Source organism: Trichomycterus rosablanca, chromosome 22 (assembly GCF_030014385.1).
Source record: "Trichomycterus rosablanca isolate fTriRos1 chromosome 22, fTriRos1.hap1, whole genome shotgun sequence".
Taxonomy (NCBI): domain Eukaryota; kingdom Metazoa; phylum Chordata; class Actinopteri; order Siluriformes; family Trichomycteridae; genus Trichomycterus; species Trichomycterus rosablanca.
The window spans coordinates 19358274-19640000 of NC_086009.1; the positions used below are offsets into that span (position 1 = coordinate 19358274).

A 281727-nucleotide genomic window follows, 5' to 3' on the forward strand; every position below is an offset into this window, starting at 1 on the left:
GTGTGTTACTCCACTGTGCCAAGTGATTCTGGGTTCGCAATCTAAGTTTAATTCATCCCAGAAATGCTGGGTTGGGTTGAGACCAGGGATCTGTGTAGAGCAACTAGAGCTCCTTTATAAAGCATAATCATGCTGAAAGAGAAAGGGGAAATCCCCAAACTGTTGCCACAATGATAAAGCATCATACATACAGTAATTTACCTTATATTATTGTTATACTCCTCAAGGTGCCCACATACTTTTGTCTATACACTGTAGTGGTAGCATAGCAGTGGATACTGGTCTAGTAATTGGTAGGTTGCTGGCTGAAGCCCCACCTCTGCCAGGTTGCCATTGTTGGGCTCTTAAAGAACGCCCTTAACCCCTTATTTTTAACCCTTTAATTTTATTCATTCACAATTTTAAGTGTCTGCTACGCCGTAATTGAATGAATAATGTTTACCTCTATATGCAAGTGTAAAGTCAAAAGACGAAGTGAATTTTGAAGTGGGTGTACGTATTTATAGGATATATTTTATATAAGTCTAATGGAAATTTCCCCTGACTGTAAATAATGTATTTATAATGAGCACTTTTTAATTTAGAATTACATTCGACGCCCTCTCTGGATGTGTGGGCGCCCTGTTTGCCACTGGCTCTTATTCAATTCATTCCATATCTAACATTATTTTAATTAAGTGATTTTAAAGCTGTGCGAGATGCACTAATATGCCTATGTGGTTAATCGTTATTGAGTACAGTCTCACAAGTGCACAATAAAAACAAGGATTCCTATTGCTCATCTCAATGCCTGTAGCTCCACACTGTTTCTGCCGTGAACTTATTCATGTTGTAATTAAACTTTATTAAGTGATTTAAATGTCTGAAATGTCTATTGTGCTTCCATATGAATCCTCATGTGTTCTCAATAAATATGACCCTAACGTAATCCGACACTGGCTGATTATCGGCTTAATTACATACGAGAAATCCTACTTCACTGGAACATTATTCAGTCAGACTCAACGTTCTAGTCCAAATATAAGTGACGGTGCCGGGCCGCCCTGTAACTGAGCGTTTTTATTGGAGTAACAATGTGAGTGCAAGTCTAATTTACTCAATAATATTGTAGACAGCTCGGGGAATTGAAAGTCTTTAAAATTCAGCACTGTGCTCTGCCAGATATGCCAAGGGACCAATATATTGGGGGGGGCGGGGGGGTCATTTTGCATTTAGGGTGCCCACTGCAGTTCGTTCTGTAATGGCAGCCTGTTCCACGGCTCACCAAGCCAAGATCCAGTCAGAATAAGAATGAATACTGCAAGCAAGTAAAAGTGTATTGCCTTCAGATACTGCAACTAATTTTAAATGTTCATTCAAGGTATGAACATCTGATTTACCTGATAATGAAGTAAATGTAGAGCTTTGCACTGCTTCAATCTCAGAATCCATCAGAGCTATTAAACCAGATGAGTATTTCAGAACCAGCCCAGTTCTGTGCAAAATTAATAGAAATTTTAATAAAGCAGTCATGCTACAGTGGGTCACCATGTTCTAACACCTAATCTATGGTTTCTTTTGGTCACCGGACGTGTGGCATACACCAAAAGCAAGGTAGAATGATTGTCCCTTTAGATCAGCGCTCTCGAACGGTTGCATATAAGATGTAATTTCACAGACTGGCAGGGGCGGGAGGATTTAAATTACAATTACACTACGAGCGTAATAAAAAATGGAAAGTGCATAATAATACTACTCACCAATGATGGAAAATCAGTGGAACCCGGAGCTTTTCTCACTGCAACGAAGCACTCCCACCTAGGGGTGATAGGACACAATAACACCCGAAGTGTGTTCCTTATGTCCAGTCTACTCAGTAACAGTTTGGGTTGCTGACTAAAATTTGGTTGCTGATTCGGTACCGGTCCGATTGAAATGAACTCTCATCAGTTGGTAAATGAACTCTAATTACCATTTGGACATGGAGATAATGGGGGGGGGGGGGGGGGGGGGGGGGGGGGGGGCATGTTAGATGTAATAACACACGTGTTTAAAGTTTTAGGTTGGGATGTCCAACAAGCTTTTTCACACAGCAATAATGAGTTTACTCTTTTACCCACCAGCTTCCTTCAGGGCTTCTGATTTACATCAAGTCAATTCATTTTCACTCCCATTACCAGCTTCACATGGCTCTCATTTTACAGTCGTCTGCGTGTGGTTTTCTGTGCCTCCATAGAGGAATAATAGTAGATGGGACGAACTGAGTCTTCATCTTACAGCAGGCAATTAATGCCTTGCTCAGGGGACCAATAGTGGTAACTTGACAGTGGTGGGGCTTGAACGTGACCGTCCGATTTCTAGCCCGGTGCCTTAATTGCTGAGTGCAACTGCTCATGTTGGCATGTTTCCTGTTTTGTAGGTTGTGGGCGACACATTGGATAGACCAGAGGTCCCCAACAACTGGGTCATTAAATACCGGGCCGCACAGAAAGATTAAAAAATTATGTTTTTTTAAATGTTTTATTGGCAATCAAATCCATAATCCAGCTAAAATGAACAAAAAACTAAAAGCTCAGGGTTCCCACTGATTTTCCATCATTGGTGAGTAGTATTATTATGCACTTTGTGTTTTTTTATTACGCTCGTCGTATAATTTTATTTTAAATCCTCTCCTGCCGGTCCGTGAAATTATATCTTATATGAAACCGGTCTATGGTGCAAAAAGGTTGTGAAGGTAAGACGTAGACATTCCACTGACATATAGCATCCATCGAGCTGTTACAGGTGGGTACACCTTCTGCACCTCATTACAGAAGAAAGTAAAATCATACAGCACACATTTATTAAACTCTTCCTTATAAACCTAGCGACCTTGCAGACCTGAAAGGATTGATAGATTTGTCAGTATTTGAGTACCCAACCGGGACTTCCTGTTGAAACATGACAAGATGAGAAACATTAAAGCTGCTCCGGTGGCTCGAGGAGACCAAAACCTTATTAAGACACTTTTCCATTCAATTTGTCACCTGTCTGTGTTTGACAATAAATAATAAAAAACTGCGAGACTTTAGAAGCGTCGGCTGCACGTTTGTTTAATACATTTTTATTGAATTTGATCCAACTGTCCAATACAAACAAACATACACTGATCAGCCATAACATTAAAACCACCTCCTTGTTTCTATACTCACTGTCCATTTTATCAGCTCCACTTGCCATATACTTTGTAGTTCTACAATTACTGACTGTAGTCCATCTATTTCTCTACATACTTTTTAAACCTGCTTTCACCCTCTGTTCTTCAATGGTCAGGACTCCCACAGGACCACCACAGAGCAGGTATTATTCAGGTGGTGGATCATTCTCAGCACTGCAGTGACACTGACATGGTGGTGGTGTGTTAGTGTGTGTCGTGCTGGTATGAGTGGATCAGACACAGCAGCGCTGCTGGAGTTTTTAAATACTGTGTCCACTCACTGTCCACTCTATTAGACACTCCTACCTAGTTGGTCCACCTTGTAGATGTAAAGTCAGAGACGATCGCTCATCTATTGCTGCTGTTTGAGTTGGTCATCTTCTAGACCTTCATTAGTGGTCACAGGACAGAGGATTATAAAATAAGGACAGCTATTGGACGTGCTCCGAGAGCCCTCATCTTGTGGAAGATTACATCCTGGCTCTCTCTTTTATTTGGTACAGCCAGAATTAGCATTGTGTGTAGCTTCACGCCACCTCGGCCCTGCTATCAATTAATTGTGAGCGTGTGCTAATTACTCGCTATGAAACCACACGAGTGCATGTGGACACTGGGAGGCCGTTACTGTGTGTCACATTAGCTCGCTCTGTTAATTTGGGGTTGTAAGATTCTTGCGTAGGCTATTAGATCAGACACTTAGCACTTTGTTTAAACAAATGAAGCCTGGTTTTCAGCCTTAAACGGCGGCGAGGGACGTTTTAGAAACATTATATAACACACCGTGTAATTTTCATACTTGTAATAGCGGTAAAAATCATGTCGCGGTTGCGATTGACTCCGGCAATTACGCTTTACACCCACGTCGAACCTCTTGGCTTTTTATAAGCGCACGTTTATTGTTATTACTGTCTGGCCGTACACGCCCCACGATTAGCAGAAAGTAGCATGTTTATGTTGTAGTTATTTATTTAGTGAATATAGCATCTTCATCTTCAATGCATGTGGGAGGAAAACGGAGCTCCCGGAGGAAACCCCCGCAGACACGGGGAGAACATGCCAACTCCACATAGAAAGGACCTGTACCGCTCCACCTAAGAATCGAACCCAGGACCATCCTGCTGTGAGGCTGTGGGTGGCTCAGTGGGTAGCACTGCCACTTCACAGCAAGACGGTCCTGTGTTCGATTCCTAGGTGGAGCGGTCTGGGTGATGGACTGCTGACCTTCCACCTTATTCTCCCAAATTCTGCATTTTTATTTATCCATACCAGTTCTGGAAACCTTGTGCCTTAATCCAGGACCAGCAAAAGCTCACAAACACCTTCTTTGTTTGCAGAGAGCCCTAAAACATACAGCAGAACACACTTTACACCCTGTATTCTTCCACCACTTGTGCAGACACCCAAAGCGGATAATCCCTATTAGCGAAGCCCTATCATAGTAGTTCAATTTTGCTTTAACTTCCTGTGAAATGCCCATTTGTGCCTCAGACTGGTGCCACCACTAGGGCTCAAACCCGGGTCTCTGCAGCAGTGTATAGAAAGCAAGAAGCCGTGCTAATGTTTCCAAGCTTCTGCAAAAAGTTACACTTTCCCTCAAATCGCTAAAGCAGCTGTTTCATGCCCCAGAAACGAGAGAGCATTTATTTTCTCCTTCTACACATTTTCCCCCTGATACAGCTGCAATATGAAGGTTTTTACCTACTGAAAAGTGCAGGTCTGCATATTGATGTAATTATATAAATATAAAAGAAGTTTGAGAGGAAAGTCTAGGGGACCTAAAGGACGGAAAATCTCTCTGTTGGGACGGTTCCCAGTTTCAGGGCCTTTGCTGAGTCAGTTGCAGAACAATTTATGTTATTCATTAGAAATGCTTGAAGAATAAGCAGCAGTTCTAGGCTACATCACAAAGTGATTTTAACTAGCTGCATCGAGTCATAATTGAAATCCAGTGGAATATGTACAGGCCAGCTTGCTTTTTGGGAGGGTGGTGTGAAGCTGGGTTGAAGCAGCTTTTATTTTTTGGTCATCTGAATGGAGAACATATCTGGTTTGACCAACATGACATGCATAACCAGCCTGACCATGACTGACCATCATGAACAACCTGACAAACCAGCTTGACAAACCAGCATTACCAGGTTGACTAAGCTGGACTACCACAAAGCAGGTATAGTCTAGCAGTTAGGGTCCCGAGTTAGTAAGTAGAGGCAGTTGTAGCCTAGGGGTTATAGCATTGGACTGGTAATCGAAAGGTCACTGGTTCGAAGCCCCATCACTGCCAGGTTGCCACTGTTGGGTCCTTGAGCAAGACCCTTAACTTTCAATATACTGTCACAGTAATGTAAGTCGCTTTGGATAAAAGTGTCTGCCAAATGCTGAAAAAAAGTAGATGTAATCGAAAGGTTACTGGTTTAAGCCCCACTACTGCCAGGTTGCAACTGTTGGGCCCCTGAGCAAGTCCCTTAACCTTCAATTGCTTGGACAGCAGATACTGTCACAGTACTGTAAGTCACTTTGGGTAAAAGTGTCTGCTAAATGCTATTGGTACGTCTTGTAGGCTTAGCCCTGGATGTATTATTTCAATATTATTTATCTATTTAACAAGATTTTATAACTGTTTTATTTTAACTGCAAATGGTTATAGAAGTTGTCCAACTGCTAATCTATAAATCAAAGGCACAGTCAAACCCTGAGATTCAATTAAAAACTGAAGCTGTGTGGCACCCACACCTGTGGCTACCTGTGCGTCCATCATTAGTGAATCACTAAACATCAAATTCACTGAACTACCCACCTGTGTAGCCAAAGTCACACCACAATTTATACCAGGCATCACATTTGGCCTTTGCATCCACCTCTGTGTATCTCAGTGAATCATTAATTAAACAGGTAAATCAGAGTAATAAGGTCCGGCTGGCCGTGGTTTCACAGAGACAAGCAGAACGCAGCTCTTTAATTCGGGCACAAAGCCTGCAGAAATCTCCTCGGCCCCTCTCTCAAAGACCTGCTTCAGTCTGCCGACGCGCTTCGTTACATTAATAATGCAATATTACTGATCAGAATTTTATTTCGTGTCTCATTGAATTAAATCCAGATGGAATTAAAAATAGCAGCAGGGTGAGGGTTCGTATCATGGCTCGGTAGTTTCAGCTTTCCTTGGGCTATCTAGGATTGGATGCAAAACAGACAACGACAGCAAGATGCTTACAAACTGTCCAAGCTAACATTGGGTTTAAGAATTTAAACTTGATTATGAATGGATTTTTTAAGTGGATATTTTGTTTGATTACATAAATAACAGAGGCTTTTAAAAACAAGCTGCTTCAATCTATTCATGAATCATTATGTAGATTGTTTGTGTATATTTGGACATGGTCATCTGATGATGAAATACTTACAACTTGTGTTACGATAAGTATGTGGACACGTAGACACATTCAGATGTTTATTAACCATCAAAGTCTAAATGAAAGCCTAAATAATGTATGTGATAGGGATGGATGCACCTCTGTACTAAGGTAGAATTATAGAAAACACAGTGGCTAAAAGTTACTAACAAAAAAGGGGTAATCACAAATAAAATTAATAAAAACAAAGTGACAATTGAACGACACAAAACATGTGCAGCCTGCAACAGAAAAAGTGGACAAAACAGGGATAGCGCAGAACTTAGAACTAATTGTCACAATATGACAGGTCACTCTAGCCGTCTGCGAAACCTCGGTTCTCTAAAAAGGAAGGGCAATGCATAAGGGGAACCACAACCCCACTAACTGCTGCTCCCTAATGTGGATTTACCGCTCTAAAAATCGGACGTCTTGCTACTCTCTCCCAGGGAGGTTCTGTTGTAAGACCCAAAATGTCACAACAAGGGGTGAGTTCCCAGAAAGCTAAAGAATGCTGGCATTACACAGCAAAAAAGACCGGACCGGACCGAGCGGCCCAGCATGACGGTTTTAGACAAAAGGAGCTGGCAAGTGTGGAAGCGAGAAACTGTGATATATAGAAGAACTTACACCTGAAGCAAATGACCACTTACAAAGCAGACCCAGTTATCTGTGCCTCTGTGCCCCTTCTGTCGACCTAACATGACTGACCGCGATATTCATTCAGCAGATGAGCCATGTTACACTTTAACAGTCTAAGAAGTATACTTAAATTCAGCTACAACAGAATCAGTAAGGGGAGACAATAATATTAAGCAATTAGTCCTGGCTCACAGTCACCATTCTCACTCATCCCAAGGATGTTTGATTAGCTTGAGCTCATTCCTTTACTGACAGACCTGGCTCTTATTCCTTTTGGCATCTCAGACCCAGCTTCATCAGTCAGATGGTGAAATGATGATGTCTGCTCCAGAGTCTCACAGCAAAGTGCTTTACACCACTCTAAGCAAATCATATAATGAATGATATTATACTGGTGTGCAGCTTTTTGTCCATGGAGGTTAAAAACCTAAAGCTTCTGATTTATTCCCTAGTAACATTGTTCATAGTCAACCAGGGAAACTACAGCAGGTCAAAAATGATGAACAACTTTCTGAAACGTGGTATTTACATCACAGCTCTACACTTCTTTGTTTGCACCCATTAACAATAAATGTTCACTGAAACTGTCAAACCTGAGGCTGAGAACTATTCAGCTGTGGATTGCAGATCTCTCTGCAATTCTTCTGACTGAGTTCATCTTGTACACAAGGTATCTCACACCAGTCAGCATCCTTCTCCTGCTTCTGCTCCGCTTGGATGTGTGCAATTCACCATACAAATCACAAACATGTTTACTTCAGAGGTGGCTGGGGTGTCAGTTCCCGTCTTGTGCGCAGATTCTGATGGGTTTGAGATTGATGTCCGGGGTTTGAAGGACATACGCGGCTAATCCATCAGCATTAGGACCATGTCTGGAACGGGTGGACTATGAGTCCTGAAGGCCGTGACACCACGCACGCCGAAAGCTACAGTCAGTCAACAGCATCTCTGAGTCCCTGAACACGTTATTCTTACATTCTCTTAAACCTGGTGGTCAAACCTGAATCAGGATTGTGTAAGGAATACATATGAATTATACTGGCGTTGTAGATATATTCCAAAAACATTTGTGCACCTGATCCAGGATGTTTATTCATCTCATTTCTCATTTGTAAAGCATTGCAGAACTGTTTTTACGTTCTGACTGTTTTTATGCACAATATATTATTAGTGATATTTGCTCATTGCAGAAATATTATTTTAATAACATTTATTTACTCTTTGCAGGTAGTGGTAGATTAGTATTAAAGGTACTAGACTAGTGATCACAAGGTCTCTGGTTCAAACTCCACCTCTGCCAAATAGTGACATTTGTAGATCGATTTGTATGTATTTGTTTTATTTTACTTTTTTTCTGCTTTTATTTTTGTTAAGTTTAATATTCCTGAAAGAACACCAGCACATTCTCAAGAAAGGTTTATTAGAGTAAATGGTTCTGAATTTTATATCGTAATTGTGCAGTTCACTTTGCTGGACACTAGATGAGGCTGATCTGATTGTTTTGGAAGATGAAAAAAGCTCTTAAAAATACTACATCACACGCGTCCACCTATACCTACTACAATTTAATTGATGATATAATTATATGGTAACAAAACATACACGATGAGACATAACATTATGACCACCTTCCTAATATTGTGTTGGTCCCCCTTTTGCTGCCAAAACAGCCCTGCAACTGTGATGCTCTGTGTATTCTGACACCTTTCTATCAGAACCAGCGTTAACTTATTCAGCAATCTGAGCCACAGTAGCTCGTCTGTTGGATCGGACCACACGGACCAGCCTTTACTCCCCATGTGCATCAATGAGCCTTGGCCGCCCATGACCCTGTCGCCGGTTCACCACTGTTCCTTCCTTGCACCACTTTTGATAGATACTGACCACTGCAGACCGGGAACACCCCACAAGAGCTGCATTTTTGGAGATGCTCTGACCCAGTCGTCTAGCCATCACAATTTGGCCCTCGTCAAACTCGCCCATTTTTCCTGCTTCTAACATCAACTTTGAGGATAAAATGTTCACTTGGTGCCTAATATATCCCCCCCCCACTAACAGGTGCTGTGATGAAGAGATAATCAGTGTTATTCACTTCACCTGTCAGTGGTCGTAAGGTTATGCCTGGTCGAAGTTATTGCATAGGTTTCTTTGAGGCTGAAATATCAAAGAGGCAAAAATTAACACACAGAAAATGAATAATGATGTAGAATGTTCTGTAATTTCATTTAACTTAGTTGAATGGCATCTAAATTCCTTCATAGTGATTAAGACTGAATAGAGTGGTCAGGGTCAGTTTGACTGCACCCAATAAAAAGTCGTGTGTTCACGTATTTTGAGCTTAAAATAATCTGTACATTTTCGGCCAGTGACTTACTGTACTATGACAGTTTACAGTGTGAGCAATTGAAGGTTGAGGGCCCAAAGGCAGCAACCTGGCAGTGGTTGGGCTTGAACCAGCGACCTTCTGATTACTAGTCCAGTACATTAACCACATGTTATGTAGTGTTGATTCAGATTCACAAGAATAAATCACTAAGATGAAAGTTTGCACGTCACTCACCTGTAGAAGGAAAGAACAGAACTGGCGGGCTCATGCTTCCTCTACATGATACGAGTGTTTTGTACACAGGATGAACTGTAAAACAGAGTAAACATTAATGTCTGAGCTGCAGAGCTTCTGGTGTAAGTCACGTCACTGCAAACAGCACTCACCACTTCGGACACATTGATTTTTGCTTCACCCGGTTTACCTTTGGGTCTGATGTTTATTCTCACTTGCTGAGCCTGTTGTGTTCGACAGAAATCACATGAGCGCAGCAGACTTGAGTCACTCGAGTGCTAGTTCAACAAAATAATGCAGCTTTAGTGAATCTTCTCCTGCCTGCTCCTTAATCAGGTCATGCTATATCAAGCGTCTTATTGCGGTGGCTATTTTTACCGAACTACAAAAACAGATCTTGGGATTTTAGGTCACTCTGACCTGAATGCACTGGCCAAAAATTAGGAGTGCAGCACCAGCGGTTAAAATTTGTCTTACTGACAGTGATTGTATACACACCCAGCACTTTATTATCTACACCAGTTTGATACATATATTATATTAACTCAATTCTATTGAAGCATTTTTACCCTTTTTTCCCAATCTTGTCATATCACATATTACTTTACATCTACAAGGTGGACCAACTAGGTAGGAGTGTCTAATAGAGTGGACAGTGAGTGGACATGGCATTTTAAAACTCCAGCAGCGCTGCTGTGTCTGATCCACTCATACCAGCACAACACACACTAACACACCACCACCATGTCCGTGTCACTGCAGTGCTGAGAATGATCCACCACCTAAATAATACCTGCTCTGTGGTTGTCCTGTGGGGGCCCTGACCATTGAAGAACAGGGTGAAAGCAGGTTAAAAAGGTATGTAGAGAAATAGATGGACTACAGTCAGTAATTGTAGAACTTCAAAGTGCTTCTAAATGGTAAGTGGAGCTGATAAAATGGACAATGTGTGTAGAAACAAGAAGGTGGTTCTAATGTTATGGCTGATCGGTGTAGATCTCAGTGAGGGTATACTGTAGTAGATGGCAGTTGTAGCCTAGCGGTTAAGGTACTGGACTAGTAATCAGAAGATCACTGGTTCGAGCCCCACCACTGCCAGGCGCTTAACCCTCAGTTGCTCAGACTGTATACTGTCACAGTACTGTAAGTCACTTTGGATAAAGGCGTCTGCTAAATGCAGAAAATGTAAATGTGGTAGATCAACAGGACCTGACGCTTGATGCGTTTTCAGGTCAACGACTTTGCATCTTAACAGACATTGTTTACTTTAGGAAAAAAACAAACATCTGAACTAAATGACAGGTAGAGTCACCTTGAATTAAAAACAAAAGTGGACACAGGCTCTTCCTGTCCGGGGCCATCTGTTTGTATCAGAGGCGTCCTGTCACTACGATAGGACAGCAGAACCTGACGCGCTTATTCTCGAATCAGCAGGACTGTCTCTGTGCTAAGCAGCTGAAGGTTTGCATGCATAAAGCTTTCCTGAGACTTTTATTAAAGGATATAGCATAAACTTTTGGCTAAACAGGTAAACATTGAATAAGCCACAGAATTGTTTGTTAGTTTTCTAAACTCAGTTACCTGAGTCGTGTTTTTATCTGCTTTACACTTCCCCATCTTGGACATTTTGTCCAACCAATTGCTATTCTAAAATAACCGAGCGTCTTTAGAGTTTGTTGAGTTTATAAAGTAAGAAATAAACTGTACATAGACAAACTATCGAAAGCTTAATACTTTACTGGCTTGTTCTTTTGAGTCGCAGCACAGAGATGATCACGTGTGTAGAGAAACACACGTTTACATTGATTATGGAATCCACAAAGGGCAAAATGCACTCAGTACGTAAACACATACATCAAACATTATCAGCACACGACACCACAGAAAAGTCTGTTATGCTAACTTAATTGCTGTATAATTGCTAGGACCGCCTCATATTGCATATTGTGCCTCATATTTCATACGTTGTGCGAAGTTAAATCACTAAACACAAACCTTATATTTTGAATTTCACAGCAAATTGCTTATTACAGGAAAAATGGCTCATTTCGTGAATTAGTTAGGGCCTTAATGATAAGGAATGCTATTTTGCATTTTGTAACGTCAATAGAAACTGCCGGATCATAGTTACGCCTGCACAGTTGCACTACAACATGAAAGTCAGTATTAAAAGAAATGTACGTATAGAATAAATTATTTCACTGGCTCAGCTGAGATTAGGCAGGCCACTTTATATAAAAACAACCCCCCTTTGATCAGCCTGGCCTTGGCTTTAGCTGTAAATACCTGCTAGCATGTAACTGTGCCCAAACCCCTGTCATAATCTGTTTTAACTGCATTCTCTATGTGTAGGGAAACTGTTTTTGGAAGACTTATTTACTTAGTAGCTTCCAGTGGGAAAAATACCCCTGGTGTAATTCATAAATAAGACGCTCAGAGCTATATTGAACAGATAGCCAGCAGTTTACATTAATTATATACTTATTTACCTTAGTGTGGGTTACTGTAAATCATCAAAACCATACACATACGGCTATTACAACCAGTTTAACTCTCTCACACATGAATTTCTTCTTAGTTGTACACATAATGAGTTCTTACTAGGGCAGCATGGTGGCGCAGTTGACAGTGCCTTGGAATGATTCTTTCTGTGTCTATGTGGGTTTGCTCCGGGTGCTCCGGTTTCCTCCTTCAAGTCCAAAGACATGCAGACAGGTTAATCTGAGCTTCTAGAAATTGGTGTGTGTATGTGTGTGTGTTTGCTCTGTGCTGGATTGGTGACCTGTCCGAGGTGTTTCCTACCTATCTCTCAATAACTCTGACCCACTGCAACCCTCTTTCGAACTTAGCTTTAATATAAATACATTATTAAGACTACCATTCTATGAGCATTTTACTGTAGATGAAATAACTCTACTCTGGTAGGCTAAATTTAAGAGACATTACATGCATCGTACCTGTAACGTCCACCTGTACAGAAAAATATCTAAGATATACGGTTTAATATTCCCCCTCAAACAGCGGAGGCCGATAAATACAGGCAGATTGCAGCACTGCATTCATTAACATGCCTTTTCCAAATGATCAGTGTGGAAGAAAGCAAGATTATAGCATAGCAGTGGCGCCGAGGCAAGACATTCATCTCTATACCACTCAGCTGGGAGGCCAGAAAAGTGTAAACAAACTGTCTCATGAAGAGCCTTTTCCATAAAAGAGTGCATTTCATTAGCTCAATCTGAATCAACTCCAGCAGCGATAAAAACCGTCGCATAGATTATGAGATACTGAGAGTCGAATGTGGTGTAGAAAGGGAATATTTTACTGTAAATATTTAGTTTACTGTTAATACAGCCGTCTGTGATAGATGCTGGTGTGAAGAACAAATGGAGATGATGTGATATGGTGGATCACCCATGTTCGTTTATACTAAATTTCCCCCTCTTTCCTTTCTAGCTGTAATATCCAGTCTTTTGGGAAGCCTTTCATCAAGACTTTGGAGTGTGTCTGTGGGTATTTGTGCTCATCCAGTCAACAGACTCAGTAAAGTCAGGCTCTGATGTTCAGGCCCCAATTCATCCCAAAAATGTTAAGTTGGGTTGAAACCAGGGGTCTGTGTAGAATGGTCAAACAATTTCACAGGGGTGTAATCATGCTGGAAATGAAAGGGGAAATCCCCAAACTGCCTTAATGTTTAAAGCATCACAGATTATATCATTTACCTTATATCATTTATATACACCTGATAGCAGTGGATGTTTCAGAAACAACAAAATTCAACCATTAGGTGGGGCGTCCATATACTTTTGATCATATAGTGTATATTTGGGTTCATTACCCTTGGTGCTGATCCAGTTGTAGCTTCACAGCAGAAGTAGGTGGATCTCTCTACATTATGAATCCTCTACTACACTTAAGAGAGCCATCTAAGTAAATAAAAGCACTCTGTGATGCACCTTTAAGCATTTTTTTACTCAGGGGAGATTATAAAATGGTGAAATTTATTATTAATAACTATGATTAATGAATATCCATATCAGTCCTCGAGACCCTACGCTCTCTACACACAGATAATAAATCAAACCAGGTGTACCATGACAGGAGATTACAAGAGGAAAAGGACTTCAGATGAGAATCCCTGCGTACTAAAAATATAGTACTGTAGTATTTTAAATGAGATTTTACGTTGAAATATTCTGAAGAATTAATACTCTGACAGTAAATACTCTGCTCTGATAAGCTTTTAACATCAAATTACATAAATTATGGTGAAAAAAAAGTACAAGAACTACTTATTTACTCATTTATATATACTTGTTTTTTACTTATTAATATTTGATACATACCTAGTTATCCCCATTCTAATTTACAGATGCTTATATGTATATAGACCTAACTACATACACAGACTAGGCATAACATTATGACCACTGACAGGTGAAGTGAATAACACTGATTATCTCTTCATCACGGCACCTGTTAGTGGGGGGGATATATTACACAGCAAGTGAACATTTTATCCTCAAAGTTGATGTTAGAAGCAGGAAAAATGTGATGGCTAGACGACTGGGTCAGAGCATCTCCAAAACTGCAGCTCTTGTGGGGTGTTCTCGGTCTGCAGTGGACAGTATCTGTCAAAAGTGGTCAGAGGAAAGAACGGTGGTAAACCGGTGACAGGGTCATGGGCGGCCAAGGCTCACTGATGCACGTGGGGAGCAAAGGCTGGTCCGTGTGGTCTGATCCAACAGATGAGCTACTGTAGCTCAAACTGCTGAAGAAGTGAATGCTGGTTCTGATAGAAAGGTGTCAGAGTACACAGAGCATCACAGTTTGTTGCGTATGGGGGAGGAAAAGGGGGGCCAACACAATATTAGGAAGGTGGTCATAATGTTATGCCTAATCGTTGTATGTATATAGTTATAATCTGTCTGTCCGTCCGACCATCTATATCTATATCTGTCTGTCTCTGTCTATAATTCAACAGCTGTTGAGATGTACAGTACCCGTCCTTTACATCTTCACATAAACACAAAAAAAATGTACACAAACACCCCCTTGTGGAGGCTTTACTGTACATCTCGCAAACCACAGTGGGACCAGATTGCCACCATTTATTAATGAGGTATATTTCGTTTTGATGCATCGTTTGTGTCGCCTGGATCGCTTGAAAAAAGGTTGAAAAACACTGCTGTACTAGACCAGGACTGCATTTCTGTGAATCCTTTGACCATGTGTGTTATGTGGGTAATTTATGTATTTTATGGAATAAATGTCGTCTACATGTGTGTTGAGTTCTGATATAAACAGGGTGTTTGTCAGTGGCTTACAGGAATTAATAGGATGTGCAGAATTAACTACTCACTAAGGATGAGTTATTATTTTATCGACAATATTTAGCAATATTTTATTTTTAATGATTAAAGTTACAGAGTACAGCTTTTATTCTTGCCTATATATGTCTGTATATTTCCTCAGAGTGACAAACAAAAGTGATGTGACTGCAGATGCCCTCTACACCGCTCATCTCGACGCCCTGGGCACATTTGCAATTTTCTCAGATTAAGCTGGGCATTAAGTGTATCTGCAAGAACACGCTGACTGTAAAAAATGTCCCGACTTTTTCCTCATACTAAACGTATTCCTGAAGATAGTGTTTCAGTGAAGCCTGACTGAAAAATTACAGAAGAAAAACGACCTTCCCCTCCCGAGGGGAAGAAATGCAGAATGAATATATGTAATGTGCATTACTAAACGCTTCATCCTCCCTCCATTCCTACAGGTCATGTTTCCGGAATGAGTTCGATATCTGAACCCTGGGAGGCGTCCAAGGCTATAGCACTGTTTTGCTGGTTAAGCACAAAGCAGCGCACTGCGATAAGATTTATATTCGGGACACGTTCATTCACTTTCTTCCCTGGCAGTTTGTTCGTGTTCGTTTCTCTCCTCCTTGGCTCAAAGGTTGGCACCATGTCATAGCATGCGACATTTCACCTCGGCGAAATCTGACAACCTATCAGGAGAACGATCAGTTCACACAAAATGTAATATCTGAGAAAACCAGCCTGCTGGATCCAGGGTCCTGCACCAAAGCATGACATCAAATACAATCAATCAACCAATCGTATCAAAGCCATCTATTATAAACGGGGGTGGACAAAATACCAGAAACACATAGCAATATATTTCAATTAAGTGGCATTTTGGCCCATTACGCCAATTGATATTTTATTTATGCATTTTCTCCCCTTTTTCTCCCTTTTTAACACGTCCAATTGCCCGATTGCGTCATGCTTCCTCTCCACCAATGCCGATCCCCACTCTGATTGAGGAGAACGAAGCTAACCCATGCCCCCTCCGACACGTGGGCAGCAGCTGTATGCATTTTGTCACCTACACTTTAACGAGTGCAATGCGAATCAGCCCTGTGTAAGGAGAGACACACCCTGACAGCAAGCGCCAATGGGTTTACTGGGTTTGGGTTTAACCAAGTTTCAGGTCAGCTCTGTTTATCCCAAAAACATAAATTTTCCATTACATTTAGCAAAAAAGACCAAAGTTATGTCTAGTTTGTAGCTGTACACGTACAACAAGTGCTAACAGGGTATGTGTTCCTAATAAAAATGCCAGTAAGTTTGGGATGAACAAAATTAATTGCTCTGTGAGTTCAAATCTCATTTATTTTGTACCATACCATCAAGGTCCAGCAGTTCACATAAAGTTACTTCAGAAAGATCATGCCACAGTCTGGAAGAAAGTTGGAAATAGGAAAATATGAAATTAAATGAAGGCGGCTTGACACCTAACACAAATATCTAAGGGTTCTAATAATGAAACACCCACTACACCAGCAGTTTACATTAGTGAGTCATGTACTGTATACCGAAACAAGATATTGCTATATGTTCTATTCCAACAATAGAAAGTTTATATTATGCAAAAATCAGAGGTGTTCATCAGAGAAAACAGCAAGATTAAAAAGTAAAAAAGTGTTTTTGATTGTCACACAGCATTAACTTTTTATTATTTATTAAAATAAAACCTCAATTAGGTGCGGCTACATTTCAGTAACATCTCATTAACATATATTTACCCCAAGCAAATAAAAATGAACTGTTTATTCCATTGGGAATTATTATTGAGTGTATTAATAATACTTTGTTTGATTAAATACATGTATATTAATAAAATTGTATTGAAGAAGTATTCAGCCCACAGTCCAGTGTTCACGTGAACTGAGAATGTAATTGTTTTTAATTAAAACTCTCTCTTTGTAAAATAATTATAAATAAATAAACTGACAGTCTTTCTTGTTTACTGTCCACATTTGGCAGCTATTAAAGCCAGAAGGCAGAAATTGGGATGCAAACCTGATTTTCATATCGTTTATTAAGATTTGAATTTAATTTAAGGGATGTAACGATACACTCTACCCACGATGCGATACGATTCATGATACAAAATGAAACAAAATTTCCTTTCCTTTTATTATTTCTCTGTAAAAAAATACTGTATATGTGCTTATCTTTTATTTATCTACATAATGAATGCCCTTTTTTATGCATTTTTTCCCTTTTTCTCCTGATTTCTCCTGCATCCAATTTTTACCAATTGCATTATACTGTACTTCCTCTCTACTGGTGCTGACCCCCGCCCCGATTGAGGAGAGCAAACTGACACACAACACCGCTGCGCCACCTGAGCGGCTTAATGAATGCCCTTTTATTTCTGAGGTAGGTACAAACTATGCCAAATAATGCTTATTGTGTAAAAAAACTGAAATTTTAAAACAAATCCAACATTGTATAAATAAATGATAATGAAACTATCCTCACATAAATACATTTGGCTGGAAACTCCCCTACCTGGCAACTTTGTGAATTGCCGTCAACCAGGCGAGGTGAATAGCCCCTTTGCTTATTCTTAAATGAATAACCTACTCGAATCGTGGCACATGTGCACCGATTTTTAACTGTCTTGTGGTGCATCATTATATCCCTAGTAAATTTTGTCTGTAAGAGCTTTTCTCACCTTACAGAAGGCTGAGGAGCAAAGACTCTTATTTAAAGGCTCTTATTTTAAGGCATTATTTACAGATGGCGGCAGGTCTAGCAAAACAGAAATTGATGAATGACTTGTTTAAAGGTGCAAATCTGTAATCATGCTACATTAAAAATCTCCCTGGTCTTTATTCGGACTAATTCCAACATCGATATGAGTCTATAAAGACTTTACAGCTGCTCCAGTGCAGTTTTATTTCTGTCTGAAAGGGCGATGTTAGTGATTTCTGAAAGACGTTCATCCTCTCTCTGTATGAGTCTATAGCTCAAAGCAGATTGATGGTAGACATGTTCATTTTATTATTACACTTATTATAAAACCAGACTAGGAATCGTACCACGTGTCGGCTGTAATATTAAAAAGCGTTTTAGCTACAAAACCATTTATAATTAATCCATAAACAAATCTCCATGTACGTTATTAAATCTCTGCTTTTTCTCACTGTTCTCTGTTCCAGCCTGTAGCTATACTGAGCGTATTTGAGCTCGGCCTTTCAGTTAAACCCACAGCGTTGGTTTAAACAATGTTATATTGAGTTACAGAACTTGAAACGGTTTGCCTAAAAGTTGCTGAGTGTAACGAGGGTGGTGAGAAAAGGCTGGACGTACAGCGCTATTGCCTGAAGCGGGATTCGAAATGAAACCACAGAGCAGGTATTATTTAGGTGGTGAATCATTCTCAGCACTGCAGTGACACTGACATGGTGGTGGTGTGTTAGTGTGTGTTGTGCTGATATGAGTGGATCAGACACAGCAGCGCTGCTGGAGTTTTTAAACACCTCACTGTCTCTGCTGGAATGAGAATAGTCCACCAACCAAAAACATCCAGCCAACAGCGCCCCGTGGGCAGCGTCCTGTGACCACTGATGCAGCAATAGCAACAGCAATAGCAGCAATAGATGAGTGATTGTCTCTGACTTTACATCTACAAGGTGGACCAACTAGGTAGGAGTGTCTAATAGAGTGGACAGTGAGTGGACACTGTATTTAAAAACTCCACTCATACCAGCACAACACACACTAACACACCACCACCATGTCAGTGTCACTGCAGTGCTGATAATGATCCACCACCTAAATAATACCTGCTCTGTGGGGGTCCTGTGGGGGTCCTTACCATTGAAGAACAGGGTGAAAGCAGGTTAAAACAGTATGTGGAGAAACAGATGGACTACAGTCAGTAATTGTAGAACTACAAAGTGCTTCTATATGGTAAGTGGAGCTGATAAAATGAACAGTGAGTGTAGAAACAAGGAGGTGGTTTTAATGGTATGGCTGATGGGTGTATGTTTGACCGTATGCACCCTGCAGCAATAAATTAATAGGGGTGTCAGAATGTTGCTTTGTGTTCGTAATGTATTTTATTGAATATTAATTAAAATAAGAGTTTCTGTGACTCGACCACTTTGGAACTATTGTGAATCCAACACAGCAGAGCATTTCTCTCAGAGCTAATTTCTTAAAGTAGGGCTCTGGCCCGAGATCAGAATTTGTCCTTTACCTCGTAATGCCTTTCGTTCGGTGGCTCAGGCCAAGACTTAATCCAAGATGATCATTATTCTTACTGCATTAATATGGATCACAGTGTGTTCGTGTTGAAAAATGCTATACTGAGAGGGCTATATGTGTATGGTAGAATACTTTTTTTTTACTATTTAAGCAGCCAGAGCAGCGTACACATTAAAATACATTACAAAGTTTAGAGAGAGCTTTATTATGTCGATGGAGGGGTGAGAGGTCTTATTAAAACCAGTACACTTGAATGCTTTATGGAGTAAACTGTTTTTGTTTAAGCAAAATGTAATCTGCTATGCTGTTTACTGATCTGGGTTACTCTGTCACGAAAGTAACTCAATAAAGCTTTTATTAGTTCCTTTTGGTTTAGCAATTGCATTTTGAATGATAAAGGGACCATTAAAACCATTAGATTCTGATGGATAAATGTTTAATGGAAACCATTAGGTTCATTCTCATTGGGAACTGGTGCTGTGTGTTCACATATCACTATTTTACAATAATTAAGCTAATAATAAAGTATAAAGTAATAATGTAAGGAATAAACCATCATGGACCATTTTGTCGCCTCACAGCAAGAAGGTCCTGGGTTTGATCCCCAGACGGGGCAGTCTGGGTTCTGTCTGTGTGAAGTTTGCATGTTGCATGTGTGCGATTGACTGGCGCCTTATCCAGGGAGTTACTGTGTGCCTTGCGCCCATTAAAAAGCTGGGATAGGCTCCAGCACCCCCCCCCCCCCCCCCCTGGGCTTAAACAAACAACCCTTTGATTTCTAGTCCAGTTAATTACTTTTACATTTATGTCATTTGGCAGACGCTTTTATCTAAATATCTAAAGCAATTTACAGTTTTGACAGTAAGCAATTGAGGGTTAAGGGCCTTGCTTACAGGAGCGGGTAGCAGTGGTTGGGCTTGAACCAGCAACCATCTGACGACTAGTCCAGTTAATTAGTCCACTGCCCTGGCATTTCATGTATACCCTGAAAACTTCTCAACCATCCCATGGTACCATTTAAAACCCTTTTAAGTTGCAATTCATCGTGTGGAGACGTTTTAAATCCATGAATAATGTCACTGTCTTGCTCGGGATTTATCTTACAGCAGGTTTTAGTCTCTTCCCTTTGAGATCAGCAGTGAACGGTATTCTTGTGATCCATCATGATCTACAGCGCCTAAAAGACCACACGCTGGTGAGAAATATGAGAGTCTGTGTGCCACTAAAAGCCTAGTGGAAGTCCTTGAACGCTGCTCGTCTTATCAAAACACTTCCACCGCAAGTGACTCCGGATCTCAATTTACAGCATAAGGGCCAAAAAAAGATTGGGAACCCTCCAAATTTTATTTAAATAAGATGCTGTAGTGAATCTTGTGACCATAAAGCAGAATTAATGAAATTTTAATAGCAATAATAAATGCCAATGCATGTATCTGCCTACATGTAAAGCCATCTATGGCATAAAATGTATCTGCAAAGTGAATTTCTATATGACCAACTCAAACAGCAGCAATAGATGAGCGATCGTCTCTGACTTTACATCTACAAGGTGGACCAACTAGGTAGGAGTGTCTAATAGAGTGGACAGTGAGTGGACACGGTATTTTAAAACTCCAGCAGCGCTGCTGTGTCTGATCCACTCATACCAGCACAACACACACTAACACACCACCACCATGTCAGTGTCACTGCAGTGCTGAGAATGATCCACCACCTAAATAATACCTGCTCTGTGGTGGTCCTGACCATTAAAGAACAGCATGAAAGGGGGCTAACAAAGCATGCAGAGAAACAGATGAACAAAATCAGATACAAATCAAAATGGTTTCTGTGACTCAAGGTTCAGAAACCTTTCATTATTTTTCAGCTCACTTTCCGCCCCTCCGAGCAATCCATCCTTCCTCCAACATTTTTCTGACCTGACATTTCCCTAATGTTTCACTAATGCTGAACTCGTTCTCAGGTGATACCCGCACTTTATTCTGCATGCTGCGTAGAAATGCAACACGGAGGTAGATTACACCGGAACGCTGTGTGCATTGCCCGAGATGGTGAAGCTGTCTGACATTTAAAGATCAGCCAGGCATGGAGACGGTGCAGACAGCAAGGCCTTTCAGGCATTTGTGAGAGACAAGCTAATTATTTTTACATCACACAGTGATAGGCCAGTCTTAAAGCGCCCCGTTTAGAAGTGAATTAGCAGACGGCGTGCAAGACCGCAATTTCAAATCTGGCCACATTTTAATGACACAATCATTGCCAGCCAGGTAACAGATGCTTTGTTTGAGCGAGAAAGAAAACGTCTTGAGTTGTGAATACATTTATGGCCTCGAGTTCATCTTTCTAAAGGGAAAAATTCAGCTGAAGTTCTTTTCTCTTTTCTTTATGAGTGCTGTAAAGTTACAGACTGCACTTTGTTCTGCTTCCAACTGACAGTACAGCAACTGAGAACTACATTTATTAATTAATATTCCTTTTCTCTACTTGGCTGAGTCACAGTTTCTCTTTAGGGATAAGTTTAATGGGGCAATTTTGGCCCATGACTCTTAAAGTGTGTGCCAGGTTGGCTTGGAATTGTTTTTATCCAGTACTTTTATCTTCTGTGCACCATTCTGACAATCTCTGTTTCTGAAATGCATCCACACAACATGCTACCACCTAAAAATGCTGTCGAGAAGGTGTTAACTGCTTAATATGGCTTAGATTTACTCTATCTGTGACTTGTGATGCTTGGTGACACAGTCAACATCCTATTAAGTGTTAAGTTTGTTAAATAAGATTAGAGGGATGTACTGATCTGTGCAGTGTGGATGTAATTTCCTGCTCGATATGATGAAACTAAGCTCTGAGTCTCTCTGTTCCATCCCTGACTCATTTTCAGTGCTTATTTAACTCTAGTTCGTTGTGCTCTGGAGATATACTCTATCATAATGAAGGACCTCACAAAGAGACAGGCTATTTATCCCTTTAAAGTAAACAAAACCAGCTAATCCACACATTTCTCACACTGGTAACGACTATCCACAAATCAACTAAGCTGTCAGTGTAATGCAGCATTAGTTAAAAGTTCAGCATTGTACTTAACCGCATTGTTAACAAAATGGTGATATTGTGCTCAGTTAAAAAGTACCTCATGTAAATAAATTAGGCACCTACATCCCTTTACAGAGCACCGAGTCTCAGCATTTCTGTGTTTATTGACAAGCCGAATCTCTTATCTGAGGTTACACACACCGGGTGCCGTCAGTTAAACACATTCACCATATCAGAGAATCAGGAGCTTCAATTATAACGAGTCAAATGTGAATCTTTAAGCGCTTTTATCAACCGCATGATTTACCGTAATCAGGAACAGGCAGGTTTAGAGCAGATAAGATTACAGATAATCGCAGGCGAGTCTGTCTGGTCTCCCAAACTACATTTTGTCACGAAAACACACGCGAGAAGTGATGAGGGGTTTAATGATACCACGTCCAAAAATGCACATCAATAAGTAGCGAGCGATCAAAGTTGTTTGTGCGCTGATGTGTAGGGTAAAAACAAGTAGAAAAAATGCTGAATGATGATGAGTGGATTGGTTCTGTTCTGTAGTCAGTTAGAGGTTAATAAATTGTTTTTGGCAATGCATTGTTGGTATGATGGTTTGGCGTGGACAATAAGATCACAAAATACTGTAAAGCTTGTGTGTGTGCCAATGTATTCTGATATAAACTATATTATGCCCATGTCCCACCTCCACCGGGTTTTCCCTCACCCCGTATCCAGCATTCTCATTGGCTGTAGTTCGACAAAGCACTCGCTGCCGCTTGCAATCTGCTCGCAACGCCTTTCACACGACACGATTTTCATTCGCCGACAGGTCCAGATATTTAACATGATCGGTGAGCTGCTCGGATCGAGGCTGCCACATCTAGCGGAGACCAGTCGACAAGCGAAAATTAGGACAAAAATCATGTAGTGTGAACTAGGCATTAATAAATCTAAACGTTATGGAACTTGCTAAAGAGCTAAAGAGTCATTTAACCATCCTAAACAACTATATGTTCCTGGAAAAGATGTAAAACGTTATCCCATTGACCAATAAAGTCATTATAAAGCCATTAATTTAATTTGCTACAACTAAAAGCTGCAGAAATGATTATTATTATTAAAACATCAGCACTACACAAAAGGAATTGGTTTTGTGCTTTCCACAATATTGAGTATATTAGACAACTGCAGTCTGCTACTACAAGTCACCTGACAGTATGGCCAGTACGGCCTGTAAGCTTGTATTCCGACCTTCCGCTTTATTCCCCTCAGTGTGATCGGAAAACAACTTTTCCCAGAAGATGTGATGCAACAGGAGGCAACATGGACGATGTCATAAGTCAGTTCTAGCTTTTTGACATCGGCTTGATGTGTCACAACCTTTACACTGACTCTCACAGAGCGGCTCTTTTTAAACAATCACACGACAGCGGCTTTTCAGATAATAAAGCTCAACCCGGACATCCGGACGACTCTGATGGCAAGCTGAGCTCACTTTTTACTTTTTACTTTTTTACTGCATCAAAGATCTGCATCCTGTGCTGACAAAGCCTTATAGTGGCTGGTGCTGCATCCCCTCTGCCCTCCAAGACTTGCCCTACCATCTTTTTTCCTCCGCATCTCATAATGCATTCGGTTGCTAATCCTGAATCCCCAAAGGACAGCCTTTAGTTTTCCTTCTGTCAAGCAGCCACCTCCATTCTGGTCTGCTTTTAACTGCCTAAATCACAGCTGACTGGAAAAGAGGGGAAAAAAGTACAAGACATGACAGAGTTACCTTGTGAAGGGCACACGTGTCCTTATTAGATTCTGGGGGAATAAAAAAAGCTCCTATCTTTAAATATCTTTGCCAGGGGTGTCCAACCTGCTATCATTTGTGACTCGTTACCATTTGCGACCATAACGTGTGGTGTTCTGGTACGAGTGTAGCAGGTGTAGCAGTGTTGTTGGGATTTTTAAATACCTCAGTGTCAATCTTTGAGGGACAAAAGTGATTGATAAACAGGGTACAAGAGGGTGACAAAGTGTGCATGATTCTAAAATAATAAAATAATTCATAATTGTGGGTGGGCGGCACAGTGGCTCGGTGGGTCCTTGGTTTGATCCCCAGATGGGGCGGTCTGGGTCCTTTCTGTGTGGAGTTTGCATGTTCTCCCCGTGTCTGTGTGGGTTTCCTCCGGGGGCTCCAGTTTCCTCCCACAGTCCAAAAACATGCAGTCGGGTTGACTGGAGATACTGAATTGCCCTATTGGTGAATGGGTGTGTGTGTGTGTGTCTGCCCTGCGATGGACTGGCGCCCCGTCCGGGGTGTTACTGTGTGCCTTGCGCCCATTGAAAAGCTGGGACAGGCTCCTGCCCCCCCTTGCAACCCTGACTGGATAAGCAGTTAAGAAGGTGAGTGAGTAATTGTGGGTACCAGATAGGTGCACCTTATACAGTGCGTGGTGAGTGTATACTGTAAAAGTGTAACTGATTATGCTGATTATGATTATACTGTAAAAACAGGCAACAATTTCTCTGAGCTTAATTCAGTATTCCTGTAGTCACACACACACACACACACACACACACACCACATACTGCTTCCTCCAGCTCATTATGCTTAATTTATAGAGAACGAGGTACGTCTCTGTACTGTCAAAGAACTCGTCTAATTTCACCAGCACATGTCACATGTTCCCCGCACACACTCCGCTTCATGAGTTAGAAGGTGTATAATTGAAATTGAGCTTCGGCAGGGATTTACACCCCCGCGGGTTTGATGTAGCTTCCTGCTGAGGATGTGGATACAGCAGGCGTAGCCCTGCTCCTGCTGACTGGTTCTTTATCTCTGTTCCTTTGTAGCTCTCAGTCGGTCCGTCTGTCTTCCTCCTCTGCTGCCTCTTCCTACTAACTTCCGTGCTTCATCCGTTTCTATGCCACTAACTCTGGGTAACATATTGGCTGAAGCAAAACGTCATATTTCACATCAATTATCCTGCATCTTCGCAGCCCAGGTGAACTTACATCGGCTGTTGTTCTGATGTAAAAAGGCTACAGAATGAGGAGCAAAATCCCTGATACAGTTTTGAGGATCCCTGACGTCATTTACATGCATCTGTATTAACTTGATCATGGCACCAAATAGAAACGCTCTACACAAACAATCCACAGTCCAAGGTTGACTACTAAAACAGCCACCATTCTTCTGGAAATGCTTACCATAAGTATTGTAGCGTTAGCGAGACATAGATAGATAGATAGATAGATAGATAGATAGATAGATAGATAGATAGATAGATAGATAGATAGATAGATAGATAGATAGATAGATAGATAGATAGATAGATAGATAGATAGATGGATGAATTGATGGATGGATAGATAGATTGATTGACAAGCAGACAATCAATAACAGTTGGCTTTTCAATTCAAACCATGTCTGTATTTGAACCAGCAATCTTCCGAGTTATAGCTCTACCCACTAGGCTACCACTGTCCCCACGTATTGTAGGTATTTTAATACAGAGAAGTGTGTGTTGTATGCACAGAGTAGTAGTTGATCCAAAACAAGCATCTGTAACAAAAGAACAAATGCTCGTGGGCAATCTGTGTACATGCTACTACTGTTTACTTCCATTGTGCATTGTGCAGCACCTCTGTTAATAATGCATTCCTGGTTCCAATAAAAACTGGTGCAAATATTGTCAGAAGAAGCTTGAACAGAACCAGGTTAAGATTATTAACTTAAGGTTATTTTGGTCAAAAATTTGTCCCAGAGAGTCTCCTGATCATACCTTCTTCCTGATGTGAGATCTGCTCCACTTTACCAACCAGCATGGACAGGGAACACTATTGCTGTCCGTAGAAAAACCCAGAGATGAAGAACTATCGAGCCATTTTCATGGGCTGGATTATAAGATTAGCTGGATCCAATACTGTTAGATTTGACTCTGGCTGTCTGGTTCAGGAAAGCTCGGGGATCAGGCTGAGCCTTGGATCAGAGTGTCAGGAGGTCAGTGATTAGTTGTGATATTACAGGATTGGGTGCTTAATGCTGAGAGATCGGGTTTAATCAGGTGTGAACGTGTTAACACTGTATAGACTCCTGACTCCAGAGACTTTCAGCTCTTTTCTTTTGACCCAGTGGTGGTGTTGCAGCTGGAAATGGACCTTCGTACGGCACGATATAAAGATAATGACAAGCACGTACACATTTACACCATAAAGTGAAAAATATGTGTACACCCGATCCAACCATGAGCTTTAATGGCCATTAATGTGGAATTGGTGCCCCATTTACAACAATATCAACCTCCAAACTTCCGGGGAGGCTTTTCACTAAATTTTGGAGTCCAAGGTGGAAGTTTGGCACTTGTGTTGGACAGAAAGATAGAGTTGGGGTCAGGAAACTGGACTTCACATTATACTCCTCAAACCTTGCCTTTATGGTCTCTGATTTGTGCATGCTGGAACAAAAAGAGCCTTTCCCAACCTGTTGGAAAAAAGCATGAAGCATGTGAAGAATGTAATTTATTTTATATAATTCATATTATACACCTGTAGTATATAAACAACATGACAAAGATGCAGCTCTAGAGAGTCTGCAATGTCTAGCGGTGGCTTTGTAATGTTTGATACGCCTGATGGAGGCTGTGGAAGGTCTACAATGGCAGACCTAACTTCTGGAAGGTTTCAGTAGTTCAACATGACAGGCAGAGGCTGTAAAGAGTCGGTGACAATAGCCCGAGGCTCCAGTGGTCAGTAACAATAGCTGAAGGCTCTGGAGAGCTTGCTACCGGAACAATGCTGTGAAATATCCCTTACTACTGATATACTAGACCCGATCTTATATGTTCCATGTTCTGGATGGGCAAATGTTTTATGCATTCATGTGTGTTAGTGTGTTTACTTACTCCTTGTTTCCATTTGGACCAGAAACAAGAGACTGACACCAAAAAGCCCTCGTAAACAGAGGCTACAAAACCCAAGCAGCCATGCAGTGATGTATCCTGTGCATATACTTTTTATTGTTCTGTTTATTAATGCATTTTCTCCCTTTTTCTTTCGATGTTAGTGTAGTAAGTTTTTCTTCCGCTGCTGTGGATCCCTAATTGCTTTTGAGGAGGGTATATTTGCTGCTCATGTGCCATCCAACGCGTGCACAGTCCTAGCAGACCCCTTCTTTACGTCCATTCTTCTGCACAGGCGCCTCAGTCTGCTAACCAGGGTCCTTTCACAGCGTTTGAAGACCCCACCCACTTCGTCCGGTCATTTCCCCACCCAGCAGACATGGTGGCAATTTGTGTCTGCTGCAGGCACTGCCAATTGTGCCCGCTAGATGGCTCCCAGCCGACTGGTAGCGGCCAAGGTTCATTGATGCACGTGGGGAGCGAAGGTGTCAGAAAACACAGTGCATCACAGTTGCAGGGCTGTATTGGCAGCAAAAGGAGGACCAACACAATATTAGGAAGGTGGTCATAATGTTATGCCAGAAGTGGCAGGAAGTTGGTATTTTGAATGATCGCTTATTGAAATTATACTAGTTCTAAAACAAAGTCACAGTGTTCCAATACAGTAGTTTTGCATCCTCATCTGCCAGTCTTCCATTGGTGGATTGTAGATCAGCCAAGGATTGAATACAAAATATCGGACACTTCCAGGACTCTTTTGTCTGGTGAGACCTCCAATCCTCGCTCACAATCAAATAAAATCTTACAATGCATGATTTGGCTGCAATATCAAAATGTATACCTTTGTACATCAGGGTATGAATATCACTCCATGACTCGAGTGACCTTTTAACAGGAGACGAAGTGTTATTTTTATACATGTTGTCTATCAAATCATTGGTCACGTTCAAGCGACTAAAATACTATTAAATGAAAAGGTTTTTTGAAGGTTACAAATCCTTCAAAATGGTGCAAATACTTTATTTTTACCATTTATTTGCTTACTGAGGACAAAAGCCTTTGGCGCTACGTTCTGGCAGCTCCAAATTTCATTACCAGACATAAAGCACTGAGCAAACTCTATTCAACCACAGCTCAGGGCGAGCCATGACTTTTGGGACAGGTTGTGGTTTAAATGAATATGTATGTGACTGACCTTCCAATTGCACCCAGCCTGGCAGCATTTACCCGTCTACATCTATTCAGCCAGGGCCTGCCCTTTTAGACGTTACCAGGGATAAAAGATGCTTTTAAATACATCTTTTTTTACTTGTCTTCGTAACAGACGTGAACAGTGAAAACAGATGAAACGTCTTCATCACAGAGATGATCTGTTTTCTTTCACATCCGGTGTCGTCCTACAACACAGATTTTACACTCTTCTGCACTGGTTGATGTTTTTATACTTAAGAAAAAAAAAACTCGCCTCTTTCACACTTTCTAAACCCGACATCGTGCCTGGGTTTGTCAGGAATTTTTATGCTCGGCGGCGCTGATGACGACACAGCTGTAGCCCTCGCCGCGTGAGCCCAAATTAGAGCCCGTCAAGGTGTCATGAGCAATGTGACACCCCTCGATGATGATTCACCTCCATACGAGAACCAGAAACCCAGTACAACCATCAGCATCCCTTTTGGTGACAAATGAGCTGGGTCACTGACCTACCTGATCACGTTAATGATTTGAATCATGACAGGCTACCATTTCAGACATGCTACGCTGTGCTATTGATGATGGGATCGAGCACAAGGTCACCTCAGCCGGAATTCATTTAAATATTTAGCTTTTTATCCTGAAAATATGATCACATGGTTCACTGGTTCGTGAATGTAAAATATTCCTTACCACAGGACAAGGGTGTAATCACAGTATACACTGGGGAGGGGGGGGGGGCAATATTCAGATATGTGCAAAAATATCCCCCCAATATACTGATGTTAAATATGAATAAACTTATTTCTCTCACTAGCTGTGTGTAATGTTAGGATTCGTCAGTGAAATGTTTAGGAATGACAGAAACCCCCCATCCAGTAGATTTGGTCCCCATTAATGTTCAGTCTATGGTTACAGGCTTGCCGCAGGATCATGCAGTATAGATATTTTTTATATTTTCTTTATGCATTTTCTCCCCTTTTTCTCCTATTTTAGCGCGTCCAATTGCCTCATTGCATCATGCTTCCTCTCCGCCAATGCCGATCTCTGCTCTGATTGAGGAGAACGAAGCTAACCCACGCCCCCTCTGACATGTGGGCAGCAGCCGTATGCATCTTATCACCCACACTTTTGACGAGTGCAGTGCAGCTCAGCGTTGTGTACGGAGAGACACACCCTGAGAGCACTCTTTTCTCATCTCTGTGGAGGCGCCATCAATCAGCCAGCAGAGGTTGCAATCAAACCAGTCATAAGAGAGAGACCCCATCCGGCTTAGTCCCGCCCATATCTGAACAACAGACCAATCGTTGTTCATGTGGCCGCTCAGCCTTAGCCGACAAGCAGAGCTAAGACTCGATACGATGTATTCGAGATCCCAGCTCTGGTTCCAGCGTGTGTTTTAACCGCTGCGCCACCTGAGCGGCCATAAATTTGCTTAATTTAAAAGAATTATAAGCAATTGTGATTCTTGTCATTTGCACAATCCCTGATCTGATCAAAAAGAGTGGGATTACCACACACCCCCTTCGAAAATGGTCCAAACTGAGGCCGTATCCCGTATGGAGAGCCACGCTAGGCTTTATGTGACATCACATTACACCAGCGCTTCTTTAAATTTAATTTAGACAAATAAAAAAAGAAACAAATGTGATTTTATAGATCAACTTGCCTACTTGTGCCCACTTGCATGTGCTTAAAATATCAAGTATTGTTTACATGTGCAGATGTTTTACAACCCCAAATCAGAAAAGGCTGAGAAAGTCTGGAACATAAATATTTAAAGACATTTCATGTTCCAAATCATGATTACAATCAAAAATCAATATATATATATTTTGTAGATGATAATGAGCAGAATTTATTAATGTGCTAAATAGAGTTTTACAGGCTGATTCTTCTTATGTAAAGCTGGTCAGTTTTTTATTGATTAATTAGTACTTATTGGTTGTAAGCTTCAGCTACACTACGTAATGCTGTGTAAAAGAGACGAGCAGCTAAACACTTGTGTCTCGATGCCAAGCCCAAGGCCATTACCCCGAATGAAATTGCAGACAAAGCCTCTGATTGAATTTGGCTGAGCTGTTTTCCCTGATCTTGAATGAAATGCCATTTAGGAAGCAACTGTTATAAAGCACCTTCTGCTTTTCTTTAAAAAAAAAAAAACAAGACAGAACCCGAGCTCTGAGAAACGCAGGCTGATGAAATACTCATCGAGGGACAGATGGAAAAACAATTCATTTAAATCACCTGAAAAATGATAAGCTTTTGTTTCGATAATTGTAGAAACCACAAGCTCTACATTAACCTGTCGACCGAACAGCTGAATCTGTTTTCTTTTCTGACATGTTGCTGAAAAACAGATTCTAAAAATACAAGATATTTACAGAGTCCAAACAACAGCAGGTCTGATACTGATACTAAGTTTTAACTAGAATGAAACAGGTTTTTGTGCGTATTTGTGGGATTTGGAGCACGTCTGTGAAAAATTACTGAACAAAACACTTTTATAACCGTCTATTATATCACATATTACATATCTTTATTATATTTATTACCTACAAGTACTGTACAGTAATACTTATTTATAATCTATCTGTCTAACTATCTATCTGTCTGTCTGTCTGTCTGTCTGTCTGTCTGTCTGTCTGTCTATTATAAGAGGTCAAGTATCTCCACGATTAAGAAGCCTAAGGAAGCATGTGTATAAGTGTCAAAAACAACCCTTTATTTTACATAAGTCTAAAATATCTATATGTATATGTAGTTCCACAAAACCATGGAACACATTAACAGGTTTCCCAAACATCCTTATGGGAAAAAATACCTCGAAACTCAACGTCTTTTAAACTTGACTCCACTCCCAGAACCAACTGACGTCGAGTTCAACAAGGCACCAGTGTATATATATATAGAGATAAATAACCCATCTGACCCTTAAGTGACACCAAACTGCACAAACTGTCATAAAAAGGTTAGTTTAGGTTGTGAGTCACACATCCCCCCTGTAGCTGTAGACTTTTTTGTATAGATGTTAATGCGACCTGTCTTTCGTCACCTGTCCTCACCCACGCTGTCCCTAAAAGAAGTGTCTTTACCTCAGACTTTACCCTCTCCAATATCCAGAACTGCACACACACACACACACACACACACACGCAGTAACTGTGGTGTATCTGTGCTGCACTTTTGTTTACAGCCATGTTTAGCTGTTTTCTATGTAAAGCGTTTATAATAGGATAAAGCTCGACCTAAAACTCCTAAATTCTAATTATTATTATTATATAATATGTTTAATGATAGATTTGCTTGGTTGGTTGGAAGTAAACTAAAGACATTAATAATGTTGTGTTGTGCTGGTAGGAGTGCTGTTCTTCAGTGGTCAGGACCCCCACAGGACCACCACAGAGCAAGTATTATTTGGGTGGTGGATCATTCTCAGCACTGCAGTGACACTGACATGGTGGTGGTGTGTTAGTGTGTGTTGCTGGAGTTTTTAAACACCTCACTGTCACTGCTGGACTGAGAATAGTCCACCAACCAAAAATATCCAGCCAGCAGTGCCCCGTGGGCAGCGTCCTGTGACCACTGATGAAGGTCTAGAAGATGACCAACTCAAACAGCAGCAAATGATGAGCGATCGTCTCTGACTTTACATCTACAAGGTGGACCAACTAGGTAGGCGTGTCTAATAGAGTGGACAGTGAGTGGACACGGTATTTAAAAACTCCAGCAGCGCTGCTGTGTCTGATCCACTCATACCAGCACAACACACACTAACACACACCACCACCATGTCAGTGTCACTGCAGTGCTGAAAATGATCCACCACCTAAATAATACCTGCTCTGTGGTGGTCATGTGGGGGTTCTGACCATTGAAGAACAGCATGAAAGGTGGCTGACAAAGCATGCAGAGAAACAGATGGACTACAGTCAGTAATTGTAGAACTAAAAGGTGCTTCTATATGGTAAGTGGAGCTGATAAAATGGACAGTGAGTGTAGAAACAAGGAGGTGGTTTTAATGTTATGGCTGATCGGTGTATATAATCCCTAATATTGATCCTTTAAAGCATTTTGTTGAGGTTTGGGACTTCCTATAGTGCGTTCCGTATCTTCAGCACACACAGCCTGCACATTTCTGGTTGAACTGCAGCTTCCTGTGCAAAACTGTAGATCACGCTTAATGTACAGAAGAATGATAATCCTTCAGTAGATTCAAGTCAACAAATACCGCATGTAAAATGCATGAACAGCAGCCGTCGCAGTGCTCCTCGCTCCCCTCCTCATCAGCGTGTCGTTCCCAGAGCTGCTGGCCTAGAACTCCTAATATATTCCTTCTAGTCAGCACACATGATCTCATTGTGTCAGTGTCTGGGATTTGAGTAATCGCTCTAAAACAAGGCGGCACCGGGGCTAAATTCAGCACTTTGCTATTTTTAAACCCACAGCTTCAGACTCGCTACCTTCTAGTCTTTCTCTCCTCCATTATTTTTATATCTCTCTCGTCCCTGCTTACACTCTCACTCCATTCCTCCCTCCTTCCATCACGACGTCTTTCTCTCCTACACTCAGATCCAGGACGAGCCATGTTCTGGCTTTGAAATGATAATTAACCATCATGCATCTCATCAGACGTTTACAGTAGGAGTGAAACATGATGATCTATATAGCAAGTAAGACATTCACCATATAATAAAACATTTAACGGTAAACCATATGCCATTATTACATCCTTCTCTGTACATACAGTATGTACATACGTATAGATGGTATATATTATGTGAAGTATAGTATAATATATGCTTAATATCAATCGCTATTGCACATCGTTCACTTTAAAAATATTCAGAGCTGCTACACGGTTGGTGGCATTGCTTAATGCCATTGCTATATTTCCTTGGTACTACTGCACGGGACACCTTATATGAAAACCGGGAGCTTTCTACTACCGGGTTCCTCTATAACTACTGGGTGGCGCAGCAGTAAATTACGCTAACCACTCTTATTTTATAGGTACTCTTTTCACTAATCTGCTAACATTGGGTCTGATCTCTCTACATAGACGCATTTTACGTCATTACTTAGATTCCTTAAAATGCTCCTACTGAGGTGCCTTAATTGAGTGATAATCTGACTGAATAACGAGGGAGCGTCCAATACTTCCTCAGCGTTGAAGGCAATCCCAGCATTCAGTGCGGCACAACTTTCCTCTCACAAAAATGACAAATATGGCAGACAAATGCAGAGCAACCAACAGAGTTCTTTTCAAATGTAAATAAACTCTCATTGGTTTTAATTTGGCAGACGTTAACTGGTGTGCGGGCAGCACGGTGGCTCGGTGGGTATCACTGTCGCCTCACAGCAAGAAGGGAGACGTTAGCCGGCGTGCCAGCGGGTTGTGCTGACCTTAGTAAGCTCTGTAATCTCTGTCATAATAATAGTAGTGCGTCCAAATAATCTGCACTATGAGTTTGATGTCTTATTAGAATCCTCTCTACTGAGGCAGCTGATCAGGTAAGCAGCAGGCAGCAAGGCAGCTCAGTATTTTATATTCAGTAAATGCAGTAACCAGCTGAACCTTGTGCGTCCACTTCATTAACCGAGCTTAATTCTATCATCATCGAGGCTCTTAACTTGCTCGATTACTTGGCTGGACTGCAGAGTAACGCTGCAGCATCCATCAAATCAGCCTGCGCCAGCAACAAATGCCAAGCAAGGAGCTGGCACATTAACCACGTCTCCTACTGCCCTTTCTGCCTCGTGCCAGCAGAGCAACACTTTCACAGAGAACAGGTTATACGTGATAATCCCACATCACCTGGTCTCAGGATCGGGATCATTTCTACTTATATATTTTTATAACTTTATTTTTACCCTCTATTTGCAGCCAGTCTAGTCGTCTTTAATTCCCTCGATTGGATTTTTGCTGCTAGTGTCGCTTCCCTTACCCGCACAGGTTGAGAAGGCTGAGACGCGCAAGTCGCCAGCTGCATCTCGTCACCTGCCTGAGGTGGAATCTCACAGAGCTGCATCGTGTTCGGAGGAACCTGCTCAGCACTCCAGATCATCCATCACCAGTGCAGGTGCCTTAAACAGGCAGCAGAGGGCACAATGTACAAAATACAGCGGATATGAATACGTCCTGTTCTCTCCATCAGGAAAAGCCAATCATGCCTGTATGGGCACTCTGCCAGGTTGGTAGCACTGCCTAGTAAGCTGCCTTGTTGCCTACTGCCTACCTGATCAGCAGCCTCAGTAGAGAGGATTCTAATAAGAAATCGAACTCATAAGGCAGATTATTTAGACGCACCACTATTATTTAGACAGAGGTTACGGCGATTACTAAGCTAACATGGATGGCGTCAGTCAAGTCAAGTCAACTTTATTTATATAGCACTTTTTACAATAGACATTGTCTCAAAGCAGCTTTACAGAATCCAGGACCAACAGACACACAGGCCGAGGGCGACCACTGCAGGGCAGACACACATACACACACACATACACACACACACATTCACCTATAGGGCAATTCAGTGTCTCCAATTAACCTGGCTGCATGTTTTTGGACTGTGGGAGGAAACCGGAGCTCCCGGAGGAAACCCACACAGACAAATCAATAGATTCATTTTTAGGATTTTTTTAACAATATATGAAAGGGAAAATAAAAAAACACGTACCCTTGTGCGCTGAAGTCGCCATCGTATTGCTTTAAATATGCAGTGTGTTTAAACCTAGCAAATTATTATTATTATTTTTTTTTAATCATCTTTAATCATTAGTTTTTCCTTCTTGCTCTATTTATAATGCATGAATAATGCATTCATGTCCCCTGACAGGTCTTATGATTTAATCTCATGTGGCAGCAATTGATTTGTACGCTCCATGATCTGCTTTGGTGCATTATGGGTAACGTGCTGTAGGGGGCATCACTAGACACCGATTGTCAGCCATAGCCGAGCTGGCTGAGTAAAGATCACAGCACTGCAGTGTACTACTGCAGCAGGTTCAACAGTTCCTCTCTCTACAATGCAGAACCGTGCTGGAGAGAGCATCAGACCCTCCACACACACACACACACACACACACACACACACACACACACACACACACATACATTTACTGATTATTGAGCTACATCTATCGTACAGATGAATTACTGCACTGTATCTGTCACTCTGTACCGCATTTATAAATCAAAAGGGACCCCAATTGCACCCCCACTGACCCGCCGTGCAATGACACTGCAATGTACCAGATAGGTGTACCTAATAAAGTGCTCAGTGAGTATACACCGATCAGCCATAACATTAAAACCACCTCCTTGTTTCTACACTCACTGTCCATTTTATCAGCTCCACTTACCATATAGAAGCACTTTGTTGTTCTACAATTACTGACTGTAGTCCATCTGTTTCTCTGCATGCTTTGTCAGCCCCCTTTCATGCTGTTCTTCAATGGTCAGGACCCCCACAGGACCACCACAGAGCAGGTATTATTTGGGTGGTGGATCATTCTCAGCACTGCAGTGACACTGACATGGTGGTGGTGTGTTAGTGTGTGTTGTGCTGGTATGAGTGGATCAGACACAGAAACGCTGCTGGAGTTTTTAAACACCTCACTGTCACTGCTGGACTGAGAATAGTCCACCAACCAAAAATATCCAGCCAACAGCGCCCCGTGGGCAGCGTCCTGTGACCACTGATGAAAGTCTAGAAGATGACCGACTCAAACAGCAGCAATAGATGAGCGATCGTCTCTGACTTTACATCTACAAGGTAGACCAACTAGGTAGGAGTGTCTAATAGAGTGGACAGTGAGTGGACACGGTGTTTAAAAACTCCAGCAGCGTTTCTGTGTCTGATCCACTCATACCAGCACAACACACACTAACACACCACCACCATGTCAGTGTCATGCAGTGCTGAGAATGATCTCCCTATGTACAGGGTAACGCTGCATTAGATGACTGGATTAATCATGTCTACACCCTGGACGGGGGAGCAGTTCATTACAGGGCAACACACACGTCCACATTCATTTACACACCTGTTCTGGAGAGAATGTTAAATTAGCCAATCCATATTCTGCAGGCGGGGAAAAAAAACACGTATAAGCACAAATACCCAGCATGCATCTGCCCACATCCATTGTCGTGGAAGAGTATTCATTTATTTCTGTCAAATACACTATACAGCAACACAATTGCCAAAGCACAATTTGTCAATCAACATTGCTTCCAATTACTTTAACTGATCTTTGTGATGTCTAGTAGTATGGTACAGCAGACTGTTCACCAAACACAAATAAACACATACATAAATCAAATATTGAACACTACATCAAACAGTATCCACAATGTTATAAACGGTGATCTAATTATATAAAAGCACAGATCAATCTTAATATAGACACAACTTTAAACCCCCCCCCCCCCCGATTATTATCACATGTATAAATCAATTACATTAAATAAAATGTAATAAAATGCTTTCATGTTTCCATGAACAAGCTCATGCGCAGGTGTCCACATACTTTAAGCCACATAGTAAAAACGTTTGTCACAACCTCAGACATGTTAAATTAACTAGAAACTTAATAAGCTGTGATTTGAGTGGACACATGAGTCTAGTGAGAAGTGAATGATGGATGTCGCTCTATTTTAATACCATTTGAATGTCCAGAAAGCGCATGGTCCAAATACTTTTGGCCATATACGTATACATTTAATATGTATTAAAATGAAGAGTGTATTACATGTTACATTTTCGGCATTTAGCAGACGCTTCTATCCAAAGCAACTTACATTACTCTGACACTATACTGTCTAAGCAATTAAGGGTCAAGGGCCTTGCTGAAGGGCCCAACAGTGGCAACCTGGCAGTGGTGGGGCTTGAACCAGCAACCTTTCCATTACTAGTCCAGTATCTTATCCACGAGGCTACAACTGCCCATTTTTATTTATTTATGAACGTATTTATTTTTGCGCTTTGGACAGTCTGTGCCATACTGCTAGACATCACAAAGATCAATTGAAGTAATTAAAAACAGCCACTGAAAAATTTACAAACCGATGTACAAATGTTGATTGACAGATTGTGTTTAGGCAAATTGTGCTGCATGATATTTAAATAAATAAATTGAAAGACTCTTTCTGCTTGTTTCTGCTTTACACCGACGATTTAAAACCTGCAGTCTGAGACAATAGGGAAGAAATTAGGGGTAGATTATATTCATTCATTCACTTTCAGCTAAATGTGTTTCCAGACCTGTGTGTGTGTGTGTGTGTGTGTGTGCGCGCGTGTGTGCGTGTGTGTGAAGTTCTTTGTTCATGCACTGTAGTTTTCTGTAAAACAAAAGGTAACAACAAATAATCAGTCCTCATTCCGCGTGACGTCTCGGCTAATTAAAGGCTGAGGTGCGACCGGGGAGAACGAATTGTGGCAAAACAAAAGAGAGGAAAATGAAAAGGCGGCGCCGCCACCTCACGTCCGACTCTAACGATGGTTCTGTGTTTCAGTCCCGCCGTGTTCAGTAAATCTTCATCAGCGAGTCGAACACGGTTCAGCTCCGTCCAGTCGTTAACACTTCAGTCCTCTCGACACTGCCCAGCACTCAACACCAGCTTACAGGGTCCTGGATAAAATATCTCATTACCCCATTTATTTCCACCAAGCACCCCATCCTGATCAGAGTCAAGGTGGGTCTGGTGCTGCCCCTCACTCATTCAGTCCCTCACTCAGTCAGTCACTCACTCATTCATATAGTTAGTCATTCAGTCAGTCAGTCACTCACTCAGGCACTCATTCAATCAGTTAGTCAGTCAGTCATTCAGTCAGTCACTCACTCGGTCAGTCAGTCAGTCACTCACTCAGGCACTCATTCAATCAGTTAGTCAGTCAGTCATTCAGTCAGTCACTCACTCGGTCAGTCAGTCAGTCACTCACTCACCCAGTCAGTCACTTATTCAGTCAGTCAGTCTCTCATTCAGTCAGTCTCTCAGTCATTCATTTAGTCAGTCAGTGTCTCATTCAGTCAGTCACGCATTCAGTCATTGAGTAAGTTAGACAGTCACTCATTTATTCACTCATTTACATTTACATTTTTAGCATTTAGCAGACGCTTTTATCCAAAGCGACTTATGCCAAGTTCACACTACACGACTTTCCAAGTCGTCAGGTCGCTGTACAGTTCACACTACACGACTGAATCTCTTGCACCCGGGAGTCTTTCAGTCGGTGTATATTTCACACTACACGACTGATCGGCGATAGGGGGTTTCACACTACACGATCCATCACCAACTGGAATCACAGGCGAGCTTCTCTGGTCTCCTTTTTTTCTTCTTTTAAACAAAAACACACGTGAGAAGTGACGAGGGTTTTAATGACACCACGTCCAAAAATGCACGTCAACAAGTAGCGAATGATCAAAGTGTTTGTGGTCTGATGTGCAGCGTAAAATCAAAGAGGAAAAATAAATGAAACTGGGTGGATTTGGCAACACAAACAGTATATGGCTTGTTCTTCAGTAAAGTGGATGTTAATTGATAATTTTGTAATGCAGCGTGGGTGTTATGTTTTGTAGAGGACGATCAAATCAGAAATACTACGTGTGTGTGCCGGTGTATCCTGATATAAACTATATCCTCTTCTGCATTTCCCCTCACACCGTATCCTGTGTTCTCATTGGCTGTTCGACATGTCACTCATTCCCAGTTGCCCATCTGAGATCAGATATCTGACGTGCTAGAAAACTCGATCCGGTCGCCGAGCGGTCGGCGAGCCGGTCGGGTCGAGTTGTTGGATAGTTCACACATAGCGACTGAGAGCCGAGTTTTGATCGCCGAGTGAACGCTGAGTTGCTCCCGACACGGAAAATCAATCGCCGACCAGTCGCCGAGCGAAAATCAGGGCAAAAATTGTGTAGTGTGAACTAGGCATTACACAATGAGCTGAACACAGTGAGCAATTGAGGGTTAAGGGCCTTGCTCAGGGACCCAACAGTGGCAACTTGGTGGTGGTGGGGCTTGAACCCGCAACCTTCTGTTTACTAGTCTAGTACCTTAACCACTGAGCTATCACTGGCCATTTAGTCATTTATTCACTCACTCAGTCATTCATTCAGTCACTCAGTCAGTCATTCAGTCAGTCAGTCACTCATTCAGTCAGTCAGTCATTCACCAATTCAGTCAGTCACTCAGTCAGTCATTCATTCAGTCATTTAGTAAGTTAGTCAGTCACTCAGTCACTTATTCACTCACTCAGTCACTCATTCAGACAGTCACTCACTTAGTAACTCACCTACTCACTCACAGGGCACTAAATAGGGGCAAAGTTAGCTTAGCAGTTAAGGTACAGGACTAGTAATGGGAAGGTCGCTGGTGCAAACCTCACATCTGCCAGCTTGTCACTGTTGGGCCCTTGAGCAAGGCCCTTAACCCTTAATTGTTTTCATTGCCTTGGATTAAGGTGTAAATAAAATAATACTTTTAAATTGCTGACATTATTTTGAATTAGTATTTTTTTCTTTATTTCTTTTATTTTTATATTACTTAAATACCAAATAACATAAAAATTAAATCCAGCTCTGGAGTCACCCCATTTTTTGTGTGTTGAGTTGTAGATGCAGACACGTTACTCTGCCTGTCTCTTCTGGCCGCGTACACAGTTTAATGAGGCGCCTCGGGGGGCGACGTCTGCACCAAAATCACAAAGACAAACACCCAGCGAAGGCTGCGGCCCCCTCACACTGCCATAACCTTTATAAACAATACATTCAGGCTCAGTGAAATATGCACGTCAGAACCCGACTCCGTGTGGCATTAATGCCCGACTCTCTGTAACGATGCAGAATGACTGAAATATGTGCATCATTCTTCATTACCTCAAAACTCAAAAGCCATCTGGGACACGACTAAAATATTTGTCTTTTAAGCTAACAAAAAAGCAATAAATTGCCTGTCATGTCGGATTTGAGTGAACGTCGGCTACAGAGGCTCAGATCTCTGTTATCAGAGACGCTTTAGCTAGAGGGCTGGTCTTTAGCTCTAGATTTTACCAGTCCTGGTTTTAGACCATCGATTATAAAATGAATGATACTCATTATATAGAGATTTAGATTCAAATCTGCTTCTTACTGTCAAATAAAACATTAAAGGATCAAAAACATTTCTTATCTTTTTGTTTCATGTTGGTTTTGAATGAAAGTCGGCTTTAATCTTCTGTTATCAGAGGCTCTTGTGTTTGAATCTCACACCTCAAATTTAAATTCATTAATGCTTTTAGCTTCGGAAATGTCATACATGCACACCCACACAGACGCACATGCCTCTATATTAATTATGCTTTGTCCACATACTGGAACATACATACTTCCTTTGGATATATGTAGATGTGAGCTTATAACATATATGAAATACCCATAATAAAATCTGTCTATGCTCATATATAAAATGTATCTATATGATTCATTTTTATATGGTATTATACAGTATGTTAGCCTATTTTTGCAGTGGTGTAAAGCACACTGCCACAGGACACTAGAGCAGTTGAAACGTGTTCTCTGGAGTGACGAATCATGCTTCTCCATCTGGCATAGAACAGCTTTGTGATGAATTAGAGCGGAGACTGCAAGCCAGGCCTTCTCGTCCAACATCAGTGTCTGACCTCACAAATGCGCTTCTGGAAGAATGGTCAAAAATTCCCATAAACACACTCCTAAACCTTGTGGAAAGCCTTCGCAGAATAGTTGAAGCTGTTATAGCTGCAAAGGGTGGACCGACATCATATTAAACCCTATGGATTAAGAATGGGACGTCACTCAAGTTCATATGCGTGTGAAGGCAGACGAGCGAATATAGTGTATGTACATTTGCGTATGTGCAGTGTGTGTAGTGTTAATAGGACGCTGTTCCTTCTGTTCAACCTACTGAAAAAATACCAAATAGTGTACATTCTTTATCACTGACTGTCATGTTAAATGCAACACTGTCAGCATTTTTATTTATAGTTGTATAACGTTAGTCTAAAAGCCCTACACAAGCCCTAATAGCCCTGTTTGTTACAGTATGCATGATTTAATTAGAATGATCAGGATTCAAATCAAATCCATTAATTTTTATAAAATAAAAAGTATCGGATCAAATCTTTCATTCATTTAATTAAAAAACAACTAATCTGTATCTCAGACAGCCATCCAAGCTAAAAAAGCTAATTTTATGCGCTGACCACATCGTGTTACCACAACATCTGAGATCTCAAAAATAAAGAGAATCCGTAATTAGTTGCAAGGTTTAGCAAAACATCCCTGTTTATTTTTTTGTATTTTTTTTGCAAAACTCGGTACATTTTTAATATCCTGATGCCGAGAGCGAACTAAGATGCTGCAGAGCCTCGAAAAACTTTAAAAACACACATCTGCACAGCGCCGGAGAAGCATGTGCTGCTTCAGTATGTATGTCAGCACTAAAAATGAATTTATTTATTTATTGGTTTGTGTTTATTTATGTGCCTTGGATGCTTAGCAGCTGCTCCTCTCGCCTAAAGCTTTGCTGCAGATGGTGGTGGTCGCATTAGAGCTGAATAATTGCATTTTTATATATGAAGTGTTTTCGGGCAGACGTTGTTTTATATAGTTTGTGCAACGGAATTGAAATCAGTCGACAGTTTAATAAAATGTATTCTCTTTTACTAAATGGTTCCAGTTAAGGAACAGACATGAGGTGAGCACACTTGATATAAATCAGATTTCAACCTTGCAATTATTGCCATTTATATATAGGGCAGTTGTAGCCTAGTGGTTAAGGTACTGGACTAGTAATCAGAAGGTCGCTGGTTTAAGCCCCACCACTGCCTGGTTGCCACTGATGGGCCCTTGAGCAAGGCCCTTAAACTTATACTGTCACAGTACTGTAAGTTGCTTTGGATAAAAGCATCTGCTAAATGCCGAAAATGTAAATGTAAATCTATAGGTCACATCTGGCAGCTTCCGGTAGGCTGTGTTTATCTTTATAATGAGCTTTTGCTCATTATACTTATTTTTTATTGTATTTTTTCTATTTATTTATACATTTTCTCCTTTTTTCTACTAATTTAGCATTGCCAATTGCGCTCAAGAAGGCTTTATCCGCCTGCTCCACGCCCCTTTGACGAGTGTGCAGTCCCTCGACCCCTTCTTTTTCACACATGAGGTTCATCTACTTCCGTACAGGCGCCTTGGTCTGTTAACCAGGGTTTTTAGCACAGCGAATGAAAACCCTGTCCACTTAGTCCGGCCTTTTCCCACCCAGCACCCAGCAGGTGGCCAATTTCTGTCTGCTGCAGGGACTGCCGATTGTGCCCACTAGATGTCGCCCAGCCGACTGGTTGCAGAGCCGAGATTCGAACTGGGGTGTTCAGACCCCAAAAACCAGCATGAGCATGTTCAAAACATAACACACACCACCCATACTGCTAAGCGACCTAGAGAAAGAGGCACAAGTGTGTTCAAAACACAACAAATGCTCATCAGTGACTAACAAAAAACAGCGTAAACATTAAGACAACAGTAAAACCATCACGACTATCCTAAAGCCACAAAATATGTGAATTTGACGATCAGCTAAAGCTTCTTCAGTCTTCTTAGGATTAAAAAAATAAAATAAAATTGTAATATTATATATAACGATATATAACGATTATATTTAAATTGTTAGAGGACTACATGATGCCTGGATGGATCAGTCATTTGTTTTTTTACCTTTACTGAACTCGGCCACCCTGAACATCAAACCTTCTCTCTGTGACTGTCGTACATTAAAGCGGACACGTCGGACACGTCTCCCTCCATCAGCCCCGGCTCTCCCTCTTTTTTTTTGTCCATTACCTTTACCCCGGTGGCATCGTGCTCCAATCTCGGCCCGGTGTGGAATCCTAACAAGTTGGTTTGATTTTCTGCCAGCGCTGTAGTGAGCTGTGACTCCTCTTATCGTCGGATGATGAATCAGACGTCGGTGGTGGACCCTTCTCATTTCCTCCCGATGCTCCAGTAAGCCGCGGGTCCCTCGTTTAACCCTGCATATGCCCCGTTCAATCGATTTGAAATGAATATATTCTACTTGAGGAGGAATTAAATTAGAGAGGGACGCTGCACATCAGTCATTTCAGGTCCTGTTGGAGTCCAAGCATGGAGCGCTGTTGCTTGTGGCACGGCAGGTCTATGTTGTGGCGCAAAGATAACAAATCACTTACACCAGACTTATAACAATACAATATTACAATAACACAAATATTCTAATAAAAGAGACCAACTTTATTACAGGTGTGATCACAACCCGGGCATAATCCACAATGAATGCAAAGTACAGGTCAGGATATCTGTCTGTCTGTCTGTCTGTCTGTCTGTCTGTCTGTCTGTCTGTCTGTCTATCTATCTATCTATCTATCTATCTATCTATCTATCTATCTATCTATCTATCTATCTATTTGTCTGTCTGTCTATCTATCTTTATATCTATCTATCTGTCTGTCTATCTGTCATCTATCGGTCGGTCTGTCTGTCTGTCTGTCATCTATTGGTCTGTCTGTCTATCTATCATCTGTTGGTCTATCTATCTATCTATCTATCTATCTATCTATCTATCTATCTATCTATCTATCTATCTATCTATCTATCTATCTATCTATCTATCTATCTATCTGTCTGTCTGTCTATCTATCTTTATATCTATCTATCTATCTGTCTGTCTATCTGTCATCTATCGGTCGGTCTGTCTGTCTGTCTGTCATCTATTGGTCTGTCTGTCTATCTATCATCTGTTGGTCTATCTATCTATCTATCTATCTATCTATCTATCTATCTATCTATCTATCTATCTATCTATCTATCTATCTATCTATCTATCTATCTATCTATCTATCTATATACAGTACATATATACAGTATATATTTGTTTTATAACTGTATATATTTTATACATTTTCTAACAGGGCTGATGAAATCGCCGGTCTTTCTTTTACGTAACCATTTTTAATTAAGACACCATTAAATCCAGATGATGATTTTCATTCTCTATGATTTCCGCCCTTTTTAATAATAAACGTGGACACGATTAGATACAGAATATTGCTTCCTGCACTTAGACTGCTCTTCTCCATCCTTTAGACACAATTATCTCCAAACAGCAGACGTCTCATTTTTTAATGAAAGTTTTATTTCCTCGCCTGGTCCTCCTGTCCTGACAGGAGAAACCCTCAACATGGTCTTAACGCTTTGCATTTCTCCCCCAATTTTTCTCTCCACTCTCATTACGCTTCCTCTCCACTGATGCCGATCTAACCCCGATTGAGGAGAGCGAGACTGACACACGCCCCTTCCGACACGTGTGCAGTAGCACCTTTTCACCCACACGAGGTGAGTTCATATGCAGATCAGCCTTGTGTACGAAGAGACACACCCTGATCAACGTATTATTCCTCGACTCCTCAATCAGCCAGCAGAGGTCGTAATTTGCTCAGTTATGAGGTCCCTATCCAGCTCATCCTACCCTGTATGAACAACAGCCAATCGCTGTTCATGTAGCCGTCCAGCCCAGCCGGATGGCAGAGCTGAGTTTAAAACCAATGAGTTTGAAATGTCAGCTCTGGTGTGCAAGCGTGTTTTACGTTTTATTTCCTCATCCTGTCCAGGCAGGAGAAACTCTCAACCTGGCCTTGACGCTTCAGTTCTCTCTGTATCAGCTCAGAAATGCTTGGGAGGTTTTAGGCTCATTATTTTCTCAGAATCAGATCAGGGCCTCTTTGTTCAACAAAAGGCTTTTTATCGTCTCTGCAGCTGCAAGTTTTATTAAATTTTTCTTCCCTAATCATCACAAACCAAGCAACTTTATTAAGACTTCTTCTCTAATTATTCTATAAACTTTTCTTTTACAGTTAACTACAGCATCTACAAAGACGGGAAGCTCTTATTTTTATGCTGGATCTATTTTTTTTTATTACTCTTTGTGTAAGGAGAAGTCCAGCAGTGAGCCACGTTGAATCATATTCTTCAGCAGTGCCATTTTTGGCTGGCACGGTAGGCACAGAAGTGCAGATGATTACAGTCACCTGCGTCTTGTTCTCTTTTACAGATATAAAAGCTAATTTGTTTGGCAAACCTGCTTACTCTGGAACCACAGTACCAGGTTTGGTCCAGTCCGGTTTACCACTGGCGTGCGATTCCAGAACAATTATCTCTTTCTGGGAACTCAGCCTGTGTCACTGCGCTTTCGGGCCTCATGACAGAACTACAGCGGTACCTTGTAACTCAACACCCCCTAAACTCAAAATCTTTGAAACATGACACCCTTTCTTGAGAAATTTGTGCCCTTAAACTCATCAAATTCACTTTCAAAGCGTCCACATGTATCTGTGTTTAGCTGGATTTTCTCCTGTTTCACTTTTAAACTTGTGTTACAGCTCGAGGTTAACGTAAGGCTTAACGTGACTTAATGTATTAAAAGAATGACATAGAAACACTAAACCTTAAAATATATGCAGTTCCACGGGACCATGGAAGGCATTAACAGGTTTCCCAAACATCCTTATGGGAAAAAGTACCTTGAAACTCAACGCCTTTAAAACTCAATGCCACTCCCAGAACTAAATGACGTCGAGTTTCAAGGTACCAGTGTACAGAATTGCCCCGGGGTGGCATTATGTCCCTTTTTGATTTCCCTGCATTGCTATTCTTGATTGTTTTGAGGATTCTCTATCTTTCCTTTTTTAGAGAACTGAGTTGTTGCAGACGGCTGGAGTAGACTCATATTGTGACAACAAGTTCTAAGTTCTGCGCTATCCCGGTCCAATCCACCTTCTCTCTTGCAGGCTGCAGATGTTTTTTGTGCCTTATATTTGTCACTTTGTTTCTGATATTTTAGCGACAACTGTTAATTTTGCAGTAGTCACACTGTATATGAATGTGAAAACATTCATTCATTCATTCATTTTCTTATCCGCTTATTCAATTAGGGTCACGGGTGGTGGTGGTGGTGGTGGTGCGAGAGCCTATCCCAGCTTTTTAATGGGCACAAGGCACACAGTAACACCCTGGATGGGACGCCAGTCCATCGCAGGGCAGACACACATACACACATACATTCACCTATAGGGCAATTCAGTGTCTCCAATTAACCTGACTGCATTTTTTTGGACTGTGGGAGGAAACTGGAGCTCCCGGACGAAACCCACACAGACACGGGAGAACATGCAAACTATACACAGAAAGGACTCAGACCGCCCAGCCTGGGATCAAACCCAGGACCTTCTTGCTGTGAGGCGACAGTGCTACCCACCGAGCCACCGTGCCGCCCAGTGTGAAAACAGAGCTTTGTTTTATCTTTTGGCCGATTTCTAGAGATTCTAAATGATTTACTTTGGCAAATTTAAATTTGAAGTACCTCGTCTGACCCAAAACGCTCTGAGGAGTAAACATCCCCCTGTCTCATTTCTTAAATGCATTTTACATGTCCTAAAAGGATGAAGTGCGGCCAACTTACAAATATTGCTTTGTTTGTTTCAGCATCGTAAAGGTTGTGAATTGTTGCCTCCATTTTCATTTAGCTTATTCATGAGGCTGTCAGCGCGAGAGTCCCGCTTACTCCAGATCGGGTCTTCGTAAATAATTCGGCCGTACGACTTTTAACCAGACATACAATCTGATTTTGCATGAATTACCTTTACGAAGCCAAACACGGTTCCTGCATTATACAAATATCACTCAATGCTGCATCAGAGACATCTATTATTTAATCCATCAGAGGTGCACTTAGAGCTGCTCGGCTCCCACCGGCCCTAGCAATCTGGCTTTTTATCCAAAAAAGAGTACAGCGAGGTAAATTACATCTGATCAAGTTGATTTTACAAGTCTGAGCTAACGTTAGCGTGTTTATGGAGTTGTAAATTATTTCTAAGGCTTTTTAGTTTCCAGACCCCTAAAAAGCTCTGCTAATAAAGCAACACAACAGTAACACAATTATTGGTTCCTTTTTACTTGTAAAAAACATAAATAACAGCATTTAAATAGCATTTAGTGTAAGCTGTTAGCCAAAGTGACTTCCAACTGTGACTGAATACGATCCAATCAATTAAATGTTAAGAGCCATGTTCAAGCGCCAGACAGTGGTAACCTTAAGTGCTGGTATTTTGTATTTACAAATATTTATTTTACATTTAATAGAAAACCTTTTATTCATGACAACACATTCTTTAATAGAACAGACGTGCTGATATTTCCAGCTTGGTTTAATGCAAAGCAGAATAAAGTCAGAGGACATTTTAGAGACAAATAAGTAGAGCACACTGTCTGAAAACTAATGGGTCATCCAGTAAGATGATAAGAATGGATAAAAATAAAAAATTTTAAAGTAGCTTTTAAACTATGAGTCCTGATCTGAGTTATATTAAAACATTCATAATAAAAATGAGAAAACTAGAGTGAGTAAAAGTGCGAGGGGTGCTGGAGCCTATCCTGGACAGGGCACCAGTTCATCGCAGGGCAGACACACATACACACACACACCCATTCACCTATACATCAATTCAGTGTCTCCAATTAACCTGACTGCATGTTTTTGGACTGTGGGAGGAAACCGGAGCACCCAGAGGAACCCCACGCAGACACGGGGAGAACATGCAAACTCCACACAGAAAGGACCCGGACCGTCCCGCCTGGGGATCGAACCCAGGACCTTCCTGCTGTGAGGCGACAGTGCTACCCACTTAGCCATTGAGGGTTAAGGGCCTTGCTCAAGGGCCCAACAGTGCCAACCTGGCAGTGCATCTGCAACCTTCTGATTACTAATCCAGTACCTTAACCACTAGGCTATCAAAGCTACAGAAAGCTCTTCATTGTCATTTTTGCCTCCGAAGGGATTTGTATTTAATTTATTGTAATAATAATAATAATAATAATAATAATAATAATAATAATAGAATTTATTATTTATATTCTTTTTAGTTACTATTATTATTTTATATTATTTTTATAGCACCGTTCATACAACAGCAATTTAAAGTGCTTTACATGACTGAAAATGGCACAAATATAATTAAAAAAAATTTATATAAAAATAAATAAAATAACATTTACAAATTTTAAAAATGTTATTTTTTACACATAATATGTGGTCATACGTCTTTAGCAAATTTCTTTTAGAACACACAGCCTTTTCGAAAGTCCAAAGCTGTACCCACTAGGCTTCCACTGTCCCAGTTGTGTTGATACTGCTGCTATACAGACTTCCTGACAAGATCTATCATTTAGCATTCATCACTTTGTTTCTGTGTGTTTAACCCTCCTAGTAAATAAAGGTTTTGTTTATATTTATGATCAGATCAGAGCAGGTGATTGTAAATGAATTATTAATGGAACGCACACGCTCACGTCCTCCTGCTGACATGTTCATTTGGCATTTTTCCCCAAAGTGTAGATTAGCTTGTGCTGACTGACATAAAGACACGCTAGTGACTGTGCTGCATCAGCAACTGACTGGTTACAATCTGAACCGCAGCCAAATCCCACGGCTGTATATTTTATTGAACAGAATATAATGACCCCCAGCAACAGCAGCAGCATTCTCTTAATCAATGCTCGCTCTCGTCTCTCTCCCGAAGGCCTTGTTAGGGAGAAAATGTGCTCCTCTGTTCCGGGAAGGGTCTGGCAAGCAGGCTGTGATGTCGGTGTGGCATTGTGTGCGTGCTGTCCAGTCTGGGGCTCCAACAGATAAATGAGTGCTTGTATGAGCTGCAGGGGGTCTAGTTTTTAAATCGAGTAGGTTTTTAAAATGCATGTGCAGGCTTTTATAAAGACACATACATCAGAACTTCATTTAGTTCAGTATATAGTGTATATATACAGTATATATATATATACAGTATATATATATATAGTGTATAAATGCCTGGATCAGACCACGGCTTAATAATAAGGCCACTAAAAAACAGGTTCAACTATCATTCATATCAGATGTAATGCAACTGAAGTTGGTGTTCATGTATTTTTGGTATATATATATATATATATATATGGATTAGCGCCCTGTCCAGAGTGTTCTTGCCTTGCACCCATCCTGACCAGTGTGAAATCTAAAAAAAAAAAGTTGATATAACGTATCATGATTTTATTAATGAATAAAAAAAAGGAAATAAAAGTACAAAATAATTATAAATAAAGTAAAATTAATGGAAAATAAAGAAAAATTATGCAGATATGATGGACATATTGATTTATGAGTGTTACGTGTTACTTGTTAGTTGATTAACTAGATTCACCTTTTAAAAAGAAATAAAATTTAATGATCTGTAATGAGGAAAAAATTGAAATTAATAATAAAAATAATTTTTTTCAATTTTTTTTATTTTACATTTGTCCTTTTTTAATTATAGTTTTATTGTTTGAAAATCTTCCTAAACTTGGAAAGTTTGCATTTTGCCCCCAGTTGTCCTGTCAGGCCTTTTAATATTATTTATTTATGTATGTATGTATGTACTGTATGTATGTACAGTATGTATGTATGTATGTATGTATTTATTCATTTATTTATTTATTTACTTACTTATTTATTTATTTATTTATTTATTTATTTATTTATTTATTTATTTATTTATTTATTTATTTATTTATTATTTTTATTTATTTTTTATTATTTATTTATTTATTTAAAGACAGAGTGGAAGAAAGTATTCCTTGTCATTAAAGTTAAATCATATTGTTATAGATTGCATTTCTTAATCTCAGTCTTCAACCTCAACAATAAAAAATAAATAATAAAAATGAAGGGATTTATTTAAGTACAAGTTAAATTCAATTTAGTTGGAAAAAATATATTATTTGGGTTTGTTTTACATAAAGCAGAAACATATAAAAGCATCAGACAATAAGTCGATCATTTTAATTGAATTTAATTCTTTGATACATATTATTTGCTATATTACGCTTATAAACGGAGTGAGATGGAGATCCAGCTTGATGCGGTGATACTGAACGGAATGCTCCGGCAGTGATGTGATTGATTTAGTGTTAAAGAAAGTGCATTGCTACTCTTCATCCTGGGACTTAAATACCAGCTGGGCAGTGTTCCCACGCCCGCCAGATTTATTACTCCATAAAACTGCTGTGATGCTTTGCAATCTTTAAAATTACCTGACCATCAAAAGTGGCCTGTGGTTCAGTGGTTAGTGCTCGAAATAGCTCGAGATGCTCGAGATGCTCATCTCTGAACGTAAAGAGGGGGCCGATTTTCATTTCAGAAACATCTGCAGGACTGAGAAGCTGAAGTTTAGTAAAAAAATGCTTTAAATTGGAGTACGAAGGGCTACATTGACATTTTTGGCATTTAGCAGACGGTTTTATCTTAAGGGGCTTACAGTAAACAGTTTTTAAGCAATTGAGGGTTAAGGGCCTTGCTCAAGGGTCAGCAGTCCTCACTAAAGCTGTTAAGGGCACAAAAAAATAAATATATAAATAAGTACATAAATAAATAAATACATTAATAAATGAATGAATATACACCAATCAGCCATAACATTAAAACCACCTCCTTCTTTCCACGCTCACTGTCCATTCTATCAGCTCCACTTACCATATAGAAGCACTTTGTAGTTCTACAATTACTGACTGTAGTCCATCTTTTTCCCTACATGCTTTGTTAGCCCCCTTTCATGCTATTCTTCAAGGGTCAGGACCCCCACAGGACCCCCACAGGACCACCACAGAGCAGGTATTATTTAGGTGGTGGATCATTCTCAGCACTGCAGTAACACTGACATGGTGGTGGTGTGTTAGTGTGTGTTGTGCTGGTATGAGTGGATCAGACACAGCAGCGCTGCTGAAGTTTTTAAACACCTCACTGTCACTGCTGGACTGAGAATAGTCCACCAACCAAAAACAGCACCTTGTGGGCAGCGTCCTGTGACCACTAATGAAGGTCTAGAAGATGACCGACTCAAACAGCAGCAATAGATGAGCGATCGTCTCGGACTTTACATCTACAAGGTGGACCGACTAGGTAGGAGTGTCTAACAGTGAGTGGACACGGTATTTAAAAACTCCACTCATACCAGCACAACACACACTAACACACCACCACCATGTCAGTGTCACTGCAGTGCTGAGAATAATCCACCACCTAAATAATACCTGCTCTGTGGTGGTCCTGTGGGGGTCCTGACCATTGAAGAAGAGGGTGAAAGGGGGCTAACAAAGCATGCAGAGAAACAGATGGACTACAGTCAGTAATTGTAGAACTACAAAGTGCTTCTATATGGTAAGTGGAGCTGATAGAATGGACAGTGAGTGTAGAAACAAGGCGTGTTCCAACAGCTCTTATTAAGAATATTTCAGCTAATTTCAGAGTTGAGTGACACTTTATATAAATATAATTTTGTTATGACACTTTCTGGGCTGATATTCATTAGAGTATCATAAAATGTTCTGGCTTAATGTACTTTCACTAGGCTAGGTTTAATATGCAATTAAAGGTAGTTTATAAAATAATTTCCTTCATATTTGACCCTAATTTGTTCTCTTTATGACAGTGTGTGTAGCAGAAATCTTATAGTACCCCTCTCCCTCTTTTTAAAATAATTATTTATACATTTTTATGCACAGTTGTGTTTTTTGTTATGTAGGGTGTATGTGGGTTTCCTATAGCCCTGTAAACACCCCATTAACGAAAGTGCCACTGTATAGCTTTAAAGGTGGGTTTTTATTCATGGCGTCAGGACCCGTCAGTGTTAATAACTCTCACCTGGCACATTAATCAGTCAGTCTGTGAAGGATCACATCCAATTAACATCTGCGATTTAAAAGCGAAGTCGGTGCCGCTCGGTTCTTTTGTCCGGCTGACAATGTGCTGACCCACGTACTGCGGGCGTATCCCGTTAATTAAGCCGTACCCGTCTCACTCCGATCCGCGGCTTTGATGCACTAATTAATGGCTTCCTGAACTCACCGAGTGCACTCGACAGAAATGCAAAGTCAAAAGCTTTACAGAGATTACAAGGTTGGTATCCATCACCAGCGAGCGCTGATTAAAAGTCCTAGCTGAGGAATAGCACAGGCCTAGCACTGAGTCTTGGTGAAATAAACATCTAATGCTGAGCATTTTAGCTTTAGTTCATCTAATAACAACATCTCGATTGTATTTGGTTAGTAAAATAGCATTTTGTTATATCAAGATCTCATATAAGGTATCGTATGATCGTCGGTGGGTCGCCTGACAGCCAGAAGGTCCTGGGTTCGATCCCCAGGTGGGGTGGTCCGAGTCCTTTCTGTGCGGAGTTTACATGTTCTTCCCGTGTCTGCGTGGGTTTCCTCCGGGAACTTCGGTTTCTTCCCACAGTCCAAAAACATGCAGTCAGGTTAATTGGAGACACTGAATTGCCCTATAGGTGAATGGGTGTGTGTGTGTCTGCACTGCGATGGACTGGCTGAGTGTTACTGTGTGCCTTGCTCCCATTGAAAAGCTGGGATAGGCTCCAGCACCCCCCTGCAACCCTAATTGGATAAGCGGTTAAGAAAGTGAGTGAGTTTATATCCAACTGTCTGCCTCAGCAACTAATTGGTTCAAGGTAGCTAACTACAATATAGCGTTACCTAACAAACAAACTAACAATAGCTAAGTAAGATGACACTTTACAAGCTACACAAATGATGTTTCCAACTTAAAGTTTGTGAGAACAATGTCTTTTATTTTCTAACATCATTAATAAAAATGCAAATGAATTCCTTCCTGCCGTCTGCTTCACCGTCTGCACCTCCTTCCTGTTTACTGTTTATTTTTAGGCCTAGCAGGAGTTTCGACCGTCACATTATTTCAAGTCTCCATTTGTCCTTTCTCGGGTCTCCTTGGTCTTGTCAAACACACTTAGTTTCAAGTGTTCCAGCCTTTAATTTATTCTCGGCCCAAAGAGAGCACCATCGAACAGCAAAGCGAGGTAACTTGCATGCAAATAACGGCGGACGTGGCTTTAATGCATACTGATTACAGCGGAGAAGAAAGAGAATGAAGTCTGACCTTCAGCGCCGAGACCAAAGGAACTCTGAGGAAAGTGCTGCGTTACTTTCTCCTCATAAACACGCCGCTGACAAATTCATTATCGCAAATACGTCTGTGCGGCTTTCATGTTCGCAGTGTTGACTTTGCCCTTTAGCGTCGCTACTTTGAATGGCTGTTACTGAGCTGCTGAGGATTTCTTCAAGCATTAATTAATCCCTACGTACGAGATTTACGGCTGGCCTTTAAATACTGACTCAAACCTGCAGAAATAAGACGGTGCAGAAATCCACTAGCACAAACATATAGATATGCCCTCTACGTACCTGTCTATCTATCTGCCTGCCTGCCTGCCTGCCTGCCTGCCTGCCTGCCTATCTATCTATCTATCTATCTATCTATCTATCTATCTATCTATCTATCTATCTATCTATCTATCTATCTATCTATCTATCTATCTATCTATCTATCTATCTATCTATCTATCTATCTATCTATCTATCTATCTATCTTGTGACTTTGACTATTTTAGCCATACTCATTACTAATAGATGCATAAAAGCATCTAAAGATCTTAGTGACAAGGAACATCAAGCAACGACAGTAAAATTGTGAAGCAGCGGCTCATTTTTTTTACGTTTATCATAAAAATGGTTTGTATCTGATTGCAACACTCACTGCTAAGCAGATTGTGTTTTAATGAATCTTCCCAGAAGTTTTCAGCAGCCCATCAAAGACTCCAGGAGTTCACAAAAAAATACCAGAGCATCTAAGAATATGTTAATAAGTTCACGATCAGAAAGAGATGGCAAAAAATAGTATCCATAGAAGTGTCAAAACGCTGCAAACTGATAGGAACTTAAAGGCTGGTCCCTTCCTAAGACCAAAGATTTTAGGCGTATTGTTCAAGTGTGATGCTGTGTAGATGATTTTGCTTACCATAACTGATAAACACCATAAACTCTGCTCTCTACCAGAATTTCCTGTAGTAGAATGTGTGCTTATTAGTCTGTGGTCCAAAGAAGGGTTTTTCAAGTGACCCACATTATGTCCATGATTTTTCAAGCAACCCAGACAACACAAACAATGCACCTTACTCTCTCAGCTCTGCTTCTGTGCAATCTGGTCCCACTGTGGTTTACAAGATGTGACATAAAGCTTCCACAAGGGGGCACTCGTGTACAATTAGTGTTTATTTAATTATTATTACTCTTCTGCTACCATTTTTCTGTTTGAAAAGCCCTGGTCTAAAGCACACAAGCAAGTTCATCATTAAATGGTTAAACTATAGGTTTGAAGCGGCCTAGTTAAAATCTTGAGTTGAACCTCACTGATGTGTCGTAGCAGAACCCAGCAGTGTTGAAGATCCAAGCCCTCCAACCTCCAATTTGGCTGAATTGAATCATTTCTGTGAAGAATATATACTGTACTGTTATCAAGAACATAAAGTTTAGGAAAACATAAGTACCCGAGTCTCTCTGTGCTCAATTTTTTTTGGTAAATCTCTTCCAAAGGGGCAATGCTCAACCCTGACGCCAATCCGAATCCCATCAAGCCGTTCTTCAGAGAGCGGTCAGGTAGCTATTGGATTGAAATGTCTGAAGCTTTAACCTCTTGCCCTCATTTTGTGCCGCCTCTGTGCCCCATCAATACCATATCTGCCAAAAATTACACACATGAGAGATTTCCACCTGAGCTTCCCACTACAAATGCAAAATACTCCTTACCTTCAGAAAGAGAATGTACTCTCTCTCTCTCCCTCTCTCTCTCTTATTTTCTCCTTCATCTCTTCATTGTTGTTTTGCCACAGATCTTTATGGCACGTGGAGTCGAACAGACGTGAAATAAATAAGTGTAAAAACAACATTTCATGGCTGCCAAGCACTTGACAGTGGAAGTACTGCAGAACGTGATGGGGACTTGTTGCATTTCTTATCCCAGTGTATTTTATCACAGCAGACTCGTCCACTGTTAAAACGAATTTAAAGATTTGTATACTTTAAAACTGTGGGGAAAATTTTTTTTTTTTAATGCAATCATCAACTACAAAACGCTTACCAATTATAACCACAGATAAATGACTGTATGCCAACATGAGTAACAGATGCAGCCCAATGACATGCCAGCATGTGAGAGGAAAGTAAATCTAACAAAATCTACACATTTAGTGCCACACTTCCTGGCAGTCATTAAATTACACTCATAAACTGAATGATAGAATAAATAAAAGCTAGGATACCTCATGATTAATGGGGTACAACTGCCCTTAAAACCTTCAATTGCACATTACAAAGGAAGCGGCTCCTTTCACGGTTCGTGATGCAATTTTTACAGCCGTGAATTGAGTAGGACCTTTAATATAAGTCTTTTTTTTATTGGTCACAAACACATCTTTTAACTCGGACTTTTAATCGTGTCACACGACAATGGGCGAGAGAGACTGTACAGCTTCTGCTCGACTGGTTTGATCGCACCCTGTGCCAGCTGCAGCTCCTCTGATGCTCATAAGCATCTCTTATCTCCCAATTATGAAATTAGGAGCTTCAGACACAGATTTGTTTGATGAGCCACGTTTCTCCGAGGGATCCAGATGATCATATCAAAGGCTGAGAATTATTAAGAGTTATCAAGCGACACAAAGGTCTCCCGGACCCCCCCATGTGAGTCTTAGTCATCTTCACTCACTGCTTTGTTTGATATGTCAGTCACTTGCAGAAGTCTTAAACCATGCACTTATTATTTTTTCTTTAGTGGTGTTCCTGCGTCCTCTAGCTTGCATAAAGAGGACTTAATTAAATTCCCTCAATTGCTGTGGAAACAGTGCAGCAAATCATTTAGGCCTGCGCAGTGGCACAGTGCCATGCTAAACAAGAGAGTGCTTGTACACTGCGCAGTGATGCATCAACCATACATGTAGTAAGTGCACTTGTTTGCAAAAAGCCTAAAAACACACAGTGCATTAAAAATGCATTTTTTCTCTGAAGCAGCACATTAATAAATGTAGAAATACAAACTCTATGGACACTTGACTGTAATTATGGTAGACATCCCATTCCAAATACATGGGCATTGCTATTAAGATGGCACAACCTTATTTCAGACTCCATCCTTTACAGTTAGAACAGACTCCACTCGTTCTTGTGGACTGGAATTTCAAAACAGCATCTGTGATATCAGGCAAACAGTGTATATTCTAATATATGTGGTGTTGGTGGTGGTATTATATTCTGAGGTTGTTTTGCTGGTGCATTGCAGAGACTGGACAGATTACTGAAGAAGGTAGATAACCTCAGAGATGTTGGATGCAAGCGGGTGTTTCAGACTGTGACCCAAAAAGTAGATGGATGGATAGATGCATGGATGAGACAGACAGACGGACGGACGGGTGGATGGATGGGAGATGAATAGATAGACAAATAAATAGACAGATAGATAGATAGACAAACAGATAGATAGACAGACAGGCAGATAGATAGACAGACAGACAGATACACATATACATAGATAGACAGACATACAGATAGGTAGGTAGATAGACGGACGGACAGACAGACAGACGGACGGACAGTCAGATAGATATACAGACAGACATACAGATAGATATTTAGATAGACGGATAGACAGACAGAGAGACAGACAGACAGGCAGATAGATAGATGGATAGACAAACAGACAGACAGACAGATATATAGACCGACAGATAAATAGATAGATAGATAGACAGACAGACAGACAGACAGACAGGCAGGCAGACAGACAGACAGACAGACATAAAGACAGAAAGACAGACAGACAGACAGACAGATAGATAGATAGATAGATAGACAGACAGACAGACAGACAGACAGGCAGATAGACAGATAATAATTGTAGAAATAAAAACTCTGTAGAAGCCTGACCATAGATATACCTTTAAGATGACACAACCCCACTTTAGAAATTTTTACATCCAGAACAGCCTCCTTTCCTCTCCACGAGATTGTGTAGTGTTGAATTTGTAATGTCAGGTACCAAAATTGGTTAAAAAAAAGCCTGAGCCTGAATATTCAGATCATACTGAAAAGTCAAATCTGCTGGTAAAGCATCAAATGTGGCTGAATTCTGCCGGGTGGAGTGAAAGAATTATTAACAGTCATGCAAGGTGATTGTTAATGCAGTCAAAGGGGGAAAACCAGATATTGGATCTGCTGTGTACATATTTTTGATACCTGGTATCAGTCAAACCATTTAATCCTGTTTATAAAGCATTACTGTATAAAGGGTTGTATTACAACATTGTATTATAAATCATGAATTGCGTACATTTATGGTTTTACTGCAACCCAACCTACCACACTAGTCCACTGAGCAGAATTACAGCCTACAAACCCTGATCTAAAAGCATTAACCACCTCCGCCCAGCGCTGAGCCAGGCCGTACACTCTTCCTGAAAATTGGAGGAAGATTGACTGCAAACTCTGCAATTTGGACGTGTCGCCTACTGTAAATGGTGGGTGGTGGAAACTCATCAGCACCCTAAAACTCATCATTTGAGGGGGAAATTGCTCATCTCTACTCCATCAGTATGACACTACATTAGAGGCACATTATTCCCAGTTTCCTTCCACTCCCAGCTCAGAGGCGTTCGGTGCTCTGCCGTGGTCGACGTAATAAATTGGCCAATCGGACGATCAAGAGGGTTTGTAATTTGCGGAGTGTGTTATGAGCATCAGGCTCATCAGATTTGGGATATTTTTGGTCATTTATTTTATGTGCTCAAGTCCTGGACTGAAAAACAATAAGGAATTAAAAAAGGTTCAGAAAAAGCAGAGAAATGTCACGGTGATCCATTAAATGAGTCTGGAGCTTTAATAGTTATTCATTATTTTATTTCCTAGAACTGTTTTTAAGAAAGAGCGTCACGGTGGCTCGGTGGGCAGCACTCCACCTTCATGGCATGACTGTGGCCAAGTGCACGAAGCGAGATCTGAAAATCAGTGCCTGATTCACAATTTCTCTTTTGACTGAATGGACACAAATTCCAACAGACATTTTAATCTACTGGAGAGCCTGTTATGGCCGCAAAAGGCAAACAAAGATGCGAGGTAACGTTCATGGTTTTGGGATAGGAAATCCAATAAGGTTATGGTCAGCTGCCTACATTCTCCTGGCCGTATATTCTGTGTAGCTGACAAAGACCGGAAAATAAAAATAATAATAAAGAAGGAGTCTAAGTAGCTTCCTCACACCCCTAAAGCTGATGTTAAAATATCGTTAAGTAGCAAATGTTGTTTTCTCTGATTTATTTATGGCGCAGTGGAAAAGTTTAAGCACAAACTGCTGGAGTCATTTCTCCTGCCTTATCACAGGGTGAGGAGACAGAAGCTTCTTTTGAAATGCTAATAAGATGGGGTCTACAAAAGCTCATTTGTCAGATCAAACACGAGCCATTACTCTTTTCAAATGAGAGAGAGAGAGAGAGAGCGCTCCTCCAACCTGAGCTCATCCAAGTACCGGCGATTGACTACAAATAAGAACATACGTCACAGCCGAAGGTATTTATAACCTTCTTTATAAACTTTTCCAGTTGTTATTGGTGTTGTTAGTGTTCCTGTCCTGTAATTCAGCATCTGACCTGCTAATAAGACTCCCGAAGTGCTTGTTTATTCTTTTTACTAGTTCTAACTTTTAGCTTAAATTAATTTTGTGTATGTATGTCTAATTAATTCAAATTATTGTCAAAGTCAACCAAGAAGGATGGAGGTTCCTGCTGAATCTGATTCCTCTCAAGGTTTCTTTCTGCAGCTGTTGCCCTTGACAAGCTCAGCTGGGTTTTGGTCTGTCGGTCCTGGATTCTGTAAAGCTGCTTTGAGACGATGTCTATAGTAAAAAGTGCTATACACATTAATTTGACTTGGAAAAAAAAAGTTTATAGTGAACAAAGGGGGTAGCACTGTCGCCTCACAGCAAGAAGGTCCTGGGTTCGAACCCCAGGTGGGAGGTCCGGGTACTTTCTGTGCAGAGTTTGCATGTTCTCCCCGTGGCTGCGTGGGTTTCCACCGAAAGCTCCGGTTTCCTCCCACAGTCCAAAAACATGCAGTCAGGTTAATTGGAGACACTGAATTACCCTATAGGTGAATTAGTGTGTCTGCCCTGTGATGGCCCTTACTGTGTGCCTTGCGCCCATTGAGCTGGGATAGGCTCCAGCAACCCCCCCCCCCCTGCTATAATATAAAATGTGTCCGAGATCCAAAGCCACAGCCATGAATTGAAGCTCTTAAGTGAAATATGTGGAATGTTCCTTCAATATACTGATGTAGAAATGAAAAATAAACATTTTTCATTTCTACATCAGTATATTGAAGGAACATTTTATACATCTGAACATCCTTGTCGTAGACTAAACAGCACGTGTCTGCGATCGTGTGTTTTAATTAAGAATAAAAGAAATGATAAGTGAACATCTACAGCTTTATGTTCAGCAGGGACTGAGAGCGAGACATCATCATCCTCTTAATCTAAATTCCTGTCGTGCTGTTGCATTAATAACCAATTAAACCAATAAAAGATCTCAGTGTAGTGAACAAAACTGCACTGACAACTGGGTACAAATTAAAGGTTAATTATTTCAATTCTAAATTAAATCTAGACGCTATAAAGTGGCTCAGCTGGAACCACTTTTGTTTCCCAGTAAAACATTTAATGAAAATGGAATTTTTTTATAAACAAAGCAAACAAACTCAGACATCTTACACAGTATAATCTGGGGAGACGTGGTAGAGCAGCAGGTACAGTGGGTGATCTATCTATCTATCTATCTATCTATCTATCTATCTATCTATCTATCTATCTATCTATCTATCTATCTATCTATCTATCTATCTATCTATCTATCTATCTATCTATCTATCTATCTATCTATCATCTGTCTGCCTGTCTGTCTGTCTGTCTGTCTGCCTGTCTGTCTGCCTGTCACATATCTGTCTGTTTGTCTGTCCGTCCGTCCGTCCATCTAATTACATCTACATACTTTTTTGTATTAAGCTTTAATCTTTAGATTAGAAATCAACAAAACCACAAACATTCATTCTTACTTCACCATATTTATATAAAAAATGTAAACTTTAATGTTACAAATGTTTACTTCCAATAATGTAGAAATAAGATCATTTTTAAAGACCCCGTTGCTACTAGTCTAAGATGTTAGAAACAGGTTTTCCGTTCCTGCGGCTGCTCCGCTCTGATAAGAGACGGGCAGAAAAGCTAATTCGTCTTTTCGGTCGGGCAAACACAACCTCAGCTCTTCTTAGCCAGCACAATAGTTACATTCTGATTTATTCATCGACAAGCAGGAGCAGCAATAGAGGAGTGGAGGATTTGGGGATTAAACCAACCAACCTGAGCGTACTGTTCTTAGACGAGCTTCGCGACCTCAACAGGAGCTTTTGGGTACAGAGCAGCGACTGTGCTAGTCATAATGTAATTAGATTAAAGACGTGCCAGCGTTAGCAGAGACGGCCGGGTTCTCTCTGATCTTCCTCATTCCTGATTGATGCTTTGACTCGGTGCTTGGCCCGAAACGGCTCACGTCTGATGTGCTGTGCTCTTAGAGATTGCATGGATTTTTAATCTTGTGCTGCAGTTTACAGGGTGAGAGCGGCACAGCTGCTGTTGTATACAGCGATCACAGAGCTGTGTTCAGAACATTCTCTGCTCATAGAAGGAATTTAATACTGAGATTTTGCATCAGTACTTACACTGTAGACAAATTTATGAGCTTAAGTGCAGCTTATACCAATGCCAATGCCAATTGATTCAACCTACCTAACATTTACAAAAACACAAGCAACCAACAACCCTAAACTGCCAGCGTTAAGCTTGAGCTGAGGAAAAAGGTCAGTAAGTTTGAGCTGAAGAAAAAGGTCAGTAAATGTTGTTTTATTTCTGACGTTGTGTGTGTGGAACTCACCAGGGTCGCTCTTCAGGTTAACACACTTGGCAGTCTGTGCAAGAGTGAAAAACCTTGGAATCCGTCCATCTCCAGCAGTCCCGTTATATCTCAGATCGATCGGGGTTTTGGCAGAATAATTACCTGTGATTACTCTGCTGTGAAATGGGTATGATGTGAGCATGCATATCACTGAATGTGGACAGCACCCTGATGACCTCTACTGCTGCATTACAGGAGCCGTGATGAATCTGTTTGCCGAGAGGACGAGCTGTACCGCCGTGAATGAGTGATTATGGATCTGGGAAAATATCCTATTAATCCCCTTCATGCCGTGATATTCGATGATTTCTAGATTTTTCACTGTCCAATTTAATTGTATTTTGTATTTAAAATTTAATGCCTGCAACACACTGCAGAAGTTCGGACAGAGACGTGTTACCCCTGTGTTACATCAACTTTTTAATTAATTACAATTTTTAATAGATTCAGAACTGAGGATAGTAATTCTTGCAGTTCAGCAAGTGCACTTTTAACCTATTCTTGCTTAATACATATACATAAACACTTCAGCTGCTTAAGAGTCCATAGTCACCAAGGTCTGATTCTCCTCGTCATGGTGCACCATACATTTTAAACAGAGGAAAGATCTGGACTGCTGGCAAGCCAATCAAGCACTCGCATTCTGTGTCGACGAAGCCACACTGTTGTAGTGTGAATGAACACACACGATTTCAGCTGATTTCATATAATCAAAAATCACACTACGATACACTATGAAAGAATAAATAAAAGCTACAAGCAGGGAATTGTGGTCCAATAGAACACACTGAATGTGTGTGTGTATATATATACAGTATATATACTGTATATATACTGTATATATATATATATATATTCCCTGCTGTTCACATGCACAGCTGCAAAGCTTTGTTTATATACTGTATATATACAGTATATATATACTGTATATATATATATATATATATATATATATATATATATATATATATATATAAAACATGAGCTCTTATTACTATTATTACTACTTTTATTACTTTTTAACTCCTTTGTTACACCAACAGTGGCTGCAAAGCAGAGCCAGGATTCAAGCCCATAACTAGGCTACCAGTGTCCACTAACAACGCCCTATCCACTGTGCCACCAACACCCACTACATTATCAGAGTACATATCAACACACATATCAGGCTGCACCTATTTATGGTCCTACACACTTTCCTCTCCACTCAGTCATTATAATAATCACGTCCGTTCAGCCGCCTTTTACCTGAGAACCACAGATGGTGCTTTATATATTTATATGAACCATCACACACACAGGACGTGTGAAGCTGTTAGTGTGTTTATGCACGGTGTGTGTAAACCTCCAGGGATTGAACATGCTGTTCTGATCCCAGAGGAGTTTGGGAAAGTCACGGCAGATTGTAGGTTAGTGGAGAGTAAACAGATTGGACTGTGAACAGGTTGTGAATGGAAAATAAGGGCATATAATTACTAAAATACCTCCAAAGTCATTCAAATAGTCAATGTTATATGTTTAGGACGTGTCCACGTTCATGGACTTTATAGCACTGAAAATGCTTAGACAGTCAGTGTCACTGCAGCCATGCAAACCAATTTCCTTTCTTATTCACTAACTTTAAGACAACCTGACCTAGGTATTGTGGCTGTAGTTTTATTTATTTATTTATTTTTTACTTCTGTATGTTTAGGGCCTTAAATATGGTCCCTCTTGAGATGTGTATAGTTTAGCTATGCTCTGGCTCAGTGGGTATAGAACTGTCACCTCACAGCTAGAAGGTCCCAGGTTCGATTCCCAGATGGAGCGGTCTGGGTCCTTTCTGTGTGGACTTTGCATGTTCTCCCTGTGTCTGTGTGGGTTTCCTCCCACAGTCCAAAAACATGCATGTGAGGTTTAATTAGAGATGCAAAATTATCCATGATGTTTGATATGAAACTTGAACTGATGAATCTTGTGTAGCCAGTAACCACCTGCTCTGTCATGAATGTAACCAAAGTGTAAAACTTGACAGAAAAATCCTAATAAATAAATAAATAAATAAATACTTCTGTATGTCAAGGGCCTTTAAGATGATCTTAAATCCTTCTTGAGATATCCATAGCTTTTGTTTATATCTAGAAAATGATCACCGATCACTGGGCGAACACAGCTAGCTATCGGCATCAAGAAACTGCTGGAACTGGCACTTATTAAGCACAAAATGAGCTCCATTCTCTAAGCAGACGTCACACACATTAAGTACTATTGAATTAACTGATACATTTATTTCAGTTCTATGTAATTATATAGAAAGCATTAGTACCCATATAGTAGCATTATACCCATACACATTATATTCTACAGAATGAATGCATCATTTTAATCATGATTAACTCCCCTAGAAAGAATTGTAGAGGTTTGATCCATCGATGCGTAACCCATCATTACACAGATATATATCTATATACAGTATATATATCTATCGGCTCATTGCACTGAGATGATCATTTAAGGATTTAAGAATGATCTTGGTGCTCTTATAGTAATGTCATCGTTTTTCATTCACTGAACTAGACAGAAATGATAATGGGGTTGGGATGAGAGGAATGACTTGCTTTTGGATGAAAGGAAAATGCATTTCAATAAAAGCAATAATTAACTTAATTAATACCAGAGATGATGATGATGATGATGATGAAACTACCGGCACAGAAGTCATTAAGAATACATTTAAAAATTGATTTAATGAAACATATTTAATGAAACCTCAAAAATTCAACCCAAAACTATAAAACAGACTTACAGCTATACACAGATCAACCATAACATTAAAACCACCTCCATGTCTCCACACTTACTATCCATTGTATCAGCTCCACTTACCATATAGAAGCATTTTGTAGTTCTACAATTACTGACTGTAGTCCATCTGTTTCGCTGCACGTGTCTGCATGGGTTTCCTCCCACAGTCCAAAAACATGCAGTCAGGTTAATTGGAGACACACATGGGTGTGTGTATGTATGTGTATGCCCTGCAATGGACTGGCGCCCCGTCCAGGGTGTAACTGTGTACCTTGCGCCCATTGAAAAGCTGGGATAGGCGACCGTAATTGGATAAGCGGTTAATACAGTGATTAATTAGTGTCCTGTCCAGAGGAGAGGACTTCAATCCACTAACCCTGATCAGAACGAGCAGTTACTATACATAAATCAATGAATAAATTTTATTGCGATAGGTTGTCTCACTCTCAAGGGTATTTCTGGATAATACCTATTGTCTCCTGGTGGAACCGGACTTGCTGCAGCCCTGACCAGGATAAAGCTGTTGATAAAAAAGCAAAGGAAATAAAACTTTTCTTACTTAGGATCCGTTTGTTTCTTAAACTTCTCCTTGTTTAGTTCTGTAAATAGTGGAGAGCAATTAGTTTTGTGTCCGAAGTGTCTTGCAGTTACTAGCATTCAGATTAGCATTTAGAAAGCTTACGCAGTGCCAGAGTGAGATTGGAGAGGAATAAGGGACTGAATTGATCGGCGACCCTCCCTCCATCTCTCGCCGCTGACTTTACTGCAAGGCTGGCACTTTGTGGACTAATTAAAGTCGCCGTGTAAAGAGCAGAGAAGCTAGCGGAGGAGAGAGGGATTGTGAAGGCTGGTCAGTGTTTACTCTTTAATTTCATGCATGGCGGCTTTCGTCGGCGCGTGTGCTAGCTGTGCAGATTACAACAATCCACTCAAAGAACTAATCGTCACAACACGACTTGACAACAGGCTTAGAAGTAGCGGATTCCACGCGTGTTAAAGGTGCAGGCGGCGTTTATAATCCTAACACTGTTCGTAATGGCATGTCAGAGGTCGTTTGGAGACTCTGGTCATTTCCAGAATGACGAGGACCTTATTTACTGGACTTGATGGACCAGTGAATGGTTTGATGGGTTTTATGTGAATTCTATATTGGGTGGCTCGGTGCATAGCACTGTCTTCTCATCTTGTTTTTCTGAGCTGGCGTTTACACCGACTAGGCATAACATTATGACCACTGACAGGTGAAGTGAATAACACTGATTATCTCTTCATCATGGCACCTGTTAGTGGGGGGGGGATATTAGGCAGCAAGTGAACATTTTATCCTCAAAGTTGATGTTAGAAGCAGGAAAAATGGGTGGGCGTGAGGATTTGATGGCTAGACGACTGGGTCAGAGCATCTCCAAAACTGCAGCTCTTGTGGGGTGTTCCCGGTCTGCAGTGGTCAGTATCAAAAGTGGTTCAAGGAAGGAACAGTGGTAAACCTGAAACAGGGTCATGGGCGGCCAAGGCTCATTGATGCACGTGTGGTCCGATCCAACAAACGAGCTACTGTAGCTTAAACTGCTGAAAAAGTTCATGCTGGTTCTGATAGAAAGGTGTCAGAATACACAGAGCATCACAGTTGCAGGGCTGCTTTGGCAGCAAAAGGGGGACCAACACAATATTAGAAAGGTGGTCATATTGTTATGCCTGGTCGGTGTAGTAACCCACAGGTGAACTAATCACTAATACGATTTCAGGCATATAAAGCACAGAAAATTACGTTTCCAAATCGATTATGAGCGTTTCTGTGCTCTAACCTGAGTGGAAGTCCTGGGAGATTCACGCCCCGAGGTAAATGAGGTCGAATTTTAACTAAGGAACCGTTGAAATGTGAAGGACAGGCCGATTTAAGGAGAAAAATCTTATTGCATGGGTGTTACTGAAATGCCAAGCTGTCAAATAAATGTCGCCGTTATTGCTTTTTTTCCCGGTAATGCTGCCGTATTTCGGCAGAACTCTGGTCCACAGTGCTGAAGTGTGTCATAATGTAACTTTATACTGGAGGTAAAGTCTTTATGCTTTATATATTACCCACAGTGAGCAGAAACGGTCGCTTTTAGATTTTCTTTGTACTTTTCTTGCCCCATTTAAAAGTGTAATGTTTATAAAATATATATTCAGTACAGTCTATAACAAAAGGCTTGTTTTTTAGGGTTATCTTATTAATAATATGGTTAAAACCACCTTTTTATCCCTGGCAGGTTCACGGTGGGTCTGGTTTTCCCAAATCAATTAGCAAAAGCAGTAGCACCATGGCCAAGGTGCCGCACGATGGTGGATGTTTTGTGGAGAGCATAGTGTGACTCTACTCATGTGATATGACTTTTTATGAGTCTCTGCCCCCCATAGGTGAAAAAAGGGGTGCTTGATGGTCTTCAGCTTTCCTTAGTAAACTAGATTAAAAGAAATCTGAGGGGAAAGAAAGACCTTAAGACAAACTTGGGGTATACTCATTCACTTTCTTAACCGCTTATCCAATCAGGGTTGCAGGGGGGTGTTGGAGCCTATCCCAGCTTTTTAATGGGCACAAGGGACACAGTAACACCCTGGACGGGGCGCCAGCCTATTGCACAGCAGACACAAACACACACACACACACACACACACAGATACACCTATAGGGCAATTCAGTGTCTCCAATTAACCTGACTGCATGTTTTTGGACTGTGGGAGGAAACCGGAGCTCCCGGATGAAACCCATGCAGACACGGGGAGAACATGCACCCGGACCGCCCTGCCTGGGGATCGAACCCAGGACCTTCTTGTTGTGAGGCGAGAGACCACCGTGCCGCCCACCTGGGGTAAACATTTCTTTAAATATGCTGTGGATAGTACATGGAACAGTGGTCTTTTTTCAAGATGGGGAAGAAAACTGAAAGTGGTGCACTACAGGACGTTAATGTAATAATAATAATAATAATAATGGATTATCCTGTTATACTTTTACAATCTACAAATCTTGAACAATCCTATTGGGAACATGTGAACTGTACTGACCAAAACCATCTTATTCTAGCTGTGAAGCATGGTGGAGGTTGAACAATTTGGTTGATCTGCCAGATCAGTGTCAGCAACTTGAATCAATAAAATAATAAAAGTCCATTTTTTTATTATTAGTTTTACAGAAAACTTGAAAGACATGATAGAAAGCAACCCTAACATGATCTTAAATCAATACTTATTATTTATTAAATCTAATTATTACATACAGGTAACATTATTTCAGCTATAGGTGGTTCTAGCCGTTACTAAATACAAGTGTTTACATCATTTTTCCATCTCGTCCCAACAGCTCAGGTTCTGACTGATAGCAGCGTAAGAATGGATTATTTCTTAATAAAATTAATGTACTTTAGCTTCAGATAAACACTTTTATCCTCTCCGTTGAGGAATGACACACGCCTGTAGTCATGCTCACCACCGGAACAATCCAGAAAAAGCTCTGACACACACTGGACCGGCCAGCACAGGGATGCAGCGATGCTATCAGCACAGAGCCGACGGTTTCAACACGTGCCCTAGATACCCAGAAAACTGTTTCAGCTGCAGTGAATCATTTTCACCACAGTCAGCTGGGATGATCCATAAACCTGCCCCAGATAATACCCCCCACCCACCGCATCCCCACACCCCTCGGTGGCAGGAGCGCAGCATGTGAGTGGGTAGCAGCAGCACTTTTTCAGCTGACAGAGTCTCAGATAAACTAATGATCTGCAGATCTGCTCGCTGAATATGTGCAAACGCTGACATTACACTCCGAGCGGCCATCACTAAAACATGCAGTTTGGAGATTCTACCCAGGAGGCAGAAACAAGTCGGAGCCAATTTCTATTTTTGGCTCTTGTAGTTGTGATCAGAACAAAGGAGGACGAGTTCAGGCTAAACTGTATCTGAGCTCGGTGGATCGTTTTTACTCTCATCAGCAGAGAAAGTACGAGACAGTGTTTAGCTTTATCCGCCCCTGGGTTTCATGTGGACCTGTATTTATTTTAATATTTATTTATAAGGATTTTAACGCCATGTTTTACGAACTTCGGTTACATTCATGACAGCACAGGTAGTTACAGGTTTAATGGTTAGATTCATAAGTTCAAATCTTCAGCGTCAAACACAGGCATGGAATATTTTGTATCTCCAGTTCACCTCACTTGCACATTTTTGGACTGTGGGAGGAAACCCACACAGACACGGGGAGAACATGCAAACACCACACAGAAACCTTGCTGTGAGGGGACAGTGCTACCCACCGAGCAACCGTGCCACCCCCATTTATTTTAATAAGATATTCAACCACAATAAGCAGTTTGGTGTTGACCTTTAAAATGCCATGTGCCAACCTGAATTCAAATTATTAAATAAGAATATAGCAATACTGAAAGGCTAAATTAGATGGATTAGAAGCTGTACACGCTTTTCAGACAGGAGAGGCAAAATCCCAACACACTCCCACCTTTTAAAAAATCCTTAATAACAAGTAAATTGCAAATTAAACCATCATGTTTAGTTTTTGGTTATTAATTCCAGTTTCTACTGACACAGACTGAGATAACGTATCTACAGGACGAGCTATAGATTTTTACATGCTTTTATCACATTTTACCACATTGACAATGCTGGACATCAGTCCATCAGTACAATATAAATGAAATGTAAAATAATAATATGTGTGTGTGTGTGTGTGTGTGTGTGTGTATGTTCATTATTCCTTGTACCATGCACATTATTAAAATAAATATCACCTAATAATGAGGTAGAGCGACTCGTTTCCCTAAAGCACTTTAGAAATCATTACCAGATGTTTTGCCAGAAGCGAATACTAAGAGAATTTTGATTGGATAATTACGGCAGTGATTAATACGTTTCAGCTGGCAACGGGTCTTTAACCCTAACTGTTGAAGTGAGTGGCTTCTCATTTCCAAACGTTAGTGAGACTAATCAGAATAAAAAAGGCTTGAATTTTGCTAAGCAGCATAAAAATTGGACTCTGGAGCAACAAAAAATGGCCATGCAGTCTAATGAGTCCAGAATTATACTATTCATGGATAAGAAGGAAACCAGCATTAAGCAGTGCACCCATCATGCGTTGTGCACACCAGACGATCTGTGGTTGCTTCCTTCGGTCAACTCTATGCTCAGCAACAATGGGTCTGTCTGTAAACCTAGTGGCCCTTGAGCAAGGCCCTTAACCTTCAATTGCTTAGACAATATACTGTCACAGTACTGTAAGTCGCTTTGGATAAAAGCTTCTGCTAAATGGCATTATAATAAGACATCAGACTCATCAGACTCATAAGGCAGGTTATTTAGACGCCTTACTTAGACAGGAATTATGTCACTGCAGTTTTAGCTTACTAAGCTAACACAGTCAGCCTCTTTTAGGAGCGATCTTCAAAAAGTTTCCGCACTTGTATATTGTGGTTATAAACGGTGAGGGTGGGAGGAGGAGTAGTATTCGGTCGTGTCTGAGAGACTGATAGACTCTTATAGTCCGGATTCAGCTCCATCTGATTTGCACCTTGCTGGACGCTCAAAAAAGCTTTAAGGGGAAGAAGATTTTCATGTGATGATGATGTGAAAGCAGCGCTGCATCAGTTTGCTGATGGCATCAAAAAGTTGGTAAAACGCTGAGAAAAATGCATGATTATATAGAAAAGTGAAGTCATGTGTTATAGAGTGTGGTAACCTTTTGAAGAACCCTTGTGAGATCACACCAGACTGGCCTCGTCTTGCTCTGCGGTACGATCCTGGCTTTCACGGCTGATAACAATAATGGCTGATGTGCATTGGGATGCTGGGGGGGTGACGTTCCCAAAATTATACCGGGACTTTACAGTATCAGGAACCCAACATGCCAGCTGCCAGCTGTACTGTATTCACAACGTGTAGCCTATAGCCTTGTTTTGTCACTTGTTCAGAGGGCTCGTGGGTGCCAGATCAGCCGTGAGTACAGCATGTACCACTCATCACCTAATATCACCAGAGCTGTCAGTCATTATTTCCCCCATAAGCCCCCCGCGGCTGGGCTCTGAACCGCCTCTGTGCGGCTTCATTGCACAACTGGTTTCGAAATGATCTGCTCACACATTCGATGTTCGTATAAAGTGGCAGAAAGCGCCTTTATTTAAAAAATGAAACTTATGTACATATTATTTTTTTTTACATCTTGTAGAATCTGACACATTTCTGCCATCAGCCATAATCATATTTACACGTAACAAGAGAGTTTTCTTAGCATGTTCTACATATACAAAATAAGTGATCCAACAAAATAAAGCAGTACAGCTTTCTACACTACAGTTATAGAACAAACAATAGGAAACAAATGAGATTTAGAGGAAACAGAGAGAAGTTTCCACCGTCCCGCTGTATTAGTACTTTCTCATGCAGTTTTGCCAAGAGCAGAAATTAGTTTATCGGTGCAGTACAATAGTCTCAAGTGTCTGAGGTCGTAGTGCCAACATACATGACATTCTTACATACACAAGTGATAGTAATTTATCACCAAAATAAGTAAATAAATAAATAAATCAGGTCACGTCTTAAACGTTGTAAGAAATTTTAAAATCAGTTTCACACTGTAACCATAAACACAAGTAATGAAGTGACTTCAACTCATTTTCATTTATTTACTTTTTTACAATACCAAACAGCTCTTGTGAAAAAAATAGCATACAAGATACAGGTTTCATCTCTGCGTGTGGTATATTCTTTAGTCGTTTTAACATTTAGTTTTTCAGTAACGATTGGTCATCACATCATGTAAGACTTGTTAATGACAGGAACGGTAGTTACTTGTCTTGGACAATTTTAGTGTCTTCAATTCACCTCACTTGCACGTCTTTGGACTGTGGGAGGAAACCGGAGCACCCGGAGGACACCCACATGAACACGGGGAGAACATGCAAACTCCACACAGAAAGGACCCAGACTGCCCCACCTGGGGATCGAATCCAGGACCTTCTTGCTGTGAGGCGACAGTGCTACCCACTTAGCCACCTTCCCAGATCCAGTCCCAGTGTAGAAGGTTTGAGAGATTTTGTTGTCACAGCATTTTAATGTAACAAAATATGACTGTGCATTTATGCTAAATCTAAATCTATTGTTGTAAAGTGTCAGAGAAGCGTGTGTTATTTTATTATGGATCTTTAAAATCAACCATTTATATACCCTTTTTTTCTTTCTTCTTTACAGTAAACTGTTCAGTAAACCTGTTTAACAAGAAGATATGAGTGATATCAAACAGGCAAAATACATAAAAATTGTGTTGAAGTAAATTCTGTTGCTTTAATATTCTATAGTCTAGTAACTTCTGTACGTGAAGATATTTTAAATAAAGAATTAAGTCAAGTCAAGTCAGATTTATTTATATAGCGCTGTTTACAATGAACATTGTCTCAAAGCAACTTTACAGAGAATTAAATTCCTTTCAGCCAAATGTGCACCATAAAGTAAGAAAGTCGAGGTGTGACTGTATACACACGTACATTTAGCCTTGTACGCATATAAAATGTACCGTAGTCTTATAAAATGCATTATTCATTTTGGTTTGCTTGACAGTGGTAGCCTAGTGGGTAGGGATTTGGGCTATCAATTAAAAGTTTGAGGGTTTGAATCTTGCCACACAGCTCTGCCACGCAGCCACTGTTGGGCCCTTGAGCTTCAGGGGCGCCGTACTATGGCTGACCCTGCGCTCTGACCCCAGCTTCCAAACAAGCTGGGATATGCAAAGAAAGAATTTCATTGTACTGTACATGTGTATATGTATATATGACAAATAAAGGCATTCTATTCTATTTAGAGAAAAGCGAGAAAAGCAAAGTGCTTAAAATATTAAAATCCCCAAATAAAAAAAAGCAATTATAATTATAATTAAATATGTTAAGTCATGTGATGCTATTTTAAAATTCAAAAAATTAGTACATTAAATGCATTATTGCAAGTATAAAATCCAGCAGATCCATTTTATTAAGAATTTATTTATTCATGATTCATTTAAATACAACAATAATGTTTATTTGTTTTTATAATTTTTCCCACTTTTTTCCCCCAATTTTCTCCCCTAATCTAGTCATGTCAGATTACTCTGATCGCGTCCTCTATACTGATTCGACCCTTCACCGCTGACTGAGGACGCCTCTCAACTGACACACGCCCCCTCCGGCATGTAGAGTCAGTACAGACTGCATTTTTCACCTGCACGAGTCGAGTTCATACACCGACGGGCACTGTGTACGGAGGGCCACACTCCCATCAGCATTATTCCTCAGCCCTGCGCAGGCGCCATCAGTCAGCACCAGTTATGAGGACCTGTGATTCGACTTTTTACCCCTAACCCTGAACAACAGCCAATCGTTGATCATGCTGCCACCCAACCCAGTCGGAAGGCAGAGCTGAGATTCGATACGATGTATTCGAGACCCCAACTCTGTTAATGTTAATCATACTGTGATTATGTAAGTTTGGTGACACATAACGTATCACAGTTTGGCCAAAACAGCATTTATAAATTTCCTTTAATGTAAGACTGGAATCTATTTGACATCTAAATCTTTAGTAATTAAACATTAGTAACATTAGTAAGTAAAAAATGCTAAAGAAATACGTGTCAGGTGAGGTCTATGGTTTTTAATCAGAACATCAATTCAACTCCACTGTTTAAGAAAGTGAGCGGCAGTATTTGTAAGTTTTACATTCAGTGTATTTTACTGACTGTACCTTTAATTATACTTTCTTTTTCACAAGAGCAAAAATCCCATTATTAAATGCATCAGTTTGCACAAGCTCATGCAACACCAACAAAACAGCTTTTGCAGAGACGTCGTTAATTCCACATTCACTCAGAATCCCAGAGCACGACCCTAATAAGCACAAACCAAATCACCACAACCTTTAACCACCTAGCATATGATACAACACATGACACGACAGATGTTTAAATGCACAAAGGGGAACTCTGCGAGCAAGATCAAGAACCATTCCCCTCCGCTGATCGTTAGGTATCTCATCTACATTTAAATTTCCTCAATCTAGACCGGATTAATATAATGTAAGGCTTAATTAAGGATAAGAGACCGCACCCATGCGTGAAGGCTTTGGTCCTGACGCCGAACATTTCGGCTCCTACCTCATGCTGTTTTAACAAATGCAGTTCAGTTTAAGGTAAATGATTCTTGAAATGAACTTCTCAAGAACGAAGCTGAGCAGTAATCGTCTGCTCCGTCAGCCGCTTTGGATCTGGGAAGACGTTTCATTTCAATTTTCTCTGCAGAAGTCTGAACCAAACCAGCCAGATAGCAGAGAATTCATCATTTACCTTTTATTACTGAACAAAACTGCATTTAAAGAAATAAGGGAATACAAATTGAAAGGTAGGTTGTTTGAATTTTCTCAACAATTATTTGCTGAGTTTATCTCAGTATTTATGTCTAACAACAAGCAAAATATCCTTCCAGTGTGTTTATAATTCCACTTCACTTTAAATGTATTATTTATTTATCTAGCAGAGTACCTTTGCTCTAGCCTGCGAGTCGTAACCTGTTTTTGGGAAGTTCAGAAGTTCAGACGTCGTTAATTAGAATTACGACAGCAATTAAAAGTCGTGTAAATAAAGTACGTACAATAAATCCAACAGCTACAAAACACTAACATATATACAAAGCTGTCATAAAGCAATGGATCGTGGGAATTACGTATTGTAATTAGCTTTCTGCTTTCCCTATTTGATCTAATGGCTATTCAATCACGTCCAGTTTTAAGTAAATTCATGCACAATTAATGTCCAAAACCAAGATTTAACAAAGTCTACAGTTACAATTTCCATAGTTGCATTTCTGTTTATAATTAAAATCAAATTTAATATGTAATTTGTGTAATTAAACTTGTTTTAGAAAATATATCATCCAGCAACTTCAACAGTTTAACAGTCTGGTAGCTCATGGTCAGTCAGTCAGGATTAAACATCAACACAAAAATCTCAATAATGGCCGAGTTTATTTATAACTATAAATCTTATGTGAATACATACGTGAACAGGCCTGGTAAAACTAGTAAACTGGACGTAAAAACCGGATTTATAGAGCTTTGTTGACATTTATAGACACTGATCCAAAGAGCCTGAACTGCAAGTGATTTTACGATTAACTGAAGACCTGAACTAAAGTGTTTGGGCTATACTGTATAAAAGATCTGTTACATGCAGATCTACTGGAACCTCAAGCCCTTAAACCTTACAACTAATAAACTAAAAACAGCTCCACTTACCATATAGAAGCACTTTGTAGTTCTACAATTACTGACTGTAGTCCATCTATTTCTCTACATGCTTCGTTAGCCCCCTTTCATGCTGTTCTTTAATGGTCAGGACCCCCACAGGACCACCACAGAGCAGGTATTATTTAGGTGGTGGATCATTCTCAGCACTGCAGTGACACTGACATGGTGGTGGTGTGTTGGTGAGTGTTGTGCTGGTATGCTGAAATGCTGATGTTGCTGCTGGACTGAGAATAGTCCACCAACCAAAAATATCCAGCCAACAGTGCCCCGTGGGCAGCGTCCTGTGACCACTGATGAAGGTCTAGAAGATGACTGACTCAAACAGCAGCAATAGATGAGCGATCGTCTCTGACTTTACATCTACAACAGGGACCAACTAGGTAGGAGTGTCTAATAAATTGGACAGTGAGTGGACACGGTATTTAAAAACTCCAGCAGCGCTGCTGTGTCTGATCCACTCATACCAGCACGACACACACTAACACACCACCACCATGTCAGTGTCTGCAGTGCTGAGAATGATCCACCACCTAAATAATACCGGCTCTGTGGTGGTCCTGACCACTGAAGAACAGGGTGAAAGCAGGCTAAAAAGGTATGTAGAGAAACAGATAGACTACAGTCAGTAATTGTAGAACTACAAAGTGCTTCTATATGGTAAGTGGAGCTGATAAAATGGAAAGTGAGTGTAGAAACAAGGAGGTATTTCCCTCCAAACCACGTCTGTTTCCATCCCGTTTGTTGTTTAGTCAGTTTTACCCGAGTGCTTTACAGAAGATGAAAACTTGCCTTAATGGATCCATTTGGGTGGAATAATCTGAATGAGGACGTGTTGTTTTATCTGTTTATAAGATCGAAAAGGCTTTTATGGATTTGTTTGGTGGAAGAAGTGGCTCCATTTGTGGCTAATGATGCTGAAAGAAGTGACTCTCTGATCTGGCTGGTTCTTGGCTTTTTATAGCACCGTTTACACAAAGCTGATTTTCTCTTGGATAATAATGAAAGGGAAACATTCAGGGACGGACGAGTAATAATAAACGTTCATTCGTTCAATGTTTGATTTGATTTTGAGCTATAATTGAGAAAGTCCTAAATGTTTTGATTATGTTGTCTAACCAGCCCACTGTTTCTACCTAAATTTAATGTAATCGTTTACCTGAAATGGATTTTTAATATGAAAAATAAAAGAAAACAAATTGTAATTGTGCTCTTAAAAATCTATTAATGACTTAAATCGATTCGAACTTTTGCTTGCGGTTACACATGATCTCTGAGCTGCACAGTCCCACACCTACACAACCCATACCAGCGGTTCCCAAACTTTTTTGCAGCCAGAACCGGTTTCATGTAAGGTATAATTTCACGGACCGGCGGGGGCGGGAGGATTTAAGATAGAATCCTGAGCTTTTTCTATGCAACGAGATGCTGCTCCCACCTAGTGGTGATTGGAGACAGTAACACCTAAAGAGTTGTAGCAATCTCCGATTATTTATTCTTTCTGTGCGGCCCGGTAATAAATGACCCACGGACCGGTACCGGTTCGCAGCCCGGTGGTTGGGGACCACTGACCTATACGACCAACACAACCAACTTACAGTTATCATCCATAAACACAAACATAGTGATTACAAATACATTTTAGTTTTACAGTCTGGAAGAGAGTCAGGAATCTGAGAGCTCAGCAAAATAATAATAATAATAATAATAATAATAAGTTCACAAAAACATAGAATCCCTGACAACCAGCGGTGTATTTCAAATATCTGAAGGTGCCGTCATAATGCAAACACTCGGCCATATTCAGAGTCAAACTGCAGATGCATAATAATGATTTCTTTTCAAATGTAAATAAACTCTCATTGATTTTAATTTGGGAGACGTTAACTGGCGTACGGGCAGCATGGTGGCTCAGTGGGTACCACTGTCGCCCCACAGCAAGAAGGTCCTGGGTTCGATCCCTAGGCGGGGCGGTCTGGGTCCTTTCTGTGCAGAGTTTGCATGTTTTCCCTTTGTCTGCGTGGGTTTCCTCCAGGAGCTCCGGTTTCCTCCCACAGTCCAAAAACATGCAGTCAGGTTAATTGGAGACACTGAATTGCCCTATAGGTGAATGGGTGTGTGTGTGTGTGTATGTGTGTCTGCCCTGCGATGGACTAGCACCCCGTCCAGGGAGTTACTGTGTTGAACTGTGAGCAATCTCAGGGATCAATTAAGTAAAGTGTTTGAGATGGGCTATACTGCTTCAGGAAATGCAGTTCAGGGCTTTTGGGAGGATTTACTAATAAATCTGGATCTCAGATGTTGTCTGAGATCTGAGATCAAAATGTTTATGCTTTTTGGTGCTGTTGGGTGGAATTAAACTACATGCTTACAATATACATACAGTATACATATATAAGGGCCCAACAGTGGCAACCTGACAGTTGTAGTCAATCAATTGGACCAGTAATATAAGTCCTACTGCTGTCAGGTTGCCACTTTTGGCCCCTTGAGCAAGGCCCTTAACCCTCAATTGCTTAAATAATATACTGGCACAGTCACTTTGGATAAAAGCGTCAGCTAAATGCCAAAGATGTAATGTACAATATATTATTATCTATTATTTATTGTCATTATTTATTATTACTTATTGTTTCTTGTCTTTAGAGGTGGCTTGAACTTGTTTCTTAAAAAAAAAAAAAACAACTGACAACCTCCAAGGTGTAAATTTTAAGGTCAATACTATGAATAGCCTCAAATAAATATAAATAAATACATTAAACAAAACATGCCTCTGAATATGGCCCGTTGTGAATAGTCTGTGTATGTGTAAAATTCGGCTACTATACAGTTTAAGAAATGACACAAAAATAAGTATCATCCTGTTCATAATGTATTAGAATGTACAGGTACATTTACATGTTTTATTATTTAAAATAGGTCCGTAAGCCTTTGAGGGAATTAAAAAAGCTCTATTTATACAGCAAAAAAGAGGTCATATCTTTGGAGGGATAGTAGTCTTTTTTGTTTTTGTTTTTTTACAATTGCTACAGGTTACTGGTGCGGGACTGGAAGAGTAGCTGGTGATGTTAAGAAAAAGCAAGGCTATTCACCGAAAATACAGAAATACATCAGTTAACAAAACAAATCTCATCCTCCGAAACAGCAGCAGCATCGTGAGAATCATCGTTTTTTCACCCTGATACGAACATGTTGACCGTCATAACGAAAGCAAAGAAAGAGGAGCATTACATGTGGGTTGCATGCTGGTAGTATTTCTCATGTAATCAAAATACATCACTCCTCAAAGAGCAGGGTTATTATAAGAGTGTTTAAATAAAATCAGTTTGAATAATAAAAAATAACTATAAATTTTATACATGGTTACAAGACCTTGATATTTAAGATGTGCATATTACTTACACATTAGCTTTTACCAAGCAGCACTTAATCTGATAAATATGTTGATGATGCTCAGATATAAGATACTAAACGTGTTCTAGATGGCCCGTAATAAAAGATCTCTGAACGCCGGGTACGCTAATAGAAACACAAGGAGAGTGAATGAAGGAAATGATATGAAAACATCAGCATCAAATGTCTCTCAGAATACCGTCAGCTCTCTCAGAACTTCTACATTTGCAGCATCTTCGATTTAAAAATGTCTGGATGAGCTAAAATATATATTTATATTTTATTATATTAAAGTGACGGCAATGAAAGAACTTGGACTCGAAGTAAAAATCTGCAGTACAGAGGGCAAAACGGAAGAACTGCTAACATGCTAAACCCCCCAGATGGACCAGGCGTGGTCAATTTTAGTCGTTTAGACCAGTCCAATCCAGTCTAGTACTGGTAATGATTTTCCTGCACTATTAACTGCACCATTTTACTTAGCAACTCACCCCACCAGACCTTCAACATTAAACCTGATTTATATCTCTCTATATCACATTTATTTAAAGGATTTTAGATGGTCAGATTTAAGTCTTAGGGTGGTGGTAGCTCAGTGATTAAGGTACTAGACTAGACTAGTAATCAAAAGGTTGCCGGTTTAAGCCCCACTGTTGGGTCTCTGAGTACAGCCCTCAACCCTCAACTGCTTGAACTGTATTCAGTCTTAATTGTAAGTTGTTTGGGATGGAAGCTAAATGCTGTTACTTCTCAAAATAAAAGTCCAAACCCATCAGCCATTTCTGGTAGCATTAAGGAATCTGAAACCATCATGTATGTGGCTACATACGCTGACGCTGTCTTTAAAATACTGAAATTCTTTGATTGTATGATTCAGACTCTCAGACACGACAGATTACGACTCCTCCCAACCTCACCGCTTATTTTTGAAGATCCCTCGTGGATTATATTTTGGTTGATGCCTTGGTAAAGTCCGTATTTAAACTGGCAACCATATTATTTTTAGTCTATAGTCCTAATCACCAAGCCACCAATGTTAGTAACTAAAAAAAGCAACTCAATGTCAATAACCGCTAGCTTTTTCAAGATAAAAGAATAATTACCATGCTGATTTTTTTAACTGGTGGAAAATGCGTCAAGAATCTAATCTGCTAATCAACCGACCAGCAAAGTAAACAGAGTCTTTCAGGAAGTAACGCTGATTTAGTTTCACAGTGCACAAGTACTAAACGTGATGCATCCGACATCTTCACTCAAGTTCAGGTGTAAAACCGAAAACTCAGTACCCTGTTTCAGATGATGAATCAGCTCCACGTTTGTCAGACACCTGTTGGTCAGTCGGACTCACTTTCATTGCCGCAACTCGACCAGCTTTGTTCTGCTCGATGTATGATGTAAGACGTGTTTTTTTTTTCTTCTAATAACACAAATAAATACGTAATTACGTGCAAACAATACCTTCCTGTCAGTAATTGAGAAATATGCTTTAAAAAGCTTCAATGGTATGGAACTAATGACTCTTGTGCTACCACATAAGCTATAATTCTAAAATTCTAAATAGGGATTTGAATGCAAAATCCCGAATCTATATTAATAGAGAATAAAAGCAACGATGTTTCGCTCGAAATACCTTCGCTTGCCTTGGGTTCGTTTAGTAAACAATTCCAGTTCAGCTCAATTCAGCCAGGCTACACTCCGTTCCACTACAAAACGGAAGGAACTTTAGAGTCGTTCATCTGTCTTGGGCATTTTCCATCTCAATACCACACACACCGCTGTGAGGTGACTGTAGGGTTAGCCAGCGCTGGACCCAATCTGTGGACCTTAGATGATTTCCACACCCAGCGCTTAATCAACTGGACTCGCCCAGGAAATATCTGCGCTCCTACATGGTGACCAAATGCTGAAAACCTTTGGCAAGCGCTATTAAGGATGACTAGCTGATATATGAAAAAGTGATATCTGCAAAAAAGAGTACTCGAGTACTTCTTCACTTTACGGTGTGGCCGATTATGGCATCCTATGTCAACACTATACAATAAGAGAGCATTAAACGTCTGACTCGAGACTAGGAATTTTCTTATATACTCGTCTATTGCTAAACTGAGAAGAAGTGAGGACCCGAGGAGCTGAGTATGCACTTGTTTTGTTGGCTATGTAAGGAATAACATGCTCTGAAATATACATGTCATTGGGTATTCGACCATCCCTGGAAGAGTATGAGGTGGTGGACTTGACGGAGGACCTTAAATTGTTTTCATTCCTCACGCTGACGGGAGCCAATTGTTTGTAAATGTCAGAGGAGCTCCGTCCGTGGACCAGACGGGCGTCGTCCCGTATCGCCTGCATGAACGGGTTGTCCGTGGTGTTGTCGGGGTAAAGCGACTTGCTGCGCTTGCTTTCCTCCAGGTTGTGGTTGAAGAGCATGGACCTGCTGCCGAACAGTTTGTCGGACTTGAACATGTTCGCGTACGAGCCGTCCTCCAGGAAGCGGTCCTTCTCCTTGAGGCTGACGCTGCGCGCCGGCCTGTTCAGGTCGACCTCCTTGGGTTTCTCCAGCATGATGTTATCCACGGAGTGCTGGCGACTGAGCCGCAGCTTGTTCCTCTTCTGGACGTGCGGGCCGTCCATCTGGGGCCAGTAGCGACCGAATATGTCGTCTTGCTGTGTGCCGGAGCCGAGCATCGCGTCCTGAAGCATCTGATCTTCGCTGATGTCGTACAGGTTGCACATGTGCACGCAGGCCTCACAGCGGTTGTAGGGCGAACGCATGGGGCCGTAGGGCCCTGCTGAGAAGTTCGGTACCTTGGACAGGCAACTCCGGCAGTGGGTTTGTTTGTTATGGTCGTTGCTTTCTTGGGGGCTAACGTTCTTATCCTTCGAGGTAAAATGCTTGTTGTAGATGTTGTCCGGCAGCAGATCCACGTTGGTGTGATGGAGTGGGCTGCTGTTCAGATGGATGATGGGCTGCTCGCACTTCCTATAGTTGTCGTTGTGGTCTGAAAAGATTTCAGGATAGTCCAGATCGTCCGCCGACAGGCCTCTGGTTTCTCTGTAATGCAGGGGTTCTGAGTGCAGACTCAGCTCCCGGTCAGAGTCTATGGTGTAGATTTTTTCTCGTCCTGTTCCGCCCTGCTTATTTTTTAAGTAGGACAGCTCTACTTCGCTGCAATCCCTAGGGTATTTCGACGTCATGGGTCTTTTTTTTAAGCTGTCCTTGGGCTTCAGGTGCTGCTTGTTCTCGGATTCCTTGTAAGAGGCCGCCCTGCTGGAGCAATCCGAGACGTCCGAGTGGGCCTCCTCCGGCAGGTACCTTTGGCTCTTCATGGACAGACGAGGGTCAGTGACTAGCATGTCGGGCGGCTGGCTTTGTCGCAGAGTATCCACGGACTTCTTCCAAAGGGACCGGGGTTTAGCGGCCGACTGAGCTGCGTCCGCGCTCATGGCAACCTCGACGGTATTGGGGTTCGACTCGTTTAGCGTGAGTGGGTGCTGCCCCTGAAAGATGTAGTTGTTCAGGTGGTCCTTGTGGCGATTGGCTAGGTAGGACTGGATGTCGCTGGAATCTGTGTAGATGTCCTTCTGGGCGTAGCTTCGGTTGTCGGTGTAGACGAAGTTCCCCTTCTCCGACATGAGGTCCATGATCATCGGGCTGGCCGAGTGCATGAATTCGCCACTGCGTTTGGGCGAGTTCCCCCTGGAGCCGCTCAGGTTGGTCATGTTGGTCATCTGCTTGGCCGATTTGATAAGCTTCAGCATGTTGGCCTGAGGGCTGAAATCCAAGTCAGGGGATTTTTTCTTCATATCTATGTGGATGCCATGAATGCAACTCCAAATACCCTACAAGAGAGAAGAAGGGGGATCAGTGTCAGGGAACATTTGATTTTCCTGGTGTTTAATTTTTAGGTGCAGCCTAAATTTAACTACACAGACGTATAGCTTAGGGAAGGAAGAGCTCTGTGGATCCCGTACAGGGAAAACACTCAGACCAGAGACAAAGATTGAGATGCCTTCATTTATTCTGAGTACTTCAAGAGCTTATATAGGCACAGACCTGATTCTGACACACAATTATGCTTACTCATATACACACTCATACACACACACACACACACACACACACACAAATATACAGGGGTTGGACAAAATAACTGAAACACCTGGTTTTAGACCACAATAATTTATTAGTATGGTGTAGGGCCTCCTTTTGCGGCCAATACAGCATCAATTCGTCTTGGAAATGACATATACAAGTCCTGCACAGTGGTCAGAGGGATTTTAAGCCATTCTTCTTGCAGGATAGTGACCAGGTCACTACGTGATGCTGGTGGAGGAAAACGTTTCCTGACTCGCTTCTCCAAAACACCCCAAAGTGGCTCAATAATATTTAGATCTGGTGACTGTGCAGGCCATGGGAGATGTTCAACTTCACTTTCATGTTCATCAAACCAATCTTTCACCAGTCTTGCTGTGTGTATTGGTGCATTGTCATCCTGATACACGGCACCGCCATTGGATGCACATGGTCCTCCAGAATGGTTCGGTTGTCCTTGGCAGTGACGCGCCCATCTAGCACAAGTATTGGGCCAAGGGAATGCCATGATATGGCAGCCCAAACCATCACTGATCCACCCCCATGCTTCACTCTGGGCATGCAACAGTCTGGGTGGTACGCTTCTTTGGGGCTTCTCCATACCGTAACTCTCCCGGATGTGGGGAAAACAGTAAAGGTGGACTCATCAGAGAACAATACATGTTTCACATTGTCCACAGCCCAAGATTTGCGCTCCTTGCACCATTGAAACCGACGTTTGGCATTGGCACGAGTGACCAAAGGTTTGGCTATAGCAGCCCGGCCGTGTATATTGACCCTGTGGAGCTCCCGACGGACAGTTCTGGTGGAAACAGGAGAGTTGAGGTGCACATTTAATTCTGCCGTGATTTGGGCAGCCGTGGTTTTATGTTTTTTGGATACAATCCGGGTTAGCACCCGAACATCCCTTTCAGACAGCTTCCTCTTGCGTCCACAGTTAATCCTGTTGGATGTGGTTTGTCCTTCTTGGTGGTATGCTGACATTACCCTGGATACCGTGGCTCTTGATACATCACAAAGACTTGCTGTCTTGGTCACAGATGCGCCAGCAAGACGTGCACCAACAATTTGTCCTCTTTTGAACTCTGGTATGTCACCCATAATGTTGTGTGCATTGCAATATTTTGAGCAAAACTGTGCTCTTACCCTGCTAATTGAACCTTCACACTCTGCTCTTACTGGTGCAATGTGCAATTAATGAAGATTGGCCACCAGACTGGTCCAATTTAGCCATGAAACCTACCACACTAAAATGACAGGTGTTTCAGTTATTTTGTCCAACCCCTTGTATATACATGCTCACACACATAAACTAACACTCACACACACACATATACACTCACATGCTCAAATGTACACATACACACACATATATACACATGCTCACACACGCGTATGCACACACACAAACTAACACTCAAACACACACATATACACTCACATGCTCAAATGCACACATACATACACGCGAGTATATGCACATGCTCACACACACACACGTACGCACACACACATGTACGCTCACATACTCAAATGGACACATACACACACACACACACACACGTATGTACACACATAAACCAACACTCAAGCACACACATATACACTCACATACTCAAATGCACACATACATACACACAAACACATTCTCACACACATGTACGCACACACACATATACACTCACATACTCAAATGAACACATACACACACACACAGACGTATGTACACACATAAACCAACACACAAACACACACATAAACACATTCTCACGCACACGTACGCACACACACATGTACACTCACATACTCAAATGGACACATACACACACACACACACACACACACACGTATGTACACACATAAACCAACACACAAACACACACATAAACACATTCTCACACACACGTACGCACACACACATGTACACTCACATACTCAAATGGACACATACACACACACAACATACTCAAATGCACACATACATACACACAAACACACACATAAACGTACGCACACACACATAAACTAACACTCAAACTCACACATACTCAAATGCGCACATACATACACACACACACATAAACACATGCTCACACACACGTACGCACTCACACATAAACTAACACACGTACACATACACACACAGGCGAGTATATACACATGTTCACACACATAAACTAACAGTCAAACTCACACATATACACTCACAAACACATACACACATTGTGACACATAATTACTCCCATATATATACAGTATACACACTCATACGAACGTACACACGCTCAAACTTACATGCACATACACTCACACTTGCACTTGCACATGCACACACATACACACACTCGCACACACACACACACACACAACCGACACAGTCTTTTTCTCTGAATTCTGACAACTTCAGTACATACAACTACTTAGTGACTAAATTACTTGGATCTTAGTGCAATATCGCCTTTTTGCACCTTTACTCACTTATCATTTACAACACTACGCCTGTCTCTAGTCTTGTCTCTCTCAATAACTTATGTATTTATTGTAGGTCCTCATATTTATTGTACTGTTTTGTTTTTATCTGCGCTGTGTATATTGTGTTGTTTTGCACTTGTGTTCTGTGTTGCATCCTGGTCCTGGAGGAACGTTGGTTTGTTTCAATATGTACTTGTATAGAGCTGAGATTACAATAAAGCCTCACTTGATCTCTTGAGATATCTCTAGAACAGCCTTAAGAGATAGAAAACGACGTTAAAAACAGGATCATAACAGCTCTGTGGTTAGCGCCATCTACAGGAACAGATTGTAAAATGGTACGCTCAGCTTAACGATCACAAAGTCCAGCACCATAAGTATACGGACACTTGAAATATCTAACACCTGGACAGCTTTTGCTTCAGGAGCTACCCAACCCTAATTTAACAACAATTCTCAATCTCCTTAGCTGCCTTTGTGTGAAAAATATGATCTTGTTGTGTAAATTTCTTCTTAACATCTGAAAAGTGCCACCAATTCATCTGACCTTCACCTGCTTCAAATACACGACAGAAAATTCAAATCATGAGAAATGAAAGCGAATCCCAGGGTGTTTGAAAGGCAGGACTTGAAACAGCCTGTGATCTCGCATTCAATCTCCTCAAGATATGAATGACATGAATACATAATCATAAATGATCAAGTGCGGAACTCTTTTATTCTGCTTTTTCATTCCTTGGAGAGAGTCTCAGGGTAAAAAGAAGCATCGACATTAAATTACTAGATAACCTATCTGTCTGTCTATCTATCTATCTGCAGACAGACAGATCTGTCTGTCTATCTATCTATCTCTCTATATAACTTTCATCTATCTATCTATCTATCTATCTATCTATCTATCTATCTATCTATCTATCTATCTATCTATCTATCTGTCTGTCTGTCTGTCTATTTATATATCTGTCTGTCTGCCTATCTATCTGTCTGTCTGTCTGTCTGTCTGTCTGTCTGTCTGTCTGTCTGTCTGTCTATCTATCTGTCTGTGTCTGACCAAGGTTGTTTATCATCTGACATATAAGCCCAATACACTGATGTTGTGATGTCCCATATTATTACAGATTTATAGATATTATACGAGGGATCTTCAACAAGTTTCCTCACTTTTATATATTGTTATAAGCAGTGAGGGTAGGAGGAGGAGTAATCGGCCGTGATTTAGCTCCATCTGATTTCCCCCTTTTTGATGCTCAAAGAAGCTTTAAGGGGAAGAAGATTTTCATGTGATGATGATGTGAAAGCAGCGGCGCATCAGTGGCTACGTGCTCAATTTGCTGATGCCATTAAAAAGTTGGTACGACGCTGGAATAATGCATCAGAAGATGATGGTGTAGAAAAGTGTGGAAACTTTTTGAAGAACCCTCGTATATGGCAATTCCACAGTGGAGAGATTTAACATTCAGAATTACCCTGCTGATGGAAAAGAGCAGGCCAGGTGTGCCCGAACACACTCCGGTAAAGCAGTAGCGCAGCCGCCAGTAAAACAGATGCTCCCACACGAAGGTGATGAGGCTGAGCCCCATGGCCGTGGCCAGCATGTAAAATACTCCGGCCATGTTGTCCACATCCAGTTGACTGCTCATGACCTCGTTCTTCTCGTTGTGGCAGATTCCAGTCAACCACTGAGCCTCCAGCTCCTCCATTTCACCTGCACACACACACACACACATACACACACACACACACACAGGCCAGGCCATCAATTATCCTGCCACTCGTATCTCCTACACAGTTCAGTAAGCGCTGCTATCGCTACGCTGGAAGAATATTGTCCTGTCGCTAAACTTGGCACACAGCATAGAGAATAAAAAGCATTTCAGTATCAGCTGTATAACAGCAGCGCTACCTAGCCAAGGTATTCTAAAGCTTTTTAATTCAGGAGCAATTAATCAAGAAGACAAATGTACCGTGGTTGCCAGATAATGAATTGTGTTTGTTTAGTACCAGAAGTATTTGGAAATGCAAATGCAGATTCTTGTGCAAATGGTCCCAACATGTGTAAATCTCATATAAAACCTTTTACTAGTCAAGTAATACTATTTTTATTATTATTTATTTTATTTCATTGAAGACTCAAAATCCTAAAAAAAAACCAGTTTTGTTACTAATTTATAAATTCAAGCCTTTTATAAAATACACAGTGACTTATTCAGGAGAAATGTGGCCAATTTAGCACCAACATTATTGTCCTTTACACACGGTAGTTTCCTCCAATCTTATATTTTGGGGTACATTTAAAAAATCAAAGTACAGAGGAACCTCAATTTAACGGACCTCCATTTAACGTATTTTTGATTTAACTGACAAAATCTGGAAAACCGAATGTCCGGTCCAGTTGTGTAAAATTCCTGTGAGAAGCGGATTAAGACCGGTAGTTCAGTAATCGTCCTCTAGCCGGCGCACGTCTCTCTGTTTACATTAGTGAGAGGTTTTATTTTGTCAGGACTCACAGACTCGCTTTGTTCTCGCCTTTTCTCTGTGTTTTATGCTTCATTTTTGCAGGTTCTAGAGCTTAGTTCTGCACCAGCGCTGCTCCAGTAGCCACCAGCAGAGCCACCAGTAGCCACCACACAAGGTAAATAAAATTTCTCCCCAGTAGTGCCATACACCAATTTTAATATTTATTTATAGGTGTTACATGACATATTTACAGATCTATTTACGTTGTACACTGTTTATAGCACCTTTGTGGACCTTAGTGCTGTGTTTTTGCATATTTGTATATAGGGACCAGTGCTGAGCTGTTTATTAATACTTTTGGACAGAACATTTTATTTAATGTAGACCTAATAAATCCCAGGTTTAAAAACTAGCTTCAAAAGAATGGCCGTACCATCACCAATGATCGCCAGGATGGCCAGATCCACTTGTCGTTTCCAAAAAGAGCCTTTCTGCAGCGCGATGCCATAACCGGTAGTGGCAAAAATGTAGCCGCTCCCGATCGTCACCAGCTTGCATCCCTCGTCTCGTCCGGCCATGTAGTTCAGCACGGCTGCATCATAGATAAACGCGTCCAGTTTGCTATGAGGAGAAATTTTATACCAAACTAGTTAGTCAAACCTCAAGATGTTACTGCTTTGTTATTACCTTACTATAAGATGTTAATCAGCCATAATTAAAATAGGTGTAATGTTAAAAATGAACAGACTTCGAATCCCAGCTCTGCTACCGTTTTTTGCGCTGCTGTGTCATTGTTTCCTATAGAAGGTGGCAGTGTTGCTTAGGCTGCTGCTGCACTTCCCTAACTCCCTTCCACTGTCACGTGGGAAGAAAGGGACACAAATGCAGAAGTAAAATTATAAAAAGATATTTTATTGATTAATAAGGACAACAGAAAAGGTAAACAGCTAACATAAAATAAAACAAAACCCAATCGGAAACTCCGACGGAAGCTGACAAACACCGATCTGAAAAGGAGAAAAACAAAAGAGAAAGGTTACACAACGGTAAGGCGTGGATTCGAACCGGGGATGCTGGCGTGACTGCCGATTACTTTCCGGAGTTGCCACCCAGCGGTTACAGAATCCAATGTTCCGTTTAACTAAAGGCACTGATGCCGAAGTTACCACCAACGCTAAAACAGCGCGGAGTGAAAGCCGCTAATGCTAATGTTAGCGTTTTAAAGAGACAGCGATAAAGAGTCTGCCCAGCAACTGCACGAGAGCTGGGCAGCTGTAGAGAGTGTGGATTCGAACCGGGGATGTTGGCGTGACTACCGAGTACGTTCCGGAGTCGCCACCCAGCGGTTGGAGAATCCAATGTTCTGTTTGACTGAAGGCACTGATGCCTAGGATATAACCAGCGCTACTAGAGCACTGAGTGAGACCGCTAAGCTAAAGCTAGCGCTGAAACAAACAGCAGTTCGAGGACTGCGCGGCGTCGCACCACACTATTTCTAAGAGGACGAAAGAAAACCCTCATACCTCAAACCTTGCGGTTTTACTTACCCTAATGGCCTAGCGCCACCAGGGCTACCACCTATAACTAAACAACAGTGTGGACGAGCTGCCACAAGAGACCACAAAACAAACAAAGGTGCGACACCCACTGCTGTGTAGAGCTGGCTTAAATAGCCAGCCCCACAGCTGTGGGTGATCAGCACTAATTGGAAGGTCTGGTATAAGAGACCTTTGTTTGCTGAGCTCTGTAACGTCTGTTTCGCTGGGAACCCGGGGCACGTTCACCAGCTACCACAGACCTCGTTATAGAACCCCCTCCTCTAGGGACAGCTCCTGAGGTCCCAAGACCCGCAGCACGGTTCCGTCGGAACTCGCGGATCAGTTCAGGGTCCAGGATCTGACGAGCCGGTACCCATGAACGTTCCTCAGGGCCGTAACCTTCCCAATCCACCAAGTATTGGGTACTACCCTGAACCTTCCTGCTGTCAAGTAACCGGCGAACCGTGAAGGCAGGGGCACCCTGGATGATACGAGGGGCGGGAGGTTGGGGAGGGGGTAAAACTCCCCCGCACATAAATGGTCGGAGATGGGAGACATGGAAGGTTGGATGCACTTTCATGCGGGGAGGAAGCTCCAACCTATACGTCACCGGGTTAATCCGCCTTACCACCTTGAACGGGCCAATGTACTTGGGTGCCAACTTATGTGGAACACCTCGAACGGGGAGATCCCTCGTTGATACAAGTACTCGTTGGCCTGGCCGGAAGGTAAGAGCCGGCTGCCGCCTGCGGTCAGCTTTGCGCTTCACAGAGCGCTGGGTGGCCACAAGTGCCTGCCTAGCTTTGCGCCAGGCGGCGCGGCAGCGGCGGACCTGAAGCTGTACAGACGGGACCGCTACCTGCTGCTCTTGCTCAGGAAAGAGCGGAGGAGGGTACCCGAACTGAGCCTCAAACGGTGACATGCCGATCGCCGAATGATGCAGGGTGTTGTGAGCAAACTCTGCCCACATCAGCTTATCCGACCACGTGGTCGGATTCCCTGCCGTCAGGCACCTGAGCATCTTGCTCAGATCCTGGATAAGCCTCTCCGACTGCCCATTCGACTCCGGGTGGTAACCGGAGGATAAGCTGGCCTTCGCGCCAATAATTTGGCAAAAGGCCCGCCAGCACTGGCTCACAAACTGTGGGCCCCGATCTGACACAATGTCTGAGGGGACCCCATGTGCTCTCACCACATGATTCAGAATGATCTGCGCAGTGCCCATGGCGGATGGTAGCTTGGGCAGTGGGATAAAGAGGCAAGATTTGGTAAACCGGTCGACAATTACCAATACCGCCGTGAACCCTCTGGACTTAGGCAAGCCTGTCACAAAGTCCAGGGCAATGTGGGACCACGGTCTAGCCGGTATTGGCAACGGATGAAGAAGGCCCCTGGGGCGCTCTCTGGGACTCTTGTTAAGAGCACACACAGAGCAGGCGCGGACAAAGTCACGTACCTCATTCTCCATCCCCGGCCACCAAAATCTTCGGCGCAGCAAGACCAGGGACTTGGTCACGCCTGGGTGCGCCGCAAATGGGGAAGCATGAGCCCACTCGAAGACCTGACGCCGTACGGATGAAGGTACGTACAGTCTGTCAGGAGGTCCCCCACCGGGGTCGGGTTCCGCCCGTTGGGCATCCCGAATGACCTTTGATATGCCCCAAGTGATTGGGGCCGCTATCTGGGTCGAGGGGATCACGGGATCAGGTCCGGTCTCCGGCCTGGTCGGTTCCCACTGTCTAGACAGAGCGTCCGGTTTGACGTTTTCGGACCCCGGTCTATAAGACAGTGTAAAGTTGAACCTTCCAAAAAATAAGGACCACCGGGCCTGACGGGAGTTCATCCTCTTGACTTGCTGGATGAATGACAGATTTTTGTGATCCGTCCAGACAAGAAAAGGATGTTTGGCCCCCTCGAGCCAGTGTCGCCACTCCTCTAACGCCAACTTAATGGCCAAGAGTTCCCTGTCTCCAACCGGGTAGTTCCGCTCGGCTGGAGTCAGGCGGTGCGAGAAGAAGGCACATGGATGTAGCTTCTTCCCCGGCCCCACTCTTTGGGACAAAACTGCCCCAGCCCCGACCTCGGAAGCATCCACTTCGACAACGAAGGGTTCCTCTGGGTCGGGCAACTGCAAGACGGGAGCAGTTGTCAAGAGTGTTTTTAGCTTGTCGAAAGCTTGCTGGGCCTGCACCGTCCATTGGAACGGACCTTTGCCTGTAAGGTCCGTTAACGGGGCGGCGACTGAGCTAAAGTTCTTAATGAAACGCCGAAAAAAGTTTGCAAAGCCCAAAAACCTTTGCAGTTGGCGTAAAGAACTGGGAGTTGGCCACTTCTCCACCGCAGATACTTTAGCCGAGTCCATGCGCAGGGTGCCCTCGGACACTACAAACCCCAGAAACGAGACCGTGGGGGAGTGAAAGACTGACTTCTCCAGCTTGACAAACAGATGGTTGTCGAGCAAGAGCTGGAGAACTCGTCGGACATGCCCTATATGCTCGTCGATGGACTGACTAAAGATAAGAATATCGTCTAAATAAACATAGACGAATTTACCAAGAGTCTCCCGCAAGACCTCATTGATAAATCTCTGGAAGACTGCGGGGGCATTCATTAACCCAAATGGCATCACCGAGTACTCATAGTGGCCAGTGGGCGTAATGAACGCAGTCTTCCACTCATCCCCCTGCCTGATCCGGATCAAATTGTACGCGCTGCGAAGATCGAGCTTTGAAAAAACCGATGCTCGCTGAAGGGCTTCGAAAGCCGTGGCCATCAGCGGCAGCGGGTACCGATCCTTGATCGTAATGGCATTCAGACCGCGATAATCGATACAGGGGCGCAGGGTGCCGTCCTTCTTGTTCACAAAAAAGAACCCTGCCCCAGCTGGGGAGGAAGAAGGACGGATGAACCCCTGTTTAAGCGCCTCACGCACATACTCCTCCATAGCAACCTTTTCTAGGCCGGAGAGCGAAAAAAGGCGCCCCCTAGGAGGAGTAGTGCCGGGCAAAAGGTTGATGGCGCAATCGAACGGTCTGTGGGGGGGCAAGTCCTGCGCCCGGGACTTGCTAAAAACCTCCCGTAAATCATGGTACACAGGAGGAACAGCTGCCAAATCCGGAATCGCCATCTTGGGTTCGGACGGCTCGGGGCTCGCGCCGCCTTGCAGTAGGCACGAGTCCCGACACTGCGTTCCCCAGATAAAGATCGATCCGGTGGCCCAGTCGATCTGGGGGTTGTGTCTTTGCAGCCACGAATACCCCAAAACCACCTGGAGGTGAGGAACGTGAGTCACAAGAAAGGTGATCCGTTCCTCGTGGTTTTCCAGGCGCAACGTGAGAGGTCGCGTCTGGTGGGTTATCGGGCTGCCCGCTACAGGTCGGCCATCCACAGCATGGACCGACACTGGAGTTGTTAGCGGTTGGACCTCAATCCCCAGCCTGTGTACCAGGTTGATGTCTATGAAACTCTCCACCGCGCCTGAATCCACACAGACCCGAAGGTCTGTGTTTCCCAGGCCCCAAAGCAACCGGGCCTGCAGAAATAGTCCTTGGGCAGGGATGGTAGTTCGGCTCACTCCCGAGTCCCTAGCTCGAGAGCGGCCTGCTAGTTTAACGGCTGCCGGGGTCGGGCAGACGGACCCGAAGCCGTTGGGGCACCAGCGCGAGCTGACCCCAACTGCATGGGCTCAGGATCCAGGACAGGCGGAGGCGAATTGGGAGAGACCTGCGAGCGGGTGAACGGGGAACAAGTGCCCCGTTCCCGGGCTCGCTGGCGAAGGCGGGTGTCTATGGCGTTGGCCAGGACATAGAAGTCCTTAAGAGTGGTAGGAGGGTCCCTGGTGGCTAGCTCGTCCTTCACCTTACCAGACAAACCACGATGGAATATGGCAGTAAGGGCCCCCTCGTCCCAACCACACTCAGCCGCGAGCGTTCGAAACTCGATTACATAATCGGCTACTGACCGAGCACCTTGGGTAAGCTCGAGTAGACGAGGGCCTACCTCACGGCCACCCGAAGGGTGAAAAAAGGTCTCCTTTATAGCTTCCTTAAAGGAGCTTTCCGAAAAGCATTCTGGAGCATTTTGCTCCCAGAGGGCAGTAGCCCATTCTAAAGCTCGGCCAGTCAGCAGGGAAATTATGTATGCAACCTTCGATCGCTCCGTAGGGTAGCGAGAGGGTTGCAGCTCAAACGCAAGGGCACACTGGAGGAGGAAGCCACGGCACCTCTTAGCCTCTCCCGAATACCTTTCGGGAGGCGAAATAGGGGTGTCGCGGTTTCCGCACCCTCCGGAGTGGGTAGGAGAGTGGGCAGGGGGTTCAGGACCGGACCTAAGAATTGGCGACTGCAGGGTGAGCGCAGCTACCCGCTGCGCCAACTCGTTTAGGGCCACCTCGTGCCTGCCTAACGCTACCCCTTGATGACGTAGAACGTCCGTAAGGGGTGGAACTTCTGCTGCGTCCATGGTATGGTCGCACCTTTCTGTCACGTGGGAAGAAAGGGACACAAATGCAGAAGTAAAATTATAAAAAGATATTTTATTGATTAATAAGGACAACAGAAAAGGTAAACAGCTAACATAAAATAAAACAAAACCCAATCGGAAACTCCGACGGAAGCTGACAAACACCGATCTGAAAAGGAGAAAAACAAAAGAGAAAGGTTACACAACGGTAAGGCGTGGATTCGAACCGGGGATGCTGGCGTGACTGCCGATTACTTTCCGGAGTTGCCACCCAGCGGTTACAGAATCCAATGTTCCGTTTAACTAAAGGCACTGATGCCGAAGTTACCACCAACGCTAAAACAGCGCGGAGTGAAAGCCGCTAATGCTAATGTTAGCGTTTTAAAGAGACAGCGATAAAGAGTCTGCCCAGCAACTGCACGAGAGCTGGGCAGCTGTAGAGAGTGTGGATTCGAACCGGGGATGTTGGCGTGACTACCGAGTACGTTCCGGAGTCGCCACCCAGCGGTTGGAGAATCCAATGTTCTGTTTGACTGAAGGCACTGATGCCTAGGATATAACCAGCGCTACTAGAGCACTGAGTGAGACCGCTAAGCTAAAGCTAGCGCTGAAACAAACAGCAGTTCGAGGACTGCGCGGCGTCGCACCACACTATTTCTAAGAGGACGAAAGAAAACCCTCATACCTCAAACCTTGCGGTTTTACTTACCCTAATGGCCTAGCGCCACCAGGGCTACCACCTATAACTAAACAACAGTGTGGACGAGCTGCCACAAGAGACCACAAAACAAACAAAGGTGCGACACCCACTGCTGTGTAGAGCTGGCTTAAATAGCCAGCCCCACAGCTGTGGGTGATCAGCACTAATTGGAAGGTCTGGTATAAGAGACCTTTGTTTGCTGAGCTCTGTAACGTCTGTTTCGCTGGGAACCCGGGGCACGTTCACCAGCTACCACAGACCTCGTTATATCCACTACGTTTTATTGTATTTTATATTGATTTTTAACTGTTTTTAATTGTATTCCAGTGTTTTATATACATACAACCCCATTATTTTACATGAGCCTAAAATATATGCAGGTCCACGGGACCATGGAACACATTAACAGGTTTTCCTATGGGGAAAAAACACCTTGAAACTCAATGTCTTTAAAACTCGACGCCACACAAGTTTCAAGGTACCAGTGTATTTCAGCTATAGTTCACCAAAAAAAGCTTTTGCTTCAGGTTACATTGTTTAGTACTTTCACAAGTGCATGGCAGCAACCAACCAGGGAGGGTGTGGGCTAACACATGCTTTCTCTAAGTCACATCATGCCAGCCACTGACTATACAGCTGTGTAGCTGTCCTATATTTTCTAGTTGATCTTTACAGAAGACAGAAATACCATCCTTTCCTTAAATAGATCAGGGACAACCATGCTCTCTTGTACTCCTGGCCATGGCATGGTCACAGATCCAACCAACAGTCTTATGATGATGGTACATCACAGCATTGCACTACTCAGAAGCCCTGATCGTGCTCTTTCTGCTGTGGAAGAGCGAGGGATGGTAGAATTGGCTCCAGAACTGGCACGATCACCCTTATCAGAGACGTGATGCATGCGAGGTCTATTTTACACCAGTAAAACGTCCAGCAGTCAAGAGACGAGACACGGCTTGACCTCTTGATTAGGTAGAAGAGTGCTTGAAAAGGCTCACGGCTCTGACCGTTCTGACACGACGAGTCCAGAGGAAGCAGACTAATCCTCCCGTCATGATCCGACGATCCACACACTTCCACCTTAACACAAAACAGAGCCGCTAACAGGCCCACGCACGCCGAGGGGGGGAGCGTAACACCTCTCAGAGTCTCCCTAACGAGTGACATTTGGAGCTGTGAGCTAGTTGCTCTTCTCTGCTTTTGTGGAGGATCGGCTGAAGTCTTAAGCCCTTCGTTCCATCGACACGCTGACATTTCTAGAATGTCAGACGAAACTGCGAAAACGTCCAATATTTACCCCCATGAGTCTATCGTAATGAAGCTGATAGAAAGTTGGTGGGTCATCTGAATCAATTCTGCAGGCGAATAGATTGAACCTGTACTGTATTAAAACATCCATTTAATTCACTCACACCCCGAGTGTGGATTAGGTGTGTACATTACTACATGTGTAGTGTAAACGGCTCACCCGGTCTTCAAGCTAACCAGAGCATCGTTCACCCCCGTCTGATGGTACTTCACCATGTACTGGTGCATGTCCGGATAATTCTTACGGATGTTCCTCTCTGTGCTGCCGTTGGGGACCGTCCCAAATCGAAAGGGTGGAGAGTAGGAGTAGGGGCTCTGGAACTGTTGGACGAAAGCAAGACAGCGATGAGCTTCTTAGAATTAAGCAGCAGACAAAATAAACAGAGAAAATAAAAAGCAAACCACTTATCTTTACCGGGTAATGTGTCAGCTTTTGTGCACACTTAAGCTAACCATGTATAAGTACATTAAACTCTGTCACTTACACCAATGAGGCATAACATTATGACCACCCTCCTTATATTGTGTTGGTCCCCCTTTTGCTGCCAAAACAGACCTAACGCATTGAGGCATGGACTCCACTAGACCCCTAAAGGTGTGCTGGGGTATCTGGCACCAAGATGTCAGCAGCAGATCCTTTAACTCCTGTAAGTTGTGAGGTGCGGCCTCCATAGATCGGACTTGTTTGTCCAGCACATCCTACAGATTGAGATCTGGGGAATTTGGAGGCCAAGTCAACACCTTAAACTGGTTGTTGTGCTCCTCAAACCATTCATGAAGCATTTTTGCTTTGTGGCAGGGCGCATCATCCTGCTGAAAGAGGCCACAGCCATCAGGGTATACCGTTTTCCTGCAACAATGGTTAGGTAGGTGGTACGTGTCAAAGTAACATCCACATGGATGGCAGGACCCAAGGTTTCCCAGCACAACATTGCCCAAAGCATCACACTGCCTCCGCCGACTTGCCTTACTCCCATAGTGCATCCCGGTGCCATGTATTCCCCAGTATTCGCTGGTTTACCACTGTTCTTTCCTTGGACCACTTTTGATACTAACCACTGCAGACCGGGAACACCCCACAAGAGCTGCAGTTTTGGAGATGCTCTGACCCAGTTGTCTAGCCATCACAATTTGGTCCTTGTCAAAATCGCTCAGATCCTCACGCTCGCACATGTTTCCTGCTTCTAACATCAACTTTGAAGATAAAATGTTCACTTGGTGCCTAATATATCCCCCCCACTAACAGGTGCCGTGATGAAGAGATAATCAGTCTTATTAGTGTCTTTTTAAACAGCTTTGTGGACAATATATATGTTTTAAAAAATGTGTTGCAGGGCAAAAATCTGGCTTTTTAAAAACTAATATAAAAATACAGGACTATTTTAATGCACCCTGGAAGGGGCGCCAGTCCATCGCAGGGCACACACACACACATACACACACCCTATAGGGCAATTCAGTGTCTCCAATTAACCTGACTGCATGTTTTTGGACTGTGGGAGAAAACCCACGCAGACACGGGGAGAACATGCAAACTCCACACAGAAAGGACCCGGACCGCCCCACCTGGGGATCAAACCCAGGACCTCCTTGCTGTGAAGCGACAGTGCTACCCACCGAGCCACCGCGCCACCCTTTTTAAGAAGTATTAGTAACAAAATCAAGCTTATGTGGTGAAATGTGGTGAGAACTAAACTATGCATTTTAGAACACAGTAAAAATAAAACCAGACATTAAGAAATCGTGGTAAGGTTGCTCGGGTGGCGCAGGGGTAAAATATGCTAGCCGGCAGCGATGCTATCGGCCGGCCAGGCGTCTACACAGACACACGATTGGCTGTGTATCTGTAAAAGGTTGGACAATTGCCAAACAGACTACAATGACGGCTACAATAGAGACTGGTGCGTGACTCTGGTGTGCATTACGGATCCCTATATGAACCTGCCTCGTGCAGGTAAAAAGAGGTGGTTGGTACTGCGTATATGTCAGAGGGGGCGTGTAACAGTGCTGTGTTTTGTAGCAGTAGAGACGGATTACGATCGGGTAGCTGGATATGACTAGATTGTGGGGAAAATTAGGGGGAAACCTGCAATAAAAAATCCCCTCATGAACAAATAAATGATCACCTTGTTGTCACTCAGTCCGGTCACCTGGTCCACAAACTCCTCCTGGATCATGAAGGCTGCCAGGTTGGCAGTGTAGCTGGCCAGAAAGATGACGGCGAAGAAGGCCCACACGGACACGATGAACTTGCTGGTGGAGCCTTTGGGGTTTTGTACGGGCACAGAGTTGTTGAAGACCAGACCCCAGAGCAGCCACACCGCCTTGCCCATGGTGAACGAAGGTCCGTGGGGGTCTGAAGAGTACATAAATGGACATAAATAATAAAGAATGGACTTGCGTTTGAGCACAAAATCCACTGAAACGTGGCTGAACGAGGGGTCTGAGACTCTCAGCCCGTCATCTGTAGTGTAGGTGGAGGAGAAACTTAAATTTATTATCAGTAAGAGAATTGTGTTCGATCAATATCCGGGCAGAAAATACATCAAACCGACAGGCCAAATTATATTATATTCACTGTGTGAGGAGCTAGAGGACCAAGGTTTGTCCACATCACTTCGGTGTCGACCAGAGGAGTCGTGGAAATGCTTTTAAAATTATAGAAATGATAGATAACGTGATGAAGGTTTTAGTGGGAATAGTAATTAGCATGTAATTATGAAGCAACTTTACAGAATCCAGGACTGACAGACCAAAAACACCCAGTTGAGCAGCCGAGGGCGACAGTGGCAAGAAAACACCCTCAAAATTACAGAAAGAAACCTTAAGAGGAACCAGACCACTGCAGCATAAAAGCTTTGCCGTACCTTTGCCCTGAGCCAAGTTCCTATTGAATCCCAGAGGACTGATGTACTCGAACATGAAGACGGCCATGGCAGTGACCAGCAGCAGCATCACGAACATCATCACCCACACTGACGCGCTGAACGGCTCTGCAGAGGAGATAAAAACAACATGGACGTGATGACGATGGTCAGCAACTTCTACTCATCTACTCAATCGTTCTACAGTTATATGTGATTACAGACAGGACAAGGAGATTGAAGAGCTTCATTATGCAGCAAACTGGCAAACGTATTTCAGATTAGCATCCGGACGCTTGCCATGAATCGAAAACAATGCCAATATTTACCACACGGCATCAACAGGATCTCGCATAATGATATTAAATGCATGATTAATGAATAATGGATCAATAATGCAACATCAAGTAAAACGATAAGCTACCTTTAATCAATACAATGACTAAAAATAGCTTAGGAGCATCTTTATACATTTATTATTATTATGACTATTAAAAATAAAATACACAATATATACACCGATCAGCCATAACATTAAAACCACCTCCTTGTTTCTACACTCACTGTCCATTTTATCAGCTCCACTTACCATATAGAAGCACTTTGTAGTTCTACAATTACTGACTGTAGTCCATCTGTTTCTCTGCATACTTTGTTAGCTTCCTTTCATGCTGTTCTTTAATGGTCAGGACCCCCACAGGACCACCACAGAGCAGGTATTATTTAGGTGGTGGATCATTCTCAGCACTGCAGTGACACTGACATGGTGGTGGTGTGTTAGTGTGTGTTGTGCTGGTATGAGTGGATCAGACACAGCAGCGCTGCTGGAGTTTTTAAATACAGTGTCCACTCACTGTCCACTCTATTAGACACTCCTACCTAGTTGGTCCACCTTGTAGATGTAAAGTCAGAGACGATCGCTCATCTATTGCTGCTGTTTGAGTCGGTCATCTTCTAGACCTTCATCGGTGGACACAGGACGCTGCCCACGGGTCGCTGTTGGCTGGATATATTTGGTTGGTGAACTAATCTCAGTCCAGCAGTGACAGTGAGGTGTTTAAAAACTCCAGCAGCGCTGCTGTGTCTGATCCACTCACACCAGCACAACGCACACTAACACACCACCACCATGTCAGTGTCACTGCAGTGCTGAGGATGATCCACCACCTAAATAATACCTGCTCTGTGGTGGTCCTGTGGGGGTCCTGACCATTGAAGTACAGGGTGAAAGCAGGTTAAAAAGGTGTGTAGAGAAACAGATGGACTACAGTCAGTAATTGTAGAACTACAAAGTGCTTCTATATGGTAAGTGGAGCTGATAAAATGGACACTGAGTGCAGTAACAAGGAGGTGGTTTTAATGTTATGGCTGATCAGTATATACTGTATATATAATAGGCCACATTGATAAAAATTACCCAGAAACGCTGACGGAGAGACCGTTCCGTTACTGCGGGACACCATCACGCTAATCCCGGTCTCCACAAAGGGTACGGAGAAATCGATGGCCTCCGAGCGCTCCTCATTGATGGTCAGCGAGCCCACGGCCATGACGGCTTTCTTATACACCACCTGCAGCAAGAAACGGAAACAAACACACACCGGATTTAACTCTAAACACACACACACACACACACACACACTCACACACTTTCACAGAAACACACTCATTTTTCTCACAATTTATTTTCTTAGCAACTGGAGCTTGGATGTGACCGCTTCACTTCCGAATGAAATAAACGGCAAATCCTTTAGTGGCTTTAGAAGTGCTCGCTAACGGGCACCGTCTGTCTGGAAATTACCTTCAGCAGGCAAAGATGAATGGCTTCTCGTTTCAAAAGTGCTACTCTCACCATTTTTACCACGACTTACTTCATCAAGTCTTTTATATATACGGGAACAATTCCTAATTCATACGACTATTCACATGCACACAGCTAGCAGGGCTGGGGGTAAATTACTGTGTGCCAATAATACTGGAACACGAGAATAATGATAAACGATGAAATTAATTTTACAAATTATTTTTATTACTAGGAGGCATGCAGCTTTTCTTTAAAGCTACATTATTTTATTAGGATCGAAAAAAGAAGAAGAAAATAAATGTAATGATCTAAGGAGAGGTGTCAGAGACGAAGAGCAACATATGCTGCCTTCAAGGCATTTTTCAACAAGACGATGCAAAACCACCTGCTGCACACATTACAAAGGCACGGCTGCGGAAGAAGAGGGTACGTGTACTGGACTGGCCTGCCTGCAGTCCTGACCTGTCCCCAATAGAGAATGTGTAGAGAATTTTGAAATGGAAAATGCAGCAATGACGACCCCGTACTGCTGCACATCTTATTATGTGTTTGCAGGAAGAATGGGACACAATAAAACCGTTTTGTGTTTCGTTTTGTTGCGTTGTTTGTGTTGCCTGGGTCGCGGTAAAAATCCTGAACAAAATGAAAGTCGCTTGAAAAACCCTGGTATAGAAAACCACTATTAAAGGTGCCGCTCTGTATTTGGTGGCTATTCAGTTGAAATTTACTTGACATTTATTATTTTCTAGGTAAACGCTTCATTGTAGTAAGTGATTTGGATGGCTGAAACATCCTCACCTCTCCCACCATGCCGTTCCACATGTTGTTGATCTTTTTGCCGTGCTTCCCGTTGGTGACCAGGTAGAGGTCGTAGGTGAACTTGACGTTCCTGGCGATCTTCTTCAGAATGTCAATGCAGAAGCCCTTGCAGCACTTTTTAATGTACGTTCCTCCTCCCTCGGTGGTGTTGCTGTTGGAGAGACGAGATAAATTGGAACAGCCATCACGCTAAAAACTATAGCAGTCATTTTGGTTACGATTGTTCAAGCTACTGATATGAATTTGGCTTGAATACTAGAGTACATTTCCCAACCTATCATCTCTTTCTATACCTATTCCCAGTGCTAACAGTTAATATCAGGCATACAACATCTCCATAAACAAACCACTGGCAGTAGTCTAACCTTTTGGAGTGGCGACAGTTCAGCTGCGAAGCAGTATGTACAATGATTTTTCATTTGCACCAAGAACTAAGATTCAAACCTCTTGTAAATACAATGTTAGCATAGTAATTGTTTTATGGATTTGGTTTAATTAGCTGAGCAGCTGTACACAAGCCTAAGATCACCATGTGCAGTATAAAGCAAGTAATACAGCGGTACTGTGAAGCTCAACATCAGTTGGTTCTGGGAGTGGCGTCAAACGTTTAAACACATTGAGTTTCAAGGTATTTTTTGCAATAAGGATGTTCAGGAAACCTGTTAATGCGTTCCATGGTCCTGTGGAACTGCATATATTTTAGACTTACCACTTTTTGTGGTAAAGTGGCCTACGCAAGCCAAACGGGTTCTCGCATGCACGTCCAGTTTAAGGGAACAAGTTTCTCGAGGAGGGGCGTCGGGGCATCAAGTTACAAAGATTTCAGATTTAGGGGTGTTGAGTTACAAGGTAGTACTATATGTCTATTACATAACGAAGTGGTGAAAACCAATTTTCTGGAGTGATAATTACAGATTTATTACCTGGTAGACTTTCAAATAAATCTGAATTTGGGAGACGTCCACGGAAACTATATCTAGTTACTAAAATAGCATTATGGTAGCCAGTAATTAATGCTTTAGGTTGTTTCTGTTTGCCTTTTGAGCTGGACCTACAACATGGTACAATATACAGGAGAATGAACTGCTTCCAGTAGAGTTGTGTGCCGCAAGGTCTTGTCAAGCGATGACCACACCCATCCAACATCTTTGGGATAACGTAGAACACAAACTGTGATCCAGGACTTGCTAAATCTTAGAGATTCTGTTATAGTGCAAATGTTGGTTTCTGACAGTGTGAATTCTGCAGCTCCTTTCTGACTATTGAGTTTATGTCCTTAAGTTCTGGAATAAAGAAGCAGGGTGCATGCACTCTACATAACCCAACCCTGCTGTGTAGCGTACATGCTGGTGCAGTTCCTGTTACTGATCTACAGTACAAAGCTTCTGACAGACACAGATTCTCCCTGAATTACAGCATGATGACTGAAGCACATTTCCTGGACCGCAGTCGCGTCAGTCAGCAGCCGCGAGCTGGGATTAGCCTACACTAGGTACAATGCATTATGATGCTACGAGGTGCTGCCGGCACCAAGAAAATCTCTTAATTATCATGACTAGAAAGGCTTTCTGTGGAGAGTCTCCCAGGGGGCCATCACAGAGAGGGTGAACGAGGGAGTAAATGAACCCGGAGGCGTCTGGAGATTTCTGTCGCTTTTTTAAGGGGAACTTCTTAAGAGTTCAATCAACGTCTTTATTTAGTAACACACAGACAACATAGAAGAAGATCAGAGAATGGAAAGGAGGGATAGACAGAAAGTGGAGAAATATATAGAGAGGTGGACCACATCTGGCCTCCATACCCCCTTTCCCCATCTGGCCCCATTGCTGACCGTTAGTGGCATGAAAGGTGGGCATGATACTGTACACCACGCTCCTTTTGATGAGGCACAGAGACTGCCGGTTAAATAAACTGCCACTGTCAGTAGTCTGGCCTCCATGCTCCCTCCCAATCTGGCTTTATGGCCGGCTGTTAGTGGCATGAAAGGTGGGCATGATACTGTACACCACGCTCCTTTTGATGAGACTGCCAGTTAAAGAAACTGCTGTTGTCAATCACGCCCCCCCATCCCCCCATTTGGCCCCACTGCCAGTCATTAGTGGCATAGAAGGTGGGCATGATACTGTATACCACGCCCCTTTGTTTGGTTTGTACAGTAAAACATTATAGTCAACAGTAGAATCCGTGAAATTGCAGATTATGATAAAAAAATCAATACGCTCATGTTCAGGTGTCCACATACTTTGTCCACATAACAAACTGTCCATGATATTTTTATCAAGCAAACTTCAAAGCAAACAGATTACTGGTGCAGTGATGTCCTAATTCTAGATATCAATCCGCAATCTGTACATGATAGACATGAAGATAAAAAAGGACACACACACACACACACACAGTGCACCTAAATATGTTAAATCTCCTAATAGACTTCTTTACATTTTTAATGAAGCCTAATTATTATACGGATCTTTGAATCCTTTTATAGATCACAGAGCTTTACTGATTATTTTCACGATCTTCTTCTACAACAACGCCAGTAATTTACACACTGATGTTAAAATAAAATAAAAAAAACTTCTAAAAGCAGACCCTTATATAACCAGGCACATTTAATAATTCATTCATTTTACTAACCACTTTATTTTGGGGTTATGGTTTGGTTCAGTGACATCCTGAGAAACTCGGCGCAGGGCAGGAACACAGCCTGAACATCAGCAGCTCACGCATTCACTCCATCACCTACATCTACGGGTCATTTGGAGGAGCCAGTCAGGCTTTAGTGCAGAGTACACAAGTAAACAACACAAGTAAAGGAAGAAAATGCAAACTCTACCTCTACCAGTTGTGCCACATGTATCAAAATGTACATAAATATTTTAAGGATCATGACATCAACCACTCTATCGGAGTTGCAGGGGGGTCATGTTCAACTGAGAAACATTGGTGCAAGGCTGGGATACCCTGGACAGGGAGCCACCCCCTCCAAAAACAGCCAATCATGTTCATCTAGATGCCTGACTGGCCGATAGTACCACTGAGATTCAAACCTGGATCTCAGAGGTGGTGGGCTAGCCTTATAGACCCCTTTTGAGCTGAAAAAATACTGATTCTGAATCACTTCTGACTCTAAATCAATCCTGATTCAGCCCAATGAATCAACTTATTAGTTTTGGAGTTTTATATCCATATAATACTGCCAATTTGAACTGAATCGATTTTGATTCTGAATCAATTCTGATTCTGAATCAATTCTGATTCTGAATCAATTCTGATTCTGAATCAATTCTGATTCTGAATCAATTCTGATTCTGAATCACTTCTAATTCTGAATCAATTCTGATTTAGCTCAGTGTATCAGCTCATTAGCTTTGAAATTTTATATCCATATAATACTGCCAGTTTGAGCTGAATCAATTCTGATTCTGAATCAATTCTAAATCTGAATCAATTTCGATTCAGCTCAATGAATCAACTCATTCGCTTTGGAGTCGACTCTCAATGAACTCTTTTGGAATGACTCCTGCCACTTCAATTCAGTACATATGCAAACTAACCAGCTCAGGTATTTAAGGCCCTGCTATTATAGATGATCAGAAACCAACGGGTCTCAATTATAGGCAAAATTCAAATCGTTCATGCTCGGCATGTTGTTCAGCTCGCTCACTCAACCAGTACAGACAGAATGGAACCACAAGCTGGTTCTTTTACCTGCACATCTTTTCACAACTGACATCAAACCTCATATCTATTCCACAGAAGAAGTGCATACGCATTCAGAAATCTGTATTACAGGAGTCTCGTTCTGTGTTTACGCTCTGACGCACACTCACAATTCCCCCGACTCTTTACATCTCACGAACTCCTACAGGGAAGCTTCTTCTATTACGACTCGGCTACGGTAGAGCATGAAAGAGAGAGAAAGCAATAAGTAGCTTGTACTTTCTCTTACACTGTTTGTAGTCCCTTCAGTGCCGAGCCAATTAAAACTTCTTCTTTTAGAAGAAAACGCTTCTCTGGCTAGATGACCTTACTTTTCTGAAGCGTTCTGTACACGCAGCATTTGTAGGAGCAGAACACAAAAGGTGTACATCCAAACGACAAACACAAAGCCTACAGTTTTTATGTTAATGCTGCGGGACTACAAATAGTGCTAAGAGCCCATTTGCTCCTGTGCACCGTCAGCACTCTTTCAAACAGACCAAAATAGGTACAAGTTTCATTACCGTGATAAAATTGTTCATTACCCCCTCTGACATGTGCACAGATGATCGCTTTTTTCACCTGCCAGGGCCGGGGTCTCACAGAGCGCAGTATCACACACAAAAATGGTCAGCAGAGGCCGCACTTATAGCAGCGATGAGGAACCCTGTTTCAACTATTGACCCTCCCACTACAGACACACACAAGAGCCCAGCTGGCTGATAGTAGAGCTGAGATTTAAACTCAAGAGGCTAGCATGTTTTACCTCTGCGCCACCCGACCGCCCTATGGACGATTTATTTATTTCATAATTCATATAGATGGTTACTGTATGTAATGTTACCCCTTCTTCAGCAAAGTCCTGAAGCATGAAGGTTAAACTTTGTAGACAGTCTCTTACTGTCTTCCCTTTGATATCAAGCTGATTGGGTCCATTTGTAAATATATAAAGTAAAGCCAGCAAAATATGTTTTAATAAATAGCATCTGAAGTATTTAAACATCTTAAATGTCCCGGACTTTATTAAAACATGCTTGATTTCTTTTATATTTCTAGTTAGCCAAAATTCTATCTATCCTCTATCCTGTTATTTGTTATAATCTTCTTCTTCTTCCTCGACCTTTGTCCCGTTTGGTTGCGGGGTCGGCTCTAGGCGGATCGTGATCCGCATTGATTTGGCACAATTTTTACGCCGGATGCCCTTCCTGACACAACCCTCCCTATTTATCCGGGCTTGGGACCGGCACTACAATGCACTGGTTTATGCATCTAGTGGCTAGGTATCTATAGGACAATTCAGTGTTTCCAATTAGCCTGGTGGCATGTTTTTGGACTGTGGGAGGAAACCTGAGCACCCAGAGGAAACCCACGCGGACACGGGGAGAACATGCAAACTTCGCACAGAAAGGACCCGGATCGCCCCACCTGGGGATCGAACCCAGGACCTTCTTGCTGTGAGGCGACAGTGCTACCCACTAAGCCACTGCGTCGCCCCTGTTATTTGTTATAATACAGTATATATTTTATTTATATATTCTATATTTTATTCTAGATTCTATCTTCTATCTTTCATTTGTTTGTTTGTTAGTCTGTGTGTAGTTTTAATTCACATTTCTTTTTATCAGTCTCAGATGTAATAAAGCTGAATATTTTACAGCTTTTATTAACAAACACCCTAAGCTACAGCTACATCCAACTTCTATAAGTAAAGCTACACGCTCTTGTTACATCTGTACTGTTATACTGAGAGTATACTGTATACTGTACGTCTGATCACTGTTCACTGTTCACTGAAGAGCCAGCACGAGACTGTAAATGCCTACTACATATATATGGGTACGTCCTACTGCTGCCATTTTGAGCTGGAAAGGTCCAGACCCTGAATCCTCAGTGGACTCTGTGTTGATCAGGGTTGAGTTCGAGGCAGCAGATGATCACTAACACAAACACACACTTTCCATCTGGAGTGGCTTCGCTCAACCTAAACATATTATTAACACTTCATAGAGCTATACATAACATTATATATAGCAAAAGCTTAGGGGTAATATGAACAGCATGTGGGGAGGATAGGATGCAGAAATTCCTACTAGTATTAAGTAGACTCAAGCCTGCTTAGTGATAATAAGCATGATAGATGCGAGCTGATAGATGCGCTAACGATAAGTGTTTTATTATTATAATGATGTTTAATGCTCATTTCATGTTTGTATTTGCAGTTCTTTTTTAATTTTGTGTGACTTTGCTGATTCTATTTTCTTTTCCATCAAGATTGGGTTTTTAAATGTAGTCATTTATACTCTGAATGAATACAATCCTAAATAAATAGTGCTGTTTTGAATAGGACTGCAGATAATGTTGTTGCCGAACAGATCCAGGAGCCTGAGTTCAATCCAAAGCTGTTCAAGTTGGTTCTCTTCAGGAACTTCAGTTCCCTAAAACCTAAAAAGTTTTCATTCATTAGTAGCCAGTTTGTGCCATTTTTGCATTTTGCCTTTTGTCACCTACACCAAGAAACCAAAAACGGTTCAATTCGTTCATACGTGGAAGAAGCTGACGGAGAATGTTCAGATCTCATGTTACATACAGAAATTTTAAGCCTACAATCTGACATTCATATGAAGTCAAGCGCCTCTGCTGGACAATTTTGGAACTTGCTGGCTGAGGAAAAACATCAAAACATAAGAAAATGTGCAACATATTTAACAGCATTTTTGAATCAACCTGCTTGTGTGAATCAGCTTTTAACCACATAAAAATAGTGTAAAAAATAGTGTAAATATCAGTTCACTGATACTGTCCAGACTACGTAAACCTGACCGACACCATTCAGGGCAAATCATCAGAATAAGGTCAGTGTGGTTCTTCAGTAGTTTGCTCTGTAATGCAAAATATCACTATAGGAAAAAGTAGATCGCGATGACCTGTCAACTGCAATAGTAAATCTCAAGCCACAAAGGGCACTCCGATCTAGCAGATTTAATGTTTGCGTGTCGACAAACTTTTGGCCACGTAGTACACAGGAACATTAAAAACACCTTTATTGTGAACACAGCTCAGCAGTATTTAAAGAGTGGTTGAGTGTTTGGAGCCCCACGTCAATAATCGTGGCTCACCGTCGAGGCCAGTTTAAAAGCTGTTATTTGTGAGGATAACTGGTCATTTTCTCAAAGCTGAAATTCCTGAAGCAGCATGAAAGTTGCTGAACACAGCAGTGCTGCGGCCGCGAGACGCCGAGGCAGCCGTGACACGCCTCGGAAGCTTTTAACACGTTCTCCTGCAGGGACAGTTTCATTTCTCGTCAAATCTACACTCCTGTGGGGGAAAATAATACTAATAAAATCTAATACACTCCCAATATCTCACTTACTGTGTCATCATTTACTACCTAACCTCGGCTACAGTACATTAAGGCAGTATTGACCAGAGTCCTTTCCTCATCAGGGTCTGGGGGGTGCTGGAGCCTATCCCAGCTCTCCATAGGTGCAAGGCACACAGAAACACCCTGGACAGGGCACCAGTACATCGCAGGACCACACACACACACACACACAATTAATTTGACTGCAAGTCTGTGGGAGGAAACCGGAGCTACCGGAGGAAACCCACACGGACACAGGGAGAACATGCAAACTTCACACGGAATGGGACCCAGGACCTTAGTGCTGTGAGGCGACAGTGCTACCCACCGAGTCACCGTGCTGCCCGACCTCAGTGTTGTGTGGGTTCAAAATGAACCAAATATAAACAAAAAATAAACAGATTGTGTGTAAAAAGGTCAGTTCAGTTCAGCTGGACCCTCAACATCAAACAGAAACTAAAAACATATAAAAATCTCTTGCTGTTCATCATGTTCTTTAATGGGAGTCCCTAAGACCCCAAACAGAAGTGTATAAATTAAATAAATATTGTTTGTTTGCAGTTTCCACAACATTTGGAACAAAATTTGGCTCAGGATATTTTGTGAGCTGTTAAAAAGGCCCCGGGGCCTCAGGGACCCCCAACAGAGCATGAGGGTTAAATGATGTTGCCAGAAAGAAAGGATCTGAAGGACCCGAAGCAATCCAGAACTCCACATGTGTCTTGTTTTGTTTTTCCTGTTCTCCCCATACGCTCTGTCACCGCCCCTCATTTGAGATGTGTTCCTTTGTTAATTGTTAACACCTGTTTTCATCTGTTCCTCGTCCCCTCCTAATTAAACATCCCGTCCACCCAAATTTAATAAAAATGAAGCCGTGGTCAGTCGTAATTATATAAGCATGTATTTATGTGTGTGTGTGTATGTTTATGTACAGTGTATCACAAAAGTGAGTACACCCCTCACATTTCTGCAGATATTTAAGTATATCTTTTCATGGGACAACACTGACAAAATGACACTTTGACACAATGAAAAGTAGTCTGTGTGCAGCTTATATAACAGTGTAAATTTATTCTTCCCTCAAAATAACTCAATATACAGCCATTAATGTCTAAACCACCGGCAACAAAAGTGAGTACACCCCTTAGTGAAAGTTCCTGAAGTGTCAATATTTTGTGTGGCCATCATTATTTCCCAGAACTGCCTTAACTCTCCTGGGCATGGAGTTTACCAGAGCTTCACAGGTTGCCACTGGAATGCTTTTCCACTCCTCCATGACGACATCACGGAGCTGGCGGATATTCGAGACTTTGCGCTCCTCCACCTTCCGCTTGAGGATGCCCCAAAGATGTTCTATTGGGTTTAGGTCTGGAGACATGCTTGGCCAGTCCATCACCTTTACCCTCAGCCTCTTCAATAAAGCAGTGGTCGTCTTAGAGGTGTGTTTGGGGTCATTATCATGCTGGAACACTGCCCTGCGACCCAGTTTCTGGAGGGAGGGGATCATGCTCTGCTTCAGTATTTCACAGTACATATTGGAGTTCATGTGTCCCTCAATGAAATGTAACTCCCCAACACCTGCTGCACTCATGCAGCCCCAGACCATGGCATTCCCACCACCATGCTTGACTGTAGGCATGACACACTTATCTTTGTACTCCTCACCTGATTGCCGCCACACATGCTTGAGACCATCTGAACCAAACAAATTAATCTTGGTCTCATCAGACCATAGGACATGGTTCCAGTAATCCATGTCCTTTGTTGACATGTCTTCAGCAAACTGTTTGCGGGCTTTCTTGTGTAGAGATTTCAGAAGAGGCTTCCTTCTGGGGTGACAGCCATGCAGACCAATTTGATGTAGTGTGCGGCGTATGGTCTGAGCACTGACAGGCTGACCCCCCACCTTTTCAATCTCTGCAGCAATGCTGACAGCACTCCTGCGCCTATCTTTTAAAGACAGCAGTTGGATGTGACGCTGAGCACGTGCACTCAGCTTCTTTGGACGACCAACGCGAGGTCTGTTCTGAGTGGACCCTGCTCTTTAAAAACGCTGGATGATCTTGGCCACTGTGCTGCAGCTCAGTTTCAGGGTGTTGGCAATCTTCTTGTAGCCTTGGCCATCTTCATGTAGCGCAACAGTTCGTCTTTTAGGATCCTCAGAGAGTTCTTTGCCATGAGGTGCCATGTTGGAACTTTCAGTGACCAGTATGAGAGAGTGTGAGAGCTGTACTACTAAATTGAACACACCTGCTCCCTATGCACACCTGAGACCTAGTAACACTAACAAGTCACATGACATTTTGGAGGGAAAATGACAAGCAGTGCTCAATTTGGACATTTAGGGGTGTAGTCTCTTAGGGGTGTACTCACTTTTGTTGCCGGTGGTTTAGACATTAATGGCTGTATATTGAGTTATTTTAAGGGAAGAATAAATTTACACTGTTATATAAGCTGCACACAGACTACTTTTCATTGTGTCAAAGTGTCATTTTGTCAGTGTTGTCCCATGAAAAGATATACTTAAATATCTGCAGAAATGTGAGGGGTGTACTCACTTTTGTGATACACTGTATATATAAATATACTTGTCATCTATCCATCTATCCATGTCTGTCTATCTGTCAGTCTTTCTTTCATATATGTCTGTCTGTCTGTGTGTCTGGCTATCTATCATGTCTGTCTGTCTGTAAATCTGTCTGTCTATCATGTCTGTCTGTCAGTTTGTCTGTCTATCCATCTATCTATTTGCATGATGCCAGTTTGGAACATTACAGTGAGATGGGCACTCACTCCTTGATGTGCTTGCGACAGGGTACAGAGTTGCGCATGCAGGTTCCTGTTAGACGCTCCACGTTCTCCACAATAACGAACGGCTTCTCCTCCAGAGTCACGATGCTCAGATGATTATCGTCCGTCTCCGCGTCACCGAAGGCATTGTAGCGTGGCCACACCGGGTACTTCAGGGTCAGGCTGCGGTTCTCCCATTTACCGATCTGTGTGACAGAAGTAAAAAAAAACAGATAATTATTTCCACAGCAGCACCTTTCTCACAAGCAAGTCATCTGAAAAGGTGACCCTGTTTTTTCTGAAAATGAATAATTAATGTCATAGAGTTGCATGAAAATGTCATTAGAAAAAAGAACCACGTCTTTACCTTCACACTTCACACGTCTACATTTTCTAAATATGTAAATTGGAAAAACCACCAACTGTATCCATATTCATGACTTCTCCAACCACTGACAGTAGCTATTTAAACACGTGGCCTGACCTTAGGACTGTGGCTATAGTTTCACAGCTGTTCTACTTCTTAATAATTGACTAATCTGATCTCTAAGTTCTGTGTCCTGACGTAACTCTCATGTTTTTATCCGGGCTTGGGATCGGCACTGAGAGCGCACTAATATAGTATAATATATGCGCCTCCCAGTGGCTGTTTCATAAAAGGCAAGTCAGTGGACTGAGTGTGATGCTGTGGACGATGTTCTGCTGGGAAACCTTGGGTCCTAGTATTCATGTGGATGTTATTTTGACACGCAGCACCTTGCTACACTGACTCACAATGCAAAACGTGACTGTAGTCCATCTGTTTCTCTGCATGCTTTTTAGCCTGCTTTCACCCTGTTCTTCAATGGTCAGGACCCCCTACAGAGCAGGTATTATTTAGGTGGTGGATCATTCTCAGCACAGCAGTGACACTGACATGGTGGTGGTGTGTTAGTGTGTGTTGTACTGGTATGAGTGTATCAGACACAGCAGCGCTGCTGGACTTTTTAAATTCTATTAGACACTCCTACCTAGTTGGTCCACCTTGTAGATGTAAAGTCAGAGACGATCGCTCATCTATCGCTGCTGTTTTAGTCGGTCATCTTCTAGACCTTCATCAGTGGTCACAGGACGCTGCCCACGGGGCGCTGTTGGCTGGATATTTTTGGTTGGTGGACTATTCTCAGTCCAGCAGTGACAGTGAGGTGTTTAAAAACTCCATCAGCGCAGAGGTTTTTCCTCATAATCCTACGGCAATTCAGTTAGCAATCGCTTAGTCAAAACGTCCAAGATGTTGAAGTTTAAAGCAGCTAAAAACACGAGAAAATAAGTTAAATCTGTGATTTAAAAAAAAAACAAGGTCCATGAAACTAAGCACATTTTAAAATTGGTATGGTAGCGTATGCTGGTCCAACACCACACTAAACCACTGTCACATTTATATATATATATATTTAATTTATTTAAACTCATCTGTCAGTGCAAATGAAAAAAAAGGAAATGATATGAAAGGCAACGTGATGTAAATATTTGGACACCCATGCAATGCGGTATGTTTTAATTACACCAGATGCTAGCAGAATGAGACAGATGTAGCTGTGCGTGTTGATTTATAGCGTCTCTTTAACAGTGGGCTGTTAGATTAAAAACACAGTTTGTGTTTGTTCGAGTGGTTTTATGCTGAGGAATAAAAGACTGTAGATTGTGGGATGTTATGCTAATGTTAAGTTAATAATTTGGTACTTTTAACAACATACATGGTTCCAAAACAACGTGTATAGTTCACCAACAGTGGTGTGGAAAGTGCAGAACATCCAGTGAGTGGCAGTCTAGGTAGCACGAAAAGCTCAGGGGAGAGCGGCAAAATAGTTTTGACTACTATCATGGGAAATCTTAAGATGAATGGGATACAACTGCAACAGGAATTTAAGGCTACAGTGGGCACAGGCTCACCAAACCTGAACAGTTTAAGACTGATTAATCTCAGTGTTTGAATGCCACAACCTGGTTATTGCTGAATTGTTTAATTCTATGTTGTCATGTATCTTAGTGGATTGATTTATGTGGTTGTTGGTGTATTTGCCTGCTTAGTCTTTAATTCGGCAGCGTTTGTTCGTTAGCAGTAAACTTCAGTCGACCATTGGTGTGCAGAAGCTGAGGAGGCTTTTTTATAGCACAGTAACCTTTAAGCCCATGAAGAGGTGAAGAATGTTGCACTATGGATGGTGACATCTGTGTTTTAGCAGCTTTTAAACATGTCAGACCTGATTTGTTATTTATTTTATTTATTTATTTTGTTCTTGACCCAGTTTAGACTCAATCTTGACTTAATCTAAGATATCTGTGGTCTTGAAGTCAACAAACGTGGTTTTGACAACAGAATAGTTAATAATTTCCAGGAAGCTGTTTTCTGATTTAGAGAAAGCAAGAACTTTATATTATAAAAGATTTAAGCATCTTAACAAAGCTACATAGCATGTAGATAGATAGATAGATAGATGATAGATAGATAGATAGATAGATAGATAGATAGATAGATAGATAGATAGATAGATGATAGATAGATGATAGATAGATAGATAGATAGATAGATAGATAGATAGATAGATAGATAGATAGATAGATAGATGATAGATGATAGATAGATAGATGATAGATAGATAGATAGATAGATAGATAGATAGATAGATAGATAGATAGATAGATAGATAGATGATAGATAGATAGATAGATGATAGATAGATAGATAGATAGATAGATAGATAGATAGATAGATAGATAGATAGATAGATAGATAGATAGATAGATAGATAGATAGATAGGTAGATAGATAGATAGATAGATGATAGATGATAGATAGATAGATAGATGATAGATAGATAGATAGATAGATAGATAGATAGATAGATAGATAGATAGATAGATAGATAGATAGATAGATAGATAGATGATAGATAGATAGACAGATAGATGATAGATAGATAGATAGATAGATAGATAGATAGATAGATGATAGATAGATAGATAGATAGATAGATAGATAGATAGATAGATAGATAGATAGATAGATAGATAGATAGATAGATAGATGTCTATGTAGGTCTCCACATATCTCCATATATATTCACCTCTGTTTTATACATTTACTGGCTCTTCGTGGATCAATGCAACACAAATTCTAATTGATTATATTATAAACAGCGTAGCTTTTTGTTTGGTAATTTTAGTAGTTTTTGGTAAATGTGGGATGATTCTTAGGAAGCAACGTGTTTTTCTATCATTGTAAGATCACAGATTTGATCCCTGTTGATCGCCAGATGCCTTCGTTATGTGTGAGAGGAACCCAAAGCATTATTGGCCCTGCTCTCTGATGGTAGAGATGTTATTTCCTGTTGAGCAACACTAGCCAAATTGAGCATGTGTGTAAGGAGGGAGGCGGTTAGTGCCCTCCGTCATGATGTCTCAAAAAGATGAAATGAAAGGCTTTCCTCGCAGTTTGGTAGCTGTTGTGACTAAAGTAGGTTTTAGGAGGAATACAAATTTACCAAAATAAGAGGGAAATTGGTAACCATGCTGCCCCACTAAACAAATGTGAACGCAAAGCTAAAATGAAGTGAATAAGAATTGCAAATATATCTGTATTCGAGCGAAAAGGAAGGCCCGCGGATAAGCACTGCCGCTTAGCAGTGAAATAAGGCGTAATGAGAAATAATGAAAAACATAGAGGAGCACAAACACTAACAGAAATAACAACACTGCTTCAGCCACTCAAAATCAAATTACTTTAGCTATTAGGTAAATATAATTGAACAGAGGCTTCAGGACGGAGTCGTGCTGAGAATCCTCATCAACACATTTCATTTTAACCGCAGCGTAGTGTTAAAGTTACTACTAAAGAAGTTAGTTTATTACTATTTAATGCATATGATGATACCTCCTTGTTTCTACACTCACTGTCCATTTTCATTTAGAAGCACTTTGTAGTTCTACAATTACTGACTGTAGTCCATCTGTTTCTCTGCATGCTTTGTTAGCCCCCTTTCATGCTGTTCTTCACTTGTCAGGACCCCCACAGGACCACCACAGAGCAGGTATTATTTAGGTGGTGGATCATTCTCAGCACTGCAGTGACACTGACATGGTGGTGGTGTGTTAGTGTGTGTTGTGCTGGTGTGAGTGGATCAGACACAGCAGCGCTGCTGGAGTTTTTAAACACCTCACTGTCACTGCTGGACTGAGAATAGTCCACCAACCAAAAATATCCAGCCAACAGCGCCCCATGGGCAGCGTCCTGTGACCACTGATGAAGGTCTAGAAGATGACCGACTCAAACAGCAGCAATAGATGAGTGATCGTCTCTGACTTTACATCTACAAGGTGGACCGACTAGGTAGGAGTGTCTAATAGAGTGGACATTGAGTGGACACTGTATTTAAAAACTCCACTCATACCAGTACAACACACACTAACACACCACCACCATGTTAGTGTCACTGCAGTGCTGAGAATGATTTACCACCTAAATAATACCTGCTCTGTGGGGGTCCTGACCATTGAAGAACAGGGTGAAAGAGGGATTACAAAGTATGGAGAAAAACAGATGGACTACAGTTAGTAATTGTAGAACTACAAAGTGCTTCTATATGGTAAGTGGAGCTGATAAAATGGACAGTGAGTGTAGAAACAAGGAGGTGGTTTTAATGTTATGGCTGATCGATGTAGGTACACAATATATTCTGTTCAGGTGAATCATGTTTGCTTTAATTAGGTTGTGAGTTTGAATCCTGGCTATGTTTTTTTTGTATTCAAGATTAAAGGTGTCACTTATTTAGTGTTGTTAAGTTAAATTGTTCCATAGGAGCAAGATATCACGTCAAATCTGTGTATTTATCCCGTTAATACAATCACTGTTTATACTGATCACACAACCACGACAAACACATAAACGTCACGTCTAACGTTGTGCAAGAAAAGAGCTCAAATCCATCAAGCAGAATAAATTCTCTATTGAGTAGCGAGTGAGCTATTAGCACATTTACCGCTGGGACATGGAATTAGCATTTTAATTGTTAGCTATCCGAGCGGCACGGCAATTATTAGCGGATAGATTTTGCGCTCGTGGATCTTCACTTCACTTTAATGGTCTGGCAGCTGAATTGTGTTTATGAATGACTGGGCAGTTTTATTTTTACAGATATAAACACACAACTGCATCTTCTTAGGGTCAACTGGGTGTGATGGAAGATTACTGGTCAAGGTACTGGACTATTAAAGGGTCTGGTTCAGTCCCCATGCTTCCAATTTTCCCACAACTGGGACTGAAAACAACACAAGCAACTGCAAGTCTGCAGTAAATGCAAATGCAATAGATATCAGATTTGATCTGAAACACTTCAGATTCTAGTTCTTTATCACTAGATGAACAGGACCAATATCTGTATCAATATCTGTATCAATATCTGTAAGATTAACCCATGTGTGAGGTCTGCGTGCTGATAAATGATCAATATGTGGTATTGGAACAGAAGGATCATTAATTAGGACTCATTACTAAGTTTCCAGCCATGCGTTTTATACAGCAGCTTTAGATTAGTAGCTTCATACAGAGTCAATTATTCTGGAATAAATCTTCCCGCCTGGAAAATTTAAGTCTTATTAGAGCAGCTTTTCCTTCCTTCAACATCAAGAAACCAAAGCTGGACACCTTCAAGCTTAATACCATCAACCATCAACCTCTCAAACATGCCTTTACTGTTCAAGCTTTTAGTAACAGATTTTGCTCAACTACGAGTAAAAGTAAAAGGAGTAAAAGTAAAATAAGTAAAAGTAAAAGGAGTAAAAGTAAAATAAGTAAAAGTAAAATGAGTAAAAGTAAAAGAAGTAAAAGTAAAATGAGTAAAAGTAAAAGGAATAAAAGTAAAAGAAGTAAAAGGAGTAAAGAAATAAAAGTAAAAGGAGTAAAAGTAAAAGGAGTAAAAGTAAAAGGAGTAAAAGTAAAAGGAGTAAAAGTAAAATAAGTAAAAGTAAAATGAGTAAAAGTAAAAGAAGTAAAAGTAAAATGAGTAAAAGTAAAAGGAATAAAAGTAAAAGAAGTAAAAGGAGTAAAGAAATAAAAGTAAAAGGAGTAAAAGTAACCAGGTGGCACAGGAGGATATTCCACTAGGATATTTCACTCTGCGCTTGCCACCTGTCGGCTGGGCGCCATCTAGCAGGCATAATCGGCAGTGCCTGCAGCAGACACATCTCTGCTAGGGCGGGATGACCGGACTATGTAGGTGGGGTCTTCAAAGCTGTGTAAGGACCCTGATTGGCAGATAGAGAGGCGCCTTTGCAAAGGGCATGGGTGAAAAAGGGTTCCGCTAAGGGCTGCACGCGGGTCGGAGGAGGCGTGAGCAGCAATATACCCACCTCGACTACAATCAGGGATCCCTAAAATGGGAGAAAATGCATAAATAAAATAGTAAAAAAATAAATAAATAAATACATATTTTTCGCAATGCAGCAAAATGATGGTTTGACGTGAATGATAGGTCACAGATACTGTAAAGCTTGTGTGTGTGCTGATGTATTCTGATAGAAACTATATTAGGCCCCTGTTCCACACATTTACACTTTACCCCCAGGTTTACCCTCATCTTGTATTATCCTTATCTTGTGTTCTTATTGGCTGTCACTTCCACACTCACTGCCAGTCACAACCTGATCACAACGCCTTTCACACTAGATGATTCTAAGTCGCTGACAGGTCCAGATATTTAACATTTAACATGCTCGATATTTTTGTGTGTGATTGGCGAGCTGCTTGGATCGAGTCGTTAACAGTTTACACATAACAATCAAGAGCCAATGTTTGTGCCCCAAACAAACGCTGATTTGCCCCAGAGCTGGCACATCTAGCGGCACCCGTTGGCAAGCAAAAATCAGGGCACAAATCATGTAGTGTGTACTAGTCATTAGAAGACTCTAGTGGACCAAAGCCATGCCAGTGTAACAGAACCACCTACCTGGAAAGTTCTCTCACAGTAGACGTCAAACACTGAGACCTGTCTCATTACCCTGATCTACTCCACACATGTACTCACCCTGTCTGACACTCTGTGACTGAAGCTCCGGCTGTTTGTGCCCAAATAATAAACCCTCCCCCAAAATCACACAGTCCTGACATCTAGATCCAAAACTGATGTCAACTGATCCTGCTTAGCACGAGTGGAGGAACATGGGAGCAACAATAACAGGACAGATAACACAGCATACACACAACTGAGCCCTCTGAAGCAGAAGTGAACATCTGTAGGACAAGAAAATGAGTTGTAGCTCTTTTTTCCTGGACTCACTGAGGTATGTGGAGCCAGTATTGATCTGCACCCAGAAGAATGAATCCATTATTCAGGTTTTCCTTATTAAACTGAGAGCCACATTAATCAATACTGACCCGGCCGTGCTGGAGCAGCTATTATTCTGATATTGAGCTGATCCATTAACGGTACCGGTGTGTGTTCAGGTCTGTGTATGATGCAGAATAATGAATAAAGCTGCTAAACGGACAAATGCGAATTTATTTATTTATTTATTTACCAACTTAGTTTCATTCTGAAAGTTTGTTAGTTTGAGTCTGTTCCGCATTCTGAGTCTGTCTTATTTGGTGGCACTTTATTTATTTATTTACATCCTTGCATCTTTAACCTCTTTGTTCCTTAAATATTAATAATGTGACGACTGACAGACTAAATCTACAGTATACAGTATAAACAGAAGATAATATTTTACTTATTTATAAGCGAAAGTCTTCCACAGTCATCTAAGTTTAAATGCACTTCATGTGCCAAGTTATATTTCATTTAAAATTAATAGTTAGAATTTTTATTTAGTTGTAGCTGTTCTCCCCTAGGGCGGCACGGTGGCTTAGTGGGTAGCACTGTCGCCTCACAGCAAGAAGGTCCTGGGTTCGATCCCCAGGCGGGGCAGTCCGGGTCCTTTCTGTGCTGAGTTTGCATGTTCTCCCCGTGTCTGTGTGGGTTTCCTCCGGGAGCTCCGGTTTCCTCCCACAGTCCAAAAACATGCAGTCAGGTTAATTGGAGACACTGAATTGCCCTATAGGTGAATGTGTGTGTGTGTGTGTGCCCTGCGATGGACTGGCGTCCCATCCAGGGTGTTACTGTGTGCCTTGCGCCCATTGAAAAGCTGGGACAGGCTCCAAGCTCTATAAAGACTCAGGAGCCCTGACTTCAGCCCCACTGAACAGCTTTGGAATGAACCAGAACATTAATTGAGGCTTTCTTGACCAACATCAGTGCACAGCCATACAACTGCTGTCATCTTTTGACTGAATGAGCACAAATTCCCACAGACATACATCTCCAGTTCACCTCACATGCACGTCTTTGGACTGTGGGAGGATACCGAAGTTCCCGGAGGAAACCCACACAGACATGGGAAGAACATGGAAACTCCTCACAGAAAGGACCCTGACCGCTCCACCTGGGAATCAAATTCAGGACCTTGCCTTGAGGTGACAGTGCTACCCACCGAGCCACAGTGCCGCCCTCTTGAACTTAAACTATTTTCTTCATGTTTCTGAAATCAAAGCCTGAACTCCCCTACTGCTCCCCTCTCAATAAGTATCATTGGTCTGAAGATGCTCGAGTGCTAGCACAACATTTCATCATATCCAGACTAAGAAATATGAAGGAACAACGAAACGAAGAAGCACAGGGGGGTTCGGATCGCTCGCATTCTCGCCCGAAATTGAAGAGGAACGCCGGTGTAAAAAATGAGCAGCGTTTTCCAAGGTGACAGCGGTACGTTCTGCCTTTTATTGAGCACCACACACACCGTGGCACAAGGAAGAGGAATAACGCCAGTGACAAAGCAGCTTATTTCCTGCTCGCGTACTCCGCGACGTAGCAGTCAGACCAATTCAGCCCAGGTCCCAGCAAGGTCAGCGAGATGGAGGGATCGGATCGAGAAGGCCGACGTTCCATTACTGCGTCTGACAATTGTTTCAGAAGCTATCAGCGATGCTTGGATATAGGAGGAATATTAAGAGGGCTCTCAGAACGTGGTGGATGAACGGGTCTGACCCTTTCTGAGATGTTCCCGCGGGGGAACTGACCTACATTACTCAAGATTCGCCAAGATGCCCTGAGCAACAGGAAATAAAAGACATTGGCTGTAATGTATCAGCGTTGTGTGTGAGTTCTTTTATTTAGCTTTGATTTTATCTGTGGAGCTTATAAATATGGGCAGTTGTAGCTTAGTGGTTGAAGTACTGGACTAGTAATCAGAAGGTTGGTTCAAACCCCACCACTGCCAGATTGCCACTGTTGGGCCCTCATTGCTTAGATTGTACACTGTAAATCGCTTTGGATAAAGTGTCTGCTTTAATTTTTTTATTTTAAAGAGTGTAAATATTTTTTTGTGATTTTTTTTTCTGCTTTTATTTTTATTTTTTAATACAATTTTTGGTGATTTTTGTCTGCTTTTATTTTATTTTAAAGAGTGTAAAAAAACTTTCTGTGATTTTTATCTGCTTTTATTTTTATTTTTTAAGAGTAAAAATTTCTGTGATTTTTTTCTGCTTTTATTTTTAGGGTAAATAATTTATGTGATTTTTTGGTGTAAATATATTTTGTGATTTTTGTCTGCTTTTATTTTAATTTTTTAAAAGTGTAATTATTTTTTGTCATTTCTTTTTCCACTTTTATTTTTAAGAGTAAATATTTTCTGTGATTTTTGTTTGTTTTTATTTTAAAGAGTGTAAATAATTTTTTGTTATTTTTGTCTTAACCTCTAGGCTACAGCTGTCCTATTGGGCCTTCCCTATAGTGTAACTCTCATCCTCTTTATTCTCTAGTCATAATTTAAAGCTCCTTTTGTCTTTATTTTATAAACTATTGATTTCTATGATTTCTATGTTAATTGCATCATGTTTCCATTCGTCTCTGTATGTTTTAAATGTTTTTATATAATAAATGTTGTTTATTTAAAGTAAGAAGTCAAGGACAAATTTCCACTTCAGTAAACAAAGATCCAAAATCCTGAATTTTCTAAATGAATGCTTCATGTCTACCTAATTCTCAGCTAATTAAATCATCTAAATTAGCTCCCGTTTTAATAAAATGCTTTCTGAATCTTAATTTATTCACATTACTCGTGTTCTGGATTCATTACGGTGAGATCAGATCTTCTGTTCCGTGCTGCTGCCGATGCTGAACATCCTCCGCGACCGATCGCTCCCTTCAGGCGTAAATACATTTCACATTTCAATAAAAAACCCAGTTTATTACCAACCATTCCTCACAAAAACAGATGTGCCACAGACAGCTGGCTCCCGCTCCCTCACATATGCAGACGTCTTGTTTAAGAAATACAAAAAATGACCTTATTAGGCGTCTGGGCCACGCCGGGACCTCCGACGGCCGTGTTTTCAATCAGTCTTATCACATAAAGACAGACCGCTGGGTCTGAATCGCATAATCAGCACACATTCAGCACACATTCACACCTGCAGTGGGCAGACCTCGTTTTCTACCTCGTTTGGTGAGGTTGAGCCCTCGCGCTTTCAACAATAATTACACGGCAGGGAACGTCAATCAAGCTTTACATGTCAGCCGTCCCGAGAGAATCGGCTTCATGCTACAGCGGCCTTCAATTAAACATCACAGAATACATTCAGATATGAACACAATAGGACCGGGGTGTAATCTGACGCGCCTGGTGCTCAGGGGGGGTAAAGAAAAGTCTGAAAGAATTATTACACAAAAGTCTAGCTGCTTTTTATCTAAAACGACGGTGACCTGTCCAGGCAACCAAGGTTCGTTCTATGTGGAGTTTGCATGTTCTCCCCATGTTTGTGTGGGTTTCCTCCGGGAGCTCCGGTTTCCTCCCACAAGTCCAAAGACATGCAGTCAGCTTAATTGAGCTACTTAAATTGGCCTAAGTATAAGTGTGGGTGCCCTGTGATGGACTGGCGACCTGTCCGGGATGTTTCCTTGGCACAGTGGATAGCACTGTCACGTCACAACAAGAAGGTCCTCAGTTTGATTCCCCAGCCAGACAGCCATGGTCCTTTCTATGTGGAGTTTGCATGTTCTATGTGGGTTTCCTTTGGGTGCTCCAGTTTCCTCCCACAGTCTAATGACGTGCAGTCAGGTTAATTGAGCTACTACAATGTGTGTCCTGTAAAGGTCCTTGGCACACTGGGTAGCACTGTCACATCCCAGCAAGAAGGTTCTTGGTTTGATTCCCTGCCAGGCAAGCAAGGTTTACTCCGGGTGCTCCAGTTTCCTCCCACAGTCCAAAAACATGCAGTCATGTTAACTGGAAATACAGAATTGTCCATGACTGTGTTTGATATAAACTTGTGAACTGATGAATCTTGTGTAACCAGTAACTACCGTTCCTGTCATGAATGTAACCAAAGTGTAAAACATGACGTTAAAATCCTAATAAACAAACAAACTAAACAAAAAGTTCAAGCTGAAGTTCCACTAAAGACGTACATGATCCACCAAACTCGACCAGAGCTTAACAAGCACATTATATAATTTACACCTCGCTTTGAGGTCCTGAATGGTTTGCAGTTCCAGGAAACTATATATGAAAACAGAACATATTGCGCTATATATCATCGCCTCTGCGGCGTTCTTACTGCCGCCTCCTCCGTTCCTCCGGAGTGGAACTTGGCTCGGATTCTTCCGTCTCCTCAAGACTGTTCAGATTCCTTCATTCCTCTCTTCTGGCCTATTGTCAAAATGAACATATTGAACGGTGCACAATAATACACAGAATTTGTGATTATTTGTAGGTATATTTTTATTAGAAATGTTCCGCTGCTCTGAATTTAGTATAAAAAGAGCAACAAGTCTTTAAACAAGCGGCACGGCAACTTGCTCTGTTAGGATTATTATCAAGAATCCAACCTCTCTGTGCTACTATGTGCCACGCCCCTCTCTCTGGGAGCACTCTCAGTCTCCTGCCACGCCCCCTTCACTGTGATTGGTCTCCATCATCTACAGCTGTGCCTTGTTTAAGGTCAAGACATATAAGGAGGCAGCTCATTGGAGACTATTTGATGTGACTTTGTTCTGTTGATTTGTCTTTGCTTGAATTTACTTTAGCCAGTGATTTTGGTCTGTCTGTCTGTCTGTCTGTCTGTTTAGCTCTGTCTAGTCCTGTTTCACTTTGTTTAGCTCTGTCTAGTCCTTGTTTAGCTTAGTGTTTAGTTTAGGTTATTAGCATCTTTGGACTGTGGGAGAAACACAGACACGGGGAGAACATGCAAACTCCACACAGAGGACTGTAGGAGGAAACCGGAGCTCCCAGAGGAAACCCACACAGACACAGGGAGAACATGCAAACTCCGCACAGAAAGGACCCAGACCTCTTCACTTGGTAATCGAACACAGGACCTTCTTGCTGTGAGGAGACAGTGCTATCCACCGAGTCACCACACCACCCGTCTTTGGACTGTGGGAGGAAACCGGAGCTCGCGGAGGAAACCCACACAGACACAGGGAGAACATGCAAGTCCAAACAGAAAGGACCCAGACCTCTGCACTTGGGAATCGAACCTAAGGCCTTCCTGCTGTGAGCCATTGTGGGTTAACCACTAAATGTCACAGAACAATAAATCAATCCTCCCTCAGTGTTGATCTACTGTGTAACATAAGTGGAGTCTTTAGGAAAAACAGTGCTCTCTAAAAAGCTGCTTCAAAATGTTTCCTCGTGCCCATGGGTGGGCATTCGGATGGCAGAGATGTGGCACTTGTGCAGGTGGCACAGACACATGGGTTTGAGCGGCTGCCATCTACACAGCAAGACGCCGGAGCAATCCGTTTCACACTGACAACAAGCGACTGGCCAGTCTGCAGGGTATTCCACCATCTTTACTGCTGTGTGTGTGTGTGTGTGTGTGTGTGTGTGTGTGTCCGTCTGTCTGTTTGTCTTAGTCTCTACGTGTCCCCAGTGACACAGACTAAGAGGGACAGATGAAAAGAGACCACGTCCCGCTCTATTTACCCAGCCGTCACACCTCTCACTCTCATATCTCCTCATCATCCCGGGCTTAGTCCTCCATGAGGCTGAAGATTCTCCGAAAATATTTGTCTTGGTCCAGAAGCCCGTGGGTGCCGGTCAGGGGGTTTGCTGCACTCTGGTCAATAATGAGAATTTGAAGAACAGATCCTGGTTTCGATTAAGTCCAGGTTCAAGCGCCCTCTCTAGAACATTAGGTGTAGGGCTGGCACCGATCCGATACTCTGTATCGGTCTGATATTGGCCCAAATCACTGGATCGGATATTGGAAGGAAAAAATTTGTAATCTGATTCGATACTGTTGCTTAATGTAAATAACACTTAATGTAAATAACACTTAATGTAAATAACACTTAATGTAAATAAGTCCATTGTTTGTGTGTAAAGCAAATAACACATGAAGATCCGTTCCAACAGAACGCCGTTTATTGCCACTCACTCGGCAACTGCCGTAACAAGGTGCATCTTGATGACATTAACATGTGCCACTGATCTACAACTCATCCGCAACAGCCATTCAGAAATGAAAACACACTGATCTACTTCAACTATTAGCATTTTGAACAATCATCTACTACTGCCACATCTAAACACACTGTTTAAACACAATAAAAATCACTTTATAAATGATAAATCGCTCACCTGAGATAAAGAAAACCTGTCTCGTACCGGCTTGGAGATCTCTCACATCCTCAACGATAAATCCATTAGTGTTATGAAATAAAACAAACGACACCGTTTCCCGTTTAACCACAGACGTCCTCTTCAAAATCCAGGGGTTTATCAGCAGGGTTTAATCATCTAAAAACGTGACAGAACTTCTAAACTCTGCGTCAATTCTAATTGGTCCATCGTGTTTGCTTGACATCCACATCTTCCAATTGTAGACACTTTGGACGACACGCCGTGAAGCGAGATGTGTCACGTAAACGACAGCTCGAACATAAGTGAAACCAAAAATGCTGCTAAATGTTCTGTGTGTAAAAGTGAAAATTAAAACAGCAGTTTTGTATAAGTGTGATGTTGTAGCTTCTGTATTTATTCCTTTAGAATATTAGTTTCACAGACTGAGCATTGTTATTTAGATAGCTAGTTTAACCATGGTGCATTGAGATGTGTATTATTACTGCTTGGTTGTTTGAGAGGAGAAATGACGTATCGGATTGGTATCGGTATCGGCTGATGCTCAGTTTGCAGTATCGTTATCTGTATCGGATATGAAAAAATGGTATCGAGCCAGCCCTAGTTAGGTGTGATGATAAACGGCTATTCTCAGATCGTCCTCTGGTAGTGCAGATCAAGCAACATGAACATCTGTAGTTTAATAAAAATAAACTTTATCAAACTCACAAACAAACTTATAATATTCGATACTGAGATGATGTAAATTACTGAATAGGGACTGTAAGAGTGAAGGATTAAATCCAGGATGTTAACATTAAAGGTAACACATGAACTTACCGCGGTTTTATTATAAATAGACCTCAGGTCGGGGTCAACCACTAACTGTCTCTGAACAACAGATCAATCCTCCCTCAGTGTTGATCTACTGTGTAACATAAGGGGAGTTGTAAACAAACGGTCCTCTTCAAAATGTGCTGATATTTTTTTTCCTGACCTGATGAACCGGGTCTGTCAGATTATTATCAGAGTGGCACCGTGCCAAGCTGCATTACACGTATTATATTCAGAAAAGCTGCATCTGTCACTGAGCTTTTCTTCCTCAGGCACCGTGGGTCTTACTGAGCTGGGAATGGACCATTACACACACACACACACACACACACACCAATACACACACTGCCAACCATAAGCTATTGTTTGGGTGTGTGTGTGAGAGAGAGACAGTAAAATGCCTTTTTGTGTTGTTTTGCTTTGCTACCGTGCACACAGAGCTCCACACACCGAGTACACAGATCCAGGGTTGTTCAGTGATTTGCAAAGCTCTGGTTCTGTCTGTTCTGTTCATAATCGTCACCGTCATTACAATCCAACAATGCAGTCAGTAGGTGAATGTGATGCTCAGGTTCCTGTGTGCTTTCTTCATCACATATTATCCATTATGGCTGTTTACTGTAGCTACAGTATGAGGTCAGTGTTGTTCATTTACATTAACAGTCCTAACTGTTGCTTTTGACCCCTTTTAGTTTGAACCTTGTGTGTTTACTGCTGGCAACATACAGAATGATTAGGTTGGTTCAAAAGTAAAAGCTAATCCAGCCAAGTAACTTAGCAAAAGCTAACCTAGCCTAGTTGCAAAGCTAAGTCTGCCATGCTGTTTGAAAAAGAGGTAAAAAAGCAAAAGCTATTCAAGTAACTTCTAAAAAATTTAGTCCAGTAAATTCTAAAAAGGCTAAAGCTAACCTAGCCTAGTAACTTCTAAAAGAGCAAAAACTAACCTAGCCTAGTACTTTAGCAAAAGCTAACCTAGGTAAGTAACGTTTAAAAGGAGCAAAAGCTAATATAGGCAAGTACATTCTAAAAAAGCTAAAGCTAACCTAGCAAAATAACGTTTAAAAGGAGCAAAAGCTAATATAGCCAAGAAACTTAGCAAAAGCTAACCTAGCCAAGTAACATTTAAAAGGAGCAAAAGCTAACCTAACCAAGTAACATCGAAAAGAGCAAAAGCTTCTAAAAAAAAGCTAAGGCTAACCTAGACAGATACCTAACAAAAGCTAACCTAGCCTAGCAGCAAAAACTAAATTTGCCATGCTGTTTAAAAAAGGCAAAAGCTAACATAGTGAAGAAACTTCTAAAAAATCAAAAGATAACCTAGCTAAGTAACTTAGTAAAAGATAACCTAGCCAAGTAACCTATCAAAAGATTACGTAGCCAAGTAACCTATCAAACGATAACCTAGCCAAGTAACCTATCAAACGATAACATAGCCAAGTAACCTATCAAAAGATAACCTAGCCAAGTAAGCTATCAAACGATAACATAGCCAAGTAACCTATCAAAAGATAACCTAGCCAAGTAAGCTATCAAACGATAACATAGCCAAGTAACCTATCAAAAGATAACCTAGCCAAGTAAGCTATCAAACGATAACATAGCCAAGTAACCTATCAAAAGATAACCTAGCCAAGTAGCAAAGCTATGTTTGATTAATATGCTTTTAAATGTTCTATTTTACCTGTGTTTATAATGTACGAGCTATTGTTTCCCCTGGACTTGATCATTCTGTGTATTTATATGCTATTGATTTTTTAGTAGCAGGTTAGCAGAGAACACACCGACCTGCTAAAGTTTTGTCCACACTATTAAATAAAAAGTAAACAAAAGCTGAGGTGATAATACAGAGGAGAACCTGAGTGACTGTACAGTCGAACCTGCAGCTGTAATTACTGCTCAGCTTCACTGAATCACTAAAACGCTGGAGCCATTAACACACTGACACACTTTCACTTCGTCCATTTAAATCTGTGCTCACTACAGACGTGTGGACGGTAATTAATGACGTTTCACCTGCAGGACACATTAAAGTGAAACGTTACCTTCTCCCATTCCCGCTCCTTGTTCAGGACAATCACGACCAGTTTGGGATTCTCCTGGTAGCCGTCCTCGGTGAAGGACAGGTCCCTGCCGTCCCACGTCACGTTCATCATGTACCTACAAACACACATCACGTCCAGAAGCGGTGAGGAGCAGAAATAAATCCATCTTTTATCTCCAAACACCATCCATTATCACTCACTCTCACTCACTGTCTTAACCGCTTATACAGTTAGGGTCACGGGGGGTGCTAGAGCCTATCCCAGCTTTTCAATGGGCGCAAGGCACACAGTAACACCCTGGACGGGGTGCCAGTCCATCGCAGGGCAGACACACACACACACACCTATTCACCTACAGGGCAATTCAGTGTCTCCAGTTAACCTGGCTGCATGTTTTTGGACTGTAGGAGGAAACCCACACAGACACGAGGAGAACATGCACAGAACTCCGCACAGAAAGGACCCGGACCGCCCCGCCTGGGGATCAAACCCAGGACCTTCTTGCTGTGAAGCGACAGTGCTACCCACCGAGCCACCGTGCCGCCCCATCCGTTATCAGTCCGGCTGATATTAATTCTATATGTAGAGGATGAGGATAATGTATGAAGGTCGGTCGGAGCTCGTGCACGCCGGAAGACGAAGGGAAGGATTAATGATCCGCTCGATAACCGGCGACTGACATGAATCAGACATCACATTAAGCACAGATGAAAAATCTACCTGCTTATTATTAGTATCACATAAAAGCTGCATTAATCACTGACATGATTTTGTCAGACTGGATGCAGAAATATTCAAAATAATAATAATGTAATAATAAAGTTCTTTACATTAAAGGCAAAAGCTTTTATTTACATTTACATTTACAGCATTTAGCAGACGCCTTTATCCAGAGCGACTTACAGTACTCTGTACAATCTGAGCAATTGAGGGTTAAGGGCCTTGCTCAAGGGCCCAACAGCAGCAATCTGGCAGTGTTGGAGCTTGGTAAGGCTACAACTGCCTTAAAATCAAGCTCAACGCTTCTTTAGGCTTAGCTTGACCTAAGACTTTTTACATTTACAGCATTTAGCAGACACTTTTATCCAAAGCGACTTACAGCACTGTGACAGTATACAGTCTAAGCAATTGAGGGTTAAGGGCCTTGCTCAAGGGCCCAAAATTGGCAACCTGGCAATGGTGGGGCTTGAACCAGCAACCTTTTGATTTCAATCCAGTACCCTACCTGCTAAACTACAACTAACCAGTTCTTAAGTGTGAAGATGTTTTTTTTTAATGGTTTGCTTTATTTTATATGACAAACAAACGCATTAATATAGACTCACAGCAAGAAGGTCCTGGGTTCGGTTCCCAGGTGAAACGGTCTGGTCCTTTCTGTGTGCAGTTGGCATGTTCTCCCCATGTCTGTGTGGGTTTCCTCCCACAGTCCAAAGACGTGCAAGTGAGGTGAACTGGAGACTAAATTGTCCATGACTGTGTTTGATATTACACTTGTGAACTGATGAATCTTGTGTAATGAGTAACTACCGCTTCTGTCATAAATGTAACCAAAGAGTAAAACATGACGTTAAAATTATAATAAACAAACAAGCAAACATCTCTATTAAGTTACTTTCTCACTAATTTTTACACTTTTCTTAAATTTTTTGTCTAAAAATGGTCATTTAATATATTCAGCCTTTATGCAAACCTAGCCAGGCACGATCCTGTAGCTCAGTTTGCGATTCTTCACAATTTACGACTGAGGTCTGACTTCCTGAATAGTTCTGTCCCGCTGAATTGATCGGAGGCCCGGCGAGGTGAGCGCTCGACCCGCCGCGAAGCTCCGATCGCTCTGGATATATCGCTGAATCCAATTACATCAAACAGCGGGAGAGAGCGCAATCGATAATTCCTACTTTCTTCCTTCATGGGACGCGTTTCCAGTCTCAGTGGGCCTGCCGATATTTCGTCAGACCCGCTTTCACACCCAGCTGTGGTCCATTGTCTCCTCACACTGGAGACCTGGATCAGCGGCTCACCGCCGTTTACTGCACCACCGGCGCCTTTCGACACGATGTCTCAATTTAAGCTCAAGCGAGGTGGCACGGACTTCGTGCCACGGTCAATTAGAGATGTTCATCCAGAAAGATAAAAACAGCACAGCTGATGAGAGATGAGAGGCGTCCTTATAAATTAAAACCACTTTATATTTCTGTTTACTGTTCTGTAGTCGGTGGGTAGCACTGTCGCCTCACAGCAAGAAGGTCCTGGGTTCGATCTCCAGGCGGGGCGGTCCGGGTCCTTTCTGTGTGGAGTTTGCATGTTCGCGCCGTGTCTGCGTGGGTTTCCTCCCACAGTCCAAAAACATGCAGTCAGGTTAACTGGAGACACTGAATTGCCCTGTAGGTGAGTGTGTGTGTCTGCCCTGCAATGGACTGGCGCCCCATCCAGGGTGTTACTGTGTGCCTTGCGCCCATTGAAAAGCTGAGATAGGCTTCAGCACCCCTCCCCCATGACCTGATTGGATAAGCGGTTAAGAAAGTGAGTGAGTGAGTGTTCTGCAGTTTACTGTTACAGCGAATACCTACAAGTTTCAGGAAAATTCTTTGGAATGAACTGGAACATCAGTTTAAGCTTTTTGTTGTTGGCCAACAATACAAACGCTAAATGGGTAAAAATTCCCACAGACATACTTCAAAGTCTTGTGAGAAGCCCTCTCAGAAGAGTGGCTGTTGTTATAGCGCCGTTGGGTGGGTCGCAAGCCAAAAACAAAATGAGTCGCAGAGAAAAAGAATCAACACATTTTAACAGGCACAAAGACAAAATGAACTTGTACACGAACGCCCCCATGTGGAGGTTTTACATTACATCTTATAAACTACAGTAGGACCAGATCGCCACCGTTTTTATTAATTAAGATCGTGTTGTGTTTCGTTTTGATGCGTTGTTTGGTCCCTGAGATAGAGGTCACTCTGTCCAACAAGCTCATGCTCAGGTGTCCAAATAATTTTGGTTGCAATCTAAGCCTGAGCTCTCAGTTTTGAGTGATAGCGGCCTGACGAGGCACTCAGAGGACACATCTGACCATTTCTGAGGGAGAGATGCTCGGTTAGGGATTCTAAAACAGGGTTCCTCGACAGTGGTCAGTTACGGCCTTTGCTGTCCGGTTGGGGTGCCTGTACGGGGACAGCTGATCGTGGACGGCAGTACGTGACTCTCTGTAAGTTAGACGCATGCACGTCGGAGGGGGCACGCGAGCCTCGGACTGACCACGACTGAACCAGGGTGCATTTCTTGGCTGTTTTATTCCAGAGTAGAGATGTGTGTGGACCAGAACAGGTTGGGTCTGGTCAGCTAAGGTCTCAGATATACACGTCATCTCTGGTGATGACATTCCCGACCTCCCGATAACTACATTTCCTGGACTCACAGAAGGCTAAAGTTCAGTCGCTATGACGACTTGTACCGCACAGGTCATCTAAGATGTTTTTCCTAGGAGAAGGATAGCAAACTGACCGTAGACGTCAGACTTTCAGGTGACACAGACCTGCTTTAGAAACACAACCTTCTGGAACCTTCTAATCAAATCGTATGAAAGCAAAGATTCCACTGAACCCGCAGCCCAGGGCCTGAAGACCAGCGGCGGGTCATTTTAGCCTCCGTCACTGATGTATAAAGGCTCCGTTTTCTCCCGAGTCCGCTCCCCACCCAAGTCGAGATGAAAGCCATAAATCTGTCACGGAGGAGAATCTGGCTAGAGGAGAGCACATATTTCACCCAGACTTCTCACGTCTCCATTTTAACAAGAAGATGAAATGCAGCCTGTGACTTGTCACGGATATTTTCTCAGAGCTGCGCCGCTGTTTCCACAAGCACAACAAAACATGCCAGAGTAAATATTTCAGAAGAAACATTCACACTGTATTTTTCCCTTAGAAGCAAATCTGCATGATTGTTATTTGAAATGCAAAACAAAAGACAAAAGAGCATCCTTAATTCCATTCTGCTCTGTTTGGATTAGATGTAATTCATTTTAAATCACTAAGGATTTAACAAAACTATCACAAATGTAAATTAGACTGTAATGGTTTGTTTTGTTGTTTGTTTGTTTGTTTTCTAGAGATCTGACAGACGTAAAACTCCACACAGAAAGTAAACAGAGCCCAGGACCAAACCTAATTCATAATTAAGCTATTCTTCACTGTTTTGATCAGTGGTAGAAGCCTGAATGCTTGATCCATCAGTGGTGAGTGGTTTGGGTTTACTGCAAGTCAATACAAAGTTATTCTGACTGATAATCTAACGTTTCCATCCTGATGGGAGTGGTCTCTTCAATGATAGCATTTCCTCCCTCTTACAGGGCTTGAGGGGGGCACAAAATTACGGTCATTAATGATGCTTGACAAGCCTGACCAGGCGCTTGACAGACACAACTGGCTGTCTGAGAGGAGGTCACTTTGTACTTCAGATAAGTGCACAGTACATGGAACAGTGGCCTTTTATTACCGAGGTCTGAGTGTCCGAGTGGTCCGATGTCATTCAAGAACCAGAAATGAAAAAAATACAGGTCTGAATTATATATTATTATGATTATAACATATTAAATGTAATATGCTTCCGGACCACAGGTATCACTGTCCACAGTCAGACAGGCTTTACATTCCCGTGGACCTACAGTCTCTCATTTTAGAAGGATGATCATTCTTCATACTCTAAGCTCAAGTAAAGTACTGTATGTTAATGATGTTAACAAAAAGAACCATAACATATTATTATTATTATTGTTATTATTATTATTATTATTATTATTATTATCATCATTATGATGATTATTATTATTATATTATTATTAGTATTATTACTATATCATCATTATTATTACTATTACTATATTTATTATTATTATTATTTGTATCGTTCTTATTATTTTTATTATTACTGTTATTATTTTTGTTATTATAATTACTGTTATTATTATTGTCATTATTGTTATTTTTTTTGTATTATTATTATTATTATTACTATTATTGTTGTTGTTTATTATTACTATTATTATTGTTTATTATTATTATTATTATTATTATTTATATTATTATTATTATTATTTTAATTAAAAATAATATTAAAAATATTTTTATTAAAAATAATTTTATTATTTTGATTGTTATTATTTTTGTTATTATTATTACTGCTATTATTATTATTATTGCTTTTATTATTTTTATATTTATTATTATTATTATTATTACTATAATTAATATGATTATTATTGCTATATTTATAGTTATTATTATTCTTACTATTATTATTATTATTATTATTATTGCTATATTTATTATGATTATTATTATTACTATTATTATTATTAATGTTATTATTATTATTTTCATTATTATAATATATATATTTTTATGGCATTATTTTGGGGAATAAATCTCCTGATTTTACTCTTTGCTCTTCATGGCCGTGTGTGTGATGTAGCTCCACTCAGAACATGAATCCTCCACTGATTTGGCTCCACTCGAGCTTTTCTCTGGCCGGCACTCGGACCATCTGTGCTGGTCTCGTCTGGATGAATGTGAGCTGAGCACCTGCGCTTGCAGGCACCTCCTGCAGCTTCACTCCACCGTAAATGGGGCAGTTCGCCACAGCCCGGCCCTCTGTCTCTCATTTACTACGCCTGTACTGGCAGAGTGGAGAGGGTAAAGGGACTGAGGGCTGGCATTGAGTGGGCAAGAACGGTTGTACCTGAGAGCAGGAAAGAGCAAAGATGAGCAGAACTACCTGGCATGGTTTTTTACCCACAATGCAGAAGCCAAGACTCCCTGCTGCTCATTCAGTCCATCTCTGTGAACTGTGTACCACCCTCTGCTACCCTCAAGTCTTATATATCATTTATTTCCCCTTCACAGGCACTAAGAAATCTGACTTTATTCTTTCCAAATCCCAGAATCAGCAGCGTCCTCTCACCCTCCACCTCTGAATCAGAATCTGTGGATGTGTTTAAGAACCAGCGCATCATTATTTTAGCTGCAGGTATTACAATAATACTGATTATTCTAACATTCTAAGTAATTATGGGCGGCACGGTGGCTCGGTGGGTAGCACTGTTGCCTCACAGCTGGAAGGTCCTGGGTTCGATTTCCTGGTGGAGAGTTCCGGGACCTTTCTGTGTGAAGTTTGCATGTTCTCCCTGTGTCTGCATGGGTTTCCCAGAGTCCAAAGACATGCAGTCAGGTTAGCTTTGTGTGTGTGTGTGTGTGAACGTGAGTGTGTGTACATGTGTGAGTGTGTGTGTGTATTTGTCTGTGTAGGTGTGTGTGTGTGTTTGTGTTTGTATGTGAGTGTGTCAGTGTGTGTGTGTGTGTGTGTGTGTACGTGTGTGTGAATGTGAGTGTATGTGTGTGTGCATCTGAGTGAGTGTGTACATGAGTGTGTGTGTGTGTGTACATGAGTGTGTGTGTGAATGTGAATGTGTGTGTGTGTACGTGAGAGTGTGTGTGTGTGTATGTGAGTGTGGATGTGTGTGTGTGTGTGTGTGTGTGTGTACATGAGTGTGTGTGTGTGTGTGTGTGAACGTGAGTGTGTGTTTGTATGTGAGTGTGTGTGTGTGTACGTGAGTGTGTGTGTGTGTGTGTGTGTGTGTTTGTATGTATGTGAGTGTGTGTGTGTATGTGTGTGTGTGTACGTGAGTGTATGTGAGTGTGTGCATCTGAGTGAGTGTGTACATGAGTGTGCGTGTGTGAATGTGAGTGTGTGTGAGTGTGTGCACCTGAGTGTATGTGTGTGTGCATCTGAGTGAGTGTGTACATGAGTGTGTGTGTGTGTGTACATGAGTGTGTGTGTGAATGTGAATGTGTGTACGTGAGAGTGTGTGTGTGTATGTGAGTGTGGATGTGTGTGTGTGTGCGTGTGTGTGTGTGTTTGCCCTGTGATGGACTGGCGACCTGTCCAGGGTGTTTCCTACCTTTCGTCCAGTGAATTGCACCCACCGTGACCCTGACTATTATAATTAATGTATTTATTTATTTATTAAAAGCTTCTTTTTTCTACAGAAAGCCTCTGAGTTTCCTCATTTCTGGACTGGTACTGGACTAGTAATCGAAAGGTCGCTGGTTCAAGCCCCACTACTGCCAGGTTGCCATTGTTGGGCCCTTGAGAAAGGCCCTTAACCCTCAATTGCTTAGACTGTATACTGTTAGTGAATGAACTCACTTGTGAAGTGCGCTGGGCGGCAGCTTGGTCTTCTCCATCTGCCCGTAGCAGCTGGTCTTCGCCTCGGGAATATCGCCAAACTCCTTCAGCATGGCGGCCGCCGCCGTGGTGATGATGCCCAGCCCGTCTCGAACTCTGGCTTCCAGAGGATAGTCCCAGTCGTCGTAGGAGACGGAGATCATACCCGACGGGAACTCGTCGGGCGTCACCTCCGGGTTACCCGTGGTTAAACTGGGCACGATCCAGATGTAGCCGAATCCGGTCAGGCCTAGCGACCGCGCCTCCTCCAGGATGTACGTCGCTTCGTTTTTGGAGCAGTACAGAACGATGACGGGCGATTGGACCTTTTTCAGCTGAAGCTGCGCCCGCGCCCCGTCCGCACCGTCCACCGCGTCCAGCGTGATGGTGTGCTGCAGGTCCCAGCCCACAAAACTGTTATCCACCGTGGTCTTGAGGACGGAGATGAAGTCCTGGTAGCCGGGGAACTTGCTGGTCACGATGGAGAAGACGTGCCAGTCGTACTCCTCCATGATGTTTAGCATCAGCAGCGCCTCCTGCTGGATGGACGCGCCAAACTGGAAGAACGTCGACTTCACATCCTGTAATGAAATAAATAATTAAAAAAACAATCTGTTAGAGACACTAATAATAAGAAATAAAATCACTCTGATGTTTAATTACATCACATTTTCCAGCGTCGTACAAATGCAGTAAAAAACGTTTTTGGTTGAGCTCATAGCCACTGATGCGCCGCTGCTTTCACATCATCATCACATGAAAATCTTCTTCCCCTTAAAGCCTCTTTGAGTGTCCAAAAAGGTGGAAATCAGATGGAGCTAAATTTGGACTATAAGTGTCTATATTATTAGTAGTAGTATTAGTATTATTAATGTATTTTAATGTATGTATTTATTTATTCATTCTTTTTTTCTCCCATTTCCCCCCTAATCTAGTCGTATCCAGTCACCTCTATCGATACATCCCTCCACGGCTGACTGAGGAGCTTCGCAACTGACACACGGCCCCTCCGACACGTGTGCAGTACCGACTGCATCTTCTCACCTACACAAGGTGAGTTTATATGTTGATCGGCCTTATGCACGAAGAGCCACACCCTGATCAGCATTTTTCCTTGACTCTGTGCAGACGCCATCAATCAGCCAGCAGAGGTCGTAATTGCACCAGTTATGAGGAACCCTGGTTTGGCTCATCTCATCCCACCCTGAACAACAGCCATTCGTTGTTCATGTGGCCGCCCAGCCCAGACGGATGGCAGAGCTGAGATTCAATATGATGTATTCGAGAGCCCAGCTTTTATTTAACCACAGCATTATTCTGGCCAGGGTCTTGGTGGGTCTATTTTCCCCCAAATAACCCCCCAGACATAGCCGATCATGTACACGATCTATATAGATGCCTGTCTGATCAATAACATTACTGAGTATTCAAATCCTGCAACCCTACAGTCGTAGCCCATCGTGCAGCCCAGTATTGTGTTTGAAATGCATCATTTATTTTAAAAAAGTACAAATTTGTCTCAATTCCCCACAAGGTTTGGAAACATGTTTTTTTTGGCTCCAGTGTTTCATTTTATCCAGTCGCTGCTTCCTGAGACGTCTGTTTTCCATAAATGTGTGATGTGTATATCAAGTGACCCATGTCTGAGTTTAACATTCATTAGCTGTTACTGTGACTTTGTGAGAAGCCCAATTTTGTCCCTACCAATAAAAAAATAGTACAATATTGGGGGATATTCCACTAGCACACCAGCGCCGAGATTCTGAACTCCTCGGTTCGAAATGCGGCGTTGCCACCGGTCGGCTGCCATCTAGCGGGCATAATTGGCAGATAGAGAGGCGCCTGTGCAGAGTGCATAGGTGAGAAAAGGGTTCCTCTAAGGGCTGTCGGAGGAGGCGTGAGTGGCAATATACCATCCTCGACTTCAATCAGGGATCCCCAGCAGCGGAAGACAAATTGACTACAGTGAATTGGGAGAAAATGCATCAATAAATAGTATAATATTAAAATGTTCTAAAGTCGCCTTGCAATCTGCTTTTGTCTCCCCAATTAAAATTGCTTTGCTATTTAAATACACATTTACAGGTGACTTTTCACATTTGAATCTTGTACATGTACTTTTATTTATTTAAGAGGTTTTATCGATGGATCTAATAAATCGAATCTCTGAATAAACTGTGAAAGTCACGACACGTTTATTTAACCTTAATGACATTTTTAATTAAAGTTCACAGGATAAAAATGGAAGCGATTCTTCACTGAAGCTTTTTTTGTTACTCTGTGAAGTTCTCGCTGTCTAATAAAAATCCCATCTGAGCCGAAACTGTCTGGACGAGGACGCTGGGATGTTTGAAGTGGATTTTCTGAGCGGCAGTAAACAGATTCTGTGTAAGATTGGGTTTGTAAGTGATATGATGCAATGGGGACGCTGAAGGAGAGAGGAAGCTGCTACGTTAACAAACGTATCTGATAATGTTCCAGTGAATAATCTGATTTAGTCTGATGGTTTGATGATGGAATGGGAATTTGTCTCATTTTGAGGTGCAGCAGAGATCAAGCCCTCACGTCCATTGTACTCTGATCTTGGTCTCATTTCCATCCTGAACCTATTTAGCTTTAGTATCAACTCAAGACTGAATAAATCTGGGCCGCTCAGGTGGCGCAGCGGTAAAAACACACGCTGAAATCAGAGCTGGGATCTCGAATACATCGTATCGAATCTCAGCTCTGCCTACCGGCTAAGGCTGAGCAGCCACATGAACAACGATTCGCCTGTTGTTCAGATTTGGGCGGGACTAAGCCGGATGGGATCTCTCTCCCATGACTGGTGCAATTACAACCTCTGCTGGCTGATTCAGGGCATCTGCACAGAGTCGAGGGATAATACGTTGATCAGGATGTGGCTCTCCGTACACAAAGCTGATCTGCATATGAACTCGCCTCGTGCAGGTAAAAAGATGCAGTCGGCTACTGCACACGTGTTCGGAGGGGACGTGTGTCAGTTCTCTCCCCTCAATCGGGGCGGGGGTCAGCACCAGTAGAGAGGAAACATAACACAATTGGGTAAACATTGGATGTGCTAAAAAAATCGAGAGAAAGGGGGAGAAAATGCCAAAAAAAAAGATAAATATAATAAAAAAAAAACATATTAAACATGGTAACACGCTGCATACTGTCCTGTTAGGGAATAACAGACGTTGTGGGGACGCTGCCTTTGCATGATCTATTATTTCTGTAGAACAGAACATTGTACTGCGTGGGATTAAAACTTAACTTTAGCTTATATAGTTTGTCATTTTTAATAAACATCATGCACGTTTTTACCAGATGGCAGAGTGCACTGGCACCCTGTACCCAGTGTTTCCACCTCCTGCTGCACCTCAATAAAACCTCTGACCCATTTCTTCCAAACAGCGCCGGTTCGATTAGGATAAACAGAAAACATCATTTATTATGCACTCTGCGCCCGCGTTGCCGAATCACCGGTTGGCAAAACAAGACCCGCAGTGCAGAACATTCAATCAGCGTCTCTAACGCGGCGCCGATATTTTATTAAGCGTCCACGACCAAAACAGAAAATGAAACGGCCGAGGATCGACTTCGTGTAATGAACGTGATGTGGCGTGTCAGTCTGAAATGAAAACACGAGCTACACACGCCGATTTGGATTCATTTTAACCTTAATTACGTTAAGCGTGGTGGTTTCCTCCAACAGTCCAAAGACGTACAAGTGAGGTGAACTGGAGATACAAAATTGTCCATGACTGTGTTTGACATTAAACTTGAACTGATGAATCTTGTGTAACGAGCAACTACCTGTATAAAGGTGCTGTGGTCCTGTCCATCACATACAATCAGTCATTATACTAACTGTATCTGACAGGTTATTAGAATAGTTAGCTATCCTGATGATTGGCTTTCTGATCGCTCTAAAGCATGACGTTACAGTCTGTCCCCCGATCCCAGCTCTGCTCATGGTGCACTAATCATCTGCTCCTCTGACAGGAGTGATAAGAAGAACAAACCTGCTGTACACCTTCAGCCGCTTCTCATTTCTCCTCCATTTACTGACCCCTATGTTTTATCCCTCCTCATTACTTCTGCCGCGACGCCTTTTACTCCGGCAGCAGCCCCACGTGTTCTGTAAACCTCCCTTATCGGTCCGACTGATAACACAGGATGAGATCTGAGATTTAATTATCCCGCCACAAGTTTCAACAGAGAAAAAAAAAAACAGTAAAGATGACAGGACCCGAACATGTAGACTGGCAGAAAAACGTGCAGTTGGCACTAATTTAGCATGTGGTTTTGTGGTAATCGGATGAAGCAGATAATCCACTTATCTGGTGTACAAAACATTCCAGGATGCTAGCGCTACACTTCAAGTCAATTAGCATTACCAGAGGCGCGAGTCTTCAGCGAGAGGCACTTGTTATAAACTGCTGTGACATCCTGCTGATGTGCAAGGCACAAAACTCTGGACAGGGCACCAATCCATTACAATTCAATTTTTAATTCCTCCCTTCCTCCCCCAGACACCCTGACCGGAGATAACACTGCTGAGATTCGAACCCAGATCTCAGATGTGGTGATGGGCTAGCGTGACAGACTGCTGCGCCACCTGAGCATCTTTTAAGTACGAGGTGTTCGAAAGCGAGGTGTTCAGATGTTCCTGAACCCAACATCTGCAGCCAAACTTATATTAAGAACAAAAATTAAAGCGTTAGGGGCAGGATAATCCGCTAGCACACCCGCCCTGAGATTCTAAACACTCCGGTTCGAATCTCGGCTCTGCTACCTGTCAGCTGGAGTGGGGAGAATGCGGGAGAAAATGCATAAATAAATATAATACAAAAGATCATGACCGGCTTATGAATTCAATTTAAAACCATAATTTAGGTGACAAGTAAAACAAATAAGATCCAAATAGTAGCTTGTTAAAAAAAAGGACGTCCAGTCAGGGATTAATTAGCATGTGGTTTTGTGTTGAAGGGTATTTTGTGATTGTTTTTTTGTGAACAACTGTTTTATTGTTTTTTAAAAGTTATATGTTGTCATCAGAGATGTTCACAAGTGACAAAATACTGAGTCGAGTCACGAGTCTTTAGGCTAGAGTCCGAGTCAAGTCTGTAATCTGTAAGTTCAGATAAAAACAACAACAGATTCTTGTCAGATACTTTCCTAGGTACCGGTTACTGCACAGCGACCAAAATCCCAAACACAGCAAAAAATCCATAATACTGCTTACCTTAGATTCTGTTCTTCCAGATTATGTTAAATATATATATATAATTGTCACACATAACTAATGTTGCTGACTTTTGTTTTCCACAATGCGAGTCACGAGTCGAGTCTGAAGTCGCTGTGTGTGCAATTTACGTGCGACTCAGACTCGAGTCCTCATCTCTGGTTTTCATACGTTAGCATGAACACATACGAACATAGAACAACCCTCACCCCCCCCAGACAGTACATAGCAGAGCGTGTACATAAGAACACTAGCTTCATGAAAATACAAGAGAGGCACAAAATACAAAATACTATATGGCAAAGAAATAACAGCTCTAGCGTGAGCCTAGTAAGGAGCGCCGTCTTCCAAGCATCGATAGTTCCTGACTGAGCTCCATGTATATGAGCAACTGATAGTTCCAAAGAAATAATATCCAGTGCATACAGAATCCACTACCGTCTTGAGATGTCATGACGAGGCTTCCATCGGCTGGCTAACAGTTTTTTTGCGGCTGGTATTTAGTAATTGTTAAAGGTTTACGTGGGATAAATCTGTCCCAATAAAAAAACAAGCAATGTGATTTAGGTTGCAACCAATGAAAGTGCTAAAAATGAGCTGTTTTACAATCAAACCGCTTCCATTCTGGCTGTAAACAAATCTATAATGGTGGTAAAATAAACGCACCTCTCGTGTACCTCAGTGAATAAAACGTATCTTCAGACGGATCGCGGTGCTAACGCTGTCAGTCACCGGTCCAGCCCGTGATGCCCTACATTTCTTCATTACTGACCAAGCGGATGCGTGTCAGGTCTTCGAGTCGGCGTGGAGCCTCGGTAAGGACGGGATATCATACCCGATGAATTCACGACAAATGGGTCTGTCACTCTGCGTGTCATAACACGGATGTGAAAGCCATTTTGAATCCTTCAAGGACAGATTTCCCTCAATATTTAATAAGCTGGCTGAGAGAGAGAAATGAGCTGTAATAAAGTCACTTGACTCCGGAGTCTCTGAGGGAACGACGCTCAAGGCTTGGGTCAGTAATTGCACATCAACAGGAACATCTCATCAGAAGCTTCATTTCTTATGGTGATTAGATTCTGTAAAGAGGATGTTCAGCACGTTCTGCTCGACGTATCGGCCCCCGTGAGGTCATTAACGTTTAGAGATTCACACCTCGTGTAACGTTCAGACTCCTCTGTATTGCAGCATCAGCATTATTGTTATCTGAACCTTCTTCCTCATTTTATCTTGTTTTTCAACATATCCATAGTGACACCCTGCAAGACCCTCTCAACTACCTAAAATACCATAACATGTAGCTAGCAACACTGAAGCAACTGCCTAGCAACACCCTTAAAAACTCTTAGCAACATCCTTGCAAACACTCCTAATACTAGAGCAACCACAGAGCAACAACCTAGCAACCATCTCCGATACCAGAGTGACCGCCTGACACGAAAAAACGAAGATTATTACGTTGTTTGGTCTTAAAAACTACTAACTAACTACTAACTACTTAAAAACTGTAATTAGGGCCAAAATTTTCAAAATGTTCAGACTTGCTTTGATAGCTGGAGGCTGAAGATTTTACAACACTTAACGAGCCTTAATGCTAAAGAAAAAATCAGAGGCTTTTTAGAGACAGTAAAAAAGTCGATGCATTATAGTGGAAGATCTGTGCACATTCTGATGAAGGAAACAAAGTAAAAAGACAATACAATACAAGATAAGTTAATAATGAAAATGAAGACACATTAAGATTTTACACTTTTACAAGCACAGCCTGGCTTAATGGGACATCCTTTGCTAACTCGTGAGCAGAGCAAAAACGTTCATTTGTAATTAATTATCCACATGAGCCTGGGGACCGCTTCTAAAATTATGGACTCATTAGATGCACAGCCCTTGTGGCTACTGGCTTATATTAGAGGATTCCTACATCCCAGAGTGGAAAAGTGCTACATGGCTAAAAAAGAAAAGCAGATCAACTTTCATAAGTGCTGATGTAGCAGTGGAGTCCAGAAACTGGAATTGGGGATCAATAGAGAACAATGGATGGATTTTAAGCCTGGACGAGTGTGTGTAATGAACAAAAGCACTACAGAGGCTTACAGTCTTTGTTAAAATGTCACTTATTTTTTATTCAGTGTGTTTTTGTTACTAAGTAGCAACACTGAAGCAACTGCCTAGCAACACCCTACAAACCACCTGCAGCATTATAACCACAAAGGTAAAACCCCTTATATAGCAACACCCTACAAACCACCTGCAGCATTATAACCACAAAGCTAAAACCCTTTAGGTAGCAACACCCCACAAACCACCTGCAGCATTATAACCACAAAGGTAAAACTCCTTATGTAGCAACACCCTACAAACCACCTGCAGCATTATAACCACAAAGGTAAAACTCCTTATGTAGCAACACCCTACAAACCACCTGCAGCATTATAACCACAAAGATAAGAGCTCTTATGCAGCAACATTCTAGCAAACACTTGAGAGACTACAGTAAACACCTTGCAACATCAAACCTTTTGGCAACATCTTGGCAAGCACTCCTAATACTAAAGCAACAACCTAGCAACCACCTAGTAACCATCTCCATGTAATTTGGCCACAATCTGACATTCAAACACAATGGCACGCATGCATTAAAGAATTATATTATCACTTAAGGGTCACTCATGCATTTCTAGGTTTTGATGGTTAAATCTGAGCCAAACGGATCCCTGATACAAACCAGAACCAAAGAAAAGCTTGCAGACAGGCTGGATGTGTTAATCCGTGCTGTGTTTTCCTCACAGGACCGCCGTGTTGTTGTCGGGGCTTTTAAACATGAAACAGAAACCCCACAGGGCCGGAAGTGACAGAAACAAGTTTCTCCTGCAGCACACAGAACAAAGAGCTCATATCTCGCTCCATGTTTCCATGAAGGTTTCACTTTTCATTTTCTGTCGTTTCTCCTGTGTGAGATGTTCCTCCCACCTCGTAATCATCTAGCTCTCTTTAGATGCTGTCAGACTGGAACCTTGACCTTAATGTGTCCTTGCAAAACAGGTCTGAGCCTTCAAAAACCAGCAGCGTGTTTAATATGTTTACTATTTTTTATATCCTATTGTACTGTGGGTAGCACTGTCGCCACACAGCAAGAAGGTTCTGGGTTCGACTCCTAGGTGGGTGGAGTTTGCATGTTCTCCTTGTGTCTGTGTGGGTTTCCTCCCACAAGTCCAAAGACGTGCAGTCAGGTTGATTGGAGATACTAAAATTGCCTGAAGTGTGAATGTGTGTGAGTGTGTGTTTGCCCTGTCATGAATTGGTGACCTGTCCAGAGTGTTTTCTACCTTTAGCCCAGTGAATCGCACCAACCACGACCCTGAGTAGGATAAAGCAGTGGTATAAGAGACAATGAATGATGCACACACACACACACACACACGAATGAGTCCCTGGGTGTTGTTTTATTAGAAATGCTAGGAGCCCAGGTGGTGCAGCGGAATATTCAGCTAACACACCAGTGCTGAGATTCTGAACTCCTCGGTTAGAAACTCAGCTGGGCTGAATCTTTTTTTTTAAGGTTGCTTCTACCAAACTGCACTGCGTTCGAATAATCAGATTGCTAATCTGTCATTCCAGGTTGAATTGTACAATCCCATCCCATTAGTGGTGCTTGTTCCTCTCTCTAAACATCAAGATCTCTGATCTCTGAGCCGAGCGCCGTTTCTTGGCTGGACATAAAACTTCCCCTGATGAGCAAATCACTCAAGAGAGAGAGCAGGACTGACGTCACTGATTCTGGAGCTGGTCAGAACCCAGTAGAAATGTACCGTGGAGTTAGTAAATGATTCATTTTCTTTGTGTTGTGCTGCACTTAACCGCAGTGCAGGCAGATGCCGCGAAAAAGGAGGCAAAGGAGTGAAAAGAAAGAGAGGAAAGACGGGACTCGCAGTGTGTCGCCCTGCAGTGCTGCAGCACGGCCATGAAGTTTAATCGAATCGCTTCCACTCCTGCTAGAAGCCTCATAATTAATCTGGTGACAGAAGCCCGATGAACAATCCGGGTCACACATCACGCATTCTGTATTATCTTCTGATCTGTGAAGAGCCGTTCGGAGGAGTAATACCTGACAGACACGTCAGATCTCATACAGCCTGAATGAAAACGCTCCCGCTGTTCTTCACCAGAGAACAAACCGAGACGGACCGGATGAATGAATCACGCCGGCGGCGCTCGACCGCTCCCCGATCTCCCTGATCAACTCCACAAATTAAACGCGATGGGCGTAATCGTGGCCCGTCATAGCTGAGCAGACGGACGACGCTCCTGGGAGCCGTGCGTCCGCTGAGCGGCGCCTCGGGAAACGAACCTGACAGCACCACCCACAAGACGATATCACGACGCACATGCTAGCGGAAGTTTGTTTTCTGCTAATGCACAAAAGGTCACAGTCATATCCAATATGCTTTAAGGTCTCTGCATACTTCCTGCAAAACTAAGTTTGTGAGCGTTGCATGAAGCCGAAATTCCAGCGGTCTGGTTTTGCCTGTCACGTCTGCTCCACAGCTGCAGGTGGCGCTGTGATATTTATGATGTTAAGTTCCATGACTACCGAAAAAGATGGCTGCGTCCGAAATTGCATACTTAAACAGTATGTACTAAATTAGAGGCAGTACTGTTACGCGTGAAGTACGCTGAGGCCTTTAGAGTCCGGTAGCATGGTCATGCCAGAGGAGCAGGTAATTCTATCATCTGTATTCTGTATTCTATTCAATTCTAGTTAAAAATGCAAACTTAGATCACGTTTCACGTCACTGTGATGAAATCAGACAAAAACAACCAAAGCATCCTGCTGGCTTTGAAGTGATGAAATGCTTTGAAGCATTTGTCATTAAATACAGCGGTACCTTGTAACTCGACATCCCCTAAACTCAAATCTTTGAAACTCGACACACTTTGTGGAGAAATGTGTTCCCTTAAACTCCAAGTTTCCCTTTGTTCAGCAGTAAAACGTCATCAAAGTGCGAATATGAGACGAATCTGCATTTGTGTGGAATAACCATCAAATCCAGTCTGAAAGCTCCACATGTATCTGTGTTTTTCTGGATTTTCCTCCCTGTTTCACTTTTAAACTTGTGTTACAGCTCAAGCTTCTGAGAAATTGTGAGAATCAGAATCAGCTTCTCCCAGAGTCTAAAACGCTTCTGGTTCAAAATAAAGCTTAACGTGGTTTAATGTAGTAAAAGAAGGAGACAGGAGCACTAAACTTCTCTTCATTATTACTGCTCATAAGTTCTCTCCACTAATCACATTCCTCACTCGCTGTTTTAGTTCAATAAGTCACGTTAGGTTTTGTGAATCGCCGCCACACTTCATAGGAAATAACAACACAGTGACGCATGTGAATGCGCCGATACTGAACGGAATACGATATTCCAAGATCAAGCATCTCCACAATTAAGAAGCATAAGGAAACAATAAAGAAGTAAAGATAAAGTGCAGGTTTTATTGTATTTTTATAATGATTTTAATTGTATTTCAGTGTTTTTATATAATATTTGTGTTATTTTTTGTGTATAAGTGTTAAAAACAACCTCATTATTTTACATGAGCCTAAAATATATGCAGTTCTACAGGACCATGGACGCATTAACAGGTTTCCCAAACATCCTTATGGGAATAAATACCTTGAAACTCGATGTCTTTAAAACTCTCCAGAACCAACTGACGCTGAGTTTCAAGGTACCACAGTACAAACAATATGTGGTTTATTAGTAATTCAGCAATAAAATAAAACTGTCTAACCTCAGATACAATCATCAGTCCATATTTATTGATCGTTATTTAACTTTGGTGTGAATAAAACTATTAAATACACAAGAACATTCAGTCTGACCTTTATCTCCACAGACAAACCAGCAGCATCGACGCTCAAGGCCGCACATATCGGCTTCCTATTTATTTTCCACCGGCTGCTTTCACTGCTTAATCATTTAAGCGTCCGTCCAAACATCATCACTGAAGCTGGATGAAGAAGAGACGGCACCCCGAGGGTCGGCGTTTCACAGAAGGATGGAGGTTTAAAGTCAGACGGTTGCATCACGTCTGGCTCGCTGTTACCAGCCGCTGTACCGGTTCGGCTGGCCGATGGGGGTGGGCGCCAAGGTCGTGGCACATTCTGAAGATCAGAAACTCAGCCGGAAGCTCTGCATCGTCAACAATAGCCGATACTGACCACTGTATCCTTTACTCACACAGTATCAATTAATGAGGGTGCATTGTGGGTTGAGGGGGTGACAGAATATTAGATGGGATAAGGAGATTAATTGTACCTACATCTTGCATTTGTATGGTTGTTGTTCATCACATAACTAATAAATGTAGGTACAAGTGAGTTTACACGTGACCGAGTATAGTTCTATAATAAACCAGGCTGCACCATCAGTCCCGTTCAGACCTGAAGCAGAAGTAGCCTGAACTGGGTCAGATCTCCATGTCCTATTTTTGCTTTAGGCTGATCTACCGTACACACATGCACGTGACCCACATGGTCCTAAATCTCCGGGCTTTAGCGTAGCGTTAAACAGCTCACACTCAGCTGCAGTGCTGGAGGAGCTAAATTAACAGTGCAGTGTAAATAATACATGGCTCTGTTAACATTTGATAAATCTGCTTTTGTCAGGAGGAGAAGACTTAAGCTGCTGACCTACTTACGTATATTAAAGTTCAGACTCAGTTTGTGAGAGCGAGAGCAGAAAACACGAGTGCACTGAGCTCTCTGTACGAGGAGCGGTACAACAGAACGTCTTTATTTACACATATACACGTGTACAGTGCATGTACTACTGCTCTGAATATATTGTATTACTGGTTTAGAATTGATTGCAGGTTAAAATAATTGCTGTGATGTGATGATGTACATGCACTGTGTGCTATGTACAGAAGTAGTTAGTATGTGCTATGTAAATGTGCTGACTAAATTTCTTTTTAATAAAGCAGTTGTCATCAAATTAACATCAAAAACCGAGAACAAAACAATACAATACAATTATTTTCTGCATATTGCAGCTTGTTTGGTAGCTGGGGTGTGACGCAGGGTCAGCCACTGTATGTCGCACCTGAAGCAGAGAGGCTTAAGGGCCTTGTTCAAGGGCCCAGCAGTGGCTGCTTGGCAGTGCTGGGATTTAAACTGATATTTAAAATGATCGCTTAAAGCTTTACCACTGTGCTACCACCTTCCTAAAACATGACATAAAAGGATTATTATTATTATTGCACATACCTAGCTATTCCAATTATTATTATTATTATTATTATTATTATTATTATTATTTTGGTTGTTGTTGCTGTTGTTGTTACTATTATCATTATCATACTTATTATTATTACTGTATTCTTATTCTTATTCTTACTTTTATTATTATTATTATTATTATTATTATTATTGTTGTTATTATTATTATTGTTACTATTATCATTATTATTGTTATTATTATTATTATTACTATTATTATCATTATTACTATTATTATTATTATTGTTGTTATTATTATTGTTATTATTATTATTATTATTATTATTTTATTATTATTATTACTATTACTATTACTTTTATTATTATTACTTGTATTATTATTAGTAGTAGTAGTACTAGTATTATTATTATTATTATTGTTACTGTTATTATTATTATGTATTTATTACCATGTATATAGACGTAATACCATGTATGTAAATAGTTAAAGTTATAATTATCATATTAACCATAGATATATTTACTTATAATCTTTGCTTTTTTTGCACAATTCTTCTATTTGCACTTCTGGTAGATGTGAAGAAGAATTTCATTGCCCTGTACTTGGACTGAGCAAAGACAAAAAAGTCGAATCTATCGAATTTATTTGTTGTTACTAATAATTAAGTCTGGATTTATTAGGTCACATGAATTTTTATGTTATTTTCACGTCAGTTTTCTGCATAAACGCGACACAGAATGAACAGCTTGTTTCTCCTGATTGAAATGGTGCAGTCCACTGAGGATCCTGTCTGTAAATGAACTGGCTGCACATGTTTTTAAACACACAAGCCAGTGTGAGTGTGTGTGTGTGTGTGTGTGTGTGTGTGTGTGTGTGTGTGTGTGTGTGCGGGCGTGTGTTTGTGATCTCTCCGACGGATGAGACGGACCGGGAGACAACAGAGCAGCCGAGACAGGATGGTGCAGACATCATCATCTGTGATCTCTGACATGTTGGATTAATAGTGCAATACCCTACTGCTATCTACTGCCAAGTGTGCCAAGCGTACGCTAATTTAGCCTGGCATTAACTGACGTGCCAAGCCTGGCATTCGGTGCCCAGGACCGGGGGGTGTGCATCACTCGTGTGTGTGTGTGTGTGTGTGTGTTGATCAGAGATGCTCTGAAGCTCATTCTCCATCCACTCAACATGTTTTGAAGTTGCAGATAAGATGGCGCTTTAATTAGCCACGGCGCTTCAGCGAGCAACCGAGCGCATCTGCTGATTAAACCAGCGATACAGATCAACCGTACCACAGATCACGATTGTTTCGTCGCTAGCCGTGAGCGAGAGATGGCGGGAAAAGACCGGAGACAGGACGAGAGATGAGAGACGCTTTTAAAAAACACATCCTGATTTGCAAATCAAATGAAGGTTAATATTATACCAGAATGCAGCCTGGAGAGCTAGCCTACGTAACTGGGTCTGTCCAAAAACCTTGTGATCTCTCTACGTAGACGCATTTTACGTCATTCTATCCACACTCCTGAGAAGAGGGCGTGTCTAAATTCCTAGATTCCTTAAAAAGCACCTACTGAGGCGCCTTAATTCTGAGTGATAATCTGACTGAATGACGGGGGAGCGTCCGGCGCCTCCTCAGTGCTGAAGGCAATCCCAGCATTCAGTGCGGCACGACTTCACTCACGAAAAATGACAAATAGGGCGGACGAATATGGAGCAACTAACGGAGTTCTTTTCAAATAAATATGTAAATAAATTCTCATTGATGTTTAATTTGTATAAAGGTGTAACTATACGAGTGTCGTTTATTTGTGAATTCGGGCTCGTCAGGGGCAGTTTAACCATTTTTGGTACACGGAGGGAGATGTTAGCTGGCGTGCTAGCGGGTTGTGCCACCTCAGCCCGTCGGTTTGAACGGTCTGAGGCTAACTGTGTTAGCTTAGTAAGCCGTAATCTGCCTTATGAGTTCGATGTCCTATTAGAATCCTCTCTACTGAGGCAGCTGATCAGGTAGGCAGCAAGGCAGCTCACTAGGTGTTCGCTGCATGTTTATTATCTGTTTTACCACCGTTTTATCCTGGTCAGGATTGCTGTGGGTCTGATTCAAAGAGCGAAAGGTTGCTAGTCCATCTCGGGGCGGACAAACACTCACACTTAGGGCAATTTAGTAGGTTCACCTATGTAGAGGGAACCCAGAGCACCAGGAGGAAACCCACACAGACACAGAGTGAACAATAAACTCTGGGGAATTGAACCCAGGCCCACCACATCGGCAACTACGTCATACGGATTTATTTTGCGACTCATTGTGCACCCGGAGCGTTACAGTACTAAGAGAGTCGGTCCTGATTCACGGACCTGCCACATTCTAATTCAGAATATTAACAAGCTTTTCCACCCAGACCTCCGGCTACCCCCAGAGGTCGAACCCCAGCACAGGAGGAATCAAATATTTACACTGTAATAACACTGAGATGTAAAAAATAATGCATTCTTGGGATTTCCATGATTATTTTTGCCATCGTTCGTTTTCTGTTACTGAAAAACAAACACACGTCACTGTGTGGAAAATCCCACCCGAACATCATCGTCTCCTGATGCGTCTGTAATTTAATTGACTGTAGGTAACGGATTCCAGTGTTCATAAAAATCAGACTTTGACTACACCAATTAACGGGAACATCAAACAGATTCCTCTTCACCAAGGTTTCCTTCACGGAAAATATGTGAAGTTATAGGCTCAAAAGTATGTGTATTTAATTTTGCATATATTACGCTGCTTCATCCTGGTCAGGGTCCTGGTCATGCGATGCAGTAACACACCCTGGACAGGACGCCAATCCATTACAGGACCTCGGCCACCACCGCCAGATTACCAGTTATACTATATGTAGACTCCCGACTGACTGGCCGATACCGTGCTAGAGATTCGAACCCTGCTCCCCAGTGGTAGTGGGCTAGTGTAATTTCAATCATTTATCTGTCTGCCTGTCTATCTATCTGTCTGTCTGTCCGTCTGTCTATCTATAATATCAATCTGTCTATCTGTCTGTCTGTCTATCTACCCATCTATCTGTCTGTCTGCCTATATATCTGTCTGTCTGTCGATCTATCTGTTTACCTATCTATCTGTCTGTCTATCTATCTGTCTGTCTGTCCGTCCGTCTGTCTGTCTATCTATCTATAGTATCAATCTGTCTATCTATCTATCTGTCTGTCTGTTTATGTGTCTATCTATCTATCTATCTATCTATCTATCTATCTATCTATCTATCTATCTATCTATAAATCTGCCTATCTATCTGTCTGTCTATATATCTATAATATCTATCTGTCTGTCTGTCTGTCTGTCTATCTGTCTGTCTATGTGTCTATATATCTATTTGTCTATGTGTCTATCTATCTATTTTTCTGTCTGTCTATCTATCTGTCTGTCTATCGGTAATATCTATCTGTCTGTCAGTCTGTCTGTCTATCTATAATATCTATCTGTATATCTATCCATCTATACACCCCTAATTATATACATAAAAAATACACCTCAGTCAGAGTGACTGTTGGTTTTTCAGCAGCTCTTCTAATTAACTGTTGGCTAAGAGAGGCAGTCTGACCTATGCAGCACGTCTGCTTTTTTATATCTGTTTTTTTTATGATCACATCCCTGACTGAAACAGGACAAAAGTACTGGGACGCCCCATTCTGATAAATTAATGACATAAAGGAAATCATATGCTTCCAACTTCCAAGGTCTTGTCCTGTTTTAGCATGGGTGTGGCCCTGTGCACAAAGCAAACTCTATAAAGACATAAAGAAAAGCTCGGTTTAAAGACACTCCACTGGAGTAAATGCTCCTTGGACTAAATGGGCACAAATCTCCACTGGCATACTTTAAAGTCTAGTGAAAAGCCTTCTCAGAAAAGTGGCTGTTGTTTACTCTATTTTAATAGTAAATTTTTTATATGTGACGTCCAACAAGCTCATAGTCAGGTGTCCAAACACTTTTGGCCACACAGTGTAACTTTAGTTCATTTTGTGTATTAATTCTTTCAAATTTCACTATTTTTTTTTTCTGCAGATTTGAAGACGTCATTAAAAAGCTCTTGGCTTCAGAGCTGTAGTGTTTGAGCGAGACCTTGACAGCTCCATGGCCACCAGTCCTGCTCTTAAATCAGAGCTGAGTCACAATTTTACCATCAACCATAAAGTACAGTGAGTGATGGTTCACTTCTGAGGAGGAGTAATAGAGAGGTGAGACGTCACGAAATAAAAGAAAATTCACACGTCAAACTCTACAGCACGGCGGCTGACGTCAGCGAACTCCCAAAAACGCAAAACATTAATAAATAAATACATAATAAATAAATAAATAAAACCTTCGTTTTTCTGTCGGCGCGCAGAGTGTGACTCGGCCCGAAGCAACCTCACAGCCTTTCAGCTGTATTTTCAGCAGAGCTGTTAGTGTGTGTGTGTGTGTGTGTGTGTGTGTGTGTGTGTGTGTGTGTGTGTGTGAATAATCAGAGTTTAGAGCTCTGTTATAAATGAAGCTTTGCCAGTGAATTTTCTTTTACCGTAACCCATCATCATCCTCACCTTGGTCTCGTTATTCATCATGTGTTTGTGGAGAGGTTAAAAGTTTACATACACTTATATGGAACATGTCGGTCCTTTTTGCACTTGTTCTTTTTATGAGAGTGAATAAATGGAACACATTTTTTAATTTTGAAGCTATTTTATCAATTTAAATACAACTGAATCTTCTGGGAAATATATATATATATATATATATAAGCACTTTGTAGTTCTACAATTACTGACTGTAGTCCATCTGTTCCTCTACATACCTTTTTAGCCTGCTTTCACCCTGTTCTTCAATGGTCAGGACCACCACAGAGCAGGTATTATTTAGGTGGTGGATGATTCTCAGCACTGCAGTGACACTGACATGTCACAACAGCAGCGCTGCTGGAGTTTTTAAATACCGTGTCCACTCACTGTCCACTCTATTAGACACTCCTACCTAGTTGGTTCACCTTGTAGATGTAAAGTCAAAGACGATCGCTCATCTATTGCTGCTGTTTGAGTCGGTCATCTTCTAGACCTTCATCAGTGGTCACAGGACGCTGCCCACGGGGCGCTGTTGGCTGGATGTTTTTGGTTGGTGGACTATTTTCAGTCCAGCAGTGACAGCGCTGCTGTGTCTGATTCACTCATATCAGCACAACACACACTAACACACCACCACCATGTCAGTGTCACTGCAGTGCTGAGAATGATCCACCACCTAAATAATACCTGCTCTGTGGTGGTCCTGTGGGGGTCCTGACCATTGAAGAACAGGGTGAAAGGGGGATAACAAAGTATTTCCAGCAGCGTGATTCATACCATTACACCACACAAGCTTATTTTAGCGGAATAATAATTATGTAATTTATATATTTTTTTTTATTATTTCTACCAATGTGCAGGAGAAAAATGTCCAGTCTCGATGACTGAATTAATTCTTCCTCATTTGATTAAAACACTCCTCTAAATTAATACACTACATTAATGCACAAATTCCTGTGAAATGTGTTACTGCTACTAACTCGGTGGGTGGCTTTAAGCCGATTTAGTTACAAATTTGGTTTGCGGGCCGGTAACAGAGTGGGTGAATCAGTGAAAAGCGCGCGTCTACATCAGCACTTCCTGATCCGAGAGAAACTTGGCACGGTTCGAGCTACAGAAATCGATAGGACAGAGCAAGCAGATTTGTACGAGCATTGTAGTTCTTCTCCTGTGGGCCCAAAACAATGACACCCTCCATCACGCTTAGCGCATGCTCAGGATCTAGTCGTGTCCTACCTGGCTATTTCAGACTGGAATAGTGATATTACCATTATTTGCTCATCTTAGGGAATAAGCATGAGACCTCATTCATTGACCGCTTTGGTTTGACCTGCTGATAGCACCGCTGAGAGTCAAACCCTGGATAGTGTGCTAGTGACTGTTGGGTCACATTATTATAACCACTTAATACTTTTGACGGCTGTGGCAGCGTTAAAGTCCGGGTAATGCTTTTGTGGAATTATCTGAGCCCATGCATCCATGTGGAAGGCACTCTTAACTGATTTGGGTATAAATCCATCCTTGCAGATCAAGTACACCCATACATGCTAATGGGATCTTCCAGCAAGACAGTGCGACACGTCACACGGCTAGAAACGTCCAACATTGACCAAGACTTCCAAGTACTACCCAGGCCCCTAATTCTCCAGACTTAACCCTTTTGAGCATCTGTGGGACCACTTTAATGGTCGTGTTGGCTCTATGGATCCTCCCCCAGGCCCCCTCTGCAGTCAGCATGGCTCCAGATACCTGTGACGACCTTCCAGGACCTTATTGAGTCACTCCCGGCCCGTCTAGCTGCTGTCCAAATGACTCTGGATATTAGCTGATGGTCATAATAATGTGATTCAATAGTGTATCATATAATTGACTGTTTGAACGATTTGTGGATGTGTCCATTCACACACACACACACACACACACACACATTAACATTTTATGTAATTGAAGTGGCTTCAATTAGCCTGACTGCATGTTTTTGGACTTGTGGGAAGAAACTGGAGCACCTGGAGGAAACCCACACTGACACAGGGGGAACGGACCCCTGCTGTCTGACTGGGGATTCAAACCCAAGTCCTTCTTTTTGTACCATAGTACATATATGTTGTTTCTGTAAACGAACCGCTCATTTAAAGCCAGTTATTTGACGTTCAGATATCCAACGTTGTGATATAAAGCTCTGTAACCTCTCTCGTGCACGTGTCCTGCTTCTGTCAGTTTCTCATTACGCAGAACGATGTGCCGTCACGCCGTTGCTCCCGCAATGTTGTTCCCCCGGACAGCTGTGTGAACGCCATGTCTCGAGGCTCCACCTCTACCTCTTCCTCTCTGGTTGAATTGCATGAATCCTTTTTTTCTCTCTCTGCCTGAGCACATCTGTCCCGTGACACGATTCATTCATCTTCTCTCGGCACCCTCTGAATATCGCATCATGCTGCATTGACTTGAAAAAGGTGAACGCTCGTGATGGCCAGAGCGTCTTAAAACGACGTACGGTCACCAGACGAGAATCGGACCGAGAATCTGAGCCACGATTCCGAGTCTGTGTCTGTGCCTTCATACCCGGCTTCCGCACCAAATTCATTCATTCTCACTCTTTATTTACTGATGAATATTCTGTTACCTGTAAGCCAGCACGGTCAACAGCTTTTATTTCCTCTAGTGAAACTCGATCCGTTGAGCTATTTATGGCTCTCAGTTTGCACTTCTAAAATCCCCAAATTGTTGTAGCACTTACAGCACACAGCTTGCTGTCTTGTAATCGATTGTTGGCTATAATGGTGCACTGACATGTAACGTAGACTCAGTTCTTAAAATAGAACAGCTCTTAACTACATGTGCATGTATCATTTACTTTAGCAGACATTTTAATCCAAAACGACTTACAGTACTGTGACAGAGTACAGTCTGAGCAATTGAGGGTTGAGGGCCTTGCTTAGGGGCCCAACAGTGACAACCTGGCAGTGGTGGGTCTTGAACTAGCGATGTTTTGATTACTAGTCCAGCACCTTAACTGCTATGCTACAACAGCCCCCTTTATTTATTCATTCATTGAATGAATTAGGTCAGGGTTGCGGTGGGTCTGATTCATTGGGTGAAAGGCAGGAAACACCACGAACGGACACACACACACACACACACACAGACACAATAACACTTGTTTGTTTGTTATTGTAATTTAAGTAGCTTCAGTTAGCCTGACTGCAGGCCTTTGTACTTGTGAGAGGAAACTGGAGCACCCAAAGAACAGGGAGAACATGCAAATTCAACACAGAAGTATCGAACCCAGGTCCTTCTTTCTGTAATTAGACAGCGCTACTCACTGCACCCCTGTGCCGTCCTAGCTGGCTGTTTAATTCAAACCAAAAGGTGCAAACAAGACACAGTGTTAGCTGTAGGCTTGACGTTATGGTGTAACTGAGATAGTGAAATGTAAGTTCTGGTGTCATTCATTCATTCATTTTGGTTAATGCACAGAGATTTGGCCTCGACCTCGCTGAACACTGATGAAGATCAAATGCAAGACTGGATTCACAAAAGCTCCTTTGACTGAATGGGCAGCAATTTCTTTAGACACATTTCTACAAAAGTGCAAGAATATATACATGACCATAGTTTTGGAATTGAATGTCAAGACAAGATAATAGCCAGGAGTCCACATACTTTTGGCTATATAATGTACTGTATATCAACCTAAGGGTTTAAATTTAGTTGGTGACTTGGACCAATCTGATATATTGGATGAGACTATACAGGGAATAAGTGGAAAGCTGGAGCAGGCAGGATTGTGCATATTTTTATGTTCCCACACTATGGTTTACTTTTCTCATACTAGATTATACACTGATGGTCTCAAATCATCTTCTAACCGCTTGTAAACACACAGGTCGGGTCAGAAATCTGCTGATTTTATTCAAGCATCAGTGATGAGAGCAAAGATTAAACTGGCTTCAATCAGAGTGTTTTGTCTGTTTCGAGGAACTTGAACTTGAAGGATCGAAGCTAAAATCATGCAGCATGATCTAAATGTAAGACTGAGAGAGTAAAATGTCATCGCTGGTTCGTACTGCAGGTCTGTTCACACCACGAGCTGAAAGAAACTGAAAGATTTATGGTCAGACGAGTCCCTGAAGTCTGAGATCTGAACAGTCTGGGCTTTTCCATCCAGCTACCTGATCCAGATAATCAGCGCTTTAAATCTCTGGTGTTCTGAACTTCTGAACTTTCAACTTCTGTGGTTAGTATTGGACTGAGACATGGACTAAGTGATGATCCTCTGGGAACAATGAGGCATCAGGAGTGTGAAACAGACCAGGAGGTCAACTGTGCTGCTACACAACTCTGCTAGGATACACAGGGCTGATATACACTTTTTTAACAAAAGTAAAATTTTTAACAGTACCCACGACTGGAAAGTACATGGTGAGGTAACTAAAGAATTTCTGACCTTTGCACAATTTTAGAATTTGTGCCTCAGTCTCTAGGAGTCAAAGTTACACAGTCTAGGTGGGTACATTGCTGCTCATGCCTCTTCCAACCCTCTCTATATGCTAATCAGGGTCCTTACACAGCGTTTGAAGACCCCACCCACATAGTCCGGTCATCCCGCCCTAGCAGAGACGTGTCTGCTGCAGGCACTGCCAATGATGCCCGCTAGATGGCGCCCATTTGAGTTTCGAACCGAGGAGTTCTGGAGTTCTGGACGCCACTGAAGGCACGCGTGTTAAAGAGAACAGAATTAAGTAATCAGATCCATAAAGGTGTGTTTAACATCTATAAATGCTCTGAAATAATCCCAGCACATTGAGACATCCTCAGATTAGTATATTTACATGCTACATGATATTTCCCTGGCAGCTGACAGACTGACATTTAAAATACAGTAAAAGTGATAGAATGTCGATGTCCTTTAAAGGAGAAACTGACAGCCACAGAAATCTCCTTGAGAGCTCCCTGTGGAGAGACATGCTAAAATTATTTTTGGAACTATTTTTTTTGCTATTAGACACACCACGAGGCTTCAAGGACGACGAGGAGACGCCGAACACCAGAACTTATGTTTAAGTCATCGCAGTTTAAAATCTGTGTTGTGTTCATAACCTATTTGTGTCAAATCTGCACAATATTCACTGGATGCGACAAATAAAGCCTAATTCGTCTAAACTTCCCCTTCCTGCCCGTGTACAGGCCCTCGGGCTGCTTCTCTTCTACGCCACTGAACTGAAGATCGCATCTCGTTTTATTTTTACCCTCCGCCGCTAATGAGATGTTCCTCTATTTTCCTCATCGGTTTCCGGGAGTAAACAAAAACACATTAAGGCCACGGAGGCGAGAGGCCTCCGAGGAGCACGGCCACGTGACTCGTGTTAAACACCCAAACGCATGTTATGGTAGCCTAACTTAACCTTGCAAAACTTTAGATACTTGTTAGATACTTGTTAGATACAGAGCAGGTATTATTTAGGTGGTGGATCATTCTCAGCACTGCAGTGACACTGACATGGTGGTGGTGTGTTAGTGTGTGTTGTGCTGGTATGAGTGGATCAGACACAGCAGCGCTGCTGGAGTTTTTAAACACTTCACTGTCACTGCTGGACTGAGAGTAGTCCACCAACCAAAAATATCCAGTTAACAGCGCCCCGTGGGCAGCGTCCTGTGACCACTGATGAAGGTCTAGAAGATGACCGACTCAAACAGCAGCAATAGATGAGCGATCGTCTCAGAGTTTACATCTACAAGGTGGACCAACTAGGTAGGAGTGTCTAATTGAGTGGACAGTGAGTGGACACGGTATTTAAAAACTCCACTCATACCAGCACAACACACACTAACACACCACCACCATGTCAGTGTCACTGCAGTGCTGAGAATGATCCACCACCTATATAATACCTGCTCTGTGGTGGTCCTGTGGCGGTCCTGACCATTAAAGAACAGCATGAAAGAGGCTAACAAAGCATGTAGAGAAACAGATGGACTACAGTCAGTAATTGTAGAACTACAAAGTGCTTCTATATGGTAAGTGGAGCTGATAAATTGAACAGTGAGTGTAGAAACAAGGAGGTGGTTTTAATGTTATGGCTGATCGGTGTATATACTGTTATACTATTTTCTGCCACAGCTTCAGTCATGTGACTTGTTTAAAAGCAGGGCAAGGACAAGGATGGTCAGATCATATACAGCACACACACACACACACACGCGAACTGTCCCGTTACATATCTTAGCCAGAATAGAGACGTCATTTCTTCTGTGTGTGTGTAATATAAATCAGGTGTCTCCAGTCACACTCATCGGTCCTTTTTAATTCAGATCTGCTCATCTAAACTCACGAGATCAGAACACAAGTGAATATAATGCATATCTGTTCTTATCAAACCAGCGCCAGACGATGTTAAAAATATCCACTTCACCCGGCAGGATCTTCCCATGCGGCCAGAAATAGGCCAAAATAAACACCCGGCTTTTAAAGAGTCCGATGAAGTGCCAATGAAACCAGATACAAGACAAAGGAAGCTGTGGTAAAGACTCCAGGAGCCGTGCCAACAAAATAATGCAGCGTGAAGCTCCGGGTGGGAATATGCTATCATTAATAATCCATTTTTATCCCCTAACAACAGCAGGGCTGAAGAATATGATTCTTTTTTACAAGCACGTCCAAAAAAAAGGCAAAGCCCGGCTGTGTGGAAACAAATCACAAGAGTACAGTAACAATACAACACCTCTGAGGGACCCCGGCTCTTTTGTCATTTTAATTTTTGTGACTGTTCTTTTTTGTCCACAGTCAAGCAAGCTGGATGTCCTCAGGGCTTAGAAGCTGCCATGCAATAACAAGCTTCTGCTTTTGGGATTGTTTGTTGTTGGTTTTTTTTTTTGTTAATGTGATCAACTACATTTTTTTCCAAGCTAAAAGGTGCCAGGCTCTTTTTCCACACCAGCGTTTTAAGCCAATGGTGATTGATTTTATCCAAAGCGACTTACAGTACTGTGACAGTATATTGTCTAAGCAATTGAGGGTTAAGGGCCTTGCTCAAGGGCCAAACAGTGGCAACCTGGCAGTAATGGGTCCTTAACCCGCGACCTTTCGATTTCTAGTCCAGAACCTTAACCGCTAGGCTACAACTGCGCTTACCTAAAGCAATTAATTAAGGGTAAAGGGTGGCGTCGTCACCGTGGGCATAATTGGCAGTATCGGTTCTGCTAGGGCGGGATGACCGGACTTTGTGAGTAGGGTCTTTAAACGCTGTGTAAGGACCCTGATTAGCAGATAGAGGCGCCTGTGCAGAGTGCATGGGTGAAAAAGGGTTCCGCAAAGGGCTGTGTGCGGGTCAGAGGAGGCGTGAGCAGCAATATACCCACCTCGACTGCAAATCAGGGATCCTTCAGCATCGGAAGACAAATTGACTACATTAAATTGGGAGAAAATGGGAGAAAATGCATCAAATAATTAGAACAAAAAAAGGGTAAAGGGCCTCGTTTAGAATTCCAAGACTCCGATATGAAATATGTATTATGTTAGTGTCTATAAACTTTTGATTTCGACTCCCTGTGAGGCTGGTAAGCGGGTTTTTTCTTCTTGGCTTGATTTGCCGTCCACTGTGGGCAGGAGTGTCACATGTACCAGTTATCACAGCAGCACTATCATTAGAAAACACACACACACACACACACACACACACACACACATGTACATTCAGACTCCCCCATGGTGATGCCTGTGTTCTGTCATCCTGCACCAAACATAAGGGCAGCATCCACATGTTTTTACTGCACCAGCACACACACACACACACACACTTGCACACACACCTACACACACTATGCTAGCCTCCTTTACTCTCAGAACTCAGCAGTGGGAGAAGAAGTGTGAGCGTCAGCACTAAGCCGTCCTCATTCAAGTGCTGCAGCCTAAGCCTCCCTCCCTTTTATGGAAAAGAAAGAAAGAGAGAGAGAGAAGAGAGAGAGAGAGAAAAAAGAGAGAGAGGAGGATTGTGAGAGAGAGACTGATGAAAGAGGAAGGAGGAGAGGAATCTTGTACGACGAGGTTACTTGGCTAACTGGCCGGCTGCTGCAGCGTGACAAATCAGCATTCAGGCAGCATTCGCACTCTCTCGCACTCTCACCCCTGCTTTCTCCTGCTCTTACCCACAAGTTCAAGGCTGGACAGAGAAGTGCACGCACCCTCTGGTGGACAAACGGAAGAACTACGGCACTGTCCAGCAGACCTCTCAGCACTAAAATAACAAGCAGAGTACTGTAAAGACGAAATGCAGTACTGCAGCAGAATCATCAATTATATATCTACACCGATCAGCCATAACATTAAAACCACCTCCTTGTTTCTACACTCACTGTCCATTTTATCAGCTCCACTTACCATATAGAAGCACTTTGTAGTTCTACAATTACTGACTGTAGTCCATCTGTTTCTCTACATGCTTTGTTAGCCCCCTTTCATGCTGTTCTTCAATGGTCAAGACCCCCACAGGACCACCACAGAGCAGGTATTATTTAGGTGGTGGATGATTCTCAGCACTGCAGTGACACTGACATGGTGGTGGTGTGTTAGTGTGTGTTGTGCTGGTATGAGTGGATCAGACACAGCAGTGCTGCGGGAGTTTTTAACACCTCACTGTCACTGCTGGACTGAGAATAGTCCACCAACCAAAAATATCCAGCCAACAGTGCCCCGTGGGCAGTGTCCTGTCACCCCAAGCTGTGAAGTATGGTGGAGGATGAATCAAGAAGCAAGCTTGTTTAGCAACTATGCTTTTAGCCTAAGCTATGTTGTTTTATAAGGTACTGCACATCGAACACTGAACTTGTCCAAGCTCTGAAGTATGGTGGAGGGGGAATCAAGAAAAAAGCTTGTTAAGCAGCTATGCTTTTAGCTTTAGCTATGCTTCTTTACAAGGTACTAATCTTATCCAAGCTGTGAAGTATGGTGGAGGGGGATCAAGAAGAAAAGAAGAAAGCTTTTTTATAAGCTATGCTTTTAGCTTTAGCTATGCTTCTTTACAGCATACTGCTCACCAAACACAGAATTTGTCCAAGCCGTGAAGTATGGTGTAGGGGGAATCAAGGGCCAGGGCTAAATTTAATGCTTGAGGACAGCTTGCAGTTGAGGACAGCTGCATATATAACATAAGACAAAGACTGAAAGCACACAAACACTGACGGCAGAATCGTTTATAAAAAAGAAATAAAAACATGTTTATAATGAAACTAAGATGATTTGTGGCTCAACCTGAATGGGGTTCTTCATGTGAAACATCTCCTAATGTTATGCAAGTCGTATCAGCAGCTACAGGCACCATTTCTGCTGCTAATAGGCTGCGGATTCTTGTTTTTTTACCCTGAGCTATAAATAAAGCTAATGTGTTTTATAAAGAAACAAACTGCACAACTGTGAATCTAATCTTACTAGATGAGAAGTAGCTTCTAAAACTCAGATAATATTTTATGTCAAGAGGGGCTTGGTTTCAATTCCCCTGTCTCTGTGTAGTTTGCATGTTCTTCACATTGTGTCCACATGGGTTTCCTCCAGGTGCTCCAGTTTTCTCCCACAAGTCCAAAGACCTGCAGTCAGGATAACTGGAGGTGCTTAAATTTCCCTAAATATGTGTAAGTGTGGGCGGCACGGTGGCTCGGTGGGTAGCACTGTCGCCTCGCAGCAAGAAGGTCCTGGGTTCGATTCCCAGGCGGGATGGTCAGGGTCCCTTCTGTGCAGAGTTTGCATGTTCTCCCTGAGTCTGTGTTGGTTTCCTCCCCACTGTACAAAGACATGCAGTCAGGTTAACTGGAGACACTGAATTGCCCTATAGGTGAATGGGTGCGTGTGTGTGTATGTGTGCCCTGCGATGGACTGGCGCCCCATCCATGGTGTTACTGTGTGCCTTGCGCCCATTGAAAAGCTGAGATAGGCTCCCTAATTGGATAAACGGTTAAGAAAGTGAGTGAGTGTGATCTGTGATGAATTGGCAACCTGTCCCAATGAATCAGACCCCCTGCAACCCTGACCAGAATAAAGCGGTAGTAAAAAAGCCTAGTGGTTAAGGTACTGGACTAGTAATCAAAAGATCGCTGGATCAAGCCCCACCACTGTCAGGTTGCCACTGTTGGGCCCTTGAGCAAGGCCCTTAACCCTCAATTGCTCAGACTGTACACTGTTACAGTACTGTAAGTCAGTTTGGATTGTTTCTGGCTCCTGTAAAGTCTCTGAATGTGACGAGGTGAGTTTAAAACCGATAACCAGACCCGTGTGGGTCCAGAAAGATTAAAAAACAGACACGTGAGTGTTCACTGAAAGCAGAGAGCTTATTCTCATAGATCAATACATACAATAATTAAAATATATATATAAAAAACAGATTTGGTCGTTTGGCATCAGAGCAAAGTGCTTTGACCAATCACGGTGCCAGACCAACTGAACGTCAGACGCATAATGCGGTTAGCTATTAGCTAATTTCAGGACAAAGCACCGGCCCGGAGTAGCTCAATCGGGTATAAAATAAAGAAAAGGCTTCCAAATGGGAAATCGATACTCCTGTTTTATTCCTTCGCCGCTAAGAGTCATGATAGATGTCTTATGCTGTTTCTGCACTTTTCATTTGGAAAGAGTTCAAGCTTTTGCAGCAGATGAAATGGACGTGGGCTGATCCGGGAGGAGAAGCCTCGGCTACGCTAACCGGGACGGACGCGACTTCAAACACAGTCATGGACAATTTTGTATCTCCAGTTCACCTCACTGCAAGTCTTTAGACTGTGGGAGGAAACCGGAGCTCCTGGAGGAAACCCACACAGACACGGGGAGAACATGCAAACTCCACACAGAAAGGACCCGGACCGCCCCGCCTGGGTATCGAAACCCAGGACCTTCTTGCTGTGAGGCGACAGTGCACCACAGAGCCACCGTGCTGCCCTGTCCTCGATATAAAGGGAGTGAACAACCTGTACGAGCTTCTGATTACACTACATGGACAAAAGTATTGGGACATGCCTTCTAATTTATAAATTATGTGTTTCAGCCAGGTGGAATGGTGGCTCGGTGGGTAGCACTGTCACCTCACAGCAAGAAGGTCCTGGGTTCGAATCCCAGGTGGGGTGGTCCGGGTCCTTTCTGTGTGGAGTTTTCATGTTCTCCCTGTGTCTGCATGGGTTTCCTCTGGGAGCTCCGGTTTCCTCCCACAGTCCAAAAACATGCAGTCAGGTTAATTGGAGACACTGAATTGCCCTATAGGTGTATGTGTGTGTGTGTCTGCCCTGCAATGGACTGGCGCCCCGTCCAGGGTGTTACTGTGTGCCTTGCGCCTATTGAAAAGCTGGGATAGGCTCCAGCACCCCCACCCCCGCGACCCTAGTAGCAATAGTTTAGGGAAGGCCGTTCCCAGTTCCATCATGCCTGTGCCCCTGTGCACAAAGCCAGCTTTTGTCTTGATAGAAATGCAGCACCAAACGTGACAACACCACACATCGCAAGCAAGGAAAGAGCAAAAAAGAAGTAGCGGGGGGGGGGGCATCCAGCTGTGATGATAATGGGTGAAAAAAGCAACAGCTGGAGATGGTTTCTTCGTCGAAGCTTGGTCCCAGCTGAGCCTCATCAGTCCCTCGCACACGCGCATTAGTCTCCGACAAACAGATTATCAAGGTTATGCTCACACATTAGCAACAGGCTCAACCGACCATGAACCTCCAGCAATGGAGCTGCCAAAAAAAGCTGGAAGGGGGGTGTTTGGGGATGGGGGGGTGGAAGTGACTGAGATACAGGGACAGAAGGAAATGAGCAGTATAGCTTTGGATTCTCCACCACACACCTTTGTATCCCAACGTGGTAGAATAACGTTACAATTTTTCGGGTAAATCCGCGACCGGGTATCTATACACATTCTGAATGCCTGTGCTTCAGTTACGAATAACAACAAGAACAATTTGTATAATCGGCGGCAATTTGAAAAGGGCAAACTGGATAAAAATGTAATCAGATTCGATCAAACTTCAGATCAAGCTCAGCGGCGAGCTGTAAAAACCGAGCCACAAAGCTGCAAATCTGCACGGAAACAATGGCAAGAAATTTTGCAGCACATCATGTGAATACAGCCTAGATGTATTATAAATAAACACATAAATTATATATAAAAATAATATATATGAGTATTTACATTTTCTGGATTTGTTTTGATTATCTTTTTTATACATTTTGCACCCTTTTTTTCCCCAATTTAGTAAAGCCAATCCACTACTGGGGACCCCGACGGCATCCAAGGAGGGTGTATATTTGCCCGATACACACTCCCTCCAGCGTATGCGCGGAAATGTGTGGTGTACCTTTGGATTCACCACCACACACCTTCCTATCCAAACATGGTAGAATAATGGTACAATTTTAAATCTGTAATCTATATTCAACCATTTCTTTTGGCAAATCCTCAGCTGGGTATAAATATATAGATATATAGATGTACTGTATTTGTCATATATACATATACAGGTGTACAGTACAATGAAATTCTTTCTTTGCATATCCCAGCTTGTTTCGGAAGTTCTGCTGTGGTACAATATTCATCCTGCCTCTTGGTGTACGAAGCACAAGGCGCTTATCATGTGAAAGCAAACCTGCAGCTAATCAATTACTGTATCAGCATCGTTCATCAGATCTGAAATGAAGGACAGTCCTGCAAAGATGATTGACACCTAGCATTCTGCACATTACGCCAAACGTAAAAACATTTCAGTGTGTGTGTGTGTGTGTGTTTGTGTGTGTGTCGATTACATTAAAACCACATTAGTCCTAACAACACCTACATATTGGTTTAATCTCACGGTGGATGTGAAAATAGCAGCATAACATTCCACCATAGCACGAACGCCCCCTCCTCCGTCTCTTCCTCTATCTGATCTCATTTCACTGCAGACGCGGGCCGGAGGGTTTGGGAATGGCTCTAATCCCCTGCAAATGCACACTAACACACTAATGGGATTTTCTACGTCGCTCGTGTGCGGAAAGTGCTGACGCCCTAACGATAAGCAACCGTTCGCCAGCTCCAATCATCTCTTCATCACGGGCACTGGCACGGGCGAGCCGCTCATCGCGCCCACCTCCGCACACGCGTGTCAGACGAGACGTCCATGCTGGCGGACTCGGAACTGAAATTCACAGACATCCAGCTATATAGGAACATACAGCCAGACCTTATAGGTTCTGAAAACAACAAACAAAGTTGTGCATTTCTGGGATGTGGAATATTTATAATTTTTAATATAGTATCTAAACACTAATGAGCCAGATTAGAATGTCACAGCACACAGTGCATCGAACCCTTCTTGCTGCCTACCTGATCAGCTGCCTCAGTAGAGAGGATTTTAATAAGACATCAAACTAACTAACCCAACCCGCTAGCACGCCAGCTAACGTCTCCCTCCGTGTACCGAAAACACTTAAACTGCCCCTGACGAGCCAGAATTTACAAATAACTGACACTTGTATAAATACACCATTATACAAATTAAAAATCAATGAGAATTTATTTACATTTGAAAAGAACTCCGTTGGTTGCTCTGCATTGATTCGTCCGCCATATTTGTCGTTTTTTTGTGAGAAAAGTCTGTCCTCTGTCTGTCCGTCTGTCCATCCGTCCGTCTGTCCGTCCATCCATCCAACCATCTATCTATCTATCTATCTATCTATCTATCTATCTATCTATCTATCTATCTATCTATCCATCCATCCATCCATCCATCCATCCATCACACTAATGGGATTTTCCATTAGTGTCAGTATCTATCTATCCATCCATCTAACCATCTATCTATCTATCTATCTATCTATCTATCTATCTATCTATCTATCTATCTATCTATCTATCTATCTATCTATCTGTCTGTCTGTCTGTCTGCCTGTCTGTCTGTCCGTCCGTCTGTCTATCTATCCATTCCTCTATCCATCCATACATCTATCTATCTATCTATCTATCTATCTATCTATCTATCTATCTATCTATCTATCTATCTATCTATCTGTCTGTCTGCCTGTCTGTCTGTCCGTCCGTCTGTCTATCTATCCATTCCTCTATCCATCCATACATCTATCCAACCATCCGTCCATCTATCTATCTATCTATCTATCTATCTATCTATCTATCTATCTATCTATCTATCTATCTATCTATCTATCCATCCATCCATCCATCCATCCATCCATCCATCCATCCATCCATCCATCCATCCATCCATCTATCTATCTATCCATTCATCCATCTTCATCCAGCCATCCATCCATCTATCTATCTACAGTAGTAACTACAACCATAAAGTTTCAGTCTGTAAATCAGCATTAGTTTATCAGCATTTGCATTAATCTAAATCACTATAAAGCGATTGATCGCAGTGCTACCTGTAGTCCACATGCTGGAATGATGTATCACGTCTCCATGATCAGTGGCACAAGGGCCGAATGATAGATCAGCCCGGTGCAAAGAGCAAACACAGCTAATACATGCACCAACACACCTAAGGGCTCCATTACCCGGCCATTAAACACTTCATCTGTATCTGATGATTCTAATGCCTCAGTGTCTCTCTCAACACAATATCACTTCAGCAAAGACCTGGTTGTGTCTATCAGAGCTTCTATCTCACCAGCGTTCACACCCCTGCTGTCAGCACACTGAGAACTGTCTGCTTTTTAACAGCTCTACTGCCAGACATCATACACACCCTGAAAGAGAGGAACGTATAAACACACTTCAGCCACAGAGAGCTGGAATAAGCACAACTTACCTCATTCTATGTAATACATTACTTTTACTACTCACTTCATTTGTTTATAGTGCGTCTATCATTATATCACATCACAAGGATCATAACACTATAACATTATACTATCAGTATAGTAGAGACACAGAAAGAACGTCAAATAGCATCCATAATGTTTAGGAAATGTGCTCATTAAATTATACTCATAAACTGAATAATAGAATAAATAGAAGCTACAATACACAGCACAGCTACCTTAACGGTCGAATGTAAACCTAGAACGTACAGCGTCGGTGCGAGGCTTCATGTTCTGTCTCAAATACAAAAATTCTTGCCTGTGTTTTGACCCCCACAGAATTGGTTGTTCGTTTTTCAAACTCAGTTACCTGAGTCGTGTTTTTAGCTGCTTTACACTTCCACATCTTGGACATTTTGACTAAGCAATTGCTAACTGAATTGCCGTAGGATTGCTAGGATGCCTCATAGCGCAGATTAACCAGTAAACGTGAGGCACTTGAATGCTGTATGAATGAAAAACGTTAAATCATTAAACACAAACAGCAAATTGCGTATTACACGGGAACGGCTCACTTCATAATAGAATAGAATGCCTGTATTTGTCATATATACATATACACATGTACAGTACAATGAAATTCTTTCTTCGCATATCCCAGATTGTTTGGAAGTTGGGGTCAGAGCGCAGGGTCAGCCATTGTATGGCGCTCCTGGAGCAGAGAGGGTTAAGGGCCTTGCCCAACAGTGGCTGCATGGAAGAGTCTGGGATTCAAACTCTCAACCTTTCATTGATAGTCCAAAGCCCTACCCACTAGGCTACCACTGTCGTGGGGATAAGTCCCAGTTATTGAGAGGAAAAGGAGACCAGCCCATCTTTAATGGACTGAACATTCACTAAAGCTCAGTGAAGTCTATTATAGGAATATGTGAAACCACAGCCACATGACCTAAATCAGGCCACACCTTTAAACTTCAGCAGATACTCAATAGAACAGCTACCGGTCAGCTGGGCGCCATCTAGCAGGCATAATTGGCACTGCAGTGCCTGCAGCAGACAAAAATTGGCCATCGAGTTTGCTGGGTGGGAAAAGGACCCTGTGTAAGGACCCTGGTTCGCCCTTGCCTTGGTGGATTCACACATGATGCTCATCCACCTCTGCACAGGCACCTTATGTGCGAATCAACCGAGGCAAGGGCGAAAAAGAGCATCGGAAGGGGTGCAGAAGAGGCAAATATACTACTGTGCTACTGTGCTACCAAATGTCACTCTGAAAGTAAGTGAACGTTACCAGTGGTGACGTTCATGGATAAACCATATCCTACTACTACTGAAATATTAGCAAAATGCAACTTAGCAGGTTTTCAAAATCTAATTTCTGAGCCATATGTGTAAGTAAAAGTACCAGATCACTAGTACAATCAGCCAGCATGGCATTCTCTGTTGTAAAACATGCTGGTGGTAGCATCATGTACAGTCGATGCTTATAGCAGCAGGGGCTGGCAATAAAGTGAGAACATGGATGAAATTCTGCTCATACTGGTTTAAAAGATTCAACCAGCTAACGAGAAACGTCGAGGCGGTTCTGAACCCCTGGATGAGTCAGGACTGTAGCGTTGATGTAGCGCTATCTACCACGCAGCAGCATCTTAAAACGCTGACCGCCATGAATGTAAATCAAAACCTTCCAATAAATCATTTCTCCCATCGAGCCATCGAGCACCTTGTTGATGTATAAATTAACCCTTGATCTTTTATCGATCGCCTGTATAATGACAGATCAGTCCCCGCCGTCCCCTCTGGCCTCCTCTTAGCGCGGCGTTCGGAGGATTTTGATGGGATTTGATTCGACTGTAAGAGATCTATAGCTGTTAGGAGGTGTGGATGTACGAGGTGATGCTTTGCTGCATTCACAATTAGGTCACATTACACAGTAGAATGCGGTGCAGTGTAGTGTAGGTGCAGTGCATATCTTTCAACACTAAATGAACAACACTAAATGTGAACAAAACTTAACGGGATTTATTGTACTAAAACAACAAGAAAGGAATTTCATTAGTGAAGAGAACTTATGAGCACTAATAACTGAGAGAGGTTTAAAGTTTTAAAGTTTACCTGATTAAATTTTGAGCCAGTTTGCCCCTGATATTTTGTAAGAGATGAACTGTGTGATATGACGTGGTAAAAGCGACCCGGACAGTATAAATGCTTAACGTGAAAAATAAAGCGTGACATGGCTTGTTGTACTAAAACAATGACAGATGAATTTGGGCAGTACAGAGCACTTATAACCAGTACAGAGCTCTTATAACCAGTACAGAGCATTTATAACCAGTACAGAGCGCTTATAACCAGTACAGAGCTCTTATAACCAGTACAGAGCACTTATAACCAGTACAGGGCACTTATAACCAGTACGGGGCACTTATAACCAGTACAGAGCACTTATAACCAGTACAGAGACACATATAACCAGTACAGGGCACTTATAACCAGTACAGAGCACTTATAACCAGTACAGAGCACTTATAACCAGAGACACTTATAACCAGTACAAGGCACTTATAACCGGTACAGAGCACTTATAACCAGTACAGAGCACTTATAACCAGTACAGAGACACTTATAACCAGTACAGAGCGCTTATAACCAGTACAGAGCTCTTATAACCAGTACAGAGCACTTATAACCAGTACAGAGCACTTATAACCAGTACAGAGACACTTACAACCAGTACAGAGCACTCACAACCAGTACTGATCACTTATAACCAGAGACACTTATAACCAGTACAAGGCACTTATAACCAGTACAGAGCACTTACAACCAGTACAGAGCACTTATAACCAGAGACACTTATAACCAGTACAAGGCACTTATAACCAGTACAGAGCACTTACAACCAGTACAGAGCACTAATAACCAGAGACACTTATAACAGGTACAAGGCACTTATAACCAGTACAGAGACACTTATAACCAGTACAGAGCGCTTATAACCAGTACAGAGCTCTTATAACCAGTACAGAGCACTTATAACCAGTACAGAGCACTTATAACCAGTACAAGGCACTTATAACCAGTACAGAGCACTTACAACCAGTACAGAGCACTTATAACCAGTACAGAGCTCTTATAACCAGTACAGAGCACTTATAACCAGTACAGAGCACTTATAACCAGAGACACTTATAACCAGTACAAGGCACTTATAACCAGTACAGAGCACTTATAACCAGTACAGGGCACTTATAACCAGTACAGAAACGCTTCTCACGTCAATGAACTAAAGAAAACAACAACTGCGACAAACACGTCTACGTCTTCTTATCACCGATAGTTGAGCAATGCTTTAAAATGAACATCTGTAACAACATCACAAATCCCCACAGTTAATCTACACGCTCCGCCATCATGTTGCTACTCTTTACTTTTGTTGTGTAACGCCCACCGTTGATGACGCAGGCTTGTTTTTTTTGTTGGAAAAGCGCTAAGTGAGGAAAATCCAGATAAACACAGATACATGTGGAGCTTTCAGACTGGATCCGATGGTTATTCCACACTAACGCAGATTCGTCTCATATTCGCACTTTGATGATGTTTTACAGCACCGATAAAGCCGAGCGCTGAACAAAGCGGCAGTTTGCGCTGAGGCTCGCGGTGAACGAAGCGCAAAACGCTTCTGATGTGAATGCAACCTTAAAAGTGCAGGTCTGCAGCAGTAGAGAGGAAGCGAAATGCATTTGGGTAATTGGAAACGACTAGATTGGGAGGAAAATTGGATAAATACACAAAAAACTCAACAGGATTGTGTGTCTAACACGGGAAGCTTCAAAGAACTCACCGATCCGATGAATAATATCTTGGCTTTTAAACTATTAAAAACAAGCGCAGGCTTTATGAACAAAATCAACTCTTGTACCTCGTTAGTCAAAAATGGAAGTGAGAGGAAGTAAATTTATGCCAGCTGAGCCAATTTAGCCCTTATGAGCTGCTTGTCCACGTTTAAAATTATACGCCGACCCAAAGTGACGTGATACTGAATGTTTAAGTTAACGTGACGGCTCACAAAGAAACACACGCTGTTACAGTCACAGAACATTTCAGTCACGGCTTTCCTCCAGTGTCAGGTGGATTAGAGACATTAGCTTTAATGTAGCCTGGGCTGGAATGATTCTCTCCTGTCCACTTTTAAAATGAGAATACCTCGGAGCTCTGGGTTTATTCTGTAATTTATTTCCTTCTCTCCTCCACTATCGGGCGGGTATAAAACCCAGAACGATGAGAAACGCTGCACGCTGCCCACTTCTTTTCAATAAAGACGCACCGGTGTGCACAAACAAAGTCAAATTTAAATCAGATCTCAAATTTGATGAGACAGGAAAACGATCGTAGCGCTGAAATTAGTTTTTCAAAAAAGCCGCTCTCGCTTTAGGAATTTATTTTATTTTATTATTTAAAAAACTGCATGATCCAGCTATTCATCCAGCCGTCCTTTCTTTACAAATATTACTACATAGATTTTTATATCAACTTTTATATTAACCAATCAATTCATTCATTCATTGTCTGTTTTACCACCCTATCTATCCTGGTTAGGATATACGGAGCAAAAGGCAGGTTGCCACTCCATCAAAGTGCACACACACTTAGGGCAATTTTAGTAGCTCCAGTTAACCTGACTGCATGTCTTTGGACTTGTGGGAGGAAACCGGAGCACCCAGAGGAAACCCACACAGAACACACAGACTTAGAACATCCACAGAGAAAGAACCCTGGCCACCCGGCAAGGGAATAAAACGCGGGCTCTTGTTGCTGTGAGGCGACACTGTTACTGTGTCCATCCATCCGTCCATCCATCCATCCATCCGTCTATCCATTTGTCTGTTCATCCATCCGTCCATCCAACCATCCATCTATCCATCCAACCATCCATCCGTCCATCCATTTGTCCATTTATCCATCCATCCAACATTCAACCATCCATCCATCCATCCATTTGTCCGTCCATCCAACCATTTATCCATTTGTCTGTCCATCCATCCATCCATTCGTCCATTCATCTATCTATCCGTCCATCCGTTTGTCCGTCCATCCAACCATCCATCCGTCCGTCCATCCATTTGTCTGTCCATCCATTTGTCCGTCCATCTCTCGGTCCATCCATCCAACCATCCATCTGTCCATCCATTTTTTCGTCCATCCATCCATCCATCCATCTCTTGGTCCATCCATCCAACCATCCATCCATTTGTCCGTCCATCTCTCGGTCCATCCATCCAACCATCCATTCATTTGTCCGTCCATCCAACCATCCATCCGCCCGTCCAACCATCCATCCAACCCCCAACTCTCCCAGCCTAAACAAAGCTTATTATTCATATTATATAAATCAGTCTGACTGTGAATGTGCTGGTGAAGACAGACTGAAACGTTAATGAACACGCATGACACGCCTTCCATCATTTAATTCCAGCTTACACGCTTTAAACTGCCATCATGTTTTCCCAGCGTGCACTTCTGCTTCATGAAGTATCGCCACGTACTGTATGTCATGTGATTGTCAGTAAACACGCCGTATGATAGACAGACTCTAATAAAAATCACTCTGTGTTTTAAACAGACATCAGAACGTCTTAACATCTACTGAACTCACTCCAGGGCAAAAACCTTTCAAATCTAAACACACACTTACTCCCTGACACCTGGAAGGTTTACATTTCAGAACTGAGAGGTGCACGTTGGTATTTACTGATGTGGCGTTATAAACAGCGGCTGTTTTCTCCCTCCCGGTGCTGGTTTGGATGGAATTGAAAGCTGAGCTGCAATTTACTGAGATATTCGATATTTTTTGTATTGCACCACCTGCCGCCGACGACGACAGTAACGTCAGTCGTCACGCGGTGACAGTGACTCACTTCTCAAACACAAGTACCACTCAGAGTAAGATCCATTTACAGTCTGATCATCTAAACTCTGTTCAAATACCAGTTAGACGCTGATGTTTGGGTGTTTTAGTGGAGTAGGTTAGCGTGCCAGAGAAACCCACCTGAGTGCCCTCGGAGATATATATATATATATATACACTGATCAACCATAACATTAAAACCACCTCCTTGTTTCTACACTCACTGTCCATTTTATCAGCTCCACCATATAGAAGCACTTTGTAGTTCTACAATTACTGACTGTAGTCCATATATTTCTCTGCATGCTTTGTTTAGCCCCCTTTATGCTGTTCTTCAATGGTCAGGACCCCCACAGGACCACCACAGAGCAGGTATTATTTAGGTGGTGGATCATTCTCAGCACTGCAGTGACACTGACATGGTGGTGGTGTGTTAGTGTGTGTTGTGCTGGTATGAGTGGATCAGACACAGCAGTGCTGCTGGAGTTTTTAAACACCTCACTGTCACTGCTGGACTGAGAATAGTCCACCAACCAATAATTTCCAGCCCACAGCTCCCCGTGGGCAGCGTCCTGTGACCACTGATGAAGGTCTAGAAGATGACCGACTCAAACAGCAGCAATAGATGAGCGATCGTCTCTGACTTTACATCCTCAAGGTGGACCGACTAGGTAGGAGTGTCTAATAGAGTGGACAGTGAGTGGATACGGTATTTAAAAAGTCCATCAGCGCTGCTGTGTCTGATCCACTCATATCAGCACAACACACACTAACACACTACCACCATGTCAGTGTCACTGCAGTGCTGAGAATGATCCACCACCTAAATAATACCTGCTCTGTGGTGGTCCTGTGGGGGTCCTGACCATTGAAAAACAGCATGAAAGGGGGCTAACAAAGCATGTAGAGAAACAGATGGACTATAAAGTGCTTCTACATGGTAAGTGGAGCTGAAAAAATGGACAGTGAGTGTAGAAACAATATATATACATATATAGATGTTTAAACAGATGAGATGAGGAAAATACTTTATTAGGTGAGATTTAGGAGTCTTAATGGGATGGGGCCAGTATGACCCAGTATGCCGCCAAACTCCTCTTTTAAAGCTTTTCCTCCCAGCCAGGTGAGACTTTTCAACTACACGAGTTCATATGGGGCTCGGTCTCACATATGGAGAGTCACTCACCCATTTCCACTATCCCTCGCCCCGATGCAGCACCAGCGATCAGCCAGCAGAGGCATAATTGCATTAGTTATGAAGAATCCCGTCCGGCATCCAACCCTGACGCATGAGTCGATCGTTGTCCGTGTAGGCGCCCAGCCTGCCGGTCGCAGAGCTGAGATTTGAACTCATGTCAGCTCTGGTGTGCTAGTGTGTGTTTTAGTCTTCTACTACTGGGGACCCCGATCACGTCCAAGGAGGGTATATTTGCCTTACCCGACCCAAGGACCCCTTCTTATTCACCAGTACTTTGGTGGATTTGCACCCAGCAGACTTTAGTGACCAATCTTGTCTGCTGCAGGCACTGCCAGTTGTGTCCACAAGGGGGTGCCGAGTCGATCGGTAGCAGTCCTGAGATTAGACCTTGGAGAGCTCAGAATCCCAGTAGACACTGTAGACACACAAGTTCAAAGCCAAAGAGCCTAAAAACACCCGTTTTTTTTAATTGAAATGACATAAAGCATCTGAAGGTCTTTAGGCGAGACATCACAGTTGAGAATGAATGCAGGCGTTTTTCACTTCTTTCAGGAGCCGTTTTATAATCAACTCCAGGTGCCTCTGTGTTGGCTGTACAGGAAGTCAAGCAACCTACAGAGATTACGTGTCACATCTCTATAGAACCTTTAATACTATTTCCAGTATTATAACCTTCCAATTTACAAAGCTTATTCCCGTGGGTCCCGCACTTTCCTCCGCCACCTTTTATCCCATAATGAACCGGGCCGCATCCATTCTTCTCCTCTTATAAGTCTTCAATTTTTAAATTATAGCATCAATTTTCTTCTGTCCTGTGGCTGTGTGAGAGCTGAGTAGATAAAAAGAGGGAGGAAGTAAATCTGAAGCCGAGTCCACGCTGGCATAAATTCATATGAAAACGTTACTGACTGTGTTATTGACACAAGAGCTTCATTTTCACCATGAAGCTAAAAAATAATAAAAAATACTGAGAGTGAAAGAATCTTAATCTGGGTGCAAATAAACATAATAACTGCAGGAGTAGGATGGATGGATGGATGGATGGATGAACAAATGGATGGATGGATAGATAAATCAAGGTATGTCGGGACAAATGTATGGAGGAATAGATGGATGGATGGACAAATGGGTGGACAAATGGATGGACGAATGGACAGATGGATGGACAGATGGATGGATGGATGGATGGATGGATGGATAAACTGAGTTATGTAGGGATAGAGGAATGTATGGATGAACAAATGGATGGATGGACGAATAAATTAAGGTATGTAGAAGCGAATGAATGGATGGATGGAAGAATGGACAGACAAACAGATGGGCGGATAAATGGATGAATGGATGGATGGATGGATGGACAAACAGATAAATTGAGATATGTAGGGATGGAGTAATGGATGGATGGAGGACCAGATGGGTGGATGGATGGACAGACAAATGGATGGATGGACGGACAACTAAACTGGGTTATGTAGGGATGGAGGAATGAATAGATGAACAAATGGATGGATGGACAGACAAACGGACGGATGGACAGACAAACAGATGGATGGATGGATGGATGATTGAATGAATGGATGGATGGACGGACAACTAAACTGGGTTATGTAAGGATGGAGGAATGAATCGATGAACAAATGGATGGATGGATAGATAATTGAAGTATGTAGGGACAAATGTATGGAGGAATGGATGGACGGACAAATGAATAGATGGATGGACAGACAGACGGACAAATGGATGGAAAAATAGATGGATGGATGGACGGATGGATAAGTTGAGGTATGTAGGGGCTAATGAATGGATGGATGGAGGAATGGATGAATAGACAGACAAACAGATGGGCGGATGGATGGATGGAGGAACAGATGGACAAATAAATAGATGGATGGACAGAGAGACAAATAGACAGACGGATGGATGGATGGATGGACAGACAGACAAATTGATGGATAGACAGACAGGCAGATGGATGGATGGACAACCTAATGGATGGACGGACGGACAGATGAACGGAGAGATGAATGGATGGGGCAGTCTTCCATGTTCTCTGTATGTGGGTTTTTTGGATTATTTTAGTCTCTTACCTCCTAAAAACATTAAGAAAGTAAATTGGCTGTGTTTCCCACCCTGATGAGAATGAAGCAATTACTGAAGAAAAATAAATAAATAACTTAAATACTTTATATACCAGAGTTACAGGACATCAGTCATAGAAAGATGCTAGAATGCTACAATCACTAAACTCTGCCATAACATTTTATAATAATATAATATTCATAAATTGTGTGTATGTGTTTTACTCATCCAAATCCATGTACTCAAACACAACGGGATCATTTGGTTTCTGGAGGGAGACACATGGTGCCAACTCCTCTTTCCTCATTCATAATTCTAGATGAGGCCTATCAAGAGGGCATCTGGTTAAGTGGGTAATTTCCTGTAGTACTTGCAGGACTCTCCTGTTTCTGGCTACTTGTGAAGTGAACTCATGATGAAAAAGAGCTGAAGGGGCACCGGGGTGGTTCGTTTTATTCTGGTGGGTTGTTTACTGGTGCCACAATAATGAGTCTGCTCGTCATCTTGAGATCAACAGTTCCTGTCCAGACTTTTCTCATCCTAGCAGGCTAGAATGCGAACTGCTCATTACTCATTATTTATTTATTATTTATCAGATTTATAATTCATGACATCATGGAAGTTGTCACCCAGTGAATATTTTTGCCAGCTTTGTGCCTCCTATTTCTGGTGATAATGGGAACACTTCCATACTCACTCACAGCAGGACTTGAGAAAAACGAGGGTGTGACATGAAAATGAACTAATAAAAAAGAACCAGAATTAAATCAAGTAAGAAATCATGAATCATAATAAGAGAAAGTAGGGATGCATCGATACCATTTTTTCCCAACCGAGTACGAGTACAAGTACATGTATTTTTGTACTTGCCGATACCGATACCGATACCAATACCTATTTAGAATACCGTTTTTTTTTTTCAACAAAAACACATGTGAGAAGTGACGAGAAGTTTAATGATACCGCCGAGCGAAAATCAGGGCAAAAATCGTGTAGTGTGAACCAGGCATAACGCAGCACACGGTATCGGAGCCTCGTTTGCGAGTACGAGCACAAGTTAATGAGCGCGGTATCGGGCAAATACCCGATACCAGTATCGGTACTCATGCATCTCTAAGAGAAAGAACCAAAAAATGCATGACACCTTGACATAGTAGGTAGTATTGGTGCTGCACAGATCCGGGGTTTAAGGTTTGATCCACACTTTTGGTAAGTCAGTTTCTAGGAATATCAGCAGATATTAAAATCAGTGGATTGGCTGTTGTAATCAGCCTTAGGTTTGAATGAATCTGAATGGGTGGATTGTGCTGTTTTATTGTGTATTTTCACATCATTTTAAGTGTTTTTGAGGAGGCTTTTGGAAGGAACCACTGTGACCCTTACCAGAATGATTGGTTTACAGCAGATATTAAAGTCACTTACATTTACATTTACATTTTCTGCTTTTAGCAGACGTCTTTATCCAAAGTGACTTACATTATAGTTACAGTATACAGTCTGAGCAATTGAGGGTTAATTGCTCAAGGGCCTTGCTCAAGGGCCCAGCAGCAGCAACCTAGCAGTGGTGGGGCTTGAACCAGCGACTTTCTGGTTACTAGTCCAGTACATTAACCACTACGCTACGGCTTGCCCAGTTGACTGGTGTGAGTGAATATGAATGGATGGACAGTGCTCTTTTAGGGTGTATTTCCACATCATTTTAAGTGTTTTTGAGGAGTAGGAACCACTGTGACCTTGACCTGGATTGGCCACTTACTAAAAATAGATGAATGAAAACACTGACCACAGCAGTGAAACCATCCACCGATGAGACGAGGCGTCACCGAGACCTACGCAGAATTTCCCAACCTGACCTCAGCTCCTATTATTTTTTTTATCCCATCATGCACCGGGGCAGTAATAGTCTGTAGAGATTGGGTTCAGGTCCACTTTGTAAAGCTTAATGAGTGATATTTCACCCTCTCGATGGGTCAACAGGCAGTTAAAGAGGAGCATCTGCACTTTGGAGAGGTGTCATAGCCTGAGCCGACGCAGCCTCTGACCCCAATTCGAACACTCGGCTCATTCTGAACCGACAGACCTGCAGTCGCCACCGCCTGCTATTATAGGAGAGTGGTCAGGTCAGCAGTTCTGCTGGTGGAAGGTTGGGGCTAAACAGGCTAGAACTGACCATACATGTACAGATAAATGTACATAGAGAGGGCAGAGAGGTCTCTCAGTGAACAAAAACAATTTATTATTAGTAACCAAAAGGTCGCTGGTTCAAGGTTGCCACTGTTGGGCCCTTGATCAAGGCCCTTAACCTTCACTTGCTTAGACAAGCTACTGTAAGTCACTTTGGATAAAAGCATCTGCTAAATACTCACTCATTCACTCACTTTCTTAACCGCTTATCCAATCAGGGTCGCTTGCTGGAGCTTATCTCAGCTTTTCAATGGGCGCAAGGCACACAGTAACACCCTGGATGGGGCGCCAGTCCATCGCAGGGCACACACACACACACACACAAACACACACTCACCTATACATCAATTCAGTGTCTCCAATTAACCTGACTGCATGTTTTTGGACTGTGGGAGGAAACCGGAGCTCCCGGAGGAAACCCACGCAGACATGGGGAGAACATGCAAACTCTGCACAGAAAGGACCCAGACCTCCCCGTCTGGGGATCGAACCCAGGACCTTCTTGATGTGAGGCGACAGTGCTACCCACCGAGCCACCGTGCCGCCCCCTTGCTAAATACTATAAATGTAAATGTAAATGTCTGTTTTATTTTTGCTTTGTCCTGGTCAGGGTCACAGTGAGTCTGATTCACTGGTTGAAAAACAGGAAACACCATGGACAGATCGCCAGTCCATCACAGAGCACACACACACACACTTAGGTCATTTTAGTGGGAGGAAACCAGAGCATTCTGAGGAAACCCACATGCAAATGCAAACTCCACACAGGAAGGGGAATCAAACCCATGCCCTTCTTGTTGTAAGGGCAAGAGCGCTACCAACTGCACCACCATGCTGCCATGTATCTGTTTATTGCTCTATAGGAAATAATGGTACAGTCGGTGCAAAAGTGGTTTTGTAGCTTCTCATATAAATGTGCCTTCAAGCAAGAACAAGTGTAAGAAGTGTAAGGTAACAATAAAGAGATAATGAAGGTAAAGTGCAGCTTTTATTGTATTTTTTGTTGATTTTTAACTGTTTTTAATTGTATTTCAGTGTTTTTATATTATATTTGTGTTATTTGTAGTGTAGAAAGTGTAAAAAACGTAATATATGCAGTTCTACAGGACCATGGAACGCATTAACAGGTTTCCTATACATCCTTATGGGAAAAAATACCTTGAAACTCAACGTCTTTAAAACTCGACGCCGCTCCCAGAACCGAATGACGTTCTGTTTCAAGGTACCGCTGTAATACAAATCCCAGCTTGTGTTTTCGAGTCATTCTTGTTTATATAAAGCCCTGTACTGTAGCTGGGTGACGATTCCTTCCATGTTCTCTCTCACTCAGCGGAGACTCATTACGAAACCTCATTGTCTTGTATTTCTCCTCGCTGTTGAAGCCGACAGCAGAAGCACTAATGACATTTCCAGAGTTAGAAGTACAGCCACAGAACGAGACATTCAAAATAAAATATAAGCCTCATTAATGTCACTATTCCACACCAACCTTCTTCATCCACTCAGGTCCAGATTTATTCAAATAAATCGTGAATAAAGAGTCCCGTTCACACACATTTAACAGCTTGTGTGCTAATATTCTCTATAAATGACGTTACTGGACGTCTCGAGGGTGATTTATAGAGCGTAATTGTATAAATAAAAGAAGTAAAGAAAAGATTCTTTTCTGGCATGTCCAGAAATGATCCAGAGCAGGACTGATGTCCTTCACTTCTGGTGTTACTAATAAATACTAGTCAAACTTGAACTGGCAGCTCTGGTGTAAAGGTAATGCACTCAAACAAGCCATAATTAACTTGCCATGATGGTCAAAGTAACACCAGATGAAATATGAAAAACAATAATTTCTTAGCTTGCTGCAATGTATTTTAAGGAGAAAAAAATGTAAGGGTTTTAAGGTTTAAAGAGGATTTTTGTATTTACATTTTATGAATAGAAATAAAAAATAAAATAATACAAGAGGAAATCCCTGGATGTATCTGTATATTACCACCGTTTATATTTAATATTTATCCCTATATGTACCTATACATATAAAACAATTTATGATTTTGCTTCTATTGTATTTACTTAAAACTATAATCGATATATTGTATATATTTATAACTATAACAATATCTTTATTTCTATATTTATACTTACACTGATCAGCCATAACATTAAAACCACCTCCTTCTACTCTCACTGTCCAGTTCTACAATTACTGACTGTAGTCCATCTGTTTCTCTACATACTTTTTTTAACCTCCACAGGACCACCACAGAGCAGGTATTATTTAGGTGGTGGATCATTCTCAGCACTGCACTGACACTGACATGGTGGTGGTGTGTTAGTGTGTGTTGTGCTGGTATGAGTGGATCAGACACAGCAGTGCTGCTGGAGTTTTTAAATACTGTGTCCACTCACTGTCCACTCTGTTAGACACTCCTACCTGGTCGGTCCACCTTGTAGATGTAAAGTCAGAGACGATCGCTCATCTATTGCTGCTGTTTGAGTCGGTCATCTTCTAGACCTTCATCAGTGGTCACAGGACGCTGCCCACAGGGCGCTGTTGGCTGGATGTTTTTGGTTGGTGGACTATTCTCAGTCCAGCAGTGACAGTGAGGTGTTTAAAAACTCCAGCAGCACTGCTGTGTCTGATCCACTCATACCAGCACAACACACACTAACACACCACCACCATGTCAGTGCAGTGCTGAGAATGATCCATCACCTAAATAATACCTGCTCTGTGGTGGTCCTGTGGGGGTCCTGACCATTGAAGTACAGGGTGAAAGGGGGCTAACAAAGCATGCAGAGAAATAGATGGACTACAGTCAGTAATTGTAGAACTACAAAGTGCTTCTATTGTAAGTAGAGCTGATAAAATAGACTGTGGTTTTAATGTTATGGCTAATCAGTGTATATGCACATTGTACATTCGCTACTTTATTTGTATTTGTATTAGTTCTTCTTTTGCTTGTTCTGTTTCTCTCTAACCTGGCTCTGGTGGGGATTGAACCAGCAGCATTCTGATTACTAGTCCAGTACCTTAACCACTAGGCTACACCTGCCAGCTGTCAACAAGCAGCCGTGATGAACCTGCCGTCACCGGAGGCCACCAGTGTGGAGGATTAAAAAGGAAAAGAAAAATTCTTCAATTCAAATTCATCACGGCTAGAGATTTGAGGGAGGAGCGTTTGGGGGCAGCAAAGCTATAAATCAGTTGGATGCTACATCCATGGCGGGAATAATAACACACACACACACACACACACACACAGTAGCAGCACACAGGGCCTACACTAAACGAATGTACTGTATGATCATAAATGTAATAAATGTAGTTCTGATTGTGGTGCACCAGTGGATCAGGATCTTAGTGTCGTACACAGTCGTAGATGATTAATTCAATTATTCAGTTTTGGACGACACGAGTCGTATGATTTTGGGAACCACGTAATGAGAGATTGATTGGAGTCGGTATATGACTAGCTGATCAGTGTGTGTGTGTGTGTGTGTGTGTGTGTGTGTGTATGTTGGGCTGGACGACTGTGTGGGGTATAGATCTCTCCATGGAGCCAGAGAGATCGATAGCCGGCGCGGCTGCCGTGATTGACCGAGCAAATGCAGTTTGATGAGATGGCCCTGAGCGTCGTATGCTAGCAGGCTAGTGGCACAGTGCTAACAGCTAGAGCGCGTTAGCATGACAGTTTCTTTACTGCGGTTCTGGGGTGTGTAGCGTTACAGCATTAGCGTACGCTTCTCTAAACGTGGAAGTGTGGGTGTGTTGCTCCGGATTCTCTTGGTGGAGGTTAGGAGGGTAGATTAGCGTGCTACGTAAATGTTAAACAGCGCCGGAGGGGGTGGATGTTCCAGGCTGGGATGTAAAATGTTAGTAAAATACGGCTGAGTGTAACATCTAGTCTTCTTAAGCTTGTTTCTTGATATTATTTAACTCTCACTCACTTTCTTAACGGCTTATCCAGTCAGGGTCGCTGGGGGTGCTGGAGCCTATCCCAGCTTTTCAATGGGCGCAAGGCACACAGTAACACCCTGGAGGGGGTCTGTCTATCTATCTATCTATCTATCTATCTATCTATCTATCTATCTATCTATCTATCTATCTATCTATCTATCTATGTGTCTGTCTGTCTATCTATTTACCTGTCTGTCTATCTATCTAACTGTCTGTCTGTCTGTCTGTCTGTCTGTCTGTCTATCTATATACCTGTCTATCTATCTATCTATCTATCTATCTATCTATCTATCTATCTATCTATCTATCTATCTATCTATCTATCTATCTATCTATCTATCTGCCTGTATGTCTGTCTGTCTGTCTGTCTGTCTGTCTAACTATGATGCTTTACTGGAATTATTATTTTCATTCTCAGCCTAAAAGCAGAATTTAAATTTTACTGCATTTTTACATGAAATAAAAGTAAGAACGCGTCTCCCAGCGTTCTGATCATGTTCATTTCCAGTTCTGATCTCAACAAGTGCTTTTTATTTCAGCCTCCAGTGGTGGATGAATGGAGATGAGGTCTAAACTGGGAGGACATGAAGAGAGGACGGGGTGATGGCAGGTTTCTGTGGGGAGATTACTCATCATCATCATCATCATCACTGCTTTATTAATGCACTGCACACCAAACAGGAAGTGAAGGAATCCCCCGCCTGGTGACTCAGTTCTTCAGACCGACTCCACAAACCTACAGATTATGAGTCAGAACGTTTTATCTCCGAGTCCTTTTGTTTCCTCTTGATTCGAATTACTTATGAGCTTCCGTACATCTCAGGAGTGAATTTCTGGTGATACTTTCTGTTACTGTTTAGATTTCCAAAGATTTTAAAAGTACAAATCTATTTCAGAGCAGAATATTTAACTTTATAAAACGGATAGTTCCGGTCCTAAAATCTGATTGGCTGAGCCGCGTTCGAAGCCGTTGTAAAATCCCCGATAAACGCACACCTATGACCACCTCACATCATTCCATATTAATACGCCACTGAATCGAAAAAGTTAATGTCATTTTCGCCCTCATGTTGCCTAGCAACACTGTTAATCGAACTATTTTGCGTCGCGGAAGAATGCTTTATTGTAAGTTTATACACGATAAATACTGTACATTTATGAATTAAACGTTGTTGTATTTATTATATTTTTTGTTGACCGCCGTTTTATAAAAGCAATAAGCCACTCGAGACCGTGCATTACTGTTATGATTTTAGCACGGGGAAAGAAGTTTTAGGCACTCCGCTTCGCGTCGTGCCAAAAACGTCATCCCCGTGCTAAAATCACAGTAATGCACAACCTCTCGTGGCTTATTGCTTTATTATAAACTACTAGTTTAGAATAGTGAAGAATACAGAAACTGTAGCTATTATTAATAATCTAATCCTATATGAACAGTGTTCACATGTTTTTATTAACAGATTTGTCCTGGTCAGGGTCGTGGTGGGTCTGTTTTTGTTGATTTTGAGTTATTAAGCAGCAACTTGGTTGATTTTAAGTGTATTATCTGACGGCTTAGTCTCAGAGGTAAACGGAAACCTATCTGTCTACCTGCCTGTCTGTCTGTCTATCTATCTATCTGTCTATCTAGCTATCTATCTATAATATCTATCTATTCTTCTGTCTGTCCATCCGTCCATCTAAGGTTAGTCTCAGAGATAAACGGAAACCTATCTGTCTGTCTGTCTATCTATCTGTCTCTCTATCTAGCCATCTATAATATCTATCTATCTTTCTGTTTGTCCGTCCGTTCATCCGTCTGTCTGTCTATCTACCTATCTGTCTGTCTGTCTCTCTGTCTTTCTATCTATCTATCTATCTATCATTAATTTTTTTTCCGTCCATGCGTGTGTTTTAGCAGCCGCCATTCGAGGCCTTGATCCATTATTTAAACAGACTAAAGATGAAAAAAACATAACTAAAGCTTAATCTGAGCCTCTTTCTTTAATTAACTCCCCCGTGATTACATTACAGTGTCCAGCTACCAGTAATTCAGTAAGAGTTTAAGGAAAGAGGGCAAAGCAACACGTCACATCACCCGTTTATTACTTCATGTGTTCGTGCCCTCATTATAACAGAAGTTGGCAGAATTCTTTAAGAAACACATTATATTAAGTCACATTAAGAAAACTTTTGCTAAACTTTTGAAGACTGAGATGTTGGAGAACCATCTGGCCAGGAACATGGGTACAGATGGGTACAGATGCAGGAAAGGAATGAAATAGGATAGAACAGAAGTGACGTGTTGGATCACAGCATGATGGTTATGAATGACATCGGCGCGCACCCACAGCGTACAGACCCTCATCGTGAGGAAGCTTTACATGATTCCACAGCGTGTTATTATCCTGACCTGAGGGGGTATTTCCAGCTCATCTCGTAAAGCTAAACACGTAAAGCTGAATGAAAGTTCTCATTTTTATAAACACTTGAATGACTGTGAAACCAGGAGGCTGAAACTATTATCCACAGTGCAGGACATTATCGGTCAGCAGATCCTTCTGTAAGCAGTTAGCACAAGAGAAGGTCTTAGTGATTAACCTATTGCTCTTTATATACCTGTATCCCACAGAGAGACCAGTATAAGGTCACTCAGTCCCAGCATGCAGTGACTTTGTGTTCTGATTTCAGCCCCATGAAGCTTAATACAGAACTCAGAGTAACTCAGATATAGTCTGTTAGTAGAGGAGACTAGTACCAAGTAGTAGATAGATAGATAGATAGATAGATAGATAGATAGATAGATAGATAGATAGATAGATAGATAGATAGATAGATAGATAGATAGATAGGTCGACAGACACAGACAGACAGACAGACAGACAGACAGACAGACAGACAGACAGACAGACAGACAGACAGACAGACAGACAGATAGATAGATAGATAGATAGATAGATAGATAGATAGATAGATAGATCTATTTTTAATTGAAGACTAGGACATGGTTGCATGGTTGTTTACAATCTGGTATTAATACACGTTTATAGACGTACTAGCAGTACTTCTGTTTATAAATGATTTATAGTAATAATCTCACTCTGTGTGATAACATTTTCCAGACCTAGGAACAAGGTGAACACGAACAATGTGCTAATCTTTGAAGAGAATCCACTTTTTGCAGTTAAGTAGCCCCGTTTCCACCTCCCGCCGTGATGGTAATTGGGTTTGAGCCTGAGTGTGTAAAGTCCAGCTGGGAGAAGTGGATCTACGCGGCTAATCGCTTATTTCACTCAACAGATTGCGGCACCCAGCGTTTCATTACTAACCATTAATAAAGCCCTACGATACAGGGCAGGGCAAAGTCGTTACTCAATACTACGTAACATTTGGCTTCCATGTTTTTCTGTTTTTAGTGAAAATAAATACACAGTAGAGAGAATAAGGTAAATCAATTCTAATCAAAAAGGGCACAAAACACAAATAAATAAGAATCCACCAGCCTGTCCTGGAAGGTGAGAGGAAAACTCTTCACAGACTGTGACTGGAGGTGAGGATTGAACCCAGGACCCATGTAGCTGTGCCAACATTACATTTTTACATTTACATTTTTACATTTTAAGCATTTAGCAGACGCTTTTATCCAAAGCGACTTACATTACAGTTACAGTAAACAGTCTTAGCAATTGTGGTTTAAGGGCCTTGCTCAGTGGCCCAACAGCAGCAACCTGGCAGTGGTGGGGCTTGAACCAGCATCCTTCTGATTACCAGTCCAGTACCGTAACCACTAGGCTACGGCTTGCCCCATTTTCATTTTACATGTTAAGCAGTTAGCGGACGCTTTTATGCACAGCAACTTACAATTATCATTAAGTACAATCTGAGCAATCGAGGGTTGAGAGCCTTGCTCAGGGGCCCAACAGTGGCAACCTGGCAGAGGTGGGCTTGAACCACCAATCTTCTGATTATTAGTCATGCCACCCTATAGGACACAGACTAGTAATCACATATATTTATGTAAATCTGTATGTATACGTATACTTTGTACATATTTATATCATTAATCATTCATTCACTGTTTGTTTAACCACTGCTTTACTGATTTACTGGGCGAAAGGAAGGAGACACCTTGGTCAACCAGTCAGCTCTATAATTATTGCCACCCTTGGGGCAATAAACAGCTTTAGCGCCGGCTGTGCCGTTGTTTCCTTTGGAGTGTGGCGGTGCTGCTGACCTGTTCAAAGCTCCTCCGATAAGACAAACTGTTTGATATGATGCAGTAAACGTGACTTATTGTACTAAAACAACGAGAGAGGAATTTTATTAGTGGAGGAACTTATGAGCAGTAATAATGAAGAGAAGTTTAGTGCTCCTGTCTCCTTCCTTTAGTACATTAAACCACGTTAAGCTTGATTTTTAACCAGAAGCGTTTTAGACTCTGGGAGAAGCTGATTCTGATTCTCACAATTTCTCAGAACCTCGAGCTGTAACACAAGTTTAAAAGTGAAACAGGGAGGAAAATCCAGATAAACACAGATACATGCGGAGCTTTCAGACACACAAATGCAGATTCGTCTCATATTCACACTTTGATGACGTTTTACTGCACCGCTAAAGCCGAGCACTGAACAAAGCGACAGAGAATTGGTCTGTCACTGAAAGTCTGACCATTATGGGGTTTTTTTTCTAGTAAAAATAAATACACAGTAGACCGAACAAGGTAAATCGAGCACAAATGTAAGAGGAAACTGCAATAAACAAGCTTCCCTGATCTCACTCCTTGAGCTGAAGTTATTCATCCCTCCGGCATGACAGCACTGAAAGTGAAATCTGTTCGAGTGTGTTCGCAGCACACACAGCATCCTGCCCGACGCAAATCATTTGTGAGGAATCTTTTCTACTCGGCGTCGTGAACATGTTCAAGGCCACTCCGCCGAATCATCCGCCCCCAACGTCTTCTTCAAACGGCGAGGGCTGTCACGACTTGAATGCGCCGCCATCGCAAGGACTGTTCAGTCACTGTAGCAATCACGGGCGCATTAACGTCCTGGAGCTGAATTCCTTTTTTACTCGATTCATTTCTAGCTCTAAACATCCAGCGCGGTAATATCGAGCGGCGACGCACAGCGGTGATGGAGCTCTTTCAAGGCCATTACCAGCTCCACTGTACCAATAATGTATTTGGCTCGGCCCCCTGAGAGAGGTGACCTAACTGCAGAACTCTCAGGAGTCCCCGCAGTCCGCTGCCTCATTCGTCAAAGCCGACCCTTTTATTTCTGTCCTCCTCCTTTCCTACCTCGTGCCTACCTATTTATAAAAAGAATACAAAAGTAGATCAAAAACTAGTTTACTCCCCTGGCTCGAGGCAGCACGTACAGCTGACTGCGAGAAGGGGTCACATCACGCGCTCCCTAAAAATAGACCGAAAACATGCAGAATTCATGCTGAAATAAGTGAAAACTGGAACACAGGGGCGCATTCGTTTCTAATCACTGTTTTACGGCTGCGGGTTAAGTGCCGCCCGGAAACACTAAATGCACAGCAGACGGGGTGCCAATCCAACACACACTCACACGTTCACTCAATTATTCACACCTAAGGGAACATAAAACCACCAATAAAATACAAATCCACCAGCCGGTTTGGGGCAGTGGGCAGAAAACATGCACATGAAGGTGAGGATTGAACCCGGGACCTGTGTACCTGTGCCACCATGCCACCCTACAGGGCACAGACTGGTAATCACATATATTTAGGAAATAATCAACTTCATTCCATAATTTAATGTATTTGGGGAACATCATGACAGATCAAGACACAATTTACCAGGGAAGAGGAACAGGGAAGAAGCAAATGTTTGTAATATAGCTGTAAGCACTTTTTAGCATCTGCTTGATCCTGGTCAGGGTCTGGTTGTGTCCACTACCTATCTAGGTAACACTTGGTCCAGGGTAGGATATAAATACCATGAACAGTGTGACCCAGTGAGTTTATCACAGTTCATACAAACCAAACTCACTTTACATGTACTCGGAAACTCACACACTGTACACTCAAGGAATTACACGTATTTAGGAAAAAAATCAACTTTATTTATTTATTGTCTGTTTTATCATCGTCATTACTGTGCGCCCAGGTGGCACAGCGGGATATTCCACTAGCACACCAGCGCCGAGATTCTGAACTCCTGGGTTCGAAACTCGGCGTTGCCACCGGTTGGCTGGGTGCCATCTAGCGGGCATAATTTGCAGTGCCTGCAGCAGACACGTTTCTGCTGACCGGGCTGTGTGGGTGGGGTCTTCAAACGCTGTGTAAGGACCCTGATTAGCAGATAGAGAGGCGCCTGTGCAGGGTGCATAGGTGAAAAAAGGGTTCCACTAAGGACTGCACGCGGGTCGACTGCAATCAGGGATCCTCCAGCAGTGGAGGACAAATTGACTACGATAAAATTGGGAGGTAATTAAAAAAAAGACGTCAATCACAAAACAATATTATTACTTATAAAGGAACTCTTGTTTCAGTAAGAACACTGAGCGGATTAAATTCCGCCCTCGCTGTAATAAAAAGCCCAAAAGTTTTTCTTTCTGCAGTAATTTCATGTTTTATCACATTGCTGACTGAACTTAATGAACGTGAATACAGAGGAAATAATCCCGTAACGACTTAACTCCGTCGACTTCATTGCTTTGACTGGGTCACCTTGAACGTTTCCTTCATTTCCGTAATTCAGAGGAAAACGCAGCAGCAGCTCGAGCTGTAGAACGTCCTACTATCTATTCTTTAAGCTCCAGAGCCGCTTCTCACTAACGACTAACGACTCTGCATTTTTTCTTCGTTCTGGAAGGTCTCTGAGCAATCCTAATTTTCATTCCAGAGTGCCGGCACGGAGTGTGCTAATGCGGGAATCCATTCCTACAATAAAGTAGGTTCGTTTTGTGAGTAAGTGCTGCATTCGACTTGCAGAGGAATTGGGGAAGTTAAAACTCAGAAATGATGCCCTATATAACCCGGAAAATAGGGAATTTATGTTTTGTTTGCTTTTTCAGGTGTTAAAAGCATTAATAGATTGATATTGTACTTATTTATAATTAAACCAGATCTATGACTGTGTTTATTGATCTTAATACTACACTACATGTATTTAAATGTAAAAATTGGCACTTTATTTCAATTTTCTAGCAGAAATTCCCATTTAACATGCAAATTTTGCTAGTCAGATGTCAAAAAATCTGGACGTTTTAGCTTCTGAGCATATTTTAATTTGTGTTTTGGGCACTATTCAGCCCAAATTTGATCCTGGTCAGGGTCGGAGTATGTCCAGAGCCTATCCCAATAGCACTTGGTCTGGGGGACAGTTCATCACACAGTTTACGCTTACTCGGATCTTAATTTCAGAACCTAGTTAGCCAATCCACCTACTGGAACTCACACACTGTGCACTTACAGGCGTGGAAATAACATGCTGAGCTGAAAATCAATTCTGAAGGGTGTGTCATTCATGCCACCTGCTGCAGGATCTATTCTATTAGTTTGTACTGCTGTACTTTGACTACTGATGAAGGTCTAGAAGATGATCAACTCAAACAGCAGCAATAGATGAGCGATCGTCCATCTACAAGGTGGACCGATTAGGTAGGAGTGTCTAATAGAGTGGACAGTGAGTGGACACGGTATTTAAAAACTCCAGCAGCGCTGCTGTGTCTGATCCACTCATACCAGCACAACACACACTAACACACCACCACCATGTCAGTGTCACTGCAGTGCTGAGAATCATCCACCACCTAAATAATACCTGCTCTGTGGTGGTCCTGTGGGGGTCCTGACCACTGAAAAACAGGGTAAAAGGAGGTTAAAATGCTTCTATATGGTAAGTGGAGCTGATAAAATAGACAGTGAGTGTAGAAACAAGGAGACGGTTTTAATGTTATGGCTGATCAGTGTATATTGGTGTGCAATAGACCAACGTTACTCCCTAACCCTGTGTAAAACGTATAGGGTACCATAATTCAGACAGACCTGACCTGAAACAACTCAATGCCTTGGTCAGAAAGTAAAGTCAAGTGAATCTAAACAGTTAAACCACTTTATCTTCTTCATTCCTCATAAAGCATCTTAATAATGTATCACTCATGGAGCTCGGCTCTGTTTGAACCTATTACATTTGTGCCTCGATTAACAATTATCATTCTTCTTCTCGTCCATGCTGTGCTCATTTATAATGGAAGTGCATTTCAATCGCTGTACGACTGTATGTTCCACATTCAGTAGGACGATATTTAATTCATGTCGGCCGCTTGCTGTCTTTTAGTTGCACGTCGCTGTGCTTGACATGGATGAGTAGCGTCAGAAAAGTGCATCTTAATGTAATTGTGCCGGGTACATTTATAAGCACTCTGCACGCTTAAACACTGACGCGCCGGCCGAGGGACGTTTTATATACCCCTTGATTCTGTAAGAGCAAAGTGAGACGCTGGAGAGATGTAATTCAACTGCACTTAAAATTAAGAGTCTGTGTGGATGCATTGATTTGCAATAATAATAATAATCTGCAAATAAAAGAAATTTTTTTTAACTATTCATAAAACTGACCGTTGATTTACAGTGGGGTGAACAGGTAACCACCCTCCTTTTCGATTGCCTCTCTTATTGCATGTTACTGTGAATAATTTCAGATAATATAACATTACACACAGAACATGAGGTAAAACTCATTTCAGACTTATTTAATCTATTTAAAATAGTTTTTATTTTATTTTATTTTTCAGAATTATTTAATTTATTTAGAATTATTTTATAATTCTAATATAATTTTATTTATTTAAAATTATTTCATTTATTTAGAATTATTTTATTTATTTTATTTATTTAGAATTATTTTATTTATTTAGAATTATTTTATTTATTTAAAATTATTTTTTTTATTTAAAATTTTTTTTTTTATTTAGAACTATTTTATTTATTTTATGAATTAAAAATTATTTTATTAATTTAAAATTATTTTATTTATTTAGATTTCTTATTTATTTAGAATAGAATTTTATTTATGTAGGGGACAAAGGGGCGCTCAGGTAGCGCAGGAGTAAACTATGCTAGCCCATTACTGCTTAAGTCTGAGGTGTAACTTGGTAATACAGCAGAACTACGATCCAAGATACAAAAGCAAGTTTAAATCCAAATAGCGGAAATGAAGCACAAATAAAACGTCTGCACTGGCCCGGTCCTGGTCAAAGTGCTGACTCAAACCCAGCAGAGATGCTGTAGGAAAATCAGAACTGAGCAGCTCATACCTGAATGCAGCGGATTTAATGCGGAGGGGTAAGATTCCTCCACAGTGATGTGAGAGAATAAGATTAAATTATATTCCGTGTTTAGAGGCGGTAATTGCTTTTATGGGTGATGTAATCAGTTATTAAGTTAAGAGGGAAATTTTCACACGGATGTTCTGGGTATTGGATCATTTCGTTCTTTATATTAAATTGAGTTTTACGAACCCAATGTGTTTTTAATCAAGTTCCCTGTGTTTATTACCGCATTGTTTAATGATCGGGAGTCATTTAGTGTGGCAAATATGCGATAACAGAGGCAATAAGAAAGGGGGGGTTACTTTTTAGAGCACTCAGTCTGATCTAACTGCACGATTTGTTTATTTTATTAGGATTTAAACTTCATACGTCAACGTTTTACACACTTTAGTTACATCCATCAGTCAAGATTGATCAGTTTTTAATGTCAAACACAGTCATGGACAATTTTGTATCTCCAATTCTCCTCACTTGGACGTCTTTGGACTGTGGGAGGAAACCGGAGCTCCCGGAAGAAACCCACACAGACACGGGGAGAACATGCAAACAGAAACTCCAAACAGAAACGACCTGAACTGCTCCACCTGGGAATCAAACCCAGGACCTTCTTGCTGTGAGGTGGCAGTGCTGTGCAACAGGCGAGCTGTGGTCAGTATTTACACGCGCACTTGAATAGCAGGATCAAAATCTCATCATGTATAAGCATGTGAGATCTGTGAGGCCGTTGCAGTAGGATTTTTTTTTACCGCAGACCCCAAGCCTGCGGATGATGGAATGCGACGTTCCCCGCTGACCATCTGCAGTAAAACACACCGAGCTGATTTACAGCCGAATCTATGCGGTCCTGGCAGCTACTTAAATAACAATGGCTCTGCGCTGAAGCACAATGACTGAAACTGCACTTCTGTCAGCAGTGTCGTTTAGTGAATACTGATTTCTATTCTGAGCAAAATGGGTGTAATTTAAAGTCGGGTATCGCCGCAGTACAGCCTTACAGTGACTGACCGCTTTTCGGCAGCTTTTAAAGAAATAAAAATGAAAGAGCATCAGGTGGAATTCCTTTATTAAGTACAAGAAAATAAGATTTTTATTTTACTTAGTTTGGCTTCCAGGGTGGCACGGTGGTGGAGTCGTTCAGGTCCTTTCTGTGTGTGGAATTTGCATGTTCTCCCTGTGTTCGCATGGGTTGCTTTCAAAAGCTCCGGTTTCCTCCCACAGTCCGAAAACAAGCAGTCAGGTTCATTAGAGGTACTGAATTTAAGTTTAAATTTAAATTTAACACCCCCCCACACACACACACACAGCTGGACAGTCAGGGTCCTTTCTGTGTGGTTTGCATGTTCTCCCTGCCTCCGTGTGGGTTTACTCTGGGTGCTCCGGTTTCCTCCCACAGTCCAAAAACATTCGAGACACTGAATTGCCCTATAGGTGAATGAGTGTGTGTATGAGTGTGTGTGTGTGTGTGTGTGTGTGCCCTGCGATGGACTGGTACCCCGTCCAGGGTGTTACTGTGTGCCTTGTGCCCATTGAAAAGCTGGAATAGGCTCCAGCACCCCAAGATCACTAAAAACACAGAATTGGGATTTTGATGGCAGCGTAAACACTTTGTTTGTATTAAATAAGAGTATTTAGCCCGGTTAAAACTGCACCAGTGCCTGAACCACTAAGCAGAGGGAGTCAAGAAATGAATAACTGCAGGATATAGAATTTAGGAAATTAAAGTTCCTAAATCGGCAGCGATCGATTAAAAGTGCCGAAGTTCGAACTCCATACTTCACCAGAATGAAAGTTCACAGTGTGTGGATCATCACGGCTCACGAGTGGAGCACAGTGTGTAACCAGTGATTCTTCACAAAACCAGTCGGATCTGCTTGACGTAAATGGCAGCCTGATGACACGACTGCTTTTGTTTTTAGGCGCACGGTCTATAAACGACTCTGCCAGGAGCAATTAAAGAGAAAATGTGAATTCACATCTCGGTGTAACAAACAGCACCCGGTTAGAATTGTTTCCACGGTGGCCGTGGGGGGAGTGTTATTACCTCTGAAGTAGACTCACAAGAAGCTAATTAAGAAACGTTCGCTTTTCACGTGAGAGATCAATGGTTTTATTTACGTACAGCAAATAACGTAATGCAAAAATAAAAAGCCTGCAGCTTTACTTAGACTGTTAAACGTATTGAGGGAAAACATACTGCTGTAAATGACACACGTCTGATGGGAGGGGGGTGGTCGAACAGCCTGGTCAGTGGGAGGTGCTCTGGCCAGTGCGCTCTCGTGCCAGCCACAAGTCCAGATGGAAGGGCATCCGGCGTAAAAAAAAAACAGTGCCAGATCAGGTCTGCATACCAGAATGATCTGCTCTAGTGACCCCTACATACACCGACCAGGCATAACATTACGACCTGATTATCTCTTCATCACGGCACCTGTTAGTAGGTGGAATATATTAGACAGCAAGTGAACATTTCATCCTCAAAGTTGATGTTAGAAGCAGGAAAAATGGGCGAGCGTGAGGATCTGAGCGAGTTTGATGAGGGCCAAATTGTGATGGCTGGACAACTGGGTCAGAGCATCTCCAAAAGTGCAGCTCTTGCGGGGTGTGTCCCGGTCTGCAGTGGTCAGTATCTATCAAAAGTGGTCCAAGGAAGGAACAGTGGTGAACCGTCGACAGAATCATGGGCGGCCAAGGCTCATTAATGCACGTGGGTCCGATCCAACGGACGAGCTACTGTAGCTCAGATTGCTGAAGAAGTTCATGCTGGTTCTGATAGAAAGGTGTCAAGAATACACAGAGCATCACAGTTTGTTGCGTATGGGGCAGCAAAAGGGGGACCAACACAATATTAGGAAGGTGGTCATAATGTTATGCCTAATAAGCATTCTGATTACTAGTCCAGTACCTTAAGTGCTAAAACTGCCTTAGTAGTAATGGGTTTTTAGAATGGGACGTCTAACAAGCTCATTGTCAGGTGTCCAAATACTTTTGGCCACACAGTGTAGTTTAAAATCTGGGTTCTTGTTCTTCAATGAAACACAAATAAGGTTTAATGATCACTGATTTTCACACTTCAACAAACTTATATAGTAGGTGATTGTTAATAATTATAAGAAATAATCTGAGGAAACTCTAGACAGTAAAGGAAAATTGTTGTTTACTATAACAGCGCTACACAAGAGTAAATTCGATAGGCTGCCATTTTTGTGAATTATAATTCAATAATTGTGTCGTTTTACTGACGAACGATGCAGCATCTCTGCAGATAGTGTGCACCGGAGACTGCGCTCGCAAATGACATCATGAGCACAGAAAGAATAAAGAGTAAAACGGCTCCACCGAGATCCACAAATCTACGAACTCACGACTGTGTAAACAGGAAGGATCACCAGCAGACCACAGCTTATACAGAAATATATACGCCATAAATAGCACATAAGCGCACCGGCGTCTGCCGTTGGGGTTTTACATACACCAGCAGACTTCAGTGCACCGATATCCACGATCAATACTGCAGGAATCAAAAGCAGATCCTCGTGCGATTTATATACACTCACTACCACATAAATATCTGTTAGCGCATTGATTAAAGCACTTTGTTTTACTGTAACCGAACGTGACGTAGCAGCGCAGCACAGCGACCGCAGTACATCAGTTTTATTCGACCTCCACGCTCCGGAAATTAGAATCGATTCAGAGTGACGCTCGTATCGTGGCACCTCGGCACCTCACTCTCGAGTTCACTTTCGAATCGAGATTGATGAGGGTATAATGTTTAGCATGGATGCATACAAACCCGGATCAACAGACTTTTTTAAAGCAGTCCTTTAATGTTGGCATGGATGATAAAAGAATATAGATGGACTCTTTGGGTGGCAGAGTGGTGCAGTGGGTAACACTGTTGCCTCACAGCAGGAAGGGCCTGGGTTTGATTCCCTAGCCGGGCGGAAAGGGGGCCTTTCTGTGTGAAGTTTGCATGTTCTCCCTGTGTCTGTGTGGGTTTCCTCCGAGTGCTTCAGTTTTCTCCCAGTCAGGTTAATTGGAGCTACTAAGATTGCACCCTGGCAACCTATCCAGGGTGTTTCCTGCCTTTTATCCAATGAATCAGACCCACTGCAACCCTGATCAGGATACAGAGGTGGTGAAACAGACAGTGAATGAATAAATAAATGGAGTCCACAGATGCAAGAATTAGTGGATGGATGGATGGCTAGATGGATGGGTGGATGAATGGACGGGTGGATGGATGGATGATGGATGGATAATGGATAGAAGGGTAAATTTTACAGGCCAGTTTGATGAATACAATTGTATATATATATATATATATATATATATATATATATATATATATATATATATATAGGTTTTGTATATATATATTGTGTGTATATATATATATAGGTATATAAATGCTTGGATGAATAAATGGATGGAGGTGCAATAGACTAGATGGAATAAATAAACATAGATGACTGGATGTTCGGTTTCAGTTAAAAAACTATAAACAAAATGTCCCACAAAGGTCGTGCAGCTAAGCTCATCACAATGACAACAGAAGAGCCGAGTCAGAGAGCCCATCATTACCCACGTTTCATCCCACTCTACAACCTCCACTTAACGTTCCACTTCAGAGCTCAAGGGTCATTTATGATCCAAAAGTACACTTTATCTTTAAAGAGTTCACCGACAAGAGGGTGTGATGACAGAACGAGGGTCGCAGCACAGATGCACAGATGCAAAGGTGGTGCTGGAGCCTATCCCAGCTTTTCAATGAGCGCAAGGCACACAGTAACACCCTGGACGTGGCGCCAGTCCATCGCAGAGCAGACACACACACACACCCATTCACCTATAGGGCATTTCAGTGTCTCCAATTAACCTGACTGCATGTTTTTGGACTGTGGGAGGAAACCGGAGCTCCCAGAGGAAACCCTTGCAGACACGGGGAAAACATGCAAACAAGCACAGAACACGGACCGCCCCACCTTGGGATCAAACCCAGGACCTTCTTGCTGTGAGGCATCCCACCGTGCTGCCCATGAACCAAACTCAGCATTTTGATATGTTTCTAATTAAAATCATCCCTGACTAAAGCATTTGAATGAAGTTCTGATAAACGACGAGCACCAAAATAAAAGCCCAATAAAACTGAGGAGAAAAACGGCAAACACGGTTCTTGTTAGCTTTTATCCAATAAGCTTTATTTTTCCAATAATTTCCATACAGAGAAATGAAACGGATCAATAACCTGGTCTGTAATAATAATCTGTTATCCAGGACAAGCTGCTCAGCGTTCACCATCTCCATCTGGCTTTTAAACTTATTTGCAGCATCGATATTGTTCTATCAGACATCAGTTAGACTTTAAAATGCATTTCAGTATGTTTCATTATCGTACCAGAGAGCTTCTTTTTGTCCGAGCGGGTTCTCCATGAGCTCAGCTCCTTTATCGAATGACTTACAGGTTCTAAATGTGTTAACAAACACCTGATTTATGTTAAATCAATATCTCTGTCATTCAGGCTTGAAAAGTACCTGTGTGTGCATTGACCTGTCTGGGCGGGAGGGGAGGATCTCTGCTTCGAACCACGACACTATGATGCGCATGAGTAACGTCAGAATTAAATGAGGCAGAGGGGGTTCATACAGTCTAATCTAACCGTCTGGTGAGCATCGTAATAATCAGTACTGGCATGTTTCTCCTGTCAGTAGCAGGTCATGGCTTAGCATCAACATTTCTGCTAAAACGTACAAAAAATTAAGATCTGAACAGGCCCCCGTCTTCACCTCTTTTAATTAGTAAGTTTGGCCATTTTCAGGTGGTGGTGTGTTAGTGTGTGTTGTGCTGGTTTGAGTGGATCAGATACAGCAGCGCTGCTGGAGTTTTTAAACACCTCACTGTCACTGCTGGACTGAGAAGGTCTAGAAGATGACCGACTCAAACAGCAGCAATAGATGAGCGATCGTCTCTGACTTTACATCTACAAGGTGGACCAACTAGGTAGGAGTGTCTAATAGAGTGGACAGTGAGTGGACACGGTGTTTAAAAACTCCAGCAGCGCTGCTGTGTCTGATCCACTCATACCAGCACAACGCACACTAACACACCACCACCATGGCAGTGTCACTGCAGTGCTGAGAATCATCCACCACCTAAATAATACCTGCTCTGTGGTGGTCCTGTGGGGGTCCTGACCATTGAAGAACAGCATGAAAGGGGGCTAACAAAGCATGCAGAGAAACTGATGGACTACAGTCAGTAATTGTAGAAATACAAAGTGGAGCTGATAAAATGGACAGTGAGTGTAGAAACAAGGAGGTGGTTTTAATGTTATGGCTGATCTGTGTATGAACAGTCGCTTAAGAGCACTAGGTGAAATTACAAGCATTGACCGGAGTAGTGCAAAGCATCCCTACAATGGACTCTGGAGCAGTGAAGAATCCTGCTCCATAGAACTAGGAGAGCTTGTTTTCTTTCTCCCTGCTTGTCCCATTTTAGAAACGCCCGAAAAACCATCACTCCCTTTGCTAAATGGGTTACATATTGTGTCCGAAATATATATATATATTGCTGCTGTAGTTCATCCTAGTATTGATTAAACTATACAGGACGGTACAGTTTTCCTACCTTTTTTTGGAAGGAGAGGGTATTTTATGGTCACTACAATGTTTTTGGTCAGCTGTGTGATGTTCCATTACCACAGCACACACACCGAAGCAAACACAAGAGCTTAACTGATTGTGTGGGTATCTGAATCTCCTGTTGTCTGTCGGAGAAACCCAAGGAACAAAAGCGACTGGGCAGAGAAGATTAATCTGTGGCTATACTGGGAAAAACGTGGAGAAGGAAAAAAACATCTATGATCCACATTCTGTACTTCATCTGTTAGACACGGTGACACGGAGATCTATGGCTGCGAGTGGAGCTGAATTACTGGGCTTTATTAATCACGTGACTGCTGACAGGGTGAATTCAGAGCCCAGTTACACCAGCAGGGTTTACGCTCAGCCACTGGTTTTAAACTGAATTTCCACAAATATAACATTTCTGAAATACTGTATATGCAACACTATTTATTTCTTTTTACCGTTCATGAACACTGGAGAACAAGAGTTTGTGTTTTGAAGTGTGTGAAGTGTGTGAAGTCCAATCCAAAACCTCTATCCTGGGGTTGTTTGTACTGTGTCCCACCCCCAATATTAAGCCTTGTCTTACATTTACTCTGCTCTTATCCAGAGCGACTTACAGAAGAGCTTCAACAGCAAACATTTTCCTACTTTAGTTTAGGTAGACAACAGTCCAAGAATCTGCTGAAACCCTGTTAGAACCATTTTTTAATAAGTTCTCAGCTTAGGTGCTTAGTAAAGAAATGATAAAGGGTTTTAATTGTCTTTTGAAGACGTTGAGAGACTCGGATGTTCGGACAGACAGAGGAAGCTCGTTGCACCACTTGGGTGCTGGTACAGAGAAGATCCTTGATGCTCATCTTCCTTGAGTTCTGGGTGGTGGATCAAGACGAGAGACACTAGTGGCTCGGAGGTTGCATGGTACAGGGCGGGGTTTTATTAGACCTCGAAGGTAACTTGGGGCTGGTCCATTTTTGGCTTTGTAGGCGAGCATCAGTGTTTTAAACTGAATGCGGGCAGCTACAGGAAGCCAGTAAAGGAAACGCAGATGAGAACTGTGTCATTTATAAAGCCAAATGTATTTTAGTCACTTTTATAGCATACCAGGCCGGATGCCCTTCCTGATACAACCTCCAGGCTTGGGACCAGCACTGAGAGCGCGTGCCCCCCAATGGCGAGGCAGTTTCGGCCATCCGCCCAGACATTAGCAAATCCTAACCATGCAGACACCTGAGCGGCGGCTATATGGTCGACAAGGGTTAATGGAAATTGGTTTGTGACTCTCTGTGCACGACACGGATCACCATACGAGATTAAAAAAACTGTCGCCTACTGCACACGTGTCAGAGGGGGCGTGTGTTTTATTCACGGTCCTTCGTGGTCATATAGAAGTATTAAAAACTATTTAGACCCTTTGCTGTGGCAATCCAAACTGTGGTCAGGTAAAAAAAAAAAACAGGAGCAGGTTTTTATTTTATGCATTGCTTATATTTACATAGCTTTAAAGTAGAAAACATTTATATACAAAAGATGTCGTGACATATTAGGTACAAGTGTGTGTTTGTGTGTGACTTTAGTCGTGATATACTGACATCAAAATCCCATAATGCTGCATGTTTGAGTCCCGAGCATTTATCTGTGCGTCTTGGAACAGCAACACCGGTTAAAATGCAGCAGGTTCTCACACTGCAGCAGCGTGTGCTCGTCTCCTGTAGTAGATTATATAAACCAAACACAACTGCACTGCGCAGTCGAGCGTGAGGATTATCCGGCGAGGGGCAAATCAAATGTACGATAAGAAGCAGGTAATAGACGGTGCCGCGAGTGCCAAATTATCTGCCGTCCCTGAGCTCGTTCAGACAGAAGACTGCGGTACAGGACGAACAAGTCGCTTTAACTGCGATCGCACCAGAATAGAATGAAGACGGCAATGCAGATGAGACACGGTTTAAAGATACACACGAGAGTTAAATACGGCTGGAAATCATGCTGGAATTTTTCAATCCCATTCAATCTGTATCCTGTTATTTGGCAAATTGCTGCCATTCCTATAGAGCAGCGGCCCCCAACCTTTTTTGCACCACGGACCAGTTCCTTATAAGATATAATTTCACCGGCCGCTCAGGTAAAACACGCTAGCACACCAGAGCTGACATTTTGAACTTGTAGGTTCGAAACTCAGCTCTGCCATCCGGCTGGGCTTGGCGGCTACATTAACAATGATTGGCTGTTGTTCATACAGGGTGGGAAGCCGGATAGGGACCTCTGCAGGCTGGTTGATGGCGTCTGCACAGAGTCAAGGAATAATGCATCGATCAGGGTGTGGCTCTCTTGTGGTACACAAAGCTGATCCATATATGAACTCGCCTCGTGCAGGTGAAAAGAAGCAGTCGGCTACTGCACACGTGTCGGAGGGGGCATGTGTTCATTTTGTTCCCCACAATCAGAAGAATTTCGCGGACGGGCGGGGCGGGCGCATACCAGGCTGGATGCTCTTCCTGATGCAAGCCTCCTTTTTCTCTCCAGGCTCGGGACCAGCGCTAAGAGCGCACTGACACAAGTGTCTGCCAATGGCGAGGCTGTTTCGACCCTCCGCCCGGACGTTAGCCAAACCTAAACATGCAGACTCCTGAACGGCTGGGTGATGGTCAATATGGGATAAGGGAAAATGCTGCGTGACTCTCTGTGCGTGATACGGATCCCCAGATGAACCCATCTGGATATAATTTCACGGACAAGCGGTGGCGGACGCATACCAGGCTGGATGCCCTTCCTGATGTAAAATGAAACTATACGACGGGAATGAAATAGGTGTCGACCACGTCAAGAGGTGGTTGAGGACCACTGCTTAAGAAAACTCACACATAATCCAAACAGAATCATTCTGATAACTCAGACAAGCTTTACTGTACATCGCTACATAGGTATTTAAGACCCTTCACGTTTACCTTGTCTGCCATGATCATGGACGAGCCCCCGTGAATCCCCAGGATGGGTATCAGCGTCTGCGAGGAAATAAAATCCAAAATCTGGGCGATGGCTTCCTGGTCGGTGCCGTCCCCGAACACCACACCGTGGATCTTAGTCCCAGACATGAGATCGCACACGTGAGTGATGATGCTCTTGGGATCCGTCTCATTGACCAGCAGCGTGACCACGTTGACGTCGATTGGGTCGTCCTTGCTCCATAAGGCCCGGATGTCCCGGTCCGAGATGTAGCGCGTCCGGCCCAGTATGACGGCAATGTTCAGAATAGGAACCTTCTCGGCCGTGTGCGCTACACTCACCAGGGTCAGGAGGGCTGGAAGAATCCGGAGTACCAGACTGGAAAACCCCATAGTGCTCGACTTCATTCCCTGTTGGTAGAAAACATGTGGTGTTAGCGGGATGCTCAAACTATTCGATTCCTTGTACTTTTATTTACTTGTTTATAAAAGTTTTGGCTTGAATTGGCATCGAGAGACGATTTAAAAGTAGAAAATTCTATAGTTCAGTCAGTGCAGGTACAATAACGAGCTGCACTCTCACCCCCACAGTCTACCCTATTACGTTTTGGTTACGTTACATGATCTAATGATCACATCCCGCCTATCAGTACCATCAGCGATTTTGGCAATACCTCCGCACGCCTAGTGCCTGGAGCCCCCACCCCCTCTGCCCGGATTGTGGATTTAACTTGGCACTAGGAAGTACCAGCATCGCTCCTGTAGTGTGAGACGTTAAGAAATTCGATTTGTGAGTCTCTCAGTCTCTGAGGCCTTGGAAAATTTCTGCCATCGGCACGAACGGCTAGTTCAAGCACAGCAACCAATAACAGCCTAGAAATGAAGAGAAAAGAAGAACCATGCCAAGTCCATGCCAGAAAACCAAACAAATCTGGTTGAACGGCATCAATTCTACCAAGTAAAGTGGCTAAAGTTCAAACTGAGTTAAACTGAGTTGGGTGAAAACTGCTATAAGACATATAAATAAATAAAACCTTATGTATAGAGTACAGTACTCTGAAGCTTCACAGCAAGTCAGGTTAATTGGAGCTGCTAAAATGGACTGCCAACCTGTCCAGTGTGTTTTGCCCAGGGAATTGTACCCACTGCGACCCTGATCAGGATAAATCGGTGTTAAAACAGACAATGAATGAATTAATTAATTAATATACAGTACAACAAATACAGTGGCTTGTGCAAAAGGGGTCTCGGTGGGTAGCACTGTCGCCTTACAGCAAGAAGGTCCTGGGTTCGATCCCCAGATCGATCCCCTCATGTCTGTGTGGGTTTCCTCCAGGAGCTCCGGTTTCCTCCCACAGTCCAAAGACGTGCAGTCAGGTTAATTGGAGCTGCTAAAATTGCTCTGTGTGTGTCTTTGCCCTGTGATAGACTGCCGACCTGTCCAGAGTGTTTCCTGCCTTTCGGCCAATTAATTGTACCCACTGCAACCCTGATCAGGATAAAGCGGTGTTGAAACAGACAATGAATGAATGAATGAATGAATGAATATACAGTACAACAAACACAATGGCTTGTGCAAAAGGGGTCTGGGGCGACATGGTGGCTCGGTGGGTAGCACTGTCTTCTCACAGCAAGAAGGTTCTGGGTTCGATCCCCACGTGAGGTGGTCCGGGTCCTTTCTGTGTGGAGTTTGCATGTTCTCCCCCGTGTCTGTGTGGGTTTCCTCCGGGGGCTCCGGTTTCCTCACACAGTCCAAAGACGTGCAGTCAGGTTAATTGGAGCTTCTAAAATTGCCCTGTGTGTGTGTGTGTGTGTGTGTATGTGTGTTTGCCTGTGATGGACTGCCAACCTGTCCAGTGTGTTTTGCCCAGGGAATTGTACCCACTGCGACCCTGATCAGGATAAATCGGTGGTAGAACAGACAATGAATGAATATACAGTACAACAAACACAATGGCTTGTGCAAAAAGGACCTGAATACTCTCTGAACCCACTGTTCACGTCCTTTTGTAGACTTTTCTCTTTTTACTCCCTGTGCAGTGTTAACCTCTGTCTCTGAGTAAACGGAGCTACTAAATATAAACATTTACTAGCAGCTGTCCTGCCTTCCAGGCCACATATAAATATATTTTAAGAGAGAAGCTGTGGGCCAGTTAAAATCCATCCACAGGCACATCAGGCCTGCTAACTGGACCTCAGAAGGGTCTTATATAGCGTTCAAATGCTGTCCTGTCAGGGCCATGCACCGACACCCCTCTGATTATTGTTTATATAACATACAGTTACATACAGTCGCACATATTTTACTTTCATGTTTATACATGCAGATGTTTAATACTTAATATATTCAAATGTAAAAGCAAAAAAAGGCCACAAGGGCGGCTACTTGAGCACCACCCGGGTCCATCTGTGCACATGCCTACATATTACATACCATGTACTAAATTATATACCATGTACTGTATACTGTGTACCAGTAATGCTTCATTATTTGAACACTATATAGCCAACAACATGTAATCATTCCTCCTAACTACTGAGTTTCACTGTTTTGGATGAAGGGCGACACGGTGGCTTAGTGGGTAGCACTGTCGCTTCACAGCAAGAAGGTCCTGGGTTCGATCCCCAGGCAGGGCAGTCCGGGTCCTTTCTGTACGGAGTTTGCATGTTCTCCCCGTGTCTGCGTGGGTTTTCTTCCGGGAGCTCTGGTTTCCTCCCACAGTCCAAAAACATGCAGTCAGGTTAATTGGAGACACTGAATTACCCTATAGGTGAATGGGTGTGTGTATGTACGTGTGTATGTGTGTGTGTGCCCTGCGATGGACTGATGCCCCGTCCAGGGTGTTACTGTGTGTGTAAATAGTATAATTTAGTACAAGAACTGCTCATCTGATTGGACTGAAGTGGATTAAAGCAGACCGCTACTCCACGCCAAAGTGCATGAAGCACACTGTCAAGTCAAGTGAAAGGAGATAATGTCTATTATAAGTCTATAAGACTATTTTAAATGGTTTGGATGTAGTAAAGTGAGATTTGATACATATACTGACAACATTTAAGGAAGGCTGTTTCCTATTTCAGCAGAACAATGTGCAGAATGAAATAATAATCAATAAACTTCACTAATGCACTTTCAGCTGAATGAAAACCATTCATGTTCCAAAATCTGCTCAGTAGATTTTAATCAGACGCTTTTAGTAGATTATTTTTCCCCCCAAATAGTCACTTCACAGCGTGCATGTATATTATTCTGCAAATACAACAGCACAAAATACTGTATTAGAGCCTGAAAAGGTTTTATATATGAATCCTGTGTTGCTATCTGGGCGATGAGGAGCTGGTGAAGAGCGGATGATGAAGATCCCACATGACACTGAAGCTGAGCAGCAAGCAGAGCAGAAGAGAAGCGCTCTGACATCATCACACCACAAACGTACATGCAGAGAAGGAGGTAATGAAGCCTCCTGAGCTAATGTGACCTACATGCAAGAGCATGGCGCGTATGATCACCGTAGATCATACGGATCAGAGAACGGACAGGTGAAAGTTGGATGAGACGCAATATGGCTGAAGCACAAATGACCACTGAAGCGTAATAACGGCATCGTAGTTTTTATTGGCTCGTGTAATGTGTAAGTAAAGGAGCTAATGAGAGAGTTTGCATTCGTTAGGGGCAGTTGTAGCCTAGTGGTTAAGGTACAAGACTGTTTGCCACTGTTGGGCCCTTGAGCAAGGCCCTTAACCCTTAATTGCTTAGGCAATATACTGTCACTACTGCAAGTCGCTTTGGAAAGTTGGGGTCTGATCACAGGGTCAGTCATTGTACAATACCTGTGGAGTCAAAAGGTTCAAGGGCCCAACTGTGGCTTGATGGCAGAGCTGGCATTTGAACCCACAACTCTACCCACTAGGGGTGTCCTGTCCTGTCCACTGACCATTAAAACCAGAGTACCAGTGTTAGAAATGTGTTTCAACTTTGTATCTTTTGTTTATGCTCATAAATATGAGGTACCAGCCTTGTAGTTACACGGTTGCCATTTTAAGCCCCACCATCACCAACTGGGCCCTTTAGCAAGGCCCTCAACTCTCAATTGTTCAAATTCTAATCAGTCATAATTGTAAGTCAAGTCGGGTTCGAATTCCGGCTCTGCTACCAGAGGGCTGGGCATCTTCTAGCAGGCATAATTGGCCTCCAGTCTGCTGGCTGGAAAAGACCAGACTAAGGGGTGGGGTTATCAGCGCTGTGGGAGGACCTTGGTTGCCCAGGACGCCTGTACAGAAGGTGGAGGAGCACAGAGACCGGGCGTGGCTCTCTGTACTCAAAAGTATGGGTGAATAAGAAAGGATTTGTGGGGATATATACCCTCCTTGGAGGCCCCAGCAGTGGATTGGCTATGCTAAATTGGGAGAAAAGGGGAGGAAAAGGCATAAAAAGATAATAAAAAAGAAGTCCACACAGTCAAGCAAGCTTTACCCTGCTACGAGTTACGAGGCTCCTCTAAACTCTGCAGAAGTTTCATGGCTGGATAATCAGAAGTACGTACAGAGAAGAAAACGTTGAGTCATTAAATCCACACTGTACCTGCGGCACTGTACCTGCGGCACTGTACCTACTACCAAGCGCTTTTATTATTATGCTTTATTCCTTCTATCAGGTGCATTGCAGAAAGTGAGAGGATGAGTGAGGATAAGGGATTACCTTCAGATTCCTAAATCAGGGTCTCAATTGTGTGTTCCAGCAGAACCAATAAATGGCTAAATCAGCTTATTAAGCTTTTGGAATTGCCTTTCCAAAGTCCTGATCTCAACTCTTTATCTTTATCTCCACCTCGACTCTTAATTGTCTGTATTATTGTCTGTACTCGAGTTCGGTCCATGCCTGATAACCAACTAATTTGCTTGAGATTTACTGTTATTGAAGCACGGTCAAAGATTGTTTGTACCTGAAGCTTGTAGACCTTCTAGGCTATGGCTTGAAAATGGAACACCTTTATATGTGCAGTTGTAGCCTAGTGGTTAAGGTACAGGGCCAGTAATGGAAAGGTTGCTTGTTCAAGCCCCATCACTACCAGGTTGTCACTGTTGGGCCCTTGAGCAAGGCCCTTAATCCTCAATTGCTCAGTTATGGCTGAAAACAAGAATATCCGATTTGGCTGTTGCAGCCAAGCCTAGCTGGACTAATAATCAGAAGGTCGCTGGTTCAAACCTCACCAGTGCCAGGTTGCTACTGTTGGGCCCTTGAGCAAGGCCCTTAACCCTCAATTGCTTGGACAGTATACTGTCACAGCACTTGGTGTATTGGGTGCTTTGTATGTACAAACCCCCTTCTGGAAAACAAGAATGTCTGATTTGGCTGTTGTAGCCTCTGATTAGTAATCAGAAGGTTGCTGGTTCAAACCTGACCACTGCCAGGTTGCTACTGTAGGGCCCTTGAGCAAGGCCCTTAACCCTCAATAGCTCAGACAGTACACTGTCACAGTACTGTAAGTCGCTTTGGATCAAGGAGTCCGCTAAATGCTGTGAATGTAATTGTTGTCTTAAACCTTTCACTGATCAACTTAATTATATTTAATAAATCCAAACATTTATTCATGTTTGCAACACACTCAGAAAAGTTGGGACAGAGGCATGTTTACCGCTTTTTGGTATTTTTTTTTTATTACAATACACTTTTTAATAGTTTGGAAACTGTGGAAACTAATTATTGCAGTTTTGTGAGCACTCTGTGATGCCATGCTGTTGTAGAATGCTGAAAGTCTGAAAGTCTGGCATCGTCCTGCTTAAATAACCGTGGACTTTCTGGGGAGAAAATAGCAGCATATGTCTCCCTAACATCCTAAAATCCCGAATTCTGTCATCACATTTGTGCAAGTCACCCAAGCCTAGGCGCTAATGCAGACCCATAGCATAACAGATCTTTCGGCTTTCATATCTCTCAACGATAACAGTCTGGATGGTCCTTCTCATCTTCTTATGTTCTTTTTTATCTGTTTGGCACAATGTGGTGAGCTACGACCCATCTTTAGTTCCAGAACTGAGCCTTTGGTGGCTCCTCTTTTAATAGCCGATTATGACGCCCCTTCACCTGTTACCAATTCACCTGATTACTGTGGAATCTTGAATATTCTATAAATGTTTGACTCTTTATTTCATTTCTGTCCCAACTTTTTTGACCGTGTTGCAGACATCAGATTTAAAATGTGTTTATATTTACAAAATATAATCAAGTTGGTCAGTAAAAATATGAAGTAAATAATAGTAAAGGTTTAAGAGAATCTATTTAGGTCTGTCTATATAAACTCATGACTTTAAGTGAATCATTGCTGGCTGTACACAACTCAGGGAACCTGGGTTTAAGCCTTGAGTTTGGCATGTTCTTTCTTTCCCCACCTCCAACCAAGGTGTAGGGGTGCATGCTCTGTGGTCCTGCCATTCGCCTTATATTTCAAAATAGGCTCTTGACCCACCATGACCGGAATAATCCATCTGGCAGATAAACCATCCATTCATAGTCTGTTTTACCACCACTGCTTCATCCTGGTCAGGGTTGCGGTGGATCTGATTAATTTGGTCAAAGACAGGAAACACCTTGGACAGGTCCATTACAGGGCAGACAGTCTTTGGGCTTGTGGGAGGAAACTGGAGCACCCGGAGGAAACCCACATAGACACGGGGAGAACATGCAAACTCCACACAAAAATGACCCTGGGGAATCGAACTCAGACCCTTCTTGCTGTGAGGCGACGGTGATATCCACTGTGCCACTGTGCCACCTCTGGCAGCTACCATTAACATTTACATTTTAGGCATTTATCCAGAGTGACTTACAAATATGACTGAACACGATTTTATCACAACTTGCTCAGGGGCCCAACAGTGGCAACTTGGCAGTGAGCTACCGCTGCCTGCTACTGCTGCATCAAGACTAAATACTACCATGTGTCTAGTGTCTATGTTGGCATGTTCTTCACTTAGGTTTCCCCCTGGGTTCTCCAGTCTTCCCATGGCAACCGTGTGTGTGTGTGTGAGTGTGTGTGTGTGAGTGTGTGTGTGTGTGTGTGTGTGTGTGTTCGCTGGAGGTGATGTTAATTTCTGCAAGAATTAGCTTTATGCACCACGTGCGCCCCCTGTCGGTGCGTCCTCACCGGTCCGTACAGCCTCGCAACCTGATTCCGATTTAGGACGCGCATCGTGCGCGATTAATGTCGTGCTGGTGCTGATTTTATGCTAAGGTTACGTGTGCACTTTGTATACTGTAAACGTCTCGAATGGAGCATGCAATCTGTTTTATTCAACTAAGAAATGCTTCAGGTACAGACTTGTTCAAGGCAGGCGGACTGAAACAGCAAAGCTTGCTGTTTTTTGTTCGCAGGAGCACAAATATGTGCAATTTCATGTCTGACTAAACATTTGGAGAATAAATGTGATGTAGATCGTTTTGCATTGTGATCGTGCAGTGCGTGTGGGACGCAGGGACTCCGGAGACTCACTCGTATGATCGATTAGTTTCCCACCAACACTAAGATCAGAAAGTCCTACAGATTTACATTTGATTTCCAACCCAAGTCTTGTGCATTCTGTTTATGTAGCTGTATTTATTATGTATCTATTACATTCCCCTATTGCATTTATTTCTGCATGCACCATGACGCATGATGCAGGGTTCGCACACCAGCTCTCTTAAATCCTACCTAAAATGCAAACCAGACTTAAAGAGTGGTTTAAATACAATTCAGATGTCGCACCGAGGGACTCTCATGCATAGCAGAACGTCTTTAACACTGTATTCCTTGCACAATCTTGTGCACTTTGGAGCGCGTATGCGTAAAAACAGAACCGCGTTCGCACAGAACAGCGCGAAACCAGAACAAGCAAACCCCCCGTACTCACAGCATCATCTCTCCTCCAGACTGGTCCAGAATTGCAGTGGTGGACATGGCAGCAGCCTTCTGGGTCCTGCCTGGCTACAGATGATCGAACGATCCCGCTTATTATCCCGCTTAGATCACATTAAATCCAAAGTGGTTTGTTGGCGTCTGCGAGCTTTAGCCATGACTTTGTGCCCGCGATACCGCATCCAGCGCTGGATAGCAGTGCGCGCACACATACACAATCAGAGACACACCAGCATCCGTAGCAGCATCAGCATCATCAGCATCAGTGGGTCTGAGAGTGAAGAACAGGGGAGCGGGATGCACTGCGCTCCTGATCCTCCAGCGTTACTCACACAGCACCAGCATGAAATCCCAGCAAACTTTATGCTGCTGCAGCGAAATCTTACTGTCAAATCTGCAAGCACCAGAGATTCACATTTTTAAATAAAAAAAATGCACCAAATTAAGAAATCTGTCCTTGTAGAGCCATTCTTGCATGGATTTAGATGCTGCTGGAGGATCCAACCCAGCCTCAGCGTCTATGCAGATGCAGCCAGATGTACATCTCTAAACTCCTACTCCTCAGGAAATCAGTGATGTCATACAGTATATCCTAACAAGCAGCACACAACCTCCACCCTGCTACAACACCTTCTGGAGAAGAGGTCTCAGATCAGACAAACCAAAAATCGACTTATTTAAGTAGTATTATGATCTGAGGCTGTTGCTGACCATAATAATTAAGAAGGATTCTTATATTCTGGACACAGTTTGGTGTTGTAACTGGGCAGTGACCCATAAAACACACACACACACACACACACACACACACATTAAATTGGTATTGGAATGGTTAAATCCAAATCTGTAGACATGATCTGAACACATTGGTGGGACCAAATCTACAGGGGGTTCCTGCCATCCTTAAACAAAGAACAGATGGGAACACTGATGGAGCATTATACAAATCTAGTGAGAAATTCTGATTGAGATTATACAGTCTTGGATAAATCAGACTGAAATGAAGCTTTTAGAACGTTCCAAAGCTTAACCCTTTGAAAAATATGTAGATCAAGTCTTCTGCAGAAAACCATATAACCCTGGAAGTGTAATCATATCAGATTGCTCTGACTGCCACCAAATTTCGGACTTTGGATGGGCCAAGTGACACCAAGATTCATTATTTGCATGTTGTAGGAGGATGTAGGAGAAACTGGAGGAAACCCACACAAGTATGGTGAGAAAGTCTTTACAGACAGTCATTTATGGTGAGGATTGAACCCAGACCCACAGTACCCAGGTTACTTACCAGCAATTCCATGCCACAGTTATTTATTTCTTTAATTTTCCTTCAAACCGCATGGTGGGTAGCACTGTCGTCTCACAGCAAGAAGGTCCTGGGTTCGATCCTAAGGTGGGGCGGTCCGGGTCCTTTCTGTGTGGAGTTTGCATGTTCTTCCTGTGTCTGTGTGGGTTTCCTCCGGGAGCTCCGGTTTCCTCCCATAGTCCAAAGACGTGCAAGTGAGGTGAACTGGAGATACTAAATTGAACTGATGAATCTTAATGAGTAATTACCTGTCCTGTCATAAATGCAACCAAAGTGTGTAAAACATGACATTAAAAATCCTAATAAATAAATAAATAAACTCCATAGCATGACTAATCTTCATATTTAATCTACATAAATGCACAAACAGGCCTCAATAGAGCCAGACATTCATTTTAAAGAAGTAACCTGTTCTCATTTAGTATTACCTACAATGAGGGGAAAATAAAACCATTTGTGAGCGCGTCTATAAAACACAGATTAAACCATAATTACCAAAATGATTTCCCAAGATGCGCATCCACATCGTAAAAAATCCCCCGACTCGCATTAATACCTGCAGTTTCTGTTGTTGTTGTTGTTACAGCCGGGTTGAGTAGGTCATACAAGACTGAACGATTATTGGTACTGTACCTGTACCCATTCCCCCTCCTAGTCTTTAAATTCGGACTCTGACTATCACTGGGGATTAAATGTAAAAACATAACAAATTAAACAACAGCAAAAAAAAAAAAAAAAAACAAGCAAACCGAAGCAGAGATCTTGTTTAGCCGTGGGGGATCTTCGTGTTTTCTCTCTGTATTATGTGCCTGGTGCAGGGTATAATGTGGCGATGAGAAGTCGGATCATGTCTGAGACGTAATGCAAAGTGAATGGCTTTGTGAAAGCCAACGAAAAAAATGCAAGTGCAGCACGATTAGGATGTGACTGTGGAACCACAGATCTCTACATGCTCTGGTGTGGAGGGCTTCTTCAACAGGCTTTACATTTAGTTTAGTCGGAATAAAATGTTTGTGAACCTTTGGATTTGGTCTGTATTAATTACTTACAGAAAAAGTGAGCGTGAACCTGTCGTTCATGGGAAACATCTGTGAAACTTTTGATTCAGTTATAAATACATTTTATCCTGTCCAAGCTCTCCGAGCCCTGATTCTGCAAAGCAGCAACAACAAAATCAAACTCTTAGAATTTAAAGTGTAGCCTAAATGCAGCCTCTCTTGGTCAGTAAGGTGGTACCCTCATGAGTACTTTACTTTATAATTGTTTACATACAAAAGTGCAGAAGGAGTCATTTAGGATACAACGGTGTATTACGTTACTTAGTGAAGCTTAGGATTCAATAATGTGCATGAAAAAATATACAAAAACTAAAGACACCAAGGGCGGCGGTGTCTAAGTGGGTAGCACTGTCGCTTCACAGCAAGAAGGTCCTGGGTTCGATCCCCAGGTGGGGCGGTCCGGGTCCTTTCTGTGTGGAGTTTGCATGTTCTCCCCGTGTCTGCGTGGGTTTCCTCCGGGAGCTTTGGTTTCTTCCCACAGTCCAAAAGCAGTCAGGTTAATTGCCGACACTGAATTACCCTATAGGTGAATGGGTGTGTGTGTGTGTGTGTGTGTGTGTGTGTGTGTGTCTGCTCTGTGATGGACTGGTGCCCCGCCCAAGGTGTTACTGTGTGCCTTGCATTAATTGAAAAGCTGAGATAGGCTCCAGCACCCCCTTGATTAGATAATTGGTTAAGAAAGTGAGTGAGTAAAAACATCAAATTTGAGGTGCCCTTTAGGTTTGCACCCCAGTGTCAATTACTGTACGTTTAAATACAGTCATGGTCAAAAATATTGGCACCCCTGCTCTTCTTTCAGACCATTTTTGCAGTTCTTATTAAAAAAGCTGTGATTGGAAGGCAAATCTAATTCCTCACAGAGCTGCACAAATAGATAGATTCTTCCTCTGACCATGAATGAATTCCTTACATCTCTTTACTGGTCTCTTTGGACCACGCTTCTTTTGCCAACTGGTCCAGGTCTCCCAGTTTTGAAGGGTACCTTCTTCTAACTGCTGTTTTTCATTTTAACTTTATTGTCATCATGCTAGTACAGAGTTGTACAGTATAATGAAATGATGTTGAGCTGTTTCTCCAGGGCACTGATTAAGAATGAAGAGTATTACAGTAAGAAGCTTCAAGAAGTGCAAAAGCAGTGGGCGGGAATATCTGGATCGATGCATTTAATAAAAACATAAAAAAAATTTGTGAGTGATTAATTCAAGCAGAATGTGTTTGTCTCTTATTATAGGAATAAATATCAGACAACAGCAAAAAAAAAAAAGGAAATTAAAAAGCTTTGCCAACTAAATGCATGTGTCATTCTCTCTATTTAATAAAGTGGGATGAACGTTACACAACTGAAAGAGTCAGTGATGCACAGCAGTATGGGTCCGGTTCTGTTTTTCCTGAACATACAGAAGATGTATATGATGTCTGCTGTAAATGACCCCTGGGTGTGAGTGAGTGGGAGAATAAATGAGCCTTGTGATAGATTGGCGCCTGTACAGCTACCCTGTTGCCGATTTGTAAAAATAAATAAATGAATGAATACATTTACCTTCTGTTATAAATGTGCTATTATTTATGATATAGCATTAATATTTTATGTTTGAATAAAGCTACAAACAAGCTCCATGTGTAGAATGCAAATCCATGAGAACAGTGTGTAATGCATTTTAGAACTAAACACTTATAGATCATGAGATGGGTGCAGAAATGATGTAAGAATCTTTCATTACAGCCATGATGGTAAATCTGATCAACACAAATGCTTTGTAGATAGATAGATAGATAGATAGATAGATAGATAGATAGATAGATAGATAGATAGATAGATAGATAGATAGATAGATAGATAGATAGATAGATAGATAGATAGATAGATAGATAGATAGATAGATAGATAGATAGATTCAAAAAAGCTCTTAAGGATTGACACAGACACGGTTGTAAAAGTAATAGTAAAAGCAATTGATTTTAATAGTGAAATCAATTTATTACTTAGCTGAGGATCGATCTCATAATGCAAACTCTCACACAGCTTTACAGAAGAGAAAGGTGGATACCGTCCGCCCTGTCGTAGTATTTATAACCCGCTTTACTGCCCCTTCAGACTAACTCTGCACAGCGACCCAGCCCAAGGCCGACTTTCCACACCAAACTTGTTTATCATCCTACAAGAGTAGTCAGCTTGTTAAGAACATGGCGTACTTCCATAAGAATGCATAAGTATCAAAAGTGTGTGTGCGGGGGTGCCCATGCCAAGGTCAACATATCTCTGGACTTTAGAAACCTTCCAAAAGTCTCTTCTACCTCTGCTAATTGAACTAAGAAAGCAGAAACAGACAGACAGACAGACAGACAGACAGATAGGCAGGCAGGCAGGCAGGCATGCAGACAGACAGACAGATAGAACAGACAGATAGGACAGACAGACAGACAGAATAGACAGACAGACCGACAGATAGATAGGCAGGCAGGCAGACAGACAGACAGACAGACAGACAGATAATGTCTGGCTTGGTTTAACCGCGACCTTGACCAGGTAGAAAACTGGTAGAAATCGAGTAACTTAACCCCGCTCACACATAAAAGTTCTGACTTGGCCCCGCCCTCTGCGTTACAGCGTCGTGTTGCTAGTGGAAGCTCCAGTGAAAGAGAGAAACACCGTGTAACTGTTTTAACCGAATTTATCAGCCGACGTTCCTTCATTTACAGATTCAAGTGAGTAATAAATAATGTTGTTAATTAATAATAAACGGCAGCAAATGTGTCGTCTGAGTAATAATGGGGCGGAGCGCCGGCGAGTGTTTTCTAGCTAATGCTAACGAGCTAACTGCTGCTAAATTCCTCATATTGTACACGAATGGATTTCTTCAAAGCTGAGATGAACAAATAATACTTTAACAGTTGTTATAAATGTTTTGTTATAAATATCGGTTGTTTTAGACGGTTTACTAATGTAGAAGATGTTTATCTAGCTAAATTACTTATGGCCCGTGTTTACAAAAGCTAGACCAGGTGGCTAACTGTATGTTAGCTTGACTAACGGTCGCTTTTCGGCATAATCAAGTTGCACTTAGGTTTAATTTTAATAAAAATATAAAGCTCCTTTTTATCTTACCTTTTAGCTTATATAACCATATATAGCTTTTTAGTGAAGCTGCAAATAGACAGTATAGCACTGCATGGCTAATAAAACAGTTCACAATGTTCCAGGTAATTATTATGATATATTATACTTAAGTAAGTAAATATATATATATATTATCCACTTCATCCTAAACATTGGGTAAACGGTGTATCAACAGTTAAAGTACTAGAGTAGTAATCAGAAGGTTGCTGGTTCAAGCCCCACCTCTGCCAGGATGCCCACGTTTGGTCCCTAGTTAAGCTCTAAACCCTTAATTGATTGGATTGTACTTGTTTGCACAGTTAATGCCATAAATATATGTAATATAGAAACACACAGTGCCAGTGTTGGGTGCCAGTCAGTGACTGGACATCAAACACTCACCCATTCACACACTCACCTACACAATGAATGATTCCTTTGGTTGGTCCTAAGGGTGCACTGTGCATCATCCACGATTTCCCACTGATTTTATGAATATAATTATTCAGACCTTAGGTACATTGGTCACCATTTTATTTTAATAGTTTGGCAAATGTGCATTGTTAGAATATATTTATTTCTTTAGTTAACTTTATAGCTATGAGTTACAGTGTATCACAAAAGTGAGTACACCCCTCACATTTCTGCAGATATTTAAGTATATCTTTTCATGGGACAACACTGACAAAATGACACTTTGACACAATGAAAAGTAGTCTGTGTGCAGCTTATATAACAGTGTAAATTTATTCTTCCCTCAAAATAACTCAATATACAGCCATTAATGTCTAAACCACCGGCAACAAAAGTGAGTACACCCCTAAGAGACTACACCCCTAAATGTCCAAATTGAGCACTGCTTGTCATTTTCCCTCCAAAATGTAATGTGATTTGTTAGTGTTACTAGGTCTCAGGTGTGCATAGGGAGCAGGTGTGTTCAATTTAGTAGTACAGCTCTCACACTCTCTCATACTGGTCACTGAAAGTTCCAACATGGCACCTCATGGCAAAGAACTCTCTGAGGATCCTAAAAGACGAATTGTTGCGCTACATGAAGATGGCCAAGGCTACAAGAAGATTGCCAACACCCTGAAACTGGGCTGCAGCACAGTGGCCAAGATCATCCAGCGTTTTAAAAGAGCAGGGTCCACTCAGAACAGACCTCGCGTTGGTCGTCCAAAGAAGCTGAGTGCACGTGCTCAGCGTCACATCCAACTGCTGTCTTTGAAAGATAGGCGCAGGAGTGCTGTCAGCATTGCTGCAGAGATTGAAAAGGTGGGGGGTCAGCCTGTCAGTGCTCAGACCATACGCCGCACACTACATCAAATTGGTCTGCATGGCTGTCACCTCAGAAGGAAGCCTCTTCTGAAGTCTCTACACAAGAAAGCCTGCAAACAGTTTGCTGAAGACATGTCAACAAAGGACATGGATTACTGGAACCATGTCCTATGGTCTGATGAGACCAAGATTAATTTGTTTGGTTCAGATGGTCTCAAGCATGTGTGACGGCAATCAGGTGAGGAGTACAAAGATAAGTGTGTCATGCCTACAGTCAAGCATGGTGGTGGGAATGCCATGGTCTGGGGCTGCATGAGTGCAGCAGGTGTTGGGGAGTTACATTTCATTGAGGGACACATGAACTCCAATATGTACTGTGAAATACTGAAGCAGAGCATGATCCCCTCCCTCCGGAAACTGGGTCGCAGGGCAGTGTTCCAGCATGATAATGACCCCAAACACACCTCTAAGATGACCACTGCTTTATTGAAGAGGCTGAGGGTAAAGGTGATGGACTGGCCAAGCATGTCTCCAGACCTAAACCCAATAGAACATCTTTGGGGCACCCTCAAGCGGAAGGTGGAGGAGCGCAAAGTCTCGAATATCCGCCAGCTCCGTGATGTCGTCATGGAGGAGTGGAAAAGCATTCCAGTGGCAACCTGTGAAGCTCTGGTAAACTCCATGCCCAGGAGAGTTAAGGCAGTTCTGGGAAATAATGATGGCCACACAAAATATTGACACTTCAGGAACTTTCAATAAGGGGTGTACTCACTTTTGTTGCCGGTGGTTTAGACATTAATGGCTGTATATTTAGTTATTTTGAGGGAAGAATAAATTTACACTGTTATATAAGCTGCACACAGACTACTTTTCATTGTGTCAAAGTGTCATTTTGTCAGTGTTGTCCCATGAAAAGATATACTTAAATATCTGCAGAAATGTGAGGGGTGTACTCACTTTTGTGATACACTGTATATTACAACCATATGTATATGTTTGCACCCTGGAACTTCCTACTGTCCCTTTGATCAGTCTGTTACTTCCACATCCTGAAAGTATTCAAACCTTGTACAACAGCTGCCTGCTTTCATTGTCTACCAACACCCCCTTTTTTTTTAGCTATTTATTCTTGTTAATTTCCCAAATAAAAGTAGAAGATTCAGGGCTCTATAGTGCGACCAATTTGGTCGCACATGCGACCTATTTTCTCAATGGTGCGACTAAAAAAAATCTTAGGTCGCACCGGCGCGACCAGGCGTCCGATGGAAAAAAAAAACAACAGACACACATTAGGCCAATATCATGGTCTAAACCAATCAGAGATGGTGAAGGGCGGGACAATATTGTAGCGGTGATATGTGAGCGACATTCAGCTCAGCCAATCAGAATGCAGCACCAGGTTTATACACGTGCGTTCGGACGTTCTGCAGTAAGTTTAGTTTTGTATATGAGACTCGCCGGATGTTCCAGAATGGAAGTTCGGGTTCTGGAGCTCGGCGGTGTAAAGTGTCGTAACGCTCACTGAAGTCCTGACTAAACAGTTAAAGTGACTCTACCCTGCCGTGTGCCTTTATTCCCACACCTCCACCACCGCACAGCAAAAGACCCGCAGCATCCCCACCGGACAGCGGCTAGGTGAGCCGACCCTCTACAGTAGCAAGGGGCTAATGCTAGCGGTAAAGTGCCGCGATAGTGAAAGTAAAAGCACGACAATGTTTTCGTTAAGTAAAATATAAAAATAACTGAAAGACCATAATATATTACAATACATGTAGTCAAAATACGCAGTGAGTGCACCGCAAGCGATTTTGGGAATCTGTGTAAAAGATACAGTAAAACCGATAATACTGTATAATGCACTGCATTTAAGATTACACTCTAACACTCTAGAGCCCCATACACACACACACACACACACAAACATATGCATATCATTTTAAATATACACACACATATACTGTAAATAGATATACACACACATTTACTCTATTATTATTTTTATAATTTTTATAAGTGTGCTATAATTAGTCTATAATACTATAATTAACTGTAAAGAGCATGGGAAGACATTGGCCGGCAATAGTATATTTGTGACTGGTTCTAATACATTTTGAATTGAAAGGCTGAAAAAGCCCAATGCATCTATAAAACACATTACATGCCGCGATAAATGCACTGCCCAAGTGTCCCCTCTCCCCACTGCCTTTTAGTGGCAGGCAGCAGCAAACAGATCATCAGACGAGGCCATGTTGACCAGATTGTTAGTTATTTACAAGTCAATATTGCCTGTATGGACAGTGATTTAAAAAAAAAAAAAAAAAAGTGAACCTGTAAAACTGCGGTGTTAAATGCGATGCGGTCGAAAATTTGGGTGCACCTAACTTTTGTGCTGGTGCACCTAAGAAAAAAAGTTAGGCGCACCAGTGCAACCAGTGCAAAACGTTAGTCTAGAGCCCTGAGATTGTCGGTACTCGGACGTGTCTGTGTCTCTGTTCCTTCGTCTTCTCCTGGGCTCAACAAGAGGACCGAGCTCAGTAAAGAAGCCAAGAGGAATCTATCAACTGGTGGAGAATATTCCATAAAAGCCTAAATCTATCAAATGGTAGCATTCTCCACCAGTTGATAGATTCCTCTTGGCTTCTTTACTGAGATCTGTTGAGCCCAGGAGAAGATTTTTGGTACTCGGCCGTGTCTGTGTCTCTGTGCCTTTGTCTTACCTGGGCTCAACCGAGCTCAGTAAAGAAACCAAGAGGAATCTAGAGGAAACTGGTGGAGAATATTCCATAAAAGCCTAAATCTATCATGCATGTATGAATTTTTACAATAATTTTTGCATGTAATTAAAGTTACCAGTCAAATGTAAATGTTTTTTAATCACCATAGCAAATAAGAGTAGGTAAATAATTCCTAATTAGTAAATCTGTTTTTTTTTTTTTTTTGTTCATTTAAAGCAGTTGCAAGAAACAGAATTGGCATTCCCGGCACAGCAGAATAGATTTATTGATTTATTTATGTTGTTAAACTGTCAGTTAAGGAACTCCACAATAACTCACAATATTGCTCTTGGTTTTCATGCTTATGGTTATTATGAAATATATGAATTTAAAGTTATGTAAATGCTTGTTAAAATAAGGCACTGTTAGTAAAGCTAGAAGAAAATCTGTTCTTGTTCACTTTTTTCCTGGGCAAAAGTATAATTTAACACTTTATTTTCCTTTCTGAATATTTGTAAGACATGAAAAGGAAACGATCTGTTGAGGGCACTAATGAGAATGGCACACCGTCCTCGTCTGGCAAGGTGTCAACATCTGAGGTAAATTTGCTTATACGTTTATAAATAAAGTCGAAATGCATTTTAACAGGTTGTTATTTTACAGGTTGAGCTGAAATTTATATGCAATTTATATTAAAGCCTTCTGCAGCTGTGCCAGTCTGATTAAAACACATACTTATTTGTCCAAAAAAAGGCTAAAACAAACAGACATTACCATTCATTTAAAGACTGTTGTGCAAAAAAGAAGCCCTTGCTCCCACCTCCTGAGCCAGTGGTTATAAAGCGATTATTAAGCTGCACCTGATCAGTCTGACAAATTACCGTAAATCATAACGTAACTGTCCAGGTTTTCTTCCAGACCTTGGCAAAAGATCACTGATTCATGTACTTATATTCACGTAGCTATAGTCAGTGACTATAGTATAGTCAGGGTCAGAGGTAGCCTAGTGGGTAGAGCTTTGGGTTATCAACCGGAAGATTGGCGGTTCAAATCCAGGCTCTGCTATGCAGCCACTTGGGTCCTTGAGCAAAGTCTTTAACCCTGTCTGCTCCAGGGTGCGATGGCTGACCCTGCGCTCTGACCCCAGCTTCCAAACAAGCTGGGATATGCGAAGAAAGAATTTCATTGTACTGTACACGTGTATATGTATATATGACGAATAAAGGATCTCTGACAAATCTATCTTAGTCTTTCACAATCACTAAGGAGAATTTAGGAAGCAGTGCAATAAAGTTAAATAGCATTTTTAAGCTTATACACCATCAAATTAAGGCAGCTTAAAAGCTTCTTCGGTCTTAATAACAGTCAGTAAACGCTGATGTGCGCGATCGCAGGTTCGGGAGAGGATCTCCAAAGAAGTGCAGTCTGCAATGGAACAGTCTGACTCCATGCTAAAAACTCTGATGGACCGAATTCACGAGGTTGACAGTGAACCCAAATACGACGTACGGATCAAGAACCTGGAGGTACACACACACACACAGAGCAAGAACATCCATCTAATTAGATTATACAGCGCTGTTGGCCGTGTGCTCTGTACAAAGCGTGTTCGTATTTGCATTTCCTGTGTACAGATGCATGTAAAGAAAGTGAAGCGGAGAGGAGACACCGTATTCGCATTCATCAGGAAACATGGGAACTCCGAGCTGCTGCAGACTCAGGTGCAGGTATTTCCAATCTCGCTCTGTTTGCTTTTTATCTCCTCGTTCCAGGCTGAATTGGAGAGATTAAAATCATTATAATTATACTCATCATTAGCCTTTACTATTCAATTCCACCTACAAGCCTGAGGAAAGCAAGTTAACTCATTAAAAAGTGATTCAGAAGGCTGGAAATAAGACATACTTAAAGTTGTTCGGATTACCTCTCTATGATGGTTCAGTAACATACTTTTCTACTGAGACGTCTGTGTGTGCATTACATAATTGGCTAAGCAAGAAAATCCATCACCGCCGAGCTTCACAGTTTGTTCAGGACCTACTTTTTAAGTGTCTGCTGGGGTCTAACGACACACTCGGCTCTCCGTTCGACGTCGTTTAATTATGGCTGGCATAGGGAAGAGATTTCGCTCCAGCGTTTTCTCTCTCTCGGTTCATCCTTTTGTTTAAACGGTCGTTAGAGACGGCTGAAATCGACCTGAAACGGATCGAAGACGACGCCGCTTTATGTCATTTTCATGAAAAAAAAGAGGTTTAATATTCAAACCTATTTTTAAGTGTCTAAAACTCACTGCACACTCGTACTGAACAAGAAAATGAATGCAGTAGAACCTTAATATTCATCTGCAACTCTACTCATATAACACTATAATTCGTGCACTAATCACACGGGCCAGCCCGACCAGTCTGAGTCACCCGATCAGTCATTTGCTATGCACAATTTGTCCAAGCTCTGTGAAAACGCTGGTTTATTTTATTGCTTTTTATTGAAAACTAGTGTAATCATGGGTCCAGAAAAGATCAGTGATTTAAGCAACCCTAACAGGAAAGCAGGGCACCCAGGTGGCACAACGGGATATTCCACTAGCACACCAGCACTGAGATTCCGAACACCCCGGTTCGCTGGGTGCCATCTAGCGAGTACAATTGGCAGTGCCCGCAACAGACAAAATTGCACGCCGAGTCTGCTGGGTGGGAAAAGGCCGGACTAAGTGGGTGGGGTCTTTAAACGCTGTGTAGGGACTCTAGTTAGCAGACCGAGGCGCCTGTGCTTAAGTGGAAGGGCAGAAAGGGGTTGAGGAGTGTAAACGGATTGGAAGGGGCGTGGAGCAGGCAAATATACCCTCCCCAACCGTCATGTATACCCCAATCGGGATTCCCAACTGTGGAAAACTAATTGGCTATGTTACATTTTGGTAGAAAAAGGAATAAAATGTGTGAAACGGAAATTAAACTCACAAAAGAACTCGTGTATCAGAACTGGCCGCTCAATATGATGTAGTGAAATCGACCAAGTTGCCCATATAGCCCTCATCAGTACAAGTAAAGTGCACTTAAATTTTCATATATTTCTTGTACATATATTGATTTATTTTATATGTGTTTATTTATTAGGGATTAAAGGTTTAAGCGATCTTGTGTGGGTCTGGAACGGATTAATCCGATTCACATTACTGAAGTGGTTCAGGTATCATAAGGGTGGCACTGTCACCTCACAGCAAGAAGGTCCTGGGTTCGATCCTTGGGTGGAGTGGTCCGAGTCCTATCTGTGTTTGCATGTTCTCCCCGTGTCTGTGTGGGTTTCCTCCCACAGTTCAAAGACGTGCAAGTGAGGTGAATTGGAGATACAAAATTGTCCATGACTGTGTTTGATATTAAACTTGTGAACTGATCTGTCATGAATGTAACCCAAGTATGTAAAACGACGTTAAAATCCTAATAAAATAAGTAAAACTAGGTATGGGAGAAGTCTGTGTGCTCACTGGATAGAAGTGTCCACTAAATGCCATAAATATAAATAATACAATACTGAGCTAAGTTATTTGTTACTTTATTAAAGTAATCTGACTATATAATGAATACGCCCTCCCCCCCAACACCTCCGTGTCCGTGATGCACTGCTTCCTCCTCTGTTAAATAAAATACATTTAGACGTACTGTGTTGAATGATTTCGGCTTCTATGTGTAAGGACAGCATATACAGTACGTTTGTGAGTCATATAAACACAGTGACTCACACAGTCAGTATTCACAACAGCAGCAGTGATGAGGAATACAGATTTAATACTGTAGAGGAATCCAAGGTCACTGTTAAGAGAAGCAAACGTTTTAACCCACGTCACGTTCCTCAAAGAGCCAGAAGCTGTTCAGCACACACATATTACACCTAACTGGAGGAGAGGGTAGCACTGTCGCCTCACGGCAAGAACGTCCCGGGGTTCGATCCCCAGGTGGGGCGGTCTGGGTCCTTTCCCGTGTGGAGTTTGCATGTTCTCCCTGTGTCTGCGTGGGTTTACTTCGGGTGCTCCGTTTTCCTCCCACAGTAAACACTAAATTGTCCATGACTGTGCTGGATATAACCTTGTGAACTGATGAACCTTGTGTAACGAGTAACTACCGTTCCTGTCATGGATGTAACCAAAGTGTAAAACATAACGTTAAAATCCTAATAAACAAACAGACAAACAAAACTGGAGACCTTACGAGGTTTTTACTGCTGAGTTATGAAGTACAGGGGTTGGACAAAATAACTGAAACACCTGGTTTTAGACCACAATAATTTATTAGTATGGTGTAGGGCCTCCTTTTGCGGCCAATACAGCGTCAATTCGTCTTGGAAATGACATATACAAGTCCTGCACAGTGGTCAGAGGGATTTTAAGCCATTCTTCTTGCAGGATAGTGGCCAGGTCACTACGTAATGCTGGTGGAGGAAAACGTTTCCTGACTCGCTTCTCCAAAACACCCCAAAGTGGCTCAATAATATTTAGATCTGGTGACTGTGCAGGCCATGGGAGATGTTCAACTTCACTTTCATGTTCATCAAACCAATCTTTCACCAGTCTTGCTGTGTGTATTGGTGCATTGTCATCCTGATACACGGCACCGCCATTGGATGCACATGGTCCTCCAGAATGGTTCGGTAGTCCTTGGCAGTGACGCGCCCATCTAGCACAAGTATTGGGCCAAGGGAATGCCATGATATGGCAGCCCAAACCATCACTGATCCACCCCCATGCTTCACTCTGGGCATGCAACAGTCTGGGTGGTACGCTTCTTTGGGGCTTCTCCACACCGTAACTCTCCCGGATGTGGGGAAAACAGTAAAGGTGGACTCATCAGAGAACAATACATGTTTCACATTGTCCACAGCCCAAGATTTGCGCTCCTTGCACCATTGAAACCGACATTTGGCATTGGCACGAGTGACCAAAGGTTTGGCTATAGCAGCCCGGCCGTGTATATTGACCCTGTGGAGCTCCCGACGGACAGTTCTGGTGGAAACAGGAGAGTTGAGGTGCACATTTAATTCTGCCGTGGTTTTATGTTTTTTGGATACAATCCGGGTTAGCACCCAAACATCCCTTTCAGACAGCTTCCTCTTGCGTCCACAGTTAATCCTGTTGGATGTGGTTTGTCCTTCTTGGTGGTATGCTGACATTACCCTGGATACCGTGGCTCTTGATACATCACAAAGACTTGCTGTCTTGGTCACAGATGCGCCAGCAAGACGTGCACCAACAATTTGTCCTCTTTTGAACTCTGGTATGTCACCCATAATGTTGTGTGCATTGCAATATTTTGAGCAAAACTGTGCTCTTACCCTGCTAATTGAACCTTCACACTCTGCTCTTACTGGTGCAATGTGCAATTAATGAAGATTGGCCACCAGACTGGTCCAATTTAGCCATGAAACCTCCCACACTAAAATGACAGGTGTTTCAGTTATTTTGTCCAACCCCTGTATGTATGTTAGCACAAAGCATTTAACACCCCGTTTAAACACATTTCAATTTTCCAGCAGGACTCTCTCAGTTCGGACCCTGTTACTCCTGTTAAATCACAGAATCTCTCCCCTGCAGCCGAGAGAAATCATCAAGTGTCCAGGTAAAAAAAATCCACCTTTATTTTCCATTTAATTATCTGGTACATCGAAGCAGGTGCTGCAGTATTTCTAACACGACTAGCGAAAGAAAAATAAGGACACAATGCAAGTTTAGGGCAAAAGTAAGAAGTATCCATCTTTCTAGAGACTCCGACCTGCCCCAGGCTCGAAGTCTGTTCAGAGGGGGGTGAGTAAAGCCGAGCCCTAATACCAGAGAACAGATGGATCCGTATCCTCGAAAACATCTGTGAGATCTCAGCAGATTTCTCACTCAGGTGTATGCGTGCACTCACATAAAGCAGACCGCACATCCGTCTTTACATTGATTTGACGTTGTGGGTTTAGGGTTTCAGCTTTCCTGATGGAAGAAATCTATTTTGCTGATTCCTTTTAACTAGGGATGTAACGATACACTGTACCCACGATGCGATGCGATTCACGATACGATTTTTTCGAAACTGAAATTAAAGACAAATTATTCTTTCCTATCCTTAAAGTTTCCTTTTATTATTTCTCTTAAAAAGAGAAAATAAAATCCTGTATTTGTGATTATCTTTTATCTAAATAATGAATGCCTTTTTATTTCTCAGGTAGGTACAAACTATGCAAAACAATTTTGAATTAAAACCCCGAATTTGGCAACCAGGCGTATAGCGCCAATGACGTCAACCAGGCGAGGTGTATAGTGCAGTTAGTTTTCAGGCTGAGCTTTAGGAGTGAATTTAAATGACCTTTTTCTCCACAGTTCTGCCAACAAAGGACGTACCAGCGACCGCATGTCACCGTCAGTAGGTGTGTTCCTAACCCATGACTTGTTGACATTTTCGGCCTGTTTTAAACCTCATTCGGTGTCTGAGTGACTTTTTCATCTCTTCATCTGTACAGTTGAGATCGACGGTCCTGAGGGAGGCTCAGGAAGAAAACCCAAAGAAGGCTTCTGGCAGAGTTTGGTACATTTTAGTTTTTTGCTCGTAATCTAATATAGGCTCATCTAATACACTCACAGGTCTAAAAAATGCTTTTTTATTATTTTTTTATATTTCCAGCGTTCCAAGAAGCAGATTGTCGACCTGACGGATGACGACGGTATTTTTATAAATGATTTATTTAGCACTGGTTACTAAATATACACTCATTATGCAAATGAATTGCCTTTTTGGCTCTGTTCTAATTAGTATGAATGCTGCATGTGTATATTCTGAGTCAGGTTGCAGAAAAAACGGGACACGGCATAGCGATTCTGCTGAACCCTCATCACCATCGGTATATTCATTATTTCAGTGTTGACCAACATTTGGATTCATCTCATTCTCTTATTCTCTTCTGTGAATATTGATAATTACCGTTTTTCTGTGTGTTCTTGCAGGATATAGTGGATAGCACGGTGTCTCAAGGTGGTACTCTACCAGATTCAGGTTTTTCTTTAATTATTTTAAAAGCTGCGAGTTTAAATGGATAATAAATATATTTTTTCTAACACTCCCCTTGTAGCAGCCGATGGTTCAGCGAGTTTCAGTCCAGTTGTTTCAGAGAAGAACATAAATGCACAGGACGAGGTAAACGTTCATGCTTTTTACACCACACACAGGGGGTCTGTCCGAAAACCTAGTGAGCCACCTCGCTGCCTCAGTAGAGAGGATTCTAATAAGACATCGAACTCATAAAGGAGATTATTCACATTTTAGATGCACTACTCCTACGTCACCGCATAACATAGTTAGCCTTAGGCGGCACAACCCGCTAGCACGCCAGCGTGTACCGAAAATGCTGGGATTGCCTTCAGCGCTGAGAAGCACCAGATGCTCTCGCGTCATTCAGTCAGATCATCACTCAGAATAAAGGCGCCTCAGTAGGAGCATTTTTTAAAAATCTGAGAATTTAGTCATGCCCTCTTCTCAGCAGAATGCATCTATTATAGTGAGAGATCACTAGGTTTTCGGACACACCCTGAATAAATAATTTGAGAGACGGTCGACCCTTGTACTATATTCCTGTACTAGACCGTGCCTGTGATCTCTGTAGAATTAGCATTAAACGTGCGGTCACGTCAGCTACCGTGACCAGTTTGTTGGATGTCTTTTTCAGGACCGTGTTGCTTTATAGTAAGAGAGTGCAGGTGCTAGATTGGCCTGCCTGTATTTTAGAATTGTCTCCTATTATGATGTGCAATATAGCTAAATAATTTCAACTTCACAACTAGAATGATTGGTGTCCTCGGTATCCAGAAAAAGGAAAGGTAAATAAAGTAAGAAAGTGATAAATTTAGTCCTGTCCTAACTTTTTTTTTGAAGGTGTTACAGCAATTAAATGTAGAATGAGTGTGTATCTATACAAAAATCAATGAGGTTAATTAGGATGGATGGAGTCGGCGTATGGGTGGATGAATGGCTGGATGACTTGGGTGTAGCTGATTGGTGTTCACAGACCTGTACTTTTTTTTTTTTTTTAAGATCATCCTGAGGCTTCCTCTGCTGCCGGACACTCCGTTCCCCCACCAGCTGCCAGCCGTGGCCCTCACCAAATCCATGCCACAACAGCCAGTGGTGAAAGTGGCACGTATCGACAACCCACGAGGCATCATGCTGCTCTGGAACGTGGAGAAAGAGGACCCGGACCCCACCCCCATGGAGTGCTACTTTATCTATGCAGCACAGCAGCGCGACGACGGCACGTTCAATAAATGGAAAACCATCGGAGAGATCAAAGCCATGCCCTTACCCATGGCGTGCAGGGTGGCGGCCAGTGCCAGGAACAAGACAATTTTCTTCGTCATCATCGGGAAGGACGTGTACGGGCGCTACGGACCATACAGCGAAATCTGTGCCGTCTGGGGTGGCGAAATGTGAATAACACAAACGTCGATTTTAGTAAAGCTTTAGAAATTTTGTAATAAACTTTTAACTTTTTCCACTGTTCATTTTTATTTTTTATGTTTATGTCTGGATAATTTTTTTTTATTAGTACTTTAAATTAGTATTTAATAATTACAATAAACTGTGATTATTTACCTTCTCAGATTCAGACCCCTGAAGCTCAATTTCTACACACAGCAGCAAACAGACTTTACACAAACACACTTCTATGCAAATGCAGACGTTTCCACAATTTTATGATCTACGGTCACGGCTGTGGCCACATTTTGGGGTTCTGGTGTATAGTAAACACTCGGATTACAGAAATACCTCCTTCATTTCTGAGTTTGTGGTGGTTATTGTTAATACAAATAGGGGAAAAATAAAATGTGACTAATGTCAATTTATACAGCTTTATATCGGTCAGCAAAAACTATTAAAAACCTGTTTAAAAATCACATAAAAACAATAAAAAAGTGCAAAATCACAAATGTAAAATGTATAAAACTAATGTACTGTACGGTGTTGCTTTATAGTAAGAGAGTGCAGGTGAATTTGTGGTGGTTATTGTTAATACAAACAGGAGAGAGATCAAATTTGACTTATGTCAGTTTATGCAGCTTCACGTCGGTCAGCAAAAATATTAAAAACCCAAAACTATTAAAAATCACATAAAACAATAAATCAAGTGCAAAATCACAAATGTCAAACATATAAAACTAATGTACTGTAATAAAATCATTGAAAAGTGTAGAGTTGCTTTATTGTAAGAGTGCAGGTGCTAGATTGGCCTTAGGCGGCACAACCTGCTAGCACGCCAGCGTGTACCGAAAACAGTTAAACTGCCCCTGACGAGCTTCAATTTACAAATAAACGACACTTGTATAATCACACCTTTATACAAATTAAACATCAGCGGGAATTTATTTACATATTTATTTGAAAAGATCTCTGTTGGTTGCTCCGCTCCTCATTCAACCGGCATATTCGTCATTTTTGTGAGAAAAGTCGTTATGCGACTTTCAAGTAAATCAAGTGCAAAATCACAAATGTCAAATATATAAAACTAATGTACTGTAATAAAATCATTGAAAAGTGTCGAGTGTTGCTTTATAGTACGAGAGTGCAGGTGCTAGATTGGCCTGCCTGCATTTTAGACCAATGTCCTATTATAAAGTGCAATATAAGACAGCTCCATAATTTCTGAATTTGTGGCGGTTATTGTAAATACAAACGGGAAAAAATTTTGACTAATGTCAGTTTATGCAGCTTTACGTCGGTCAGCAAAAATATTAAAAACCCAAAACTATTAAAAATCACATAAAACAAATCAAGTGCAAAATCACAAATGTCAAATATATAAAACTAATGTACTGTAATAAACTAATAGAAAAGCTTTATAGTGTTGCTTTATTGTAAGAGAGTGCAGGTGCTAGATTGGCCTGCCTGCAGTTTAGACCTGTCTCCCATTATTATGAAGTGCAATATACACCGACCAGGCATAACATTATGAGCACTGACAAGTGAAGTGAATAACACTGATTATCTCTTCATCACGGCACCTGTTAGTGGGGGGGATATATTACACAGCAAGTGAACAATTTATCCTCAAAGTTGATGTTAGAAGCAGGAAAAATGGGCGAGCGTGAGGATCTGAGTGAGTTTGACGAGGGCCAAATTGTGATGGCTAGACGACCGGGTCAGAGCGTCTCCAAAACTGCAGAGCACAACAAGTTTGAGGTGTTGATTTGGCCTGCAAATTCCCCAGATCTAAATCCAAGTCTAGTGGAGTCTATGTCTCGACGGGTCAGGGCTGTTTTGGCAGCAAAAGGGGGACCGACACAATATTAGGAAGGTGGTCATAATGTTACGCCTAACTATTAAAAATCTGCCCAAAACAATAAAAAAAATCATATAATAAAATCCTTAAAAAGCTTGAAAATGTTAATGTGTGTTGTTTACTTGCTGTTGATTGCTCACAGTTCCTGTGTTCTACCACGTGGTGGCGCTGCTTCATAGCAGTTTGTTTAAACTTGTTTTGCGTTTGCTTAGTTAGGTGTGACTTTAATATTTGTTACAGGCTACAAAGAGGTCACACCTACACAAACACACTTGCTTGGATACAGTTTGAGTAAAGGGTAGAGGGCCTTGCTCGGGGGCCCATCAGTAGCAACTTGGCAGTGGCAAGGCTTGAACCCATGACCTTCTGATTACTACATTTACATTTTCAGCATTTAGCAGACGCTTTTATCCAAAGCGACTTACAGTACTGTGATTGTATATTTTGTCCAAGCATTTGAGAGTTAAGGGCCTTGCTCAAGTGGCAGCCTGGCACTTGAACCAGTGGGGCTTGAACCAGCGACCTTTTGATTACTAGTCTGGTACCTTAACCTCTAGGCTATGGCTTGCCATAGCATTTATCAGATGCTTTAGTCCAAGCGATTTCCAATTGTAAGTGTATACAATTTGAGCAATTGGGAATTAAGGGCCTTGCTCAAGGGCCCAACAGCAGCAATTGGCAGTGATGAGGCTTGAACCAGCAACCTTCTGATTATTACATTTACATTTTTGCCATTTGGCAGACGCTTTTATCCAAAGCAACTTGCAGTACTGTGACGCTGTGTATTGTCCAAGTAATTGAAGGTTAAGGGCCTTGCTCAAGGGCCCAACAGTGGCAGCCTGGCACATAAACCAGTGGGGCTTGAACCAGTGACTTTTTGACTACTAGTCCAGTACCTTAACGCTAGGCTACAACTGCCCTATGTATTATGTTTACATTTTCAGCATTTAGCAGACGCTTTTATCCAGTGACTTGCAGTACTGTGACAGTGTGTATTGTCCAAGCAATTAAAGGTTTAAGGGCCTTGCTCAGGGGCCCTACAGTGGCAACCTGGCACTTGAACCAGTGGGGCATGTCCCCATGGCTACAAAGAGGTCACACCTACGCAAACACACTTGCCCGACTTGTGCAGAACCCTGACCTCAACCCTATCAGACACCTTTGGGATGAACTGGAATGAAGATTGTGAGCCAGGCTCTCTCCAACATCAGTGTCTGACCTTACAAACGTTTTATATTTTTATGGCATTTAGCAGACGCTTTTAATTCCAAGATAGGACATCAATAATCACACAAATTAAAAACATTTTATTTATTTATTTGAAAAATAAAACACACATTTCAGGCCCTGTGTGAGGGTCTGTCACTGGAAACAGCTGGATAGACCTTATCACAGCGAACAAGCAAAACGACTCAGAAGAATAAAAGCTGCCATCGTAAATTCACTCCAATTGTAAAAGCCTTCATTAAAATCCGACAGGATTATTTCGTACAGAACCGGGTTCAAGCTCGCTGAAATAATACTTCATTACGGAAATATTGACATAAAAAAAATACACTCCAACTTCTTCCAGTATTCGAAGCTCACGCCTGGTGTTTTCTAAAGTAATAAACGTGTCTTCAAAGCTTCTTGTTGTACACTGAACTGATTTTAATATTAATCAAAGCTAAATGTAGGTAAAATATAACATGCAAAATAATATTAACACAAAGCTTTACAAGAAAAAAGGCTTCCGGCCGTGTAGATTTGTTCAGCTTCAAGTATCACGTAGTGCGATCGGCAGCGCGGCCTGATCCGTAAAGCGCCTCAGGATTGGTCCGACGTCCTCAAGTATTTACTAAAAAAGCCAATTTTGCATCCTACAGTTTCTACGAAGCTCACGTAGTGGTTTTGCTTGGTCTACTGGATTGCATTTTACTTAATTATTTCAAGTCTCTCGTCTGTTTGAGTTCCAAAACATCACAGCACATCACAAAACGTCTTCAAAAGCGAAAGTCATTTAATAACAAACAAAAACAATTGGGTTAAATCTACCTAGTACTGAAGTAAATCTACGTTAGGTTCCAGTATGCTACAGATTATATTCTTTCTTCCATGATGTTACACTTTGGCAATGTAGTTGAATTACGCAATCGAAAGGAAAAAACACTCTATTTACAATAAAATTCTCTCGGCTAAGGCCGCGGCCGGCTGAGGTGGACCTTTGTGGGCGTCTACTTCCGTTTGCGCAGCACTAGATACATCAGACCACTGAGGAACGTCATGGGAAAGGCTATCCAGGCCAGAACAAAGGAGTAGCCGTAGTTGCCATTCTGTTGCCCTTCGGGTTTCTGGAAACTCCCATTCTGAGCGGTGTAGACGGACGCACCGATCATCACGCACAATGCTGCGGAAAGGAAAGGAGATCGGATTAGGGTTAAGCCTGGACAGCTAATAAATATAAAAGATATAATATGCAATTAACCAGTAAGAATAAACTGTGGTACAGTGGTAGCCTACTGGGTAGAGTTTTGGGCTATCAATCAAAAGGTTGAGAGTTCGATTTCCAGCTCTGCCATGCTGCCACTCTTGGGCCCTTGAGCAAGGCTCTTAACCCTCTCTGATCCAGGGGAGTAATACAATAGCTGACCCTGTGCTCTGACCCCGGCTTCAAAATAATGAGTATCTGTATGTACACCGATCAGCCATAACATTAAAACCACCTCCTTATTTCTACACTCACTGTCCATTTTATCAGCTCCACTTATCATATAGAAGCACTTTGTAGTTCTACAATTACTGACTGTAGTCCATCTGTTTCTCTGCATGCTTTGTTACCCCCCTTTCACCCTGTTCTTCAATGGTCAGGACCCCCACAGGACCACCACAGAGCAGGTATTATTTAGGTGGTGGATCATTGTCAGCACTGCACTGACACTGATATGGTGGTGGTGTGTTAGTGTGTGTTGTGCTGGTATGAGTGGATCAGACACAGCAGCGCTGCTGGAGTTTTTAAACACCTCACTGTCACTGCTGACTGAGAATAGTCCACCAACCAAAAATATCCAGCCAACAGCGCCCCGTGGGCAGCGTCCTGTGACCTCTGATGAAGGTCTAGAAGATGACCGACTCAAACAGCAGCAATAGATGAGCGATCGTCTCTGACTTTACATCTACAAGGTGGACTGACTAGGTAGGAGTGTCTAATAGAGTGGACAGTGAGTGGACACAATATTTAAAAACTCCAGCAGCGCTGCTGTGTCTGATCCACTCATACCAGCACAACACACACTAACACACCACCACCATGTCAGTGTCACTGCAGTGCTGAGAATGATCCACCACCTAAATAATACCTGCTCTGTGGTGGTCCTGTGGGGGTCCTGACCATTGAAGAACAGGGTGAAAGGAGGTTAAAAAAGTATGTAAAGAAATAGATGGACTACAGTCAGTAATTGTAAACTACAAAGTGCTTCTATATGGTAAGTGGAGCTGATAAAATGGACAGTAAGTGTAGAAACAAGGAGGTTGTTTGTTATTATATGTTAAAATATACCAGAGTTTTATTATTCTTACACAATTTATAATCCTCAATCGTCTTTATGGTTTATATATTAGACTAATTAAATGATTCATGCGAATTATTCTGCATAAAATGATGAATTTTAGGCTCTGTTGTGTGTAAACAAACTCAGCCGTTGAACCATAACAGAGCCGAAGCACGTCACATAAACACTGGCTGGTGAGGGACTGTAAATAAGATTAAGTGTCCTGTTTTAAGGCATTAGGCTGGTCTCGAACGCCCACGTTTGAGCGACAAAAGATAATAAAAGGATAAATGTCCTGTTATATGATGGTGGAGGTAAACGGGCTCTGCTTCAATCTGCACACTCCAAGCTTCAAGCTACAAATCCCAGTTTGTAGAACACAAATAAAAACGTTGCTGTTTTAGCTTTTATAAAGTAGAGTACCGTAGTTAGTAGACTTACAAGACATGAGCTGGATGATGGCGGTAAAGACGAATCTCTCGCCCTGCTTCAGGCGGAAAAGCTGAAGGAAAAAGACGAAGAAATCTACGCAGCACAGGATGGTGGCCAGAATCATCGCAGCCTGCACGGTGTGGAGGTAACCTGCTCAGAAAAAGGAAAGAAACAACTCAGATTAGGATTTAATCTCCATATTTTGATGGGAAACTACTGCAACATTCTAGATTTAACATTTAACAAGATTTGTATGTGTTTTTATTTGTATAATGTGAAGATTGTGGTTGAGTGAAGGGATCATGTGGACACGTCTGTAGCCTGACAGGTTTTTTCTTGCCACTGTCGCCCGAGATCTCAGCAGTAATGTGCTAGTTCATTAGACTACTATTCCAGCCAAGCACTTCATTTTTGAAGCCATTTCTGATGGTTATGATGTTATATAGATTGTAAAAGCTCACCTGCGCTACTGGACGCGCTGTCTGGAATATTGTGACAGGTAGAGTTACAGTAATACCAGAGATCAGAGTAGTAGCTCCCGTTCGCTGTAACCCACCAAGCCTGTAACGGACAGATTAATGAACAATTATTTGGCTATAATTTATTTATTTATTTATTACCATTTAACGTCATTCACGGCAGGACAGGTAGTTACTCGTTACACAAGATTCATCAGTTCAAGTTTTAATGTCAGACACAGTCATGGACAATTTTGTATCTCCAGTTCACCTCATTTGCATGTCTTTGGACTGTGGGAGGAAACCGGAGCTCCCGGAGGAAACCCACACAGCCACGGGGAGAACATGCAAACTCCACACAGAAGGGACCCGGACCGCAAACCCAGGACCTTCTTGCTGTGAGGCGACAGTGCTACCCACTGAGCCACCGTGCCACCCTAGGACATTGTGAGAAGGGATGGACTCTGTAGGACGATGGTGTACTCACGTTGTCGATCGTTGCTATAAAAAGCAGAATCGCTGAAATGATGTGAAAGAAGATGATGAAGGCCAAAACCACCAACATGGCTGACACTGGAGCAGGAGGGTCTAAACAGAAAGAACCAAGAACACACAGATATTATTTGATTGGTCATGTAACAACAGTGGTGATGTGTAAGTGAAGACGACTGCACCAAGAAGCCAGAAAATTTGTGGACATTAGCAGTGAATGTGCCAGAATATGTGTGACAATAAAATCTCCTGTCCTTGATTACAACATTCCAAACTGCTACGGTAAGTCTAGTGTAGGGAGCTTCATGAGGAGGGTCTCCATGGCCCCTATACAACATGCTATGCTAGAGTGGTGTAAAGTATACCACCGTTGGGCTCTGGAGCTGCAAAAAAGCTTTCTTCAGAGTACAAAACTATTGCTCCAACATCTGGCTGATGAATGGATCTAAGTTTTATGAATGCCAGGACATTTCACCATTCATTCATTCATTTATTGCCTGTTGGACCACCACTTTATTCTATTCAGAGTTGCTGTGGGTCCGATTTAATTCCAGAAAGGTAGGAAACACCCAGGACAGGACATTACAGTGTGCCAGGACAATTCTACCGTCCATCAAAGGTTCCATCTGTTCTCTTCAGTCATGACAAAGTTCTATTTTTTAGACAAAAGCCGGAGTCTTTAATTGTGAACCAGCACGTATATTAAAGTACGAAGTCCACGTAGACGTAGATTTATAACGATTTAAAATTAACGCATGCTTTTTGGAACACCACCCGAGGGAACATCAAGCATCACGTTGGAGAACTGTAGCTTTAACAGCTTGGTGCTGGAATTATTTAACAATATAAACTTCTGCCAATATTATTAGATGGAAATGCACCGCTCGCTTGCCTTTTTGCCTTGTCATTCATGCACACCGTAGCCTGTTTATTAGCTGATTGATCAGGTGTGTCGAAGCAGAAGAAAAACCCAAAACCCTGCAGTGATGCTACCGAAACAGAACGTAGTGACACTTCAGGCATCCAGAAATTTAATTATCATCATTGTCCTAGAACGCATCAGGTGGTATTTCACTTCATGCTGATACACAAAGCCCTTCAGGTCAAACAAACACCGGGGCTTGGAATTTACAGGAGCCCTCCAAGTGCTGTCCTGCTAAATTAAGAGCTGATGGTCCTAAACGGTTCAGCTAGAATAAATCAGATGGGGTCATGTTGTTCACCCTGAGCTCATCTCTACGCCTCCATTCAGATCAGGATTCTGGTGTGAGCTTTGCAAAGCCTCATGACTCATAAAAGCCTCATGGACTTCCGCTGACACACACAAACCCCACTGAGTAATAAAGTTTATTTCCACTGTATTCGCTCTGTCATTCACTTTTTCATTCATATATTTATTCATTCATTCATTCATATATTCTGGTGAGAGTTGAGGTGGATTTGAGAGGCTGAGTTAAAGTAAAAGATGTTTCATGGCTTTGAATATATATTTTTTATTAATTATTAATTTGTATTTTATTTACATTTTAAATCAATACAATTTGTACAATAATTATTATTATATTGTATTATTATACTGTATATTATTAATATTTTTTTCTCTGCTGTGATACCGGTTATGCTGTTCTGTTTTGCACAATTTAAACCCTGTGTATACATCCATATCATAATACTCTATCAAATACTCTACAGTATATTTCATATAATTTTTTTTATTTTTAGCTTATTTTGTTTAGCACCAAGTATATTTTAGTATATATTTTTTATTATGTATTATATATATATTATATTTTATATATTATATATTTTTTTAATATTTGACATATTATATATATATATATACATATATATTAATATATATATATTTTATATATGATATTTTATATATTTTAAATTTTGTGTTGCACCGAGTATATTTTTTGTATATATTATTAATGTATTATGTATAATATATATTATATATATACAGTATATATATATATATATATATATATATATATATATATATATGTATGTATAGCTACAATGACAATAAAGTCTTATCTTATCTTATTTATATTTCTGTTTGTGAGTTTTCTTTAATTCTTTTATGAAAAATATACAAACCTCAACTGTTATTAACTGTTATTCATTCAGTGGTGTAAAAAGTTTTATACTGTAATTTTGCTTTGAGGCGTGGCCGTTTAATTCCCTTTCTGTAATTATAGTATCTATAGCTGGTGACTTTTTAAGGCTCGTATAAATAGGGCCTGTTTGGTCACACCTATCAAAAAGTACATAGTATAACTACACAAGGGAAGAGCAGACTGTAAAAGTACCCTAGTAAAAATCAAAGGACGCTGATCTAGAGTTAGTAGGGAGAGTCTGAAACAGGGAAAAAGAAATTATTAAAAGAAAAAGGAAGCAGAAGTAAGACGCTGATGATGATAATGTGCACGACTTCTTGCATCGATTTCTGTTTTCTTGAGGGAAATGGAAAATGCAGCGTGCATAGTGAAGAAAAATTAGACGTATTACTAAGTGAAGGACATTTCACTGGGGGGTATTTATGGTTGGAGTCTGTATGATGGAGAGGGTAATTATGGTCAAGGGGCAGTTAAGTGCTGTGTGGGATATTAATCAAATGAATGAATTAACTGTTCACGGTTGTATTAATTAGTGATACAGGGGCGGCACAGTGGGTAGCACTGTCGCCTCACAGCAAGAAGGTCATGGGTTCAATCCCCAGGTGTGGCGGTCCGGGTCCTTTCTGTGCGGAGTTTGCATGTTCTCCCCGTGTCTGTGTGGGTTTCCTCCGGGAGCTCTGGTTTTCTCCCACAGTCCAAAGACGTGCAAGTGAGGTGAACTGATGAGTCTTGTGTAAGCAGTAACTGCCCTAACTACCCTTTCTGTCATTAATGCAACCAAAGTGTGTAAAACATGACGTTAAAATCCTAATTAATAAATGAATAGTGATAATTAACGATACTTAACGTGAAAAATCAACGAAAATATTCACCAGCACATTGTGACCCACGGTTGACCTGAGATAATGAAAGACATGGGGATGTTTAAGTCGTCATATTTGGCGGAGCATGAGGGAGGTTGTACGGGGCCTCGTTCTGCACCTGCTCTAAATTTACGTGGCAGTAACTTTGCAGCCCTTTGGCGGTTAACTTAAGAGAAAGGGGCTGAGAAAAGGGGGCTGAAAAGTGCAGCACAGAAAATAAAAAACAGGGAGACAGAAAAAGAAGAAATAAAGGCAGAGATTAAAGCCAACCGGAAATTAACAGGGTAATTTTTTCCTTGTGTTATTATTTATTAGGTTTTTAACGTCATGTTTTACACACTTGCATTGTGGTTACATTCATGACAGGACAGAAAGTTACTGCTTACACAAGATTCATCAGTTCAAGTTTAATAACAAACACAGTCATGGTCAATTTTGTATCTCCAGTTCACCTCACTTGCACGACTGTGGGAGAACATGCCACACAGAAAGGACCAATGGAAGACTAACTGGGTCAGGCAGGTTAGCGGACAAGGCAACTACTAGAATGTTTGCAAACAATATTCATTCATTCATTGTCTGTTTTACCAGCACTTTATCCTGTTCAGGGTCCTGGCGGGTACAATTTACTGGTAGTAAAGGTAGGAAACACCCTGGACAGGTCACCAGTCCATCACAGATCAAACACACACACACACACACACACCTAGGGGCAATTTTGTATCTCTAATTAACCTGACATGTTGGCACGTCTTTGTTCTGTAGGAGGAAACCGGAGCTCCCGGAGGAAACCCACACAGACATGGGGAGAACATGCAAACTCCAAACAGAAAGGATTCGGACTGCTCTATATGGGAACTGAACCCAGGACATTCTTGCTGTGAGACAAACCCTGTACACCCCTTTACAAACAAAACTTAAACAAACTGGGGATTTTAGTTGTACTTTGTTGTGTGACCATGGATTAAGTCTGGATTAAAATATCCTCTGATTAACATGTCACTAAGTAATCACTAATATTATGAGAAACCAACATAGAGCTTTACAAATTGAGCCACTCGAGACGTCCTACCACTGAACTCCAGCTAAAAAGACTTCATAATGGTTAGAAACTGGTTTCTGAATCATGTCTGGGGTTTGTCTGAATGACTTCAACAGCATAAAACATGAATGTTCCAGTAGCCGGGCAGCTCGACATGTCCTGCAAAGGTCACACCATCGTTCTGAGTGCTCAAACAGCCCAGATGTGCTGGAAAAACACAGAAATGACGTTTTTTTAGGGAGGGAATCCGTGCAATAAAGCAATAAATGTTTCAGGGCTTAGCTGCACAGCGACTGCGGTCTGGACCTTCGGCTCGGAGGTATTTAGCGTCGGCGGGTTTATCCCACAGTTTCCAACTCCGGGCTTAGACGAGGAAGGAAAAACGAAGGACGTGATACGTTTCACAGCCGCAAATAAATAAATAAATATAAGAATGAAGCAGAGCAGCTGGCTGATTCTAAACCAGTGTAATAAATGACATCGTTCATTAGAAGGAACTTAATTAAGATCAGAAATGTCCTTTATTTATTTATTTATTTATTAGGATTTAACGTCATGTTTTACACACTTTGGTTACACAAGATTCATAAGTTCAGGTATAATGTCAAACACAGTCATGGACAATTTTGTATCTCTAGTTCACCTCACTTGCACATCTTTGGACTGTGGGAGGAAACCGGAGCTCCTGGAGGAAACCCACACAGACACTCTTGCAGTAGGAGAACATGCAAACTTTACACAGAAGAATCAAACCCAGGACCTTCTTGCTGTCCTGCTCCCTGAGGACTGAAGAAAGAAAAGGTCTCCGGAGAACTTTGCATTCGTCCCCCTGATTACCTCTGTTTACCAAACTGAAGCTCTGTCCCGCAGTGCAGTTCAGGACAAAGAGACGTTTCACCGGCGTGTCCTCAGCCTCGAGCTCAGCCTGCAGATATTTATAAGGCTCGCATTTTACGGCCTGGTGAGACCGCTAACCACAGTTGATTGGTGAATCTGTACGACAGGAGACGCAAATCTCCCTCCGACCCCCCTTATTGTTCCTTACTCATTGTTCCTTGTGGTATCTCTGCGAATACGAGGCTTATTTCTGGAGAAAACATGAAAGCTGAAGTCGGTAGGTGACCGACCGTGAGGTTTAAATGGGCAGAGACAAAGAAAGAGCTGCGACGAGGGACAGTAAACATGCTGTAAATTCGACTCCAAACACTACAGAACCGCTACAGATCAGGAACCGGTGCAGAATAAACAGGCTGACATGAAAGAAAAGGAAAATGTGCAGAATAAACCAGAACAGAAGTGAAACGGTGCTTACACATGGCTGGGATGTTGTGCTGCTCAGCTACAGTCAAACACTCCCTTTATATAATGAAAGAAATGAATTCAGCACAGCTCAGGTTGTTCTGGATGAGCCTACATGTTTCTGCCCTTTACAATGAATGGAAAAGTATTTGGACACGTTCAGCTCGCCAATAAATAAATGGCATAATTTATAACTGTTATAAATAGCTTATAAATAGCTTATAACCGTGCAAATCAAAGCTCTGATATTGAACCATGTGGCACAAAATCAAGCTAGAAGTTGTAAGCCAATGGTCATGCGTCTTCCCACTTTTCCTTCCAGTTTAGTCATGTCCAATTACCCAATCTGCTGCAGACCTTCGCTCTGACCAAGTAGGCTCGCATGCAACTCACGTGCGCACTAGCCAACCGCTTCTTTTCACCTGCATGAGGCGTGTTCATATGGAGATCAGTATCACGCATGGAGAGTCACTCACTGCTCCCCGTTCTCCCCCATCTCTGTGCAAGCGCCATAGATCAGCCAGCAGCAGTTATTAGGAATCCCCATAGCGTTTCCACCTTCATGTAGGCGCCCGGCCTGCCAATAGCAGGGCTGAGATTCAAACTCATGAGTTCAAGATGTCAGCTAGCACCTCATTTCCTGTTTTTAAAAGCGATGGACGTGTAGAGATATGGTTTCAAGCCTATATTTAAAAGAATCGCGATTATTTTCTGCTGACCTTAAGGTTTGGAGTTTTAAATCTCCCTATTGCCTAAGATTTATGAGCAAACTCCTTCCTCTTTCTCATAAAATTCCTACCTAAATAGAGTGACTAAAATTATTTGGCGAATAAATAAATCGAAGCCTGTGTTTCATCCAGGCACCTCCGGTCTGACAAAGCTGAAGTCTGGATTTGTGTGCTTTACGCATTCGGTTCGTTCTGTTCCCTCCATTTCGTTTTGTCCGTTTATGGCTTCGTGTCCTTTCACGCTGCATTCCGAGGGGCCGAGAGCTCGGGGGAGTGAGAGATTTACGCGCTTTTGGGATCCTCTTCAGGCACTTTCATCTCCAGAAAGGAAAGGGGAAAAAAGAGCGATGCAAAGTGGCCTGTTGTCAGATCTTCAGCTGCTTTACATGGACTTAACGGTGGGATCCGGTGGAGCTTTTCCATCTGTTGCGCATTATGCAAACGTGAGAAAGACTTTCTGTCCGCTCTCATATCTGATATCACTAACCCGCTAATCAAACAGGAGCTAAGCGGTGCGGGCGTGCGTATGAAAGCCCGGTTTGTTTGTTTGGTCTCTTTTTTCACAGATCGAGACTCAGTGGGCCGATTTCTCGTCTTCAAAACGTCTGTCGTGTGAGCGTAAATATGCGTACTCGGGAACGCCGGGCCTCCGAGTTTATAAACAGAGCTGCTACGGCTTGCCAAGTGCGTCTGATTTTCCGTTCGGGTGTGTGAGCGTTTGTGTCCGACGCTGAATGCTTGTTAAGTGTTCATCTGTTTTCATGTTTTTCTGACCCCCACCCTGCCGGGGACGTTTCCTTCTCCTCATTCTCAGTGTTGTTTTCCACTCAGGGAGCTGGTTTAATCAATTTCATTTCACTTCAGGGAAGACGCCACACCCAAAGTGTGTTAGCACACAAAAGACATTTTCACTTTTTTTTTTGTTCACGTCCAAACACAAACACTCACTCACTCACTCACTGTCTTATCTGTCTTGTCTATCCCAGCTTTTCAATGGGTGCAAGACACACAGTAACACCCTGGACGGGGCGGCAGTCCATCGCAGGGCAGACACACACACATCCATTCACCTATAGGGCAATTCAGTGTCTCCAATTAACCTGACTGCATGTTTTTGGACTGTGGGAGGAAACCAGAGCTGCCGGAGGAAACCCACGCAGACACGGGAAGAACATGCAAATTCCACACAGAAAGGACCCGGACCGCCCCGCCTGGGCATTAAACCCAGGACCTTCTTGCTGTGAGGCGACAGTGCCACCCAGACACAAACACTTCATTCATTTCATAAAGCAAACGACTCTTCTCTAGTCGTCCTTACTGTTTTCCTCAGCAATTTTACACGCCTGCAGTGTTAAAAACACATCGTGGTACAGGGACGGTCACTTTGCAATGCAAATGCTTCCACAGATCCGAACGCCCGCGGAGAGGTCGTCACGTTTCCTCCTCTCACAGCTGGATAAAAAGTGCGGTCTGCGAATCTGATGGACCGGGTTAAACCGGACGAAGCGTAGGTGCCTCCCTAGCTGTGCAGTGATGGAGCGAGTTGTAAAGGAATTGTTTTATACTGGGGGGAAAGCCCTGAGAAAGGTTTGCTTCTCAACTTGCTTCCCACTCGCCCACACACTGGACAAACCACCACACACACACACACACACACACATTCGATAATGCACACTGAACTACGCACAACCACCCAACCTGACCCTGTAAAAAATAAAGTGGTGATAAAACATGACTTACAGTGCTGTGACAGTATACAGTCTAAGCCACTGAGGGTTAGGGGTCTTGCTCAAGGGTCCGACAGCAGTGGCAAGGCTTGAACCAGCGACCCTTCGGTTACTAGTCCAGTACCTTAACCACTAGACTACAACTGCCACTCAATAGGATTTAGTTTTAATGGATTCTGCATAGTGACCTGCACATTTATGTCTGCAAAAATGCACAGCAGGGACGGTGCTTAACATCAACACACAGCTGATTTACACATAAATAAGTGCCTAATATAGCAGAGACTGTTCGAGTATCATAACTAAGACCCTACGTAATTCACGGCCGTGAAAATTGTGTCACGGACCGCGAAACGAGACTTTTAAGGTGTTTTTGTGTTTAGCGATTTAACCAGTTTCATTCATGTAGCGTCCAAGTCCTTCAAGTTAACTGGTTATATTTGCACTCTGAAGCGTCCTAGCAATCCTACAGCAATTCAGTTAGCAATCGCTTAGTCAAAATGTCCAAGAAGTCGAAGTAAAGCAGCTAAATACGGGACGGTGGGGTAGATGAAATGCCAAAACACGGATGAGAATTTTCATCTTTGAGACAGAACATGAAGCCTCACACCATCCCTGGATGTTCTAGGTTTACATTCAGCTATTAAGGTAGCTGTGCTGTGTATCCTAGCTTCTATTTATTCTATCATTCAATTCATGAGTGTAATTTAATGACCGCCATAAAATTAAGCACATTTACTTGTGAATTTAGGGCCATAATCATTAGATACACAATACTGACTCTAACGTCTCTACTGTAACTGATCTTGGTTTTGGTCAGCTTCCGTTAGCGGGTTATGCAAAACATCCCAGCTCTAACAAAGACACAAAGAGGCTTGTAACAGTGTGTGTTCTAATTAACGTGCACGATCGGAGTTGTATCAAAGCTATAAATGTAAAATACGTGAATAAAATGAATCAAATGAATAAATATCTTAAAGACGTGCTAAAAGTGAGAGTGAGAAGCGTACAGTGATAACTGGGATGTGTCGAGGTGTAATAGACCCAGCTTTAAGTCACTATTTTAGTTTCCTATTGGTCAAATGTACATTAACTAACGTCAGGCATCAGTAGGTTTACATATACAAAATAGAGCAGATAATGCCTCCCTCTGCAAAAACGAGTATCAGGACTTCTTAGCGATTTAATGTTTTTCACTCGTGTAGCGTTCAAGTGAAGCACTTTGTAGTTCTACAATTACTGACTGTAGTCCATCTGTTTCTCTGCATGCTTTGTTAGCCCCCTTTCATGCTGTTCTTCAATGGTCAGGACCCCCACAGGACCACCACAGAGCAGGTATTATTTAGGTGGTGGATCATTCTCAGCACTGCAGTGACACTGACATGGTGGTGGTGTTTTAGTGTGTGTTGTGCTGGTATGAGTAGATCAGGCAGCAGCGCTGCTGGAGTTTTTAAACACCTCACTGTTACTGCTGGACTGAGAATAGTCCACCAACCAAAAACATCCAGCCAACAGCGCCCCGTGGGCAGCGTCCTGTGACCACTGATGAAGGTCTAGAAGATGACCGACTCAAACAGCAGCAATAGATGAGCGATCGTCTCTGACTTTACATCTACAAGGTGGACCGACTAGGTAGGAGTGTCTAATAGAGTGGACAGTGAGTGGACACGGTATTTAAAAACTCCAGCAGCGCTGCTGTGTCTGATCCACTCATACCAGCACAACACACACTAACACACCACCACCATGTCAGTGTCACTGCAGTGCTGAGAATGATCCACCACCTAAATAATACCTGCTCTGTGGTGGTCCTGTGGGGGTCCTGACCATTGAAGAACAGCATGAAAGGGGGCTAACAAAGCATGCAGAGAAACAGATGGACTACAGTCAGTAATTGTAGAACTACAAAGTGCTTCTATATGGTAAGTGGAGCTGATAAAATGGACAAAGTTTGCATTCATTCAGGGATTTCCCTTAAAACAGCTCTATTCCTAGAAGGGGGTGAGGATCTACCAAACGTGATGCTTAATTTAGATCAGCACTTAACTGTCAAGTGGCATCGTTTACTTTAGGAAGTGGCATTCTGTTCGCCAGCTCCCCGGAGATTCATCGTAGTGTGTGCAGGCCTGGGCGCGTTGCCAGAGGAAGACCCAGAAACGTCACACCATCTTTGCGTGCATAAATCACCCCGCCAGGCACAGAACGCCCCCCGGGGTCTAAGCTCCCGTCCACAGTTCCTTTCAGCGCTTGGGTGGGATGGTGGGCTCACGTTATGGCGCCTGGAGCGATGGCAGTGTTTGTGTTGCAGTCCGGAAATCCACCCCCAACACGTAGGCCTCACGAAAACACCAGCAGGCGTGCTCCCCGCCCCCTTCCCTAAAAAACGGGCCGGCACACACCACTCAGGAATGTGCTGAAGGCTCGCATGCCCAATTACACACACACACGCCCATTCTTACTGACAAAGATGGGGCTGTAGGTAGATCCAGGGGTGGATATGCAAAAAAATATGCAAAGTTCAGCCCCAGTGATGACCAGCAGCCCTGTATTACCTTCATTCTGAAATAAAGCCCTGAGATGCTTGACAAAGTGTTTATTAATGTATAATAACCGTTTTGTAACATCGGATATGCTCCAGGATCAAAATCATCATTTAAGTCATATAAACATTGCCATTTAGTGTCACCAGAGGGCGACAATATGGAAACTCATGCCATAGAGTTCTAAATTTCTAAAAATGTTATTATATTTTGTGATATTTTTAGATCTGTTTCCAAATAAGCAGTTTAAATCACACTAGCTATGCATAATCTATTATAAAATAATCAAAAAAAGATACTAAAGTAGCCAAGTCAGGTAAAAGGAGTAAAAAGGGGGTAGAAATGGGGCATAAGCAGCATATCGAGAGCATTAAAGCAATGCAATGTGCAAGAGCAGGACTCAAAGCTGCACAACATAACCAATAACACATGCAATCACATCGCATACTGGGTGCAATAACAAGCCCTCAGTCCAACCCTGAATTCAAACCGAGGTCCTCACAGCCCCCTGAGGCTCAGACACAATCAAACTGTAAACATCAACAAATTTACATCCACTCACCGAAGTCCTTTAAAAGAGGCAGAAAGAGTCCAAACACTTCAGGTTCCTGAGGAAAGTCGAGCAGAAGTTGAGCAGTAGTAAAAGTGAAGAGCAGGGCGGGAAACACACACACACTCCTCTCCAAAAAAAAACTGGGCAGGGGCACGTCAGGGTGGAGCTGCAATTCAATACTGCCGAGGGGAGGAGGAAGCTACTGAGAGCAGGAGGTACTGAAACAAACACGCTCTCGAATGCATTTCAGTGTGTGTGTGTAATATCCAGATGTGTATGCAGTTAGCCTACAACATGTACTGCATGTCCTAGCAGTCGTAGCCTCTGGAGCTATGATTGGAACACACACTACTACATACAAACAAATAAAATCAGGAATTTAACGTTAAAAACTTTAATTAAAAACAAAATAAAATATACCCCCATGTAAAGTAGCCAAAAATATAAAAACGTTCAGCTTTTTATGGTCCTAATAGTAATTAATTAGTTGTTAAATTGGCAAATATGCATTCATATGAGAAGCGACTGTGCCGTTGTTTCCTACGAAGTGTGGTGCTGATGCTTAGCTTCCTTTTTGCCATGCTGGGTTCACGATTTTTGTGCTGATTAAACTTTGACCCAGTCTGCTGTTCGCTGACCTTTCCAAAGCGCCTCCAATGACACAAACTGTTTGATACGATGTAGTAAAAGCAACTCAGGCCGTACGAACTACGTGAACAATGCTTAACGTGACTTATTGTACTAAAACAACAAGCCAGGAATTTTATTAGTGGAGAAACTTATGAGAAGTAATAATGAAGAGAAGTTTAGTGCTCCTGTCTCCTTCTTTTACTACATTAACCACGTTAAGCTTTATTTAATATTTTGTTAATGCATTTTCTCCCTTTTTTATCCCTTTTAGGGTGTCCAATTGCCCGATTGCGTCATGCTTCCTCTCCACCAATGTCAATCCCCACTCTGATCGAGGAGAACAAAGCTAACCCACACCCCCTCCGACACGTAGGCAGCAGCCGTATGCATCTTATCACCTACACTTTGACGAGTGCAGTGCGGATCAGCACTGTGTACGAAGAGACACACCCTGACAGCACTCTTTTCCCATCTCTGTGCAGGCACCATCAATCAGCCAGCAGAGGTCGTAATTGCATTAGTTATGAGAGATTCCCTATCCGGCTTTTAATATCCCACCCCTATCTGAACAACAGGCCAATCATTGTTCATGTGGCCGCTCAGCGATACGATGTATTCGAGATCCCAGCGCTGGTTTCAGCCCTTTTTTTAGACTCTGGGAGAAGCTGATTCTGATTCTCACAATCTCACAATCTCGAGCTGTAACACAAGTTTAAAAGTGAAACAGTGAGGAAAATCCAGATAAACACAGATACACGTGGAGCTTTTAGACTGGATCTGACGGTTACTCCACACTAATGCAGATTCGTCTCATATTCACACTTTGATGACGTGATGTAACCATCATATCCATGCAGAGCCCGAATTTCATTCCCTCGAGTTCCACTGTTTTTATGATCTCAGAGCTGAGAGAGGAGGGGAAAAACCTTTTCCTGTTTTTGACATGAACAGCAGGAAGACGAGGAGGCCGAGTAGATTTACACTGAAGGAATTTGTTCAAAGCCACAGCTGCTCTTCAAAACTCTCCTCTGTCCTCAGCGCTTGCCTCCAAAAACGTTCCTATAAACATCCAGCCTCAACTCAAGCAACTATATTGCGGCGTAACGTTTGCATAATGTGATCTGCAGACACAGATAGTAGCTTTTTTTTTAGCTTTGACCGACTCTAACTGTTCACGCTGCATCAACAGCTTTTGGCTCCTGAGGTTTCCTGCGGGAGAAAGGGACTAACAATAAGACAGACACAGAGACTGGGTCCTGTCCAGATTTAGTCATTTCCAGTTTAAAAAAGTCGTGCAGTTTTATTTTTGCATCAACTTTTTCTCAAGCGAGCCAGGAAAACATTTAGAACCGTCTGCGCTAGTCTGTGAACTGACGAATCTGCATTTGTGTGGAATAACCCTCAAATTTTAGCTCGGGGTTCTGAGAAATTGTGAGAATCAGACTCAATATATTGAGAAAGAAATGTACCGGACCAAGAATTGAGCCTTAAGGAACACCTTGTGTTAAAGTACTAGTGGTAAACACAAAACTAGCAATGCCAGTGTTTTAGAAGTGTTAAAAGCAGCACCTTACACGAGTATAATGAGGACAGTGGTAGAAGATGTGAGAAGATCTTTTTAAATGGTACCAGACCAAGAACTGAGCCTGGAGGGACACCTTGTGTTAAAGCACTAGTGGTAGACACATAACTAGCAATGCCACTGGTTCAGAACTTTGGGCAAAGTGTAAAAGCAGCACTTACACACGTAAGAAGAGGACGGCGGTAGAAGGTGTGCTAAGATCTTTTCGAATTGTATCGGACCGAGAATTGAGCCTTGGGGAACACCACTGATCAAGAATCATGCCAGTAGGTTCCCATAGGCATGTGAGAAATGAAAGTGGGGTTCGGATTTGCCTAAGTGATGACAGACACACTCTTCAGCCATTTGGTGAGCTCAGAAAATGTTCTCATGCTCTAGCGTGTGATAAAACCGTGTACCCTGCAGAACGGATTCCAACAGGTGCCGAACAAATGTGATCTGTTTTACTGCGCTGGTCCTGTGGGTGGGCAGGATCCTTCATGATCATGATCTTTGGAACTCTCTTATTTGCCATCTTGTTTACTACATAACAGATATAAGTGACGATGGACAGAGAGCTACAAACGTTCAGTCCTTTAATCTCTCAGCAATGTCATCACGACTATTTATATCATGACATTTACCTGTTACATTCCAGCCATACAGGTGAGAAACTGGTTCTGCTTCCTGAACACAGTCTGTAAATAACACTCGCCTCTGATGTTGTACTGTTTATATACACCGATCAGCCATAACATTAAAATCACCTCCTTGTTTCTACACTCACTGTCCATTTTATCAGCTCCACTTTCCATATAGAAGCACTTTGTAGTTCTACAATTACTGACTGTAGTCCATCTGTTTCTCTACATACTTTGTTAGCTTCCTTTCATGCTGTTCTTCAATTGTCAGGACCCCCACAGGACCACCACAGAGCAGGGTGGTGTATTATTTGGGTGGTGGATCATTCTCAGCACTGCAGTGACACTGACATGGTGGTGGTGTGTTAGTGTGTGTTGTGCTGGTATGAGTGGATCAGACACAGCAGCGCTGCTGGAGTTTTTAAACACCTCACTGTCACTGCTGGACTGAGAATAGTCCACCAACCAAAAATATCCAGCCAGCAGTGCCCCGTAAGCAGCGTCCTGTGACCACTGATGAAGGTCTAGAAGCAATAGATGAGCGATCGTCTCTGACTTTACATCTACAAGGTGGACCAACTAGGTAGGCGTGTCTAATAGAGTGGACAGTGAGTGGACATGGTATTTAAAACCTCCAGCAGCGCTGCTGTGTCTTATCCACTCATACCAGCACAACACACACTAACACACCACCACCATGTCAGTGTCACTGCAGTGCTGAGAATGATCCACCACCTAAATAATACCTGCTCTGTGGGGGTCCTGGGAGAGTCCTGACCATTGAAGAACAGCATGAAAGGGGGCTAACAAAGCATGTAGAGAAACAGATGGACTACAGTCAGTAATTGTAGAACTACAAAGTGCTTCTATATGGTAAGTGGCGCTGATAAAATGGACAGTGAGCGTAGAAACAAGGAGGTGGTTTTAATGTTATGGCTGATCGGTGTACACCTGTCACAGAGCTGTATGTCGTGTATTTCAGGTCTGCGGGAACACAGATGACACTGTACACAGTCAAGCAAGCTTAATATCGCCATAGATTTCAAGGCTGCTTCAAAATCACTCTACTGAGTCCTCCTTTTTTGGAGTCGCTTTCATTGACCTGCTGTTTTTATTTAGTTTTTCCATTTATGTCACTCCAGTATTTTATGTACGTGGAGTTGATTTGTGACACAGTGTGTGTGTGTGTGTGTGTGTGTGTGTGTGTGTGTGTGTGTGTGTTTATACAGCTGCAGCTCGTCTTTTTCCAAAAACGGCATCCACAGCTGCCAGTCCAAAGTGCCTTTAAAGTGTCCACCGGTGTGTCTGTGTTGCCACCGTGACCGATGGACCGATAACCCGGCGAACAGCGTCACACCCAGCACGCCGTGACCGTGTCATTCGGAAACCCACGTGTGGGACTTTCCTTTTTCTAAATGACGTTTATAGTAGTCAGAAAATACCCAAAAATAGCACAACCGTACCTTCCTCTTATTTCTGCTCCTGTGAACAGCAGTGGAAACACAGCGTGCAGCATGTGGTCAGCTCTGTGTAACCTCAGTCAGCTGAAATATTTGTGGTTTATGAGAGGGACAAGCCTGTTTCCACATTTTTTTATTCAAATAAAAATAATAAATGTGGTTGGCATTTTTTCTCTATTTATTGATGCATTTTCTCAGATGTTCTCCTGATTTAGCGTAGTCAATCTGTCCTCCGCTGCTGGGGATCCCTGATTGCAGCCCGTGTGCAGCCCTTAGTGGACCCCTTATTTTCACCCATGTACTTTGCACGGACGCCTCTCTATCTGCTAACCAGGGTCCTTGCACAGCAATGTGAATGAGGCAACCTGTTTGCGATGCTTCCTGCCTTTTACTCAAAGAATCGGACCCACTGTGACCCTGACCAGGACGAATCAGAGGTAAAACAGACAATAAATGATTGAAAGACTTTATACACCTGTCAGCAATGGGTGTAGCTAAACTAAAACACCTGAGCTGAGTGAGTACAGAAGGTGTGTCCACATCCTTTTGGCCAGATAGATAGATAGATAGATAGATAGATAAAAAAAAAGACAGACGCCAGTTCTCATACTGAGTACTGTAACGTATCTGTACATACTTATTTTTTAGATATATTAGATAAATATAATGATGCCCGACTCCTAAACAGTTTATTAGATACGTTATACATTATTAAATCTGACTAAAATCAAGAGGAGCCGCTTTCTACAGCAACATTTCAGCATAAATCCACATTCACATCAGCGCCAGATTAAACGTTTATTAATTCGTTACTCTGTGACTCATCTGTGGTCAGAACCCACGTAGATAAGGAACCCAGGGCGGGCAACACCAGCACGTTCCGTGACTCGATGTGTACAGTTGACTTGCGCTGTTTTGTGGCCTGAGGGAGCGAGTGTGAAGGGTGTGGCATCTGAAACAATAGTGTGACCGCCACCTTGAGAAGTCAGCGAGCGGTGTCTGTTAAAGATGGAGTCGACTAGAAGCTTCTCTAATAACAAAGCAGTAGGTTTGCCATCCTTGGGCTCCTGAGGGCAGCAGAAGGGTGTAAAAGGACACCGTAATGCCCTGCTAATACAGTATGTGTGTTCCAGAAGCAGCTTTAAAGCCAAAAGGAAGTTCGAGTTCCACCATGATTTATTACTAAAGTATTCTCAGTTTGTGACAGGACAAAAGTAGGCATTTATACCGACCAGGCATAACATAATGACCACTGACAGGTGAAGTGAATAACACTGATTATCTCTTCATCATGGCACCTGTTAGTAGGTGGGATATATTACACAGCAAGTGAACATTTTATCCTCAAAGTTGATGTTAGAAGCAGAAAAAATGGGCGAGCGTGAGGATCTGAGCGAGTTTGACGAGGGCCACATTGTGATGGCTAGACGACTAAGTCAGAGCATCTCCAAAACTGCAGCTCTTGTGGGGTGTTCTCGGTCTGCAGTGGTCAGTATCTATCAAAAGTGGTTCAAGGAAGGAACAGTGGTAAACCGGCGGCCAAGGCTCATTGATGCACGTGGGGAGCGAAGGCTGGCCAGACGAGCTACTGTAGCTCAAACTGCTGAAGAAGTTCATGCTGGTTCTGATAGAAAGGTGTCAGAGTACACAGAGCATCCCAGTTGCAGGGCTGTTTCGGCAGCAAAAAGGGAACCAACACAATATTAGGAAGGTGGTCAAAATGTTAGGCCTGATCGGTGTATACAGAATACATATACACAGATAAACAGCCACTATTCAGTCATAAGATGAGAATTTGTATGGCTGTGCACTTGGTCGAGAAAGCCTCAGCTTATGTTCCAGTTCATTCCAGAGCTGTTTGGTGGGGCTTTTCTTCATGTCTTTATAGATCTTGCTTTGTGCACAGGAATGCAGTCATGCTGGAACAGAAAAGGTCCTTCCTTAAACTGTTGCTGCACATATGAAAGCATTTGAAATATCATCTCCTTTATATGACTGATTTATTACCCCGTTAGACATGAAACCAAGAAACGCATGCATTCGGTCTTTAGAAGGGGTGTCCCAATACTTTTGTATATAGTGCATATAGTGTATTTGTAATATTAATCAGTACGCTTAGCAGAGGACACTGAAGCGTAGTGGAGTTTGCATGTTCTCCCTGTGAATGTGTGAGCTTCCTCCGGGTGCTCCGGTTTCTTCCCACGGTACAAAGATATTTGGAGCTATTAAAATGACCCTGCTTTTCACCTAATGAATCAGACCCACTGTGACCCTGACCAGGATAAAGCGGTGGTAAAACAGACAGTGAATAAATGAATGAAGGATTATATTTCTGTCTTTATATCCAGGCACAGTTGTAGCCTAGTGGTTAGGATACTGAACTAGTAATCAGATTCAGAAGGTCACTGGTTGAAGCCCCACCACTGCCAGGTTGCTGCTGTTGGTCCCTTGAGCAAGGCCCTTAACCCTTAATCGCTCAGACTGTATACTGTCCCAGTACTGTAAGTCACTTTGGATAAAGGCATCTGCTAAATGCTGGAAATGTAAATGTATCTTTGCTTATTCTTATCAAGCAATATTGTTATTTATATTTTATATATTTAGACATTGTGTATAAATTTAAAGCAGATTTCTGCACTGGAAGCATGTAGAATAATAAGAATAATTATTTAATATTTATTTCTATAAGTATTTACTGAGTGAACTGTTCCCATGAGCGTAACATTCCTGTGTTGAAGCCGCTTCTGCTTTATAAACCACATACACTGTATTAGAACATGAAAGTAAAAACGATGGGAACGTTTAGATCCAGTTGGATTCAGCTTCGATCCGATTGTCTTTTTATTTATTGTGATACAGCGGCTACACAAAAGTATTTGACCAGGTTAAATGCGAGACATTCACACGGGTCCTGCCCAGTGTGCAATTATTCTCATACACACACATCCACACCCTTACAATCCCAATAATACAACTGTTCCTCATCCTGCTTACCTGCTCTGCGATTTCACCGGCCACACAATAGTCATAAAATGCAAACACACACTCTCACACACACTCACCACTTCGCTTCTCAATGGGTGGGTGAGCTGGGCGGTTCCTACAGTAGGTCAACGTGGGTTAACTGTGCAACCTAGTGGCATTTATCTCATGGCCTTGGCTATTTAAGGTAACAGATACCTTTACAGCTAGATTAATGGGCTCATTTTATTATGGAGATACACCGATCAGCCATAACATTAAAACCACCTCCTTGTTTCTACACTCACTGTCCATTTTATCAGCTCCACTTACCATATAGAAGCACTTTGTAGTTCTACAATTACTGACTGTAGTCTATCTGTTTCTCTGCATGCTTTGTTAGCCCCCTTTCATGCTGTTCTTCAATGGTCAGGACCCCCACAGGACCACCACAGAGCAGGTATTATTTAGGTGGTGGATCATTCTCAGCACTGCACTGACACTGACATGGTGGTGGTGTGTTAGTGTGTGTTGTGCTGGTATGAGTGGATAAGACACAGCAGCACTGCTGGAGTTTTAAAACACCTCACTGTCACTTCTGGACTGAGAATAGTCCACCAACCAAAAATATCCAGCCTCCTGTGACCACTGATGAAGGTCTAGATGACCGACTCAAACATCAGCAATAGATGAGCGATCGTCTCTGACTTTGCATCTACAAGGTGGACCAACTAGGAGTGTCTAATAGAGTGGACAGTGAGTGGACACGGTATTTAAAAACTCCAGCAGCGCTGCTGTGTCTGATCCACTCATACCAGCACAACACACACTAACACACCCCCACCATGTCAGTGTCACTGCAGTGCTGAGAATGATCCACCACCTAAATAATACCTGCTCTGTGGTGGGTCCTGTGGGGGTCCTGACCACTGAAGAACAGCATAAAAGGGGGCTAACAAAGCATGCAAAGAAAGATAAAGCCAACGGTTTCACCTTATAACCCCCCCAGTGAACCCAGTAGTCAGGCCTGATGGCTCTTATCGTTTCACACAAGACTTAGAAAAATCAATGGGCTGATTATTCTTATTGCACCTGTAGTCCCTGATGTGGTGACTATTCTCACAGCCATTCCTGCTAAATACCAGTGGTACACTGTAGTTGACATTTGCTCTGTCATGAATGTAACCAAAGTGTTTAAAGCATGGCGTTAAAATTCTAATAAATAAATATAAATAAATAAATAAATAAAAGACTTTGAGACAGCGGAACCTTTGATGAGTAGATCATGATTCAGCCGGAATATCGTGTGCTGCACAAGAATATCAGAGTCATGGCAGAAGTTCCTCAGCGTGAGTTTCAACTTAAACTGCACAGTTTAATTTTATTTATATCTTATTTATGCTGCAGTTACTTTTAATGTCATATTAACTTTCAGTTCTGGTGTAAAAATATAAAGCGGTTTATGATTTTAGCGCCTGTCAGTTACTCTGGAGGCTGAATCTTAACTTACTGTCCCTGTCGGTTGTTTACATTCACATGTCAGGATCCTGCAGGTCGATTTCTGCTAATGTTCTCAAATTAAACTGATTAAAACACAAAACTTAAACCTCCAAACAAGCAATTAGAGCTTTTATACGTTTATTTTGGATATACATGTTCTTATATATATTAAAGAAAACTTATATTCAAGGCAAGAAGTGTTTAATAGAAGTTCGTTTCCTTGAGAGGATCAATAACGTCTTATTTTATAGTTAGAATAAATAGAAAAATGCACACAGCAGCTAAAATCATTCAACCACATTATATTTGTTAAGATCTGTAATGTTATTCAACAATATGATTTGAATAAGGTTCGTTTGACTGCACCTAATAAAACTACATGGAACAGTGGTCTTTGGTCAAGGTTGGAAAGAAACCCAAACTGTCACCTTATACTGAAACGAAATATGTAAGATTAAGATTCCTTTATTGATCCCCATGGAGGGAAATTCGAGTGTTACAGCAGCTCCGAGTAAATACAGTACAGTTAACAGACAATAAAACCGAATAAAATAAAATAAATACAGTAGCGACAAATTACAGCTATATAGGAAGGTAAACAGGTCTGCTATTTATCTGAAGTGGTTGAAACGTCTACAAGTGACTATCCACAGTCAAGTGAGCTTTACTGAGCTTTACGACTGAGCACCCTAGGCTGAAAGACTGCTAAACTCTTCACACTGTGAGCTTTTGTACTAATGAGTGTTCTGTAATACAGATGGAGTGTACGATGACGGTTCTGCTTGACTTTGATTGCACAGTTTAATCTGAGTAAAATTAATATTCTTCAGGGCTGCTGTATTGACACACACACAAGAAAACGTGGTTCATAGGTTGGAAAAAATATATATCTTATATTTGTAATGTCGACGTTTGATCACCTGGTTCATTAAATACACAAAATCTTGTTTCACTCACAATAAAACAATAAATTCTAAAATTTAAAATGTTATAATCACAAGAAAAGAGGGCAGTTACTTTTTTGATTAGGATATGAGTATTGACTGATGTGATATTAGTTTTGTGTCTTCATCCACACTTTTTCAGCAATTCATCAATTCATTATGTTTTAAAATTAAAAACAGACAGATTTGCAGATTTAATAATTTGAGATTTGAATATAATTTGAGTACATTAAATTGTCAGGAATAATGTCATGACCTACATGAGCATTCACATCAAGGTATTTTTAAGGCAGAAATATATTATTACAAGATATAGTACAACATATATAGTACAAATATTATTAATTAATAATATTATCCAAACAGTAAAAAGAAAATCTAATTAAAATGTAATAAATTGTTTATGTTCCTGATGTTACGTTTTTTTATCCTCCTCAGATTGTCCGGGCACCAGCAGTGAACAAGCTGGCAAATCTTCAGCGTGCCAAGGATGCCCAAACCAGAACATTTGTGCCTCTGGTGCCCCCAAAGCTCCAGATCCGGGTAGTTCTTCATTTATTACAATATTTATAACAGAGTTTTTTTTTTAACTGTGTTTAGGTCACTAATCATTTTAATGTGGATATGTGTTTTGAGGGGCTAGTGTAACAGATATTATTTGAACCGGCCGAGATCAAATCAGCATTTTACTAAACAAGTTTTGCCATTTTTAGAATTAGATTTTGCTTGATCCGAGAACAAATAATATTATGTCACAGCTAAGAAAAGTTCTATAAATGTGGTAGTGTCTAACCTCACCATCCGACCCAACTTTGTCAAGTCAGGAGCAAATGCACCGACCAAAACTTACAGCATGATCTGTCCTTTTAGCCATAGAGGAGATCAAGCAGAAAATGGCCACTGTGAAGCACAAAATCCTCGTTCTTTCTGGCAAAGGGGGCGTCGGGAAAAGCACGTTCAGCGCTCACCTGGCTCGTGCTCTGGCTAGTGATGAATCCAAAGAGGTACGTGAACTGTAAACACTCCATAATGGGCAGAGTCTGGGAATAGGACGTCTCATGGAATGCTTTTTGTTGCCTGATACTAACACCAGATTGTCTTTATACGTGGTTTAAACTGGCTTATCATTTATTCATTCAACATATGACACACTGCTCCATCCTGGTCAGGGTCACAGTCGGTTCAGCACTATCTAGAATCCCTTACAGGAAGGTAGAAATACATCCTAATAATAAGCATCAACAAAGTGCAGACCACCACACTCCCATTCACTTCCTCACTTCCACCTAGGGGCAATTTAGACCAGTCAATCCCCCTTCTGCATGTTTCTGGGTGCTGTGAGGAAACCAGATTGAATGAAGGATCTCTTTCGACTGCTCCCGTTAGGGGTCGCCACGTTGGGTTATTTACCCTCCTAGTTATCCGGGCTTGAGACCAGCACTAAGGGGGCACTGATATGTGTCAACACCACTGGCTTGGCTCTTGTACCGCCATGTGTGTTCCGTATATGTGAGTCCTGCCTTGGATTCTGGGAAAAGGATGGGGGTTTGTGACCTGGAGCTTAGCGTTGCTCTCTGTACACTATGCAGCTCTCTAAACGAACACAACACTGACAGGTGATAAGCGGTGTCAGATGAAACGTGTGGTGATCCGGCTCTTCTTGATCAGCTCGGGTGTGTACGCAGTGGCAGATTCACAATCGGGAATTGGAAATGACTAAATTGGACAACTTGATCTGTCACATGATCTGTTTTTCCATTTATGGGCATCGAGTCATGACGGGCTTCTCAGTCTCGCCTCATTTTAATTTCATTTCATTTTCGGCATTTTGCAGACGCTTTTATTCATCACGGCATACAGTCTAAGCAATTGAGGGTTAAGATTCTTGCTCAAGGGCCCAACAGTGGCAACCTGGCAGTGGTGGGGCTTGAACCGGCAACCTTCTGATTACTTGTGCAGTACCTTAACCACTAGGATACAACGTCCTCGTCTCTCGTCTGAGCGCTGCTCTTGTATTACAGTCCTGATGGCAGCTTTACACACTGTGTGTGTGTGTGTGTGTGTGTGTGTGTGTACACGTGCCTGCCCTGGCCTTTACCGTGCCCTTGCTCCTGAACAAGCTGTGTGTTTTGTTTGTGCTTACCCCTCTGACCTGTATGATTGTAGCGGGGCTGTGAATCAGGAAATTCCTCTTCCTGCTGATTAAAGGCAGCGTAGAGTGTCCTGCTGATACGCTCTCAGCCTCGTCACTCATCCCGACTCGTTCATTATCTCACCCGTACACACACTCGCGCTACAGTGCCTCGAGTTATAAATATAAAAGTGAATTAAAATAGTTTTGCTGAATGTAAAGCATTACTGTCTGACATTACAGATTCCTCATGTCCTCTGAAATAGTCTGTAGTTGTTGTAGCCTAGTGGTTAAGGTACTGGACCTGTAAGCAGAATGTTGCTGATTCAGATGTTGGGCCCTTGAGCAAGGTCCTTAACCCTCAGTTGCTTAGACTGTACACTGCAAGTTTTTTTGGATAAAAGCTGCAAAATGCCGGAAGTGTAAGTGACTGTAGTTGGGTCGCTTTCTTACACAACCCTGACCTTTCTTTAGATTTAGATTCTTAGATTTTGCTCATTTATTTATTTAAATGCACTTTCTAAACAGGTTATATTAAAAATAGAGTTTTGCCTTTATTGTATGTAAAACCTTTAGTCCTAGAAAATAAAAAACATAAATAATGGGGCTAAATGTTTGTCCCAGCTCTGTAACTCTCACTGGTTTAGAACGAGTGTCCACAAGGTGGCAGCAGTGAGCTTGAGTGTGTTTTTCTGTGCATAGTATTGTATACAGTAGATAACAATACTGTATGTGCACTATTAACCATCTGTTTATGTAAATTGTAATAGTAGCTGTGGTCAGATCTCTGTGGGCAAAAGTATTAGACTGACCATGAGCTTGTTGGACATCCCATTAAAAAAAAGGGGGCACTGATATGTGTCAACACCACTGGCTAGATTCTTGTACCGCCATGTGTGTTCTGTATATGTGAGTCCAGCCTTGGATTCTGGGAAAAGAATGGGGATGGGGGGGGGTCACATGGAGCTTAGCGTGGCTCTCTGTACATGATGCAGCTCTCTAAACGAACACAACGCTGGTAGGTGATAAGCAGCGACTTCAGATTGGACACGTGTCAGAGAGGGTGTGTGGTGACAGACAAGCGGTCACAGATTCACATTCACCATTACAATAGAACAGAGTGACCCCTCTGTGTGATCTTTTCAGCTATAACAACATCCACTCCTTTGAGAAGGCTCCTCACAAGACTTTAAATTATGTCTGTGGGAATTTGTGCCCATTCGGTCAAATGGCCGGGCACTGATGTTGGTCAGGAAAGCCTCAGTTGATGTTCCAGTAGAGTTTCCCCCTTCAAACGAGCTCACACAGGTCTCAAACGAGCTCGGGTTTATTGTTTCAGGAGCAACTAAATCTGTTCTGTGTTCCTAGATTCAACATCAGTGATTAAAAATGTGCAGCACCAGACTTGTTATCAGAGTCTGTTGCTTCTCACTGCTTTCTCACCCACAGTGGATTTTCTCTGGCTTGGGTTCACCCAGACATCAGCTCAAAGGCATGCAGCGCTACATTTCCAGAGGCGTGTTATCGTGGAGGACGGAAAGCGTTCGGACGATCTTACTCCTGTGTGTTTTGAATATCAGAGTCTGATTTTTACTGCTTTATTTCTTCCTCTCGCTGCTGATGATTTAGCCAGCTGCGAGGACCTGTACCCGACCCTGCTGTTGCATTAGTGTTACAATTACGGCCTCTGCTGGCTGGTCGGTGACGCCTGCACAGAGACGGAGGAGAATTAAAGACTGTGTGATTATCCGTACGCCATACTGATCCTTGTGTGAATCCACAGCGGTCATGTCAGACACGTGCACTCGTGTCGGATGGGTTTGTGTTAGGTCCAGCAATCCTCGGTCCTGGAAAAGAGATACAGCTGGGTAAATGGATGGTAAATACGGCTAGATTGGTGGGAATGGTAAAGGCTCTATTGTGTGATTGTTTTTTTTTTCTTAACCAACTGTTAAACAAATATCAGCAGTTGTACTTTCTTACAGTATAAAATAAATGTTAAAGCAGATATTTATGGAAAAATGTTTAAGAAGAAAGTGCTCTCATGTACCTGTGTGATGTTAATCTTTATTAGGTGGCCCTGCTGGATGTAGACATTTGTGGACCATCAATTCCAAAAATAATGGGGCTCGAGGGAGAGCAGGTACAGAACACATAAACAAAAAAAGAACTCGAACAAAAACACATAAACAAAAACAAAAGTCAAAAACAAACAAAAAAACATTCAAACAAAAACATAAACAAAAACAAAACTAATAATACAAACAGATAAACAAAAACTAAACACACAAACACAAACAAAAACACGTAAACAAAAACAGAACACAAACAAAAACAGCATAAACTAAAACACATAAAAACAACACAAACAAAAATAGAACACAAACAAAAACACGTAAATCAAAAACAAAACATTCAAACAAAAACAAAACTAATAATAAAAACACAAACACATAAACAAAAACAAAACACACAAACAACAAACAAAAACATAAACAAAAACAAAACTAATAATACAAACACAAACAGATAAACAAAAACTAAACACACAAACAAAAACACGTAAACAAAAACAGAACACAAACAAAAACAGCATAAACTAAAACACATAAAAACAACACAAACAAAAATAGAACACAAACAAAAACACGTAAATCAAAAACAAAACATTCAAACAAAAACAAAACTAATAATAAAAACACAAACAGATAAACAAAAACAACACAAACAAAACACAAAACAAAAACAGAACACAAACAAAAACAGAATAAACTAAAACACAAAAACAACACAAATAAAAACAGAACACAAACAAAAACACGTAAACAAAAACAGAACACAAACAAAAACAAACAGAAAACACAAACAAAAACAAACAGAAAACACAAACAAAAACAAACAGAACACTTAAACAAAAACAGATGAACAAAAACAAACAACATGTAAACAAAAACAAACAGAACACAAACAAAAACTACCTAAACATTTTGATGTTTATGAGGCTCAGGTGATTTTGTACATGTAAACTCGTGTGTTTGATGTTTGAGGATGTTCTAACATTTGTTTTTAATCTGCAGGTTCATCAGAGTGGCTCAGGCTGGTCTCCTGTGGTGAGCATCATCACGCTTTATTTAGATCCTGTATTTAAACTTCTGGTGTAAATAAAACTGGGTCACGTCTGGGTCACGTGGTGTGTACTTTCCCCTTTAGTATGTAGAAGACAACCTGGCCGTCATGTCCGTCGGCTTTCTGCTCAGCAGCCCTGACGATGCCGTTATCTGGAGGGGCCCCAAAAAGAACGGTGCGTATCGTATCGTGAAGAATCTTTTACTATATCGTCCATTTTTCTGGATGCATTTGTCAAATATTTAAACCCCTACCCCTTACACATTACTATGGGCACACAAACTAAACCTTCCAACCTGCCATGCTACCAAAATATGGTCACCCTACAGTGCCTACAGTCTACACTGAGTCACTTCAAAAGTGCAAAGGTCAGCAGATGGGCACACGGAATGATTCCAGTTCAGTTGTTGATGCAGATTTGGGGTAACCTCCCCCCCCCACCATACCAGTTACACAAGCTCTGCAAGCACTAGCAGTAAACACACATCAGCCAATATTAGAAAGTACCAAGACTTTATTTATCGTCATTATTTTATATTATTTTGAAAACGGTACCTTGTGCCATCTTTGCTAAAACCCATGACACCAAAGCGAAGCTTCTCTAGGACTGTTGGTGTCGCTTCACTTTGCCCCGAAGCTCTAAAACGATTGGCACGTTGGCACCGAGCTCGCTTCCTGTACCACATGCACCACATTCACCACGTTCAGAGCTCAAAGATCACGAGCGAATATTTACATCAAATCCCAGATTAAGATCAACAGGTGTCATTATCGAAAAAAATACAAGACCTGTTTCCTGATTATCGGGTCCTTAGTCATACCCATTTCTCCACCGCACACACTGGTTTGGCCCCCAGCTTCCAAACAAGCCAAACAAACCTGGATTTGCACTGAAGAAAAGCAGTTTGGACACCTGACCATGAGCTTGTTGGACATTTTCAGATATAACAGCCACTCTTTTGAGAAGACTTCTCACACAGACTTGAAGTATGTCTTTGGGAATTTGTGCCCATTCAGTCAGAAGAGCTATTGTATAGCTTAACATTTATGTTGGTCAAGAAAGCTTCAGTTGATGTTCCGGTTCATTCCAAAGCTGTTGAGTGGGTTGAGGTCAAATCTCTGTTCTCTGAGCATATGCTGGAACAGGAGAAGGGCCTTCCCTAAACTGTTTGAAGCATACAATATAAATTAATGATTGATTTATTACACCTGATGGGGCGTCCCAACACTTTTGCCCATATAGTGTATATGTATGACAAATATAGGCGTGCTATTCTATTGTTATTAGTCAAGTTGGGGACAGCACTGTTGCATCATAGCAAAAAGGTTCTGGGTTCGATTCCCAGGTGGAGCGGTCCGGGTCCTTTCTGTGTGAAGTTTGCATGTTCTCCCCGTGTCTTCGTGGGTTTCCTCCAACAGTCCAAAGACATGCAAGTCAGGTGAACTGAAGATACAAAATTATCCAGTGATTGTTGTCCAGCTCAGTGGTTAAGGTACCGGACTAGTAATCAAAAGGTTGCCGGTTCGAGCCGCACCACCGCCAAGTTGCCACTGTTGGGCCCCTGAGCAAGGCCCTTAACCCTCAATTGTAAAATGTAATTGTCCATGACTGTGTTTGATATTAACACTTGAACTGGTGAATCTTGAATAACCAGTAACTACCTGCCCTGTCATGAATGTAACCAAGTGTTTAAAACATGACGTTAAAATCCTAATAAACAAATAAATATTGATCAACAGGGTGCAGCATGGCAATGAAAAGCTCGCAAAGTAGCACTTGGACCCAGATCATCTTCACTGCTATGAAACTGTTGTTCTTTTAGTACTTTTGTTCTATACGCAGCTACATTTACATGTCATTAATCCTCAGGGGACCTTAAACTTCCTTCTCTTTTCTTTTTAAAATACGCTGTTGTATTTTTGATGATCACATGAGTTTCACTTCCCCTAGACGCGTTTAGAAAAGCATCGCCCGCCGACCGGCTTCCATCACCTGCGCCTCTGTGGGCGGTGTTGTTCCTCATCAGCGTGTGAAGCCGCTTCTTCGCCGTAGTAATTCGGTCATTTTTAAGAATCGTAAAATAAACTGTTGGTTTACAACCATTCATTCATTAATTCATCTATTCAGTCAGTCAGTCATGGTCTGTTTTACCACTAATTTATCCTGGTCTGGGTCGCGGTGGGTCATTAAATGGGCGAAAGGCAGGAAACACCCAGGACAGGCCGCCAGTCCATCACAGGACTTTAGTAATTCCAGTAATCCTGACTGCATGTATTCAGACTTGTGCGAGGAAACCGGAGCTCCCGGAGGAAACCCACACAGACACGGGGAGAACATGCAAACTCCACACAGAAAGGGAATTGAACCAGTTACCCAACTGCATTTAACTTCCTCTCTACTGACTGACACTCCCCTTCCAACACGTGTGCAGTAGCTGACCGCTTCTTTTCACCTGCATGAAGGGGGTCCATACGGAGATCCGTATAGCGCACGTGTATATGTATATATGCACATTGTCTCACTGCAAGCACCATCGATCAGCCTGCAGAGGTCGTAATTGGAACAGTCATGATGAATCTCCTCCACCTTGTGCAGGTGAAAAGAAGCGGTTGGCAACTGCACTCGGTCAGAGTCTGGGTCTGTAGCAATTGATAAGACACAACTAGGGTGATTGGATACGACTAAATTGGGACTAAAAGGGGAAAATGCTTAAATAAAATAAAACAAATGTTAAAATAAAAAAGAGCTGAATCGGAATCGTGCTCTGTGGCTTAATTATGAGTGATATTAATGACTGTGTAAATGTCGGCGCTGTTTACATGTCCAGGTATGATAAAGCAGTTCCTGAGGGACGTGGACTGGGGCGAGCTGGACTACCTGATTGTAGACACACCACCAGGAACCTCAGACGAACACTTGTCAGTAGTGCAGTACCTCAGCGGTGCGGGCATCGATGGGGCAGTTATTATAACTACACCTCAGGTAAACACTAGCTGGACCAGCAGGACATCCCATTCCAAAATCATGGGCATAAGTATAGTGTCGGCCCCCACTTTGCAGATGTCACAGCCTAAGGCTTTGTGCACCATTTAGAAGTGTGTGTGTAGGAATTTGTGCCCATGCGGTAGGACCAAGCAGTCAAACTGGAGCAGGAAAGGACCTTCTTCAAACTGTTGCCACAAAATTGAAAGCATAAAATACATTTTCTGTCAGTAATTTTTATACACCTGTTAGCAAATACAGACTAGGAGAGGTGTCCACATATTTTTGTTCATATAGTGCATGGTCAGGTGGATCATGTGCCATTTTAGTCAACAGTCAGGTGGTTACTGTTTGATTGGGAAAATAGGGAAAACATTAAAAACAACAAACAATAAACACACAAATTTTAAACTATGCAAATTCTACTACTGAATGTACTGTAGAATCAAATGCAAGTGCTTTGCAAGCACAGTGTGGATATTGTTAAAGGCAGAATCAAAGTAGTCTAATAGTATAATTCAAAAGATACTTTGAATTATACTCTACATAATCAAAAGTATTGGGATGCGTAACCATGATCTAGCTGGACATCCCATTCCAAAACTATGGGCATAAGTATAGTGTTGGCCTCCCACTTTGCAGATGTCACAGCTTAAGGCTTTATGCAACATTTAGAAGTGTGTGTGTGTGTGTGTGTGTGTGTAGGAATTTGTGCCTATGAGGTAGGACCATATGTGAGGTCAGACGGGCATTGATGCTGGACAGAAAGGTTTGGCTCGCAATTGACGTTCTGATTTCTTCACACCAAGCAGTCAAACCGGAGCAGGAAGGGGTCTTTCTCAAACTGTAAATACTTAAAAAGCAGGGGTGTCCACATACTTTTGTTCATATAGTGCATATTCAGGTGGATCATGTGTCATTTTAGTCGACAATCGGGTGGCTACTGTTTAAATGAAGAAATAGGGGGAATATTAAAAACAACAAACAATAAAAAGACACAAATTATAAACTATGCAAGTACTACTAACTTGGTAAGTACTTGGTTCCTGCTACTAACCACCATAGCAATAAAATTCATTATTGTAAGTTTCTTACATTATTTATCTATCAAACATTACGCTTTGAACCTCACTCCAACTTCTGTTCCACATAACTCACACAATACAGTTCTTTTCTCTGGAACTACAACAGTCTGGTTGTGTAACACGACTATAAAAGCTTCCTACTGTTATTTTTTTTCTGCCCTGCTCTAGAAATCAAAGGAAAATGTCATTGGCTGCTCAAAACAAGATACGATTTGATGTTGATCTTTCTAGTTTTGTTTGTTCCAACAGGAAGTGTCTCTGCAGGATGTAAGAAAGGAGATTCGGTTCTGCCAGAAAGTAAAGCTGCCCATAATCGGCGTGGTGGAGAACATGAGCGGCTTCGTTTGTCCCAAGTGCAAAGTGAGAACGGTGGTTTACACCTATAAACACATGTGCTAGACTCTCTCACACACACACACACACACACACACACACACACACACACGTGGCATGAAATGTGCAGCACTTCCCGTTTTTACACCAAGCTTTGAGTTGGAACTGATATCTGATAAGCTCAGATGATCTTCAGTCTTATGGAAACACACATATAAAAAAAATTAGAAGCAGTGTCCCAATACTTTTGTCCATATAATGTATACACCGGTCAGGCATAACATTATGACCACCTTCCTAATATTGTGTTGGTCCCCCTTTTGCTGCCAAAACAGCCCTGCAACTGTGATGCTCTGTGTATTCGGACACCTTTCCATCAGAACCAGCGTGAACTTCTTCAGCTCGTCTGTGGCCAGCCTTCGCTCCCCACGTTCATCAATGAGCCTTGGCCGCCCATGACCCTGTCGCCGGTTTACCACTGTTCCTTCCTTGGACCACTTTTGATAGATACTAACCACTGCAGACCGGGACACACCCCACACGAGCTGCAGTTTTGGAGATGCTCTGACCCAGTCGTCTAGCCATCACAATCTGGCCCTCGTCAAACTCGCTCAGATCCTCACGCTCGTCCATTTTTCCTGCTTCTAACATAAACTTTGAGGATAAATTGTTCACTTGCTGTGTAATATATCCCACCTACTAACAGGTGCCGTGATGAAGAGATACCTCTCAGTGGTCATAATGTTATGCCTAGTACTTCTGCAAAAGTTTTAATTCCAGCTTGAGACTTTTCTAACTTCTCTACAGGCTGCAAGTGCCGTTTGTGTAAATCATTCAATGAATCCTCCTCTCTGGTTTGACAGAATACCTCCCAGATCTTTCCTCCTACCACAGGAGGCGCTCAGAAGATGTGCGAGGAGCTGGCTTTACCTCTGCTGGGCCGAGTACCTCTGGACCCACGAATAGGTACTTCGTTTTAATAGTAGGACAATATAAAATAGCTCGAATGATAAAGACAGAGACATAATACCTATTTTGCAGTAAAATGACACATACGTGTTAAACATGGCATTAAAATCCAAAAATAAATAAATAAATAATAGTAGGACAATTTCTTTTATCCTATAACCAACTGTCATTATCTTCGTCTTATTGTTCTACATCGTTCCTCTGTGTTGATCTAAACACCCTGAGCAGAACCAGTTCAGCATCTAGAATAAAGATGCTAAGCTCTAACTAAAACATGATGCAAAACATTCTCATCATTTTTGTTCCAAAGAAACAAATGACTGAGCAGTCGGACCCTATACTGCTGCGTATTACGGCCACTAAAGTTGAATAAAGTCGAAATATTATGGCCAGTTCAGAGAAACGCGGGTCTCAGTACCTGGATCGGCACACGAGCGCTGAGGGCAGCAACCACTGCTCGTTACTGTGGTTATCCAGTAACCCGAGATTACTTTTGGTGGTTGTTTGTATTGTACGCTTCAATCCACAAGACATGACGACTAAACCCGTCAGTGCAACCATTTATAGCGATGCCACACGGCTTTAGTTTATCGTACGAGTCCGTATGCCATGAGGCGCTGGGGCCTCAGTTGAAGTACTGGTGTTCTTCTAAATAAACACAGTTTATGCCGCTCAGGTGGCGCAGCGGTAAAAGTACGCTAGTGCACCAGAGTTGGGGTTCTGAATGCATCGCATCGAATCTCGACTCTACCTCTCCGACTGGGCTGGGCGGCAGCATGAACAACGATCGGCTGTTGTTCAGGGTTAGAGAGTAGAGAGTCGGATCATAGGTCCTCATAATTGGTACGACTGCGGCCCCTGCTGGCTGACTGATGGCGCCTGCACAGGGCTGAGAAATAATGCTGATGGGGGTGTGACCCTCCATACACAGCGTCCATTAGTGTATGAACTCGACTCGTGCAGGTGAAAAATGCAGTCTGTACTGATTGCGTACCGGAGGGTCCTCAGTCAGCGGTGAAGGGTCGAACCAGTATAGAGGACGCGATCAGGGTAATTGGACACGACTAGATTAGGGGAGAAAAAAGTGGGGAAAAATAGATAATAAAAAATAAATAAATAAACACAGTTTATTCCAAAGCCTTTTCAGCGTCCTGACGCTAATAAACTGATGCTGATGTGCAGGAGATCGGGGATTTCTTTATTTGTGAAACCGATATGAAAGTATAACTTTACCAAATCATGAACATCCCTCATTTTAACACAAGGAGCTTGCTGTGACCATAATAGTGGCCCTAATACGCCGTTGTACTATACAGACACTTAACAGTTTCATCTGAAATTAATCTGAATTACATAATTTAAACGAAACAGGGTACGTGCATCAGGAGCATCTGTGTTCCAGCAGCTTTTAATTTATGAATAACTTGATTTATTTTGGTTCTGGCCTTTTAAACAAATCTTACTTCTACAATATAACAATAGTTAGTTTTTTCTCTCCGATCTTGGCACTGAGATCTTTCTTTCATGTACTTTGGGGTCACGGACAGCCGTTAATCTGGAGCCCTGAAGCTTCTTCAAAACATCTCTAGGAATTATGATGCAGTTTCTGCACCTACCTGATCTGCACAAATCTCTGCAGGCTTTTCTATTCTAACGTCTGTGCCGTAGTCAAATGGGTGCAACCAAATTAGTTCTATTTATTTCAACACCAGAAGGCCAGCTGTAGTCTATAGTGATTATCACTAATCAGGACTAACCAGTTTGTCATAATACCAAAGGTTACTCAGTTTATTTCTGATCTGATCTGAAAGCATCCATACGTGTTATACCTTTAGACTTATTTATTCAGGTCTTACTGCACCATTATCAAGTGTGTCTGTGTGTGTAACCAAATCTACACACAAGTTCACCAAGCCACTAACAATGGTTATCACTGATGGCATGTCGGTACTTTCCCACCGTGGAAATGCATGTGAACACTTCCTCATTCGCCCTTGTGTATCACGGCTTGGTAGAATCAAGGTTAAATCAAGAAGTTAAATATTGAAAACACAAGGAGACTTGTAATCATTTTCCACTTCTCTTTTATTACCCTATTCCTCATTCTGTGTCTCCATTTTCTCCAAAAGGGAGAAGCTGCGACGAGGGAAAGTCATTCCTGACCGAAGTGCCGGATTCTCCGGCGGCTGCAGCCTATCAGGCTATAGTGCACGGTAAGATCACGTTAACACCGGCACTTCCTGATTCCTGCTTTGTTTGTTTTGCACGGTATCAGGATGGTTGCCTGACACAGGGGCGTGGTTTGTGTTGCCAAAGGTTTTTGATTGCGCCCAAGCATGCACCTTGATGACGGAGCTGGTTTAGCCGGATCTTTTTGTTTGGTTTGATCGGGGTGTGATTTAAAACAGACGCAAATTCCAGATAATAAACACACACACACACACACACACACACACACACACACACACACACACACACACACACACACACAGGGTGGCCAGAATAACAGAAACGTCATGAAACTTTGTGATGTGCATCTGAACAGAAGTACATGGAACAGTGGTCTCGCTTACTGTCTAAGGTTGGCAAAAAAAAAATGTACTACCTGGACTCTGAACTGGTTCTGCTGTCTGTGCTTATCATCAGCTTACGCCTAGTTTACACTACACGATTTCTGCCCTGATTTTGGCTCACCGACTGGTCGGCGCTAGATTTACCGGCTCGGGAGCAACTCGGCATTCGCTCGGCGGTGTGAACTACTCAACAACTCGATCCGACCGGCTCGCCGAGCCAAAGCGACCGAAGAAATATATCTAGCATGTCAAATATCTGGATCTGAGTTATCCGACTGCCAATGAGTGCTGTGTCGAACAGCCATCGAGAACGCAAGATACGGCGTGAGGGGAAACGCAGGGGAGGAGTGTAAACAGGTGGGACAGGGGCGTAATATAGTTTATATCAGAATACATCAGCACACACACACGTTTTACAGTATTTCTGACCTTATCGTTCTCTACAAAACATAACACCCATGCTGCATTGCAAAAAATATTTATTAACCTCCAACTCACTACAGAACAAGCCATGCTGCTCGCGTTGCCAAATCCCCTCAGATTCATTCATTTTTGCTCCTTGATTTTACGCTGCACATCAGCGCACAAACTTTGATCGCTCGCTACTTGTTGACGTTCGTTTTTGGATGTGGTAGAACGTAGTTTTGGAGACCGGAGAAGCTCGCCTGAGATTCCAGTTGGTGATAGATGGTGTAGTGTGTGACCACCTATCGCCGATCAGTCGTGTAGTGTGAAATACACACCGACTTGAAAGACTCCCGATTACAAGAGATCCAGTCGTGTAGTGTGAACTGTACAGCGACCCGACGACTTGGAAAGTTGTGTAGTGTGAACTTGGCGTTACTGGTCTCCATCCCTGTCATGTCACTACATAAAAACAGGTTGCTATAAAGCTCTGGTGTGTTTGATATTGTCCTGGGATGCTATAAGCCTGTCAGTTACCAGTTAACCCTGGACTAGTGATGGTCAGTTATCCGTTAAAGGAAATTGGTGCATCCCTGGTTAATGCAGTAACTGGGAATAGGTGTGTCATGCTTCCGCATCTTGGCGGTCACCACAGTGGGTCTGGTCCATGTACCAGACCTGGCACAGTCTTAAAACCGAGCATTTCTTCATGTCTTTTAGGAATGGGCCTTCCCTAAACTGTTGCTTTGAAGTTGAAAGCATACAATTTCCTTTTGTATACTTGATTTATTACACATCTGGGTGGCACAGTGGCTCGGTGGGTAGCACTGTCGCCTCACTGCAAGAAGGTCCTGGGTTCGTGTGTTTCTTTCTGTGTGGAGTTTGCATGTTCTCCCCGTGTCTGTGTGGGTTTCCTCCGGGAGCTCCGTGTTTCCTCCGACAGTCCAAAGACGTGCAAGTGAAGTGAACTGAGATACAAAATTGATCATGACTGTGTTTGATATTAAACTTGAACTGATGAATCTTGTGTAAGCAGTAACTACCTGTCCTGTCATGAATGTAACCAAAGTGTAAAACATGACGTTAAAATGTTTTTGGCATTTGTGTATTTTTAGTAGAAGCTGGGAGTAAAAGAATTTTCGGTTAGGTTCTAGTCTAGGTTCTTTCTTTAATCACTGAAAGGAAATGATTTGTGCCGGATGTTGTGGTGTGTTGCTTAGCCCATAGCAGCGTTCGCTGTAAGCCCCCCTTTTCGAAATATTAACTCTTTTGTTGCGAGGCCGCTGAAATGACTTGCCTCTCACTATGAATGGAAAGTACCTGGTGTTTCTGAGTGTGTAACCTGATCTGGGTTGGTACTTGCCCACTGTGTTTGTGAACCACGTACCTGGCATCAATGACTGCAGCAATTAAAATGATTATTAGATTATTTTAGGAGTCAGGTATGTGGCTAGGAAGGTGGGTCAGTTGAACGGGCGGATTTTATTTATCCTTACAGTCGGCTTTCAAGTATTAAGATTTTATATTTACAATCCCTTAGGAAAGTATTCAACCCCCTGCTTTTTCCCTCATGAATACATGGTATAGTCTGGAATTAGTTTCACTTTCACCATAAATGTAAGTTTCATGACGTTTCTGTTATTTTGGCCACCCTGTGTGTGTTTATTATCTGGAATTTTTGGTTGTTACAAGTCAACGACTTAAAATTTCTTATCCACCTTGTTTAGCTCATGCTTAAACCATTATAGTGATTTAAACAAGTCACAACTTATTTGTTTTGCCTGGTTGGTTTGGGGCACATCGGTTTGCACCACTTTTAAAATCTTGATACAGATATTAAAAAGCACTTTCACTTTTGTTTAAATACACAGATTAGACCAGAATCTGATTACTTTGCTTTCATACATGAGTTTTACTAATCTGATCATGGCAGTTTCATTGGTTTAAAGAAACTCCAGTGACCTTCACAGAGCCCTGACCTCAGCTCCACTCGGCAGTTCTTGAATGAACTGGAACATCAACTGAGCCTTTTTTTTTTTTTTAACATCATCAGTGCCCAGCAAATAAATGACAAATGCTGTCATCTTTTGACTGAATGGGCACAAGTTCCCACAGACATTGTTCAAAGTCTTGTGAGAAGCCCTCTCAGAAAAGCGGCTGTTGTTATAGCTGAAGAGAGCTCATGGTCAGGCGTCTTAATAATTCTGGACATATACATACATACATTTTAATGAATGCTTTTCAGGTTTATTGTTATTTTAGCCGTATACAAGTACAAACTGAAACGAATGGACGTTCCTCCAGGACCAGGATGCAACACAGAACAAACAAAACAAGACACACAGTGCAAATAAAAGCAGTGTGATCGGTTTGAGTCAATCAAAGTGCTTTCAACTGTAGTAGCCTAGTGGGTGGAGCATTGAGCTATCAATCAGAAGATTGTGGGTTCAAATCCTGCCTCTGCTATGCAGCCACTGTTGGACCCTTAGCAAGGCTTTTAACCCTGTACAATGGCCCTTAACCCTCAGTTGCTTGGGCTGTATACTGTAAGTTGCTTTGGATATATATAAGCGTCTGCTAAATGCCGTAAATATGAATGTATTGTTTACACAGCAGATACAAAATCTGGCAGTTATTATTGTGCATTTATAACCAGTTGGACCAAAATGTACTACGTTTTAAATATACAGACAAAAAAAAGTCATCAATATGTGTCTAGTCCTAACCATGTGATAAAGAAACCTGGTTAGGATGTTTAACTCCACTACAGTCTAATGTTTAAGAGTAGGCCACGTGTGTCAAGCTGAAGGCCCGCCACGTCATTTTATGTGGCCCGTGAGAGCTTAAAGGACGTCTGAGAGCTTAAATAAAAGTCTAGGTGCTTTTAAACATACATTGTAAAATTATACGTAAACTACATCTCCCACAATGCATGTCGGTTTTCCAACAAGTCTCTATCTATCTATATCCTCGGCTGCTCCCGTTAGGGGTCGCCGGTGGATCGTGATCCGCATTATTGATTCTGCACAGTTTTTTACCCCGGATGCCCTTCCTGACACGACCCTCCCTATTTATCCGGGCTTGGGACCGGCACTACAATGCACTGGTTTGTGCATCCTAGCGGCAAGGCACCTATAGGACAATAGTGTCTCCAATTTTCCTGGCTGCATGTTTTTGGACTGTGGGAGGAAACCGGAGCACCCGGAGGAAACCCACACGGACACGGAGAGAACATGCAAACTCCACACAGAAAGGACCCCGATCGCCCCACCTGGGGTTTGAACCCAGGACCTTCTTGCTGTGAGGCGACAGTGCCATCCGTCGGTTTTCCAACAAGTGAAGTTGAGAAATATTTACAAATAATCCCAAAGTGTCCAAGAGGAGAAAAAATGATGCAGAATTGAGGCAGTTTAATGAAAGATGGTAAAGCGAATACAAGTTTGTGCTTCATGAAGAAAAATTGGTATGTATTTGTGTTATGAGGCAGCGTCGGTGGAGTACAATATACGTCTGCATTTTAACACCAGTACAAATTGTCCAAGAAGTAAAAGGCAGACTCAATTACAGCAGGATACATGAGGTTAAATAATGAGGTTATTTAACAATATGTTAAGGAGTCGTTACATTTATACAGTCGTACAGTCACAAACAGTGACTTTGGAGGGTGACCGTAATGCTGATGTGGCCCTCAGTTGAAAATGACATTGACACCTCTGGAGTAGGCTGTCTGAGACATAATGCAGGGACTGTTATAGCCTCAAATGGGAGGGCGCGGTTTTGGAATGAGATGTCCAACACTGTCAAGGTTATGCACCTGTGTACTATATATATATAAAAGAGCTCGTTAGTTTACATTGGAAAACCAGCTTTCCGATGGCACGGCTCTTTAAATAAATCTGATGCAGTGTTTCTTACTACTGCTTTTTATTATGGTGGTTTTATAGTGTGGTATTTAATCACAAGGTAGAAGAGGAACAGGGAACCAAACTAATGGCACGCAATACATTACAGATTAGGTATTTGGGAGGATTTAACCTTTATTGCAGCTTCATGCTGAGCAGAGTGGCAGCCCAGCAGCGGCTCTCTTGTAGTGGTGTAATTCAAGCCCAGTGAAGACTTTAATCTGAGCTTCTCATTGTTTATTATATTTCACTTATCAAGCACTTATCAAAAGCCGCTCCTCAGTTCTCCTGAATGTTGCTTCATTTCTAGTGAGCTTTGAAAAAGCACAGCAAACTCTGAAGCTCCTTAGAAATAGGATGATATGAAGTGCACAGATGTAACAGATGTAAAAAAAAATCAGTTATATAAAGAAAATCATATGCATCTGACTTTGCATCAACAGTTTAGGGAAGGCTCTGTCCTGTTCCAGCATGACTGGGGTAAAAGCTCAGGTTTAAAGAAACTCCAGTCTGCACGGAGCCCTGACCTCAGCCCCACTAAACAGCTTTGGAATGAACTGGAATGTCAACAGAGTGTCCAGCCATGCATGTTTACTTTTACAGAATGAGCACAGGTCTTGTGAGAAGCATGTGCAATAATGTGGAGTTTTCTCTCCAGTTAAAAAAGCATTGGACCTGACAGACTGGCTTGCAGTCGACGTTCCAATTTATCCCAAAGGTGTTCTGTACATTTTCCGCATTTAGCAGACGCCTTTATCCAAAGCGACTTGCAATACTGTGGCAGTATACAATCTGAGAGATTGAGGGTTAAGGGCCCAACAGTGGCAACCTGGCAGTGGTGGGGTTCCTTCTACTTACTAGTCCAGTACCTTACCCACTAGGCTACAACTGCATAGGGAAGGAAGAATCTCGAGAGACAGAGCAGCAGGTTCGAGTTGATATTTTTATCACAGCATTAAAATCTTCTCAGTTGTTTTTTCTGAGCAGCAGAAAAACAGAAGTGGAAAGTGAATGAAGTGTGTGAGCCAACAGCAAACATTTAACTCTCTCCTCACCAACACACAATTACAGAATAAAGAAATTTGATGTATATGTCGAGCTTTATCGTGTTTGTGTGTTTTGTTCATCATTTTTCTGTTCTGTCTTTTTGCAGGTATCAAAAATTACCTCAATTCCAAATTGACGTCGGACACGAACGTGGACTAGATCTGACCGATGGCGGAGGTACACTGGATGAACGTCATGGTGTCATTTTAGATGTTTATCAATCACAGTTGGTTTTCTACTAAGCACTTATGATAATTAAACACAGAATGTCTTTAAAGTTTTTGGACTGTGATGATCGGAAGTCACAGACACACAATATCTGATATTTGAGCAGGATATCAAAACAGAATGGTCATAAATCATTAAATTCACTCCAAAATCATACCAGGTTTACACATTTCTTGTCCAACTACATGCTGTATTTAAGAGATTCCTAAAATAAAGTTATACCACTGAGCTTTTAAAGCTCTGATAGTGATTAGACTGACGTTTTCTTAAACTGAAACACAAAATTATGGCTGTAAGTGACAATACAGTTTCAGTACAGTTCAACCTCCCAACAAAATAAGGATTTATAACTATAAACTTTCCTACAGAGCATTTTTTTAATCAAATTCCTTCAGTAGTCGCAGTAAAACCTCAGTGAGGCTCTGATGGACTTGAGTACTTCAGAATAATTCCTGGTATGTAACTTTGAGGACCTCTCTGATAGAAATATTACTGCTAATGCTTTGTGGTGAATTGTTTTATGAAGCCATCTGCCCTGTGTGTTTTGTTTGAGTCATTAAATCACGTCACAATCATTGCGAGAACTCTGGACTTATTTTTATTAGTAATTTAGACATGATGCAATACAAGGACACTTATTTTTCATGTTGTTATTACTGATTGATTTTATTTTAATAAAGAACGTGACACTGCAGTTTTAAATACAGCGTGTTGAGAGTATAATAATGTACGTGTGACGTTTAATGATCTATTTGTTGTAATGAGGATAATAAAATGAGAGTAGAAGTACATAATCATGTTGGGTATTTTGTTATTTTTCTCTGTTATAATATTGTGTATGTAATATGTATTATATTATATGTGTATGTAATATGTATTCATAGAAGAATTAGGGGTTTTAGACTCACAGTTGAGTCTAAGTCTTCAATGACCAAATGCACTGGTCATCTTTATTTCATTTCTTAACATACATCCATTACTCCAACAGACATGTGATGTCAACAGCTGATTGTGTTCATGATTTGGTACAAAAAAAAAGGTCATTAATGTCCATGTTGTCATAGCTATCCACTTTCTATGAGATTTGAAACATGACTGCATGGATTGACCTCAGTTCGTGGGTGTGTTTGTGAATTTGGAAAATTATGCACTGGTGCTAAAAAAAAAAAAACTAAATCTAGACCTGCAGATGACAGTCCAGTGGTGGTGTGCTTTACACCACTCCACCTGATGCTCTTGACAATGGAATTTAAATCCATAAATCTTAAGGTGACTAAGAGCATTTTATGTTGTAGTATGGCCCATTCTGCATTTGTTGCGCTTGACTTTATGCACCAGTATGCAATGGACATGGCAATTCTGGTAGTTATAAGGACGCTGTACCATCAAACAATACAGTTTGCACGCCGCTCGCGGACGCTTGGTCAGCACTTGTGTTCTGATTAATTTTTTTTCTGTGAATAGACGTCTCTTTGTGATGGAATCAAACTTCCCACTTTTGTTGAATGTCGGATTTCTGGTCCAAAAAAGTGAAGTGAGATTTAACCGTTTCGTCAGATTTGATCTCAAATTTTTTTTTAATTAAGAAAAGCACATGTGAAACTGTCCAAGCGCTGGACATGGTTTAGTCCGATACAAATCGCTCTTCTGCAGCTAATGGTCTATATTGCTGGTATTGCTGGTATCTTTAAATAAACGACTTTGTCCTTGATGAGTTCTGATGGTCGTTCGGGGTCATGGTTCCTTTCCAAGAGGTTCTCGCTGAAGTGAGGAGGTTTTTACAAGAGGCGAACCCAGACCTGCTTCTGTCACTTTTCAACCAGCTTTTGGAGGCTCGGATCTTTTCAGAGCAGTACTACCAGTCCCTGTTCGACCATGTCGAAGGGAATCCTGAAGATGAAAGCCTGGGTGATCTGGATGACTTGGCCAGGAGGCTTGCTCTGCCAGTTTGGCAGAACTGGGATACCAGCAAGGGGATCCTGTTCTCAGCGTTTATGGAGAAGGAGCCAGACTTCAGTGGTATGCCTTTATTTCTTTGGTGCTTTATTTTGTGGTTATCTCAGCAGGTACTCGCTCGGGTGCAAGTTTTGTCCATGCAGCATGTTTTTACTGCACATTCAAACAAAAGCCAAACAGGAATGTGGGTGTCTGGTCTAAACCATACCAATTAAATACAGTATGTGTTACTGATGGCCATTACTGTGGGTTTAAATATAATAAATAAATGTGTGATGTACGGGCACCCAATTTATGCTGTATTGCCACCTTGCAACCAAGGTTTCCAGAATAGAGTCTCAGCGACTATACACACTGGTGCAGCGGGTTGTGATGGTGCTGAACAGCCCCAAGTTCCTGGGTTTGAGTAAATGAATGGGTGAGTATGGATTGTACGAGGGATCTTCAAAAAGTTTCCTCACTTTTATATTTTGGTTATAAATGTTGAAGGCGTGAGGAGGAGTAATCGGTCGTGTCTGAGAGACTGAAAGACACTTATGGTCCGGATTTAGCTCCATCTGATTTGCACCTTCTTGGATCTTGAAGAAGCTTTAAGGGGAAGATTTTCATGTGATGGTGACCATGAAAAATGCAAATAATAAAAAACACAGAGATTCTTACATTTACTTTGACTTTTATTTTATTGCAGACAGTATGAACCTGTCCTTTGGCCTTTACACGCTGAAATACCTTGAATGGTTTCATGATATTATGCACTGTAGAGGGAGGAATATGCAAATCCCTTCCAATCTTTCTGTTTTTAAACATTTCAATCATTTTCTCACACATTTGTGGACACTGGATCCTCTGATCATCTTTACTCATCAAAGACTCTCAGCCTTTCCTGGATGCTGCTTTTGTACCAAACCATAATTACAATCACCTGTTCACATCACATCATTATTTAGTTTTTTTCACCTCATTACTAGCCCTAAATTCCCCTTGTCCCAACTTTTTTGGTATGTGTTGCAGGCCTGAAATACAGGAATGGATGTTTTTTTAACAAAGGAAAAGAAGTCGAGCAGACAAAACATGAAATATCTCAGGTTCCATCTAGTCTGCAATCAAATAAAATGAAAGAGAAATGTAAGGAACACTGTTTTTGTTTTGTTTGCATTTTCATTCTGTGCCAACTTTTTCTGATTTGGGGATGTATAAGGTTCAGTGTAGTGCAATGCAGACTGATTCTGTTTGGTGTGATGTCGGTGTACAGTAAACAAAGCCCGGTGTTGATTGTGCCAGCGCGCCTATCCAGCTGCATAAATGTGAAAGTAAAACCAAACCTTAACCAAACCCAGCACCAGACCACCCCATTCTTCAGTGTTATGTGTGTAGAGTATACAGCAGATCGTCAGGTTCCTCTTTCTGAACCTGTTCATTCAATTCGTATATGGAATAAAACGTTGTTAAATGTAAGATGAAGACCCGATCAGGCACAGGTAAAACTTTATACACTTGTATAAAGACTTTTCTATTAATAGTATCTTTTATTTCCCACTATTTGCAGCAGCAGGACTGCTTTTGTATTATTTCTTTAGTGCATATTTGTAGTTTATAGTAGTAAAATCCTTGTTAAGTCCTTGTTTAATGCTTTTTATAGTAATGTAGGAGTTTGTGGGTAGGTAAGCAGTGTGTTTATGCACCAGGTCAGTATGTGCGCACTTGGCGCGCTTAAAGCGCTCAACAACGCGCAGCCGCTTCTCCCCCGACCTGTAATAATAATGCGTTATACTGCGTTATAGTGTGGTGTAGTGTGCTAGGGTGGGGTTCTGCACACATCCGTTGTAAAGCACCCGATATGACCTTGAATCTGTAATAAAAAAGATGGAATAAAACGTTTCCTAACATGTGGTCGTGTTTGGGGGGCTCAGAGACCACGTTTCTTCTTCAACAGCTCAGTACACATCCTTATTCTTCTATTAATGTTAAAAATGAATGTTTTTTTTTTACTATTATTTATACGATAATTGGTTATTAAGCATGATTAAATCGCATTTCTGGAAGATCACTGCTGAAAAGATTGTATATGAATGCATACATAACCAATATAGCATAGCATGTTCGGTCTTTGAGTAAGAATACACACAATGCAAATGACCTGATAAGGCTTCTACAGTATATACTATAGAATAATATTGTATATGTATATTTTGTATATGTATATGCTTCTGTTATGTGATATATAATCCAGGGTTGATTTATTACTTTGCAGTGTTGTGCCTTTGTTATACTGTCATACTATTCTCAAGGAAATGACCGAGTTTACAGCTTTTATTTGCCGTGTGTATATAATAATAATATATAATAATATAAAATAACACTGTGTGTGTATTTTGCATGTAGTGTACTGTATATTGAATGTGTTTAAGCCTAGTTATTGGGAGACACACTTGTCAGTGCGCTCTCAGTGCTGGTCCCAAGCACAGATAGAAATAGGAGGGTTGTGTCAGGAAGGGCATCCAGCATAAAAAAACTGCGATATGTGCATAAAATAAGTGATTATGTGAATTATTTTATATAATAGCATTTTTTTTTTTAATCATATACTGAGAATAAGACTCATTTCTATAGTTTGTTTACATAAAAGTCTAGGAATGATTTGGAGTTTTATTATTATTATATTTAGTTTTTTTGCTTTTTAACACACACACACACACACACACACACACACACACACACACACACACACACACACACACACTGTATAGCCAGGAGCCTGTAAACACATGAAGATGAAAATGTAAACACTAAGACGGAAGGATTTGGAGTTTATTATTATTATTCACTCTCACTCACTCACTTTCTTAACCGCTTATCAAATTAGGGTTGCGGGGGGGGGGGTGCTGGAGTCTATCCCAGCTTTTCAATGGGCGCAAGGCACACAGTAACAGCCTGGACGGGGCGCCAGTCCATTGCAGGGCTGAAACACACATACACACACACATTCACCTATAGGGCAATTCAGAGTCTCCAATTAACCTGACTGCATGTTTTTGGACTGTGGGAGGAAACCGGAGCTCCCGGAGGAAACCCACGCAGACACGGGGAGAACATGCAAACTCCACACAGAAAGGACCCGGACAGCCCCACCTGGGGATTGAACCCAGGACCTTCTTGCTGTGAGGCGACAGTGCTACCCACCGAGCCACCGTGCCGCCCTATTATTATTATTATTATTATTATTATTATTATTATTATTATTATTATATTTGTTTGCTTTTTTAACACAAACATGCACTGTATAGTCAGGAGTCTGTAAACACATAAAGATGAAAATGTAAACACTAAGACGGAAGGATTTGGAGTTTTATTATTATTATTATTATTATTATTATTATTATTTGCTTCTATAACACAACATACACTGTATAGCCAGGAGTCTGTAATCACATGAGAATGAATTTGTTTAGCAAATTGTGTTAAAACTGGTTTCTAGTGTGTGTGTGTGTGTGTGTGTGTGTGTGTGTGTGTGTGTGTGTGTGTGTGTGTGTGTGTGTGTGTGTGTGTGTCTGTGTGTGTGTGTGTGTGTGTGTGTGTGTGTGTGTTTTGGGGTGTGTGCACCCATTTAGTCAACGGCGAATTTCTGAAATTAGTCACTAATGTGTGTCGAGGAGTTCTGGCTCACAATCGACATTCCAAATTTTCCCGAAGGTGTCGACTGAGCTTGAGGTCGAGGCTCTGTGCAGGCGGGATCGGTCGTTCTCCCAGACCATTACGGCCTTTACTTTGTGCACAAAGACACAGTCATGCTGGACAGAAAAAGACATTTCTTTATATATTTATTTTATTAGAATGTTTAAAACATGTTAGCAATGATTGTGATGAACACCATAGTTAGAAGGAGTGTCCACATTCTTCTTGGCAACTATTACTTTAGTAATATATTATTACCAGCTATTTTAATACACAGACTAGCAGGAAGTATCTTCATAGCTAAAAAGAAACAAACAGTTGTACCTTTGTGCTAAACAACACCTACAGTCTGTAGATTCAAAAAAGGAAGCAGCTGACAGAATTAATTGTGGATTTTTAACTTATTGTTAATATTATGATTCAGTAAACTGCCACAAACGTCTTAAATGCAGTTAAGTCCCTATATTAAAAGTATATACTGAATATAAGCAATCGTTTAGTAAATAAACCATTTTTTTCTAACTTTTACAAATCATAGAACAATATAATGAATCGTAAGTCTGAGAATGCACCAGACAAGACCAGACCGGTTTGTTTGCATTTTCTCCTGCTGATGATGGCAGCATGTTTAATTTTTATCATCCACTTTATCCTCGTCAGGGTCACAGTGGGTCAGGTTCCACCCAGAGCCATTCAGTACAAGCCAATCGTGCCTTTGTAAAAGCCCTTAGAGAGATTCAAACCCGGGTCTGAAGGGTGGTGGGCTGGTGTAGATCGCTGTGTCAACCAAGTGCTTCTGTTTCTTTACATACAATTGTATATACTAGTTACTTTATTAGGGCAAGCCATGAAGATGAAGATGTAAACACATTAAGACTATTTTCTGTAGCTTGTTTATATAAAAGTCTAGGAAGGATTTGGAGTTTTATTATTATTATTATTATTATTATTTTACTCTTTTTAACACAACATACACTGTATAGCCAGGAGTCTTTAAACACATAAAGATGAAGATGTAAACACATTAAGACTATTTTCTATAGAGTCAGGGTCACAGTGGGTCAGGTTCCACCCAGAGTCGTTCAGTACAAGGCATGAACACACTCCGGACAAGACGCCACCGGGCTTCGCCACCCATCACCCCAAGAAATAGCCAATCGTGCCTTTGTAAATGCCCTGAGAGAGATTCAAACCCGAGTCTGAAGGGTGGTGGGCTGGTGTAGGTGTAATAGATTGCTGTGTCAACCAAGTGCTTCTGTTTCTTTACATACAATTATATATACTAGTTACTTTATTAGGGCAAGCCATAGCCTAGTGGTTAAGGAACTGGACTAGTAATCAGAAGGTCACTGGTTCAAGCCCCACCACTGGCAGTTTGTCACTGTTGGGCCCTTGAGCAAGGCCCTTAACCCTTAATTGCTCAGACTGTATACTGTAAAATACCGCTAAATGCTGAAAATGTAAATTTATTAGGTAGCACTGTCACCTCAGAGCAAGAAGGTCTTGGGTTCGATCCCCAGGTGGGACGGTCCGGGTCCTTTCTGTGTGGAGTTTGCATGTTCTCCCTGTGTATGTGTGGGTTTCCTCCGGGAGCTCCGGTTTTCTCCCACACTCCAAAGACGTACAAGTGAGGTGAACTGGAGATACAAAATTGTCCATGACTGTGTGTGTTTGGCATTAAACTTGAACTGATGAGTCTTGTGTAAGCAGTAACTACCCTGTCATGAATGTAACCAAAGTGTGTAAAACATGACGTTAAATCCTAATAAATAAATAGATAAGTAACTTTATAATTATCTCCATTATTTTTATACAGAACCAGAGGACTTCTCAGTTGATGGAGATCTTTGGGGGACTATAGACAGTAAGTCGATGCTATAGCACCATATTTTTTGACATATTTAGGAAGGTTTGTATCATTTCCTAAAAATAAACCCGTTTCTTTGCAGATAACCTGTTGGATTGCTTAGGCTTTAGCTCAGGCTTTGATCCCGAGACATATCTCGGTCAGTAACTCTCCACATCTCCAGAAATGACCACAATCAGTGATTCGAGTGTAAACATTGTTTTGGATTAATGTATTTGTGATTTTCCATCAGATTCCAGTTTCTGTGATGATGTGTTCGATACCCTACGTGAGCAAATTTTTTTTTTCAGACATAGACAGAAATACACCGATCAGCCATAACATTAAAACCACCTCCACCTTCTACACTCACTGTCCATTTTATCAGCTCCACTTACCATATAGAAGCACTTTGTACTTCTACAGTTACTAACTGTAGTCCATCTGTTTCTCTACATGCTTTGTTGGCCCTCTTTCATGCTGTTCTTCAATGGTCAGGACCCCCACAGGACCACCACAGAGCAGGTATTATTTAGGTGGTGGATCATTTTCAGCACTGCAGTGACACTGACATGGTGGTGGTGTGTTAGTGTGTGTTGTGCTGGTATGAGTGGATCAGACACAGCAGCGCTGCTGGAGTTTTTAACACCTCACTGTCACTGCTGGACTGATAATCGTCCACCAACAAAAAATACCCAGCCAACAGCACCTCATGACCACTGATGAAGATCTCAAAATGACCAACTCAAACAGCAGCATAGAGGAGCGATCGTCTCTGACTTTACATCTACAAGGTGGACCAACTAGGTAGGCGTGTCTAATAGAGTGGACAGTGAGTGGACACGGTATTTAAAAACTCCAGCAGCGCTGCTGTGTCTGATCCACTCATACCAGCACAACACACACTAACACAACACCACCATGTCAGTGTCACTGCAGTGCTGAGAATGATCCACCAACTAAATAATACCTGCTCTGTGGGGGTCCTGACCATTGAAGAATAGGGTGAAAGCAGGTTAAAAAGGCATGCAGAGAAAGAGATGGACTACAGTCAGTAATTTTACAGTCAGTATACAGTCAGTATAACCTGGTAAGAGACTTTGTTGGATGGTGCGATGTGAATCATCTACAACTCAATGCATCAAAGACAAAGGAGATGGTAGTGGACTTTCGCAGGTCAGATTGGCCTACGCAACCAGTATCCATCGAAGGGAATGCTGTGGAAGTTGTCAGGAGCTACAGATACCTAGGGGTGCAACTGGATGACAAACTGGACTGGTCAGTGAATACTGACACTCTATACAAAAAGGGAGAGAGCCGGCTCTATTTTCTTAGAAGGTTAAGGTCCTTTAATGTATGCAACAAACTCCTGAATATGTTCTACCAATCTGTTGTAGCCAGTGTTCTTTTTTATGCGGTGCTGTGCTGGGGTGGCAGCATTAAAAAGAAAGACGAAGCAAGACTGGACAAACTGATTAGACGAGCTGGTGCAGTGGTAGGCATTGAACTGGAACCACTGGTAACAGTGGCAGAAAAGAGGACACTGTGTAAACTCTATTCTATCATGGACAATGTCAGTCACCCACTACATACAGTGATTACTAAACAAAGGAGCATGTTCAGTGACAGGCTGCTGTCTCAGAGCTGCTCCACGGATAGGCTTAGGAAGTCATTCGTACCCAGAGCCATTAGGCTCTACAACTCCACCAGGCGGGGATGGCTGACTGTAGCTAAAGAGTGAGGGTTTCTAGTGTAGCCATGTGTGTACGTACCTGTATGCACTTGTATGCACGTGCATGTGCAGGTGTATATATATACAGTGTATCACAAAAGTGAGTACACCCCTCACATTTCTGCAGATATTTAAGTATATCTTTTCATGGGACAACACTGACAAAATGACACTTTGACACAATGAAAAGTAGTCTGTTTGCAGCTTATATAACAGTGTAAATTTATTCTTCCCTCAAAATAACTCAATATACAGCCATTAATGTCTAAACCACCGGCAACAAAAGTGAGTACACCCCTAAGAGACTACACCCCTAAATGTCCAAATTGAGCACTGCTTGTCATTTTCCCTCCAAAATGTCATGTGATTTGTTAGTGTTACTAGGTCTCAGGTGTGCATAGGGAGCAGGTGTGTTCAATTTAGTAGTACAGCTCTCACACTCTCTCATACTGGTCACTGAAAGTTCCAACATGGCACCTCATGGCAAAGAACTCTCTGAGGATCTTAAAAGACGAATTGTTGCGCTACATGAAGATGGCCAAGGCTACAAGAAGATTGCCA

General features: G+C 42.1%; 5 protein-coding genes across 9 annotated transcripts in view; 3 read left to right on the plus strand and 2 right to left on the minus strand.

The window, feature by feature from the left end:
• Positions 1-79960: 79960 nt before the first annotated feature.
• grin2aa (glutamate receptor, ionotropic, N-methyl D-aspartate 2A, a) lies at positions 79961-208194 on the minus strand. Its single transcript, XM_063018393.1, has 13 exons — positions 207941-208194; positions 200054-200461; positions 133992-134590; positions 126795-126909; positions 110287-110489; positions 100410-100581; positions 99225-99378; positions 97811-97936; positions 97070-97299; positions 95104-95264; positions 87367-87554; positions 85943-86181; positions 79961-81751 (listed from the first exon to the last, which is right to left on the minus strand). Exons 2-13 carry the CDS (start codon positions 200456-200458, stop codon positions 79961-79963), a joined length of 4383 nt encoding a protein of 1460 aa, XP_062874463.1. The 5' UTR covers positions 200459-200461; positions 207941-208194.
• Positions 208195-212904: 4710 nt separating this feature from the next.
• atf7ip2 (activating transcription factor 7 interacting protein 2) lies at positions 212905-226192 on the plus strand. 5 transcript variants are annotated; one of them, XM_062984777.1, is made up of 12 exons: positions 212905-213015; positions 217918-217997; positions 218793-218924; positions 219033-219125; positions 222919-223004; positions 223748-223794; positions 223888-223952; positions 224049-224088; positions 224210-224265; positions 224369-224396; positions 224494-224558; positions 225453-226192. In XM_062984777.1, exons 2-12 carry the CDS (start codon positions 217920-217922, stop codon positions 225846-225848), a joined length of 1086 nt encoding a protein of 361 aa, XP_062840847.1. In that variant the 5' UTR covers positions 212905-213015; positions 217918-217919; the 3' UTR covers positions 225849-226192. The 5 variants fall into 5 exon arrangements, with proteins under 5 accessions (XP_062840847.1, XP_062840849.1, XP_062840848.1 ...); XM_062984779.1 differs by having other exon boundaries at positions 224497-224558; XM_062984778.1 differs by having other exon boundaries at positions 222922-223004.
• A 2803-nt stretch (positions 226193-228995) lies between these two features.
• emp2 (epithelial membrane protein 2) lies at positions 228996-243570 on the minus strand. The gene is made up of 5 exons (XM_063018991.1): positions 243491-243570; positions 232599-232699; positions 232115-232214; positions 231663-231803; positions 228996-230080 (listed from the first exon to the last, which is right to left on the minus strand). The coding sequence occupies exons 2-5, from the start codon at positions 232674-232676 to the stop codon at positions 229908-229910; spliced, it is 492 nt and encodes a 163-aa protein (XP_062875061.1). The 5' UTR covers positions 232677-232699; positions 243491-243570; the 3' UTR covers positions 228996-229907.
• Positions 243571-252052: 8482 nt separating this feature from the next.
• On the plus strand, positions 252053-272754 carry nubp1 (nucleotide binding protein 1 (MinD homolog, E. coli)). Its single transcript, XM_062984875.1, has 11 exons — positions 252053-252083; positions 253617-253721; positions 254049-254182; positions 257384-257452; positions 258387-258419; positions 258520-258610; positions 261264-261418; positions 262753-262863; positions 263700-263802; positions 265935-266018; positions 271839-272754. The coding sequence occupies exons 1-11, from the start codon at positions 252065-252067 to the stop codon at positions 271889-271891; spliced, it is 957 nt and encodes a 318-aa protein (XP_062840945.1). The 5' UTR covers positions 252053-252064; the 3' UTR covers positions 271892-272754.
• A 942-nt stretch (positions 272755-273696) lies between these two features.
• Positions 273697-281727, plus strand: part of ciita (class II, major histocompatibility complex, transactivator) — a 20775-nt gene continuing 12744 nt past the window's right edge. The window contains exons 1-4 of the mRNA XM_062985071.1: positions 273697-273979; positions 279393-279452; positions 279538-279594; positions 279688-279723. Of these exons, the coding sequence (XP_062841141.1) occupies positions 273697-273979; positions 279393-279452; positions 279538-279594; positions 279688-279723 (436 nt within the window). The remainder of the gene's footprint in view (positions 273980-279392; positions 279453-279537; positions 279595-279687; positions 279724-281727) is intronic.

Bases quoted from the DNA above. Each gene is read 5' to 3' on its own strand.
- emp2 (XM_063018991.1), bottom strand. From the start codon at position 232,676: ATGTTGGTGGTTTTGGCCTTCATCATCTTCTTTCACATCATTTCAGCG. The intron at 231,804-232,114 runs GTGAGCTTTTAC...TTTTCTGAGCAG, and splicing joins CAGCGCGTCCAGTAGCGCAG to GTTACCTCCACACCGTGCAG. The intron at 230,081-231,662 runs GTAAGTCTACTA...TCCTTTCCGCAG, and splicing joins CATCATCCAGCTCATGTCTT to CATTGTGCGTGATGATCGGT.
- grin2aa (XM_063018393.1), bottom strand. From the start codon at position 200,458: ATGAAGTCGAGCACTATGGGGTTTTCCAGTCTGGTACTCCGGATTCTT. The intron at 100,582-110,286 runs GTGAGTGCCCAT...TCTCTCCAACAG, and splicing joins TGTCGCAAGCACATCAAGGA to CAACACCACCGAGGGAGGAG. The intron at 86,182-87,366 runs GTACGGCCATTC...GTGTGTGTGCAG, and splicing joins CCTGGCGATCATTGGTGATG to GTGAAATGGAGGAGCTGGAG.
- nubp1 (XM_062984875.1), top strand. The intron at 258,420-258,519 runs GTGAGCATCATC...TTTCCCCTTTAG, and splicing joins GCTCAGGCTGGTCTCCTGTG to TATGTAGAAGACAACCTGGC. The intron at 261,419-262,752 runs GTAAACACTAGC...TTGTTCCAACAG, and splicing joins TTATTATAACTACACCTCAG to GAAGTGTCTCTGCAGGATGT.
- atf7ip2 (XM_062984777.1), top strand. From the start codon at position 217,920: ATGAAAAGGAAACGATCTGTTGAGGGCACTAATGAGAATGGCACACCG. The intron at 223,953-224,048 runs GTACATTTTAGT...TTATATTTCCAG, and splicing joins AAGGCTTCTGGCAGAGTTTG to CGTTCCAAGAAGCAGATTGT. The intron at 224,397-224,493 runs GTGGTACTCTAC...CTCCCCTTGTAG, and splicing joins GGATAGCACGGTGTCTCAAG to CAGCCGATGGTTCAGCGAGT.